The following is a 264,556-nucleotide window of genomic DNA, read 5'->3' as shown; positions in this document are numbered from 1 at the left end:
TGTAACCTGTTGCCATCTCACAGTTGCCATCCACCATTCTAGTAAATTAAAGCGCCTGCAGCACAGACACACAATGCCAAGGCTCATAGGCATTTCTGCACAAATGGCCTACAAAGTCAGTTTTCTTGTCCTTTTATACTGTTGTAGTGGTGTTCAGAAGTGAAGAAGAAACTGATAGAAAGCATTTCTATAACTAGAATGTGACTGTAACATGAAGATTGGTTTGAAGAGCTGATTTCTATCACAGAATGATAAGCAGTGCGTGAGAAGGGGATGGACTCAGTGATTAGGTTAAATGAACAGAAAAAAGCCTTTTTCTATTTACAGCCACCAGCAATAGCAAATACTAGCAGCAAATAACATATTTGTGAAACATACTTTGTAAAGTCAAGTAATAGATCATGAGGGAGGCTGCTCAGTGAGGGAGCATATAATTCAACCATTGAATGTTATCTTACACTAACACAGTGTAATAAAATGGGTCCTGGTGAAGATGATGTGAAAAAGAAAAAGAAATGCTACACAACAGAAACACTAAGTGGATGTGCGTTTGCATTCTATACAGTTAAGAGCAGCAAGCTCTCTCATAAGAAAGGTGAGAGGACTGTAATCAGCATGGATTGATGGATATCAGAGTGTAAAAGGATTCGAAGGCCCCCCACACACTGACGTGATAGATTAATTGCGAGAGGCTTTTAAGGTCTCTCGAGCATCCGCTTGTGAATGCATTATAAACTGCACTTTTGTAAAAGTGTTCCCATCAGTGTTGGGATTAGACAGAGAACAGTTGCTCCCTTGAGACTGACCATGTGGTGTGTCTGTGCAATGCTCAAAGACATATGAAAGAGATTTATTCTGGTGTTTGTGTAATCCTCTTGAGCTACTTTACTTTTCTCTTCCACAATAAGTTGATAGATAAAAAAGCTGCTGGCTTAATGACAGCAGGCTGCCAAGTGGCATTTATACTGAGGTGTTGGCCAAGAGGACATGGGATAAATGAATGAAATTAGTGTATCATTTACTCTAGAGCTGCAACTCATTATCAAATAATCTAGAGATTACCATCTCAATGAATTCATTAAATGTTCCGTCAATGAAATTATGGAAAATAGTGAAAAAATGATCCAAAACCCCAAACCCAAAAGACATTATATTATATATGGCGAAAAGCCAAAGCCTTATTTTTGAATTTCCGAACTTGTCTTTGTTTAAAAGACTGGGTACCAAACATCATGAGCATGAAAAACTGTCAAATACTGATCTAGAGCTGCAACTAGTTATTACTTTCACTCAATGGGTTAATGTACAGTAAATTAAATCAATGATTTATTTGGTCTATAAAATGATAAAAGTCTGTGATGGACCGGTGACCTGTCCAGGGTGTACCCCTGCCTGTCACCCAAAGAGAGCTGGGATTGGCTCCAGCAGATCCCTGTGACCCTGGTTAAGGAATAAGTGGGTATAGAAAATGGATAGATGGAAAATGATAAAGAGCCTAGAGCCCAGGGTGATGATGGGTAGATAAATTACCAAATCAAAACAGTTCAATTAATTTTCTGTTGACTAGTTGATTAATCGCCTAAAAGTTTTTTTTTCTACACGTTATCCAGATTTTTGTCTTCATTTCACACCTTTTGTATTAGTTTATATTTTAGCATGAACTCAACTATAAGGGTGGCTTTTTAGTCTTTTTTAGCAAAGTGTTCTCATATTCAAAAAGAATTAGTCCAAACAAATATTATACATGGTCAAAACAAATCTTTTTATTTGGTTTTGTTGATCTGACGTAATCACACAAACTAAACATCTTCAGGCTATTCTGAAGATTCTGCACTGCCTAACTGAATCATAGTTGAAACCTTGGAGTCTCAGTGATCACAGCAGGCTTATGAGGGACTTCTCTAAATCTATGGTTCTGTTTGGATCATTGTTGGCAGTTGGCAGGAAAAGGGTTAAGCCTGTAATTCTGCCCCGGTTCAACAGAGCATTGATTAGTCTGGATGGATGAGGCCACTGATGGAGACGAAAGTTGTTTGTTGTGGAGGAGGCGATTATGGCTGGCATTTGTATGAAGATAAAACGGCGCCTGATTTTATTTGTGTGCATCTTTCAGTGTTCCATGTGTGTATGTGCTGGGAGGATTTGTTTCTGAGGATAATTGTCTGCGCTGTAGGTGAGGCAATTACCATCAAGCACGAGGTGCTTTTACTGACACAATTGTGCAGTGACTGAATGGCGTCCATTGCTCTTTAACCTCCACATCCTCACACAAACTCTTTACTTTGAGACCCCTTGTCCACATTCACATCTATCTGCAGCAGCCTTAGAGACAAATGATCACCGTTTCTTAGGCCAGGTCGCTAAGCTGCCTCTCTATGCTCTAATCTTATTATCAGCCCAAGCTGGTTTGAGCTGGTGGAGAGATGGGATAGACACAAAGTCGTACACAAGAGGACATCACAACATGACCGCTGGTCTTTAACTCAGGACACAATCGCATTGTAGTGAAAAAAAAAAACAAACAAAAAAACAAACATGGTAGTGAGCATGTGAGAGTAGTTAAATAAAGATTTTTTTTTTTCAGTCAGGCTATGCAGTAGATGGATAATCTCTTTTCACTACAATAAAAAGAAAAAAAATCAATATTGTGTAATATTTCCTATCAGTTTCCCCTGTGTAACGCTGGATCACATCAAGCGTCAATACTTTCATGTGCGATGAATGATAATCTCTTCTTCTTCTCCTTAATTATATTTTTCTGCCACAAACACTTCGTTGTATGTTTAGATGTGAGACACAAATCAACCATTGTTTTTGGGCTTTGGAGCCATGAAACACTGGCACCTGGTGAAAAAAACGTTCTCTCTAACCCTAATTAAACCATTCCAAAGAAAACAGTATTTTAGGAAAGGAAGTGAGCTCCTGAGGGCACCAATTGTCAAAGAAGTCAGCTAAACTAATTAGGTGTAAATGCTGATAAACTGCTGCTGTCCCCTCACCTAACCCAACTGTATCAAAGCAAATAGCAATACACCTTTTTTTGCAACTTTTTTCTTCTCTTTTGGCCACAGTAAGTGAACTGATAATGAAATAGCACGGTTAATGTAAAGTTAGTGGGGAAAAAGTCATGGTAAAGATGCTCCTTTGGTGTGGTAAGGAAAAGCTGTCAGGCCCTTTAATCCTGCAGCTGTTTCCATGACTGTCGCAGTTACACTAATGTTCTCATTTCAAATCAGTGAGGATGTACTGATTAAAAGATCTAAATGCACAACAGCCATCCCCACTGCAGGATTTTACTGAAAACTCCAGCAGGATCTCTGCCCATACTTTTTTTTTTCTTTTAAGTAATTAGTTTGAGTGTGGGGAACAGATGAATAATGGAATACTGTTTTAAATGTTACAAAAACCAGAAGATCTTCTAGTCTGAATCACTGCACATGAGGCACTACAGTATAAAAATGGAGCACTGTTATTTTTAAAGGGTGCAAACTGCTTTTATCTTAATAATGGATAATAATTCTTCCCTGTATAAAGTTTATTTGCAGCAACTGACAATTACCTTTCATTCTTACAAGCTTTTAAAAGCAGCTGTTAATCTGTTTTATTTTTTGGTGACAAATGTGACTGAAAAGGAAAAAATACTGCGGAAATCCGAAGGTGATGCTTTTCTAATTGCTACAAGCCAAAGAGCTAAAAACAGAAGCTGTTGCACTTTCGTCTTCTTTAGTCTGCAGGCTGATTTTTAATAAACCGATCAGCAATAATTCTGGCATTTCTACCTGGAAGACAACATTTATGACTAACATCACAGTGGCTGATGTGTAAAAATTGTAAAATGTATTTACAGCAGGTGTAGTTCAGGTTCAGTGAGGTTAAATAACGAAACAAGTGAAATAAAAAGCAAACCTCAAGAAAAAAAAACTAAATACAGCAGCACACAGCTGCAAACAAAACATAAAATCCAATCAGATGACTGATGGACTGATACCAGGGTTTTATTATTGACTAATCTGTTGAAACGAATCATAGAAAACTAAATCATTTAGTTTATAAAATATTTTTAAAAAATGCTTACTCAGTAAAAAAAAAACCCAAAGACATATGGCAGTTCTGCAGACATAAAACAGAAAAGATCACCAGTCTATCACAGGGTTGGCTCAGAGAGACAAACACTCACATTCACCCTTATGGTCAGCTTAGAGTCACCAATTAACCTAACCCCAACCTCCGGTCTTTGGACTGTGGGAAGAAAGCCAGAGAACCTTAAGAAAACCCACATAAGCCCAGAGAGAACATACAAACCCCACACAGAAAAGCCTACAGGGTCAACAGGATTCAAACCCAGAACCTGACCACTGCACCGCCCTGTGCATTTCACTGTTAGTATTTTAGTATGCAGATTTTAACATTTAGCACCAAGCACTGCTGGGCCTAAGTACAGGCGAGCATGACTCTACAATCAGTCGCTTCTTAAATGACTCCAGAAATTCTAATATGTTGAAACGAGACACGTGTGTTGAGGAGTATCTGAAAGTTGAAGCAGTAAAAAGGTGAACGTAACTGTCTGTGGTGTGTCATACTGTAGCTACAAGGTGCAGGTTTTGGGGCTGAATCATTTCTCATCATTTTCAGGATGAATTCTACACTTTAGTGGCAAACGTGACACCAGAGAAAGTTTATGACTTCACCTTCCCCTCTGAAACGAAGTATATTTGATGTCTGAGCTTTGCCGGTAAAGGTGCCACGGTTACTGTGCTTATCAGGTCTGAGCAGGTTTCTTAGAAGCAGCTGTGTTCGCCAGATCAATTTAGAAGACCAACCAACCTCTGGGCTCGAAATAGAAATGAACAAATTCCTGGCCTAGTTTAAAAAAAAAAAAAAAAAAGACTCACTCGACAGATCTTAATACATGTATCTTAATGTATTACTGCCACTTTTGTTGAGAGATGTTCATGTTTTTGGACACGTTAGGCCAATTTAATTTATCTTGACCAAAATATTTTAACAATTACTTACAGTGGCTTACATCACATACAGCAAATGTTTTGTTTTTTTGACTTTGTTATCAGAATTATTACTTACAGACCAATTTATCACAGCCTAGTTCCTACATTAAATGTAACATTTAGTGATGTCAAGTGTTATATTGATTACATGCTTTACAAAACAACCTAGTGGTTAATTGGGAAAATAATATCCTCTAACCCTATTATAGTGTGTTCAAAAACAGCTATTAAATGTATATATACTGCATTTAATTGCAAATAGAAAGACCTAGAGCGAAGAGTTTCCATTTCAGTGAACCCTTACATCATTTGCAAACCACAGATCCATGTAGAAGAACTGTTTGTTGCAGGATGCAAATCCTTTTTTTATATAAATGCCTTTCCTTTGCCTTTCACCCAAAGAGAGCTGGGATAGGCTCCATCAGATCCCCGTGACCCTAAATAGGAATAAGCGGGTATAGATAATGGATGGATGGATGCCTCTCCTTTGAGCTATTGCATGGCAGCCTCCGTGGGATTTATATGTTTTGATGTTATAGTCTTCTGGTCGATTCTGTCCCTCACTAACTGAACAGTTAAGATCCACTAAATGTCTCCTAAACTTGATGATGTGCAGGGTTAAAAATACTGCTGCTGTACTAACAATGCACTAAAATACTAATACTACATGTCGTCCTGTAGCATAAATCCCATTTGGATGAGTAGCTTTTCTTGCAGAAAGGTTAGCATTAGTGATGATGCAGAGAAGAACTTTCTTTTATCAAACCTCCCTGACCATACTAATGATACCATGAGAAAGAGTGTCCCTTCAAGTGATGGTAAGGTCATTACTGTGCCTGGCTTCAATTCTTAGTCATCCCAAAGAGCCAATTATTCCAGGGTCTGACAGATCACTGAGATTACAAAACACAGCGTGTGCTTGTGTTCTGCTTGGTGGTTGTTTCTGTTTTGAGCACCAACACCCTGGGGTATTAATTCTAATGGCAACTGCCTCACCACCACCAGAGGGACTGAAAGGAATGAAAATTTGATTGACAAACTAAATTGGTGTTACAGCTGCAATAAACACTTGAGGGCTGGAAAACTGTATGATATGGTCACACTATGGAAACAACAAAGGTCATTTTGGGATGATTTGCCGTAGCATACGTTGTGTGCAGATAAGATAAAACATAGAATTTAAAATTATAATCTGACTATGCTGTCCACAGTTAATCAATTGAAATTACTATCTGACAGATTGTGGCTTTTATGTATAAATCACCCTTAAATTTGAAACAACAAAAGGATCTCTTTTCAAAACGAATTGTCTATAAGGTTCTAGTGTACCTGGTGAACACAGTGCAGCATTTAGCAGCTAAAGAACCAGACACCTGTCTCCTGAGTTGGTAGAGACCACAAACAGAGCTAAAGGAAAAGGAATATTGGACTTATTTAGTGTTTATCACCTAAACTCAGATAAAATATTTACACAATGTGGAATGATTAAGAAGGATTTACTGAAAAAAAAAAAAAAAAAACGCCAAGATTTCCTTGAAGAGTGTATTACCTGAGGGGGAGTAATGTTACAGAGGCACAGTGTAATGCAGTTTTAATCTGTGAAAAGAAATAACTGCATCGGGCGCAGCTGAGTTGCCTCACCACGGCAGGATTGACCTGAGGGACCTTCTTTAGCCTCACATAAGTTACACCTCAAACCAGATGACAGCATTAATCTGGCCACACCAACCCTCCCCTCCATCTGGCGAGGCAGTCGAGCAACAGGAGAAAGGAGCCAGGATGCCTCTCACTCCTCAACCAGTAGTAATCTCTCATCTCTGCTCAGACAAAAACCATCCTGCTTTCAAACGTGACAATTCTGTCCTTTAACATCAGGAAATAAAAAATAAAAAAATCTATCATCTATCATTTGCAAGGTAACCTATCATCAGTACAGTGTGGCAGAAAGCCCCTCCACTCATTTCACAAGAGCAGTGAAAAAAAAAATCCCATCTCTTATTGCTTTATAACAGCAAAACAGGACTGTAATCTTATGGGAGAAGCCTAATCTGCCATTTCTTGCCTGCACTGTAAAGTCAAAAGAATAAAGGTGCTTTTTCTCTGCAGACCAGCAGTTTTCACACCTATTACCCCTGAAAATCAATCTCACTCTTAAGATAAAAGCAAACATTTTAAAATGCTAATTAAACAGTTTTAGTTACACTGACAAAAAAAAGCCTGTCTTAGTGTTACAAGCTCACAGTATTACAATTGTGACACTACTTTTCATTTAGAAGAACTGAGTGATTGTGATGAATTGCAGAAATTGCTTGAAAATGAATTTCAGCACAGTAACTCTGCTTTGTTAAGCCATGAACATCATTACGATTTCTTTGTCATATCTCAACATAAATATCTCTTGCCAAATGAAATGCTGCTGCAGCCTTGTTTCTGGCATGTTTGTATGTCTGGTCTCTGAAGTTCACACGCTGGTTTCTACCCAGAGCAAAGGTCTCATTTAAAGAGGGAATGTACCTCATTAGCACGTATCATTTTCCCAAGTTGCACCTGGTCTATATCGCCTACGTCAGGGGTGTAAATGACACAGTCCTCCAAGATGCATCAATTATGGGCTGTGATCAGCTGGGGAAAACAGCTTGTACCTACAGTATCAGTATGTGGCTCACATCATTTGGATACCTTTTCCTTTGCAGTACTACCTGTGATTCAGATGCTATAAAAGGTCTGTGCCAGAAGTAAGACTCAACTCAAAAAAGTGACGATCTAATTGGCAAAGTGTGAAGAATGAGGTGGGTTAAAGTGTCCAGACAGCTTCATCTCTCAGGTGGCCAAACCAGATGAGTCAGTCACCAGTGGCCACATCATTAGTCCCATGATGGAGAGATGATGGAGAAGCACGCCTGTTATGCAGCAGATTTACCACGCACTCTGTCAGCCTGTATTTGACTGTCTGCAGGAACAGTACTGTATGTTTAAAGATATATTCAATTTAATGAATTTAATTGAATATACAACAACTGTTTTTTGCACAGCCTGCTCCTGATGCATCTCGGTGAGCAGTGGCGCTTAATGAGAAGAAATTCTGACTCACCGAAGTAAGTTGTGGTCAGAGCCGACCTAGCTTCAGGCTTACTAATGATTCATTCTGGGTGGATCCATCTCTTGTGATTCTGCGACTACAAGTTATATTTGTACTGTTAATTAAAGTGAAAATGTTGCATATTATTTTCAACTTGTTTCATATTGTGTCATATCCTGTCACTTCTGTCACCATATCTCCACCCAGCTTTGGTTTATTTATTTTCAGATTATATGTGATTTTTGGGATGTGTGTGACTGTCAAACATTGTGTTCCTAGTTGAACTGAGCTTAGTCAAAGTGAAAGGGCGTGAATACTTTTCCATTTTTTAAAAACTACTAATAAATACTTACTGGTGTAAAATTAATGTTGGTTATTCGTGAAAAGTACTATTGTTGTACATTAAAATATCATATTATCCAGATTAATTAGTGATTTTTGCAAAACACTGTTTCAACAAAGATGTTGATAATTTAAAAAAATCACTATGTGGTTACATACTATGACTAAATAGTTCAGTTTAAAAATGCTGTTGCAGCCAGAATAGTCTTAAGCCCTAAAACAGCAGCTTACAGATCCCAAAGCCAACTGACCTGAAGAATGGTGCTTTGTGCAAGATCTTATAATTATTGCTATTTTTATGTTCCTACGACATCCACTGTGTCTGATATTAGTTCCATTTCCCCCCTTTTATCACCCAGTTCTTAATTTGATAAAGTGGCAGACTTGTATAGAGCCAGTTGATTCTGAGACGACAGCAATAAGGAGAGAGGTTGAAGACCTAATGCTCTATGGTAGAAGAACAATGCCAGTGGTCTCCTTGTGGCCTCCACTTCTGAAATAAACTGCAAAACAGAACCCATTCTCCTCCTAAAATGTTATCAGAACAAGGTCATGGAGCACTGCTTGTCAAGCTACATTTCTGTCAGCTGAGGGCTGCCCACTTAGAGCGTATTGTATGAAGATAGACACTGTCTCAGGCAGAGTAAACTGCTGTTCACACTTCCTCCTTAGATTCACAACTGTGTTGCAATGGGTTATGTCCTTTGTGATGCCACACTGACCTCTGCATCTGAACATGGGCTGAACCTATGACAGCTGCATTCATACATTTGAAGGCTCCTCCAGCCTGGGACTTTGCCCGACTGTACAGTAAGTTGGCTTTTCACCTTCTTGTTCTTTGATGATGGTTCACTGAATAAAGAACTTATCTTTTGCCAGTGAAACAGATGTTATGGTGGTGCATACCCTGCTTCCTGGAACATCTGCTCACAAAATTATGTGCTCTTAGACAGTCATTTATACCTGTGAGATATGGATTTGGTGTAGATTATGATTCTGGTATCTTGTATAAACTCACCAGGTGTAAAACTTCATCTGGTGTACATATCTGACATTCAACTCTTACATCTAACCTCTTCAATGCCATTTTCTTTCCTTCTCGATTGGTTTACATAAAATGTAAAGTCGCTAGCAGGTATCGCTAGCAGGCACCTATGCTTAACAAGCTGCACTTCTCTATGATACTACAATCCTTGCCTTTGCAACCCTGTGCCTATTTCCCAGTTTACTCGTTTAATAATGTCTCAGATGCCCAATTCCACGCTGATGGTCATTAGAAAACAACATGGAAGAAGGTTGTTCTCAACTGGAGTCAGGCTCGTTGTGCCGCTGCGATGGTACGCCAGTGTTCTCTAAATTTCTACTCTACATGTTGGCTCAATTTGCACAGCACCCATGTATGAAATGGGGCTGAGAGTGATTAGAGCCCAGTAGTGCCCTCCAAATATAGCTGCTGTCCGATGAAAGATATGATTCCACAGGAAATTAATATCAATACATGGATATAATTCACTTCTGAGAAGAATCTGAGCAAAGTGTTAGGAATATAGATTTCACTTTGCATGTTACTTATCACACCCATCCCCTCAGGTCAGATTGAGAAAATAAATGCTGGAATCATGTACAGTCAACAGAACTGTGGGTTCGTTACCTTCTGTCCACAGCTGAAATCCTGCTGATGACCCCCAACAGAGCTATGCTGTTATGGATATAAATGAACAAATATATACATTGTTTTTGGACGGTGGGAGGAAACCGGAGAAAACCCATGCAAGCACAAGGAGAACATGCAAACTCCACACAGAAAGGTCCATGACGGGTTGTGAACCCACAACCTTCTTGCTGAGAGGCAACAGTGCTGCCCCTCCTCTGTGCAACCCTGTTTCTCTAAGTGGTGTCACCTTCATGGAGGACAACGAAGGTCAGTCACAGCTCACATTCTGCATTCTCACTTGAAAACACCTATCGTGATACAGATGCTTCACTGTGTGAACGGGAGAAGACATCAGAAGATGGCAACTTATGTATGATTCAGTTAAGATGGTAATCTGGGCATTTTCCCAAATTCAGAAAAAAGAAAACTTTCATGGATAATGCTGCAGCAGCTCCAGTTTAAAATGCTGGAACCAACTGCAACATTTAATGTATATAGGCTTATAATATATTATTATTTATTATAATATTTATTATTTATTATAAAGGTATAATGATCACTTTTCACCACATAACATTTAATCCTAAGTGCTTATAATTTATTATTGCTCCATGTGAGATAATTTTGATTTCCCATTCAGTGATCATAACGGTATATCAACAATATACTCTATCTTATTGTGGCTGTCGCTGCCTTGTTGTGACATACACTATGTAGACTACTGTATTCTTACAGTCTGGCAAGTCTGATGTTGTACATGCATTTGACATGAGAAGCTCATTTCTGCCATTTTAAATATTGCATGGTATCAGTAGCCATCATTTGGCATCTGTTATCTGCATAAACCGTGCTGCATAAAAATATTACTATCTGATCAGATTAAGAAAATTCATCCGCCAGAGTTTTGCTAGTAACATAAAAATGATCACCAGACTGACAAGATGGTGACTCACGCATAATTTCAGTTTGCATTTTGTTCTTATACACAGCATCACTCCCACCGGCCCCTGTGATTTCAGCTAGTTTCCTGTTAATTTGCAGTGTAAAGTGATGGCTTTGTAACCTGTACATACAGTATGTTTGCTGTTAGTGAGAAACGGGGCCAGATTAGAACAACTGATGCATAAATTCCCTCAGGCTGGGGAGTTGATTTTAAGCGAGCTGAGGTCCCTGCTAAACATCATCTACAATAACAGTATTTTTGGCTCATTTCACTATGAACATCACAATGTTTTTGTTTACTTCCAGCGAATAGACAATAACAAGTTATCTCCAGAATTAATGCTTTAGACTTAGCTAGATTCAGTAGAAACATTTCAGAGTAGCTTAAACGTGTATTACCTGCATGTGTATTACTCAATACAGGTTCTAAAACTTCAGTTTCAGGGCATCTACTTCTGTCAAGTACCAACACAGATTTGGTTCTTTTTTTCCCCAAATATAAACCAGTCTTTGTACTTCACTGCATGAAACTTGGAACTACTCTAATTTAAAGATGGGATGCATAGGTTCTTTCAGAAGCATTTTTCAAGAGCAATTTCTCTTTTCATCCTGATGGCAATGAAAAAAGTAAATGCACTGCCAGTATTTTGTGTGAATTGGTCACATCAAGGAAAATACCATCACCTTAACTACAGACATTGGTTATCATATTGTGTATTGGTTAACTTCTGTTTCTTTTCTTTTGAAAAATAAAGTATCTAACATTTTCTTCAGCCAGAGTTTAAGTTATTACTATAAAGGTTCCAAAACCTTCCTTACTGAGCAGAATGATGATAAGTGTTACTGGACTGTTAAAGTGTGCTGTGGATAGCAAATAACTAACGCACTCACTGTACCTAATGTCAAAGCAAGCCATCCAGCAAGGAAAATGCTGATTAGTTTGTGAACATAATGGTTAACATTGTGTGCCACATTTCTCTTTCTGATGTGGGGGAAACAAGGACCGCTCATTTATTGTACATGAGTTAAAATGTGCATGGCTAAAATATATGACACTGCAGTACCTTCAGAACTGAAAAATGCTAAATACCTCCTAATAATTAACGTGACCCGGAGCCATGTGTAGGTTAAAGAACAGGGCACCCTGACCCATGTGCTCAGCATCTCATAATCCATCCAAGCCTCATCTGTCCAGGTAGAAAATAAATAAATGAACTGAAAGACCTTCTGAGACCTGTTTATGAGGATTGAAAAAAAAAAATCTCAACTGCAGGTACAAGAGTTTATGTGAGTGAGTGTAAACATCTGTAGTGTGTCAGTGGGAGCATACAGTGCTTTCACATCCACCAGCACACTCAGGTCGTTTTGATCACCTGCCTTAAAGTCACATTAGCTCAGTGAGCCTGCACATGAGGCTGCAGTCAACACCTGTCAGCCACCATTACCCTAACTGCTGCTGCAAATTCAAAACACAGATGATGTGACTTTTTGAACACCAGGGTCAGTATGAAGTCGATCGCGCAGCAGATGTTTTGTTGGAAAAGAAAAATGTGAGCATCGCTGCCCTCTTTGTTGTGTGACGAGCGTGAGCCAATGAATTTGGCCCAGTTATATCAGAGAATCCTTTAGGTAGCACTCGCTCTTTCTTCCTCCAATCAGCGTCTGTACCCTCGACAGGGGTCCTCTGTCTGTTCTTGGAACAGAGTGGACTGTGGTCTATTACGTTCTCTCACTGGACACCCACACCAAGGCATGTGTCATCCTAACAAATGTAGCTGTATGAGAAACTGGTGGCAATTCACCAGTACAAGCCAGAGAAGAGATATTCAGTTTCAGTGATATGACTGCACCGCACGTGGACATTTTCCCAGCAGCAGATCAGAAAAGAATCTGGACCAACATGTTCACTTTGAATGTTTTTCAGCTTGTTAGCAATGTAGGAGAAAAATGAAGTAGTTTTTCTACACAATTCTACATTGCTTGATCGACAGAAAAAATAACTATTTTGACAATTCATTAACCATTTAAATCATTATTACAGCAGATGTAGATATAAAAGAAGTTGTGAGGGTAGTTTTTTACAATTTTTGAGATTTGCGATTAACTGAATAAAGAAATAAATGGCAGAATAATTGATAATGAAAGTTGCAGCCCAATATAGTTTACTAAAACTGATAAACTTGAGAAAATTCACAGCTTTGTGTTTTCTCACCTTAAATCAGAATTTGTACTACAATGGGTTTATGATTGTTTGACCATTGGGTGTCATTGAGGTCCATCGCCTCTCTCTACAGTGATTTCCTACAACCTCTCTACTATTTTCCTTCAAGCAAAAAAGGTAAATAAATAAATCACAATGGCACATACTAGGCCTTTGACAATCAGTGTGAGACACCGACAATACCTGATCACCTGAAGGATCAATAAAATATCGAGCTACTGTACAACTGCATGAAGCTGTGGGACCTCTGACATTTTGGTTTGCTTTTCCACAGTTATCAGTTCCACAGTCTTATTTCCAAAATAAAAATAATGTATTTCTGTATTGGCATCGTATATGGACAAATCCTGAGCTGCAACAAATGATTATTTTCACTATCGATTAAGCTGACAACTATTCATTCATTAATTACTTCAACTAGAAAAATCTGAAAAGAGTGAAAATGTCATTTCAAAGACCTTGACTCTGTGACACCACAATAGTACAGCGTATTTCCACTGCTTTTTTTTTTTTAAATCAACACCTTTTTGTGAATAACTACACTGATTTGTTGATTGCTCTGCATAATGTATTTTAAACAAGTGGAATTTACAATTTTGCCAAGTCCACAGTGATGTTTACATTTACTTGTGTAAAAACTGTTCAAACCTACAAATTTTTCATTTATTGTCATATATAACAAAGAAAATATGTAAATCCTAACATTTAAGCAGCTGAAAGCAGAAAGTTGTTGGTATTCTGCTTGAAAATTCCTTAAACTAATCAATCATGTGAACAGTTGATCAATTTTCTGACAATTGACTAATCACTTAGCTGACTAATCATTGCACCTCTGCTCAGGATGATACAGTAGCTCATTAGCGAACAGTGATCCGAGTAGAGCCGCTTCGAGGGATTCGATTACAAAAAAAATGCTCGACACAAATTCATTGTTCAGGGATCGTTGTTCTACACGGACCGTAAATACTGTCGCACAACGCATTTCAGTATCAAAATTTGGAGAGAGAGAGAAACTGTTCCGTAAAAGACATAAAATGTCCAAAGTTTGGGATCATTCCAAACTTAAATACAACATGGTACAATGCGTGTATTGTAAAGAACTGGCGAACGACAACAGCACTTCGTCAACGCTTCAACAGCTGAACAGGAAGCGTCCGGTCGGAAACATGAAGTGATGAACTAAATGAATAACTCATGTTAAAGTGTAAGTAAGCAATGCACCAAATAAGCTGGCTCCTAAAGCATCGTATTGTGGACCAGACTCTGTGCTCACCCAGAGGAGCTGACACAAGGTAACGTCATTGTCCGTCTGCTACTCGACTTTCTCCAGTAAGGTCAAATTTGATGTTAGCATGATTGCTAATTAGGATAAACTCAGCAGCAGCGCTAGTTAGCACGTATGTATTTGTGTTAGTGTAATGCCAATATGTGACTGGGTATAGCCCCGGTCTAGTGTTAAGTTGTGGAAACATGTTTAAACATGCAAAAGTATATTTTATCCGATGATTCGATTAATTGCTGAAATATTCAGTAGAATACTCAACTCCAAAAATAATATTTATTGGCTATGACGCTGTTAAAAGGCCATAGTTGCTGCTTTAATCAAAAATCTAACTAGCATGTTAAAACTAATAAAGTGCAACAATTTGCACAAAGTAACTTTGACTTAAGTTTGGTTTCATATTTCCGGATATCTTCTAAATCTCTAGACGACTGAGACTCTTCATTGCAATTCTCTGGCAGCTTCTCAGCACAGCCACAGGAAAGTTAATTCTCATGCATCAGCCAGCTGGGAACAGTTTGCTCCAACGCTGGACCATGACTGTTTAATTTCTTGTTTAGTTAATCATGTGATACATAATGAGAATTACGCTAAGCTCTGCGAGTTATTCTGTGAAAAGGGATACAGCTGGCTTGCAAACACAGCTTACACCAGAGCCAAGTGGCTCTCGTCTCATTATAAACCAGCCATCACTGCACACAATCAGCTGAGGACATGACAATATTTTAATAGCCAGGCCACAGAGAGAGGCATTTTTATATTAGGGGGGCTAGTTTGGCACGCTAAACTGTCTCTACATTCAGATTACAGGGAACCAAATCACCTTGTCACTGTCCTCAGGCCAATTTGAGCCATCAAGACATAGTGTATGGTACAACTACAGTGTGATTCATTGATGTTAATGGTTTTAAAACCTTAAAAACGGTCAGATCAGTTCAGGCTGAATGAAAAGATCCTGGGTGCGGCTGAGCATTAACTGAGTTATTTTAGTTTTTAGTACCCAATTAGCTACAGTATGGGACTTCTCATGTAAAGCTAATGAGCTGCTCTGTTTCATCAATACAAGCTGAGACTATTTTGTTGTATTGAGCATTACAGTTTAGAGGTTTTGAAGTTTGTGTCAGGCTGGATTGGCTTCTAGTATGCTGCTTAGCCGCTGTCAGAAATATAAAAAGAAATCCATCATGCAAATTTAGAAATGCATTTGATCCTCAGGAAAGGAAGAGGATGAAGTTGCTCGTCAGTGATCCGCAAACTGCGTTCGTTCATTTGTTTCATTCCATTTAACCAGTTACACCAAAGCAAAGGACGGTGGTTGCAATGTCACGCTACAGGGATATTCATGCAGAAAAACAAGGCAGACTTTGAATCTAAATATACATGCTTTCTAAACAGTTCCAGCAGAGTAAGTTCAAGATGGATATAATGTCCCATTTTTTGTCTTTTCCAAAATGACTTGTCAATAAAACCTGAAATTGAGCCAAACAAATCCTGACATAAAAGGCAAGCTGTAACAATGTCTGATATCCACACTGGAGGAAAGCCAACATCTGCTAAGAAACGAGGCAGTGCCAGAGTTGACAGCAACAAGATCGGCCAAATCGGAAGACCCTGAAGGGCTTTGTGGAGCAGAGTCTGAATGATGTAGCAAATACATTGATAAGAAAGAGGAAAATTAATAGTATTAGACATCTCCATATTGTTTGTGATTATGTACAGTAATATCCAGATGGAAAATGCCTCCAATTAAAATAAGTACTGTTCAAACCTATAATTAACAGACAAAAATCATTTTATATCAGAATCATTATGACAAACTTGGTGTAAATCTGTGGCATTTTTGAGATGTTATCCCATTAATAACTGCATTCATGCACACAAACCATTCCAGTAAAATGTCAAAATTGGGTGCAGGACTTGGAGCCTGTGTGGCCATTATTTTTCCCTAACTGGCCCTCATCCTACTGTGACAGCTGGGATTCCTCATCCAGGAGTTTTTATAATGACATCCTGCTGTTTCAGGTAGATTCATGCTTTTATGTTATTTTTAACCTCACAAGGGACAATAACCATAAAAAAGCAACATTTGACTTCCTTGAAATTCATTTCTGTGCATTCAACCGTGTAACAACATTATGCCCTCTTAAGAAGAAGAGTACTCTGCCGTGTGCTTAAAAGGGGGACTCTGGGGGAAAAAAACACACACAAGCAGCGGTAGCCACAGTGGAATTTACAGCAATAAAAATTACATATTTCATGAATTGTCAGTGTACTTGTTCCTGCATTTGAATTCATTTTTTTCCCCCTCAGGGGATAGGGAGAGAGGCTCTTCAGATTATTCAAGAGGCATCTTTGGTATCTGAGTAGGCTAATAGCTTCTTCTATCTGCCAATAAGTCTTCTAGGAATACATCTAACTAATGCATTTCAATACATTTCCGCTCTCTTGGGATTTAAAGCAGAATGGATCAAAATGTGGAGTTAATGCAGCCTGTCTGAGGGATCATGCAGGTACACTATAAACAGTAGCCTACTATCTTTGTATAGATACGTGGTTTAACTTACCATAATTTATTACAACCCTTAAAACGTACTTTTCTATTAGAAATAAGCTGATAAAAGCGAAACTCTTTTTTTTCTCAACTGGTGGAGTTGGCAGTAAAAGCTTTTAAGCTGAAAGCATTGTCTGGACTTCCTGGAACAAAACATTTTCTCCATAAATGTCGTTTAAAATATAGCTCTATCACTTTCTGTGACTGGTTTCCCCTCCAAGGCTGCCACTTCCAGCAGCATGCAGCTTAATGATCGTCCGCTGGAATAATTGGCTTACCTTGAAAAATCCATAGCAGCATCAGCATGGCTGGAAATCTTGTCTTTATCTCCATGGCGCAACATCCACCGGCTGCTCCAAGCAGGAAGGCGCTTCTTTAAAGTTCACAACAAACGCCCTCTTCACTCCCACAACTGCCGCTCAGTTTTTCTTCAGGTATTAATGAACTGTGTGCTACAGAAAGCAGAGAGACACCTTCTGCCAGCAGAGCTTCCTCTTCCCATGCCGCCTACGAGCAGCGGCTGACATCGCAGAGCGCACGGCGGCTCCGCTTGTCTTTACGCAGGAGAGGTCAAAAAAGCTTTCCTGTTGTTTCTTCTTCGGTCGTTTTTGTGTTGTATCCACTTTGATTTACTTCAGCTGTCCGTGTGTACTTCAGTATGTGTCGCTCCTAACCAGCTCACACAGTTGTACAGTAAACTGAGGCGCTTTTTTTTTTTTTTTTTTATTACCTGCTTGAGCTGCTCGGTGCCGCCCCCTGGCTACAAAACCTCCGCTGCAGCTCGTCAACACCTGTCAGTGTTGGACAAACGTCATCACAACGACCTTTTGTTTTTGTAGTGATAGCCCAGATGTTTATAAGCAGTAGACGCTCCAAAATGCTTTTATATAGTGGCTACAGAAAGTATCCACAGCTTTTATTTAATGCACACTTCATTGTGTTTAGTTTAGATGGTCATTTCCATCAATCTACACTCAATAACAGTTGATGAGAAAGTGCAATAACACCTGGGTTTGGGCAGTTTATCTCATTCTGTAACCACTCAAGTGCTGTTTGCTTCAGGTCATCGTCTTACTGAAAAGGAAAGCGTTGCCCCAGTCTCAGGTTTTCTTCAAGGACCTCTGTGTGTTTGGCTGCAGTCCTGCTTCTTTCAGTTCTGATCAATCTCCCTGTCCCTGCTGCTGAGAAGCTCCTCTATACTATGATATTGCCACCACCACGCTTCACCACAGGGGTGGTGCTAGTAGATGATGACCAGTGCCTGGTGTTCACCTAATATAGTGGTTGGAGTTCTGCCCCTTCAGTTCAATTTGTGGCTCATCAGGCCAGAGGAGCCTTTAAGTTCTGCTGTGGGCTGGAGCATTGCAGTACTGCTGAGGTGATCATTCTACCATCTGTACAGAGACTATCACCCCACCTACCGAAGCTTCTTGCTTACTACATTTGGCTGTACAGAAGTAGAACTATCCTTTTTCCATTTCAGGTATTGAGTCCACTGTGATCCCGAGAACGCTCAAACCTTCAGAAATAGTTTTATATCTTGGCACGTGACAGAGTTCCTTGGACTTTCTGACATGCAGTGTGACTTTTGGGACCTTACATACACAGAAGTTTGTGCTCGCCTCTCTAAACTATGTTCAATCCATTCATTTTATAACATATCTGTTACTCTGAAGTGAGAAACCAGGTATAGACACTATACAACTTATACAAAAGAACATATAACATATAATCCTGCCTCATCTCACAATAATGGATCACCAGGTGAAATATTAATGTAGCTACTGTAAGTGGGTCAATGCGTCGTGTATTTAATGGAATATAAGTGATTATGTTACATTATGTTTCACATGTTTTCTGAGAGCATTGCTTGAAGCTCTGCGCATGCTCATTTAATGTCAACGCATATGTGGTCACATGAAGATAGATATATCAGACCTGTGTGCATTGCTTTTGGCTTTTTATCTGCTTCAATAGAGACAAGAGTTGTACTCCTGACTTAGTTAAAGTATATCGTCTTGTTTAACCTTTGTCTTCTTCAGTTGTCAGATTTTTAAGGTCAGGCCTGATAAAATCTTTACTGAAAAAGATGCGTAAGCACCGTTTTATCCAGGCAGAAGTCAAACAGGAATCAGTATCTTAGTCTAATGAGTTATGAAACCTTTTATGATTTACAATGCATTTAAATCTTTCAGAAATACATATATATACTTATATATCAATCCATCCTTTATCTATATGTACTTATTCGTATTTAAGTTCACAGGGATCTGCTGGGGCCTTTCCCAGCATTTTTCATGTGAAAGGAAGGGGTACACCCCGGACAAGTCACCAGTCCATTGCAGGGCCTTATATATCTAGTAATTTGGCATATAAAGGGATTTAGTGTCAGCTTTTCATATATAATATATCATTAAGTGTATACAGTTTTTGTAGCAATACAACTAAATGATATGTTATTGACATAAACAAAGTTAATGTCTGATAAAGGGCTATGTGTGTGGAGATGGACTGAACTTCCATAGTCTGGCTGCACTGTAGGCCCCATGTCTGTATTGTGTGTTTGTTTAATATGAACTTGGTAAAAAAAAAAAAAAAAAAAGTACTTCCAGTTTAATCTATTTCCAATTCTTCCCTGAGTGCAAATTTGCCTAATCTAAAGAATTGCCTGTATTTCTTATCGAACCTTGGACACTTGTACATTAGGAATTTGATGTCAGTGCTGTGTGTGAATAATTGATTGCTTCAGTGTGAAAGAAGCACCGATAGGAAACTGCACAGCTTGCATGTTCAGGCCTTTCCAATCCTGTTCCCATTTTTCAGTAGGTCAGATAGAGTTTAGAATTTAATTCAGCAAAAATGTTAACCACCACCTGTGCTTTCATGCAGTGCACACACGATAAATTGCTGTTGAAAAGGCACCCATGTAACAGAACCTCATCTTGACTGGCTGACCTTTGGTTGGAGAAATGTTTCTGCGATAGATTTCTCAGTATGTCTCTGATTTGGGGCCCCTTCACTCTCTGCAGTGTTTGTGAATATATCTGTTCTTACAGTTGGCAGAGATGCTGTTATCTCACCATTTTCTCTTTGTTGCACTTGGACAACTATATTTTCCACTCTGTACACAACAGAACTATGGATTTCTGTTATTTCTACAAAAATGCAGAAATTTATTGATTCATTAATGCCACCTAGTGGTGTACACCTGAAGCACAGAACCTTTCTCTGATATTATTCTATATCCAAACCTGCTTTTTTTATTTTTAGGCATTGATGGGCATGTAAATTGGTTGGCTGCAGGGAGAAAAAAAACTGGACAGGTCAGCAGTCCCTCACAGGGCTAATACAAATTGACAGACAAACACAGGCACTCCTGTTTGTACCTGTTGGCAGTTTTTCGGTCTCTGCTCCTGACCTGCATGCCTTTGGACAGAGGAAGGAAAACCACGTGAGAGCATGGTGAGACATGCAATGTCCTCTCAGAAAATGTCACAGCAATGAATCAAGTCTGTGTCTTTTTTTGTTGATTGACACTTCTGACCGCAGTGGCATTGTGTTTCCAGAGGGTAGTGCAGTTTGAAATGGAAGTAATACCATTGAAGAGTCGTGTTATGTCAGAATTTCAGGGCTGTACATATTTCAACAAGTTCAGAATTGTTTTTTAGGCTTTGCATGGGCTTTGTTTAATGCTATAATTTGAGGTTGTTATTGCATACTGAGGTGGTCTTTTATTTCTTTGGAAATTAGGTATTAATGACTTTATTTGAGCTGCTCATTAAAAGGAAATGCTGCCATTATTCTATATTTATCTGAACAAATCCCATGAAAAGACCAAAACCTACAATGCATATGCTCGCCTCTCAATGCAGCAGGTCCTAAGTTGATTTGTTGTTGTTGTTGCTGATATATAGATATATATGTGTATATATACAGTGGGTACGGAAAGTATACAGACCCCTTTAAATTTTTCACTCTTTGTGTCATTGCAGCCATTTGCCAAAATCCAAAAAGTTCATTTTATTTCTCATTAATGTACACTCAGCACCCCATCTTGACAGAAAAAAAACAGAAATGTAGAAATTTGTGCAAATTTATTAAAAAAGAAAAACTGAAATATCACATGGTCATAAATATTCAGACCCTTTGCAGTGACACTCATATTTAACTCACATGCTGTCCATTTCTTCTGATCCTCCTTGAGATGGTTCTGCTCCTTCATTGGAGTCCAGCTGTGTTTAATTAAACTGATTGGACTTGCTTAGGAAGGGCACACACCTGTCCATATAAGACCTTACAGCTCACAGTGCATGTCAGAGCAAATGAGAATCATGAGGTCGAAGGAACTGCCCAAGGAGCTCAGAGACAGAATTGTGGCAAGGCACAGATCTGGCCAAGGTTACAAAAGAATTTCTGCAGCACTCAAGCTTCCTAAGAGCACAGTGGCCTCTATAATCCTCAAATGGAAAAGGTTTGGGACGACCAGAACTCTTCCTAGACCTGGCCATCCAGCCAAACTGAGCAATCGTGGGAGAAGAGCCTTGGTGAGAGAGGTAAAGAAGAACCCAAAGATCACTGTGGCTGAGCTCCAGAGATGCAGTAGGGAGATGGGAGAAAGTTCCACAAAGTCAACTATCACTGCAGCCCTCCACCAGTTGGGGCTTTATGGCAGAGGGGCCCGACGTAAGCCTCTCCTCAGTGCAAGACACATGAAAACCTGCATAGAGTTTGCCAAAAAACACATGAAGGACTCCCAGACTATGAGAAATAAGATTCTCTGGTCTGATGAGACCAAGATTGAACTTTTTGGCATTAATTCTAAGCGGTATGTGTGGAGAAAACCAGGCACTGCTCATCCCCTGTCCAATACAATCCCTAAAGTGAAACATGGTGGTGGGAGCATCATGTTGTGGGGGTGTTTTTCAGCTGCAGGGACAGGACGACTGGTTGCAATTGAAGGAAAGATGAATGCGGCCAAGTACAGAGATATCCTGGAAGAAAACCTCTTCCAGAGTGCTCAGGACCTCAGACTGAGCCGAAGGTTCACCTTTCAACAGGACAATGACCCTAAGCACACAGCTAAAATAACAAAGGAGTGGCTTCGGAACAACTCTGACCGTTCTTGACTGGCCCAGCCAGAGCCCTGACCTAAACCCAATTGAGCATCTCTGGAGAGACCTGAAAATGGCTGTCCACCAACGTTCACCATCCAACCTGACAGAACTGGAGAGGATCTGCAAGGAAGAATGGCAGAGGATCCCCAAATCCAGGTGTGAAAAACTTGTTGCATCATTCCCAAGAAGACTCATGGTTGTACCAGCTCAAAAGGGTGCTTCTACTCAATACTGAGCACAGGGTCTGAATACTTATGACCATGTGATATTTCAGTTTTTCTTTTTAAATAAATTTGCACAAATGTCTACATTTCTGTTTTTTTCTGTCAAGATGGGGTGCTGAGTGTACATTAATGAGAAATAAAATGAACTTTTTTGGTTTTGGCAAATGGCTGCAATGACACAAAGAGTGAAAAATTTAAAGGGGTCTGAATACTTTCCGTACCCACTGTATATAGATATATGCTATATAACTATATCGCACTGAAGCAGTGTGTTGTTTTTATGCTGCAGTCTGATGGGGAGGGTAGCATATCTTCCCTCTTGTGACCATCTGACCACACTGATCCAATGTGAATGACATTCCATCATCGTTGTGTTGATGTCTCGTTCACTCCTGGCATACAGCCTGATGTCATCCATGTAGAGGTGGTGGCTGATGGGTTCTTATTTTGTAGTTGGTATCTTCGTGATGATCTGGCTGAGGTGGTTCAGGCCTGTGCAGAACAGCAGCAGGGTCAGTGCATACCCCACCTCAGTGACTTGTGGCTTCTAGGTTTGTCTTGATGAAGTCCACTGAGCTACTAGTCACTGCTAGGTTGTAAATCATACAGTAAAGGCTGCTTCAGTCTTTAACAGCATATTGTGTAAAACTGTCCAATAGCTGTGAGATAAATATACTGGAGTAAAAAGTATAAGGAGGTATAAAATGGTATAAAGGCTTGAGTGAAGTACAAGTACCTCAAAATTTTGCTTAAATAAATGTAGTTAGTTACCTTATATCATTGTGTCAATAATGTTACTCTGTATACTGCAAAAAGCATTGCTGTTGTTTTGACCTTTTCAGACTATCTACTTTATTCAGGCACCTGTGAAGTAGGTGATCTTGATGACTAATAGTCATGTCAACATTAAAATGGATCAGGTGTATCAGGGTGATTTTTAGCAAAATTGCTAATTAAGAGGCATAATACTTCTATGGTGTCCCATTGTGATGTAACATTGCAATTACAGTGTAAATAAAAAGCAGGCTTGGCTTTGAACATTTCACGTTGCATACAGACAGTATTTAGTAAGAAACTTCAATAAGAAGTTAGAGCAAGCAGAACATTTTCCATTTATGATCTTGTACAGAGCAGGAAATGTGCCTTTTAAGCTACTTAAATTGAAATTCAAGGGGGAATCAGGAGTTTAAGCAGCTTATGCTCCACATTACCACAGGACCTCAGAACCAAAGAGGACACCAGAGCAAATACAGCTTTCTAAGTGCTTTCTAAATCCATGTAAAATTTAATTCACAGTAGGCAATGATTACACTGATTGCAGATTTCTACTCTTTCACCATAATGGTTTTGACTTATTCTGTTATGCTTTGTCATATTCTTTGCATATCACACCTTAATTTGTGTTTCCCTAGATTTTAGATTTTGGCAACGGAGCATTTGGCCTAGTTTAGGTTGTTGAGAAGCTGGTTTTCACTGATAAGTGCTTCTCTGACAATCACCTCACCACACTCACATTTTATTTGAAACAGCATAAGTAAAGCTAATATTAATTTAATGTGATGTGAAAAAAGATTTGACATTTGTTTAAATGGTACTGTATTGAAATCCACCTACACCATATCTCAGCTAGAAAACTAGAACAGAGTTACTTCAGTGGATACAGCAGCCAGTCCATCATATAATGTAAATGACAGTGTGAATTAATCTTGTATGTGAAGATGTTGATGCCTACTCACATAAAAACATCAAGGAAAGCACACACAGGGAAATCTGAAAGTTCTGAGCCATCAGAAAACTTGAGATAGAGGTATGCATTTGCATATCTCTATCTCTATCTCTGCATATGAAGGTAAAATGTCTTTCCAATTCACAGAGAACAAAAAACATAAATTCCTTTATTTATTTGACATACAGTATCTGACAGAAGTGAGTACACCCCCCACATTTTTGTAAATAGTTTATTATATCTTTTCATGTGACAACACTGAAGAAACACTTTGCTACAATGTAAAGTGGTGAGTGTACAGCTGGTATAACAGTGTCAATTTGCTGTCCCCTCAAAATAACTCAACACACAGCCATTAATGTCTAAACCGCTGGCAACAAAAGTGAGTACACCCCTAAGTGAAAATGTCCAAATTGGGCCCAAAGTGTCAATATTTTGTGTGACCACCATTATTTTCCAGCACTGCCATAACCCTCTTGGACATGGAGTTCACCAGAGCTTCACAGAGCTTCACAGGTTGCCACTGGAATCCCCTTCCACTCCTCCATGATGACATCACAGAGCTGATGGATGTTAGAGACCTTGTGCTCCTTCACCTGCCGTTTGAGGATGCCCCACAGATGCTCAATAGGGTTTAGGTCTGGAGACATGCTTGGCCAGTCCATCACCTTTACCCTCAGCTTCTTTATCATGCTCTGCTTCAGTATGTCACAGTACTTGTTGGCATTCATGGTTCCCTCAATGAACTGGGAACCAGACCATGACACTCCCACCACCATGCTTGACTGTAGGCAAGACACACTTGTGTTTGTACTCCTCACCCTGGTTGCCACCACACACGCTTGACACCATTTGAACCAAATAAGTTTATCTTGGCCTCATCAGACCACTGGACACGGTTCCAGTAATCCAAACTGTTTGCGGGCTTTCTTGTGCATCATCTTTAGAAGAGGCTTCCTTCTGGGACAACAGCCATGCAGACCAATTTGATGCAGTGTGCGGCGTATGTTCTGAGCACTGACAGGCTGACCCCCACCCCTTGAACCTCTGCAGCAATGCTGGCAGCACTCATACGTCTATTTCCCAAAGAGAACCTTTGGATATGACGCTGAACACGTGCGCTCAACTTCTTTGGTCGACCATGGCGAGGCCTGTTCTGAGTGGAACCTGTCCTGTTAAACCGCTGTATGGTACAAAGGATGTGCTGGAAACGCATGTGCTATGAAAACGTGCTATGAAAAATCTTCACTGTGAAATCAGAGCTATTCGTTTACCTTGGACATCGAATGCTTCCTTCCTATATTTCCATTAAAAACATAGAAGTCACACTGACATACTCATATTGTGCAGCAGGGACGTGCTGTGACAGTCTGGTCAGTGGATAATCTCAGAGGCTGTTTGTGAATGAACGTTTGGTGATGCAAGCCTTCAGTGTAATAGGCCTTCTTTACCATCATTACAGAGGAGATTAGTTTTGGATGAGCGTAAAGGATATGGAAATGACCTTGAGGCTGGGATGTGTATCAAAGATTTTTTTTTTTTTTTCTAGAACAGATAATGAAATTCTTCATGCGCATAACAATAAACACATTCTTTACCTTTTACAATATGAAACTCTCTTTTTATTCAGAAGTAATTCAGGTTGATGTAATGTCAATTAGCCAGATCACGCTGTGAATCTGCACCATCCATGTTTCACTCCAAAGACTGAAAACAGTGGTGATTCTGATTTAATCTTAATTGCCAATTTACTTCACGCTAGCATTGCATCTGTTTTACGCTCTCCTGATGATACTGTACATGAAAGCTGTTTTGTGGCTCAGTGTGACAGAGAAACCTGCAACAAAACAACTGTCTTATGAAGATTTCAATTTTCCTATATTTGAGATGCCTCATCATAAAACTATGCTCAAGTCTGTGTCTGAACAAAATGTTTTCTTCTGGAAAGAGATGAAGTGGGCTGAGAAAGGTTTTTAAAATATCACAGAGAAATCACAGAAAACAGATCTACAAAGCTGCTTTCTAAATCCATGCACAATTAAATTTATAATACCTTTTACTCCTCACTGATAACAGATTTCTTCTTTTCACTATCTGTAATGGTGTTGACTTGTTCTGATACGCTGTGCTGACTTGACTTGATATTCTTTGCATGTCACATTTTAATTTGGGTTTCCATTACCAAACAATACAGCTTGTATATTTCTCTAAAAGCATTTTGGCCCAGTTTAAGTTTGTTGATTTAAAAAAAAAAAAAAAAAAAAAAAAAAAAAAAGCTGGTTTTCATTGATAAGTGATGTTCTGACAGTCACCTCACCACACTGGCATATCATTTAAGAAAGTATAAATAAAAGTAACAGTCTGTGAGGATGTCAGAGAGTGTGAACGCTGACATTCGGATGAATGACATATAAATCCACCTACCCCAAATCTCAGCTAACAAACTGTAGACCACAGTGGCCCTTTCAATAAATCATGTTTCATGCATCACATATTGGTGACGTGCTGAGCCATCAGAAGACTTGAAATAGACAAAAGTCTTTCTTTTGTTTTTTAATAACAGCAGCCTGGACTGGGGGCTTGTATTCGCCCTCTCATGATGAAATTCTTTCAAAAGGAGACACGCTGACAGAAATAATGAATCTGGCGCATATGTACAAAGACGGTTTTTATGCCATCCTTAATACAATAATGTGAAATGGTCTCTTGTTCTCTATTGGGAATACTTCTTTAATCTTGAAATTAATAGTGCAAAAGTACATGAAAGATCTGTTACAGGTGTATGTAGTGAATACTGATGTAATTGCATCATCATCACCAAGTACTGAAATTGCTCTGCAGGGCTATTGTTTTCATTGTCTGGGATTTGAAAAATCTGAGATTTGAGGCAAGAATTTAAAATAATGTTCTGTAGTTTTGAGCAAAGTTCAGTTTTTCAGCATGAATTTGCACAGTATAGACAGTATAAACTGAAAGCTGAGTACCTTTGCTTTTGGTTTTCTGCTCAGATGAAACAATAATTTAGCTGACTTGTGCAGTTGATGTCCCCGAGGAAAGAAGTGCAATTACAACTTTAAGACAGCAGAGGACTCCCCTGAGCCTCTGCTGGAATCAGCTGCTGCTCCAAACCACAGTGTTTAATCTAAAATCTTGTCTTATCTCTCTGTCATTCATTCGTTCCAGTACTCACTTATTAAGCATTGTTGAATAAGGTCATTGCAGACATCCACATGCTATTGTGGGTATGCTATGTGCAGCACTGAGGAAACCAGCATATAATAAAAAGACATGAGAACAGAACATGTGTCTGCACCTATAGTCTCCAGCAGATGAAGTCTGTTCCAGGTCTGTTTTACTTGTAGCAGATGCATAACATGGAGGAAAACACGACTCAAGGCCTGTGACGTAATGTTACAGAAGAGATTAATGGGCTCTCGAAGATAAGTGGCAATTACATGAGACATCTACTTGTACCAAATGAGATTTGATAGATGTGGAAACTAAGTCTCTCATTTCTGTAAATATCAGAATCATTGGATGATGCTTTTGATCCAATTTTCATTGTTCCCAAAAAGGTTGATGAAGTCTGTGCTGCAAATATACTGCAGAGACTACGCGAAGTAAATGATCATTTATTGTGTTTGATATTACTTCTGCACACTGTCTCTTAAAAAAACAAGCATTAAAAATATGATATGCATTGCTTAGAAAAGTAAAAAAAATGATAAAAAGTTCATGAAAATAAAATAAAGTTCTCATGGCAAATCTCTCTTGTTAGTTTGACCATTGCGGTGGTTGAAACTGTCACCACACACCAAGAAGGTTCTGGGTTCAAATCCCGTTCAGATCTGGGCTCTATCTGTGTGGAGTTTGCATGATCTCCTAGTGTCTAAGTGGGTTATCTCTGGGTGCTCTGGCTTCCTTCCACAGTCCCAACACATCCAGTCTAGGGTTAGTTGGGATTGGCTCCCACACTTTGAGAACCTGGACTGGAACAAGCGGCATAGAGGTTTAAAGATTTAAATTCTTGACCTAATAAAACAGTTGATATGTCAAAATAATCAAATAAAAATTTGAATTTGGACTTAGTCCACATTCAGATAAAGTAGTTTTCAATTTCATTTTTTGATTTTTTCTCCTTTGAATGTTCTTATTTTCATTTTTTTTTTATTATGTCTTACTTTTTCTGGCAAAAATGCACCTCGCAGGGACATATTACATTAGGGCATTTCTAAACTTGTTTAGATCATAATATTGAATATAAAACAATAAAACAAAAACAGCCCTTAAATATACCTACTTTCTATGTATCCCATCAGTATGTCGTATTTATGACTTACAACTACATCTCTAAATTTGGATTTAGTAAGTCAAAACTCACCATTCCTGGCAGAATGAGCTTCAAAACAATTAACCAAAACACTAAATCCCACACGTTATGAAATTCCCAGAACTGTGAAGATTGAAAGCAGTGCTGCTTAAAATATTGCATCTTCACTAATAACTGTCTCAAGATCTTGAACCTTCATTTAAGAGAAAAATACATGTCACATGAGTAGAGAGAAGCTGTAATATTTATCACGCAGTGCACTGTACTGTAAGCAGCCTCATTATATCGCTTTATCAGCTGCAGCAGGAGTCAGGGCTCCTCCGGGGGATCTTCCAGCTCTGTGCACAGCTCAGTACAAACAACTCTTAGACAATGTGACACTGCCATTTAAGAGCATGACAAAAGCGGAGCTGCACTGTTATGCATTGCTCCCTCTACTGGCAAGGGTCCCAAAATATAAATATATGTAGAGGAAAAAACTGAACCTTAAAGCCAAATGTTGCTGCGACTGTAGCTGCTTACCTTTGCATTCTGGTCCACTGGATGTAAATGACTTGCTGCTGTTGGCTCTGCGATGCAATGACACAGCCTATAAATAAACTGTGGAGACCTCCTGGCTATTTGAAGGTCCTTTGCACTTCCTAAGACACATATGCACACACACACCACAGGGAAACAAAAGACCTGCTCCTGTGACTAATGAAATCTGCTGACAAGGTATCTTAGCAGGTCAACAGCTTAGACCCGCGACCATGTAAAGAGATAACAGGAGCTCAATTAGAGACGGCAGACAGGTCCTCAGGTATTTTGGCTACTATCAGTGCTATGAGTGCCCTTTTTTGCCCTTCTCTAGGAATTTCGGGGGTTTTATTTAATAATTTATGTGGCTGCACTGTGAGAGCACAGGAATATGGAGTTTGTCACAACGAGATGGAGCCAGACGGTGATCAGAGACACATAAGGTCAGAGCCGGGGGGGGTGAGAGGCCAACAGCTGAATCTCACATTCTTCGCTGCAGTCAGGCAGACTGTTACTTCCCACCATCTGTACCTCCTTGTAATGTCAACACACACACCGATACACATATACACAGCCCACCAGAGCAGGCAAAAAAAAAGACCAAGTGTCACCTAAAATCCTAAAACTCAGACACACAAACGAGGGGGGAAAATGGTACAAACAACAACAAATAATTCATCTGAATTCTATTTTAAGAGGCACAAATGTTTTGGTGGATGGGTATTTATAATGTTGTAGTGTTACATATACATATACTAAAATGAACAGTTTAACATTTTGGGAAATATGCTTGTTTGCTTCCATGAGACTTTGATGAGAAGATGAACAGCATGCTCACTGCTCCCAGCCAGGAAATAGTCTGGCACTGTAATTCATTCATCAGTCATTCATTCATTCACAGATCATAGATCCAGAATATCGGTCACGATGTCACGGTGGTGTGCAAGCCATGTAGAGCAACTAGAATCAGCAAAACATTAGAGCAGTATTAGAGCAACAATATCCACTTAACAGTATGCAAGCAACACAAAGTAACACAACACAGTCAATTTGCCAGATTTCCTTTGGCAGATTTTCTGGAATTCTACATTTAGATGGAAATCTGGCTAATGGCGAACTATTCCTTTAACGTGGTTTTCACTGAATGAATCGAAACACAAGGCACATCTATGCATAATAGGCCCAATATTAGACTCTGATTGACTATCAACATCTGCTCCTGCAACTGAAATGTTACAAACCTGCTGAGATTTCCAGTAGGGAGAATGTCTGTTGAAATGAGATAAAATCTCCGACTGGAAGGACTTGACTGAATGTTTAATGGCACCATGTTTACTTGCGATGTACTGGGTAAAGATGGAGACACGACTGATTCTTAAAAATGCTTTCAGTGTGATGCAAGAGGAACAGACACATGCAGCAAGAGTACAGTGCTTTGTGAAAAACTGGAAAGAAATAAAAGGCCTTTGTTGTTTTGTTTTGCGTTCTTCAACCTGAGCACAACTCTACCCAAGCTGCGTTAAGAGATTTTAGAGTATCTACTGACCGTTCCCCGTCTCCAGCAACTCTTCTGCTGAGATACCTCTATTTTTATGCCTATTTAGCCTTTGTGGCCTTTAATAAGCTACACACTTCCACCAGGGCAGAGACTGAAACCATTGTGGGCCCCTCTTTGTGTCACACTTGGCGACAGACATCTGGACGCTCTCTTCTGTTGCCCAATTTCCAGTCCTATTCAAGATGGACAAAGCAGGGGAGGCGTCTGACCATCCAAAAGCCACTCTCCATCATGTTGGGCTCTCGGAGCCTGACGTGGAGACAATGAGGTGGAGGCAGAAGAAGCAACTGCAGTGCAAGTGAGTGAAATGGAGCTTGTATCCCCCGGGGAGCTGTGTGTGTACACAACTCCCCGAGAGCAGGACCCGGCCGGACATTAGAGGCTCCACTGGGGCCAGATTGTGGAGGCGTGAGTGTGAAACAGCAGCTGCTTAATAAATCACCACAGAAACAGAGAGTGGATGCTAACAGCAATGATGTGCAGCGGTGAGGATCAGGTCCTGAACACTGATGTAGATGTTATTCAGTTGTTACCCTGAACACTCTACATCAGCAAAGATGGTGACAGTGAGGGAATCATGATGTTTGTGTTGAAGTGTCTGTATTGCTGTGGACTGTGATTATTAAAAAGACTGAAAACAACCCCAAATGCTGCAAAATGGCAACCACAGTGGATGAGTGGTTAGCATTGTTGCCTCATAGCAAGAACAACACCAAGAGCAACAACCTGTCAGGTGCCTTTCTGTGTGCAGTTTGCATGTTCTCCCTGTGCTTGTGTGGATTTTCTCCAGGTACTCCAGTTTCCCCCCACCATCCAAAAACATGTATGTCAGGTTGATTGGTGACTCTAAATTGCCCATAGGAGTGAGTGTGAGTGTGTGAGGTTGTTTGTCTCTATGTGACCCTGTGATGGACTGGTGACCTGTCCAGGGTGTACCCCTGCCTTCCACCCAAAGAGAGCTGGGATAGGCTCCAGCAGATCCATGTGATCCTGGTTAAGGAATAAGCAGGTATAGATAATGGATGGATGGATGGATAAGAAGAGATGCAAAACAAATCAAAATGCATTTGACTTTTGTGCCGATGGACTGAAAAGGCACAAAACTACAAAGAGATGAATATCAACCATTGGAAGACACAAACTGAGGACAAATGTAGGAGATACAGGGGCCTTTTATATGTCTGTGCTCACAGACCCAAGGTCCCATGCTCTGCCCATGACCACACACCTTATGGATAGAAAAATTCTGAATGTAAGAAAACTATCAGTTGAACATTGTTGACAGGACTATGATGAGAAAAAAGCTCAAAAGTGTTGTGAGAAAAAATGTAAGGTTTATGTTTCAAGAGGAAAATGGACACTATCTTCGGATAGAGAATTAGAAGAATGAGAGATAGAGAAGAGACATTCACTTCAGTCAGTGTTATAGAAAGTAACAATAAAGTTATGTATAAACTAAAGTGTTTACAAAACAACTTAAAAACAGGCAGGTTTCCCACTGATCACAGGGTCGGTGGTTCAGCTCCCTGGTTTCCTCTGTCCACAAGTGATATTGAGCAACATGCTGAGCCCCAAATTGCTTATAAGCTTATAGGCTACATGCAGTTTGTGTGAAAAAGAGCTCATTTTAAAAGTGCTTGTGTCCACTTATAAAGAATTAATCTGAACATGAGTTGAGGGTATTTGATTTTCCTGCTCAAATCGCCTGATTTGAATGATTTTTATAGGTCTATAACAAATCTTTTAATCATCTTGCAGCCCCTTAGATTGATCTTCATGGTTTCTAGTCTCACTAAACAGACCGAAGCCTATTTTACTTGCTGACTGAACAATTTTAAATTAAAATCCAGTTTTCCAAGCATAATAGAAACCTACTTCAGTGCCTAAAACTACATCAACAGCCCTCCAGCCCCTATTGCAGTTGTAACCTTAACCAGTAATAGTCCAAAATCTTAAACAGGATCAGCCAATATCTCTCTCCTTTATCTTCTTCCATGTGAGGACTTTTTTGGTCCTCATATGGCAGCACAGAGCTCAACTAAGCGCACACACGCCCCCACTTTAGACAAGGAGAGGGCGCAGATGTCGTTCTGTCTCTTTAAAACACTGACTCCTGGAGGTTGGCGAGGATTTGTTGCGGATAGCTGGGAGTGCGCAGCTCTCGCCTCGGCATGTGCAGCGCTTCATATTCACCCGAACTGACGCCGCAACCTGCGCCTGCCCCGATCACAGCAGAGAGGAGTTATTTTATTTATGACCGGCCTAAATAGAGTTAAACCTGATTTTATTTATTTATTTATTTTGTTTTGTTTTCAGCAGCATCGGCGCATCTTAGAAAGAAGCCACAGAGTGTGAGTGTGAGTGTGTGTGTGTGCGTGTGTGTCAGGATGAAGTGATGCTGCTGAGTTTTGTTATTAGGTTCCTCCGGGGCGGTGCTGGCTCCGCCGCCACCGCCGCTGCTGCTGCTGCTGCTGCTGCTGCTGTTGTGGTGGCTTTGTGGGAGTGACATCAAAGTTTTTTCAGGGTGATTTTACTCGCTTGAGATACTTCAGCTGAGGCTCAGGCTCCAAACCGGTTCCCGGCTTTTACCTAATTCCGGGCGCTGCTTTATGACCCGAGGCTGCGGGCTCCACAGGACTTTGGCACCGGGAGAGTGTGGAGATGAACTTTGGAAATTTACTACTTGCGACTGTCTCATTCGTCAGCATCGCTTCAGGTAAATGATTAAAATGTCACAAATAAACAGAAATGGTCTTCTCCTTCTTCACTCTGTCTCTCTCTCTGTCTGTCTGTCTCTCTTTCTCTCTCTCTCTCTCACACACACACACACACACACACACACTCATAGCCCATATGGCGTGACTGTGCCTCATAGTGTATTTGACTTGTCTAATCGTGTTTTCTATCCACCCAGATGGATGTAAATGTTGTGTTTAGCTGGATTTCAAACACGCGTCCCCTGAAAGCTGTGGGAACATCCTCTAAAATGAATAATAAAGGAAGATGTCACGCTTGCATTCATTTGTAAGATTTATAGCCCCCCCCCCGCGCCCCTCTGACTACCGAGGTGATCACACTGAGGAAACCATCAGACAGCAGGGGAGGTTAGAAGAGGTGTTTAACTCACTTTCAGGTCTGAAACTCCCAGACACAAGTGTCATTGGTCTGTAAAGGCCCCCCAGCCTCCAAATATGGCCACGGAGAAGTGCACATAGTATTAAAGACGCTTTTAAAAGCTTGTTTTTGATTACCTTGGAGAAAGGGATTATATGTTTTTAACCATTGATTTAAAAACAGCTTAAATTTCCAAGCTCTAATCCAAACTCCAAGCAGGGCTCAGGAAAACAATTCATGAGAGTGCAGATGTTCTTTTTTTATTTTCTGATGATTTGAGATGATGTTTAACATAGAAGTGGTAGTTGATGATGCATTTAAGGTCTGAATGATGTGTTTCAGTTTCAAATGTTTAGCAAAGGAAATTGCTGCATTGTCAAAAATAAAGGCCACAGTCATGTTTTACATTAGAACCCAAATGTTAAAGCAAATACAAATATTGATATTTTTGAATTAAAACTATTAACAATATATGCTGGCTAGTGTTAATTTACTTGGTTGGTATAGGTTTTTAACAAGTAGCAGCGTTATCTTCATGAACTGATGTCTTTGAGATTTACATCCCTCTGCTGGTTTCGGTCGTGCTGTATTGCTGATTGGAGAATTGGTCTCATTAACACAGTGACAAAGGCATTGGCAACTTGGGAGTAGTTGGTAAAAGCTGTAAACGTGACACTGAGATATTACCATCTTTTCAGTTTATATGGCTAACCTTTTAGTGTAATTGCCTGTCTAGAAAATACATTATCATTCATTTGGAAATATATTTCCGGTCACTAGATAAATATAAGTCCAGTATTTTATCTCTTTTACCTTTGTTTTTATCTCTACCACCTACTAAATACGTGACTCAGTGGCAGCTATCAAAATGTTAATGTTGTTGGCTATGAAACCAAAATACTGGGCTGAAAGATGCTAAAATGCTCCGTAAAGCTGAGGGAAAGTGTCTGGCAGTGGTTCTCTGAGACTGCAAGTGTGCATGACCCCTTTCACATGGAAGTAGTCATGTCATCCACTGTTGAAATATTGATTATAGCAGCTTTAAAGAATTATGACCAAGACAAGCAAGGTATTTTGCAACTTACACATAGTATTTTTACCATTTCTGTACCACAATTACCTATTAGTCAGCTAACATAGACACTGACAATAATATCTCTGCAGTAAACTGAGATCAGCTGATATATCAGCCCATCCAAGTTATTGGTCTAGCTTTGCTTCACATCGTCTTCAATGATAAACTATAATTTCATATCATAAATCCTAAGTTCCATGGCCCCTGTGACTCCTCTCTCCACTTGCTCTGCTTCATTGTTATGAACTGGTGCCACCTCTCAATGTTAAACGTACTTTTCTACACCCACACGATCCAGTCACATCCATTAATCTGGAGTATTCCCTTTCATTCTGAGCTCTATTACATTGCACCTTCTCGTAGGGTGATGTGTGTTTTCATTAAAATACTTATGAGAAAAGGAATCAGACAGGTCATGATCTCTGTATGAGCTGTGCTCAGACTGGTAGATGTTATTCCGTTGTTTTTACATACAAGAAAGAACACATGAAAGTCTAGAGTGAGATTTGTGTCGGTGAAAAGCATGACGGGGGTTCTGTGTTTTCTCAGATCTCTATGTGGCAGAGATGAGAAACAATAGTCAATTTCAAAAACGATATTCAGCTTGTTTTTAAACAGACCAAATCCCAATTAGTATGCCCATCAGCGTAGACCCTAACAGGTCTCATTGAGCTGCGTTCAGACTCAGCTGTGGAACTAATCGGAGCTAAACTACCCTTAGCAGGTGATTTGTGTCCAGTCTGTCCTCCCGCTCATTATCTAGTGACAAATATGGCTGAAGGCTGACTAAAGCCGCTCACAGCCCCTCTCAATGAAATGACCGTGGATGATGAAACCACTGCAGAAGCTGGTTAGTCTAATGTGTCACAGACTTGAGTCATGTTGCCGGATGCTGATGATGTCCCAGTTCTCGTACAGTCGCTGATGACATCATTTAGAGATTAGATGTTGGATGAGGAGGACAGTTGCCAAACAAAGGCTCCAGAGGCCCAGACTAATACTAGATGAAAACCAAACCTGACAACTCTACTTTGAAATGTAGTTTGCTGTGGCACATTATCGCCCTTCTGCAGAGATTACTTGGCAATGAACTCCTTGAATGTGGCCTTTTTAAGTATGCAAATGAACTGAAATTGAAAAAAGACATGAGTACATTTCAGCAGACAGCTGCATAGACAAGCTGCCAGACTTCTGCTCCTGGCTGACTTTACCTTACGTGTAAAGTTATTCTCTGAACCTTCTACTTAGTAGTGTTCCTCAGCAGATATCAAGCTGTGAGTTCGTACATGTCCAGGATCTAGTATGTGTTTTGCTTCGAGCATGAATGTCGCTAAAAGGCACCGTGGTCTGAAGCAAAACAGGACGTCCCTCTACGGCATTGTTGTTTTCACACATTAGCGTGACAGCAGTGCACTCCTACCCCTGGGGAGGAACTGGGGTAAATATTTGTAAATACTAATTAATGAAAGCAGCCCCTTGTTATGTAATGCCACGGCTAGGAGCCAAGAAATGTCAAACCTAGCCTGAATCAACAGTTTTTTTTCTAGACATGATCTTCATCAGGCCCTCGGCTGTTAGCCTGCTACCTCATTCTGTTAGATGAAGCAGAAAGAGATGTTATGAGTATACATGTGGGCATGTGTCAGAGTTTGCAATTAGGACCGATGTGATAAGTTGTCTATCAAAACTGCAAGAGGAACTAATGAGCTTTTATTTGACTATAGTTGCTTTGTTTCTCCTGATTATCCTCATTTGCTTTCTCAATAAATGGAGAAACTCACAGATAACATGGAATCATGACAATTACTTCATCTAATCACCCTCACACACATGAACAGCTCAAAATGAGCTAAGTCTGTAGCTTCTAATTTTATTAAATCCACTGAAAAGAAACCTAAAATTTTGTGTCAGCTTATTGTTTAGCTGTCCAGCATCACTGTTTCAGCTCAGTCTCATACTGTCATTTTCGACCACAGCAGGCAGCTGTCAACAGTGAAAAAAAGAAAAAAAAAAAACACCGTACAGCACACAGCCACATTTAGAGACTAGCCTGTGAACACAGTGGAGTATTTTGCAGCTAAAGCTCTAGATTTCCCTCAGGAGTTGGTGCAACCAAGAACACAGCTAGAAGAGAGGGAACATTGGACTTACATTCATCTGGTGGACACAGAAATGAACACTAGAATAAGCAGCAGTTTTCTAACACGTTCACCAGCTCGACTTAAATGTTGATCTGGTGATGATACCCCAGTGTTGTATTCATAACTTGTTTCTTCTGCTTCCATTTGGCCTCAAAATTAGAACCGCAGGTTTTGTGTAAAGCTAAATGATGCCAAATACAGTAAACAACAATACTGTGTAATGTGCAATATGTTGCATTAAAAATAGATAGGCAGGTTTTTCTCACTTGGCACAAGGAGTATCTGTGATGATTATCATTTCAGTGACTGTGTGAAGAACATTTCAGCAAGTCAACCAAGACGTGTCCAAGAAGAAAACCACTGCTCATAAAATGACACAACACTCCAAATTTAAATTTTGCCAAATTAAAAGAAGCAATATTGGCAGCACACTTGGGTGTGATGAAATTAAATTAGTTTGGATCATATTGGCTCCAGCATGTCTGATGTGGATTTGACCAGTGGCTGTCTAGCCTGTGAGACGTGGAGGTGGGGGCATGCTGATAAGGGCTGCTTGAAAAGGTGTGCGGGGAGATGATGTTTACAGACAGCACAATGAATGCAGGTTTGTGTACATGTACTGAATTTAAAGATGGCTCCCAGTCTCTAAACGTTTTGCAGGAGCAAAACATGAGAACAGTCCCAAACATACTGCAGAAAAAGTGAAAACTGTGACCTCTGTCCCCTGACTTGTAGAACACCCACAACCAACTTTTATAGCAGAGAGAAACTGGACAGAATCATATAAAACTGGCAGAAGATCTCTCCAGATATTTACAGACTGATATCATCCAGGAGGTGCTAATGTGTCATCAAAAATAAAGGCGGAAGTGTGAGATATTTAAAAAAATAAGAGTGGAATCTCACTAGTGAAGGGTGCACTTGGCTCACAAATATGTTTCTTAAATATAGTTTAATATGGATGTCAGGATGCCTGTCAGGATTAATATGAATTTTTCAAATCATTTGGCTTCATTCCTTTGGGCCCCTGGGCTAAAAACAAACATAACTACTATTAAAAGGGTGTGATTTGTAATTGGATTACCGGTACATTTTATTCATAATGCACAAAGCCTAATAATCACAATATCCAAATAATCATTCACATCTGCAGTGGAAAAACACACACAAAATGCACTGAAAGGTGACAATTTACAGCAAAACCAAACATGAAGTGTCTTAGTAAGGTGTTGGGCCAAGTGACCCTCCTCCCTAAGACGACAAATGGACCAAAACAATGCCATTACAATGACCCCACAGCATAACAGAGCCACCAGATCCCCCTCACTGTAGGATACAAATATTCAGGTTTCTATCTGAACACCCACACAATATTACAACACTAATACCAATACACAAAGTGAAAAAAAAGAATACTACTGATTAACAGACAGAATAACAAAAATATCAACCTCATCCTGAAGAGGTAACACATACCATAATAAACGGAACTGTTAAATTGAATCTACTGTATTTCTCTCTGAAATGGCCCTCTGCCTCTCACCCTGGCACACTCATTTGTACAATGGATCGCCTTGAGAGTGTACTACAGAGTGATAACCTTGCATGAGGCCGTCACACTCTCATTCGCAAAGCTCAGTCTGTACGGGATGACAGCTCAAGGTTGACTGCAATTCTCTCTTATGGATTATCTTGGCTCCGTTTTGCCGCTCACACTGAAAGACTGTGAGGTTTGTGGAAATGAAGGTGTCTTTTTAAGCATTTCACTCCACTCTAACACAAATGTGTTCTATAACTTACCGGGGGGCTATAATCATGATTTCTTCTGCACTGTATCTTGAATCATTACACATCTTGAATTAGACATTTTACTGCGTGTCTTGTTTGCAGGCATGTGTGCTGGAGTATTGGGATTGTTGAGCTGATTTTTAACACCTCTAGTTTTGTTCATTGTGAAGCAGATGCTTTGTGTTTTATTAGCTGCTGAGAAGCCACTTGAAACAATCAGACGTAAAAATATTACTTTAATAAGTTGTTCAGTAAATTGGAAATATTTTCCTTGTGGAAAATACTATAATTTGCTTCAACTTATAGATCAAAGCTGTGAATCTAGGGAATAGTAACAGCAGCTTGAATGAACTAAAGCAGCAGTTTGTAAAATATCTCTTTTTGTGTTTGTGAAAACTTGTTTCTGAAACTCTCCTTCATGAGTAGCCAACATCCCTCCCTACTTGTTCATCTCTTGTAAATTTGAAATCCGTTTCACACCATGCCCACCAATGTCCCACATTAATATTTGTAACAGGAATCGAGTCACAGTCTAAATTCCTACATGCACTTGGATATCTGAAGATCCCCCTAGGCTCTAATGGGCTTTGTTTATGATCCAACTAAATGTACCTTCAAAAAGGTTTCCAGTTTCGCCTGTAACATTTTATTTTTCCATGTCAGAAATGGGGCTGATTTTTTCTTTTCCTTTTTTTTTTTCTTTCTTTTATTGCTGAAAGGTGCTTTCAACCACTGCATCACAATCTTCCTGTCATGAAGCAAACATTACTTCTTTCACAAAGAAAATGTGTGGTTGTCGTGCTGAAGGTGGCGTAGACTTTTCACTGATTGCACACTTGTCACTTTGGCCACCTGAAGCTTTTTGCTATTTTACTCTTTTTTTTTGGACAAGACTATTTTCTCTGTCGTACGTCAGCATGGCACTGCAATGGTTCTGCTGAGTGTTCTCTGTAGCTGGGATAAGGACCAATGAAGTGCTCTGTAATAATCCCCAGGAAAAAGTGTCTCTGATACACTTTTAATTCTTAACCATACAGTGTCTCGTTGGAGTCAAAGATGTCTTCTGAAACCAGAACATCACACTGAGTACGAGAGCAGCTCATAATCACAGGGCATGAAACATTACAAAATGGAGAGCACAAGTATGAAGAGTATAAACATGCGCAATAAAAGGATTCAAATTTCCCATTGTTAAAGGCTAATGGTGTTAATGGCAGATAGATGGTGACCACTCAGCCTGTATTCCTGTGAGTAAATACAGTGTAAATTTGTCTGTATCAAAAAGACCACTAAACATGAAGCTCTTTCTCCATTTTCCTTTGGGGAATTTGGGGAACATATAAAGGAAGCTCATCAGAGTAATCAATATAAGAGACAAACAACAGCCTTCATCAATACAGGTTGTTTAAATGCAATTGAGAAACACATTTAAGTGTATGAAAGATAATGCGGTGATATTTAAAAATGTTCTGTTTTACAAGCAAACATGTTGAGTCATGGTCAGCTAGATACCTGACCATGGCTGCACAGGGTAACACGGGTGGTGGCACCATTGCCCAGCTGCTTGTGGGCTCACCATCTCAGGGAACGCTTCCCATTCCCTCTGCATTGCATGAATGGGTATAAGATCTGGCCAGGCGTTGTTGGCGGACCTGTACTCAGGTTCTTGGACCATCACCTACAGGTGGCAGCTGTATCAAAGACCAATAAGAGAAAAGCCCAATGAAAAGTCATACTTGGTTTGCCCATTCTGGGGACAATATGATGGAGAACATGGACATGCATGTTCCCATGTAGTTTAATGAGCTTCTTGAATCCAATTGAGAAACGATAGTGAAGGAAATGAGGATGTGTCACAGTTTCAACAAGGACAAGGACCCAAATGCAGACAACACACACAGACATGAGGCGAGGAGCAATTGGTTTAATAACAAAAGACACAAATAAGAATACAGTCTGGAACAAGACCAAGCAACCAGATAACGAGACAAGGCAAGGCGACTAGAACTAGAAGACAAGGTAATTGGATTTGAGTAAAACAAGGTAACTAGATTTCAAGAAGACAAGAAGACAAAATGAACCAGCAAGGCAAACAGAGGAAACTCAGGCATGAATACAAAACACAAGGACGCTATACAAAACACTAGGACGCTAACGAGACACAGGTTAAAAAAACACTGATTAAGAAAAGTTGAACTTACTACATTAAGGGACACAACAAAAACAGGAAATACTTCGAAATAAAAGACACAAGACCGGAAACAAAAGGGGATTTTGACAGGAAGAAGATGTTAATATAGATATCCTCTGCAAGGATGACATTTTCCCCACTACCCAGGCGTCACGACTCAGCAGCTCTATTGATGAAAAGCCTCCCATGCACCCCTCGAGGTTAATTGCATGAGTTGAGGCACTATTGAGACAACCTTTCAAACCTGTCAGACACAGGTTTCCCTTCAGGGGCTACTGTGACCTAGAGATTGCTAATAGTGAACTTATGGGGCTTGCAAACCCTTACGGTGGTGGAACAGTCCCTGCTTTACCAGCCCCATCCCAATTGCTGTGTCACCCTCAGCTAGCCGGGGCACATTCCACTAGGCAAGATGGAGCGCTTCTCTGTCTCATGTACCAGAATGTGTACAAATTAACTGCCCAGTCTATTGTTAACAGCCTATCAAGCTGAGTTGTTAGAGAAGATGGGTCACAGATTGGATAGGGTCTCTCCAAGTCCAGCTATTTATGAGAAAAATTGTAGTCAAGGAGTGCCAGGCAGATTTTTCATCAACACCACTTGTGTGTGTCTCTCTGAGCTTTGCATGTGAAAGGTTAAACTTGAATGAGTCATGCTTGCTGTTGAAAATTGACTAAGACTATTCAAAGTGCAAAGGCATAGTTCACGTGTTCATTGTATGATGGTAAGTGGCATGTGTTTGAGAAACTGTGTCAAACTAAGGGCATCATTTCTTTTCAGTGTTCTGTCCTCTGTAAAGTGTTATGCTTCCAGCAGGTTTATTTGGCCACAATTTCAGCCTGCTAAATTAGTTTAGGTGACAATTGTTCAACATTGTTTAAGAAAAGCCCACTTGCTGCAGTATGTACAGTTTTAGAGGCCCTAGACCTGTTTTTGTGCCTAAGGTTAGTGAGTCCTCTTATAGCTGGTGGTGCTTGCCTTTCACCTCCCACCATTTACCAGTGAAAGCCAGAGGTGGCTTAATGCATTCTGTCCTGCCCAGCCATTACACACCTATTTGGACAGAACTGAGAGTTTGAGGAGGAGTAACCAGCTCTTTGTGATGGGGGTCCTCCTACACAGACAGGTGGTGTTATCCTGCCATGGTCTTTCTCACTGGATAATGGAGAGAATCATTCTGTGTTTGGGAGTCATGGTTTACAGCCCCCATAAGGTCTGTGGACTCATTTTACTAGGACATAGCCACCTCATGGGCCTTCTTTAAGTGTATTTTGGTGAGGGATATATGTGTTGCTGCTAGCTGAGTAAACCCTACAGACATATATTATGTTTTATGAACTGGATGTAACTGCACCTTCAGCGGCACACTCAGTCCTTAGTGTTTAATCTTAATTGTGTGCTAGCCTGAGGGGAGGGTTTGTGTTGTCGACCTTGTGTGCTGAGGTGTTATGGACTTCAGAGGATTCAATCCAGAAGTGGACAATATCGTGAGCTACTGAGCAAGTTTTTGAAAAACAACACTTGGTTACTGTAGTAACCCCAGTTCTCCCAAAACTGAGAGATATTTCACAGCACTGCCCTACTCGTATGTGTAGGACATGCCGGAAGAAATCTGCTTGAGAATGCTGGATATGGGCCCTCAAATGTTATAAAGGTCAACAGGGCTCAGCTGATTGGTTTTGCCCCCTGACAGTTTTGGTGGTAGTGCACCTTCTGTAATTGGCCACACCACAGGGTGCATCCCATAGTGAGATATCCCACTCACTTTTCGGAGAGCTTGGGTTGCCATAGTAACCTTTTTTTTTTGTTGTTGAGCAATACTGTGTCAGCGGACAATCGTTCTGTAAAATGTTAAAATCAAATCAGTTAAAGGGGCATTTCACTGATTTTATGTGTGAACACAGCTTTTTAATGTCTCTGGAGAAGATTTGTCATGTAAATAGTGATAACGTCAACAAATGCAACATAATAGCAAAAAGAAACACATAAGTCCCAAATTACACGATCCAGGAGTTTTAGCACTAGAAACTTGCTCTAAAGTTTGGGACATTTTAGCCTCTGCTACATCATTTTAGACTGCTGGTGTGCTTCTTTTTAGAGGCCATCTCTCTGTCCCCAGTATTTGTTTTTGTGATACAATCCAGTTATGACTGAAGAGAAAGGGAGCTCAATGTGATTGTGATGTAAGTTTATTACATGATTTGGGATTTGAAACTTCCAGTGAGTGCTTTGCGTGCTTTAGTTGCACAGTTCACCACCAGGACATCACTGGGCTGTACAGGCAAAATCACAATGCTTTTTTTTCCCTATGAACAAACTAAGGTGTCAAATATGTAACCTGCAGATTCCATACGCGGGATAATATAAGCTAAAAGAAAGTACTTATTATTATCATAATATGCCTATAGCATAATGACACTTATTCTGTGTTTGTAAATAAAGTGTGTGGGTTTTTTTTGGGTCTCTCTAGAGGTGCCATGGCACTTTTTAAGGGCTTGATTTGTATTCATCTGCATCCTGCATTAGTGTTTTGAGCTGTCCTGGTTTGTGACCCCAGGGTGCTAGCTGAGAGCGCTCAGATCGCTGTTTAGATGTTTGCTTCAGGTTTATGCCACAGTGGTGACTTCTGGCCCGCTCAGCTCAAATCAGTTCATGAAAAACATAAATCTGCTTACATCTAAAAAGTGAGGGTTTTATCCCGATGCCTCAGATTTAGGTATAATGTAACAGCAGCATTGTGAACCAACATATATGTCATTAGACTACTCCTGACTGCTCCTCTCCAGTGATAATGGAGGATTTTCATGCAGTCTAGATTATATGCAGAGAATAATGACTCAGACAGAGCGGCTCAATAATCAGTGGCACAGTGACCATTTCATTTTCTTTCTTTTTTTTTCTGAGCATGAGGGAGAGACCATCTGTTCCTCACAACCAAAGAAAAAAACAGCAGAATTTTGAATTATTCGTTTTTTTAACTCTAGCGTATTGTTTGAAACGTTTGGTCTTGCTCGAAAAGCCACTTCTTGTCCTGTAGAAATGTGCCATTTCCTCACAGCCACAGGAAGCTAGTAATGGATCCCAAGAGTCTGGGATATGACAGTTATCTATACCTTTTGTCTCTCTCATGCTCTCACCTCCCATGCCGTACCCTCAGATGCGTTGGCGTGTCTGTCTTATTCTTTACACCAACTGTCATCTCTGCCTTTGCAACGATCCAGATTGACACATAGATTGGCCATTACCCTATCACATAGATGACTGCATCCTTGGTACAGGTGGTGTCTCCTTTGAAAAGATTTTTATCATACAGTTTGTAGGAACATGGGGCTACTGTGGTTTACTGTTTGTAGAATATAGGAAGAAAGAAAAGCATACCTCAGGTTGTTACTGGAATTTGTGATGCCTTACCTTGAAATCAGAGTCAACCTTCAAAGACACCCATGATTTAATGCTTCGCTGCACACAGATTTATCAAACACACAATCTGTGTCTTTGTTCAGCATCTCTAAAGAAAGATGTTTTTGCCTTTCAAATGGTTTTGACATTGTCTGCACAGCTACAAGGAGATTACATGTTTTTTGAATGGTAGGTGGTCAGCTGCACAGATAACGTCTGTCCTTATCTCCGATTCACAGGGTCCCGGGCCCGGTTTGAAGACAGCGCACCTCGGATTGTGGAGGACCCCTCGGATCTGATTGTTTCCAAGGGGGAGCCGGCCACTCTCAACTGCAAGGCAGAGGGCCGACCCCCTCCCAGTATAGAGTGGTATAAGGATGGTGAGCGTGTGGAGACGGACAAGGATGACCCCCGTTCTCACCGCATGCTCCTGCCAAGCGGCTCCCTCTTTTTCCTGCGCATCGTGCACGGACGACGGAGCAAACCAGATGAAGGCGTCTACACCTGTGTGGCCCGCAACTACCTGGGAGAGGCCATTAGTCATAATGCTTCACTGGAAGTTGCTGGTAAGACTCCATGTTATTGATCATTGTCCTAAAAGTGTGTGTTGTTTTGCACAATATATTTTTTGTGTGTGTGTGTGTGTGTGTGTGTGTGTGTGTGTAAACAGTATGTAGATTCTTCACTTTGTCCTAGATCTTTTTACAGTCATCTGGCATTGTTATGGAGTTCCACTGGAGAGCTGGCTGTGCTTAAAAATAATGATATGAGACAACCAGACCATAGGAGGCAACTCCACAAAAGATGGTGGTGTGGGTGAAGAAGAATTCTCTGATAAGTAATGGCCTGTGGATTTGTTCCTAATTTTAGGCGACACCGTGGCAATGAAAATTAATGTATTCTGTCTTCTTTTATTTTCCCGTGTATGCCTTTAATTGCAGCTTTAGAAGAGTCAGTTTAGTGACCATAAACATAATTTTTAGGGACATTGCAAGTAGTTAACTGTCACTATTACTACTCCTAATGGTCATTATAATTATCATCATTATTATTATGATTACTGGTGTCAAATGACACCATTAACATTTATATTAATATACACTACACAGAGCCATTAGTGTAAAATATAGTATTTCTGCTACCAGTAGTAATTATTCTATAATTTTTGTACCAAAGCATGTTTGTGATTTTACTTGAATTGGATTTCAGTCAGTGGAGATAAAGTCCCCGACAAGACCAATGGTGATTAGTAAAGCTGTGTGAGCCCCCAACAGCTTTCCAAAACAATGCAGTTTAACAAAAACAACAACAACAACAAAGAATCTCTAAGACTTGTTATAATGGGTTTATTCTGCAGTGGAGTTTACTACAACATCTACAGAGACTTGTAGGGCACTAAACATTATTTTCTTTTATGGCAACGGCAATGTAACAGCAGCAAATACTCACATTAGAGTGAAACTGGAACCACTGAAAGCTTTAGTTTTTGAGTGAAAAACAATACAGAAAATAACCTGTTACAGATGCGTTACAATTTTTCCATATAAAACATATGTAGAGATTATAAAATGTGATGCATTGTTGTATAAACTACCCAACAGTACATACAACTCATGAATAGTCAGTTAAATCAGCTTAAAATCATTTAGATATTTGTCATGTTTCATGAAAAGTAGTATAGCTTTTTAAATGTGTTGATTTTTTTTTTTTTTTGCTGTAACTTAAGTTTTAACAGCCAGATTGTTACTCTATCACCTGAGAGTCACCTCTGTGTGTGTACCAACAAGCTTGTGTGAGTGAGCATGACGTGTTGTCTCCGGTTGAAGGTACAGCGGGGGAGTGTGAGCTTTCTCATATCTTGGTGAAAGAGCACTGAAGTAAAAAGCTCCCAGTAGAATCTGTGCCTGTTATTTCTACCTCGCTGCCATTGTTTTCCCTCTGTCCTAATTGTGCCAGTGTGGCTTGGCCCAGGGCTGAACTGCAGCTCTCTTTGGCATGAGGAAATGGATTAGTCAGTGGGTTGATTAGGGGAAGGGGCGTAACAGATTAGTAAGGTTGAATTGTCCCCTTTAAAGAAACACAAAACAGCAATTTGAGCATAGCTTTATCTTCCACCATACCGAACCATCCTTACTGGCAGTGTGTGTGTGTGTGTGTGTGTGTGTGTTTGTGTGTGCATGTGTGCGTAGTTGTGTAAGTGCTCGTGGTTGGCTGACCTCATCTATAGCTTGTGTCCAAAAAAACAGGGACAGCCTCCTGGGATGCGCTGTATAATGGGATCCATAAGCAGCTGAACCTAATGCAAATATCTAAGCAGATGCATGATATAACATATATACTGTCATACTGCCTCTTTTACATTGTTGATAATAAAATTCAGCTTTGTGTGTGTCTGAAGATTACAAAGGGATGATTCACCTACAGGCACAGAATGACGAACAGTATTAATAAGTGCCTGTTTTGTTCTAATCTCACTGCCTCCAGCTAGTGAGGGCATATGCTAAGACAGCATGGTGGTGGTCTTAGACTCCCTCCCTCTCCGTGTTTGAGGTTGTGCTGACTTTGGGGTAAGTAGTGACCCAATTAGCTTTGGCAGGGGGGTGGGGGGAGTGCGCAGTGTTAATGAGAGGCCAGTTTTAAGCTGGTGGTCTTGCAGCAATGTGTGTGCGTGTGCTGGCAGCGGCTGCGTGTGTGGCAGGAGTCTGAGGGACAACAGGTGGGAGGGGGAAGAGCTTTAAACTCCCACTGAGCAGTAATTAATACTGATGCATCTGTTCGACTGTTAGCTCGGCTCTGAGTGGGGAGCAGGCACTAACCTGGTTTTAATTACGCATTAATTGTCAGTGAATGATGCATAATGCATTGTGCTATAGGACAGAGACTTTTCTCTGCAGTGTAATTACTTCATTTTCTCTATCAACCTTACTCCTAGGCCCATTTCAACCCGTGTGACTTCTGGTTACTCCTGTTACTGAAGCGGTTTCTGCAAGAGTTAGCCAGTATTGCTCCTACGCAGATACACATCTTTCTGAATATAACTGCAACACAGTTCATAGTGACAAGCGATATCAGAGCTGATACACATTGCTGCAATGGTATGAACACCGTTGCTGACTTATTGTCTTAAATATGTTTTACCCAGATAAGAGGCGTGCAAAAGGAAAGTCACAAAATACAGTACAAACCAGGAAACAATAACACTATAAATATATGATAGCAAATAGTAACGTGAATATGAGCTACCATATAAGGCTGGGATATGTGGCTGTTCTTGAAGTATTAGTTTTATGAAACCATCTCTCATACCCAAAGAACCAAGGCAAAGCTGCCCTTGCTTTCCTCCAGATCACCAGGTAGAATTACCAAAAAAATACTACAGCTTCGTTAGATTTTTCTCTATTATTCAAGAAAATTATTACAGTCCTTCTGATTTTATTCTCTACTATTAGAAGTATTCTCGACCCTTGTAACCCACAGTTCTCCAGGTCTTTCTTATCTAAAATACATAAAATACAGCAAATTTCTCAGTATCTTCAGCAAATTCTGGCACGTTTGAGTGTCCTGTTCTTTTCACAGAATTTAAACAGCCTTCCACTCACATTATTTTGGTTCTTCATTCAATCCTCTCCCACCATGTCTAATAAAAACATATTGTCAGCTGTTAGCCCTGCTGTTTTGAATCTAATTAATATTAGATTGATAACATTTTTTCAGGCATGTTATGGTCCATCCACTATAAAATGTTTTGCCCTTTCTTCAGAATACCATTCTTTTGAAGATTGTTTGATTGCAGCTCCAAAACCACTGGACTTAACACATTCTCTCTGAGATGTTTCAGTCTGGTTTTAGATCTTTTCATAGTAATGAATTGGCTCTTCTTAGAGTTTTAAATGACTTACTGTATTTATAGTTACCCACAAAAACAAATTTGCGGCCCTTCTACTTCCAGATCAGTCAGTGCCCTTTGATATCATTGGCTGTAAAGTTTTACTTTCTTGCCTAAGATCTAACTTCAGAATTGATGTACTTCAATAAATTGGTTCAAATCATATCTCACTGATAGAATCTTTGCTGGTAAATGTATGGTTTTAGTTTCTTCTTCTTCCTCTTTATTCTATGGCCTTTCAGTTGGGCTCACTGCTAGGCCCAGTTTTTTTCTTGTTATATATTTTTGACACTGTTTTTTTGTTTCATTGTTTTGCAGATGATATCCAGCTTTATTTTCCCTTAATTTCCAGAAATCCTTGGGGTTCCTCTGTGTTCCAAAGTTTAAATGACATCAAGGTCTGGTTGACATTCAATTTTCACCTTTTAACCATCCGCTAATCCTTTGCTAAAAATACTTGGCTTTTTATTTTCAGATTATTTCAAATGATTTTAAGTTTGACAAACAAATAAACTTAGTGGTTGCTGCAGGTTTCTATCAGTTAAAATTATTGTCCAAAATCTCTCCCAATCTTTCTAAATCTGACCTTGAGAAAGCTATCCATGACTTTGTTACTAACTGATTAGACTACTGCACCTCTCTTTACTGTGGTCTCCCCCAAAATATCATCAAACATCATCCATCCATTATATCCATCCACAGGGTCACAGGGATCTGCTGGAGCCTATACCAGCTCTCTTTGGGTGAAAGGCAGGGGTCCACCCTGGACAGGTCACCAGTCCATCACAGGGCCACATAGAGACAAACAACCTCACACACTCACACTCACTCCTATGGACAATTTAGAGTCACCCTTCAACCTGACATACATGTTTTTGGACTGTGGGAGGAAACCAGAGTACCTGGAGAAAATCCATGCTGTTGTATCACTGACCCTCTGGAACAACTTTTTCTTGATTTTAATTAATTACATTAATTACATTTTGTGGTTTCTTATTTTATTTTATTTTACTTTTATTCCAAATTATTCTTTATGTGTTTTTACAGCACTTTGGCTGACACATAGTGTTTTAAAAGTGCTATATTTAAAAAACTGACATCAACATTAGCACCAGCAACAAATGTACCAAATGTCTGTGAGATTCAGGGAAATATGGAGAAATGTTGAATTAATACATACCAATGCAGCAGTTTAAGTAGTTTAATTTATAGTTCCAACCTGCAAACAGTATGTTCGGCATTTATTTAAGTTACAAATATTCCAACAGCAGTAGCAGAACTGAACTATGTTGTATGTGAAGGACAAACTGCATTATTATAATAAAAATGTTTTTTATATATATCGTAAATAAAATAGGTAATGTAATTTTGTCTGGACTTGGCGTTTCATTCTGTGAGTGTAGTATATGCAAATGCTTGCCAGGAGCCAGTGTGCACACCTGGAGTGCAGACCTGTGTGGCTGATTAGTAGATCCAACATCATGTCAGGGAATTTGCTCTATATTTATTTGCTAGTGTGTGGGCGTACATTTCATCATAGTCTTGCCACGAGTGCTTTTTCTACCAGAGCATAGGAAAACAGATTCCTCTTCAAGGTACTTGATATCGCAGCCCATCTTGTTACTATCTACCCTGATAAATCCAAATTCTTTCTTGCTTTTCATGGATTTTAGTGACGCACACACACACACACACACACACACACACACACACACAGACGTATATAATTATAATAATGAGACTGTGAGTGAACTCAAATCCATTTCTCCATTTTTTCAAAGTGAGTTGTGTTTTTTTTGCTTTCAGAGAAAACTGGGAGGAGGGTGTGGTAGTAGTGGAGGCGTGGGGGCTGTTTTAAAAGCATGAATGTGAATGTGATTGTCTTCTCACTGAGACATGCACAGGGTGGTGGTGGGATTAGAATAAAATAGGACAAATAAAAAATAAAACTTGCTTAAAAGGCTTTAGAGCCAGATGTTCCTCTAACTCTTGATGAGGGATTATAAAGGAATCAAAGTTGTGTTTTTTTTTGTTGTTTTTTTTTTTAGCTTTTTCTGCTTTACTTTCTTTTTTAACCAATCAGAATTAGCTGACACACATTATCTTTCCTTGATAAACCTGGTTCATACCTGTAGTTTAGAATATGTTTTGCATTAAAACTGTAAGCCTAAATCTTACAATGCAAGTGTGCAAATCACCACTGCTGTGGTTTATATGACTCCAGGCAAGCTTACTGTGCCCCTTACTAATAATGCAAAATGTGTTTAGCATTGTTTCATGCAGTTTCAGTTTGTAATTGAAGCGTCATTGCATTTATGGCAAGTGAAGGAATTTATATCCAAGACTTTTTCATAATAATAAAAGCTATATGCCCTAGAGTCTCTTCTCATCCTCCATCAACACAATCAGACAATGACTGGATTAAAGCACTCTCTCTTCTCTGTAGGCAAAGCCTCCATTAGCTGTGACAGGGCAGTATCATGACAATGGGATTAGACCACCTCGCTAACGGGTTTACTGCTCTCTGAAATAAAAGAACAATAGTAGCTAGGCAAAAATGTGCATGTCATGCTGTCCTTTAACCTCTCTGTCCACCCTGCTACCTGTCAGCTGAAACACAGGACCTGCTAACCGCTCACGCATCCGTCTGGCCCACGCTATCTGCTTCATAAGCTCACTGTCAGCTTGTGAAGCACAAAAGCTTTTTTTTTTTTAATCCTGTCTGTCACACTCGCACATAATATTTATTTCAACTTGCTGGGTATGCAAATGGTCTAGCGAACTGTTAAGTTGATGCCTGATTTTCAGCAATGTGTCAGTCAATTTAAAAAAAAAAAAAGCAGTGTTCATTACGCAGGTCTGTACATGCAATATAAAGTGAATGCAATACGTAGCATTTTCTAGCAATTCCTTTTCCTCCCTTTGTTTATTTTTCCAAACACTAACAGATGGCCTTTCTGCAGTGCTGAAGCGCTTCTCTGCTAAATGCTATATTACAGAGATAAATTTCACTTAAGCATTAAGTGATAAATATTCTCAGGGAGATTAAATCTTCTAATCTGTATGTCCCTGAAATATTACATTTATGAAAACGAATGGGCTCTTTTGGGATAGTGCCTACAGAAATAATGATGAAACCAATGAAAGTCATTTAGCCCTGCTTTGCCTTTATTTAAACTCACAGAAAGTGCCTTGGGGAATGTGAGGATCTGTGTGCAGTGACAGGATCCTGTCCTGCAGTAACGATGCTAAATGACTGAGTCCAGCGTGGACGGACTGTAGTGAGAGTGCAGGGTCTGGTTTAAGAGATTATATAGCAAACCTAGTTGTATTATGTCTGGGAAGCTAAGTTAGTAACTGCAGGCCGTCATGTGGGAGGGTTGATCTCTTTGTTTGAGGAGATTGGTCGATTCTGTGGTGGGATCATCATCACATAATGTACAAACATGCATGGGGAAACTCTGTTTGGCATGGCAGACTTTAAAGTTGGAGCAAAGAAGGATCACATTAACTTGAACACAGCTTCAAAGAAAAATTTTGGAGCTCATGTTGCACAGCGTTTGGGGGTAGTGATGTCAGGAAAATATTCTGCTCCCTGGCTTGTGCTTCAACTCTCAAATGTCCCACTTTCTCAGAGGCTGTTTCCAGGGACTCTGGGTTTTAGTACTGTAGGTGCCAGTGCATGCATGTGTATTTGTGTCTGTGTGTATTTGTATCTGTGTGTGTGTGTGGAGTTCAGGGATTAGCTCTCTACCCATAACTTTTTCACTTCAGTCACCATGGCAGTGAAACAAAGGTCTCTGTGCGCCCATCTAACCAGGCCTTACAGACGGAGGTCTAAAAATAATACAGTGCTTTCAATTAGCCCTTCAGCTCTGCAAAGCATTTGAAACAGGCAGCCAAGTGAACAGGGATGGGGTTATTTGGTGAACAGACCTTTGGGAGGAGAGTGAGTGAGTGCCTGGTTGTCGTCATGCCATGTGTTTGCTAAATACTGTAATTCCTGTAAAGGCTCCTTTGTAAGAATCTATAGCGTATATTTACCTCTCTGGGGTAGACGCTCATGCTTTATGCCCACAATCTCTCCCCATACCTCCCTTCAGCTTGTGAGATAATCACCTGCTCAGAGATGTATTACAGTGTTTGACGAAGAAAATTAATTAAAATATCACTGCAGCGAAATGAGAAAGTTAATCACGTCAAAGAGGTTAGAGATTTTTGAATGAGTCTTCATTTTGCAAAGACTTCTCAATTCTCCTTTGCCTAAATGTCATGGCATTAAACAAAAATCCCATTCTCCCACTTGGTATAGAGAAAGCACACCTCCACTTAATTTCAACAGAGTTGAGTTTAAGAAGGCAAGGTAGTGTGTGATTGATTAACTCATATTGCATAATGAGTTTAAGAATTAGATGGCTGATGGAAAACTGCTGCCTTATATGTATTGGAATATTCCTGGACGTTTACCCAAGGCAATTACAGCTGTCGAACAAGAATGAGGAATGAGTTTCCATCTTTACATAGCCGTGATTAAGATATTTCAAACGATCATTTATTTAAGCACAGTGGATCTGAATACCGATGCTGTGTTTCGGTCCACGGCTGCCATGTTGACACAGACCTGGCGGGCGATAATCAATGTTGCATAGATTTAGTTATGTACTCAGAGTAATTGGCTTAGGAGTAAGTCCTTGTTAAGTTGATTTAAGGTGGATTACTGTAATGTCACTAAATCCTAATGAGTAAAGACTAACCAAGATTATACCAACTGGTTGTGTTCTAGTCCTGTGACAGCGTTTGAAATTCATAGTGATTTTTTGAAATGAGGGATATTTGATTTAAACAAAAGCAGTCTATAAATGACACCTGTCACTAAATGTATCATCTATAACCAGTTAGCCAGGCATGCTAATGTATGCATTTTTATGTTACAGCAGATAAACCGTTTGATCCATTCCTTTGAGTTTTTCTATTGCATTATTAGAATGACTACAAAAATGGTAGTACCCTCCAGAAAGACTTGCCATGCTTAATTATGGCTGCTGAGCTATAAATGGATAATTGCTTCCCAGAATTAGGGTTTTGCGACTTCTTAACCAGTGAAGTGTGTAACAATGGTAAACATTTAGTCTACTACCATGGATTGTAGCTTGACAGAAAACAGATGATTTTTCATCTACCCATTTGTGAAAGATCGCTAAAATATTCATGAAAGAGTAAAAGGATTGTATTGATCAGTAATGATATCTTTTGTCTGAGAACAGAGCCTGTAGACTGTAGCTACATGATGTAGTCCAAAATGACGACTGATCCTGTGTGTGTGTGTGTGTGTGTGTGTGTTTGAAAATGTGAGCCTATCAACATCCGAGTGCAGAGTTTCGATTGCACAAGGAGGTCTCACGAGAAGTCTCCGGTTCACAGTTCACACCGAGGCTTTCATCTGTCAATCACAGCAAAAAGATTGGAAGATATGAAAGATCTCCGTGTCAGATGTCTCATCTTGTCATCAGCCACAGGATGGAGGGAGTGCAGGGTTGAAATGAGAAAAAGCTTTGCTCATTCAGTGCTGACTTCATTTTTTTTTGTCAGAGATATGCATCAGATTTGCAAAATAGCGTTTGGAATCAGAAAAACAATACTTTTAATTAATGCAGAGGTCCCATTTTTCCTCCCTCACACATGAGCTAAATTATGAATGTATTGTTATCTGTTTACTCCGTGTTGGACAGAGAGATGTGCATTATTCATACCTTCTGACAGGAGACACAGTAGCAGGACACGGGCATTTGGAAAACATTAAAACAGAGTCCTAACATGGACGTTGCCAGGGATATGAGCAGTCATGCAATTGCAAACACAATAATCGACTTTCTCTCAATAAGCGTGCTTTCAGCCAAGCCTCGGCAAGAAGATGGCTCACTCAAGAAAGCAACGATAAATGATTTCCAAGACAAATTGGTGTTTCTTTTGATGTCACTGGTCATGTGTCTGTGCTGCTGCTCACCGATCTGTGGGCCTGATTTCGAGTCTTTGTTTTAAATACATCAGACAGACAGAGCTTCTGAAGCTAATTAGATTACTTTGTCTCTTCTTAGTCCTGAGAGATGATTTCCGGCAGGCCCCGAGCGATGTGGTGGTGGCTGCTGGCGAGCCTGCTGTGTTAGAGTGCGTGCCTCCACGAGGTCACCCTGAGCCCACCGTGTCTTGGAAACGCAACAATGCCCGAGTCAGCGGCAAGGATGAACGCATATCTGTGAGTTCAACAAAAACACTGGGAAAAAACTGAATGAGTCCCAAGGTAAAAAAAACAAAGCTGAAACTCTACTAAGGCAGATATACGGAAACACTGAATGCATCATTTCTGGTGTTATATTTTTCTCATGAAAAAAGACCAGAATCAAAAATGATCTCAACTTACTGACAAGTGTTGTCTGTGTAGTCATGGCATGGTCCAAATACTATTAAAAACGCTCCAGTGAGCCACACAGCTGTGCTGGGTGACCTGCTCCATCATTAAAGTGAACATGGGAACTGCTTACATTATTAGAGCACCAAATGTTCATGAAGCCGTGACTCAAAATAGTGCCTAACAAATTACTCCTGTTTGAATAACTCTTGCGGAAAACCATAGCGACCAGTTTTATTGATGGATTTGCTCTTTAAAAATAAAAATAAAAAAAATCTGTGTACTTTCCCCAGTTTTTAAAATATGTGTCTTTGTGAGGAGATGCACAGACAAGATGATGAATCCTGAGCAGATTGTGAGATCAACTAAAGGCTTTGTTGGCTTTGGTCATTTCCTCTGATGTCTTGATTAGAACAAAAATTGTGTGTATCATTACTCTTATCTTTTAAGTAAGAAATGTATTAGAGTTTTAGAGGCAAACATTTTTTTTTTGTCTTTTCTCTTTATTTATCCTATAGACAAATAAGAGCTATGTAGCTAAAATAGCTAAAATAACAATGAACAAAAGGTAATTTTTGAAAAGCACCATGGAAACTGTAATCTAAACAAAAAGACTTGTTTTTTTAAGGATAATTTTGTTCCATCATTCAACTCTCCAGGAGAAATCCTTTATAACATCCCTTTATAGAAAGGATAATGCAAAATAAAGAGTCAAACAGTAAAAGATGAATGGTCTATAACAGTGCAACAGTATCCAAATGTGGATTATTTTACATTAAAAGCTGTGATGATAACATTTTGTTGTATATATCTGATGTCTTCACTCAGGGCAGCCTGAAGACTAATCTCTCAAGCTGTCACTATGCTGTTTTTCAGATGCGTGGGGGCAAACTGATGATCTCTCACACCAAGAAAAGCGATGCTGGCATGTATGTTTGTGTGGGCACAAATATGGTTGGAGAAAGGGACAGCGATCCTGCGGAGCTGGTGGTGTATGGTGAGTTGATTTTTTGCACAATTAACATCTCTGTGCAAATACATCAGATCCAGCTTGGCCTGTTCGAGCACCTCTGTCTTCCTGCAGAACGTCCCGTGCTGGTACGAAGGCCTGTGAATCAGGTGGTCATGGAGGAGGAGACTGTTGACTTCCTGTGTGAAGTTCATGGAGATCCTGCCCCGACTGTGCGATGGCGCCGCGAGGAAGGAGAGCTTCCCCGCGGGAGGTGAGAATGATGGAAATGAGCACAAACAGTCAGGACCGTTCATGCACCAACAGCATCCTATGAGACTGAATAAGAAACACAAATTTACCTGAGTCTAGTTTTAGATTGTTTACACATGTGACCCAGAAAACATATGTGGGGTACATTAATTCATGTCTTTCCATTAGTGTGCTGATATAAATTCATAAACAGGAGAGGCCAAAGAGGATTCATTAGTTGGCACAATCCTCCTGCGACCGGTTTTCACCTTTTTTTTCAACAAGCTCACTGTATATTTGGTTAAGCCTAAGATTTACAGGTTTTACATATATAGGTGTTTAGTCATTTGTTTTTTATGTGAATAAAAATACAAATGGTTTTTGTGTGTTTGTGTGTATTATCCCATTATGGTATTGTGCTGACACTGACATCAGAAAAGAATGGTGTGGTAATTATTAAATTAGACTCTATGTTTTATTAATAAGATCTTGAGAGGCCTTAAATTGAACATAGTCATCACTGCAGTAATCTCATCTAAGGGTGTATCTTTGTAATGAGATTAAAAAGTCCTAGTGTGCAGACAGTGAGAGAAACCTGATGTTGTAAATGGAGGTATTAAAGTCTCACCAAAACCTGGGCAAAATACAGTGGAGTCATGGTGACCTCAGTGTACAGTTTTTTTTTTTTCCTATTTATTTGTGATTTTAGGAACAATTTCAGGCAGTTGTTGTTTTCATGTTTTTCCAGTGAATAGAAAAAAAAAAAGTAGTTGCCACATATTGATTGACAGGTAAAATATGACATTATATCGTACCACAGGCAGAATTTCCACAGTGGTGTGTAAATTAGTATGGTCATTTTTTTCCCCAATGCTTCTGTTAGATCTTCCATTATCTCTCCTTTTCTCATTCCCTCTCAAGGTTTGAAATCCGCAACGGTAACAGCCTCCGTTTGTTCCGTGTGAAAGAGCAGGATGAAGGGACATATACCTGCACATCTGAGAACAGTGTGGGCAAGACAGAGGCCTCGGCAACATTGCAGGTCCATGGTAGGAAATGCATCATGCATGCTGGATATGAGTTTAAGCATAGACACAAACGCTTTCATCCATAAAGTAATGCGGCAATTGTGTCATTGTTAAACTGACTCCCATTTTGTGTCCAGTGCTCTGTTTTTTTATATCAGTGTATCTTTTGTTGAGTCCCTGTCCAGCGGTGCTGCCAGGAGCTTATGCTAAACCATATGGATTACGCCATTTGACAGATGTTGGGTAGATGTGTGCTTTAACTCACTGCCAGAGAGCAGTTCCAGGATTAATAAGACATGACTCTCCCTCTCCCTTCCTGTCTGTGTATCTCCCTGCTCTTGTCACCTCACTCTCTACTCCTTTTATTCTCTCACTGTGTCTCAGTTTGAATAGCCGCAGACACATTCATCCACTTTATCAGTGTAAATGAAATCCAAACAGAGCTGTTTTCTATTCAGTCTGCTTCTTCTTTTTTTCCATACTATCACCAGTCTGGTTTTGCAGTTCAGCATTTCATCCGTCTTATTAATTTTCCATCTCTCTCTGTCATGTTCCCAACCCTCTCATCATTCCAGTCAGTTTGTTCCATAACTTCACTTTCCATCTAATTCTTCTCTAAAAAATAAAAAACAAAAAAAAAAAGCCATTTGTGTTACACTCAGCTATTACTGCTTTTTAAAATCCACAATCAGAGCCTAATGGTGTAAATAAGTTCCTCCATTAGGCTCTGACATGTTGACAGCCTGCCTGTTGCTGCATTCAGGCATTAAGCCTTCAAGCCCCAGACGCAGTGACTTAATGTACGCCAGATTATCAAACACACATCGTCAGTGCAGAGAGGAGTGGGTCAGGACAGTGTGACACAACCTAAATCCTTCTGTCATTTGCAGCACTATGTAAAATGCAACTGGAAGACATTTAATTACAACTCAGCGGAAGTGTTGGTCTTAACTTAAATGAGGATGTGGTTTAACCTCAGACTATGATTATACTACCATTTGTACTATTAATCATTTGGATGTATACATGCATGCTTGTTTTTCTTATAGTCTTACTTATACCCCTTTTTTATTAGAATAATAATAAAAAAATGAATATTCAATTGGTGCTCCAGCAATTGAATTACCCTTCCATAAAAATAAAGAAGCTTTTGTTGGCGACAAAGTGAACAGAAGTGAAAAAAGAATTGTCTAATAGATACAGTGAAGGTTGAGGCAGTCTCTATTTTAGTCCATAGTGTGTGTTGAGTATTAGTAGTGTTAGTATAAGTAGTAGATGGTGTTGGTGGTTGCTTAGAGGTGCCTTAAAGAAAACCTCAGAGTGGTCTAAAATTACAAAATACATAAAACTAATCTTCATAATCTTGGAAAGGGTGGTGCATAGGACTACACTAACACATCAGATTTGTTTAAAGACATTACACCATTTTAAGAAAACAAATTGCAGGAAAACATCACCAAAACATGCTCCGTGCAAGAACATTAAGACACGACACAGATGACTCAGTTTTCTTGTGTACTGAGCCAAATGTGCATTTGCGTGCTGTCATGCATGCATGTGTGTGTGTGTGTGTGTGTGTGTGTGTGCATATGCGCTGCGCAGAGAGGATGAATTCAGAGTGAGGACAGCCCTCATCCACTGAGAAGTGTGAGCCAATTATTCAGATGGGAGATAGAAGGCAGTGGTCAGAGTAAATCTACAGAAGATGTGACAGGGATAATGCAGTGATCTGACCCCAGATGGAATTGGCAGCTCTGCCCAGACCTTTCCCAAAATAACTTGGTAAATGTCATCAGGGCAACGCTGCCTTGCACTGCAATGATTTCTTTTTCTTTTCTTTTTTTTCACAGATACAGAGGTGATGTCTCTCATTAAAGATGAGATGATGTAATGTAGTCTAGTAATAGATTAAAAATCTCAGAAGGTTACAGATACAACTTTTAAATCTTGCTTGTTAAGAGCAAGTGATATAGATCAGGGCTAAAAGCAGTACTACAGTACTACTTAAATGGTACTTGTACTGTTTTCATTTTATGCCATTTTTCACTGTATCCCACTACATCTCATATCATTCTTTCTACTCCCCTACATTTATCTCACACCTATACTTACTAGTTACTGCAGTTACACAAAAAAATGCACAATACACTTAAAAAATACATTGCATTGTTAGTGATTAAACTAAAGTGATTCACAGTGTTTGTTCTGTGGCCTCTTACAGGAAAGGACACACACACATTAACATATCAGTGTTAACATACTTTAATATACACCGTTCACAGTGTAATAAGTATGTTTTATGATTTTTTTACATAGTGCTTCTGTTTTTTTTTCTTAAGTAGGATTATAAATGCTAGACCATCACTTATAAAGGAATATTTTGACATTGTCTTGGTATTTGGTCCCTGTACTAAAGAAATGGGAATAAAACATCTTTTTTTTTTATATTGCACAATGGATAGACAGAAGATTAACACGTTTTCAAGTGGATGTTAGGCCCTTAACGGCTGGCTACACTTCTTTTTCTCTTCCAGTACCACCTCAGATTGCCTCAAAGCCCAGAGACCAAATTGCTACTCAGGGGAGGACCGTCAGCTTTCAGTGCGGCACAACTGGAAACCCCCCACCTGCTATCTTCTGGCAGAAAGAGGGTAGCCAGGTAAGAGGCTGCTGCAGGGAACAACACGTCTTCTAATGCTGAATATTGCCACTTCAGAGACATGCAGTACAGTAAAATTCCTGTTTACGAATCACCGGATGAATATAAGCCCCAGGTTGTTGTGTGTGTGTTTGTGTGCGTGTGTGTGTGTGTGTGTGTGTGTATGTGGTTGGGGTTTTCTCTAAACCTTACTATTATTGTATTGTTTCTCATATCAACAAGCAGCGTTTCACACCTTCGTTTTAAGGGTGAGAATGACTCACCGCAACATGAGCAGGTTTTGTCTGATTCAATCATAGTTTTTCTAACAGTTTTTTTTCTGGGTAGCCACATTCTTCAAGACACATTTTTCCAAGCGAAACAGGCGAGAGGCGAACAAAAGAGTGCAGCACATTTGCATTTGGCTCAGAGATATGAGTAGAGACAAAGTGTTGGAAGGCATTGTGGTAATGCGTTGGCGAGAAATGTTTCTCCAGCTTGCGACCACAGTGTAAGAGAATAGTAATGGGCAGTGGAGGAGGGATGAAGAAGGAGACGAGGAGGAGGGAGGGATGGCAGGAAGTACACCAGGTGTGAAAACTGCTTTTCCAGGGCAAACCCGCAGACAAACACTGTCCTCCTTCCACATTGTACCCTACTATAAATACCCTGTTGATCAACAGCAGCTGGGCTCACTGACTTGGAGGAGCAGCCTCAGATGCTTTTAGAAGCTGGTCAAAGAGCAAACAGGAAGTTCAGCCTCAGATTTGGTGCATAAGCTTCAGTCTACAGGCTGGTTGGGACATGGCTTGGCTGTTTGTAAAGCTTTTGCTGTATTTGGAGGATTATCTGTAGCCTTATAACCTATTGGTCTCTCCACTGAAGTCTAAGCCTCTTAGAGGAATGAAATGGATGGCTGAATGGATTGATGTGCATCCCTTCCCCCTTGTTCACATCTATCTCACTTACAGAAAAACACGGGGCTATAAAACATCTGTGGGTATCATCCCAAAAACACCAAAAAAAAGGGCTTTTTTCCAGTTTGAACCTTTTGTTGTAGCAGCAATGTTGGTCTGTCCATCCACTGCGGGGTCCAGAGTGAAATGTTTCAATAACCACTGAATGAACTGACACAAATTCTGCTGTACATGGAATTATAGTTCCTAGAAGAGGATTGATCTTAATGAATTTGGAGATCCTCTACTGGATAGATTGTTGTGAAATTTACTGTGTACTAGACTTGTGCTTTAGTGTTTAGTGTGAGCAAAGGCTGTTACTTTAAAAGACATAATTTAATTTGCTAAACATACGCATGTGAGCATATAAGCTTGCTGATGTGCCCATTCAGCTCAAAGCTTTGTTGTGCTTGAGTGCGTTTCTAACATGACTGCAGACTTTAAATTTCAGCTGACTTTAGCACGTATTCCCACACAGCTTTACCAAGCTGCCAGCGTTTGGACTTTGAATATTTAATGTTCTCCTGATCATTATATTCATGTGTAAATAGAACAGAAGCAATTCATTGATTAATAAATTATTCGATGAAGAGAAGCATTTCCGATAACCGATGAATCATTCACCAGCTTTTCAAAAACTTTATGTGTGTCATCTGTTTGAATAAACGGAACAACTTTAGGTCTTGATTTTGTTCGGACAGACGGCAATTTAAAGATGCTGCTTTGGGCCAAATTTGATTTATGTCCTATAAATAATTTGTCCTGCTCTGTGTTTGTGTGTTTAGATGTTGCTATTCCCCGGCCAGCCGCCATCACAGTCTGGCCGCTACTCTGTGTCCATGAGTGGAGAACTGACCATCACTGACGTGCATCCTGAGGACGCAGGCTTTTATGTCTGCCAGGCCATCAGCGTAGCAGGAAGCGTGTTGACCAAGGCGCTGCTGGAGGTGGAGGGAGGTGAGACATCAGTTCACATATTCTCAGTCTTGAACCTGGGAGAGGGTTATTCTTTGTTCTGTAGCATCAGCTAATGAAGGGAAAACATTAATTACTTAGTAGCTGTAAGGCCCATAAAGACCAAGGAGAAATAGAGAGAGACCCCATGCTGGATGAGTAATGAATTTCACACTTAATGCTCTTCCTCAGGCAGCTTGTAAGCACCAGATTTAAGTTTTTTCTTCTTTTTTTTTATAATGCAGCCTATTGTTTTCTGCCTACTAAGCATCAATAGATCAACCCTGAGATAGGCCTTTTTTATGCCGTATAAAAGTGTGATCTCCAATCTTCTCTACTGTGTAGTTAATCAGAAGAGATGACACCCCTAACCTAATGTTGTGCTTTCGCTTCCCTCGAACTGATAGGTCCTTCGGGGCGTGTCCCACCAATCATTCGCCAAGGCCCCGCCAATCAGACTGTCTCTCAAGGTGCAGTGGTGCGCCTGCACTGCCGTGTAAACGGAGGGCCCTCAGTCAAGATTTCATGGGAGAAGGATGGAGAGAGACTTCAGGCAAATAAACCTCGACTGACCTTGATGGAGAATGGCACTTTGCAAATCACCAACATAAAGGTGTGTGTGTTATATGTGTGTGTGTGTGTTATGTGTGTGTTTTGTATGGGGCAGGACGTGACTACCATTCATTGAAAAAAGCATGATAAGTTTTAAAGGTGTTTGCTTTTAAACTGAGGAAAAACAGGCTTTGTGACTGATGTTAATTACACTGTACAGAACGCTGTAAACATTTGCCTCTAATCTCTGATTCTTTTACTTTCCCTGCTGCCCATTTAGCCACATACTTTTTTCTACATTTTATTATAAATTCTGTTTTCATTTGTAACATTAAGGGAAGTCTGAGTTTCAAAGACCAATCTCTCCAAGGCAGCGCATATCTCTCCAGCGCAATTATGTGCTCACGCGGTGTGTAATTGTAATGTTAATGAAGATGCATGTTTGTAAATGCTAATGTGTTCTGCTTTGATGAAAGAGCAGTCAGCAGCCCCTTTGTGCTATAACCCCACCTGGAGGTCAGTCACCGCATGCAGGATATTGCAAAATCAGCATCATTTTCCTTAATTGACTGGCGATAGATGATAAATCATCTAACCAGCAATTAAATCTCCTGCCTGAACTTCGCTTATTCACTTCCCCTCTCATCCTGTTTCACAGCAGTGGTGCTCGGTAAACTTAGAGCATTACGGTTTGGTCCAGTGCACCACTGAGGCGGGGGAAATCTGCCAGGGCAATGTGCTCAATGGAACAGAAGACATGCATTAGTGTGGCATCAAGGGGATGACAAGAGGAAAGAAAAAAAAAAAATACGGGGAAATGAAGATGACAAGTGAGGGACTAAAAATATTTACCCTGCTGTTGCCCCTACCCACCATTAATATTTTAGCAGTAGTCAGACTCATCTAGAAGAAGTTCACCTGCCCACACGCTGTGTTGTCTGTCAGCCAGAGGTCAACACTGCGGCGGATGATCTCATATGGTCTGATGATGGTTCCAGTAGACTGGCTCTGAGCCAGGACTGGGCTGAAGTGAACACCAATTATGTCAGTGAATCAAGCAGGCGTATACAGTTTGTAATGTAAACAGGAGGGCAGGTGTGGTCTGTGGGTGCTTCGTGGTTTGGCACAATGGAGCTTTTAGAACTGCAGAGCTGAGGTAGTGACTGCTGAGGGGAGGTTTTCCAAGTATGCATGGATTACATTTAGATTTAAGGATGATGACTAACAAGACGTCAGTATTCAGTATTTTTATACTGACTGTGGACTGAATGTCTATGTGTATTGTGAAATGTGTAAATGTGTTGCTCATGCTAACAATCCCACAAAGATTCATCACCCGACACTGCACTTTGCACTCATTGTTCTGATTTTGTTGACATTACTGCTTTGGTACTCACAGCGCTCTCGTCAGTGTCAGACGGCTGTTATAAGTGAAAAAGCACCAATCAGCAAACAAACTAGCTAAGTGACTATCTGGCAAACATAGCAGAGCTTTTAGCAGTTCAAGATCAAGATAGTTCCCTAAGGGTTTAGCAGTGAACAAAAACAGTGAGTGTATATTAGATGTGCATTCACAGTGCAGTGTCGGGTGCATTCACCAGGTGGACGCAAACACCACAAGTGAACGATAGTGTTGCTTCATAAGTTAATGTAATGCAAGTCTAAATAAGCATCTGTTTTGTGAACAAATTCACCATGCCAACCTTGTTAGGTGATAATACATCAGCATTACTAGCTCTTTCTTTCACCTGCCCCTAAATGGCCCTAATAACATTGTGTAGGTTTAAGCATTTTATTTTACAAGTCCTTCATTTTCAAATAAATTCCTAAAAAAATCCATCAAGATTCATGGAAATAAAAACTATGTATGTAATTTGGTACTAATTATAGGAAAACCACCTGCTACACCAGCAAAATTGCAAATATTTTCCAGGGAGGAGCCATATAATTTGTTTCTAATTACAGGTAGAGTAGAGTAATCAGTTGGCACACTTCCAGTAATTTCTTAAATGCAACATAAGCTTGAGACGTTTATTTGGGAGATAGCAGGGGGGTTACATATGCAAAATGTGAAATACGCCCACACACAAACATGCAATTCAGTCCAAGTGAAGAATAAAGTTCTAAAAATAAAGGAATGAGTAATAAATCGACACTGGAGTCTAAATGGAACTTTTTCTGCAATGGAAATGTATCTATCAGGCTCAGATCATTGTACTTAGTTGTAATTAGTACCACACTACATGTTTATTTCCAGGAAACTTTCAAAAAGAATATTACAATTTAATTAACCATTATAATAAAACATTACTTAAATATCTTTTATAGCAAATTATTAAGAAATGATGTGGCATTTAAAGATGATAATGAAGTGTTACCTGCTTTACTGAACTATTTTGTTATATTGTGTTATTGTAATGTGTTAATCTGTAACAAGCATTCTAGTTTTGTGACTTCATTGTACTACTTTACATGTACACTGCTATAATTTCTACATTTTTCATCAGTAGCAGAGAAGTTGAGACTCTAATAAGTAAAAATATGATTTAGGTGAACACATTCTTATTGTGTTCATTATGTCATCTGAATGGATTCAAGACATCAGTCAAAAATTAAAAACAGCCTGCAGCGTTTGTTCCATGAGATGTTTTTTTTTTTTTTTTTTCTGGAGACTGTCTCAAATGTTGACTGCTGTTTAACAGGACACAGACTCGGGGATGTACACGTGCGTGGTATCCAGCACCACAGGGGAGTCGAGCTGGAGTGGGATGTTGACCGTCAAAGGTACTCACACCAAAACTTTCCACACTCTGTCTCTCTGTTACACTTCACACCCTGTCACCCTTAAACTATACCTAAGTGCTCAAGCTGCAACGCGCTCTGTCTGTGGACTTCATAAGAGCACAGTCTGTATCCAGTCCAGGTTCATCCAGAATGTTTCTCAGGTTCAGTCTGTTATGGTGCTTTTTATCCTGTTTTCCTGTTTATGCATCAGAGGATGGAGTTTCTTCAGTACCAAGAGCTTCTGAGTTCATTCAGCTTCCAGGGCCTCCCCAGAAGCCAATAGTGACAGAAGTGACCAAAAATACTGTCACGCTCACCTGGCAATCCAACCCTCATGAAGGCGGGGCTGCTGTCACCTCCTACATTGTTGAAGCTTTCAGGTACAAAGTGACACATACACAAAAAAAAAAAAGGAGTCTGAATGATTTTCTACCATACCACAGTAATAGGTATAAGACTCTAGCACATTAAGGCTTGTGGCAATGTAATGAGCTTTTGAACAAGTGAATGCAAATAACGTTGAAACATAAACCCAGTGGAGGCCGGAGTGTGAGTAAAGATGTCATCAACACAAGCAGCAATAAAATCACACCTAAGAATACGTACAGTAAAATGAGGGACATAAAGACGCACTAAAACGCAATCGAAGAATATTAAAGAAGGATTCAAGAGAAATGTAAAGCAGGTACAAAGCTACCTCAGGTTATGAACAGGTACACATGGGGTCAAAAGGTCAATGCTTCATGAAATCCTGCTGTTATTGTCCAGTAAAAAGTGAAACATGAATCATGAATCAACTTGTATAAATAAGTGTTGAACTAATGAATAATATACTGTAGTTGTATCATTCCTTATCACAGTACTGTGCAAATATTTAAAAAATAGTGTCATTTTTGTAAACGTTACTCTGATTTTACTTCATTCTGCGTTATAGTTCAGCAAAGACACGCTTTTCTTACCTTTCTACCCCTGATTAAGGATCTGTAGGCATTTCAAATATATCCACACAGTTTTATTTGTTGGTATTCATAATGTTCCCTGACAGTGAAGTCTTCTTTATTCATGGCCATTAGAGTTCGGAAATGACTCGTGTGCCTGCGGGTAGAGACACTTCTGTTAAGTGACATACTGAAGTAAAACTGTGACACTCACTGCATCAGTATTTAATCGTAGCATCCAGAGGAGAAGCACAGCACCTCCAACAACCAACCACAGGCTTTAGGGAGGCGGACAGTGAGTGAAAGAGGAGACAATTACTGCAGTGGTCAGCTCAGCAGTGCTGGCCTGTCCTGGGGCAATAGGATGAGAGGATGCCTGCTCAGTCGGAGAGTTCACTCGTTACAGCAGGAGAGAGGGTACAGAACAAGTGTGCAGACGTAAACGCACACAAAAGTCCAGTTAGCTCTGCGTGGTAAGAAAGCTCAGTGTGGCTGAATTGCACGCAGAGCTGACGATTAAGATCCATTCGTTGCTGCATGTTCCACTACATCAAACTGCATGGAAATGTTTGCGTCCAGGAACAAAGAAGGAAAATATAAAACCCTTTTTTTTTTTTTTTTTTTTTTTTAAAGTCTCACTTCTTGTATACTTTAAAAAGCAGCACTTACATTTTTGTTTTTGATTTATGAGAAGAGAAAGCTTGATGGAGGGTTTATAGAACAGCAGCCACTGTAGGTTCCACCTATTTGCAGATGCACCATTGAAAAGAAGCAGGATGTCTCTATTTAAATGGGCAAAACTGTTTCTCCACAGTACATTTGGTGAGAAAGGTTGCAAAGAAGAACACAGTGATGACAGGAAAATGTTGTGGCCTGCTTGTTGTAATTACCTTGCCTTTTTCTCCTCCACGGAGTTGAGGAAAATGTAAAATTGCTATCGTGCTGTTTGATAGTCCTCGTCCCTGTGCAGCATAAGGCTGTTTTATCCTCACTGGGCCAATTCAGATGGGTCGTTATAACCTCCTGTAATAAAAAGATGGAATAAAACTTGCCATTGTTCTGTCCAGGGACTTGGCATGTATTTTTAGATGCACAGAGTGTCATGGATAGAAACTGATTCAACAGAGAATTGTGTTAAAATTGGCTTATTGTTCTATTAATTGTTTGTACATAAACACATTAAGCCTATATTGCCAAAAGCATCACTTTAAAATCCTAATGATGAACTTATAAATTGATTAATTAACTTTTTGGTTGGCATAAAAATAATTACAGTAAAATATGAAGAAAAAAAAACCCATTATTGCCTATTTTTCTGTTTCATGTCATTTTAACTGACATAAAAATACAAATGAAGATCTTTGCATTTTGGACTCTTGAAAATTGTGATTGGCCAAACAATTAATTAAAAATTCAAAAATTAATTTTAAAAAGTGACAATGAAGATAATAGTTTATTGCAGCCAAACCCCCGAGCTTCTTTTATCACCAGCCTCTTTTTTTATCACCTAAAAAAAGGTTTTCATGACTTATTTAAGGAAACTCCAGTGTAAAATTCAAATCTCTCTTTCTGACATCACCCATTCTGCTTTCATCAGTCTGTGCTATCAGACTATGAGGCAATCAGTCAAGAGTTGGGATCAAACCCATTACCTTGTTATCTTAAAATTACATGATAATGAAGCCGTGCTGTCGAGATAACAAGACTGAGAAAATGAGAGAGACCAGAACATTTGCCTGTAGAGGCAACACTTCAAATATCCAATATCAGCCCATACCCTTCCGATAAAGATCTTGACCTTCAGGTGTGATACCATGATCTCACCTGATCAAAATCTTTATTCATGAATAATTCCTGATCAGATTTGTTTTTTTGGTCTCAAATCACAAGAAAGATGTTTTAAAATAATGAAATGTTTCAATAGTTTTTTTTCGTTTTTTTTTTCTGACAAAACATCATGTTTTTCCTGCAGCCAATCAGTGGGCAGCACCTGGCAAACTGTGGCAGACCACGTGAAACAGGAAAGGCACACAGTCGTCGGACTCTTCCCCAACACCGTTTATCTCTTCATTGTCCGAGCTGTCAACTCCTACGGCCTCAGTGACCCCAGCCCGATCTCCGAGCCTGTGCGGACGCAAGGCGAGTTACATGAGCAGAAATCGTCCTGTTCTCATTGTACTTTTTGTTTATATAAGTCCTATTACACGACCTTGCTTCCAGTTTCTATTTTTAAGTTGGGAAATTACAGATACTGTGTGAAGGGCTGAGGGAAAGATAATGTGCTGCATGGTTTAGAAAAAAAACTGTTTCCATTTGTAGTCTCAAATCTAATTGCTTTCTCAGTGTGATGCTCTTCTCCCCTAAGCAATGTTGAATTTCATCAAAAAGCTTTTTCCTTTTTTTTTTGCTGAGTAGCTGCTGTGGTTTTGGCCCGGATTGAATGGATTTCTTTGTTGTTTCAGACGGGAGTCCTACAGAACAGGGTGTGGACCACAGACAGGTGCAGAGAGAGTTAGGAGAGGTATCCGTCTACCTGCAGAAGCCTGTGCTTCTCTCTCCTACCAGTGCCAGGATTTCTTGGACTGTGAGTTTAATACTTGTGTAATGAAAAAGTTTACTTTTCAAAGTCGGCTCGCAGTGTGCGGAGGACACACTAATCTTCAAACATTAACGTCAAACAACATCCACACGTTACGTGACACAAACAGATTAAAATGAAGAACAAACACAGCTGGTCCTGCCTTTCATCACTCATGTAAAACTGAAACTTTCTTTTTTTTTCATGTCTTTTTTAGGTTGCCCGTCAGTCTCGGTATGTTCAGGGTTACCGTGTATTTCATCGCACTATTGGCAGCTCCTGGCTGGTCCAGGATGTCGAGGACACGTCTGACCACACTGCCATCTTAGTAGATCTACAGAGCAGTACAGAGTATGAGGTGAAGATACGCCCCTATTTCAATGAGTTACAGGGGCATGACAGCCTCATGGTACTGTTGCGCACACCAGAGGAGGGTAAGATTTGCCATTTTTTAAGAACTACCTTCAAATTTACATGTACACATTTAAATATGTGATTTAAAAGTAAACAAACATCACCAAAACTTAAATTGCATTAGTAAAGATGGCTTAAGTTACTGAATGCTCATAAGCCTAATGTTATAACCAGCTGTCCATCCATCCACCCATCCATCCATCCGTCCACCTGTCCATCCATCCATCCGTCCGTCCATTCATCTGTCCATCCATCCATCCGTCCGTCCATCCATCTGTCTATCCATCCATCCATTTGTGCATACATCCATCTGTTTAGCCATCCATCCATCCGTCCATCCATCTATGTCTGTCTATCCGTACATCCATTCGTCCCTCAATCCATTTGTTTATCCATCCATCTATCCAGCTGTCATCCATCCACCCATCCATCCGTTCATCAATCCACCTGTCCATCCATCTGTTCATCCTCCATCCATCCATCCATCCATCCATCCATCCATCTGTCTGTCTATCCATCCATTCATCCCTCAATCCATCCGTTCATCCATTCATCCATCCAGCTGTCCATATCTATCCACCCGTCCATCCGTTCATCAATCCATCTGTCCATCCATCCATCTGTTTGTGCACCCATCCATCCATCCATTCATCCATCCATGTTTGTGCATCCGTACATCCATTTGTCCCTCAATCCATTCGTTCATCCATCCTTTTATCCAGCTGTCATCCATCCACCCATCCATCCGTTCATCAATCCATCTGTCCATCCATCTGTTCATCCCTCCATCCATCCATCCATCCGTCCATCCATCTGTCTGTCTATCCATCCATCCATCCATCCATCCATCCATCTGCCCATCCATCCATCCGTCCATCCATCTGCCCATCCATCCATCCGTCCATCCATCTGCCCATCCATCCATCTGCCCATCCATTCATCCATCCATCCTTTCACCCCTCCATCCATTCATTATTTACTACTTTTCCTGGTACATCCAGGGTTGGTGGTGGGAAGGGAGGGGCTGGAGCCAGGACTAAATATTTTACCAGCCAAAATTGGCTGCATAATTTTGACTGTTTGTTTTGAATGGTTTTCTTTGAAGTGACATCTTTCTAGGGCCTAAACATTTTATAGACAAATAAATAAATATTAAATATAAATTTTATACATATGAATGAAAGTATTTAATCTAAAACCAATATCATCAAGTCAAATTTCTGTCTTAAATTTTTACTATGCAGCTATTGCACTTGGACTTGTCGGGGAAATGGATTTATCAGATAAAGCTGAGTAAGCATTATCATAATACTGCTATCTATTAATAATAATGCCGCTATCATTTTCATCTGTTCTCTGTCTACAGTTTTAAGTGCTGCTCCACAGGCTGTATCAGTGGTGCAGCTCACCAACAGCTCCAGTATCAGCATCTCCTGGGAGCCTCCGCCTCATAATATTCAAAGCGGCATCATTCGAGAGTACAAGGTAGGACCAGAGCTGTTAGCATCTGACTACACCTGACTCCTGAGACAACACCTGACTGTTTTCTTCTCTGATGTTTATTCGTACCTTTAATGCCAATAATCAGTAACACAGTGGCAGACTACAGAAATCAAGTGGGACAAATTGTTCTGTTAGTTTGTATTTTTGCACAATCATTAGTCAGTGTTGCTCAAATGTGTTGTTTAGATACTTATGAAAAACACAGATTTTAATTAACAATTAGTAATGACTCATTGTCTCTATCTGTGACCAGTACATTGCTGCTGCTTAAAGAGGCTGTCATCAGATTCTTGGCTGCATCCTGACTGTCTCTGTCATCTGTTTGCTCTGTGAAAAAAAACACTGAGTTCTCATTATTTGTTTCTTAGCATGAGCACAGTATTGATTACTAATCATCAGTCTGCTATTCCCAGGGACTAAAAAAAAAACATTGAAATGGAACATGCAGTTCTATTGTTTTGAGTGCTTCTTCCCATATCACATATTAGAAAAAAAATAAATATTGTAAAAAAAAATAAATATTGTACTTTTTACTCCCTACAAGATTTTAGATTTAACACAAACAAAACAAAAACATAATGAATAATGAATTGTTGCAGATTTAATTATCCCAGTATATAGCACAGTCAAAATACATTAAATCCCTTCTTGATCAGCTACATGGTAAAATGCTTGTACCATTCTGGATGAATGTTTTTTATTTCAAAAGCACTTTGTGCATTTAAAGTGTCGTTACATAACTTTTAACAGACGAAGTAACACAATATAGCTCTCATAAATGAAAAGCTGAGTTCATAAGCAGAAACACACACTTTTGCTCAATTCATTCTGCTACGTTATACTGCTCTTTAGTACAGTATCAAACCCCTTATGTACTATTTTAGACATGTTATAAATGATTAACTAAAAAAAATAAAGATAATTCTCCTGTGCTACATGATATGTATGTAGTATTTTTGACATTTTTAACATTGTGGTGTTGCTACTTTCCTTTTGGAATATTTCTTTCACTGCAGAATCAGGCAAAGTATAATCCAGCATGCCTTCATGGGAGAGTCAAGGGTTGGGATCAGGGCAACACAATGCATACATGTACTCTATGTGCCGTATGTGACATAATCAGGATTTTTTTTAAAAACTCTAATCGACTGCATTATAGCCCATGCTGTGTTGGATAAACTAGCATCTTTATATCTTTTCAAGTTTTAAATTTACATTAACATTAACTCTGCATGTCTGGTGTGGATCAGGTCTGGTGTCTGGGCAGCGGCATGGAGCAGGAGAGCCAGATAAACCGAACCGTGGATGGAGCAGTCCTGTCCATACTTCTGACAGACCTGGAGCCTGACATCCGCTACTCTGTCGTGGTGGCTGCTGTCACCAGCCTGGGTGTGGGTGCTGAAAGCCCGCCTGTCAGCCTGCTTCTCAGTGAGTCACTCAAAATGTTACAGCTACTACAGAGGGAGAGAAAATACTGTATGGCAAGATGCACTCTCAACTGTCTACATGAGAAGAAATCCGTATGTGGAAATTAACAGAGGCAGCATTAAGACTGATGTTTTGAGAGTGAAAGAAGTAAAGTGACAGTAAAGCTGAGAAGTTAAAATGAAAGATAAAATTGTGTTATATAGATTTGCATGGGTCATTTAGCTGTGAAAGATGACGTGGTGACTGAGGATGAGCAGGATTTCGATTCTCCCCTTTTTGAGTAAAAACTCTTGCATTTAGACCAGAGGAGGTCTGGTTCTTCTGAGGTATTTTCCTTTTCACTTTACTTTCTACTGTCTATTTTTTAAAAAGGATATTTTAGTGCTTTGAGGGGGTAAATATGTGTAAATATGCACCGGGCAATGTTTTCAGCAGCTCATATGACACTGTGCCCAGATAGAGGGATCCCGGAAAAAAAATATAATAATGATTCTCCTCCAAAGACGTGTACTGTAAATTTAATAACACATTTGTGTTTCTTTTTGTTTTGAGAGATTTTTTCCCATGATGCATTTTGAAGAAATTTGTGCCCCTTTGTTTTCACATTGTTGAGATTATTACTTCATTATTAGCATTTAGTCATCTTTACACAGCGTAGCTATTTCAGTGTGCTGTGCTAAGTGAAGTGTGTGCAGACTCTTTCGAAATATTTATTGTACAGCTATAGCTGGTATCAGTTTTCTAGCTCTTAACAACAAAGTGTATTCCCAAAATGTCCAACTGTTATGTTATACCGTCACTAGATTGTAGTCACATAATTTAATTTTATGGGATGCCATAAAAGCACTCCGCAAGGTTGTTTGTTTTTTGTTTGTTTTTTTTTTTTGCTGAAAGCTCTGAACTAAATGTGACTATTTTTCTTTCAGCCCTGCCAGTGGACAAGACTTCAACATCTGTGAAGAAAGGCAGTAAACTCAGCATATCAGAGCAGATCACGAGTGTCATCCGCCAGCCGGCTTTCATTGCAGGACTGGGTGTGGCTGCGTGGCTGGTGCTGATGGGGTTTAGTGGGTGGCTGTACTGTCGCCACCGCAGGAGGAAGCAGCTTGGACATTATACCACATCGTTTGCATACACACCGGCAGGTGAGTGGGGAAAGACGCTGATATATATTCTTCATAAAGAGAGAAGTTTGAGGAAAAAAAAGTCTTAGTTATTTTAGAGCAAATGACAGTGACAAAATTCTTAATAGACCACTGTGAGATCTCCAGTGGTGATTTATGTTTTCAATTTTAGTTTGTGTTTTGGAAAGCGGCAGACGCACTCATATCCCACATCCAGTTAATTAAAATGTATTTATCTTCACTGGACAGTTTTCAGGGTGGGAATACAGGAAAAGTCTGAGGACTGACATGTAAATAGTAACTGTCACATACAGTTTATTTTAGAATATGCCCTTTGGCGCATAAGCACATAAACACATCAGTTGTGTTCTTACTCCGAGAGTTCATGTTCATACATTCTTAGTGGAAATCCCAAGGCCTTAAGAAAAAACCCACTCATTTAGATTTTATTACTGCCATTCTAATGACTAAAGATTGTTTTATTTCGCCTTTTAATATTAACTCTGTGATCACCTTGTTAATTTAGATGCTATAAGCTCTAGATTCCATAGACGCACACTGCATTCACAAAAAAAGAGACAGAGAATCTTTCATAATTACAAGAAAAGATCTTGTAATCATAGATCTATAACCCTAGTTGCAACATGAGCCGCTGCTGCTATATCATATTATAGTGATACATCACCATCGCCTCCATCTTCAATAGGGTGTGTCACGTCTACTAATGCATGTGTGTTTGTGTGCGTATCAAGGCATGGAGTCTCTCCACAATTAAAATAATCATAACACGCTGAATGTACTGATTTTCCAGCAGGTTGGTTTGTTACAAATGCCAGATCTGTATTTATAATACAGAATATTGGAGGCAGGTTTTAAAGTTTCTTTTGTGAACACAGTGCAAGTCCATAAGATAGAGCATGAGAAGCAAGAAACAACTTTATCACTTCATCAGACGACATCCACATTTTTATTTGTTGCAGCCACACTATGTATGGATCTGCTTTTATGCCTCTTAGTGTATGTAGGTCACTGCTATATCTTCATAAGATGTGGATTAAAATTTATACTCTTTAACTGTGCGGCCTCTACTGTTTCATTGGATTGGAGCGTAACTGACTCCAAAATGTATTTGTCTTCCAGTGAATCCTTTGACAACAGTCTTAAGAAAAAGCTTTATCTTTATCTCTGCTCTGCTGCTTTAACTGAGCTCTGTTTCTTCTTCCAGTTGGCTTTGCTCACAGTGAAGGATCTGGAATCATTAATGGAGGGTAAACTGAAGATTATAATTTGATTCAAATGTTTGCCACTGTGGATTTTATATAAAAGTATTAAATTAATCTCATCTCTTTCCAGGCCAGGTTTGTTGGGATCAAATATGCGTAACTACCCCTGGCTGGCGGACTCCTGGCCCGCTCCAAACCTCACTCATAACTGCAAAGACTCTGTCAACTGCTGCTCTGGGAAACTGGACTCAGACAGATATTATAACAGTAAGAGCTATCTGACTTTGAAAGCTTGTTGAAATACCAGTTTGTTTGTTTTTTTTAATATACCAAAGACAGTGTTTTGCTGTTTAGCAGTTGGTATCATCAACTACCCAACCCAGTCAGAGAAACACAGCACAGCATCCAACGACAGTCCCATCTACAGCACCATCAACACGACCGCTGAGGACGACCTGTTGGCGTATTACGACACCTACTCCAACACGTCCTATAACCAGGGTCCAGACCCATACAGCAGCAACCCAGTACTATTGAACAGTGGACTGGTGGGTTTGGAGCAGGAACTGGACCACTGGACCATCCAGTCTTGTCAGTCTGGGTCTGAATATGCCAAGCTCCAGTATACTAAGAAGAGTTGCGGTGAGGGCTTGCTGCCTCTGTAATCCTTTAGTTATTAATAAAACAGGGAAGAAATACGATTACTGCTTACATGATCTGATAAAGTTGTGATGAATCTGATTTTATTTCTTATACAATAGAAAATATGCTGCGTTAACATTTTTACCAAACAAGTTTTTCTTCCTTCTGGGGAACTTTTCTTATTTAATTTTAGTCTTTTCTGAATTTATGCATGACCTTGTGTTTTTTGTTTGTTTTTTTTTTTTATCTCATCTTACTGCCTTTTTATTTCTTGCACAGCACTTTGAGTTGCTTTGATGTTGAAAAAAAATGTCTTTATGAAATATTTGGATGGCAATGTCCCCAACTATGAATGTAAAGGGACACAGAGATAAAATGATCAAACAGTGTCAAATGCAGTAATTGCAGGGAACCTTAAGGTGGTTAAAATGAAACTGGGCAGTAAAATGACACGTCCTTCATTGGCAAGACAAGGACAACGAAAGTTTTTAACGGTTGTATTTAGTTGAGTGTATCTATAGTTTGTAAGAGCCAGTGGTGTCAGGCTTAGGGTCAGGGTGGTGATAATAAAAGCACATTAATGACACTATATATGTATGACATACAGTGTGTTTTGTATTTATAGACAAACTAGTAAAGCAGAGATCTACTGGAACCTCATCCAAGTCAGCTCCCCTCACCTGGGTGGATGTTTTGTCACTGCCTCTTCCTGCCAACAAAGACAGAGGTCATGCAAAGGTAGAAAAAGAAGACGAGCAAAACAAGTGAGACTTACCGCTATTATTGATATTAAGTCATACTTAATACACCAAGTGCCTTTTTTTCTGCATCTTTCTTGTACTGTCTGATATTCACTCAGCCATGTCACAGACATGACAGAGAGAAGTAAGGCAGATGGATATCAATCCTGCTCTGTAACTCTGCCAAGGATGTCAAAGAAAACTTGAGCGACATTTGGAGTCTGGGGAGTTTTTGAGTTAACAGCGATTGTGCTTTGGGATTATGGAGGCCAGCGTCTCCCCTAACCAGTTCTGACAGATTAGATTGCATACATTATGAGGTAGGGTAGGAGGGCTGTTCTGACTGTGCCATGTCTTTTGTAATGACATTAGCCACCATCTGACAGCCTGGATTAGTGCTTTCCATTTTCAATGACACGTCTGTCATTAAATTAGCCCTGACGGCACTAAAGTGACAACAGAAATTATGAAGGTGGTTCTAGTCCTCTCTAACTCCATTTTATTTCCATAGTAGATTCATGCAAATATAAAAATAGACATTTTTTCAGAATAATTTCTTAATACGTATATATACTTATGTGTAATTATTTTAGCCATGTTAGTAATAGTTCTGTGGCTGGCAGTGTTGGTTCATTTGTCCACCAAATAGTCTGCCGTTAAACTTTGTTCAGACATCCTTTAACTTGGAGCCTCCACAGGTTGTTGGCCAGAGAATTATGGTAACAACATACAATTTGACAATTTGATGATTATAATTATGTAGACTAGTTTTGCTTGTGTGTATTATATGTTACTTATTTTCATATAAAGGTTAGTGTCCCTTCGAAACACATACTCATCCTGCTGTTACTCACTGTTTGTCTTTTAGCTCTGAGCAGGAAGAGGATGACTGGTGTCCTCCGCTGCCTGCCAGGACCTACCTGATGGACACCTCCAAGGAGGAACTCTCCAGTCTGCCCTCCAAACCAGATGAGTTGTCCTACACAGCAACTTTGGTATCCTCCCCCCAGCGAGACACACACAAGCCCAACAACAGTCCACGGTTGCAGCACTTTGACCTCTTGGCCTGTCACCACTCGGGCTCACAGGTCTCCCAGTCCAACCCAGATTTGTTTACCAGCACCAAGACCCAGGATGCCAGTGCGGTGCACCACAGCAGCCAGTGGGCAGACGATTTCAAGGGAGAAAGCCTCAACAATGGTCAGTTTGAATTTAGCTTTATGCCTCACTCCTTTGGTAGTGTCATGTATAATGTAGTCTGCAGAAAGTATTTATACATAAAAATCATATTGCATTTATTCAAAGTGTGGCTCAGTGTTCTTTGGTTTCCTCCATGTTTCCTGAGGATGACATCAGTGTGCTTTCTTGTCAGGACAATCTCTTGCTGCAGCTGCTGAGATGAGCCCCGCAGCCCAGGCACACAGATCCAGGAGTAAGAAGAAAGCGCCCAAGGACGGACAGCTCAGACAAGAGCTACACAGCCAAGCAGGTGTGACACACTGTGCGCTAGAGCAATAATAATTATTCTACCAAATGTTCGCACAGTAAAATGGTAAAACATCATTCAAACTATTCCTTTCAACTAGTTTTATCTTATCTGTAGTTTATTAATCATCAATGATCAATCATTTGCAGAACTCCCTCCTCCACCAGCCCCTCACCCTACGGACAGCTCCCTGCAGCTCTTGGCCGATGTTCTGAGCCGCAGCCGAGCAGACAGTAAAAGAAAAGAAGGAAGCGACTCGCCTACTCTTCAGAAGAGAGGAGAACATGTCTCACCTCAAAGCAGAGGACCTGCAAAGTGGTTATCACAGGGTAAGTGTAATATGTGATGCTCACCTCTGTAGCACCATTCAATATCGGTCAACAAACTAAACTAGATCATCTTTGCAAATAGACCGTTTTCTGTCCCAGCAGCAAATGTCATCTTGCCCTAACATCTGGTCTGCAGATAGATGTGTATTAAAATTATTGTGATGTTTCATGTAAATCCCCTGTCACTAGTGTACACACATGTATTATCCCATAGAATGAGCTTTGTTTTTAGTAGCAGGGGGAACAGTTTTCAGTCTGCTCCACTTAGGATTTAACCTACATCAATACATTTGTAACTTTGAGTGATTTGTTATCTTGTCATCTTTGCCATCTGCAGATGAGAATGCAATCCCATATGGACAGTCCAGCTTCCTGCCCAAGGTCCAGATGTCAGGCTACGGGTCTCTGGGTGGAGCCTTTCCACGGCCCTCCACTGCTAGCCGGAGGAAGGATGAGGTATGTCTATATTTAAAAGAACTGCTGAGCAGACATTGTGTCTGGATTGTGTAGGTCACAGTCATCTCAACAGTAAAGAGCAGTTTTAGCTGCTTAATAAATGTTATCGAGAGAGGAAATGGCAGAGGTTTCTCATGGCTGAAAAAGTAGGTGTCTAACAGAGGGACCAACCTGAATCTCCTCATGTACAGTAGAGATCATTTGGGGCTATTATTAGACGATACACCACACATGAATAAGGGTGGTGTTTAAAAAAACATGTATATTTTAAATGCTAAAGATGAAATCAATGAAAGTTATACTGTACTCTACTGAATACATGAAAGCTGAAAAATGTAATGAGTCTGATTTCAAGGAGAATTCTAAATGAAATTTGTGACTTTACCTGGTATATTTTTTTTAAACAAAACCCCAAACTCTATATATTAAATTAGTACAAAAAAGCACAATTTAATGTAATAAAATATTTATTTTAACATTAACAAAATGTATTTATTATCTTAGCTCCACAAGTAAATGGACCTTTTTGACTGGTGGATTTGAGCCCGATCTATATTTGGGACTGGCAGCATTTACTCTCTCCAGTGTATATCAGCTTTGACAGCTTTTATACAGTATGTCAGGCAATAAGGAGCAAGAAACTGCAGAGCAGAACAATGAGTCATCCAAGTTTTCATCCAAATTTGGGTCAGAATTTTCATAAAAAGAAAAATGCAAATTAATGAGCATTTTCATCCATTGCCATTATGCATATACCAGCTGATGTGGTAAAACCATTGCAAAGTCTACACAGTTTGTGATGTTTTTATCTTCTGCAATTTGTCTCATCCCCAGTGAAGTGGAAATTTCACTGGATCTTTAAGTCCCACACTTTATTTCTGTCCTGATCATCACTGTTTCACTGTGGTCATTCATTTTGCTTTTATTTATATCGCATCACATGTTTAGCTTACCTGCTATCTAGTCACAGGTTTATACTAGCTTAGCATTCATAAATACACACTGTAATTGGTACCAATGTAAATAATTCTTTCTTGGAAATATGATACAGGAGATTATTTGGATAGTAAATGAAATTTACATATCTGTAAAAGGAGACTTTAACCCACATGTTGCTTGTTATGAGTATGCAGTATTAAAAAAAATAATTAAAAAAAAAAAAACTAAAACATTGATCTTGAGACTGGCACACAATGATAGTGCCAGTACAGTTGTTTGTGCTGCCCTATTATTCTTGTGTTTTGTTTTCTTTCCAGAGCTCCATGTAGACAAGAAGCTGATTACATGACATGACATCCTCCTTTTTCCTCTCTGAGTTCCTGTTTTCGCAAACCATCTATCTGTCGCCACAGTATCTCACGAAAAACTGAAGACAAAAGGGAAAGCGTCAAGGCTTGGCATCCGCCTTTACTCAAACAATTTGTATTATTTTTTATTTGATTTGAATGTTTTAATCTTATTTTCTGTGTGGCCCTTTAACCCTCTTCTGTGTATATAGACATCTTTGCTTTTTTTTTTTTTTTAATATGTGATCAGATATATTACTAAAAATGAATCTGGAAGAAAATACTGTATTTTTAGGCAAAAGGAATTAAATGTAACTATTCCATTATTGTACAGCAGAATATTGAATGTATCTTCTGTTTAATCCCGACCATGAAACCGTGTGTGTTTGATGAAAGACTGGAAAAGACATGAGGCAGAAAAATTGTTAATAACCCATCATGTTGGTGTGTGTGCGTGTGCCAGTGCACGTGTGTAGTGTTTCAGTGTGTAACAGTTTTAGCTCTCATCTCTGTGTGACTGTGAACGTTGTATCCCTGTAGATCACCAGTGTGTTGTCAAGATTTTTAAACTGACCAATAAAAGGTTTGTTACAAAACTTTCCTGTTCATATGTGATGAAAATTTCAGAACAGCAAAAGATCATTCCAGGCTAAAATAAAAACTCCATGAAGTATTAGTATGAAATTTCCTGCCATCAAGTCCAATTTGTTTGGTTTTGAAGAAGACGAAGTGTTTAATAAACAAAAATTCAAGTATATCAACATAATTTAACACTCATAAGTTTTTTTACTGCCCACATATAAACACATTTTAATATTGATTTAACACTGGTGATTTTGTGGAACTGACACTGACACTTATTTGCACATTATTTAAATGGTTGCACAAGGTTGAATTTTAGTTAATTTTGACACACTGAAACAATGATACACTGATTAACTACCAGAAAGTCCTTTTTAAAAAATCTTTATACATAAATTATACATGATATTTTTGCTTGAGATGTACTGTACTGTACATAACATTCAAGAAACTTTCTTTAAAAACTGAAACTAAAATGTCACCAACAATGTCAATTTCAATTAATTTCATATTTTACAAACAAAATGAATATTAAACGCAACTTTGAATATTTATGAAACTACTTAGAGACCAAATATATAAAGTAAAATGTATTAGCCCAGCAAATCGTTTCATTTACCATTAAGAAGTCAGGTGTATGTGTATATATATACATATATATACATATATATATATATAAGTTGTGTTTAATATTTATTTCGTATATATGTTTCTGTGTGTGTGTGTGTATATATATATGTATATATATATATATATATATATATATATATATATATATGAGGACTGAGGACTGAGCTCGACTAAGGTGATATTTAAGGGTTTTGAAAATGATGCTTTACTACAGTACCTGAATATTATGTCTCACTATAATATGTGACCAAAGTTATGCCTTTGACTCTTATGACATAGACTTTATGCCTGGGAAGTGAAGACCAAGCCTTAGTATAGTAAGACATGAAAATCATGACTCAACACATGACATTAAATTTATTTCTAAATGTAGTATTTCATGAAAATTATGCCTTGCTATAGTACCTGGTGAAGCCTTTGCCCTAGAATACAATATAAAAATGAAAATTGTTATCGTATTAAAGTATGTGATGAAAAGGATGTCTTTAAATAGTATGAAAAATATGTCGTAATATAATATATTTTAAAAATTGACCTTATGTAGTGAAAATTAGTATAATAAAGATGGGCAGCACAGTGGTGCAGTGGTTAACATTATCACCTCACAGCTCAGCCTCACAGGAGGAACTCAGAGTTTATCTTGTGCGCCAGTAAAATGAGTTCTCTGATATAAAGTAGTGGGTGTGATTTGATGTCTTCTTCAGACTGTGTTCTTGTGAGATTGCATATTTGTGAATATGGTTTCATGAGAGGACCCAACCTTCTTATTGTATGACTCCTAAAACCTGACAGTGGATCTGAAAGCCTTTCTTCATGTCTGCAGCTTTATCTGCTATATGTGCTGCTTGGCTCTTATTAGCTGAGGTTGTACGGTTTTTAGGCAGAATTGGTAGGGAAGCAGTTGGATGGGAGGAATCCTGAATTGGACTCTGATGCCTTTAGCAAATACTGTCTCCACTGGGCCTCACCAGGCTAGGAGGATAATGGTCATCCAGTGGATTTTGAAGGGGTTATGCAATTTAGAAGGATTCTACAATTTTATGCTTTTAGGCCTGTAGCATGGATTAGGGTCTCTGGTTTACACAACCTCCTCACACACACACACACACACACATACACAGACGGCTCAGCTCAACCATCCACAGTCTGAGGCCACTTTGTGTGCCAACAAATGTACTCCACTGGACCTTTATTTTTTCTGTAGAAAGTTAACTTATATTACTTCAAATAATCCATGCTGACAAATAAAAAATACATAAAAGTACATTGTTAAATAGTAGTAATATAGCAAATAATAAATTGTCATTAAAATACTTGAAGTTACATTTGCTTTTTCTTGATCATGAAAAAACATCAGAAAGAGGAAATATGCAAACACTTTTACAATAAAACTCCTTCATACAAGATTCTCCTATTCCACAGAAACGTCCATTTGCGATGTTTGATCACTTAAGGCGTCATACTGTAAGTTGAATTGTGGACCATGACTGGTGCATGTGAAAACAGCCTTCTTGGGTCAAACCCAAACAGTGAAGGTCAAACTTATGAGTAAAACTTTGAGCGTTGAATGTAAATCCACATGATACCAGAGAGTGGTCAGTTATTTCTGAATGCAATATTGACGCTTTAATTCAGGTTTTCAGGATAACAGGTGAACTAAACATGCAAACAACCATATTCAAATTTCTAATACTTAATGAATGAGTAATAGATACTGACCAGGTTTGATGAGAGCAATTTCTAGAAGAGTCATAATCTGATGTCAGCTAAGTAAATCAGCCTCAAAACATTTCCTCACATTTTCATTCGGTACCAGACTACTTGGTTCTATGCATGAACCTTTTGAGAAATTATTATGAAATCATTCATCTAAATTATGATATTTTAAAATCTAAATAGTTAAAATAAACATGCCCAAGTCACATGCTGCGACTGAGATCAGGCAAACTAGTTAGAAACTAGTTTGAAACTGTTGCTCTAGTTGGTTGTGGTACAATGCAAACCTGACCAACACTTAAGCAGAAAGAAGAAACTAAACCTACAGCCCAGAAAGCTGCTGCTGCCATTATCACTGCAGAAAATCCAAAGTCTAAAATGAACAAGCCAAATTAGCAACACAATTCTGTGCTTTATTGAGCACAAAAAGCAATAAAAAGACATTGGGACAAGATATAAAAGAAACATTAGGAAATATAAAAACACACATAGAATTAAAAATAATGACCAGTCCCAAATTTAATTAAATAAAATCGTGTGGCCAATAGAAATGTTTGTCTTCTGTACCACATGAGGCAGCAAACCTATTCTTATAAATGAAAATCCACTAGTGATTCAGCCTTTGTTGCAAGACTAAATAAATGGCAGCACCTAGTGGTCACAACAGACAACAGGCAAGCTAATGCCTAGCTAATGCTCAGTGGTGCCATGTACGTTGTGTGACAAATTAAATGTATATATTAAATATGCAAAAAGTTAAAGATGTAAAATAAAAGGACAGAGTCATATTTTCAGCCTCATGCTGTGATGATGTTACAGCCCTAGCTAGTTTGTGAGCTAGAGCTTTTTTTTTTTTTTTACAGCAGATATATTGACTTGTACTAGGAAAAACACATATCTGGCCCAGTAACAGTACACATTTTCACTTTCATGGTTACATACTGTTATTATTTACATTCACATTTTGACATGCTTTTATATAATCTTCTAATAATGTAAATCATCTAATAATATAAATAATGAAACATTACAACCACAGGGATCATACAAATTCCAATAAATAAGAAAAGATAAAATAAGATAAGGGAAATTATTAAGGACAAATCAGCATTATTGCAACGTAACACAATGTCATGCACATATCTGTTAAATATTGTGTATTTTATAATGATAAAATGTGATTGTTTTAATTCAGTTCTTTATTTCGTAATGGAACGTTGACCTTTCCCTTAAAATAAATAAATTATTAAGGAAAAATATGAGCTTGTTAGGAAGCTGGAAATAAAGAGGCCACTCTGTATTGTTTGTGGATAACTTACTGCATCAATGACATCCTCAAATTATAATGTAACACAGAGCATACATTTCTATGTGTCATTTTATGCAAAATGAATGTTATTGTAAACTGCTATAAGCACAATACCATCTGTCTCTTTTACATTTAACCTAAATTTTATTCCCAAATAAACCGTAAAAAATAGACACTGCATATCTAAGACATATATGCTTCTGTTTTCACTGTGAACCCCCAACTCTGCCTCCCTAATGAACAATGTTAACTATAATAAACAGGCCTGTGGCTGAACCTCGTAGCTGCTCCCTGCGGTAAGCCGCTGACCCAGCATGAACCACATCAGGACCCTGAAATTAATCATTAATTTCATTATTTACACTGATGATTACAATTATGATATGATGACATGTCAAAATGTCTTGCATGAAATAAGGACTACTGAACATCAGCATATTCCTTCAGTGGCCTAAAACCTTGCAGTTAAGGAGTTTGATATCATCATCTTAATTGTTTATGTGCATAATATCCTCTCTCACCAGCGAGTCATACCAGGCTGTAAATGCTATACACACACACACAAATGAATCCACTCCCAGACTATATTTTGATTTTGATTGATGCGACTGAAAAATGGCAGGTTTTTGTGAGGTGATGTCAGGTTTAAGGTTAAGCTTGAATAAATGGCTGTAACGACTCTGACCGCAATTAAAAACACTTTCTGCCATTCCTTCCTGACTCTTTTAAAAGCAATATCATTGAGCCAGAGAAGGAGACATTCATTTATGGCCCAGAAAACTCTCTCTCAACTTCAGCTCCAACAAATCACTTTTATTGCAGCTGCTTCACCCTGCAAACTCACAGCTCTATTAGCCACCCACCTACCAGCTCATCATGCTCTGTTCTGCGATGTTAACTGTACACACCTTGCCCTGTGAATTTATGCTGTTTGGCCATGCTCAAAGTCACCATTACCTTGATCAATGTCTGAGCAATTTTTCTTATTTAAATGAATTCCTCTGGTGGTGTGATGGGGACTTGAAAAAATGAGAGTAAATGTTAAGATTGATGGATGAAACCTCAGTTTGTCTTTCCACAGTTATGAGGGATGGAAGGACATTAATACACATTGTATTGTGAGCCATTTCTATACTGTCTTCGTTATTCATGCGGTTGGATTCATTTTATGTACAGTAGATGAGCATATTGCACACTACAGTGTATACAAGCAGAAATTGCCTATTAACTGAAAATACTGTTACTTTATTATCTGCATAACAGGCTTAGGATTTACATAAAACATGTCAGCTGACACATTTCACAATTCATCATGGCAGATTACAGTTTTATAAAATAATCCAAACTAACCTTAAATAATCTCTGTTAAATGAACTTTTTTTCACCAATACTATGGGTAAGCCTATTTCAGGCAATGAGTTTACTGTGTGATGTGTTTTGAATTAAAAGCCCTGTGTCATCAGTATTACGGAGTTGTGCACAGCGCTTTAACAGTTTTGTATTTTCAGCAGATTCCCTGAAACACAAAACTCATCCTCTGTGATTGGTTGTGGCTCAGCGGGCCCCATTGTTCCATCAACCCGTTCATTCGCTTGGTTTCCTATGCACAAACAAAACTTTCCTGCCACCCTGGGAAATATTGGGCTCCTCTGTGCTTTCACAAACCCGCATTATTGGAATCTCTGAGATAAAGGTATGTAATCAATATTAAAATGTAATCTAATGCAATGTCATATGTATACCTATGAAATATGACGTTTTATAAAGATAGAATGTGATTGTTTTAATTCAGTTCTTCACTTGGTTCATTAGTGAAACCTTGATTTTTTTTTTTCCCTTGGAAAATCTAAGGTTTTATAAAATATTCAAACAAGATGCCATATTTTGTGGGTGCACGTAATCTAGTTGGAAAGATATCCCTGAAATCATGTGCAACATTTTAAATATATTCCCACCACTGTTCACTATTCAATGTCGGGTATCTTTCAAAATCTGGTGGTCAGAATTGAACATAGGTTTGGTAGTTCAGTCTGACAGCGCTGGAGATTAATCATTTGTCAGAATGAACTTGTTGCTTGTCTATCTTGTAAATTTCCTCTAATGGATGTTGTCTAAATAGTATTGTTACTATAATTACATCTGTCTAGCTCCAGCATAACATTTGTGGCCTCCTGCTGTATATATTTGGATGTTTTATTCATTTCCATTGCTGCCCCATGCTTGGTAATAGAAAGTTCCCCCTGTAATTGGCATAGAAGGGGCCAGATGTGGTGGGCCCTGACCTGCTCTCTTTTCTCTCTGTGCCATTCAGAGTTTTTCAGCAGGATGTACAGCTTCATGGGAGGTGGGTTGTTCTGTGCTGGAGTCGGAAACATACTCCTCATTGTCTCCACGGCAACTGACTACTGGATGCAGTACCGTCACTCCAGTAACTATATGCACCAGGGCCTGTGGCGGTACTGTGTGCCCGGGAAATGCATGACACACACAGACAGCATTGGTAAGACTCACTGGGCGTTGTACTCATTTGTATTTAAACATCTGGTGACAATAAGCCCATGACCTGATCAGCACTAGAGTCACTTCACTTGATGCAAAGTGTAGTTGAGTCACGTAAATGTTATCCAAATGTTTCTTTTTTGTAGAAATGCTGCATTAGAGTGATTTTTGCATCTAAAACACTGAACATCATAAAGCAATAGCAAATACCTTCTTAAGTCTACAGCTATTTTATTCACCAGCCTTAGAAAAGCTTATAACCATTTAATGCAACATAAGGAGTATAAATCCAACAGCAAACACTAGATGGCAAGCTGGAGTTGTTGCCTAGATGGAGAAATGCCTGAATAACAAAGGAAAATACCTGCATAACTAGCAGTTACATGAGTTGGGAGTTTAAAAAAAAAAAACAAAGCCAATGAAGACTTCAAAGATTCAGATTCCTTATTTAGTACTGGATATCCAGTCTCCCAGGTCTCAGACTATCCTTGTCTCGTGTCACTCACAGCGTACTGGGATGCCACCCGGGCCTTCATGATTCTTTCTCTGCTCGCCTGTTTCATTGGCATCGTGATCGGTGTCATGGCCTTCATCCATTACTCTTCTTTTGATGGGTTTGATAAGACATTTGCAGCCGGTATCCTCTTCTTCATCTCCTGTAAGCACCTCTCCCTCAGTCCCATTCAAGCATCTCTAATGTAGTAAAGACCTTTTTTTCAGTTAGAACTAATGTTTTCATCTTGTGCAGGCTTCTTTGTGTTGCTGGCGATGGCTGTCTACACAGGCGTGACAGTGAACTACTATGGTAAACGCTATGGCAGCTGGCGATTCTCCTGGTCGTATATAATGGGCTGGGTGGCAGTGGTGCTCACATTCTTCTCAGGTATGCATCTTACCACATCAACAACTGCCAACACAAGCAAGGATTTTCCTCTCATGTGCTCATATTGTTGTTCATGCTAATACACTGTATTGTTACTTTCTTCTAGGTATCTTCTACATGTGTGCCTATCGGATGCACGAATGCCCAAGAAACTCTAACTCACGCTGACAGGCCAGACGTCAACACAAACGCAGGCACATAGCAGCAGTGGTCCATGATACTTCATGGCCAAGAGGAATCTACACCCCAATGAACTTTCCTACCACTTCCTGTTAAAATATACTGAAATAAATGAAATAAAAGATTGAATCTGTTGTCTACATTCTCTCTCTCTATAATAAAACATATACAAGTATACAATACAAACATAACACTAATTTGTCACTTTAAGATCACAAGTTATTGACTTTAAAATTACAGTTATTTCTGTTTGGAGTTGTACAGTATCCCCTATAACAAAGTTATGCATTAACAGTTTAATGTTGCACATATACATGCAATTATTGAATTTTATGCTGTACTACCAACAACAGTATAAATGTGTACTATACAAACTATATGAGCCTGAGCTCAAGATAAAAGTCTACATAAAGCATTTGATATCCAAATATAGCTAGAAAAAAAGGCATGTGAATGTTCATCTCTATATGCTTATTAAATGTTGTCAACAAGGGTGTAGATTTAGTTTCAGAAGGTGAAGAGGACACAAATGGGGAAAAACATGAATTGAAATGTTTTGTAAACCTCTATGCTCTGATTACCTAAAGGTACAATGTGCAAAAAATGTGAAAGATTTAGTAGCATCTAGTGGTGAGATTGCAGAATGCAACCTTCTGCTGAGATGTCAGTGTAAATATTACACACTGAACATTTAAAATCCAATGTACTTTTTTTCCCTACAAGATTCTAGCTTCCTTTCAAGACAGTAAAAATATAAACTACATTAGTTTTTAACCTCAACCATCTAGATGTCAGGCTCTGAGTAGTGTCTAAAGCCTATGCTGTCCGTGGTCTACAGGTATATCCATCCATTATCTATACCCACTTATTCCTTTAACCAGGGTCACAGGGATCTGCTGGAGCCTATCCCAGCTCTCTTTGGATGAAAGGCAGGGGTACACCCTGGACAGGTCACCAGTCCATCACAGGGCCATATAGAGACAAACAACCGCACACACTCACACTCACTCCTATGGGCAAGTTAGAGTCACCAATCAACCTGACATACATGCATGTTTTTGGACTGTGGGAGGAAACCAGAGTACCTGGAGTAAACCCACGCAAGCACAGGGAGAACATGCAAACTCCACACAGAAAGGCTGGGTTGTGAACCCAGGACCTTCTTGCTGTGAGGCAACAGTGCTAACCACTCATCCACCATGGTGCCTACAGGTATCATTTCAGGCTAAAAGGCATGGTAATAACTGAAGGTAACTGAGATGAGTATCAAGATTTTTACCAATTTTCATTTAAATTATACAACCATAAGGCATGAGTGCACATTGCAAAACATTTTTATTTTGCTTCATTTACAAAGTAAAGAACAGCAGCAATATCTTTGGCCTCGTAGACTTTCAAAGAAAATAACACAACGCAAATAACTGGTTCAACTCGACAAAACATAGTGCAGATGCCTGAAAAACTGCCACCAAGAAAAGCAACAGTGCAAGTGCTGCCATAAGTCTGCCATACAAAAATGATCAAATCGACCACAGAAGAGGCGATTAATAGTTGAGTAAAGAGATTATGAATACTGTAATATTATGAAAGTGATCTCATGCAAGGCTGGTCCACCTCTAGTTTAGTCAACCTCCTCAATGGTGGGGCCAGAAGATGATCCTCCTCCAGGAGCACCGCCAGCAAAGCCCCCTGGCATTCCCCCCGGCATCCCGCCTGGGGCTCCATCTGCTCCCTGGTACAGCCTTGTCATGATTGGGTTACACAGCTTCTCCAGCTCCTTCTGCTGATGCTCAAACTCATCTTTTTCTGCAGACTGAGAAGAATAAAATGGCAATTACTTTAACTCACATGCTAACATGGCACGGTTTACTACTACAAAACTATTCTAACCCCGACCTGATTTCTGTCCAGCCAGTTGATGATCTCATTACACTTGTCCAATATCTTCTTTTTGTCCTCCTCACTGATCTTGCCCTTCAGCTTCTCATCCTCCACAGTGGACTTCATGTTGAAGGCGTAAGACTCCAGGCCATTCTTGGCAGACACCTTATCTCTCTGCACATCATCCTCAGCCTTATATTTCTCAGCTTCCTGGACCATACGCTCAATGTCCTCCTTACTCAAGCGACCTGAATAGTAGCAGAACCAACCAAATAATTTATTTCATATGGAAACAAAAGTATCGACTGGCCACCAAATTTCACAGTTAAGACACAAAGAGTTAATAACACATTACCTTTGTCGTTAGTAATTGTAATCTTGTTCTCCTTTCCGGTGCTCTTGTCGACAGCAGAGACATTCATGATGCCGTTAGCATCAATATCAAAGGTTACCTCAATCTGAGGAACCCCTCGGGGTGCAGGGGGGATTCCAGTCAGTTCAAATTTCCCCAGAAGGTTGTTGTCTTTGGTCATGGCTCTTTCACCCTCAAACACCTGTACATAACATCTCAGGTCAACCAATCAATGAAGGTATATTTGAAATTTCTCAAATATAATAGTTTTTTTTTTTTTTTTTTTGCTATAGATGATGGTCATACCTGAATGAGCACACCAGGCTGGTTGTCAGAATAGGTAGTAAATGTCTGGGTCTGCTTTGTGGGGATAGTAGTGTTCCTCTTGATGAGAACTGTCATCACTCCTCCAGCAGTTTCAATGCCCAAAGACAAGGGGGTCACATCGAGCAGCAGCAGGTCCTGCACATTCTCAGATTTGTCGCCTGCCAGAATGGCCGCCTGCACAGCTGCACAGCAAATGAGAGGTTTTTAAGCTTTTAACGTGTAGCTTTTTATTAGTTACAAGACAGTTATATTTATGACCAAAAAGTGAACATACCTGCACCGTAAGCCACTGCCTCATCAGGATTAATGCTCTTATTGAGTTCCTTCCCATTGAAAAAGTCCTGTAGCAGCTTCTGGATCTTGGGAATACGAGTAGAGCCTCCCACCAAGACAATGTCGTGGATCTGAGCCTTGTCCATCTTGGCGTCACGGAGAGCCTTTTCCACAGGCTCCAGGGTTCCTCGGAACAGGTCAGCATTTAGTTCCTCAAACCGGGCCCTGGTGATCGAGGTGTAGAAGTCAATGCCCTCGTACAGAGAATCAATTTCAATGCTGGCCTGGGTGCTGGATGACAAGGTGCGCTTGGCCCTCTCACAAGCTGTGCGCAAACGACGCACCGCCCTCTTGTTGTCACTGATGTCTTTCTTGTACTTGCGCTTGAACTCAGAGATGAAGTGGTTAACCATGCGGTTATCAAAGTCTTCTCCGCCCAGGTGTGTATCGCCTGCTGTAGCCTTCACCTCAAAGATGCCATCTTCAATGGTCAGGATCGAGACGTCAAATGTGCCACCACCCAGGTCAAAAATGAGGACGTTTCTTTCAGCTCCAACCTGAAATTTGAAATCATTTTTTTTGTCATTTCCTATGCATGACAAAGCCTCTGACATTTTCAGTAACCTTCCTAATAGGAGTGTCCTATACTTCAGTTTACATTGTGCTTTCTGGTTTCCGTGGAGTGTAAGTTCACCATCTTTGGGCTTTTGACAGATGTTTGGGAAAACAAGACTTCATCTAAAAAATGTCATCCAGGGAAGGAATTTTTTTTCAGCCTTTTCGGACATTTTACATTTAATCAGGCAATTTCACCATAGCCTTGAAAACTGTACCTTGCACGCTGACTGATTTTACCTTTTTGTCCAGGCCATAAGCAATAGCAGCAGCAGTTGGCTCATTGATGATACGAAGGACATTAAGCCCAGAAATGGTCCCTGCGTCTTTGGTGGCCTGGCGCTGAGAGTCATTAAAGTAGGCCGGCACGGTTACTACGGCGTTCGTTACAGTCTGCAAGAAGGAAACAGCTGTAGGTTACACCACTTAATGGGACATTAATAACATTTTTAATAGTAATTATACATTTCTCCATCATACTAAATTAAGTTAGAGTTGCCAAATATCTAATGTAAACAAGAGAACTGTACTAAACAGACGTAATGCAATGTCCTATAAGATCTATTGATTTTTCAGGGGACAAAGAAGCCAAAACAGGTGAAGCATTATGCATGCGAATCTCCACTTCTAATAATAAAGTTATAAGTTAAGGTAATAAAGCTTGTAAAATGTATTTGGTACAACTTAAAGCACACTAGAGTACCTTGCCAAGGTATGCCTCGGCAATCTCCTTCATTTTCAGCAGCACCATGGAAGAGATCTCCTCTGGGTAAAAGGTCTTTGTCTCTCCCTTGTAATCCACCTTTACTTTGGGGCGTGAAGCATCATTAATGACTGTAAAGGGCCAGTGTTTCATATCTGACTGGACTACGCTGTCATCAAACCGACGTCCAATGAGACGCTTTGCATCTGAAGAGAAGAAAAATATTATACAACTCAGCAAAAATGTCAAAGTTTGCTAATGATTCAATAATTTGTTTAAAAAAAAAAGTTCCATACCAAATACTGTGTTGTTGGGGTTCAAGGCCACTTGATTCTTGGCTGCATCCCCAATAAGCCTCTCAGTGTCAGTGAAGGCAACGTAACTGGGCGTGGTCCTGTTTCCCTGGTCATTGGCAATGATCTCAACTTTGCCATGCTGAAACACACCTACACAGGAGTAGGTGGTGCCCAGGTCAATGCCAACTGCTGGTCCCTTGGACATTGTTCCTAAGAACATGAAAATGAATGGTTGTTAATCATTTATTGGCATTAAATTGAAATTCTAGACAGATGACAGGTGAGTATCTTAAGCTCTCTCTAAGTGCTCTGAGTAGCCACCATGATGCACAGTTGCAGTATGTGGTAATGAGGCTATTATCAGAGTCTGTGTTGTTCAAACAGAAGTGGAAACCTCTGTGAAGGTCCACAGCACCTGTTTTCAAGCCTCCCCACTTTCAACAGCTTGCCAACGGCTGACTTTATTATGGCAACAACAGACAACAAGGGCCTTTCCTAGGAATCCAGTTTACTAACCAAACTTAAATGACACTGGTGTACTTCAATATTACTTCATCATACATTTAAATTGTTTAATCAATGAGCTGATCCGCAAAATGCTACTATTCCACTATTTAAATGTAAATAATTTAAATTTTAAAAATTATTGTTTTTGAATCATTTTTCACAAAATGGCAAATTTTGCATGATTCAAGCTTTTCCAGAGTGCAGATTCTCTGCTGTTCTTTGTCTTAAGTGACGATAAACTGTATCTCTGTTGGTCTGACAGAAAACAGGCAACTGGAATGTAACAATGTGCCATAATACTAAATGTTTTTAGTATGATGTTGAAAAAAATGTTTTAACTGTTGAAACAAATGAGCAACAATTCAGAGCTAGAAATAAAGCTGGATCTACTAGTTATATGGATAATATGCTGAGTAAAACCTTATCAGATCTAGAGCTTAGGTTCCCAGTTTCACCCAGCAAGTTTTCAGTATGACTCAGAAACCAGTAACGTCTTGGAACAGACTTTGTATTTACTGTTGCTACAGTAGCAGACCATTAACAAACACTAATTTTAGCCAAATGTTAGGCCACATGCAAGGACATTGTAACTAACCTAAGCAAACCTCTGAAGGTCTTAATTTGGGCTCTGGGATGTTGTGCTGAGCTAAATGAACCTTTTTGACACCATAAATAGCAAAATTATTGTCTGATCAATTGATAATAAAAATAAAAGAAGGAAAGAAAAAAACATGTATTGCCAAAGGTGTCAATCAAATTAAAAATCTGGGGAAATTTCTCTTGATTTTTTAAATTAAATTTGACTAGTGTCATTTCTCAGGAACCACGTAGAAAACACGAAGCTTATGAAAGCGATGTGTTGAACCAGATTTAGCTCCTAGCTGATTTCCATCTGCAGACTCCACATTTCATAATATAATAAGCACCTAAATTCATACATGTCAAAACATTCATAGAGGTTTCAATATATAACTGTTACTCTCAGCACTTTCCAATATAGAGAAATAATCATTCCCAGTTTCCAGCAGACCTCAATCTTCATTAGTGACGTTAACCTGTAGAAAAGACTGCGATGTTTGGGGGCAGAGGAGTCCATCAGTAACTTCTAGTTAGCTAGTTAGCTACTTAGCTTTAGTATGAGCAGCTGCAGTACAGGAGGGCGTGTGACTTCTGACTGCAGGATGCTAGGACCATTTTTAGACAATTCCTTTCACATCAAACTTGCACAAACAATGTGCCAGTTGTTACATAACCTCTTCTACATGCCATGTTCGCGTTAGGTTGGGAACTTTTCAAACGTTTAGCTGAGTATGATCCGCATTCTGATTAATCAGAGTAGCTTAACCAGCTCTACTGCATAACGTAGCTAGCTAACTACCTGTTGTCATCCATGTTCACTAACGTTATTTAACTTTCATATCAAACAAACGTCTAACAGTTGCATAATAACCGTGACTAAATCACAAAAAAGTTGGCTTCACGTTAACTTATAACACCAACTATTGTTTAAGTAATAGCAAATAAACAAATAAAGCGTAAGTTTTACAACGTTACGTTATAAACAACATCCCTTAACAGTGGTGACGTAAAGTTACGGTTAACGTCCATAAAAGTCAGCTAACTAACAGTTAACGTCAACGTGCATATTTGCTAACGCCTCTGTCCACTAAAAAAGTTACTGCAGCTCATCATTCACCGAGCTGCAACGCTCCTCACCTCCGTCACAGTGAGCGCTTCTCTCGGCTTAACGTCGCAGTGGATGTTGTAGGTAGTGCAGGCTGTCTCTCCCTGAGTGAGTCCCGCGGTGGAAGGTCCCCGGTTCTCGCTGTCAGTCCGAGTGGGAGCGGCCGCGCCTCCCGGGTAACCCCTCTGCCTCAGAAGCTTCTAGAACACAGGAGGAGCGATGCGGGCCAATCCGCTAGCTGGGCCCGTGAGCGGCTTCTCGGTGCGCCAATTGAAAATGCAGTTTGCCGCTTTCCACAGCAGTTGCTACCAGGAATATGGATTGGACTAGGTCTGATAAGACTGTGGCTTCTAGCAATGACTGGCAGATTCTAGCCGATAAGAAGAATGCCTCATTTACAGTGCTAGAACTTTCAGCAGTCACAGACAAATAAATGCTTGGCTTATCTCTGTCTGTGCATGCAGCAGTTGTGTTTGGCAACTTACCTGGAGGTGTTTAAAACAATATTCATTTCTATTCCGGTTTATTTATAAAGCAGCACATCACAATAAGCAGCAGCAAGAAACAAGCACTATGCAGGTTAGTTGGGGTCAGGCTGGTGCATGATGGGAAACCTCCTGGCAGTTTAGGCCCATGGCATAACTAAGGTTTGGTTCAGGAGTAGCATACTGTTAATGCATTAACCTCACCAACCATGACATACTGTATTTCTCTCCATTACAAGATAGTAGACGACATAAGCTCCTTTAATAAAAGGTATCAATATCAGGCCAAGGGTTTAGGGGTGACCCTGGGACTGTGAATGATTAAAGTGACTTAACATGTGCTTTGGGAAATGACTTGAAAAAGACACGAAACAACAATAAAGGGACAAAACATACTACAAAGTGATGACAAAATGTTGCAAAAAGGACTACAAATAAATGCAGAATGACCGCAAACATGCACAACAACCACCCCGAGTCACAAAAATACTGCAAAGACACACAAAATGACTACAAAAAGGAGCAGAATGATCACAAAGGGTTACATATAAAGCTGGCTCTGCCTTACACCTGCAGTAATTGTTTTTTTGGGGTTTTTTTGGCCACTTGTGGGCAGCACTAACAAGTTGTGAACACAACACTGAGAGATGATCATCTCCTAAGTGGATATGGCACCACTTGATGAATGTTATGTCCAACATTCACTGTGGGAGGACGCTGGAGTACACGGAGGCAACAGTGCAAACCACCACACCATGTTGCTGCTCCTTATTTGTATTTTCTGCTTAATACTTCTACCACAGTATGTATAAAAATTACAGTGTATTTATCAGCTGTAATTAATTTGTAGATTCATATTTTACATATAAAGTAATGTTTTTAAATGTGACGCACTGTCGTTTTACAGCACTCAACAACCTATATATTATATATATATATATATATATAATATATATATGCATGACTTGTCTCCTTTATTTTAGAGGTAATTTTACTTGACTTAGAGATCTAAAGACAATGAAAATACAGCAGATTCTGAAATAAAGGAAAAACACATTTAACCACACCTATAAGTGCCAGTTTAAAATTCATGAGTCATTTTAGAAGCACCAAGAGACTAAGATTAGTGTGTATTACTAAAAAAAAACCACAATAGTGTGTTCACAGATCATCAGGTTATAGAACAGTCCCTGGGATTGTCTTACCATTTACACAGTGCATGCACAAGCTGTATCCTGATGTGACCTCTAAAAAAAAATAAAAAGCTCCTTCTATGTTACTGTCACAACAAGTTATGATAGAGCTCAGGTGTTACATGCATTTGACAGTGTGACTCAGCATACAGCATGGTCTAATTACAGTCAATAGGTGTTGTTGAAAGAAAATCTTTAAACTTTAAACTAAACAATACAACACTTTCTGGGTAATTTGACCCTGTAAAGGTACAACAGAAATAAAAGGAAAGAAAAGGTAGGATCAGACAGATCTAACAAGCATTATAAAACCCATGCCCAGTAAAATGTTCAAACAGTATATTATAAAACTAAAGTATAATATGTATAACATTTTGTGGATTTTCAGGTTACTATAGGTTATGTTTGCAAAGGCTAAGGTTGAAATCAAGTTCTGAAAAACCTTTTTATAGTTGCAATAAAATACAATTTAAAACATAATTCAGGCACTTAATGAACTGTATTTTGCACCGTTATACCCACACCACCCCACCCTGATTGTGGAAAGCAGTAATAAGAATTTGATATTGAATGGATGTTGCAAAATGACCTTTCAGTGAATTCAGATCGCCCTATAGAAACAAGATCCTTTTTGTGTCACACTTTTGTTTCCACAGCAGTGTATGTAATCTATTATTTCCAACATTTCTGCCTTTCTCATGTATCAATGAAAGGACACATGAGAATGTTGTGTCAAGAATGTTGTATCAAGGGTGGCATGTAAAGTAAAACTTAGTCATTATCTAAATGCAAGTTACAAAGAGGGAATCCTCTTTGATGAAAAGAAATTGAAAATTTTAGGAGCTGAACATGCCACTATCCCCCTTTTCTTAATGTTATGTAAAAAAAAAAAAAAAAAAGGATAGCATGCTTCCAAAGATAATCATACTCCTGGGAAAATGCCCTATTACTGATAGTTTTAAATGCTTAATTTAAAAAGATTATTTCTGGTAGTGTTATTAGCATTTGCCAGTATTGTAATTGTATTCTACTGTAGAGTTTGGGTATGAAAGTTGGCGTTTGGTCTCTGGGAATAACATTAAAGCAAGAAAGTGAACTTTCAGTTTATATGCTGTTAACAATGTCAGGCATAATCTCATTTTAAAGGTCGATTTATTTGTTGGCACAAGACGATATTTGTTTTCTATGTGATGATTTGTAAGCCAGTTCCATTCACTGCATAAAGACCCTGAAATGCAAAGTTCACCATGTTAAATCCAAATTCAACTTGGAGTCCCTAAATCCACATATGGGTCAAGTCTTACATCTGCAGTAAAAAGATTTTGTTGGCTATTTGGGGGCAGCAGAAACAGGATGCCAATGCCATCACGTCCTAAGTTAATATTAAATGGCCAATTTGTTATTAAACTATTTCTGCATCCTGCATAATTTTAACATAATCATGTGCTTAATCTGACTCTTTAGGTTCTAAATGCTCCACTATGTTCATCAGCTATGCTATGTCTTAAGTTATTAGATGCCATGTGCTCACTGGGCTTTAGACCATTTTTGTTGAAAGTAGGTGCCAGCTCTAACTAAAAACTATAGCAACCATGGAGATAAAAGAGAATCAACAAAATTAAGCATCTGGAAAACAAAAACAATGAGAAAAAACCCTTGAAAATTATCCTAAGAAGCACTACTAAATTCCATTCTGGTTGTGAATTAGAAAAAAAATTGATACTACTTTAATATCTGTACAGTTAATATGAAGCAACAGCCAGCATTTGGCTAACATAACATGAAGATGTCATAAGAAGTCATAGAAAACACTAGACCCATGGAGCCAAACTGGGGCCGTATTTCTTAATTTAATGTTAATTTGCAAAAAACAAACAAAGATGAAGAAAAAAATATTTCTGAAAAATCAAAATTTCAAACTGAAAGCTACAAAACCAACTAAAACACAAAATGTCTATCTGAAAAACTACAATTTGAATCTGAAAACTAAACTATTAATCTTTGACCCAGAAAATAATAATGGAACAAAAAATAAATTAGTGTATGAAAGGTTTTTCAGTCCAAATGCAAGTTTAATTCATTTTCAACTACAAAAATGTCTTCAGTTGCTTAGACGTAGTTAGATCTTACATTTTGGTTTCAAATCTTTTCTTTTCAGTTTCAAGTCTTTTCTTTTCAATTTCAGACTTTTGGTACAGGGGGTGGGATTAAAAGAAGTGGGTGTGGTCTTATGAGTGACACATCACAGGAGGTATCATAATATTTGGCAAATCTGCTACAGACATTTATCACATTAATGTTAATATCTCCTAAGAGATACCACAATTATTTTTTGTTTTGAAAAAAAAAACAAAAGTTCTTAGTGACACTGACGGCATTGCTTGCAGACAAAGACTTTGGATGGAAAAGGAGAGATTAAACCTGGCATTTGACATTGGATATGGCTAAAGTACTCTCACAGGTAGCCTTTTTCAGGCTGTACCTTCATGGTGTATTGTGGTGGTGTTCTTTAGGGACCCAGGTTACTCAGGAGTCCCTTTTGGGTCATGAGGCTTCACAAAAGACTTTGGATTTCTCTCAGATAGGTGTGTCTTTACTTCATAGGGTTTAGAAAACAGAAGCAAAATGTTCTATTTACAGTTTACAGCCTGAGGCCATAACAACAACCGATCTATTACGAACATTGCGCTTTGAAAAAGAATCATGAAACTCTTATCACTTCAAAAAATCTCAGAAGAGAACATCAGTGATAAGATTACTGATCCTGTTCTTTCATATTAGCTGTAACTATAACTGTAACTTGAAACACTGTCTGTATAAGCTACATTATGGTTTTCTATGCAATACTCTCTCTGACTGTACCAAAGAATGAATCAAGTCGCTACTGAATACCGTTAATATTGCATTAAGTTTGTATTAGCTATCAATAAAGTAAAATCTTTAGCCAGGCCAAGTGTGAGATGATTGCTAATGCTTTTTGGAAGTTTGCTGAGACTAAGTCAGAATAAATCTGACTTACTGTTAGTAAACATCCTGTCAAGAATACAACCAAGCTGCAGACATACAGTATTAAGACTTTAGCCTTGAGGGTATTATATTCCTGTGTTAAAGCTACTCTATATTTCTACATTTCAGTAGGAAATGACACAAAAAACAAAAAAAATCAGTGTGTAGTTGGTGCCCCTTGTCACATTTCAGATGACGTTGAATGGTTTCCACTTTAAATTTCAAAAACAGGTTTGTGTCTGAGGATCTGAGGACTACTGCATGTTCATAAATTGCAGTACCTTTCATACACCATAGCCTAACAGCTAACAACTATTAATTGTTTTGTGGCTGTGGTTGATGGAAATTGTTAGAGGTTTTTTTTTATCATAAAGTGAGCTGGGGCCAGTTCACATTTTAAACTGTGTGAAAACAAGTTTATTTTAGATGACCTGTTATTCAGTTTCAACATGTATGGAATTTATTCAGAAACATGACGATATTAAAAGCCCAGCTTATATTACACTATTGTCTGCAACAGACCCTTGTTGGACCAACCCCATGTTGAGCCTACAGTATAAATGGAGAGATTTGGGAGCAGATAGCACAACACAGAATGAAGACTTACAGGTGAGTCTCTTAGATGGTTTGTTTTCCTAGAATAGCAGGTTAATATTTTAGGTTATATTTATTTCTAATACATTGTGTGAAATGATTAAATATTTCTCTTTATAACTTTGTAAAATTCACTTTACAATTACTGTAATTTTTGTGTTTGGAGTTTTATATTACACTTGACATAAAAAAAATATATATTTTCTGATCAGTATTTTGAGAAATGTCTTTCAAAGAATTTAAAGGTACAGCTCTTGCATGTCCGCAACTTTATCAGGATCATATAAATCCTGATATTACCCAGGCTGAATCAAGACTTTAATATTTATAATAGTTTATGGCTCATGTACAGTAGGGCTGATTTGTCATCTATAACATCAAATACTGGGCTACATTTTGGTTTTCTTTTAAAGTATTTTCCTCTGACACAAGACAATTTTACGCTTTTCTTCTTCTTGTTTTGCTCTTTTACCAAAGGTCCACCCTCAGAACAATGAAGCTGATCATCTTTGTGTGTCAGCTTGGCCTCATTCTGAGAACTGACGCCCAGATACCAGCCCCTTGCATTGTTAGTGATACAAACAGACCTCCAGGTTTGTGGTGTTTATGTTGTTTCATTACTGTTATTTTCACACTTCCATTGCAATTTCATTTATATTCTTGTTTTTTTCTCTCCCAGCCAACTCGGACATATCCGTGGTCTGTGGCACTGAGTATATGGACCTGAGCATCTTCCTTTGCCCAGTGTACCAAGCTCTTTACAATGAGTCTCTGCTGGTCCTCAATAATCAGCTTACCAGACCTCAGTGTTTTGGGACTGCTGACTGGAGCGTCACCCCACCAGTTGTAAAATTCAGAATCCCAATAAATGAAACTTCCATCTCTAGCTGCAGTAATAACTTCCAGGTATTCTATACAATAGCCCTTTCAAAGTGACCATTATTTATTTAATCCCATCTTCTAGAAATTATACCTATTTTATACTAATTTGCAACAGCAAATAAGTTTTTGTTTCACTGTAATTGTGACTGGATAATACTTTCTGTTTAGGTGACATAGTAAAAATTAAATTTTATATATGTGGTTGGCTATTCAAATAGTTTCTACATTATTAAACTTGGTGGTATCTTGGCGTGGTATCCTTGGTATTAAAACCAATGATTTCAATTACTGCATCATAGAAAATAATCTGAAAACTGATGCAAATGGTTTTTACTGACCTGTGTTTCTTTTTCAACAGATAATCACTGAGGTTGGGTCTGGAGCGTTTGCTGACTTCTCAAATGTACAGTTTGTCAACATTTCCGGCGCTGTTAATACTATAGACCCGTCTGTGGGTATGATCACCTATCGCCCGCAGGTCCTTTACAAGTTCTCCTGCCGCTACCCCATGCACTATCTCATAAACAACACTCAGATGGCTGTGTGAGTATGAGTATACACTCTTTAATTTAAGATGAATGTGAAATAAGCACTGAATTATATTTTCATCCATCCAAGTTTCTAATACATTCAATGAATTGTGTTTAATTCAATACAGATCAGGTGTGAATATTGCCATAAAAGACAATAATGGTAGCTTCATCAGCACACTGAGTATGCAGCTCTACCAGGTAAGGCCTCCTCTACTTTTTAAAACTGAACATAAAGTTTATATTTTTGTTAACTCGATAACTTGATTTTGTTCTTTCTTTTCTGGGGAACAGGATGCACTGTATCAACAGACCCTGAACGTCCCACAGACAGGACTCAACCTGAAGACTAAGATTTATGTTTTGGTTAAAGCTACCAATCTAACAGAAAAGTATATAACTTTTGCCCTCTTACAGTTTTATTAAGGTAATATTATCAAGAAAAGATGTTTAAAGTCCATCTGTCTTTCCTTAAAGGTTCAATATACTGCTGGACAGATGCTACGCAACAACAACTCCACAGCCTTTGGTTAAATCCTATTATGACCTCTTTGTAGGGTGAGTCTCATATATTCAATATTAGTATTTAATGCCTAGAACTTACTCTGTCACTCAAACACAAGCTCTTTGCACTCCCCCATGTGCAGTCACACTAGCTATCTCTTTTCTACAGGTGTACTCGTGATCCACAAACTAAGGTGGAGATTAATGGGGTGTCTAGGATGGCGCAATTCTCTTTTGAGGCCTTCAGATTTGTTGAGCACAAAAATTTGTCAGTTTCTACTTTCTACATACACTGCGTCACCAGGCTCTGTGAGGTGTCAACCTGCGGGTCATTACTGCCTGTGAGTAAACTTGTTTTTGCTACATTGATCTAACAAGAGTCCTATTAATTAATATTAGGTAATTATGAAAGTAAATTGTATTCATTTTGCTTATGTAATTTCAACAGACCTGTGGTAGCCAAAGAAGGGCAAAGAGAGAAGTCAGTGATGCGTTGGCCAACACTACAGTCACCTCACCTCTCATAATCGTGGGCAAACAGAGCAGTGGTGCGTATTGTGGAGAAATTACAACAAAGATGTCCCTTTATCCTAACACAATTACACATATACATCCTTAAAATGCAAATGCTAAAATAAACAATATTGCAAAATACACTGATTAGCCCGATTGGATAAATCTTACAAGATATTCTTTTTTTAACCAGATGAATAACTAAGCATATTGTAACAATCTTTGTTGATCTATTATAGCAATTATGAAAAAATAACATTACAGGGTCATAATGACAATCTTTTTTTGGTTAGGTGTTGTGTTGTTTTATTCTCAGATCCAAATAGTTTGACAATTTGGAAAACACACTGCTTTAATTTTAAAGAGTTAAATGAGAAGCCTGATACCACCGTGCATTAGAGGTCTTCATATTCAAAATTCAGCATTTGTTATTCAAATTCCAAAAATTAATTTGATATCAGAACAATGTGAGTGGCTGATATTCTTAAAATACCCTTAACTTTACTGACAATAGTCTTTGTCCAATTTTTCAGAAGAGGCTCAGATGTACATGGCTTCTCAGGATAAGGGTAAGAATCTGCATTGTATGTGACATGTCACACTGTTATGGCCTTGGTTAAACTGTCTTTGGTGGACTACTGTATTGGTACTTGGTTGGTAATTAGCAAAATTAAGCAATTATTGTATATTATATTATTATTGTCTGGTATCTTCATAATTTTTTTCTTCTCTCTTCACACAGGTGTGGCATCTGAGGATTATAGTAGTCCTGTGGTGGCTATCATCATCTGCATTGTCATCCTCGCTATTCTCATCATCGCCATGGGCAGTTATTTTATGTTGTACATCAGACGGAGAAAACCAATTATGCAGTAACATCCCGACTGGGCGTGAAGTACCGATCTACTAATCTCCCACACTGCCAATATAACACTTCTACAAACCAAGGTCATTATACTGTAGAGACAGTCAAACAAATTAAGAGAAACAATAGAAACATCTCATCTCACTGTCCTGCTACTACTTTCGCACTTCAGCATAGTATCATAACATGGTGGTCAGCAGTTATCTAAGCATACAGATTTACAATCATTATGAATCATAGTCTGTCAATGTAGCAATGGGGGCACAACGTATGTACAACTGTATATTATAATCATGTTGTCAGAGTCACACTGAAGTATTTAATGGTGGAATGCTTTCTCATCTGTTAGAAATCTTGTACTTAGAAAATGTTTTGTTCTTTGACAGAACACACCATTAAACTTTTATTTTTATCTCATGGCTGAACAGACAGTGTTGTTGCTGTACTCTTGCAGGTTTTAAGGGATGACTTTGACTTACATTAAAATATATGATCAGACATAGAAGACTAATAAATCCATGCTTGATAGGCAGTTTCTTCTAAAAGCCCAAGGCTATCTCTGTGTTATTGTAATTTGATTTATTATTGTTTTGTAATATTCATCACTCCAGTGCACCAAAGCCTGACAATATAAAGGTCCTAATGGAGCTAGACATATTTACCCAATCCTATGCCCAAATCTGGTTAAAACCCTCCAGTCACACTCAATACTGCACACTGGGGGTGAACCAGTGTAGCAAAAGTTGTGGCATGACCATTTAAACAATGGGCCTAAATTCACTGTAGAGCTACAGACCTGCAGAATTGGGTAATAGGTTAGGTTATAATATTGACCACATTCACCATATTAGCATACTAACATCTTTTAATAGCATAAAGCACAGGTGAGGCTGATGGGAATTCAGCCAATCTGTTGAAACGTAGAATCTGATGCAGAGATGATCTTTTTCTATTTCAAAATAAAGGAACCCACAACATTGTTAGCTAACATCCCTTGAAAAACTTCAGTATTTCTTTTACCATTTTATTAGTAATGATACTATATTTTCATAATTTTTTCACTTGTTTTCAGTGAGAAAACGAGTGAAAAACGTCTGGAGAGTCTCTATTTATACACAACTCACTCTCCAAATGTGGTTACTGAATAATATTATTTCCTTATCCAAGAAAGGTATTGTCTTTGCAGTATGACAAGTGGTTCATTTCTACCTATTTGAGAGCAGTTTTTGTAGCATTCAGTATTCGTAATGGAAGCACATCCTCCACCCACTGATTTGGAGAAGCCATCATACGGTCCCACAAGGCCGCCTCATTGGAGGTTGAGTCCATCCAGTCCACCAATGCTCCGTAACTTTTGCCTACACAGACACAAGCAAATTTAAGCATTAAAGACATGTCTCCAGGTAGATGATCAACTTGTTTGGTTGCTAGTCTAGGATCTTCCAATCCCCCGCCACCTTGTGGTTACACGCCGTAATGGGAAAGACTTTGAGTGACGGTGCTGAGGAAAAAAGCAGTGTGGACACCCTAAGGTGGCTGGCTGACATGCCGTGTCTCCTTCCTGCAACTTGAGTAGTTGCACTGGCACCAAACTGTTTGTTAATCTTGTCCTCCTAACTTTGCCAAAAAGCAATAGAAACCTGGAAAGGCCACTCCAGCAACATTGCAAAAAATGAACTGGGCAAAGAAAAAGAGTGCCAGGGGTCACATTTGGTGGTAGAATAGTTCATATCAATCAATGGCTACTACCTTAAACTGGGAAATCTCCAATCAATAAAGTGCTGCACCACCAAGACTTTTCTGTCCCACTGGATATCCAAAACCAAAGATATATTCTTTAAGTCATGTATTTAATATATGGAATGTAAGTAGGTGATAAGAGCACAGTAGTTCCCACTGATGCCTTGCAAGGAGAGTTTTGGTTTCAATATCTACTATTGCTGTCTGACAAAAAAGAAAATACTTAAAATAGAAAACAATGTGATGCTCAAAAGACAGATGGACCTCTCCCACAAGTACCTGTTCCAGCACCAACTCTCAGCCCCCCCAGTAGGTTACTGGCAAGTCTGTCTCGATCCCACACAGTGAGCTCCACGCAGGCTTCTGACAGATCAGCATCTCTGATGCCATCGTACACCATCGTGTGGTTAAACACCGGATCCGCTGTCCTCCGCAGCACACGTGTCTTCTGCCGACTCTTCCTGCTTGTGTCCGGCAGCACAAAGCTTGAGTTGAAGGAGAAAGGGAAACATGTTGTGATCACCACAGTAGAAAACCTAAATTGATATTCTGACTTGAGAAAAATGTTTTGTGCGTACCACTTAACATATGGGTCAATAGCAGCCCTGATCAGAGGCAGGTTCTTGCATTCCTTCACCCAGATGTGAATCTCTCCGGTGTTGGGAGCATCTTTAACTATGCATTGAAAGAGGACATGTCACAAAACGTTTATGAACCTGGGATTATGCTGTCCTGTGAAGCCAAAACTTTGTAAATTCAGATTTCCACAAACAAAGTAAGATCCCAATCTGACTACAGTCAGCTACAATGCTAAGGTACGAAACAGTTATGAATGGATTTTAGTATTGCAGATCTCCATTGGAGAGGTCTTCCTAATGTTTAAAGAGCTAAAAACACAAAACCATCACACTGGAGGAGAATTTCCATTTTGAACCACATTACCAAGACAAATTCCAATTCTTCGCAATAAACCTATTTCCGATTTTCCACATCTGATGATACTGCTCAGTGTCTTTCTTTTAAATAGTAGAGTAAGACTGTATCCAAACCTTTACTGGAGTTGATCTGTGGCATGAAGCGTATTGCTAGTTTCATCTCTCCTCGCCCAGTTGATGGGGCTAGAGTGGGTATAGTCTGAAACATTTCACAGGGGTTATATTACTTAAAAAGTCCGTCCAAACATCCATCATGAAGCTCCAAAAGTCCTTTGCACAGGTTAAACAATAAGTACAGTGAATGTGATATAACCAGCTCAAATACACACCAGGGAAATGAGCAGGCTGACCACATTCTTAGATAAACCTCTGTTATTTGATGAGAAAACAACTACAGTAAATAAAGAACCCTGTGTGTGTGTGTGTGTGTGTTTCCTTCATACCCTTGCTTTCAGGATTAGGTAATTCATCTGGGTGTGGTCAAAATCCCACTTGGAGAGGTCCACGTCTACCTCGCCAAGGAAACTGTTCCTGCCAAACGTGCCATGATGCCAAACGGAGAGAATGAGCGTCTGTGTTCGGAGGTACTCCATACGAACACGATACTGTAAGGACAGGAAAGAGCGAGTTGCTTTTGTTTGCTGATTGTCTGACATGCCAAAAAAAAAATAAAAAAATTAATGATTACAGGGTGGGAGTGTTTGTGTATGAGGAGTACAACTGATATTATATCTGTGGATTCCTACTCTGAGTATCTCGTTGAAAGTTGGATTCAGAGTCTTCTTTTTGACAGATGTTTTCCTCTTTCCCAGATTAGCTTTGTCAGGAACTAGATAGCTTTTGACATACCTTAAAAAGAAAAAGAAACACCCACCAGCAAAACGTTTTACCTCTAACATACACTCATTTAGTAGATTGAAAAATAACTAATATAATATGCTGTGATCACATTTGACTGACCATATAACCCACCATCCTGATTGGTGTATTAAAGCACAGTAATAACCTCGAGCCCTCCCCAATTAAAAACCTGATAGTTAAAGGCTAATTGAAAATAAAATATGTTGAACACTACATAGAGTGTGAAACCTTTTACCTGAGAATTTGCTCTCTGTGGATGTCATGTGGATGTGGATGGTACAATACTCACGGGTCCGAGCGCCCCCTCTTGAGGTCAGCTGCCGCCAAGTCTCTGCACTCAGCCACAAAGATGTGAAACTCCCTGAGCTTCTGAATGTAGTTTATGGAGAAATGGATGTTCCCCTGAACTTCGATATTTCCCAAGTCCCCACTGTAGATGGTCATCACACTTCCACTGAGCTAGGTGTGCAAACAATTATTATTATTATTATTATTATTAGTAGTAGTAAATATTGGCATTACACAATCTATCACTTAGAGACGGGTCAAGGACAGAGCAATATAGCACTAAAGGGCTACATTAGGTGCTACTGCAGCGGTAATTAAATGTATAGCATTGTGTTAGTAATGCATGCAGCTGTGCTGAACATACAGAAGACAGAGACGCCATGCCAGAGGAGTGGGTGAGGTTAGTCATCGAGCTGCTTCCTCTGGAGTAAGAGTCCTCATAGGTGGAATCACCGTCTCTGTCAGGGTCCTGCAACACAGACAGCAGGCACAGGGAGCTCCGTGCACAGGGATGCAGAGCAGGTTTTGACCTGATAAGACTAAAAGATGCAGGGGTGAATTTACCTCCTCCTGCAAGAACGAAGGAACTGATTTGCTCATCTTTTTGAGGTGGTCAGGGTCTGAAGATAAGACCGCAGAGTGCGGTGGGATGGACGACACTGAAGAGAGGTTGACTGGGAATTAGAAGTAAACACTCTTGACTAATTTGCCGCTATGTTTGTAAAAATATCCATAATGTGAAGGATCAGTCAGAAATTTTTTATTTACCATCACTTGTGCGCCTCATCTCAGCAGTTGTGTCATGTCTTCTTTCTTGTCCTGTGTGGAAACAATCAAAGTAATCACCTAGAATTATCGGCAAATATGGAAGAAATTGACCTGGAAGTGGAGGAAATGCTCACGTGGTGATAAGGAAGCTGTGATGTCCTCCATACTTTTAGTCTGATTTTTAGGCCATGCTTCTGCTCGCCTCAGTGCTTTCCTTACAGGGTGTTGGTTCTCATCATCATTTTTCCCTACAGTATGTATTGGAGGAACAAAGCTCTGATTAACTGGCCTTGTTTGCTGGCTTGCAGTAAGGACAGTATATGTGTGTGTGATGTTAGAATTAGGAGTTTTTGAGTTTGATTTGAATGCAAAATTGCCTGACCTGTCACCCTTTGTAAAATTAGAGCTACACATTCCACAGCCCACAAACTAAACACAGGCAGCTGACCTCAGGTACATACACTGTTTACAGAGATTTGCTTCAGCCAACACAGATAACCCAACACGGACGTGATAGCAAGGATACTGCTGGAAACAGTCCAGCCCAAAGTGAGAATGAACTGTCCATCACTATGCAAACAGCAGGAAGTGAACTAAATCTAAACGCGTTCAAGGCAGCTTTATTTCATCACACTGGGAGAATTACATATAAATGAAATTTTATAAAACAGAAAAAAAGCAGTCTTGTTTCGTTGGTATGTTTTTCTACGCAAAATCCAATGATTTTTCTTACACACTTAAATTCTATTAATTTCAAGGAATATTCTTTTATATTTTTTATTTTGTTAAATTTTTAGTTGTATTATACTGTGTGCTAGCCTCAGAAATTTTTTTTCTTGAAACTGTGTGTTCAAATGTTATTTAGCAATTTTGCTACTTTATGTTACTTTGACTTATTATGTATCGATATTGCATTAAAAAGTGCTGTATAAAATAAACTGATTATGAAAATATTAAATGCTAACTTTTAATTTACTGACAAGGCCTACAATGAACCTTCATAATCTCAACTTTAAACTTTTAGAATAATTTTCTTTGAGTTCCAGAAAAAAACTTTTTAGTTTTTCACTAAAAAAAGAAGAGAAAGGTGAAATTGGTGCTCACAATTTGAACTGTGCCTCGGGTTAGACCAGGTTTCTGAGGTGCTGCTCATGGAAGACTCCTGACCAGTGTCTGAACTCATCTTGCTGCCCTTCCTGCTGTAACGCTCCTCTGAGCTCAGTGGGGTGCTGGATCTCACTGGGCTGCTCAGGTCAAATTCATATCCACATTTGTCCTCTGACCCATCGTCCTTTACAGCCGGGGAGAACGAGGTTTGGACGCTGGTCTTATCTGTCATCCCCAGGTAATGTCGGTAGTCCTTGGGAACAAATGCCCGTGCACGTGGAGTCACATTCTCATTTTCCTCTGATGATCTTCTCAGCACTTTGGCTTTTTCCGTGTTTTGTGTATGCTTTCTACTCTGGGGGCGGACAGGGCTTACATCCATTTCAAGCTGTCTTTGGTCTTTTTCATCAGCAACACTCAGGGTGAACATGCTGGTGGTACGACGCAAGGAATTTCCACGACTGTCTTTCCTGCTCTTAGGAGAACGAGTCCCTTTTCTAGAACTGCATTGTGGTTTTGTGGATTTCTCTTCTCTATTAGAGTCTTTTGAGCTCCTTTTGGATTCTGCTGTTGTGTAATTGTGCTGGTAGTTTTTGGCGTCATTCACCGCTCTTGGCCCAGACCCAGTCTGTCTCTCCTGTGGAGGCTTTGATTGATTCTGTAGAGTTAAAGATGACTTCATGATAGGTGGTCTTGTGTTCTCAACAGTGGGGGAGACTGTGTAAAAGTCGGAGTCACCACAATCCTGAGATGGAAACTGGACATTTATTGCCTCTTTCCTTTTGGGGCTTTTGGGTTTTTCCAAGAACAATGATCTCTTGTTCTGGGATGTGGTCTCGTCCCAGAACTCACGTAGAATTCTGAATTGCGTTCGGCTTGTGCACACGGTAGGGGATGAAGCTTCTATCCTCTCATTCATAGGAGAAACAGTAAAATTATGATGATTTCTATCAGAGTCTACCTCATCGCTGCATGAATCATCTCCAATTAACCTCAGATCAAACTCTGACTTTGTAAATCTTTTATTCAGTTTTGCCTGATTTGCATGAGTAACTCTACCATCCCCCTGAGCTTTAGGTTTGTCTGTGTAAAACAGGGGCTTGTTCATCTCCTGCTCCCAGAAAGATCTGAGCTGCTTTATCTTCTCTGCACTTTCCTCTGGTAAACCTTCTCTATTCAAGTGGACACCGCTCATTATTTCATAACTGGACATATCCTCTTTTCTTACAGGAGACATATTTGATTGCATGCTTTTATCCTCACTGCCCCGTCTCTTTACATCTTCACTTAAACTTCTGTGCATTTGAGCTCTGGGGGGAATGTGCACATGATTACCTTTTTGCTGCAGAGTTTCTCTAGACTGGGAAATACTGGGTTGTTGTAGATTTGATGACTGGACGGCTGTGCTTGGCTCCAGATGGGGTCCTGTTAAACCTAAAATCTCACTGTCTGCTTCTTGGGGGCTGGATAGTAACTTCCTATAAATTAAGTTGTGTGTTGGGTCATTGTTGTTCTTCTGAGCTGAGGTATGCTTCAAAACATGGTCAGTATGGTCTCCAGTATCTTTCTGTGCAGTGATTACCAGCTGTTGTTCTCTTCCATCCCTATGATTTGAGGTGGACTTACAAATCCCCTTCCCACTGTAAATCCCAGAGGGCATATCAGACACTGTGTGGGGTTTGTTCATGTTCTCCTCATTATTCTCTGCTGAAGGGTGAACTGGGTTTTGTCCTTTGTTGTTGGGTGTGATCGATTTGCTGATAAGTATCTTAGGGTCCGTGTTGTTTTTCTCCCAGAATGACTTCAGATCAGAGATTTTGGGTGGCTGGCATTCATCATCGTTATCTTCCAACACCTGTGTCTGCATTCTTTCTCTGGTATCCTTCATCACCTCGTTTTGTCTCTCAGACCGTTCCTTGTTGTCTATTCTGTCCGTTCCACTGAAGTCTTTAACCTCAGTTGTCTGTGTCTGTAACCGACCTCTGTTCATTTGAAGAGGTTCCTTCTTTGTATCGCTATCAGAACTGTTTCTGAATGAGTCTTCACCTCTCACTTCGCTGATTTCTACATGTTTGTCAGAGGTTGTTGTGGCCGCAGGACCATCTTCTACATTTAGCCAATCACTGCTGTCTGTGCTGCGGCTGAACCAGTCCAGTACCTTTGCAATGGAGTCCTCCTCATCACCAGTGGGACTGGTGGCCTGAGTGGATAACTTGAAGACATTTTTCTGATTTGATTTCTTCTGCACTTCCTGATTAGACTTATCGATGAATTTGAGATCGTAAGATACAGGAGGACCAGTACCTGAAATGAAAAGGTATTGAAAGAAGAATTCAACTTGTCAGAATATAGTCTGTTTGCAGTGGGTTTGATTTTATGATTTAGTCTTTGAAAGGCAGTTTTGTTAGGGGTTCACAACAGGATCAGTCAGAAAATTCAGCTTCCGTCAGCTCTAATTGCATCTATTCTAATCCAGTACATAGGATTTTCAACCTGAGCCTTGTTTAAAAAAGCTTTTGGAAGATTTTAGCATTGTAGGGGGGGTTACATTTCTGCATTGTGGGCTCAGGTTTTTGTGTGCAAACTGAAAAAAAAAATACATAAAACTGCTCAAATGGAAACATTTGAAAACTCTACAAGTACACCTCATTTCAACATGGCTAATCGCTGCTAAACTTGGGGTCCGGTCACAAGAAAAATCTGAGATGATCGTGAGATAATTAAAGGGATAACAAAGCAGTTATTTCTGCATAATCTTTGACCTGTCAATACATCTACATATGCTTTGGATGAATTAAAACTCTACATACCAAAATGTTATTGTAACCACTGCCTTAGCTGACACTTAATAACTAGTCCAAACATGCATTTATAGATTAAGTAGAGTTCAGTCTTATTAAAGATCTTACCTACAGTGCTTTGGGTCATACTCAGATCTTCCTGCCTTGTTGCTGTTCCCACGCTGCTGCTGTTTTCTCTCTCTGAGTCCTGAATGTTGCTGGTGGGTAGGATGACAGCATTCATACCATGCGCTTTATCATGACTTTCTTCTCCCTTCCATGGGTTTTCTCTCTCTGTGGATGCACCATCTCTGGATGTGTATGTGGCAGGTCTGAAAGTGCACAGTTCGTGAGATGCTGTAGAAGGATGAGGTATTTGTGGTAAATGTTTTATGAGGAATTTTTCCACTGACCTGTCTCTTGTGGAAGAAAGTGGGTTTCTGTCTCTCTCCAGACTGGAATTGGAGGGAATCTCAGATACGTCACACAGCAGCTGCTTGGAGGATTCATCTGCGGAGCTGGAAGGCTGAGCAGACTGAAATTCCCGATTGGACACTGAAACGGGCTGAGATTGAAGCTTTTCATCTGGGCTCTTCAGGGAGGACTGGTTAGAGCTCCCACTGGACCCCTGCTGGATGCTTTGTCTTAAGGCAGGGACAATCTCTGCAGGCCCTGCCTGACTGTCTAACCCAGGGCCATTGCTTTCTGACTGACTGCAGGTACGTCTTGAGAGAAACGTCCTCCTCTTTGGCACTGGTCTCAACCCCGCAGAGGAGCCTTCTGATGTGAGGGAGCCTCCTGAAGTCTGACTGGTGTCACCTCCTGGGGGATTGTTCAGGGGAGATATGAGCTCTGAGGGAAACACAGAGGAAAGACAACAGGGTCACTGTCCTGCTGTAGATCGCTATCTCTCAGCACATTTATCTTTTGTATATAACATGGCCAATCTCTGCTTCACAGCCTTATAAACATGTTTGGTTTAAATTTCAATTCAAACCTGTCTCAGGTGACTCATGGTCCCGTCTGGTTGACCCGTCATTATTATTTTCAGGTGGCTCGACAACAATAGGGGAAACACGGTTGAAGGGGTTCTGCCTTGGCTAAAAAAAAAAAATCGTCTAATTAATGTTTTACAATGCAACAAAGCTGCACCAAAAAAAAAAAAAAAAAAAGTTTTGTACCGTGTGCCTACCATTCTTGGAGAGTGGCCCGTTGGACTCTGACGGCCTTTTTCTACATTACTGGGGATAACAATTGAAATTTTTCATCATGAAAGATGATTTCAAAAGAATTAAAAACCATTATAAAGTATCAGATAAGGTTACACAGCTGCAGTGCACTTTAACAAGACATGCTTTAAAAAAAAAAAATCTGCTCAGTTAAACCAAAAGAAATAAAATCTAAGAAACTACAACAGTCGGAGAGAACAACCAGTGAGAGAAACTTGCAATAACTTGTGGCTGAATGAGAACAATCAACCTGAAAGCAAATATTTGATTACTTAGGTGACTGTGTTGAAAATACATGGGTTGCAGTAAAACACTGAAACTACACTGGAAAACCTTTTATCATATTGCAAATACATTCTTGAACCTGTTGTATGTTTAAGAAATTTAGATCCTACTGAAGATAGTACAGAAACCATGTTCAAGTCAAACACTGACCACACTGTAATAAAAATAAGTATTAAATGTGTGTGGCACAAAGTTACAACAGTTTTGTGTTAGTTTTAGTCTAAAATACACTGAAGCAGTACACTGTAAAATAAAGTGCATGTATTCAGAATGTCTGCCTGAAAACAAATATAGATAAAACCAAATAGAATAGATTTTTATAATAACCAAGAACCCACTGGTATCTAAATCACAAATAATAGCGACCGCCTGACCATTTTTGGCAGTATAACACAGACATAACTGAGTAATTTAGAGTAATTAAGTAGAGAGCTCTATTTGACCACATCCTGCAGTGTTGTGAACAGTACAGTAGCTGCTGCCGGGCTATAAAACACACATGTTCGAGATTAGCACCACCTATGTTTACACAGGTTGAGTCACAAGACACCATGCACACTGCATAGACAAAAACACACTGATAGACTGAGGAAGAGAGAGGTTCTTTTGATGTGATCTGAATTGGCACTTCAGAGTAGAAAACAGTGAAGAATTCTACACTGTTGCTGTCTGATATTTATACTTATGGAATCAAAGATTAACATTGTAGGTGGAGACATGATGTTACCATTTCGGTGAACGAAATCAACAACCTAAACAAAAACGTGAAGAAGGTGAAGCATAATGGGAAAGGATTGTGTACCTTAGCTCTTGGGGCTGGAGTGTCTTAAAAGTCCTGGCAGGCTTTGGTGGGGTGGCAATGTCTGACCCTTGACTGCTGGGTGTCTTGGATCTTTCATATCGAGACACATCTGCAAAATGAAAATAGCTAAGGTTGACAAAGTTTGTAAATACCAGCACTGTGCAATACCATATCCAGTTTGGTAAAGCAGTATTATATTGACTTTGTGCAGACATTTATGGTCACTTCTTTCTGAGTTGCACTTTAACCTCAGTCATTCAGTCAAATAGAAACCACAACTGTCTGGAGCTTGTGCCTTCCCTGGTGTTCTTCTCTGACCCCACTGTAGAATAAAATGTTTGCCCAGAGAAAAATCAATCAACATCTCTTCTTCACTGTAACACACACTGTGCTGGCATTCGCAGTGCCTTGGTGTAATCTGGAGAAAATTTGTATTTAAACGGAAACGTTATCTTTTCGGGACAAAAAGCTGACATCTGTGGGATAACAAAAAATACTCCTGAAAACATTCTGTAATCTGCCTTGTGGGTAACAGGTTAAAAAAAAAAAAAGAAAGAAAAAATAAACAATCATGAAGCACTAAGGTCTACAACAGGGTTATGTTTGTTCTTAATTCATAAGATGTGCTTAAAAACAAGCTTGTGCCAACAGTAGGAAGTAAACACACCTAGCCCAGGAGCTTTCTTGTGCTTCATGGAGGCCAAGATTATTTCTGAGCCATGGATCTTATCCATGTGTCTGCGAGACTTGGCTTCGTAAAACCACTCCCCAGTCAGGTACTTCAGTTTGCCGGGTGACTCGGAGCCACTGTTCAGTATTTTCCCCAGCTTTCTGTTGGGACAACACAAAAGAAATGTGTACAGATGTTTAAATGTGCTCATTTATAGCTCTTTTGTGCACTGAGTTCCTTCTACCTGAGTGCCAGCCTGGTGGCAACACAGGCACAAACAGAAAGTCCCTATGAGAATGAGCAAACACAGGATGAGGTGAAACACAAAGGTAGACGAAGAAGTTGTTCACATCACGAATATATTTTTGTTCAACTGAGGATAGTTTTGTTTTAGATTTAGACTGGAAAATATTCTATGTGAGTTTAAAGAATGTTCATTACTGTGTATTAATACCATTACAGTGCGTACATTACTTTGCTCTGCTTGATTATACTATCATTACATAACAGTTATATAACATGATCTAACTAAGAAAAAACAAAACAACAGAAAAAACATCTCTATGAAGTTAATATTGAATCAAAGAGGGGGTAAAAAAACCTAATTCCATAAAATGACCAGTCCAACTCATTTATCCCTTTGACGTTCATCCAAGACGGTCATGTGAATAAAGGGTAGCACATTATTACAGACTGTTGGCTTAATCCTTTTACACCAGGCTGGTCAAGACACGGTGAGTATTCAGCCTGAAAAAGTCAGCTGGCCAATTCTATTAAACTCACAATGAACGGCATGTTGTTTCCCAACATTACTGACTTTTGAACCTGAGATGCAGCAGATCTTCAAAGGGGAATTTTGTTAGTTTATGTCCATGGGAGAACAAGAAGATTCTTCTTTTGTTTCAGTCCAGAGGAGAAGTCAAAGAAGATACATGCATGGTGAAAAATGTCCGACCAGGTTCACTGGTTCACAGACTGGAACCAGGCTGGACTCACTGGAGGGTGCGGTGGAGAGATGCTCACAGAAAAAGGTAGAGGTCGTCCTGGAATACACTGACCATCCCCTTCACAACAACATCATCCAACAGCATCCCCTTCCTGATGGAACGGAGAAGCAGCTGCAGTGGACGACTCACCTCATTCAACTGTGGAGTCATCAGGTTCATCACAAGTGATGTGTCTCTCACCATCGTGCACTTTAGGGTTTCTATTCCTGTCAGAACAGCATAGTCCTCTGTAATATCTGAGTCGTCTCTGCAATGGAGGCCCCGTCTGTATCTGGCCAAGCTCTTATTGGGTAATTTCATTATGGCAAGATTAGTAGAATTTTGACCAGCATGTTTACTGCCTGATAGAGGAGATGAAAGGACTTTGGAGATCTTATTAAATTATTAAAATGACATTAGCTGAATAACATGACAGCATGTTTGACTCCTCCACAGTGGAATACGTTTTTTTTTTTTTTTTTTAAATCGTCTTGCCCAAAATATTTCAGTTCATGTAAAATAACTCAAGTAGAACAGACCATAATTATTTTTTTCTATGACTAAAAAATAAAGATCCACATGTGCACCTGACTCGCTCTTCCTCAGCCTTCTTCAGATCAGCATCCCGCATCAACACAGTCATTATCGCCCCCTGCTCCTCCTCCGTCAGGTGGCTCAGGTCGATCATGGCTCCACCTCCTGCTTCTTCTCTTCTTTCTCTGTCATTTTCACACAAAACATGTGGTTACAAATTTACATTGTCACACCTTAAAAAAGTAATGTTTTTACTCCCAGGTTCCCATAATTTAGAGCTAAAGCCTTGATAAGAAAGACGAGAAGAAGTGAAATGGGAAGAAGAAACTGGAATTTGCTGTTATATAATTTTTATAAAGAGAAAGTGAATTACTGTAGCTTCTATATCTGTTCTGCACAACAGTAGCCATTTAACTCAAGGACACTTTGACACAAAGAATTAGTATTTCCATTTTATGTTAATTCACAAAGTTTCACTCCATTAAACTCATATTTCATTGCTCTCAGTTCCAGTAAAGATGTATCGTCCTGTAAAACCTTTTAACCTTTAATACTTAGGTTGTACTTTAAATCCAGGATCTGTAGTTGTTATAGTGGTACTTTTGCTTAAAAGAAAGACCTGAGTACTTCTTCTTCCACTGCTGGTTCTTCACCAATAAAACCCTCACCTGTATTTTGCCTGCTCCTTTTTCATGTTTGCTTAGGCAGCAGGGTATTGACACAACAGGTAGGAGTTCTGGTTAAAAGACAGCTCTGTAGACAGAAATGACTGCCTGTACAGTTTCTTTTTGGACTTTGGTATGGTAAAATGCTGATACAAATACAAAATTGAACTCATAAATAATAGGACTGATGGCATTTTAACGCCATACTTTGATCCCCAATCACATTATAATGTAAGACACAGCTGATAAAAGTGACATAAGTCATGATTCCTGCCTTCATTTCTTATCCTCAGTAGCCTGGGAGAGACTTGTCCTTTAACCTACTGATTCCTGGTATTAACCGTGTCGCCTACCTGACAGCACCCCCGTGGATTCTGGTTTTCCTGCGCTCCTGGTCTATCTGCTGCGCCTGCTGCTGCGCCTCCTGGATGCGCTGGAGTGTCCGGGACCGGAGATGAGGAGAGGAGGGCGGGGCTGAGATGTGTTTAGGTGGGGAGGACCTGCCATGTACAGCAAAGACGAGAGGCAACAGCCAGCAGCCTCACTGAATAGACCAGACTTTACACTAGACTCTTTCACTTGTTTATCCATGGATGAAACTGAAGTCAGACTTTGCGTCAAACTGAGGTATGTCTGTAAAATATAAAAAGCACGTGTTGATCCATCTGTGCTGTAATAGCAGACGGTGTCCTGCAGATGTCCCCATTCCCACAGGTTGATATATTTGACATAAGGGTGTGGACATCCCCAGAGGCAGACGATAGAACCAGCAGTATCGCAAACAGCCATGGACGGATTATGAAAACATGGGGCCCTGGGAAAGGGACGCGTAAAAGCCTCTCTGTGGTCGTTCTGCATCTATTTTTGGCCATCTTCCATCTGCTGGTTGTTTTGCTTCTCTTTCTATAAATGTGGTGTGGTTGTTTTTACGCCTCTTTGGGATTATTTTGTATTTCCATGGTCACTTTACATCTTTGCAGTGACAAAAAAAAAAAAAAACAAGAAATATTGGCTCTATCTCATAGAGGCTGTGGCCCCAGGGCCTGTAGGCCACAGAGGCCCATAGACAGGCCCCGGAGCCCGTAGTAGGCCTGTTCACTAATCCTGCCATGCAAACAGCTTTCCAACTGTTCCGCACTCTTTATGGTTGTAAAATGGACAAATAAAAGGTCCCGCTGTGACTCTGATGTGATTCCAGGACTTTACACCCAATTATCTGATCTGGCTGTTTATCTGCCCAGACAGAACACAAGTAACAACAGCTGGAAAACAGACTGTAGCAGAAGCTGGAAAATCCACATATTGTGGTGAGCTACTAATAAAAACTATAAACTGTGATGATTACTGCTCTTTAAAGTTTTAAGTGAAGGTACTGTGTGCGTTTATGTACAAGGTGTACAGTATAACCCATGAATTACTGTATGTTGTTGGATGATGGTTAAAAATATGTGAAAACATTTAAGAGTAATTTATCCATCTCAGATGTTCAACTGATATTTTTGAAGTAAAATACAAACATGGTCATGTTTGTGATTCTCAACTGTGAGGTTATGCAGCTGTTTTTTAATATTATGCTGAGCTGAATCTTTTGGAGTTCTGTGCTATAATAATAAAGACAAAAGAAAGAAAAAAAAACGGCATTTAATGACAATCTTGGGCCCTACATATTTTTAACTGTCCATAATTCTCCAGTCTAACGAGTCATGTGGTGGAGTTGTGTTTTATATTGTATAAACAAATCTCAACCCGTCTTAGTAAATACAGTAGAGCCTAAACCTGAGTGATTTATAAATTCTCAGGGTTTAAAACAAAAATGCATGTTTAGAGTTATAATACTTCAAGTTATTAACTTCTCTACAAAAACATACATATAACGTTTGTGGAAGCTGCTCTTTATTTGTAAAAGAAAGAAAAAGACTTCAGTCATTGTCTGCTACACGATCTAATTACATAAAGAAAATATCTGCGGAGACAAACGCAGAGAATATCCTGAATCAAACTTAGGTAGAGTCAAATTTGATTGAATTGCTTTCATATTTCATACATCTTTCACTTTTGCACTCAAGGAACAGTCAGTTTTTATATACACCGAGCACCGATCAACAGTGCTCCTCCACCCCACGCTGGCCCTCTGAATCTTTTATACAACTAATTTACATCAAATCTGTGACCTTTTTCCCCACTAGTGTAACAACTAGCTAACCAGCAAGCCGTCACACTCTGTCAACTCACCCCCCCCCAAAAAACCTCCCACCCCCACTGAGGAACTGTAGTGTGGAAAGATGTGTGCAACATGAAGACAACTCTTTCACATTCAGAGTAAAGGCAGCCTTGAATACGGTCAGTGAGTCAATGGCATGCCAAGCTTAAAGCAAATGGAGCCCACCACCCAGTGCGACACCTCAGATTTGTGGATGAAGTGTTTTTTTTTTTTTTTCAACTAGACAGGAAACTGATCCATTGCAAAAAAACCCTAGGCACAGAATTGACTATATACTGTTAACTGACTCATACTCTAACCCCTGCGCTGTAAGTACTGTACAATGGAGACTGTGAAATCTTTCATCTAGTAAAAAATTTTCTTAACACAAAACTCAGAGAATATTTAGTGCTCTATCATTCCGCTTTATAGGTGTAATTTATATAGTAGCTATTTTCAACTCTACCTCTCATTGATAGTCTGAGATCCTTGTTCAATGCTGAAGCACTCCCACAGGTGTTCAATGTACTGTAGAATTTACATTAATCCCCCGCCCCCTCCCCACCCGCCCATCTTAAACCAATAGTCATAAATAAATACAAACAACACACAAGGAATGTCTACTGTAAACACGGTAAAAAAGACAGAAACTAAACAGGTGTAAACGTCATTAGCATCACTACTCGGTGACAGTTAAATAACTGTAGGGAATGGATGACTGATGATCGGATCAAGAAAGGGAAAGACCGCTCTCCTTTAAATTCCACCCTCTCCCCGCTGAACATCAAGCCTTTACATCCAACCACAGTGTTTCCAAATACATAACATCAAAGTTTCTCAGCACCCATAACTATCTGTACAGATTACACTGTAAATGAATAAGGAATCCTCTTAAGGGGGGTTAGAAAGCAGCATCATCACTTGACGTCTTGGACAAGTTACAGAATAATGGGTGTGAGCTACCGCCAAACATTATTTGGACATGGTTACCATGGTTTCTGACAGCTGTTGCACCGTTGTGTTGTTGACATGACTATTTGGGGCTGTGTGAATGTTTCTCTGAAGAGTTAGACTGCAACGAGGACAAAGACTTGCTGCTAAGTGCTTCATCTTCCGAGAGACACTTTCCTTCCAATTACATGAACTGCATCTGCAAGAAGGGCAACAGACAATGTCAGTGAAAGTCTACAATGTGAATAGAAAAAGCTGTTCAGTCAATTGAATGTCCACTGAACCCTTCCTCAACAGCTTAGCAGCCATAGCTGGGCACAGCAGCAGTGTTGCCAGATTGGTTGGTTTTTGGGCAGTTAAAAACTGAATTGGGCAGGTTTTTACAATTAGATTTCTGACAAAACATCCAGAGTTTTTCAAACTGGTAGAGGGTCGTGCAGAAACAGATGAGAGGCAAAACACTGCACAAGCAGGTGTTCTGAAAACTATAGGATTTTTGTAAAAGTTATTATGACACAGTCAAATCTGAAAAAAGGTATGACACACATTTTAGACTCAGTGTAACCTACACTGAGTCTAAAATGAAGAAGCTGTCATTATCCCCACTGTCCACTGCAAACGAACCCCTATAAACCAACTTAAAAATCAAGAAAAAACACTCTCCCTAAATCCAAAACTGGCCTGACAATCATCACGTTTTAGTTTTTTTTTTTTTTAGTATTCAAGTAGTCTGGAGACAAAATGAGATGATACCGATATCTACATCCTAATGTTTTAGTATGAATTTTGATGGAAATCTGCTGCTGTAATATTGCCAACTGTGTTTGTGTCCCCCGGGCAGATGGAGTTTAGTGAACAGTCAATTAAATTCAGCAAAAAACTACAAGGTTCAGAGAAAACAGGTTTGAGCAATATGTGATGACAGTGGAACAACAGAGTCAGAATGAGTTTGGCTATGAAAATGATGCACAACATCCATCAAAACATAAAGGCTAATATAAAACAGAATAAATGTGAAAAATACATCAAGACATCAAGCCAAAACATCAAAAAGAAACAAAAGGGTATTAGCACTGGGCATGCGATGTATGCAGGTGCATGCTGTACCTAAACAGATGCTCTACAAGAAATCCTTGAGAGAGAGGTGTGCAAACGGGTCCTGTCCAGGGGCTCGGAGAGGGCTCTGGCTGGAAGGACTAGAGGCTGCGGAGGGCTATTTCAGGAAGAAATACAGCAAGTAGGAGGACCAGAGGAGAAGTCAAGAGTCAGTACAGAGACGGAAGGAGGGATGAGATTAGTTTGGAGAAGCTGTGATGTATATATACATATATATATATATAAAAAAAAGGGTTAATAAAAAAGGAGTTGAGGAAGAACACTAGGAGTTAAAATGAGAAAGATGATTCACAGTTTTGTCACTTTCAGCTCAAGAGAGTGAAGTGTTCATTGGTAAAACTGTCATCATCAGCAGCAGTCACACAGAAGAAGGCTCACACAGTGACTAACTGAACCACGTCACAGCACATGGGAACACCTATTTACTCAGCCTCGTAGCTGTGCAAATAGATACTAACTCCACTTTGCGTGTTCTCGGTGCAGAAGTCAGACACCCACCTGAGCACTAGACACAGAACCAAAAGGGTTGGGTGGCCTCATTGCAGGTTGGGTGTACATCATAGTGGGTGGATTCATCATCCCCATAGATCCCATTTGTGGAGGCTGCAGAGATCAGACAAGTTGCTTTAGAAAAGCAGTAGTTTAAGCATTTGCTTTACAGATTGTACAGAAGGTTCATGTCGTTCTGTATCTGGAGATTTCAGTCATATCACCTGATCTTCATCAGCAGATGGCATTTACTCAGTTACCAGATGTACCTACCTGTAGATGTTCATTCAAGATAGCATTTGATGGCAATTGGGTAAGCCCAATGATGCACCTGACCCATTTTAGTGCATTTAGTAATTTCTCTAAATGATAATGAGCAAGTAAAAAAACAAAAGACATATCAACAGTACCACATGGTCCCCATCGGTGAACGGACTTACTAAATAAAACAATATGAAGACAGTGAAGTTACTAAGTTCTTATTTCAACACATCTGTACCTGTGATAAGTGAACATACTCAATCTGCTGATGAAGACCGTGTGATGTTGAAAGCTCAGGGGAAAAAGGCTTATATGGACCTTGGGTTGGGGTTATTTTGTCAAACTAAAACAGTTCAAACAAGATTTTAATGTAGGACCCCTTCACAAAAGACCAAAACCCACAGTGACATGCAGTAAACCAGGTGGTCTGGCTCCTTTTTGCCAGAAACATCCAACCTGATGTTAACTGTTTCAATACCATTAGATAGTACTAGGTGTTTTTATTTTCATTTAGAAACAGAATAGGATTAAACAGAAGCAAAAAGGCTACTAGATCTACATATACTGTATATTTGCCATTATACTGACCATGCCATATCCCATCATGCCTGTGGGTGTGGTGGCAGGGAAGGCCATAACTGATGGTGGCTGAAGAAAAACACAATGCAGTAAGAATTTAAAAGACAAATCACCTTAAAAACAGCAACATAAAGCTACATACCCTGACAACAACCACAGTTAATTGGCAGTAAAATAAAACAGGGGTGTAGCAGCAGCAGATATCATAAGCAATGCAGTGAAAGGTCTGTGTGAGCGTCACCATGGAGACGGGGTTCCAGGTCGTGGTCGGTGCCGCCTTGGGCTGCCAGTTGGTGCCGCCGGTCATCCTCTTCTCCCCTGGCTGGCTCCAAAGGATGTCACTGTAGATTAAGATAATGTTAGCACCAGCTTGTTACTGTCCTGAAAGCACAGCTGCTGCTGTTTCCACATACACAGAGAGATCCATCACTTACTTCTTCATCATGCCATTTCCAATGCCGAGGTCTGAAAGGAAATTCAAACATAGTGTGCTTGTTAGGTGTTATTTTGTATCTTTAGGAACCTTTGCTTTAGTTAATGCAGTTTACAGCAAAGCAGCATACGCACTGCCAACAAGGTTGGCCAGGGAGGAGTCAAGGTCATCAGACACCAGCTTCTCTGGCTGCTGACTGGACGGCTGGTTGGATCCGGCAAGAGTTGGTTTCAGGATGCCCCCCGTAATATCTGGCAAGACATACAGGAGGTTAACTCTGAAGAGCAGAGCTGCAAGTACTGCATAATGATTAGCTGAACCAACGATTTTGATAATAAAGTGGTCATTTTTTAGAACATAAAGCAAATGACATTTGATGGTTCAGCCTTCTCAAATGTGAGGGCTTGCCGCTTTTATTTGTCATAGACGATAGAAAATGAAATATCTTTGGGTTTTGTATGCTTGGTCAGACAAAATTATAAATCACTCCTTCAATTGTAAAACACAGTCAATCATGCATTCAGTAATTAGTGTACATTGTTTCCATTAAACCATTCATGTTTGTCTTGTTCTACTGCTGAAACACTGCAAACTACAAGACTGGATAAACTGCAGCTTAATCAAAAGTAGAGTCATAAAACAATTACTGGTTTTACTGTATCATGTGCTTTTATTTTGAAATTTCTGGGTTGGCGATGTAACATCCTTTTTAAGACTAGTCAGCTTTGTTTCTAGCTCACATTAGATAACTGATTTAACCTTCGTCTAGGGTGTATATGACAATGGTGCAGCCTACAAAACAGATAAATCCTTTATAAGTCACTTAGCATCACATTTTACAATATGTGCATTCAAACCCAATGTGAGAAAGAGTCAGATCAAAAAGCTGTAGCACAATGTGTTTTTGTCAAAGACAAGAACATCGTGACATTGCTGCTTACAGGCACCAACTGTGCATTAAAAAACAGCACAGATAAGACAACATTGTTCCTACATGTACTAGTGACTGAGTGCTGCATGTACAGTTGTATCTGGCATCAGTTAAGAAATAAATGCAGTTTTCCAGTGATAGAGGTGACACATCAAAATTACTTTAGTAAAATCAGTAGGATATCCTAAAGCCTTTTCAGAGATCCCTTCCTCCTCTTAACATTTAGTAAATGGTAGTAACAATAGTAACATTTTACTTATGTTACTATTGTTCTCCGCATGTCTCCTTTGTTCAAGTGATGAGTGACTTTTGTTTGATTTAATTTTCTGACAAACACAAAGGATGGATTTAAACAAGACTGGCCTTTGATTCGTCATCTACAGACTACAATTAAGCATGTCTAGTTAACCAAAAACACAAAAAACCTATCGCACACGTGTTGCATGTTCATTTGCATGTTTCATTATGCAAATATGAAATCCTCACCATCAGAACTGAGGATGTTACTGCCTGTGGCTTTAGCTCCAAAAACTGACTCAAAGTCCACTTGGAGTCCCCCCTGCTGACTGGAGCCTGGAGGGGCCTGTGGCGTCGAGTATCCTTCATAAGAGATGAGAAAGAGGATCGCTGCAGTTGAAGAGATAGACTACATAAAGTGAAATTTCTCTAAAAACTGTTTGGACTTTTTAGTTTCTGTATTGGCCCTGTGTAAGTACAGTGTCCATTTAATCAATCACTACATACTTGAACAGAGAGCTGAATACCATAAATATCTACAGAATAGAAAACTAGTGCTGGTCTAAAGCTGAATGTGCTTCAGTACTCTACCTCTGAATAGACCTGCTACAGTAGAGGGCTCAGTGGGGAAGGAAGCCTGGTGTGAGAGGTGCTGGGCAATGGACACTGGACCACAGAAGGAGTCTGACACGCCACAGGAAGCAGGAAAACAAAAAAGAGAGAGAGGAAGAAAAAGAGCAAAAGGAAAAGGTATTTCATGGCCAGGCCAGAGAGGCAGGTGGGAACAGACAGCAATACAAGCAGGAAAATAACTGCTATCATGGATTAGGCTTTGAACACTGCTAAAGTCTGAGCTTGTTAAGAAATTCATCAGTGAGATTTGGAGGACTTCTACTTTAGGAGAAAGTAAGGTTAGCTGTTTCCCCCTGGTTCCAGTCTTTAAGCTAAGCTGATCAGCTATAGCTCCATGTTTACTGTACAGACATGAGGCTGGTATCACTCTTCTCATCTAACTCACTGAATTTCCCTCAAATGTCAAACATTTCCTTCTCCATTAGTTTATGTCCACATTTCTACCAATATAAAGAACCTGGGGGTATTTCACAGCAGCATATGTTTGCCAGGGCTCATGGAAACATAGGCTGAGATGGCAAGCCATCATAGTACCTGAAATGGAGTGCTCTATCCGCACTGTGCGTTTGTAATTGGTTGAAACGGATGAGTTTGTGTCAATAAAGGGATTGTAACGATCTGGAATATCAAAAATAGTGTTGGTAAAAGAAGAACAGGTTTCAATTGAAAGCTCTATGGCACGTTTGCATTACAACAGAAGCTGTTTAAAGAGAGGATGAAATGTAACTGCGAAGCAAATAGGCTTAACTTTATGACCTATATAGTGGGCCACGGAGGGTCCTGGTTGATACATAAGAGGAATTAAAGTTTGTCTGAACCAAAAGACATAATTTGAGGCTGGTATGAACTGTAATGAGATACATTTTACACGTACAGACAAAATGAGATAAATTAGACACAGACAGATAATCAACATTTGATTTGCGGTAGCACAGTAAACATGCAGGCTAGTCATGCTTGTAAGTAACAACAGAGAAATGAACAAGGGCAACAGAACTTTTGAAGGAGAAACAAAATGAGTCGTTACCACCAAACATTTCATGACCAGATGTCCTAGAGGAAAAGCTAACACCGTCTGAGGACACGACAGGTAAGTGAGTTGGATCGACAACGAGTTTTGAGAGGAAAGGGTTAAGGTTTGGCATGGAATCATCTCCAGCATCAGCAGAGGTGAAAGGATCTAGTCAGGCAAAGGAAAGAGAGACAGAGAAAACAAGAAGACAGAAGAGAGTGGAGAGGAAGAGGTGGACATCAGAGTCAGACAACAACCAGAGAAGAAGAGCATGCAGAACAGGTCCAGAAAACACAGATGCTGGTTGGTGGTGTTGAAGGGGCCAGCTCTTTACCTGCCCATGCTGTCGCCACTGGTAATCCTGGTGTGCCTGATTGCATGGAAGGCTGGAAACTTGATTGCAGGTCAAAAAGGTCGCTCTCCATCTTCACTGCGCTGCAGTAAAAAGAGCAACAAAATTAAACGGGTAATCTATCATTAGATTGATTAGTAACTCAACCTTTAATCAAAGCCCTGTAAGAAAAAAGAGGATTTGTATGCTACTCTGATTCCAAAATGCTTTTTACATTAGAACAAAAAAACATGATAGTTCATCTCAAAAACATGATAAAATCAGCGAAACCTTGACAGGAAAATTCTTCACTCTACCCTTTCTTTTCAAAACTAAATAGGGCATATACTGTAAATTTGAGCAGTACCCATTCGAGCAGCTGGGTGTAGAGAAAAGGTCAATGGCTGGCGCTGTGCTGATAGTGCCCCCGGTGGTTGAGATAGGTGATGTATCTGTGGTGGCGAAGGAGGGCCTCTTGGAGAGCTCTTTAAGCCTTTGTTCCTGTATGAAAAGAAATCCAGTTTAAATATACAGGCAACAATGCATTTCCTAGTCATCTTAAGTTTTTAAAATAGTGCGCTCACCTTTAGAGCTTTTAGTCGGGCCTGTTCCTCTTCAAGAGCTGCCTGCTTCTCCCTCTCATCCACTTTAGTGAAAGACATCCCTGTGCTGGCCAGTGATGAAACTGCATTTGACAGAGTGCTAGCCCTGCAGGAAAAAGACAAATTTACACTGGATACAGCACACATAAAGATACTACTGACCTAATAATACTATTTAATAGCATAACACATAATAATACTTTAGATCTTTAACCAGTAGTAGAGGGTAAAAAGGAAGGATGCTGTAAGTTCAGGACTAGAGGAACAGTGATACCTGCTGGCTGCTGTGGAGTCTTTGACCTTCTTGCCCTCTAAAGAGGCCAAGTGCTGCTCCAGAGCTTCAAGAAGGCTACTGGGAGCCTGTTGTGACAGAAAACACACAGTCAGCAAGTTCCCAAAACACAGAAAATGCAGTTTGTATGGACATCAAGACCATAAGGGACAGTGGTGGGCAACCAAGATGGAGCAGAAACCACTACACACCAGGAAATACACCACACCATTAAATCCCAAGCATAGACAGCCGATTTGCATCTTTGATTAAGTGGTTAAATTTTGCTCTAAGGTGAACTAGCAGCTTTAGACTATTTGTTATCCACCACTGCCTCGTTCATGACCGCATTCCAGCCAAAAAGCTACTCTGGATGAGAGCAACATCTGTGTGGGATGACGCACTGCACCATGGCACTTTCAACAACCTGGGCGTTGTTGAATTGGTCGTGTCTACACAACAGGGCAGCCATTTTACAGTAGATGAGCTACGTTGGTCTATCACCTCAAAAACGTGAGCAAAATGAACAGAGTTTTACCACAGCGAGTGTTTTTTCCTTCAGCTGTTCACCATGATGTTGGAGACAGAGCAGAGGCATGCAAAAAGACAACACTGAGCCAAGTCACGGACACAGAAGAAGAGTGAAATGATAGTACTTACACAAACTGTGAACTAAAGTGGAAAGATAAGGGGAAAATACAGAATATAAAGGTGGTGACAGTCAGAGGGGAACTCATATTAGCCGCAGTACTATGTGGGTTAACATATTTGGTATAATGGTAGTAATGTGTAGTATGTGCACAGCACACAATACTTTTTAAATTAGGAAACATCCAACTGTCAGTGTGCATTTTTACTGGATTGCAATTACAGTGAACACTTCGTATGGCCTTTACACCTTTATTTACTGTAGAAAGAAGGAGAAGAAGTGGGGTAGGAATAAAAGGAGTAAACGCAGAAGAAGAAAAGAAACAGAAGACCAACTCCTCTAGCAAACATGCGCTCAGAAGGAAATCATGCAAAGTGTTTTATTTGTGCTGGGTGGCAACGCTGATGAAAAAGGAGCAATTAGAGCTCTGTGCTGATCAGGGAAAATTTTAATGAACTGAACTTGCTTTAAAATCAAGCTAATGAAATGCAGATGCTTATTTACTTTAACTCCACTATATTCATGCAGATATTTTGCGTTCTGAACTTCGTAGAGTAATAGAGTTTCACTGGGACACACACAGGACCAAACCACATACAGAGAAGCTGACTGAATTTATTGTGTTATTTCTGTGGTCAAAAGAGTTGGTCTTCGCCATCTTGGAGAGTTTTTGGAGACAACGTACCACCTACATTTACCACCACATATGTAAAACTGCCATACTGGAAATTTACACTTTGTGACCTTTAAGTTGGCTTAGCTGGTGTAACTTCTATTAGTTTCTCCACCGACAGTTGGAGTTAGTTACTTAAACAATGTTACATTAACTTAACTGTGTACTGGGGTGCTGTCATTGAAGATCAGACAGATACCACAAAAGACTTGGTCAGGGGCCAACAAGATTTGGTTGGGAAATTCCTACTCAGTGCAGGAAACGCGATAGAAAGCAAGAGTGGAAAGTCTGTATTTTTAAATCACTTTGAACAGTGTGTGATTACCTGTGAAAGGTCTGGAATATCTCCTCGATCAATGCCAACCTGCTGTGAGAAACGCAAGCAAGTTACAATCACATCTTTGCAGCATTAAGACACATAGTTTACTCCTCCACTTGTAAAACAAAATAAAGACAAATACTTGAGTGTAATTTACCTCAGCTACTTTGAGGAACTCTGATATCCGAGTCATTCGGGTGAGAAACTTTTTGTAAATGTCCAAACCTTCTTTACACTGAGTTTTCTTCATGTCAAAGTATTTCTCTGTTTGGGGACAAATAAACTGATTTCAAATGGAGAATCACAAAATGTCCTAACATAATTAACTGAAAACAAGGAAAAGGTTAAAAGTGAACGTGATCCTTGAAGAGCTTACCAAGCAGGTTGATAATGCCTTCATTATAAGCAGCAAAAAGCCTGATGGAGTCTTTGAAGAGGAGCATGAAGGCTGCATTGATGACTCCATTAGTCAGCTCGTTCGCATTGACCTGGGGGAAGGCCATCAGCCAACATGCTTTATCTTGCATTTTCTTCAGCAAGTTGTTGACAATATGAAAACAAATCTTTTATATGTGAACTCTATCAATATGAGATAATGCATCAGACTGTTATCAGTGGCCTCGGTGCAGTCTGCAGACGAGCTGCAGAGCTACAGGAGGCATCACCTTAAACTCACATTGAAATCGAGAAGGGCGTCCATCTGGTTCTGAATGATGGGGATAGTTTTGAGCAGCTTCTCTGTATTCATGGTCCTCATTACGCCGTCCACTCTACACCAGAGCAGGAGAGAGGAAACAAAGTTCTTAGCCTGTAATTGTCATCAACTGTCTCATATTTTCACTCCAAAACCCGAAGATACTCACTTTATTTTCACACGTGACAAAGAATATATAAGCCTCCTTTTACTTAAAAACTGTATTTGATTATCAAAATTGTTACCAGTTAATTTTCTGTCATTCAAGGTAAACTCCAACTAACTGATTTTATTAATATCTGGAAATACAACAGCAGTCTGACATTTGAAATGATGAAATAATTTAGGACTGGGTTTCACAAATATCTGAAGGTTTCAACATTCAATGAGATATTTCAATTTAACAGTATGACTTGAAGCAATTAGTGAATTAACCAGTCCACTGACAGAAAAGGTTCAACATTTTTGATTATCAATGAATCATTTGAGTCATTTATCAAGGGAAAATGCAAACTGTGGTTTTAGTTTTCTCAAAATGTGAGGATTTGCTGCTTTTTCCTGTGTCTATAATTGCAAGGTGAATATATTGGGCTACTGGATTGTGGTTAGAAGAAACTGTGATAGACATTTTCACACAATTTTGCCATTTTCCAACGGTTCCTTTATTAATCATTCAAAAGGTTCGTAGAATACCAGCTTGCCACAGACCTAAACATAAGCTTTTTTCCCCACATAAATTAAAAATCATAAGAGATACAACATTTTAATCTTGCAGCAAAGCAAAACTTCTTCAAATCCTTACCCGCGTTTGACTTTTGTGAAGTCAAAGGCGACCTGTCTGTATGAAACAGCTTTCTCGTTCAGGTAGCGACTGTACCTCCTAATAAATGTGGACATGTCGTAGCCTGTGAAACAAAAAAAAAAAATAACCAAAAGAAAATTAACTTTTACAATTTATAACCAAGTGTAATTACATTTTTAAATGCTGCATGAATTCACACTAATTTCCAATTAAAATTAATAACAGCCACAATTAGATTGTTACCTTGCAACCCACTTTTGTCCAAAAAATTACTGAGGTTGAACAGTGTGTTCCTTGAAGCCAGGTACTGGACAAAACGCTGTATGAGGGGAAACATGATTATACACAACATCAAAGCATTAATTACACACACTAAATCTGAGGTTATTTAACATTTGAGTAATACGATACAACCACTTTGCTCTCACCTCATTGCCGTAGACCATGAGGTGGTGTGTGGTGATGAGTGACTTAAAGACGACCACCCAGCTGGTGTTGGTGGTTCTCTCAAACAACGAGTCAGCCAGCTGGGGAATGTTCACGTTCATCTCGTTGGTACAGTGGATCAAATCTGAAAAAGAAGGGCATGAGATTCAGCCATAAAAAATCAATCTAAATATTATTATGCTATGATGCATACTCAAATTGTCCATGGCCGCAAATGACAAAATAAGGAACCTGGAGATGTATTTATAGTGGACTGTTTTCAAATTTTACAAATCCCTTGTTAACTGACAGAGCATGATGACATTTGAAGCATTATTTTTATCCACAAGGATAAACTTAGGCAAAGATAATCCTTTGTACTGCAAATTTACTGTCAAGGCCTCATGTTGAGCGGGTGAGCAGACAAACACCTGCTGCTGCCTGCTATGAAAAAGTCAAACGTGACCACAGATACTCCTTAAACTAATTTGTGGGTGTATGAGTCAAAAATGCTTTCTGGTCTATCTCTGAGGCTCATGTCCTTCACAGCAGCTCACGTACGTACAGCCTGTTCAGACTGGTAACTTGTAAACATCCTCAACAAACCCTGAAAGTCAAAACACTGATGTGACTCTTCAAGCGAAAGGCAGGGGTAAACCCTGTACAGGTCTTCAGTCCATCACCGGTTAGGGTTTATCATTTTCAACCATTTTAATAACGATTCAAACAAGATGGAGCCTTTCAAGCAGAATGGAGTCTTTTGAAAACAATTAATAAAATGTAAAAGTTTGATCCACAGCAGAGAACTGGGCGGACATGACCCTAGAGCTAGTTCACTGTTTCTTCTTCCTTAGACCACGTTTGGCCGTAGTAACCAATGCAGACCAGGAACACCCAACAAGACCTGCTGTTTGTGAGCTGCTCTGAACCAGTCATCCAGCCATCACAGTTGTGGCCCTTGTCAAAATGAATCAGATCCTTACGCTTGCCAGTTTTTCCTGATTTCTAACACATCAACTCTGAGGATATCCCCAATTGTTGCTGTGGCCATGAGAACCTGTGATGACAAATTTCCACTTTCTTCTGACATTTAATTGTCTAATATGCATCATATACCTGAGTTACATCTATGTAAATATTTTGCTCAAGACACTGGGCAGCAGTCTGTTTAATAAGAATGTTTTCTACATAACATTAGCATTAAAAAAAAACTGTAAAATCATCATCCTGTAGTGCCAGTGCAATCAAGGATCACTGCAGCAGAAGCAGACACTGATACTGTTTATTTTAATTGTTAATGGCAACAAAACCCTCTTATAAAGGTCCAACAGGTAGATGTTAACCACGCTTTTACTGTCCCGCTGCCTCTGCTCATATGTTCATCCTACACCCTATGTGCTGGTTAAACGATGTTAGTCATCAGCCCATCAGTGCTAACGACCCCGCCATTCACAGGAGCGAGCAGACTGACAGGGTAATTGGGCCACCCTTTCTGTCCTATATTTGACTTTTCAAAAGACGGGGGACTTTAAGTAGGGCAGGACAACCTTCCAGAGAGGCAGCAGCAGATAGCATGGTTGGCTGAACTGCCCCAAGAAGACAGAAGACAGAGAGAAGACGAGTAGGGAGGAGGAAGAAGATGAACTGACAGCACTGTCATGTTACAACCAGCCTGCTAAATATTCACACTGGCTGACATTCATAAGTTCACATTGAATTCATTTACAAGAGACAAATGAATCCATGTAACAGCCGTGACAATGCATAAAGCTACTAATCATCCAAAAAACACCATTAAGGCTGCAGTAAATGTGTGAAATCTGTGCACGTCACAATGACTCAGATCAGAATATCATTAAGCATAACAATAGGTTTCTAAAAGTGATGATTTTTATTTATTATATTTCCCTGATATGCAGAAGTAATGTGCTGTGTTATACTCTAAGCACTACAAAACACAGCAAACTGTTACTTAATCGTGTAGAGATGGGCGAAGCCAAAACAAAGCCAAAATGTGTCCGAAACTGCAATCAAACGCCTGGTCAGATTCATACTCTTGTTTGCAAATAGTTCCTCATTTTTATCAAAGTCTTTCCAAATTTAGAACAGGTCACACGTCTTAGGCCTCATTTATACATTAAGGACTTTGTTGTTGTTTGTTTTGCTTTGTTTTGTGAATGTAAAAAGGGTTTGTGTTTGTGTGAATTGTGTTTATTAACTGTGTTGGTATGGTACAGAAAGTCAGGTACCATATTGCATCAGTAACTAATTTATCAATTCGAAAGCAAAACAAAAACACAAAATTAATCAGCAACTATTTTAATGATCAGTTAATCACCCAACACATTTTCAGGCAAAAACAGTCCCTTGTTCAGGCCTTTCAAATGTGAGGATGTGTTGCTTTTCTTTGTAAATGTTTTGGGATTTTGGACTGTTGGTCAGTCAAAACAAAAATTTTAAACTTAAGAGGAATTTGCACCATTGGGACCAATTTCTTACATAATCTTCAGATTAATATATTGTGAAAATAACTTACATCCCAGTATTGTTTCGACACATTTTTCAACATATTTTGTTGTATTCGAAACTGTCAAGTACCAACAACTGTTGATCAGGTCTCATATTCTTTGCTAAATTATTTTATAATTTCAATGAAAATATAAGTAGTTTTAGAATAAATTTATTAAAATGTTCTGTATAACAACAATTTCACATTGCAGCCCTGATTCTTTTTATAGAACTGGGGCACCCTGGTCCTGGTCCTTCCCCATCTGTCTTTTCCCTTTATTTTAGTTCTGCCATCTCTCTACTGGCAGCTGTCTCATAAATGGCACGCAATCCCCTAAAATAATTCTTAAAAATATACTGAGTAATTTTAGAAAATAACTTTCTATTGGGTGCAGATCAACTGGTGATCTGTCCATGGTGTACCCCTGCCTTTCACCCAAAGAGAGCTGGGATAGGCTCCAGCAGATCCCTGTGATCCTGGTTAGGAATAAGCGGGTATAGATAATGGATGAATGAACTTTCTATTGTGTCAAAATGGAGATAACACATAGACAACATTAGAGTGATGAGTGAATCCATCTGTGTTTATTAAACAAACCCACTAATGTGGGTTTTTGTGTTTGCCTCATTCTGACTGTCTCTCTCTCTGTCATCTTTCAACATGCTAACATCCACACATACATGGGCTCTCAGTATCTGCTGAGAAACATTAGTCACATTGGATTTCTGGATGGACCCACCTGGCGTTACTCCTCCAACTTACACTCAGGGGTCAGCAGCACAAAAGTCATGGGAGCTGTAGCTTTAACATCAAGCTGAAAATATTCACCACAAATATCTAAGATTACCAGAAAGGACATCAGACTTCTGCTACACTTCATTCCAAAAACCATTACGATAAGTCTGGAGCCTGGAGTAATGTATACACCTTTTTCCTGAACTGTTGCTTGAACTCTTATGATGATGTAGGGCCATCATAAAACTCACTTTTCATGACTTCCACCGTGCATTTGCAAGTGCAGATCGATATAAAGAAAATCTACCCCTGCATCTGTGAGCGCAGACAGATAGTGACTCCTCTCAGTATGAGAGCGTCAGACCAGGATTTAAGCACTTCTGCTTACGTCAGGATATGAATGTAACAGTGTGGTTCACTGCCCAAGTTCTCCTTGCCACAAACAGTGATCTGTGCCCTTACAATGTCCCATCATTGTGTCTGAGGCGTCACGGCCCCACCGACATAAGTAGCAGGAATCAAGTTAATCACTTCACGTTACAGCATGTGGCCTGTGCTGAGACAGACACTTGTCCTGCTGCAGGTGCACAGAGGAAATGGGGATGAAAGTGGACTGCAAGCATTCCTGTAAATGTTCAACCAGGGGCCTGTGGTTGCAGGGGCCTGACTTACTCACACTGATTTAAGGGTTTCCCTGTTAGAAACTGGTCAAATCAATATTTAATCCAGATTTGTTGCCATATCTAATAACCATTCAAGCTACAAGTCAGTGGTAAACATGAGAAACAGAAAAGCAGAAAGAGCTGATTGAACAAAACCAGACAGCTACACAGGCTAGTGACAGCAACCGAGGACAGAACGAAAAGTTAAATTATCTCAAGACATAAACAAAGGTTGCCACGTCTTTAAAAACCCTTCTAACCACGTATATCGGCGTTAACGAGGCCTGTCCTCGGTGCTACAATAATATAATGTCCCTAACATGAACAGGCAGGTAACTTAGCATGTAGCTTGTGTCAGGCTTTGAGGCCTTGTAGCTCCACCAGCGCCATATCTGAGTCTGCTCGGCGGCGCTTCGCTTGGGGGGGAGGTTGCGGTGCTTTCACTCATGTGCTGTTTGGACATACTCACAATCCAAATGTTTCTTTTTCGGGCCCATTATTTCGTGAGTGGTGGCCTTGCACACAGTTTTCGACACGGCGGATCCCGTCACACTGTGCTGGGCTGCAGTTATCCTGTCCGTAATGCTCTGTCCCGACATCTTCGCGTACTCAGCCGCAACAAAAGACTTTAAAAAATGTACGCCTCGTCTGGGTTGGCCTTCGGATATGAGCTTCAAAAACAAAACATAAAATAAAATAAAAAAAATAATAAAATAAAACCTCAACCTCCTCCGAAACCTTGTCGGACCCCCCCTTTTCCCACCTCGGTGGAAATAAGAAGCAAAACTAGGCTATGGCAGACGCGGACTGTACAGGCGGGCGGAATAAAGAGAAGCGGGATCTGGCAACAACAACAGTCAGAAATGTTAGATTGTTTCTTTCTTGTTGCGCCGCTCGTTTCCGTCCACTTCATTCAGATCTCTGGGATGCGGTGATTGCAGGGTCCACACGCTGACTCATCCGACCCGGGTTTCTGTCTCGCTCTCATCCCGATGTGGCACACCGGATCCCTGCGTCTCCTCTCCAGCCTACCTCCTCCTCCTCCTCCTCTTCTTCTTCCTCTTCCTCTTCCTCTTCCTCCTCCTCCTCCTCCTCCTCCTCTTGCCGCTGCTGCCGCTGCTCGAGGACCACTGAGGTAGGGTAATGGCGGGTCTTGCTTAGGTCAGGGGTAAAAACACCGCCCTAATGAATCAGATGTCAGGGAGATAAAGATCCGCCGGGGTGCAGGTTTGGCTGCACTGACCGAAGTCCCAGTGCGCAGTCACGGGGAGGCCTGGCTCAGAGGAGGAGGAGGAGGCCTGAGCACCGACTGACACAGGCCTGAAAAAGTGAAAGGATCAGTCAAGACACTTTTTAGATGCCTCCCCTCTGATGCTTTGATTCTCAGTGCAACATTTGTGAATTTACAATGAACTAGTTTTGTTTTGTTTTTTGTCTTTTTAGGGCTTAAAAGAAGAAATGACTGTAATAATGCTGCAATAAAGAGCTGTGATGTTGTGATGAGGGGAGAAATGTATTTCCATAGTATATCTTCATAATTTCCAAGTTTATAGCCTCTGACGTTTTATGTATCTTGGCACGACAGTGTTCAAAGGATAAATCTACACTCAAGTGTACTTAAAGTGCTTTTACACTATCCACTCACACACTCATACACCAGTGGAACATGCAACGTGGGGTTCAGTGTCTTGCCCAAGGACACTTTGACCTGTGGACCAAGAGAAGCCAAGGATCAAGCCACCAACCCTCTGGTTCATGGTCGACCTGCTCTACCTCCTGTGCCACAGCCGCCCCAAATGTTCAGGTCATTTGCAGAGGGGTGCTATATAAAAATCTAGTTTTAATACCAAAACTAGTTTAGTTTGACAAAGTTATCCCAACTCAGCTCAACTTTTTGGGATATTTCACTATTATCACATAGTCTAGTTATATTGTGTTTCCTGGATTCTTTGAAGCTACTAACCCAGAACTCCCAGATGATGGACAAAAAGAAGGAATTCAATAATCAGATGTCAGGTTTTTAATTTATTTGAATGTTCTGTCTCGTAAGACAATACGTGGACACACAGAGAGCCATCTTGACCATAATACAGCGGTTCTTGGGTTTGTTGTTGGCATTTTGTCAGTGAAGGCAGCTCAAGATTATTTCCAGCTGAACCAGTGAATTAGCATGTTTAAGGTGTTATTTCCATGGAGTATGTTTTCCTATAGGTAAAAGATGTTAGACTAAATCACCATACAGGCCTGAACAGTGCACCCCTCTTTGAAACACTGACCCCAGGTTTTTTTTTTTAGTGTGTGATGATCCAGATACACACCTGACTAAATGAACAGGTGTGTATTTTTATGAAACAAAAAGGTTCTGGGGATGTATTGAGACTTCCTATGCATCCCAGTCTATCCAGTGAGATACAGCCTTTATATAACATTTACTATAGTAACATCCTTTCAAAATCTAACAGATATAAAACTGATGGGTTTTGTTGTTATTGCAAAGCATTTCTGCAAAAACAGACCTTTTTCACTGAAGTCAGCCTTATCTAACTTTGGACCAGATAGAAGAAGCCACCAGATTTTTCATGTTTGTGTCCTTGTTTCCTTAGAGAAGCCCTTGGTGCCGTGTGACATTAGCCAAGAGAAAGTTTGTCCCGCTTGACTTTCCATCAGCTTGACAGACTAGAACATTTCTAGAAAGATTAGGTACAGTTTATCTTAACAAAAGCAGTTTTTTTTTTTTTGGTTTCTGAATCCAGTGGTCTTTCTGCCCTGCCTGTCTTGTTTTTCTCTTCTCCTCTGAACTAACTTTAAATTGGTTCAAGTTAACTTTAATTGTTTTTGTGTTATACAGATCCGGGTTATTGATTTCTTTCTTTCATTCACCTTGAGATTTCCTAAACAGTATTTAATGGATGTCTAAATAGTGACTGTCTTTGAAACACATTTTAGTCAACCAGGATGACGAAAAAAAGAATCAAATTAATGAAAGGATCAACATAGAGGCATCCAGCCCTGAGTTATAAGGTTCAAGGGGGTATGATGAAGGTTAGCATTATATCCCAAGAGTCAGGAGTAGATTTTGAGCAAGTGAAGTCTGTTTCTTTATAAACATGTTTTCTCGGCTTCATGTGAACATAAAAGTGACAGCAAAACAGAAGAAGATTTTATTTAAACTACTACTTCTTATAAACAAAACTAATTTATTTCAGTGGGTAATCCACACTTGAAAATATGAAAAGTTGAATATATAAATACAGATTCTTTTGGCCGTGACGCTCTCATTAACATCAATTATTTTACTGGAAACACCTTTTGATAAGCGGAAATGGCCGCTGTTATGGAGTGCAACGCAAGGACCACAGGAGGGCAGCACAGTGCCACGTGTCTCTCCAAACACCGTGCCCATCATAAGGCTCACTTACACTTTAGCTGCCACCCAAATTATGTTTAATGAATCTGAGTCTCAGGTATCAACTGCTGCGAACATCCCCTGTAAATTACTCACACATTTGAAGCATAATTCTGTAATTGTTCTTGTCAGTTTTTTCATTGCAACATAAATCACAGGCTTTATTTATTTTGCCTCACTATTGATTTACAACAAGCTAAGTTTGAAATGAATAATTTTAATATCACTGTCAATAACATTGAAGCAGCAACACATCAGGTCTTGGCCTGACTCTTCAGTCTTTGAAATGGTCAAAATTATTGCGTCAACTTTATAAGTCTCCACAAAGCTACAGTTGCTCAGCTACAGTTTCCTGTGAATTATATCTCTTTTTCTGACTCCCATGTAGTTTTATTAATGCAGGGTTTTATACATAAACAATAACTCTGCTCATTGTTTTCCCTGCTCACCTGAGAATTTTTTGTTGGTATTCAGCCCAATAAAAGATACAGACAGCGGCCTCTGCCAACACATAACATGACATCCTAAAGAAATCACACACAGAAACTCTTTTATTAATCCGTATCACTAGTACAATCTGCACCTTATTGAATTTTAAATTAACTTCATATTATTTCACTACTTTACTTTTTTTCAAGTTTCTGTGCAGCACTTTATTCTGTACTGCAAATATCATCTGTGGCAGCAGATAAACAATCTTTTTTTTTTTTAAGCAACATATATTATAAAGATTGCCCTTCTGCTGAAGCAAAAAAGAACTTTCTGGCTTTTGCAAACATTACTCGCTGAGGATCAAATCACAACAGGGCCTTTGATGAGGGCTTCACTTTCCTGCTTGTGTTAAAAATGGAGCGTCAGATTGCGGCCGCACTCTCACGGGTGTTCTGATGCAGCCCAGATTGTGTGATTTAGATGTCTGTTTGCTGAGTCTGGATGTTTGCAGGTTGATCAGATAGTGACGGCTCTATCAGGCAAATCTGAGTGAGCTGGTTGCTCCTGAGCCATTAAAAGTCTTTGAGCACAACGAACTGCAAGAAACATTCACAAAGCTCGGGAGAGTTGTACACAGACTTGTGGCACTATGGTGCACAATAAAAAAAGTTTTCCTGCAACATCCTAATTGGTGTGATTCATCATAAAGTGAAATAAGGCAGCTTTTTGCTGTAATTTCAATGCTAACTTTAAAAGGGTATGTACTATGACGAAAATGAAATCAAGAAGGTGCAAAACACTGAGCATTGTTTTGGGTGTATGGATGCATGTTTTTCATTGGGACATGAGTTGAATGAATAGCCTAGATAATTTGCTGGGTGGGATTTGTAGAATAAGAAGGAGAGTAATGGGTTCACCATTTTACCATACAATATGTATTCATTTCGTACGTGCAGTATGTCTGCTTGGAAGCACATCACATTTTATTTCAGCCCTCTGTCGCCATAGGCAGTTGGGCAGGCAGCAGTGAACAGCAAACACCTGCAGCCAGCTGTGCTTCTCAGTGCTCTGCACAACCAGCAGGTGCCTACACAGCCTTCAAGTCTGAATGTGAGGCGGACACAGGAGTCCAGAGGGCAGGAAGAGTCTAAACTTACTGACACAAAGGAGATAGGGAACAATAATTCAAGCATGTAATGTTCCTATGTGCTCATACACAAATACATAAAATGCTACAGCTACCGTTTATATAGTATTTTTTCCTGGAAGAGAGCAGTGATGTGAATCCAGCTGAAATTATTTATAACATAAGAAAAGGTAGATGGTAACACACTTGACTCGAACAACTAAATGGAATTCAACCTCATTAATTTTATTATTTACACTTGTGCTCTTCCTACTATGACATATCAAAATGTCATCTATGTGTGTGACTTACCTCTGCCCAGATTTGCTGTATGTCAGGTAGTTTGCTATACTTATATGACTGAACAGATTTCACACCCCAAGCTGAAATAAGTATTGTTGACCAGAGAAACAAAGAAAAATTAATATTTTTCTTCTTCTCTTTTTTACTTATTCGTTTTACCAAACCATGCCATGGACATGCAGGTGTGGCTAATGTGGAGCCTGGTTTATTAATTGTGTTATAGTATGTTATATAAAGAAGACAACTACTTGAAATCAGCAGAGCAAAAATAGGAAATGTGCGGTGAACAGTTCCACCTGTGGAAACTGTCCACTGAGGGAGATAATGTGATGCAATTGAAAGCCACAGGTACTAAATGCACCTTGTTGCGTCAACCAAAGAGTGCACATACACCCAGTGTAGGTTTTGTTTCCAGCGATGGAAAGAAAGAGTAAGAAAAAATAACTTCTGTTATCCCCCCCCCCCCCCCCCCCCCCTATTTAAAAAACAGAAAAAAGCTCATGGTTATATAATCAATCAAACAGCAGCAGACTAGACTTTCATTGATTGAAGCCAACAGTCAAATGAGGCAGGAATGAGATTAGTTTTTAGGTATTTCTGCTTGGTGCTTTGCTCGTAATCTTTTTATCAATATCTAACAGCAGATTTTAATCAAAAACCTAGTATTTTATAGGATTTTACAATTTTCAAAAACCAATTATAAACTGAACATGTGTTGTAAGGTGAGGTTGTATAAAATATGTAGCCAAATCCCAATATTGGCTCCCACATGACACTGACCATTTTGCCCCCAAACAAACAAACAAACAAAAAACATCAGCGAGCTGCACATATGTACTAGCTGACATGTTTCTTCAGTGCCATGAACATGGGTAGTTTTTTGTTATGTTTTTGGATCAGTCCCATTAAAACCTTCTCATAGCACCAAGTGTGTATTAACCCATGACTGGACACTGTCCCCAACAACTGCAAAGAAAAAAATGTATTTTCTGACGTAGCTCTTATTATGTTAGTTGGACTGCAGTAAAATCAGAGCTGAGTGGTTTAGCTCATCGGCTTCACATCTGGACTCAGGCAGTCAAAGTATAAGTAAGGATTGAGATTCCACATTTACCTTCTGCAACACCGAACACACCGCATTGAATACCTTTACTCCAAGTGATGCCTTGTGCATCACAATTACCCACACACAGCCCTGCATCAGACCGTGAGTCGACTTTTATGTTCATGTGAATGTGGGCCGCAGCACCAGCCGATGACAGCTTAATTCTTGGGCTCCCCACCACCACCACCACCCCCACCCATCGTTTGTGTAAGCTGACAGACTGAGATCAGACTGACGAGATGTGACTGGGAACCCCCCGAGTGCTCTCAGGTTTCTGAGCAAGATGAAAAGATTCGTCCAGGCCATTCTGCTCGGATGCAGTTTCCCATGTTCTGCACTGCAGCAGGTTTGTGTGGAAGTGTTTGGATAATGAGTCCCTCAATCTTTCAAATCTGTGGCCACGCAGCTGATACATGTCTGGATCATGTTGTATTTAGGTTAGATCTACATGCCACAGTGTTGAGCGTTTCAATCATCACAAAGCAGGAGGAGTCCCAAACAATTACTTTGGAAAAGACAGGAAACAGGTGTAAAAAAACAGCAGTAAGGGTAGAAAGAGAGGAGTGGGATGGAATGAGCTGGAAAGAGAGGTGACCTCAGTTTAAAAGGGGTTGAGTAATAGAAGTTTTGGGTTCAGTGTGAGTGACTGAGGTAAAAGGGGCGAGGGGGACGGATAAGAGGGATTAGGGGACCAGGGGAAGGAAGGTTGTACCACTCTGATAGAGGTCGGGGCGTGCAGCAGTTGAGGAAACAGGCGAGCCGGGGGAACATTGTTTTTTGCAACACGTACCTGAGGAATGTGGTTAGTGCAATGCTGACCTTCTGAACATGACAGTGGGCAAACCTCCCTCGGGCGTTGAAATGACACGAATGTGCTTTATCTTCCTGCTGATGAGTAAAGCAGCTTCGGTCTCCACACAGTTTAATGGATATAACTGTGACGCCAACTACCACAGCAGGTTTCCTGGTGAGAACACAACAGATGACATTCAGACCTTACGCTCTTCTCTCATTCTATATATGAAACATACAGTCATGATTCCGTTACTTGTAAAATATGCTGTAAGCTGTTTATTTCACTATTGTGAGCTGTACTACTTCAGAAATGTTTGCACTTGCTGCACAGTTGTCATGTTACCACTTTGCAGTTTTGTGACGGATGTAGGTAACATGTTAAATATTACAAATTTAGATGAAACATAAGATTTTGAACTGTGATGCACTTTTTATTGAGAAATATTCAGTTCTCTTGCCTGTAATGCATTTTTTTTTATTTTCATAGTGAAGTTTGTGAGTACTTCTTCTAACACAGTCTTCTAGATATACAAAGTGATATAGATTCCTAATAGATTAGGACTCTGCTTCATACTGACGTGTTTGCAATATTTTGCCTACCCGTTTACCACTATTATGTTAACCAGAATCACCTTTAAGCTTTATACAAAAAAAAAAGCAGCAGCCCGTGACCATAAAGTTGAATCGATATCACTTTAAAATTGTTCCTTTAAAACCTGAACATTAAACTTGCACAGAGGCAGGATTTACTGCAGTGTTGCTGTATTAAATGTATACATTTCAGCTTGGTGTAACCGCTGCATATAAAGTATAATAATAATAATACAAAACCTGCTATAAAGATGGGTCATATAGGTTGAAAAATTGCTTTTTTAAGTAGTTTTGTTAACGGTGTAATAGGATAAGTCAGCAATATGATCATTTGGCCTCTTTAAACTCTGATTATTGTTTCTGATGAGGTAAAGGAGTTTTTTCTTTAATGGAGGCCTTTGGATGCTATAATCACCTTTGACCACCACTGAGATGTGGGAAGACCAGGTTGAGAGTTTTTTAATGCTGCTTTCTGCCGCACTTCCTCTCTGTCCTTCCAGGTGAGCGGGACATCAGTGTATACTGTGGCGTTCAGACCATCACCTTAAAGATCAACTTCTGCCCCGTGCTGTTTTCCGGCTACACTGACGTAGATTTGGCCCTGAACGGTCACCACAGTGACGCTCACTGCCGTGGCTTCATCAATAACAACACCTTCCCCACGGCGGTCCTCTTCAGCATCAGCCTCAGCACTCTGGAGGCCTGCGGTAACAGCCTGGTGGTAAAGAATACACAAACATAATGACATGGCTTTAATATGATCAATACACAAATTCATCATGTTCTTTTCCTCACAGAGAAAAACAACTGAGTGGCTGAGCTGTTTCTCTCTGCAGGTCAGCACAGTCTATGGGGCCAACGCCTACGGGAACATGTCTCTGGTACAAATTGGGAACGTCTCGGGCTATATCGACACCCCTGACCCACCAGCTATAATTAGCTACCTGCCTGGTTTGTTGTACAAATTCAGCTGCAGCTACCCACTGGAGTATCTGGTCAATAGCTCACAGCTGGCATCGTAAGTTGCTTCCAAAAATATCCAGATCCAAAAGGGAGGTTGATCTTTTCAGAAATTATAGGGGATCTGATATTAAGATTTATTCTCTTAATTACAAGCTATGTTTTTCCCAAATTGCTGTGATTATTAAGTGCCTAATTTAAAAGCCTGAATGGGTTGGTGTCTCCTGTTATTTTGACAACCGATCATTTTTGGAAATGCACACTTAATAATGACTCATATACTAATTCGCATCTATTGATTCCTCTAAACTTGTTTTTCAGACACTTAGATAAATAAATGAACAGTAGTTTTCTCATTATACTGCATCAAAACTGGTGCTTTCAGGAATGCGATTCTTAAGGAAACCAAACTTTGGCAAAAGATGAAGAATAGCACTGAAACAGATGTGTTGCCTTTGTTCACAGCTCCTCCGCTGCTGTATCTGTCAAGGACAGTAACGGTACATTTGTGAGCACGTTCAGTATGATCCTGTACAACGTGAGTACACAGCTGTATGCAGCTTTTCACATACACTAATATCCATTTCAATTCATAACTTTTTTTAAAATAAAAAATTATAGCTATGATTTTTGAATCATGATTGTGCCCATTAACTATTAAAAGAGTATATAACAGTTAGCATCCAATTATGTTAACTAAAATATAACCCAATTTAACACTAGAAATATTTCACTTTCTTTGGAAAAAGCCTAAAGCTTAGAATTAATTGAATATTCCTTCATGAAAATGAACAGGGGTAGTGTGGTTTATTTTGGAGCAAATCCCACATACACCACACTGCTCCGATAAATACTCCCTAGAGCTCCAACTGTGTATTAAACCACCACTGAAATCACAAGCCTTATAATTTAAAAGCTCATTATGTCACGCCTGAGCCCTTCCATGAATTTAAGTTTCCAGTTACATATTTTCAGTTAAAACCTGTACTGTTTTTTTTTTTCATTTGCTTTACAGGACTCAACATACAATCAACCACTCTCGATTCCAATGGCTGGGCTGGCTTTGAAAACTAGAGTATTTGCTGCTGTCAAAGCAACAAACCTAGACAAACGGTACCAAGTAACATTTGATCTTTCGCTATAAGATACAGATTTTTTTTCCCTAATTTTCAGTCGTCATAAATCTTTGCAGAAACACTGGTAATGAAGCAAACATTCTGCCATTGCAGCAACAACAGAATTAGTGAAACATTGGTCAATCACAGCATCTTTCTCACTATTATTTTAACAGATATTTTTTTCTAGGCTTTGGCTACATTCATTATGCCATTATCTTATTGTTCTACTTGAAGGCGCCAGTCTGCAGCAAAGAAAGTCTGATCTGTGCTTTCCCATGTGCGGTTAGATCTTTATCCCCCATCCTATCTCACAGTTTTGTCCTTCGGTAGGTGGAACATCTTGATGGACTACTGTTACACAACCCCCTCAGGGAATCCTAATGATGAACTCCGCTATGACCTTTTCTTTGGGTAATCTTGCTTCTTTTCGCCTCAACATGATGATTTCATAAACAACAAAAGGGAGTCATTACCTATTCAGGCTCTGCAAATGGCCTAGCCCCATGAATGCATTTTTTCATCTCAGCAAGTGCTTAACCGTACATCTAGACAGCCATCTGTCATTTTCAGTGTGTGTGCATGTCCAGCACATATGAACATATATGTGTGCTCTTTTGACAAAGTTGCTATAAAGATCCGCAGACCACGGTTTTGGAGAACGGGAAGAGTCAGATGGGGCGTTTTTCCTTCGAGGTTTTCCGTTTTGTTAAACACAGACACCAGAAGATGTCAACTGTGTTTTTGCACTGTGTCACTAAGCTTTGCCGGGCAGATGACTGCATCATGCTCATGCCAGTAAGTATCCAAATAATGAATCTCAGTTTGTGTCTACTTGTGTGTCTCCTGATTTCAATGAGGTTTGGACTTTGTTGATGTGATTGGTAGATTTGTGGGCGAAGGCGTAGGCGGGATGGAGACGAGAGCCTCGATTCCCCACCAGTGTCATCTGGGAATACTATCATCACTGCTGGACCAATTATCACCAGGAGCGGTAAGAACAGTAATCTGACTATTAAAGAAACAGTTTGACATTTGCTTTCATTCTGAGAGATGAACGAGAAGATCGATACCATTCACATGCCTGTTCGTTAGATATGAAGCTACAATAATTATAATAAAAATGAGCTCTAGCTTGCAAGCTCTAGTTTGTCAAATCGATGCAAAAAGAAGAAAAATAATGTCATATTGCAGTCTTATATTCTGCTAGCCCAGGTAATACAAATGTGAAATACAAATGTCAAAATAATACAAATATCACAGTCTCACATAAAATCGCTTGTAAAAATGCAAGTTATTATATTAGTAGGAAGTGTACCTGTATACAAAATTAACTGTCACCAATATCGTGACACCCAAGGTTCAACAAATCACTATTTGGCTCCTACAGCATGTTTCTACAAATGTCAAACAGTTTCTTTAAATTTAGAAAGATGGATCAATACATGCACAGAGCTCCTAAATGATGAAATGCCTCTGTACTCTAACAAACACTTTTAAAATCATTTTTCAGATGAAAGTCCTGTCAACAACTCCAAACTTGGTAAGCTCACATTTATAATGGTTGGAAATGTGTTTTTTTTTGTTTTTTTTAAATTTTCTGGTCAGGTACAAAGAGAGCAGATAATAATAGAAATGTATGATTTAAAGCAACAACCCATCTGTTTTAAATTAGTTTTTTGTTCAATTTTCCACCCACCAGCATCTGAGGACCCCACACAGCCAATGACACCGGTGACCACTGCTCTGATCGCAGGCGTGGTCATTCTTGGCGGGGTCAGCATGGGCTTCTTCCTGCTGTCACTTCACCTCCTGCAGAAGTCCCGCCTCCCACCAACCACGGCCTCAGGTGTTTGGAACCCAAGTTTTAAGTGAATAAATCTGTATAAGTGAATAAATCTGTGTATGGCAATGTTGTTGTGTAGTACTCTTTAATACAGCCTAAAGTATTTGTATGAATCAGGTACCAATAAAATACTGACTTGGTACTTCACTGTAGGTGCAGTGAAGGAAAAAGGGAATAAAATATAATAAGGTACACTTCCTTATTCCCAGGGACAAATTTATCTTGGACATGAGTGCTGCACACAGCTGCATACAATATATTTGTCATAACTGTCATATGTGCATGACACAGAACGTGCACAATACACAGATACCCGACGGTGCATGTACAAACAATTCCTAGGCGATAAAATACATATGGCAGAGAATATAAAACATTTTTGAGCATTAAGATGAAAACCAAATATATAATGTGTAATGTGCAATTTAAATAAGTTGGATATCAAAATTATGTATATTACTGTAATTTTAAAAAAGAGAAATTAGGAAAATGTAGCATTAATCTTGTTACTGCTCTGTGAAATGAAGAAATAGAAAAAATAATTTCGAGGTTTCTTATTAAACAGATTCACAATAAGCCATTTCTGATCCACCATGTATCCACAATAGAAACCTTCGATAGTTATTTAGAAGAAGGTATGGTTGTTTTCTACCTTATATGATGCTTAATAATGCTTGTCAATGAGTGAAACTACACTTTGTGTATTACGCTTTGATGAACCATGTATTGGCTGCTATGTGTACCTGTTCTGCCATTATTATTCTTTATTTACACAGTAAGATATCTAGGTGCCCTGTTTATATAATAATAATAAATGTTAACTCCCTTGTTCCAGATTGTCTTGTTTTCTTTCACGGTGGCTCCATATAAATATCAGTAGAAACTGCTCAGTATTTAATTGGGCCGTGATTCGTGTTATGCACCTTTTTACTGATGCCACGTGCAGAACGTGCACAGACACACACATACTGGCTGTTCCAGTGCCCACGTGTCATGGGTTTGTTACTTTAAGTCTGAATTTAGTTTCTAGCTTTCTAATTTACACACAACTAACTTTCAGCAGTGGATACAAACAATGGATTTACAAATATGGTCAGAAATTGCATTATCAACCAATTATTGTTTAGCAAGCTGTTGCTGTTGAATAAAATTCATGTGATATTTCTGTTCTTGATAATAATTTACTGTTTAACAGCATTCCCTCCATGATTTACCTGACTATGATCAGTAAGGTAAAGTTTATTTATTCTTCTTTGATACTGACACATATCTGTGAAAGTTTTTTCCAAATGTCATGGCCAGGTGACCAGTCTCCAGGAAAATGAACAAAATACCAGCCTCAGTCAGAGCTCATTTGATGGCTGCCAGAATTAATCTTTCAGTTTCTGCTGTATTGATTTTCTTTTCCGATGACCTATATAAATGTCTGTTGGCGGCAGCTGCGTCTCACGTGTCTGACTCTGCAGCTGTTTTTGTGACCTGCACAGCTCTGCTGCATTCAGTGCTCTTTATCGCTCTAATCCCTCATTTCAACAGCCATTTTGTGATGTATTCAGCATGCACAATGACCACAGATAACTGAATTGAGGAATAAACGCTATCATCACCCCTCTCAGTTTACTATCGATGATAATTGATTAAACCCTCCTCCAAAGACCGAAACAATGCTGGGATTTGGCTTTAAATGCTCTGAAGCCAAGATTAGGTGAGTAAAAGCAATGAAAAGTTATTTTGTAAAGGCCTGAGGGATATGTGTGTGTGTGTGTGTGTGTGTGTGTGTGTGTGTGTGTGTGTGTGTGTGTGTGTGTGCGTGCGTGTGTGTCAAAGAGGACTTAAACATGATAAACATACTAAAACATGCTACCATGGTTCTTAGCTTGTTCAAATGCACACGTCATGACAATAATAACATTAATGACCCCAACACCTACAGTGTCCTGACCCCAATCGCAACTTTTTCTTCCCATGTGCTCACCTGATAGGCTCAATTTTCAGCTGTTCAGCTTCCTTTGTTTTCTTTCAGTTAAACTTTCTATCTAAACTTTGAAAATGCTCTATGCTATGTGAATTTCTACTTTGAACTTAAATTACAAATACGAAATTCACAAGCAATAAACTTACAAATAAACAAACATCACTGACACTGTCAGTCTCTATATGGTGTTTGTTGATAACTGAATTGTGAGCATGAAAAATGTCACAAAAATCTTTTATGCCAAATTAAGAATCATCAGGTCATATTATATCACCTAAAACTGCAGAAGACAGTGGGTCATCTTTCCTCTATTGGCCATGTGTTCCCAGGTGATTAGGAAGCATATGCACGATTCCTTTATTTAATTTCAATAGTAGGGAAAGGTCACAAAGCCTTATGGACATTGTTTAAGCATGTAACTTTGCAGAGGACTGTATTGGGATTCATTTGCCTGACATTGGTTTTGTCTGCATCAGGCTTCTCAGGGAGGCCACAGGGGTGAGATGGCTTTATTTTGCTTCCTCATCCTAACCTCCGTGTGTACTGTGGGTCGAGTGTACTCGGCATATCTGACTGCAGAGTGTACACCAGACGACCAGATGATATAACTGTGACCTTCACTCTGACATTTTAGTTTTGGATCCAAGTTGTCATATTGATTTTAGTTTAGATGTAGACATTTAGAGAGTTTAGCTTTATTTCACATATTTAATTAGCAGATTTCAAAAAATGCTAATCATGTTTGTAATGTGTTTATAGCAGAAATGTAGATGTTGATACAGAAACTAAATGTTTATGATTTTGTTAACTGTGGAGGTGGAGTTGAGGTTAAAGTTTTATTTTGTATCTGTTTGTCTGTTTGTGTCATTTTTTATTGTATTGTTTTAATTAAATCACAGGCATTTCAGTGATTTGTGTTTATGTGTGTTTATATTCTTCATCTGAGTAATATGTATGCTGACAGAAGTTTTAATTTTGCAAAATTAAATTAACATGAATGAAAAATCTATATGTTTGAACGACAATGTGATCCTATCACCATCAGAGTTCATCAGAATTTGTATGTGTGTGTGTGTGTGTGTGTGTGTGTTTGGGGGGGGGGGGGTGTATATTGCATCACTGGCTCGTCCTGAATTCATATCTTGAGGGACAGTGATCACAGGGCTTGTTAACCTTTAGCTGAGGAGAGTTAGAGCAGATTTACGAAACTAAAAATGTATCTGAGCTCTGTGTTTTGAGCCAGGTAGGAGGAGGTGGAAAGGAGAAGTCTCAGGGTAGACAGGATGATTTCAGGTAGACATACATGAGGTGAAGCAGTCTGTGTCTGACTTAATGTAACACAGAAAGATGTAATTCCACCAGCCTCCTTCTGAGGAGAATGTCAAAGAGTGCTGTTCCAGTTTCTTGATCAGATTTCATCGTTGCTGCCTGCTGTGTGGGAAATGTTAGCCAACATCTATTTTTAACATTTTCTTTAATAATCATATTCCATTTAAATAATTCCTTAGACCACAAGCATACCAAGAATGGGAATAATCTCTGACTCCTCCAACATCCAAACTGTCAGGATCAGTGCGATGGTCTGATGCTTTGACCCCACCATTGCTTTGATCATTTACATTAGAAAGCTCAAATATTCCCACTTGTGCATCAGCGGAAGTGTACGGGTGTAACGCCTGGGATAAAAACACACGTTAAGACTTCTAATATTTCACTTGCATGACATCTCATTCCTTTCTACATTGCAGATTATCCTCGTCCACTTCTCTTTGCAACTGAAGCTTCATAAGTGCCCACAGCACGGCCTTGTACCACCTTATACCTTTCTACACTTTTCTCCTTACCTACACATTTCAGTCTGACACCAGCATAACCGTGAATAAAAGTCTAGAAGATGAATCTTATAATGTTATATAATGCTTATATAATGTTTGATCACAGTTGTCACCTTTCCTTCCTTTGCCGGGATAAAAAAATCTGTTATCAAAACACCGCTGGGTGTCAAACTGAGAATGAACATGGTTGTGATCACCCTGACATTACAACAAGAACCACTGACATTACCAGAGAGAAGGACATTTTTTATATAAACACAGATGACACAATGGAAGTCAGGCAAAATTGGAAAGAGAAAGAAAACTAAACTGAATAAGGAAATGCATGATATTGCTGGTGTTTCAGCCCTTAGAAGAAAGCACAAAGGGAATTGGGTTATATAAAATTTGAAAACCTGCCTTTATTCTGAAGTCTGTGAGTAGTTAAAAAAGTTTTATTGTGGATGCTGAATACTTGTATGTTTCACTAAAAATGCCTGAGTGCATGGAAACCTGAGTGGAAGCAATGACAGAGGAGTTAGGAAACATGAGCTGAATTTCAATTTTTTAATTTTTATCGCTCCTCAGCCCTCTGTTGATCTTTTAGTTATTCTGGTCTGTCATGATGATAGACATCCGACAAGTCTTATTTATAGATGTTGTTTCTTAATGTGCAACGTCCAATCAGAAACTGATTTTAATTAAAGGGCCGTGTCAATCTGTAACAGACTTCTGTGCAGTCAAGAGTCCTCGATTATAGCTCTTTAGGGCGTCCTTCATCATCGCAGACTGGAATGACGTCCAGGTCAACCAAGGAACAAGAAGTGATAAAATAGGGAATTGAGATTTACCCAATGTCTCCAACCAATTAACTATGTCTTGATAGATTGCAAATTTGAAGAGTCCACTTGTGACCCAGAGTTCTGGCATTGGTACCTCATTCTTTATCAACAGGTACGTTGTTCTTCTGGCCCAGTGCTATGCCCTTGTGTCTCTGCAGCCCACAGACTCCACCTTCTTTAATGAGTTTGCCTCATAAGTAAAAAAACATCTAAATAAGTTCAGTCAAAAAAGCGTGAACTTCTAATCTTTTTACTTGGTGAATTTCCTCCAGTCTTTTAATGAGTTCTGTCTCATGGTCCAGCAGTCTGCCTTAAATTACCACATCTGCAGGTTTTCCTAAATCCAAAGGGAGCCTTACTCTTGATTTTCATCTCCCTGCCTTTCTATCATTTGTCCATTGCCTGTATGGACCTGTGTGATGTGCACAGGTGACAGTTGTGGGGTTTGTCTTTTATTGAAAGGAGCAACATAGATCAGCTGGCCACCGTGCTGGAGAACAAGGATAGCCAAAAGCTCCACTTCTACTTCCCAGAAGTTCCGGTTCATCCAGCAGCAGAATGAGACCATCTCTACCTGCCATCTGCACCGCATCGCCCGACTCTGTGAGCGCAGCATCCACAGCAACTTCAAAGTTAGAAGGAATCTCAAGCACTAGAAACAGAAATTTCCAACTCCATCCAGATCCTCCTAATTCATTTCTGACCATCTGTCTTTGAATCCACAGCAATGTGACAGAAAAAGGAGGAACGTTAAAACACCAGGAGAGCATCACTGAGCTCACACTGACTACATGTACTGTATGTCACTTATCATAATCCTGGGCACAATTAAGCGTCTTGCAATACTAAATGTGAATTGAACACAGGGGCATCATTAAGGCGGACAGTCAGTGTGGGTTCACAAGATAAATATAATTAAAACTCTAACCAACCTACGACCACTTCAGTCAGTGTTTTGCATTGCACTCAGCGACAAATCTGCTCAACTTTCCTACCAAAGCCACCAACACACAAATCTCTGCAACCCAGTGAGCAGCAGTCAGTTGACAAACAGCCAAACACACCTGCTTCCCTTTAGTCTAATAATCAGTTTGGTGCCTCCCCTGCATACATATCACTGGCCCCCTGCCACCTCATGTTTCGTTTATTTGGTGAAAATAAGTAGAGCTGCACAATGATGTAATGAAGCAACACTGGATAGATATTTGTCAGGCACTGTCACCTTAAACACCACAAAGCAATTTACTGTATAGACAGTAAATTGCTGTATAGACACAAACACCACCTGGTTGGTTGTGATTTGCCTGGTAAATGCTGTAGTACAACAGGCACATATATAGATCTATGGACATATGACATATCTAGATGTATGGACATAGGACATTTAGAGATGTATGGACATATGCCATATATAGATGTAGGGACATATGACATATCGAGATGTATGGACATAGGACATATATAGATGTATGGACATAGGACATATATAGATATATGGACACATATCATTTTTTTATATTTTGGACATAATATTTTTCACAATGACATAGTGTCTTTGTGTATTCCCTGCAGCTGTTTCATCCAAAGAAGAGTGTATTAACTTGACTGCCCTGAGAGCAGCCATTCACAAAGTTTCTTCTAATTAGATTCCGGCAGTAATGAAAAGCTTTTCTTATCTACAGCAAGGCACAATACCTTAGGTTTTGTCTGCTGAAATACAGTAACCCAAAATGGTGTCACCGTCATTTGTCCACAGCGCTGTCTGGTGGCCAGTCTGATGCCAAGAGAGCAAGCTGTTGGCCAGGGAACTGCTGCGGCCGTCCTTGCTCTGATCTTTTTGTTTAAAAAAAAAAAAAAACTGAAGCAGCTTGGCCTGTATCAGCCTATAGTGGTTAAAAACGGAGGGTCAGCAGAGGTTAAATGACATAATGAGTTTGACAAGGTGACATTCACAAACTGGTGGAGGTGCATAATGTATGTATGTCAGACTCTGCTGTGCTGAAACAAACTATTGATCGGTGTACTTCTTTCTAATCCCTCGCAGACTGTTATAAGTTATGGAAGGTGAAGGCTGAATAATACACCTGTCATGATGCACTGCATGGGAACAAAGAAAGAAAGAAAGAAAGAAAAAGAAAAAGGTGTATCACTCCCCATAAAATGTCAAGTGGTAGATTTGGTTTTTGAATTTCAGTGAACAAGAAATAAGGTTAATTGGTGAACTTTAGAAATGCTGATAGATCAACCTTTGTCCAGAGCTAGGCTAGCTGTTTTATTTGAAGCTAAGCTACCCAGCTGCTGGCTCCAGCTTCATGTTTAGTGCAGAGTCATGAAAGTAGTACCTATCTCTCATTTAACACTGTCATCGCTGAAGGAACCGCCACCACACAAGACCCCAACAGAGCTGTAAACATCATTAAAGACTCGTCTCACCCTGCTCACCACTTGTTTGATCTGTTGCCCTCTGGCAGACTCTACAGGTCAATGAAAACACACACCCCCAGAATTAATGAAAATAAAGGAATTGAACTGAACTCTCAAATAACTGACTAAACATTTTTTTCACAACATTGAACTATTACTTTGAGTTGCACATTTATAATCTACTTTCAGTGGTTTTACAAGCAGCATGGATTGTTTTGTGCTAGCCAGTGTTGACATGTTGAATGGTTTAAGAAGACATCGGATCAGTAACTCATTCGATTTTAGAAGCAAAGGAGCGTGTCATTATTTTGTATTCTGTGGGTAATGCAGACTACATGGATTTAACAACTCAAAAGGGATCATATTAAATGTAATGCTACTAAGTTAATGAGTAAGTCAGTTTAGTCATTTATTTGCAGCATTTTATTTGATTGAATATTATATTGAAACTTATTTAATAGGGGAAATTCTTTATTTTTAATACTTGCCATAATGTATAATATAAAGTAGAGAAATTCTGGATAATTTCACAAAATGAATAATTGCTGCTGTGTATATTTGTGTCATGTTTTCATCTTTCACATGCATTATTGTGATTATGGTTGTTGTCCATCAACAATCACCTTATGTCTACCTGCTGTAAACTACAGCCCTATGTTAGAGTGCATTTCTACTGTTCACACCAGTGAACAAAAGTGCTTGACATATAATAAGACTTTGCTTATCTCTAGTTCAATGTGGCAACGTGAAGAAAATGAAAAGGATGAATTTATCAAACTGAGTGTAACTGGCACACACACTTATATGCTGTTTTATAACTGGATACAAAGCAATGGGGCTGTTGAATATGAATATCAGTATTTAAAATTCATACTTTTAGGCGTTTCCTTTGTTTTGAGGCTTGATGTGCTTTGCTGTCAAAGAGCATTAAAGAAAGTTTGTGCTGAGGTTTGTGTTGTGATGGATTTGTAATAATTCTCCACTAGAGGGTGTCTAATCACTATTTTTTTTTAATCAGGTATTTTGAGGGTTTCCCCTACACTTTACCTGTTTATAATGCTATTAAATTCTACATTTTGTGGCTAGTTCAGGACATCCAAAATAATGCCTAAGAATCAAAATAGCAACTTCTAAAATTACAGAGTCAAACAGGACATTTGTTTTATTGCTCTTACATTGGTTTGTTTCTACTCAAAGATGACCTAAGTGGGCTTTCTGAGGCACTGGAAAGTTATGTGGACATGAGAAGGTAAGATTAATCATTTTCTGAGTGACCCAGTGAAAAGCCAATGTCTTCTCCTCTACACCATTAAATGAACAAGCAAAGCAATCAGCTGGCCTGACAAATGATCTAATTACGAACTCCAGTATTGTTAAGTAGGCCATGACAAACTCCATGACAACACGACCCACTTTGAAACACGAGGGGGATAAATCAGCTGAGCTGGAAGGTAGTGCTCCATTAGGGCTACAGTAACTGTATGCACTGGATAAATCCCCCTTTTATGAGTCCCCTGTAATTTAATTAAACCAACAGGGATAAACGCATGCTCTGTCGCTGTCTAATGGCACGGACATTAACCTTTGGATCCAGCTGCTTTGCCCTCCAAAACGTTAATAGCCGCAGGGAAAACAAAGTGGGGAGCAGCAAGAAATTTGTATTGCACTTGCTGCTTATGTTGCTCCTGACACGGCATATTTTATTGTATCTTGTTATATTTAAAGTCAACTCATGTTGCAGTACATCATTCTAAGCAGTATTTCTATTACTGCCATTAAAACAATTTATTTCAGAATATTATCAGCAAAAGAAATGAAACCTCTGTTTGCAAAGATGAAGTTGTGCTTGTTTCATTGGCCTTAACATTTTGGTTCTTTTTTGTTCTCAGCTGAAAGAATAATTGTCCTGTCATTTGCATTCTCATTAATATGCATATGAGTCTGTCTGTAGGCTATACATTTGGTTTAGTAGACAGCGCAATCATGAAAAATTGATGGACCAGCTGTAATTTAAGACAGCCATATGAACTTCAAGATTTTAGGTATATGATGAGTTTGAATAAGCAGTGTAAGAGGCATGAGGGTGGGCTGACATAGACTGTGCTAATAGACTTTTTAAAAAAAAGTAAAGCTGTGATGGCTTCAAGGAAGGTAAGTGTGAAAAACTTTGCAAAAGGTAGGACTCTGCTGGACTGCTGAGCAGGCAAACACATACTGGAAGGTCCAGCTGTTCCATTAACCTTTTGTAATGAGACAGTGAAGCTGGGAAATGGTGGGCAAAGTGTAATGTCATGTTCACGTCATATCAGAGGAAGAAGAAGAATGAGACAAGAGGGCCGCGTCTTTGCTACATCGAGTTAAACAGAACAGTTTAACATTTTGGCAAGTACAATTATTTAATTTGTTGACAAGAGTTGTGCAGATGACAGGATTGACACTACTGTCAAATCTATCATGAAAACTGGCGGCTATGTCTGAAAGCACATTTGAATGAGAAATAACATTAATTAATGAGCATTAGAGGTGACAGCAGGCGGAGATTTAATACCTTGGCACTGTTTCTCCACTTCCATGTTAATGCAAGCTAACCTACCTGTTGCCTAATAATACCTGTTGTTAAGAAAGCAAATAAGTTAATTAGTTAACCGTAGAGCTTTTTTTCCTTCTGGCAGGACCTGGCTAGCCATTTCCCATTTTTATACTCCTTTATCCTGAGCTATTTGTAAGCTCACCACCATTCTGGTTGTATGTACAAATATAACCAAGCCGAGATTAAACTCCACCAGTTTTACATACTAGCGTCTGTTTACAGGTTCTGGGAGGTGCTGCTGCAGATGAGGAAAAGGTTGTATAAACCCGTCTTTGGCTTCAGAGGGAGCATTGAGAAATAAACCGATAACCTGCCTCACATGAGTGGAGACGGTCGGGGCTGTGTGGAGTGAGAAAGGAATGAAGTTACCACACCTCTGTAGCCTGCTTCTCATCTCTGTCTGAGGCCAGCAGTGTGGGGTTACATCAGGTCAAGTTGCATTATGGGTAATAAATATGCTAGGATTAAACAATGAAGAAAAATCCAGACAATAAACAACACAGTTTCTACTTTTGTGGAATTGATTTCAATTTTTTAGCACTGCAAGCATTGTTAGACCAACACTTTTTTGGAAGTGCTATTCTCAATGAGTAAAGCACTCTTTTAAAACAACTCATGTTATCACTACTCCAACTCTATATAGTAAATGAGTGAATTTAACAAAAATGTTTTCCTTCCTACCTTGACCAAATTGAACAGTGTAATTTGTAGTAAAATATCCTACTTGTGATTTTAACAAGGACTTGACAAGTGGTTTTCAGTCAGCAGCTGGTGTTTATGAATGCAGCAGATGCCCAAGTGTAGGTACAGCATCAGTGCAGTGCATGTGAAGGGGCTGCATTAGTGTGGGTCCAAGAGGGGGAGTGGACAAGGGCGAATGTAGGACACCAGAACCCGCTGCTGAGCCTTCAGGGGATGTTTCGGGGTAAATTCAACAAAGCGTTCATGCTGGTACCCACTTGACTATAAATGTTTTACAAGCAGATCATTTCCGACATTGAACACACAGACAAGAGAAATCAAATTAAGGAGCCTATCAGTCAGATTGCATCTTGAAGACAGTTTGACTGACATGTAGCTTTGAGTGTGTTATAATGTGAATATAAGAGCTTGAGTGAATAATAAGCATTAATTTTCAAAAGCAGATCAGTTGCCGTGGAGATTCAGTCAGACTTATAACTCTGGAAGGAAAACCCTGACTCTAATGTAAGTCATAACTTAGAGTAAACTTAGAGCCAATCAAACTCCAGGGAGTTCAGTGAAGTTAAATGCCTACAATGAAATTAGCTGTGAGAACACATTCCAATGGGAGCAAGAGAACTGTGACTCACTATTATTAAATTTAGTACCAAAATAGTTTTATCAAAATGTCTTTCAATTTGTGGATTTGACAAGCTCCTTCACTCTAAATTACTGCAATCAGGAGCTCTGATTGCCAAAATGAGAGGGGATGTCTGGCAACACAAAAAAGGTCATGACACAAAGTGCTCATGATTGTTTGTCTGAGCAATATATTTAGAAATTTTCCAGGTGAAGTTTAATTCATTCCATATTTGATGTCCTTGAAAATTTTTTATTTTTTTTTTAACTGAACTAATACTCTCATGTTTATCATCTGCTGGTGACAGAGTGAGATACTTCGTGAAATAAAATCTGTGCATAAATCACTGAAAGAATACAGGCCAAGAATATACTGAACCTATTAACAAGTCTTGTCTGCATATCCAAAGCCTTATATATCTTATTCCTCTACAAATAGACCTCAGTTATTACACAAAAATTATTAAAACCACATCTGTGAGACACAACACTGTACTTACTTCATTACTATTACATAGGCACTGTAGTTTATTTTGACATAATTTGATATAAACTACTGTATCGAGCAGTGTCATTTATACAAATTCAAGTATCTGCGGATGAGTTGTTTTGAAAGATTCTGTCTTCAGTAGGAACCATAGGTGAGTGCCGTCTGTACCCGTGAAGTCGTAAATTATTGAGAGATGAATCAGGTCATGATTGTGGCGTCTGCTGACACCGAAAAGTAAGTAGAATAAGATCAACCCTATCCATATTTAAAACTGACTCCTTTTGGCCATACAACAAGCTGTAAACAAAATATTGTTGCCTCATAAGGTTATGCCCATATTCTAGCAAACATCAGTTTATTCACCCACCCAGCCGTCAAGGAGCAGTATTAATATTCAATTTGAAATTGTGTTTCTGGTCACCCAATGGATGGAATTCCATTATTCACTATCTATAGCTCATTTTCATCCTCGCTACCTCTTCATGCTAAATTCTCCAATATCTTCACCAGTTAGTCGCCAACTATCTACCTGCTCTTTTGTGCTTGACACGTAGTGTGCAGTGGGTTTTAAGGGCTCTTTTCCTGGAAAAAATACAGTTGAGATGAGCCACACTAGTAAAGTGTAGGGATGCAAAAGCCAAAAAAGTGGCTAAAATATGTTAATAATGCCGAGGGGAAACTGTGCAGTCGAGTGATGCCTTTCCCTTCACGTTAAGCGGAGCCATTGAGCTTTAAACTTTAAATACTATTGTCTATTTCTTCAGCACCTGGTTACAGAACTCATGAGGTAAAATTACAAGTAGGTGCACGTCCTAGGTAAGCTTACTGAGGACAAACAGATTTAAGATTTTGGTCTTTATGCAAACTTTGGCACAAATAAAGACAGCTAAAATGTCAAATCCCCTGCAAAAGGCTCAATAATCCTTTTCTGGATAAGCAGCTCCAGTCGTTCTCCATACTTGCAGTTAAAATCCTCTCAAAGGTTTTTTTTCCAGGATTTTTAGATTATCGGAGTACACATCCATTGCACCTGAAAAACCACTGGAATTTCTCTTAGAGGAGTTGGCCACCCAAGAGAAAGGTATTAAGTGTTGTCTGTGCCGAAGCACTTCAGACTCCCTGAAAGCATCTGCAGATTCACTCCACTCAGTCGAGTTTGACGTTCTCTAAGAGCAAGCCCATTATCTATTATTTTCTTCCTTTTAGAATTATGGCAATTTCTATTCGGGATTATTTCATTGCCTGCATTTGGATATTCCATTGTTGTTTCTTGAATAAATTGCCTAAAAAGTGAAAAAGGCCAGCATCACCTTGTCCCACTTCATCTTAACTTATTTGTCAAGCTGTCCGTCATCCTTTCAGCTGGGGGCTACTTGTTAATGATTGATGTGGCACCTCTTAATGTGATGGATGAATGCTACACGATGGGACGGGGGTGAGTCATCCACCTCTGCTCCCCTCCCCCCACCACTCACCACTACTCTCTGTGTAAGGGAGACACACGCCTTGTGTCCATCGATGGAGGAACAAAGGCACATTCAATTTAAGCCCCATCAATAATGTACAGCTGAAAAGGCCGCTGAAGCGGCCCCGTGAAAGCCGGCGCATTGTTGTGGTGAAGCGATGGATTTTGACTGGTTTATTATCTCTGCATCTGTACAATGAGTCATGTATAGTATCATTGTTTTATTTATTGTTGCATGGCTGTGTCACTGATGTCTGAGAGCCCCCTTGAGCTGCTTTATTTCTCTGGAGGCTGCAGCACGGCCGCTGGAGGATATGTCAAAAGGAAGATAAGAAGAATGCCATGCTTTCGGATTTATCACCCATGCCATATATTTGCACACACTGCCTAAAAAAAAAAAAAAAAAAAGAAATAAGTTTGTTTTAAGTAGGAGCTGGACTGAAGCAGCACTGTGTACAAACATTGACATTTGTGAGTGTTTTTCTCCACTTTTATAGAAAAACACTTAAAAGGCACAGCATGATAAGACAGAGGAAGCGAAAGAAAAGAAAATTACAGAAACACAGGCCTGTAAAAAGAAGCCTTAGAGATGACAAAAGAAGATGCAGTCTGTGCGCCAGTCTTCACCGTGTGTAAAAGCACAATCAACTCCAGTCTTTAACCCAGACTTTAGGACGACCAGAAATGTCCCATGTGAGGATCTCAGGCTATATCCACCATCTAATGGGTAGTTTACAGGTCTGGGTTATAGCCTGGGGATAAAGTCGGATGTGCTTTAAAAGTAATCAATATGTATCCTAAAATGGAAAGAGAGAGAGAGAGTGCCAGATGCGCTGGTTCAGTATGGTGTTATCGGTTTTGCACCAGTTAAAATCCTTGCACAAACGTTTTTGCACAACAGAAAGACAACAGCCGCTGTGTTATAAATGGGATGTAACAGAAGCTTGTCTAACACTTTCCAAGTTTTTAGCAGAAAAAAAATGGCTTTAATGTTGGCCCAGCTAGGAAGAAGCATCACTCTATAAATGTTTGAACATGCAAAGAAACCTGTCAGAGGTTTTCGACAATACAAAGAGTCTAAAAAGCCATTTTAGCTTTCTGTGAGGCTATACTTAGATACATCAGTGCTTTGAGCTAACATCAGCATGTTCGCAGTGAAAAAGTTAACATGCTGAAGAATACTATGCTGCATGTCTACGTTCATGTATTACCATGTTAACATTAGCTAATTAGAACTTACACTGTTTGCTAAGTAGGGGGACACATTTCCAGGTGTGATGGCAGCTGGATTTGCTTGAGATGTAAGAAGTTCAAAAACATAGAGTTTCCATCAAATGCAATGACCTGGATGACTGAGAATCACCACCTAATGACGGTCAAATTCATCCTTTACACAGACATAAAGTCAAAGTAAACACAATCCCCTAGAGACCACAAATCTATGAACCAAATATTATGACAATCCATCTAATAGCTGTTAAGATCAGCTGTCAGGACCAAAATGGTGGGTCCTGGTCAGTCCTATAGTCCTATCATTGGCACAAGCCATCTCACATTTGTGGCAATTATTGTTGCTGACATTGAGAAGCTCCGTGTATTAAGCTGTGACCTTAAATTTAGAAAGTCATAGACAGTGAGGGAGCGTTTAATCTGTTTTAACAGTTAGGGGTGAAGTTATGTCTTTGAGTCATGTGACCCAAGGGTAAGATATTACAGCAAAACAGGAATCAAGTTAAAGGGGAACCCTGCAGAGCATTTCTAACTGGAGAGGATCTACAATTTCAAGTAACAGCAGAGAAAGCCAAGCTCTTTTAAACTGTTTCATGGCAGAACAGTCAGGGGGAATCACATGATCAGTGTTGTCAAAAGCAACACTGAAGTCTAGAAGGATCAAAACCTTAGTTTTTCTTCTTCAGGCTCCTAAAAGATAGCCATTTAATGCTTTCATGGAAGGTTTAAAAACCCAGAGTAAAACCTCTTACGGATTCTTATTAGATTTCTATTTTTGGATGCAATCACTAGATTAGCAATTAACTTTTCAAAGACCTTAAGTGAAACTAACTCTCCGTTTCCCTAAATACTGGATGAAGAGCTTCACACTGGGTAGACATTTGAGTTTTGACCCGCAAAAAACCATTTGATGGGGATCCTGGTGACCAAAAGCAGTTGGATATCTTTGCTCCATGTCACTCCACCATTTTTTGTGCCATTATAAATAATCAAGAAATACATATTTTAAAATCCTCTGCTCTTCTTATTGCTGCCAATTAGGAGCAAAAGGCAGTCACACAATTTCACATGTAAAAATTTGTCACCCATTTAACCCTTCTCTTAACCCAACACCAGCACGGTACACAGAGGGCAAGGGTTCACGGAGCACTTACACAAACAGCTGCATCCATTCCTACAATACAAATGGCATTTGACACCACTGGCTGAAATGGGCGGCTTGCCCCGAATCCATCTGCGGCCGCTGGGGAGCCTATGGGGATCATGGCTCATAATTCATACAAGCCAGGCATCCAGAAAGAGACAACCCTAGGCCTGCCAGGATGAACGAGCCAATTTCATTATGCATTGGATCTCTGACTTTAAAACCCAGAAAGCAAACTCTCGGTGCTCTGTGATTTTTATGAGAGCTGCGAGTGTGGGTTATTAGCTTAGTCAAATGTGCACACACGATCACACGCTCAAGGCTGACAGGATATACAGAATATACGGCAATTCCTATGTAAATTCCTATGTGAAGTGGGTGCCACTGTGTTTGCATAGGTCAGTGATTAAGCTGGATGAGCTAGAGACCTCTGGAGATATAAAAGCAATGACAAAGGCAACTGCAATAAAATCTCCTTAGTGAAGTCAGAATCCTGCTTCTCAGTTAAATCCTGCAGAGGTGCATACACAGCAGTTATATATGACGTTGAATGCTGAAGACAGAATTAAATTACTTTTTTTTTTTACCTAAGTCATGTGTAAGAGTGAGGTCATTATTCTTTCTATCATCTCAGCAAGTGCCCCAAAACAACATGTTTACACTCAATTTACACAGCCATCACTTGGCCTTAGTAACTATGACAGGGGCACAGCAGACAGTCAGTTTAGCTCAGTATTTCCCTCAGCACTTGGTAGAGTCCAAAAAAGGACCCAAAAGGACGCAACATATTGGATTCATCAAGTGACCTGAAACACAACACCAAATAAATGAATGTGTTACTGGATAAAATAAGCAAAGTGTATATAAGTAAATAAGCAATTCATTGCAAACACATTTCTACATCAGCATTACCTATCTTGTTGCATTGCCACTGAATGGCCAAAAAACTTACAGTAGGTTTAAAGCCCTGAGCTTGTTGGTCTGTGCAGACTTCCAGGGCGATCACACTGCTTTGAATAATGTAATGTGACACTTTCTGCACTATTGTGTCTTATCTTATCTTAACCTTTCTTATCTCATCTTATCGTATTTTTTCTTATAACATTTGGGTTGATATTTCCCACAAGCTTTCGAATGACTGACTGTTTGTTTGATTAAAATCTGGGGAAAAATGTTTATTTTATATTGCTTAGGAGGGATATAATAAAGCTTTTGGTGTACTGTCTCCATCTTTGACAACAATTAAGCTATAACCTGCAGATGTAATAGCTATAATAACATATTTCCATTATGGTCCACAGATTGCCAAAGGAGGAATGTGTTTTTTGTATAGCAATAACACACACACTCTGTCACGCATTAAAATATTTGATTCCTCATTTAGACACAGAATGATGAATTGCATTTTATTCTCTTCATCTATCTCTTCTGTCTTCATCAGCATTTATAAAACATTCTCTCATTTTTCTCTCTGATAGAGTGTGAAAGAGTGATTTCTCACTCTAAGGTGCAAACATTCAATGATTCTCCTTTCCTGTAGCATCTGTCTCCTTTTGTCTTGGTCTAATTTTCTCTTTCTATTTAATTTTGTGTAGTTTCTATATAGTTTAAAACATTTAACAAGGAACTAAGTATGCATCCTGACTGCTGCAGCCGCTTCTCACTGTTTTGTTTTTCTGCTCTTTGGGCAATGCACATGACTTCTACCCCCTTCATACTGTATGTGTGCATTGCAAGTGTGCACACATTCATTTGCATGTTTGCATAATGAGGGCAACTCCCACTGCCTCTGTGTTTGCCTGTAAGTTCAGTTTTCAAATGGCACCACTATCCACGCCAATAGAAACATAGTTGAGAAATGTCTGTTTTACACTGTGTACAGTTTATAATGTGAGTTTATAATGTCAGTGTATAGTTTAGCTTCAGAGCAACATGACAACACGAATGCATCACCAGTGTATTACAACACTTTATGTGAATATAGCAATACAAATAGCATTAACTGATGCACCGATTACGGTGGTCGTGTATGAACCCACATGTACCACACAGCTATCTAGCTGAAATTTCCATCTCCCACTGCCTTTAATCCATTTCATTCATAAATAATCACTTCCTCTTTTTACTACTGCTGTAATACTTGCAAGCACCACTTATCATAAAATCTATATACTGTCAAGATGTTTGTAATGTAAACTGCTGAAGAAGAGACACTCTTGTGGTTAGCACTCCAGAAGTAATCAATAAGCACAAGGAACTCCGATTTATTACAATAACATTTGTGAAAATAGCAGATCGGTATTAAATAGGACCTCCATGAGGGAGTATCGTTTTTTTTTTTTTTTTTTTCTTGCTCAAAAATTGATTCAGTAAAACAAATCTACATTTCATGAAACCTACATACATTTACAGCAGGATTTTCAGTTCTCTACTCATGCTCAAATTGCTGTAAACTTAATAAGCAAGCTCACTTTTGCATGTTTATGTGAGGACTGTTTTAGATATGTAACTGGAGGCAAAATGATTAAGTATGTTCTTCACTACCTCCTGTTCCCTACCCTTTTTAAAATGCTGAAATAGTGCAGCGTCCCTGTGGGAGTTTCTGAGGAGGGAACCCAAAACACAGCAGCTTCAGTGCACAGAGAGCTGCTCCCATGACACATTTGTACTGGAGAAGAGGATTTATCCTGTTTTGGGGGAAACAAGATCTGAGATCTCAGCATCTGCTCTCCAGCTTGGCACTGTGAGTGCTGGAGGCAAGGCACATCACCACGTTTTGATTAAAGATTTATACCCTTTCAGACATGTTTTCTCTCATTTTTAGCAAACCTTATCTCCTGCATTTTGCTCAGAGCTGTTTAAGGTGAGGGAGCTTCTCCCGTCTCAATTGTTTTGCTGCTATTTTCCAGTGTCTACAATCCCAAACAAAAGTGGTGTGGATTTTTAATAAATGTATTCAGTTTGGTCAATTTAAATATGCAGCAATATCAGACGTAATGGACTGGTATTAAAGGTATTTACATTTTCAGAACAAATGAAACAGAGCAAAAATCATTACATTTTAAAAATTCTGTTGATTTTTAGTTTTAGATTATCTCCAGTTAACGCATGACTGGACCTGCGTTGAACTGCATTCAGTCTTTATTATAAACAAATGTTGAAAAGCCTCCATTCAGCAGATTTGCATTTGAATCGGGGATGGCTCTGCACTGTTTGTAAATCATGGTCCACCACTTTTGTACATGTGGCTTTTTTCCTGCTCAAATTCAATACATTTAATCCAATCGTGCGAGAAACATCTAAGAACATAAGATTATATTCTGAGAGATGGCATTGTGTTGGTGAAATGATAAAACTATGACCCTAAACATTTAAAATGCTAAACATTAAAGGATACACTGCAGGATTCACACTGTATTCTCAGCTTCATTTTGCAGTTTATTTCTTCGACTACCTCAGATAACAGACAGCCCAGCTGACCTTCAGATAATTCACCATAGCTGTGATACATTTGAATGGAACATGTCAAATGTTTTACTGTGAGTCCTTCACAATTTAAGTGAAATGGCTTCTTCCTCAATAACCACAGACACACAGCAACACATTACAAATTACAACCTTCAATTTACACTAAACATGATGTCATATCATATATGTCAAAATCTCTTCCTATAGCTACATCTGTCTCCTAGAAATCACTAATTTGAATTTTCTCAGCAGTGCTTTGTATTTAGTGCTGATGAGCAAATGTACATAAGCTAAGTGATAATGATAATAGTAATAATAGACAGATAAATCAGAGGAAAGTACCCAGTACACATCAAATAAATACACTGTACCTGCCGCTGTTATTGGATACTGCAGACACAAGGCATGATGTGAAAACAGGTGGTTGACTTTTCTCAGCTGGAAAAACTTGTTCCTTTGTAGCTGTTCCCCACTGTAACTGCCCCTGTAGTTATTGCTTTAAATCGACATACAAGTGTGCACGCAACAAGTCTGGACGAATTCAGTGGGGAATGTAGAAAAAACGACTCAGAAATGTAGGGAAAAGTTAAGTGAGGTGGTTTGATTTAAATGGGGAAAACAGCAAAAACAGCTCTGGATCACAGAAGTTAAACTGAATTAAACATCACACCCTGATGATATATGAGCAGGGTAATTTTTGCTTTAAAGGCTGTTGGTTCGTATTCACCTGAGTGGGCTCCTACTGACGGTGTCAGTCTGTCTGTGCCCTGCGGCCTTGGACAACACCGGTGACTTTTAATTGGGCTCTCTGTCAGAGATCCATAAAGCAAAGTCTGCTCTCAGCCCTTTAATTCTCTACAGGTTTGAAGTAGTAACAGCTTTAAGAAGTTTCACTTTCTTATAAACTCATGAGATGTAAATGAGCACAGGAGTACAGGATTAATATGTCATGCCAAAGTAAAAAATTGGTTTTACTGATATTTGAATAGGCTCTTTAATTAATTAGCTTTTTTTTAAAAAGAGCAATATAGACATTAGATCGTCTCGACTAGGTATGATAGCACCTCCGGCTGATAGCACTCATTTTTTAAAAAGATGTGCTGTTTGCAGTTGACTCATCACAAGTGAGTGAGTGAGAGATGGATGTGGATCCAGTGGATGGTGATTCATTACTCAGGAAACCTGATGGACTTGCTCACAAGCACATCATTGTTGCTCTGAGGCCTCTGGAAATAGAGGTCTCCTCTCTGAATTGGAGAGGGTACCGGCTGTCACGATACAGGGACGGCTGAGGAGCCAACCTCTGACCCTCGTACGAGGAATGTGGTCGGTGTCGGAAAGGCCACCTTATTTGGAGTGAGAAAAAGCGCTAGAAGGCCATGTGGGGGCCTCAGTAGTTAAAATGTCCCTAGAAGCAGATATACCACCCCAGCAATCGCTTGCCTGAGATAGTATAACCTGACATTCAAGGAAATTGTGTTTTGTTACAACCTGCTTTATTTTTTGTAGTTTTGACCAAAATTCCTACAAGGTTAGAGCAACATTTTACTCACTAACCTAAAGCTGTCATGACAGTGATAACACCGCAATAAATAACCAGATCCCCAGTTTCTCACAATTATCTAGAGCAAAATTCTCTGTAAGTGAAAATGCACCTGGTGCGTTCGTTACAACTGTCTGTTTACACATCCAGAGTCTCTAAATATGCAAACTCCATTCACAACATGATGTTGCCACCTTTTACACTAAAACTTCAGTTCTCAGTGAACAGTATGCTGACTGGAGGATTCATGTTTCAGCGTCACACTCAATGTCATAAAATCATGCTTGTTCATGCACGTCTTAAATGCAGCTTTCAGGTGAGCACTGAGAAACTTTCCCCGCCGTTAGCAGGTGAATGTGAAAACAACCTTCTACTGTCAAACTCTGCACATCCACAGTTCTGCAAATTGAAGGTCAAACATCCAACAATAAATAAAATACATATTTGACTACAGGGGGATTTCAAATTCACCTCTTTTTTCACTTCCTAACAACTTCTTTAACAACTGTGCCAACTAAAAATGACTGTATATTTATACGCTTCTACGAAAGGACAGTGTTCTTGTACTGCACAGAAACCGCAGCGATGGTTTGGTTCACATCCTAATGAGCCCCATGTTGGTGAGGGTTAGACACCTAAAGCATTTTGGTTATGACACATGGTGAGGTAGGTTTAATATTTTAAAAGGAAACTTTTCCTGTCTCATGTTTTATGTCACTGTTGACTTTTTTTATTAGTATTCTTTTTTATTATTATCATTACCTTTCCTGGGGGTATTAGAGTTGCCTAAAAATAACCGCATAAAGATTAATCATATTTTGCTGCAATAAAAACTGTTTTCTCATTATGTTGATAAATCCAGTTGGTTTTGTACTTCTCTGAAAACATATACCTGTTTTGCAAATTACTTTATATGAATGTAATTCCTTGGGGACAGGGTTGTGTTTTGAGGGATGCTTCAATGATTGTGTGTGGTACTTTCAAAAGGTTACAGCTTTTTACATAATGTTCAAAATGGTCAGGGGTCAACACTGGATGGTTGTTTCCTAACCAAGGTTGAGAGCAGCCAAAGCTTGAACAATGGTGCAGTTCTTCCATTTGCCATGTTTAGATTCTCCTTGACTATACAGACAATGACATGGGATCTCCTCATCACTTTTGGCAATAAAGCGAATCAGCATTGTTCCCAAAATGTCAAGTTACACTTTTTTTAAAAAATGGATTTTTAACAATGGCACTGTTTTCTCCAAAGTCTATGAGTGAAAGGACAAATGCAGACCAAGGATTACCTTTATTACTCATGGTAATATCACACATTAGAGAGTACAGAGAGCAGAGCCACTCGAAGGTGTTTTCAAGAATGTAAACAGGCCATTATGCTGTCCACGTATTAGACCAGATTAATGGTTTGTTGTCCTCGTGGCAGTTGCCAAGGCTGCTGGAAGATGAATGAAATGTGACTTGTTTCTGTAGAGAAGGGACACCAGGATGCACACCAAAGGAGATTTAAAGAGGTTGTCTAATTAGAGATAGAGATAGGCAGTCCTTCTCATTATCAATCCATACAGACAACCAACATGGAAACAGGGTTGACATCGGTGAGTAATTGCATTATTCCTCATCTCCCCTGTGTCCCCTGTGCACTGCAATAATATGCAATAGGAGTGCTGATTTCCCCACATGAGCAGAACTAAGACAGATGCCTTCAATGTGACGAGCACATATTCAAAAGAAAACAGTGGTATTTTGAATGTTATAGGTCACCTATTGTAAAGTATAATACAGACTACTGCTGACAATCTTCAGATGCATTGTTTTGGAAAGCATTTGAATTTGTTTTTGATAGGTTTCAGACGGTGTTTTTAACATGCTGATAGTCTCGGTCTGAGAGCTGATGCCTGTGGAAATTATTACAGAAAAGAAAAAAAACAAACAAAAATATCTCAACAATCTGAATCCTCAACAATTTTCTGCCTTTATTTCTCAATTCAAAGTTATTATGTGGCTCTTCAATCCTGTAGGCTTGTTTGGATATAGAAAATCACAATTTCTTTCATAGTTATTTAGGGCTGTCTTATGCTCTGGGAATAAGACAAAACTACACAAAAGGCTTTCCTACTTTTCTGACCTCTGCTTTACAAAACATTACTGTACTTCAACAAACAAATAGCACTGCTGCAAATAGCTGGTCCATATATTTTAGACAGAAAAATAGCCAACAACAGTAATTCACTCATGTTACATCCATACAGTCTTCCATTATATACACTGCTTATCCTGTAGAGGGTCGAGAAGGGGCTGGAGCCAATCCCAGCTGACAATGGGGGAGAGGAGGTAGGTCCCTAATTTAACACAGACGTCTTTTGACAATACTAACATGCTGATGTTTAGCAGGTAAAATATTTGCTTTCTATCTTAAAGGCTTGTGGACCAGGCGAAAGCCATGTATTACAGCTACACACTTACAGGGAAAAAACTGGAACCAGCAAATGTTTCTGCCTAAAAAATGACTTAAACAATTAATCAATGTTCAGAATAGCAGCTGATTGATTTCCTGTTCTGTTCTACTAATCTGGTAATCAGTTAATCAGCTCTGTTTCCGCTCTAGTGGCCAAGCAACATGGCAGATGTCAGACAGCTCCTGTCCATACTGGGTTTCAAAACATTTTGATGGACATCCTGTCTCAAGCTTTTCAAATCCACAAAACTGATTTTAATAGCGCACTGAAACGAATGGAAACTCACGGCCTGCTGGAAAATAGCGAAACAATGTATGATCTAATGGTTTGAGCTGGAATATAGCCAAAAATGCAAAGTACACATAATTTGTAGTTAATGGAATGAAAGACACAAAACTTCCATTATGATTTTTAAAGTCGCTATGATAGTATGTTGTGTGCGGTAGAAACTCATCCAGGAGCAGGACCAGTAGCCTTGATGATATATATTTTGCAGTGTATATTGGAGGTGTGGCGGGTTCACAGGAGGTGTAAGCAGCCCATTAACCGTGCGAGCAGCCCAGCCTCACTAGAGACAGCTAATCTTGTTTTACTTTGCAAATGCATTTGCCTGCATTTAATTGAAGCAGCAAGCAAGTCTCTAAGTGGATCAAAATACAAATTTAGGTGATCGTCTGGACCTCTTTTGACCTCTCATGAATTTGGGGACTATCTGCTTAAATTACTGAAGAATAGATTTAATTTAGAAAATCTGGTTATCACAGAAATACCAGTGATGTAAGTCAGGAACAAAGCAGAAGAAGGCTAATATTTAACTATTGTGAAGGGCAGTGGCGTACCGAGCTGTTGATGGATATCTCAAAATATTATCATTCAGACTTTCAAAAATAGGACTGCTGGGTCTTTTCTATAGCAGAATGCTTTGCTTATGATGACTCTGATATTTGCATGGTTGACTCATGCTCTGCAGAAGCTTTCTCTGCAGTGCACGATAAGCCGAACATCCTGATTCAGCTTGGCTCACTTAGATATTCTTAAATGTTTTTCATTTCAGTAATACAAGGTTTGTTTTTGAATGAAAAGAGCGTCAGTTTAACTGATTTAATGAGGGTTAGATGCCTTTACACTGGATACCAGAGCAAATATATGAAAACCCTTGTAATTAGCCTGAAACCTGCACCAATCACTAGTTTTATATTATCAGTACATCAGAAAATTATGTTTCATGGGAAAATGCGATTGACTATTACACAAGGAATTATCATCTGATTCTAAAATCCTGTCAACAAAACTTCAAATGATTTGTGATACTAGTGACTGTTAAGCAGCTGCGTATATGTATATATATATATATATATATGTGTGGGTATATGGGTGGGGTATGAGTTGTTGTCCAGACGTCTGTATGTTTGTGTGTTGTGTACAGGCTGTGACAACAAATCTCCCCTTGGGAAAATAAATGTTTATGTATCTAATGTTGCTGCATAACTACTAGACTTGTTAATAGGCAGCTGTTTGCTAACATGTTTACACCTGGTCGTCAAATGGCAAAAGGAAGGAAATAAAAGAACAGTCTCCATAAAACAGAGAGGTAGAGAGACTTGAGGTGCACATTTTATTACTAAAAAAATATAGATTTGCCCTTCATAAAATAGAAACTCAAACTTCTGAAACTCAGATGAGGTAGAGGGCATTTCATTAGAGAGGTCTGTTGTAATTGGTGACTCTGACTTGAAGTTGCTTATGTAACATGACTTGGAACTGTGCCAATCAGTGGTTACTGATCAAATTTAATATTTGATTACTGAACATTTTAAACTACTTGCTAAATGAACCGCTTAGAAATTACAAACATGCATCAAAGTTTTCTAATAAACGCCATCTGTGTCTAGAATTGTCAGGTTTTGCTGCCACTTGCTTTACTTTTTTATAAGGTTATTAAGAGCCAATCAGCTTCAGTAGTAACAAGTCATGAAATTCAGAGCTGTCTCACCAGGGCAGGTTTGCACCAAATGGCGCTGTTAGCTGATCTCCATATGAAATGCATATAACAAAGGGGAAAATTAGCAGCAAAGAGTAATTGTTTACAATGAGGCAAGGAGAATGCAAGCACGGGAGAGGCAGCAGAGCAGAGACATGTCAACTTCAGTAATGAACCACCCTGTAAATGTCCCATGAGTTCACACACAGAAACTGTTTTTGCCTAAAGTAATATAAAAGGATCCACAGTCAATGCTTAGCTAGATTAATTTCACGTTGATTCCCTAAATAGAACCAGATTGAGGAGCTGAAAAAGGCTAAATCAAACCTGGAGCCTGGAGTATTTCAATCAAGAAGCCTTTCTCATCTCTAAAATTCTTTATGATTTAATGCCATAAGCAGTACCTTGTCATGGGAATCATTCAGTTTTAATATTGTTTTATTACATAGCACTAAATTAATCCCCAAAAAAATGTATGACGAGAAACAACACAATGCTGTTACAACTATGCCCAAAAGCCAAAATACAAGTCATACAAGTTGATGTTACCAGAGGCATGTCATGATTATTTAAAACTAAACGTGAACCACAGAGGACAAACACACAAACAGTAAATAAAAGCAATGTATACAAGGCCAGAATTTAGATATGTGCTGTTTTTGTAATCCATGACATGGCCCCGGGCAGGTTTCAGGGTCATTTGCATTCTTTCAAATAGTCCCAGAACAAAACACCATGCCTTCCTCTGCAGCAGCCAGCTCTGCACCACCCAACTCTCTCTTTCTGCAGCCGAAGTTGCATTGTCATGGACACAGCATGAGGCAAAGGGAAGACTGGCTAGAAACAGAGCTGATTGTTATGGTAACCTCCATTTGTTTGGAGATATGGTGTAAATGTGGGTGTGGCTAATTGCACTGTGTTCTCATAGGTCACCACCAGTGAATATAAACTCTATAGCTTGTTATTCAGTACCCAAGGGTGTAGGAGAGATAATGTCAGGCCGACAAACAGACCACTGCTCCTGCCCCAGACTGCTATTAAACCTCCAGGGCAAAGATGCTCCAATCCCTCCACATTCCAGAGTCAGGGGGCTTTAGTCGTCTGTCCTCTGCACTGCACCCGCCTGTGTTTAAACAGCCTTAATCAGATCTATATGTGGGTCTGTTGAGGGCAGGACTGGATCCGCATTGTTGCCTTGAACAATGACCTGCTTTATTGCTGCAGTATGAGGTGACACCTGTAAAGGTGCTTCTTTCACACCCTGCAAACAAGATATTAGGAAGTCATTAAGTAAGCAAACTTTACTCACTTTTCAAAGCAGGAGGTAAGAAGTGCTGTCTGCACAGAGGCCAAAGAAAGGACAGACATAAAGAATATGCAAAAACATGGAAACATGCAAACGAGAAAAGAGAAAGGTATCATCTGAGCAAAAAGCTATGGTGATTGCAGTAAGATGCTGTTTTAATTTGAAATCATTTGTCTCAAAATGATCACATTCTAGTTTTGTTACCTTAACTCATCAAATCATCACATGAGGCAAATGCTGTTATTTAGTTGTGTCTGCAGAATTCCTGTCTGCCTGTGCACCTGGTGTTTCAAACTGACTGATTTGATCACTGCAGAATGCTTCACCTGTAATTGTTTTGCAAGGTATTCGCTTAAGAAATGTAGTAAACAGTGGGCAATCAGAAAAGTCTGAGGAGAAATCAATCAGGGTTTAATGGCAGAAATGTTTTTAGGATTACAGAAATCTGGTAAAGTAGCTGTCTGCAACCTCAAGGAAAAAAAAACACCACCAAGCAACTTTGTGCAATCAATGAATTCAGAAAGTAAATGCAACAGTATTGTCAATGCACGCAGTCACTGTCACCAATTGGGACCTGCTCAAGGATCGTGAGCAGCAGTGCATTCAGAAATCTGACACCCCTTCAGAATAAAAGACAAGTCCAATTCTCTGTTGGAGACAAGCATAAATTCAGGGACGGCTAGGGAGCTACAGTTGTTTATCTCCTTTACTGCAAACTGGCTTTACTGGAGATACATCCAGGATATTTTGGACACCATATTTATTGCATGCTAAACTCAAATAAATCAAGACAGCCTGTAAAAAGGAAAGCATGAACCTTCTGCTCTCAGGTGGAGATTTAAACAAATAAAACTAAATAACAAGAAAAGGCTTTGAGACATTAGTACATCAGTAGTTAGTGTTAAAACATGAGGCTGTAATAGCTCGTTCAGGGACCAATATTTACCTTTGTACATTTGCTATACTCCATGATATATAAAGTTTCATATAAGGAGTTTGGCCCTGTGCTGGAGTAGCAATCTGTGCAGGGTCTAGCCCACCTCTTGTCCAGTGCCAGCCAGCTGGAATCGGCTCCAGCCACCCCCACGACCCTGGATGTTCTAGGACAAGCATTATCTGGTGTATAGATGGATGAATATAAAGAGTTTTATTTTTAAACCTTAGGTATAATGGTTTTATGCTGCATTTCCTTAAAAAAAAATAAACCGCCTACAAACATTTTGACCCATTAATGTCTGTTTGTTCTTCTGCACTGCACAGATATTTGTATGCATTATTATTTTCAAAGCTGTCATAAGATATATTTTTATATTAACAATGACTCTAATGACACCAACTCTGACTCTGACAATGACTCTAATAGCACCGGCATGTTACCACCAGGCACCTGTTTGCAGCAAAACCACTATTAGCCCAGTGCTTATAGCTATACCTGTCCTGCACGAAATAGAAGACACACAATGTTGGCATCTTGCCGGTGCCCACATTTAGCTGCTGGAGGAGCCCGAATTTCCCCTGGTGAATTAAGAGTCCAAAAAAAAAAAAAGCTAAGAAGAGACTGAATAGTGGATTTACATTCATATGATGCCAAGATGCTCCAAGTGAATTGTAATGTTGACAGATATGTAACGTCTCAGGCTGTCAGTGACGTCGAGGGAAACCTCTCTTGGTATCTGGTTAGTTAGCTAACTAGTTTTCTTCTATTCATGTATTAAATAAATTCATGAATATAATTTTCTAACACTGATCGTTATCACTGTGGCTTGGAAACTGTCGGAAATGTGTATGTCACATTTTCATTAGGGACTAAATCCCCCCCCCCACCCCTAAAGAGCTGATCCTAGAATCGCTCCTGGGTGACATATTTCCAAACAGACAAAAGAGAGAAGAATTATTGTAACTTTGTAAAGCTCAGAACATACAGGCCTCAGTGGCTCCAAGCTACTTCACAACCTGCAAACTACCTTTTGATGAAACCCAAACAGTCTTTGCTCCCAGGCCACAAATGACCTCGCTGATTCAGTTGTTGTGGGAGAAAGAAAATGTTCATCTATTATATTCCATTATTTTGTCATCTGTTTCATGTTGTTGACAATGCTGTTTTTTTACTCCAATATATCAAGAGATTTTGTCTGACTTTGGCTGGTGTCTTCTCCTTCTACTTTAAAGATTAACTGGTGAGCAGAATGTTAACTCACTTTCACCAGTGTATTAAGAAAAACAGAGGGAAGGAAAAAAAAAAAACAAGCAGCAAATGATTGTGCACCAACAAATTATTCCAGCAGCTTTTCCTTTGAAATTACTACATGGTAAGGAGTTATAACTTTTCAATTCTAATAACAGAATTGCCATAGCATTGCTTATCATTTGTTTAAGAGTCAATTTCATGGAACATTTGGGTGTTTGGGCAGACATTTTCCCAAAATATTCACTGTCATTTTAAAGAATCTGCTGTGCGTGTTTATTCTGGGTTCTTGTTCAAAGCATCCGCCTGTAGCAGGCGGCATTTAAGTACTCCCGATTCCACCGGCAATGAGCCGCCATTAACTGACAAACTAGCACACAGTTTCAAACTTAGGTGAGAAATAAACAATACTGACAGCTGACAGATGCCTGAGTTGTATTCACACCGGTCTACATCTTTATGAATAATTTCTCTGCCTTTCATTTTGTCTGTGAATTACATTTATGTATTTGCAACCTGGTAATTTGGGAAAATAGACACAACCGCCAGCCAAGCCTCACAGACTGGGTCAAATGTATCACATGCCAATATCTGCATCCAATGCAGAATCCAGGCAGGGGAAAGCATGTGAATATTTCAACTTTAATACATCTCTCAACACTATATTTCCCTTCGACCCTCAGTGTAATCTGTTATCTGGGTTGTTTTCTTGTCTTTTATGTGAATTTGGCACACCATCACTGTTACTTTAGTCTCATTGTCCCTGTTTGGTAGCTGAGATACAGAAAACCTGACATAATAAAAAACAGATAACAATACATGTATTTTTTCTCTTTTATCAATGCTGATTTAAACTTTGGTGTCCTTGAAGTCTTAATATAAATATTAAAAATAACCTTTTGTGTGCCTTCTTCTAAATGCCAGAATAGAGAATATTTTTCATACATAGAAAAGTGCTTTATTTAGTCCACCATATAAGTGTAATGTGCATAACTTCCACTCTTCTGCTATTATAAAGGCTGCGGCAGCTTTTGTGTAGTATCTTTCCAGCAGGTTGTAGGCCTGTAGGACGTGTTTTATTTTCACAAAACCACAATAGTTATGCAAGGAATTTGTCTCGGTAAATTTGTGCTGACAAGGAAGACATTTGCACAATGCAGGATCAACCAACAACAGTCAGGATTAAAAACCCACATGTGATGCCTAGACTTACATTATGAAACTATGAAAAGAAAGTGCAACTAATAATATGTTCAAAATGAAGGATTATGGTACTAGTGTAACAAAGGATTAAAGATTTTAAATACACCGATGGCAGAAGGACAAATAGAATAAGATGTTTTTGATCATGGAAGGCTTATGGCAGGTGGCCAACTTCGTGCAGTTTTACTGGGTTAAAATTTATGAGTTCATGTTCAGCATTTAAATGTGTTCAGAATAACTTTTTGTGTCATTTGTGGGAGACCGGTTTTTAGGTATTGGGTTACTCTGCCCTCCACCCCTGTGACAATAGACTGTTGAAGAACCATGAAAGGCAGAGGAAGAATAGATTATTTATAAGTCAGTGCTACCCAGTGGCATTGAAGCTTTAATGTACCCCCTTGTGATAAGTTCAATTAATTTACATACTTTTAACTTCTCAAGGCATTTGGATTTCAACATTTCAAGAAGACCTACATTTAATTTAAAGCTGCTACGATCAATACATTTATTTTTAGTTCTACTGAGCTTTTTGGTGTCTTTCAGGTCATTGTTTTGGTTTTCCAACCTGACATTACTGGTTTCAGGTTTGGTTGACTTTCACTGCTGTTATCAGCATTGCTTTCAAATAGAGTCAGTTTTCTTGGCAAAATGCTTCAAAGTCAGTGACTAGCTGGTGAAAATAACATTAGCAAGTAAATAGAGCCAGACAAGAGTTGGTGTAGACAAAAAAAAAGAGGTAAAAGAAGAATCAGTACTGGGCTTATATTTCTTGGTTGGACACAACGTGAAATGAATTTTAAATGTAACAGCCAAATATGTATGTAAGCAACGTTTTGCTTACACGTTTTTACAGCTTGTTGCACTGCCTACAAGTGGCCAAAATATTATTGATGTAAGACTAAAGATCTAATGCGATAGCTTGAAAGAGACACCATTAGATTAGACACTATTTTTTTTCCACCTGGCTTATGATAAATGATATGTTTGTGAAGAAACTCCCACATAACATCTGTCAGTAGGGATTGTACTTAGTCCAAAAGTTTACATGCACAAGCAAGAACTAGTGTATGTGTGTGCAGGCTGAAGGTGTCTTGCACCTTCACCCTCTCAAGCTGTCAGAAACCTCACAGGCTTCTCTCCATTTGCTTTACTGTTGCCATCAAGCCACAGCTTCAATCGATTACCTTAAATATATGTGAGGTATGGATAGCATTAGAAACTTAAACAAAGAGATCCATTCTCCTTTTTTTGTGTAAATGTGAGGATTAGTTGGGGGGGAAAGTTAGGCTCTACAGAGAACAATAAAATCAATAAAGCACAGACTCCTCACAGAAGGAAAGGTAACTCTTCATTGACTACAGGCTGCTCACACACTCAGTCAGATTAACTAATGAAGCAATTATCGATCCAAAGTGGGGCTGCTGGTCAGCACCGAACTGGCCATTAAGTAGATCTTCCCCTCCCTTGGCCATGCTGAAAATGCCAGGGTCACTGTGTTTGCTGCTTGACACAGTTTACCATAGACAAGTCTGTAGGAGACTAATCAGTCGTCCGCTTTCCAGGAGCAGTTCTGAATGGGCTGACACCTCCACAGGATAGGGGAGAAATTTGACTTTTGGAAAACTCGGAGAGGTGCCAAATTAACCTGTATCATATTTTTTGCTTCAACTGGGTGAATATGTAGGCATCCTGTTCAGTCTGTAAACCCACAGTGCCAAGTTCTGGTTACTGGTGTTGCATTCACTTTGACAAACCTGAATTTATTTATTTTTATACTTGAAACACACCTGTGATAATTAGTGTAGACCTACAACACAAATCACTGGGGGAACACACACACACACACACACAGATGAAAAAAAGATCCTCTTTTTGCAGTATCCATGAATGTCAAAAATATGTGCTTTCATTGGCTGAGTCCATAGCAACACAAGGATGTTTGTTTCCATGCTCATAGCAGGAGCAGTGTCACAAGATGTCTCACAAGATGTCAAAATAGGAGCACTCATTCTTTTATCAAATAAAAGACAGCGGGAGCTGGTACAGTCCCTCCACTATGACATGATATATTGTAATTCATTATTCTGTGTGTAATCTCTCTCTCCAGTCATGGGGGCTGACTGAAAATGCTCTCCCGTGAATACAAAATCAACCTGAGCTTCAAGCTGCATTCATTAGAGTCAGAAAAAAAAAACATGACATGAAGTTTTAGTACAACTGGCTCATGGATTTACTGTAGTTTTGGTTTTTTTTTTTTTGTTTTTTTAGTTACATGAATTTAGGATTGTTCTGTTTTTGTTGTTTGTGTTAATTTCAATATTGAGTACTTGACCAGCCTCACCTGAAATCCCAATTATGACTCTGATGTTATTGTTTAGGAAATGAACAACATGCTCCAGGCTTGGTCATCAGTCAGTCTCATTCACTTTCACCCACACGGAAAAAGGCAAATAGTTCTTTTTTTTTTCTCTCGGTGCACTGAGGCAGGAAAAATATTGCTTTGCGGTTAACTTCTAATCAAATTGCATTAGGTTTTCACAGCCTGTGCCCTCACTCCATTTGCACAAACCATCACAGACCTACATGAATTTCGCACCCGGGGTGAGGAATACTTACTCCTTCACCCCCACAGATTTCTCCCCCAGTCCAACACACACTGTGGATACATGCAAACACACACACAGACAACCATGATCGTGCAGTTACAACACAGTGGTAAATCATTTTATTTGAAGCAAGTGTGGTTTTAGTGACATTTTACATGCTCTGATGTTATTTTTACCAACTTCTGAAATGGACTCTGAAACTGTCACTGTTAGCCCTGTTTTAGATCATGATACTGCTACAGAAAACAGCCCTCATCTATAGTCACAATCTATTTGTCACTGCACGGGAAATCACTTGAAACCATGACATGCTTTGCAAGTAAATATAGATACCAAGATAGCAACTTTGCACAGAGCCAAAAATGAGTGCAAGTGAAGAGAAGTAAAAGCTCTCCCAGTGCCAAAACACTTGCATTAATTATAATTATTAACATAGTAATTATATGGTTATTAATTATAGTGATGTTGGTCTTTAATGTGCTCAGTAATATAATTGAAAAGTAAGGAGATATGAGTAAGGAGGTTAATAATTAATTATGGATAAATTATTTATGTGAAAATGGCTTCATTATAATTAACCATGGACCCACATCCTATAGTCTGCTGTACCATGAGCCTTCTGTGCTGTGCCTGTGAGGCACAAAGCACAGTGTCGTTTCCCGTATGAAACAAGCCTATGGCGAGGGTTGATTAGAAGTATAGGCTACCTCAGTGCACGTGTCAGCATAGGCAAAGTGTATGCATGCATCTGCAAGCGTCTGTGAGACTGCATCTCTGAGGCAGCCAAGGTGGGAAGTAACAAATAATCACTGTGCTTAAGTATAATTTTGAGGTTCAAGTATTTAGCTTCTTAAGAGTCTACTTTTACTACACTTCATATGGGTATACAGTATATTTGTTTACATCTCCGCATTTATATGATGTCTGTGCGTAAATGAAACATTGCAGATTCGGGAGCCTTGCTGCTGTTACTTAAAAATACAGAGCAAATTCTAAGTTTAATTAAATGACACAATATCTTTTTGGCATTGAACTGACATTGACCTGAGAAGGAACGCAGTCAATCAACTGAGCTCGAACAATGAAAATACTCCAAAGTGCAAAAATTCAAAACATTTATTTTCTTTTTTTTTTTCCTGTTTTGGCAGGTTTTCGTTAGTCATTCAGTTCATTAAGTTACAAGGAGAAGTGAGAAGAATGTACTGGTTCCAGTTCGTCTTTGCTGCTTTTCTTTCATTGGAGCCGTGAATTGAATATGTTCAGCTTTTGCACTCTAGGTCTAACTGAAAGTGCCACCTTGCACTCTATAGGACTGTGATCAACATTTGTCACAATTTTCTGATGTTTAGTTCACCTCGGTTCACTGAGAAAGTCATACACATTTTAACACAAATACTTCTGCCTCTAACATATTTTCGGTTTAAAATGCAAGTAAATCATTTGGGCACTTATTCCACCTCTGGATTCTGCATGAAACAGTCCTTGAGGTGCCGCTTAAGGTAAGGTGTCCCCCTGTGCATGGAAAAACAGAAGTGGGGCGGGAGAAGAATAAAGGGGGAGATGTGAAAGGAAGGAGGAGGAGGAGGATATGGGGGCGGAGGGGAGTGTGTGTGTGGGGGAGTGTGTGTGTGTGTGTGTGTGTGTGTGGAGGGGTGTGTGTGTGTGTGTGGAGGGGGGGGTTCTGAAGGAAAAGGGTGGAGTGTGTGTGTGTGCGTGTGTGTGTGCGTGTGTATGTGTAGGGGTGGGGGGGACCGGGGGCGGAGCTGCAGACAGTCTCCCCCGCCCTCGCGCTCGTCTCTGTGCCCCTCACAGTTACCTGTTCCTCCAGAACTGATGTGAGCGCGAGTTAGCGAGCACGTGCCACGTTGAGAGAAAGAGCCCGAACCGAGCTGAACTGAACTGAACTGAACTGCCTCCAAGGCGCGAGCAGCAGAGGAAACGCTTTTAATTTAACCCACCTGCAGAAAACTCAAGTCAAGTGTTTTGATTAATTAATTAATTTATTTTTAAACAAACAGAGCCGAGTGGGAATCGGAGACACTCGGAAGGATGCGTTTGTTGTGTGCCAGCTGCGTGTGCGCCCTCCTCTTCACCGCGCTCCTCCGCCAAGGTAAGAACTACTGTGGCGTTCACCGGCGGGATGCGCCCGTGAACCCGCAGGTAGCTACGGGGTGAGGGGGGGGGGGGGGGAGTCCCTGCTGTCACACACTCAGGTGCCACCAAAAACTTCAGCCCGGCTTACTGAGCACGTTTTTAGGGAGAATTGGAGCCGGTAGTCTGGTGGTTTTTGTTCCAAGCTAGTAAGACACAATATAGTCGGTGTTAGTCATCGAGATACCCATGACCACATGTGGTTTGCGTGGAAATCAATGTGAGAAATGTCGGGCTGAATTTGAAATGACAGAACAGGCTAAATATTTTTCTTATTGATGTTTCTGGCAGCTTATCCAACAAATGATGCAGTGGCACTTTTCTTCTTGGCGGCTATATTAAGCAATAATAATAATAATAATAATAATAATAATAATAACTTAAATCATTGTAAATAAGAATGAGTAGCTTTTCATAACAGCACTCCCCCTAAATAACTAGCATTTAGAATTTCTGCCTGCCTCCATTAAAAAGTGACTTTTCTGTGTTTAAACTGCATGAAATATTGTCCATTGTGCCACGTTAGCCCCCCCCCCCAGGGTGGGAGAGGCAGTGAGGTAGTCATCATCGCCCAGTCCTCACATGTGCTCATGCCATGATGTCACCATGATGCTCCTCATTTTTAAAGTCTTTTCTCTCATGCTCAGGCAGCATATTGAGCAGAGTAATGCTGCGTTCACATCCTGTCTGATTTATTGTAATTATGGGCTGCCTGCTGGGTGAGGAAAGTGCTCCTGACAGGCTCACTCCAATAATTACACATAGGGTAGGACTTATTTTGGATGTGGGCAACAATAATGGGTTGTACAAGTCAATGCTTCCAAGTTTTAGCAAATAAATTCGTCTCTTTGGATGTGATGTGAATGTAGCAACTTGGCAATAAGTGGTGATTTTAAAATAAATTTGCCCCTGGTGAATCGCCACAAAAAAAAAAAAAAGGAGAAAGCAACAAGGACAAAGTGTACTTTTTCTAAACAACTCTTAAGTCCTAATTTTGGGGTTGGTATTCACTGTGCCAAAGATGTTGGTGCCTTTATGTGGGTTTCCTTGTTGTCTGCACTCTCAGGCCAACAGGTAGCAGCACCATGTGTTCACATCGCTCAGCCAGGCCATTAAGCAAAGCTGTACAGGAGCCCACAGTACTCCCTTGGATAGAAAAGGGGCAGAGAGGTTGATCTCACTGCACTCCCTTCCAACTCGTCACACTACGGTGCCGATTGTTGTTGTAAATTAACACCACGCAGCACCCGTCATTCAAGCTCAGGTGGTTTATTTGAAAGGAAACCAAAGGCCTTTAAAGATGTTTTTACTCTGCTGTGCCGCAGCACTGCCGTGTGCTTGAGAACGAAGGAGAGTGCACTGAGTTAGTAATGAGGTTAGGCTTCATGGCTGTCTTCACTGCTGTGTGTATAGCAGACTTGCTGCCTTATGTGATGGTCAAACTGTGTGTTTTTGCTTAGCCAACAGATGGTTAGAAAAAAAAAAAAGTTCCCTTAAGTTGTTGCAAACAGAAATGTTTGTGATTCTTTGCCAATTTGTTCAATGTGGGCACAGTCTGACTGAAGGGATTTATTGAGTTTTGGATTTGCAATAAAAACTGCATCGATACTTGTTAGAAAAACTAGGCCTGTATTTATTATATTTGAACAGATGAAAAAAACAACAGCTCGGGGGGTTTCTGCGTTAAAGGCTGAGCCATGACCACAACCAGATAGAACAGAAAGCCAGAGCCCTGAATTAGTCTCAGAACAAACAGTCTGCATCTGTTTTTTTGTTCGCTCCCTTGTCTCCACCCTTCCCTCCCCCAGCACCACCACCACCACCCTCACTCCCCCTCCCGAACAGACAGACAGACAGCGCTCGGTGTCACAGCTGGTATTACTTGTCAAGCGAGTGGGGCTCTCCCTTTTCCCTAATGGACTAATCTCTTGCAGAGGTCACCCAATTTCACCTGAGACAGTCACTCTCCTTTCTTTCATCTTTAACTAGATTACGTCCAGACTTGCTTCATGAATGCTGTGAAGTTATAATACTGGAAAAAGGAGAGAGCGCCATTAATTTCACTTTTATATTACATGATTTTGTAGAACTGTGTATTTGCGTGCTTGTGCATGCCTCGTCTTGTTCATAGGTGGTTTCCTCTGGATCTTTGAAGGCTCCTTGTGGTTGTCTTTTTTTTTTTCTTTGAAAGGAGATTTCTTTGTGACTTGCAAAGTACTGTATCCCTTCATGAAAAATTTAGATGCATTCATGAGAAGTATGACAACTCAACCGCATCATGGCTTTGAACAGAAATGCAGCATCTGTACTTCGCTTTGTGCTATCACTTTAATACTTCTTCTCTTAAAATACTTTATTTTTTTTTAATCAAATTTAGTAGATTGCTTGCTACAGAACACAATAGAAATATGAATAAATGAGTAAAACAAGGGGCAAATCAGAAATTAGAAAAGCAGAAATTTAAGATAGATATGGCCTTAAGCCATCAGTGGGAACCAACCTCCTATTATTCCGTAATTCCACAAATTTATTACAATACAAATGCTTATAATGGCCTCACATGCGATATCTATACAAGTTATTCTGCTGAATGCTTAACCCAATTTTGGCAGCTAATAATATCTCAAGGACTCTCAGTGATGTGCATGTAGTGAAGGTGAGAAGTGGATTCATTTCTAGCGTTGCACAGTTAGTGCATGTGTTGGGGATTGGGAAAAAAAGACTTTACTATTGAGTAGAAAGTGAGATAAATGTCATTACTCAGCCAAAAATCACAAAGCGAATCCTATGGAAGAATGAAACAGATGTTCAAGGAGGTGAATTAGGTTTGTGTGTGCTCATTTGTGTGCATTATGTGCTCCTCAGGCCTTGATCAGAATAAGAAATAAGTGGAAATGTGAGCAGAAGACAGAGGTGCTGCTGATGGAGGGAAAAGGGGGACACATTCGGGGGCTGTTTAGACAGGCGAGGTCATACTGTAAATTAAAGCAGCATTAGGTTGGGGAGCCCAGTGTCACTTCCCATCAGGGGGTGTAGGATTCCTAGCAGCGCCCTTGGCAGCAGCACTTTATAGCCTGGATGTGCAAATGAAGTTTAATTAACTACTGACATGATAACGTAAGCTTTGAATTACAAGTAACTAAGAAAGATGAAGTTATGGGTGAAGTAAAACTAATCAAACTGAAGTTGAGATGTAATAATTAACTAGCTGTACCTAATTTTGATGCAGCACAAAAAATGATCAGGTTTAAGTGCAAATCTAAAATTAGGAAATCTCATATTAGAGTCGATTATTAACCTGCTCTATTGTGAGAGGAGACAAATCTTTACAGTTCAAATCAAACAGATGCATCACCTTTTCCACAGAGAAATGATGTGTATAAAACAAACCCCTTTTCCATATGGTACAGTGGCTCACATGCAGTAGACCTAAAATTAAACATCTACTAATCAATAGCCCTGGATTGTGTAAATAAGATCACAGCTGCATGAAACTATAATTCTGGTGTAGCACAGTTCAAGATGTGTATTAGAGATTTCTGCTGGTCTTTGTCTGCTCTGCACCATCACACAGTAGGCTGGAGTGGTGCACTCGTACACACACTCACAGGCACTCTTGTTTCTTTCCACCCCCAGCAGGACACTGAACAGGTGGAGGAGTGTTGGTTTTTAGGGCCGTACAGGGGCTAATGTCTCTTTATGATTCCTGTTTGTATGTGCAGTTGTTGTAAGAAAAGCAGTTTGTTCCCATCACTCACATTAAGCTAAACGATAACTTTAACTTACTCACTTGGTTACAACTTTTAAAGGCAAATGTTTTATAAGAAAATCTCAAAAAATTTCTGAGTTGTATGTACCTTCAGATTTTTTTTTTTCCTACTAAACAATAAATCACCTTTAGACTAGTTGTATTGAGACAGCAGTGAAGAAAAATGAGCTTCTGCTCGAACATGGTGAGTTTCCTACGTGTGAGAGAACATTTTACTCACTGTTGGACTCACTGAGCTGGGAGATGTGTGAGTGGCTTTGCCTTGACAAAATGAAAGGACTTGTGTGGCAAAAGTAATCACTCTCAGGCAATGACTCAATGAGGAGAAGGTCTTTTGTTCGCCTGTGACAGTTTTACACACAGGATTATCAGTAAAACAGCAGCAAGTGAATCTTAATTACACTTTAGTGATTGGCTGGCCCCACTTCTAGAGCCAGAGTGTGAGATATATTCAGTTTTTATAATCTTGGCTAAAATTGCCTCTTCAGCTGTCCATTTTGCTGGTTTAATTTGCTGGTCAGGCTAAGAAGGATTGTTTGAATTTAGCACTTTATTGATTTTAATACATTCAGATTTACAGTTTACTTGTTTGGGCTGAGGGATAAAAAGTGTTATAGTGTTTTACCAAACAGATTCTCAGTTTTCTCTGCCATCTTCCCACTTTCCTCATTTTGCACACAGGTTTCTCGCTCTGCCATACAAAATAATGGTTTATTTGTTATCCAGCGGGACGGATCAGAGTTCTATTGTTTCAGCTATAAAGAAAGGCTTAACAACAGGAGAGAGATGACTGTGCTATGCAGTCCTGCTTCTTTCTTTATGCAGGAACACCCCCCATTCAAATGCATGAAGGTATCCTTGGTTTTGGTGAAAGACCAACGGCACTCTGAAATTGGGCAGGCCTTGTTTCAGGGACAAAAAGTGAGGTTGTTTCTGTCTTTTGTCATTGACGCGGCCCCCAGCTTTCACTGGATTCCTGTGGACTCCCACTGACTATATTGTGAGGCTGGGTCTTTTTAAACAAATGAGTGTATGATAGTGACTTCTTGCTCCCGCTCTTCTCTTTGTCATTAATATGGAACAGCACACACCCCTAAGAGAAGGCACAGAGTAGCTGCTGCTTGTCCCTGTGCAACCTGACTGGGGAGGAAGCAGCCCTCCTCCATATGAAAAGCCTGTGGCCACACCCATCTTTAACAAGGCCTGGATCTTTGTTCAGATTCTCCATTAGAGTCGCTGCTATGTTTTAATGAATTCTTTGCGAGGCATCCATTAACTGTGATGGTAATGATTTGACCCTAGAGAATATTTAAGGAATAACATTAAGGGGCACATGTATGGAAATTTAGGGGTACTTGTGTGGCCTTTGTTTTTGTGAATTACAGTTAATGAATTTCTTTTTTTCATTAAAATGTATGTTTTTACTGTTTTTACCACTGACAGTAGTGTCACCACATAGGAGTACCCGCAGAAGATGCTCCTACTAAAGAAGGTTGGTGATGAAGCTATGACATTTGTTCCTGGACTCCTGTAAAGTCCTTATTTCTGCCCACCTATAAGAGTCAAATAGCAGATTGCTATTATATCAGACCTTTGTTTTGACTTTGTCTGATTTGGAGCAGTCAGATTGACACAGCTTTTGTGCAAAAGGTGAAACATTCATGCCAAGCCCCAGGCCAGCAAATAAAATGACATGGAGTTTTTGTCTTTCTATTCGTTTCTGAATCAACCTCTGTTGGGTCCAAGGCTCTTTTGCAATACTGAGAAGTCAGTCTATTCATTCAGATGCTGTTTAGCAATTTTTCATTCACGAAGCTCTGTGCTGTTCCCCATTGGGTCCTGCCTTTGGGACTCAACAGAACAGTCTTGTGTCGGCATTTGACCTCAGCATTCACATTCTTGCCATTTTAAAAGCTGTTTCTTTGTGTTGTTGTGATGTCCACCACCCTTCGTTCATAGACCGCTGCTGCAGTGTGTGGTGCCTGAAGCTATCTTTGATTACATGCTGCTTTGGTTGAACTTGCAGGAGACATGGGTTCTCATTCAGACAGGCTCTCTTTCAAAGAAGGCAGCAAGAGTATATCTCTGATTGGAATTAAAAGCCTGTCATTGTGTAAGTGCCTAAGTAAGAAATAAGTTAGAAGATTTAGTGGTTGGCCCCTTGCTGTTGGTCATCAATGTGCCAATACATTTGCAAGTACCCTTAAACCTTTTTTGAGGTCATGATCCTGAAAAAAGATCACAAATGCAGTCTTCAACTTTCAAATTAGAGGTGGAGGTGCAGTCTACAGAATGTTTTGCCAGGGAGTATATCTAACTACATCTAACATCTAACTAAAATGATGATTGAATAAAAAATAAATATTAATATATGCACTGTTTCCTCAGATCAAACTTCAGTTTTTTATTCAAAGGAGTGGAGTGGATGGCAGTTACCTCACTAGCAGTGCTTCGGCTGATGTCTGACTTGTGGATGTGTTAGATGTTTCATGATAAGATGCTTTGCTTTGCTGTTATGTATTCAGCTGTTCCTCTGCCAGACCTTACAAGGAAGGTGAAGAGACGCTTGTCTGGTAATTGGATGCAATACTTAATTTTCTAATGGGACATCTTAAGAGGTCAAGTAGCTTCATGTTCCTGGGAAGAATTTTTAAGCATTAAACATCCCACTGGTGCAATTTAAATACCGACTTTTGTTCTGATGTTTTTTTCTAGTATAAAAGCATCTTTGTGTATGGCTCTGATTTTACTGCACTGCAGAGTGGTTGCAAAAGAAAAAAGCTGGAGATTTTAATAGTGAACTCAAAAGTAGCCTTCAACTGGAGACCCTTGTCACATAAAACTTGCATTATTACCATCCCTGGCTATAGAGAGAGGACATTGTAAAATGAACTTTGTAGTTTTTCATTTTGAGTAATGAAAATGCCATAACCCATTATGCTACCATTCATTTTCCCACTATACAAGTAGTAGATACAGAGGAGATGACACATCATTTCCTCATATAATGATGGTGATTTTATTTGAATGCGCAGGGTCACGCAGCAAAAACTGATGGTAAAAAATGAACGGTAATTTTTTTTATTGAGCGCATGCTTGGTAGTTTTAGGGTAAAGCGACCTGGATTTCTTCTCTTTTCCCGAGGAAATCTCAGGATTACCTGTCTTATTGTGGTGGGCTCGCTGTAGCAAGCTCATCTCTAATCAGCGGCAACACAAAGGGGTACATTAAACCAAGACAATATTACAGCCACAGTTTGTCATTATGTGAATATGTGTTCAGACAATAATATCTCCCAGTGGGTTTCTAATAATTTGACAACTGTGTTACCTTCCTGCTCAGGGTGGAATTTCATTATGCTCGAATGAATATATTACTTATTGTCCTCAGTAATATTTTGTGTTTACTGCTACTTTTCATATCTCAGGTCATTACATCTGCAAATATAAAGGTTCTTCATATTAATATCTTCATATCTCCCGCCTCCCCTGAAAACAGGGGAGGCGGGAGAGATGTTTGTTTTTTAGATATAATTTTTTTCCTTCTTACTCTGTGGTGACATATTGTTTTTCTTTTCAGTTGAGAAGTTGTAATGACCTTTTAAGCACACTAGTGACTCTCCAGCCATGAAAGGATGTGCTTTAAAACAGCAATACTTTGACCTAGATGCTTACGTCAGCATGACTACATGCTCACAGTAACAATGCAAACATTCTGATATGGAGGAATAATGTTTGGAAAATAATGTCTGCGAAGGCGAGGCGTCACCATAATTACAACAATTCATTTTGAGGGGAACCAGAAGATTACTTTTACTATTGATCATCCTGACATTTATATGCTCAAATAATTGATCAGCTTTGTATGCAAAACATTAGAAACTAGTCAGTCAACAGTAAAGAAACTTAAGATATTCAGCTGGAGAAGCTGGAACTATGAAATATACAGATTATCAGTTTAATTAACAGATTATCAAATTAGTTGCCAGGTAATATTCTGTTAATAAACTTAGCTGATTAGTTTACTTTCAGCTCTTGTCTGTACAAAGTTGCATGGCAATCCATCCAGTGGTTTGTTTTAAACAACACTGCTGGATGAAATTCGATTTTGATCTTATGGTATGGCTGGAAGAAATTTCAACAATTTACAGCCTTTTCTGGACTTTCAGAGGTGTTTTTGCCTTCCAGCCTCTTTTTTTGTTTGACCCTACAGTAGAAGCAGTTCATTGCACCAAAGGACTTTCTGAACAGTGAATTCACTCAGGTTGCTTGAAGGGGGAAAGTCTGTGCAGAATATTACTGTGGAGATTTTTACTACTGAGCTCTTCAGGCCACACTGTAGGTATTTTGATATTCTGTCAATACTTTTCAGTGGTGGAATAGGCACATTTTTGTTTATTGACAGGTTTTTCTCTAAAGTGGGTTGTTTCTCTGCTGCTCATTGTCAGTTGGTTCTACAGGGCCTGTTCACAGGACAGGAAGGAGAAAGGAGCAGTTGAAGATGTGCAACGCCAGGGTGGATGGTTAAAAGCACTTATCTTGATGTATGACTTCTCCTCATGTCATGATGGAAGAAGAAAATGTAATAGCCACTACTAATGAAATTATTATGCTCTAAAGGACCCATGCACCCAAGACATCAGTGACATATTCTGAATTACATATACTGAGAGTGGTTATCTGATATTTCAGAAACAAAAGCGAAAGATTGGGTTTGTTGTGACAGTTTTATCTGTTATGCCTTTGAAAAAAGGAGGCTAACACTATTAGTGACTTTGCTCTGACAAAAGATAAATGCCTTTTGCACATAAGTAAATTTATTTGACTTAAGGAAACACTATTCCCTTTATAGAATACACAAATTCATCATACACATAAACAAGCTTGGCGCCAGTGGAGATTATACTATTAAATACTTTCAGCCAGATTGGGTTAGCATTTATCCTGCCACGTAAGTCTGAAAGTTGTGAAGCTGTAGGAAGATTCAACGGTGTGACTGCACATGTTAATCTCTAGCCTCCATCAAAGCAGACGTTGGTCCATGGGTATTAAATGTGAAACCACACAGATTTGATGTGCAAGCAGGTACATAATCCTTTGTATGTATTATCTGCATTCCATGTATTCCTCCCAGCGCTCTCTGCTCTGTTTAGCCAGCCGAAGCTTTAGGACGCCCCCACCCCTGTCAGAGCCAGAGGCTAAAGCAGGACACAATTTGAAATCGTCATGCCCTCTTAATACCAACCAGGCTGTTTGGCTTATTGGAATGGGGAACATTGCCTACTCTGTTTCATAGTGAAGGGTTAGAAGGTCAGATTTGTCATTATGAGTGCACAACAGCATCCATGACTCTATGCTCAACTAATGTGAAAGTATCAGCCGTACTACAGCAATTACCAGAGATGAAAGCTAGACAAGCCATCTGCTGAACAAATGAAAATATCTGTTAATATTTTCCGTTGTTTACAGCATAACAAGGCATACATTATTGATAGGGCAAAGTAGGTGCTGTGCATTAAATTCAGACAGTAATAAAACTTTTGCACATATTTCCATTAATCATCCACTTTGTGTTGAGAAAATATTAGTCAATGCCTCATGCAGCGTCTAATGAAGCACTTTAAGATCAATAAGTGGACGCATTCTTGTTTACCCATGTAAAAACGTGATGGGCCTCGAGTTGATTCATCTCCTCCTTTCTCTACTGCTCTGGTCAGGGTTAGCTCTGTGTGGGTTTGTTGCCAGCCTTTCTGCATAGACAGAGATCCATTTACCTTCAACAGGGGTGTGTTGTGGCAGCAGCTTTGATTGGTATCCTCAGGCACCATTTCCATTATCATACACATACAGTAGTATAATAGTAAACACATCTGCTCCCCCCACAGACCGGTGGAATACAAATGTTCAAAGGATTTCCTATTGAGGGGGTTTCAGGTGGGGGCAGGGACAGGGCGGGGCCGCTTTTACAGTAGAGAGCACTCGTGTTGCAGACAGACAGGCAGGAACTTGAACAAAAAGCTGATTGCAGTTGGGTAAATAGTGACGCCTGTAACTGATAGCTGGGCTGAAATTTCAAAATTAAAAAGAATCCAGTTCATAGAATGTGCTACATGTGGAGGGATCCTTTTAGTCTTAAGGTTTCCACCATCCTGTAGGACTCAGTCAGTCTGCATATAAATGTCGAGCATGAGGGTTTGTCATGGGTCTTGGCTAGAGCTGCAACTAACAATTATTTTCATTACTGATTCAGCTGTCACTTCTGTCAGAAAAAAAGGGGGAAATGCCCATCACATGTTCCCCCAGAGCCCAAAGTGACATGTGCAAATTGCTTGTTTTGTCTGGCCAACAGTCCAAAACCCCAAATCTATTTAATTTACAATGATATAAAACAGAAAATGGCAGATCGTCACCTTTGACAAGTTGAAGCCACCAAATGTTGTACATTTTCTTTTGGTAATTACTCAACAAGACGCTGATTAAACAACAAATTAACAAATGGATGTTAATTTCAGTCACTTTTAAAGCAAATATGAGGATTTTTCAGTTTTCATTCTTACATCACAGTAACATTAGTATTTTAGGAACTATTGCACAAAGGAATGTGAGCTTTGATAAATTATGATGGTTTTTTTTGTGACGTTTGATAGACACACCAATTATTATAAAAAATAATCTTTTTGTTGCTGGACTAATGTTGTGCATGTGGTTTTGTAGTGGGTCTTAGATAGGGCTTTACAAAATAATCTATTGATTTTTCTTTTTTCAATTAATAGATGAATCCAGTCTGTAAAATGTCAGAAAAAGCTATTTGAGTTTCCACAGTTTAAGGTGATCTTTTTGTCCGACAAACAGCCCAAACGTGCAGTTACTGGATGTAAAACAAAAAATGGCAGCAAATCCTGACATATAAAACTTAGAAGCAGCATTATGTTTGACATTTTTGCTCACTAATGGCATAAATTGGTTTCCAGATTTGTTACTTATTTTCTCCAGCTTGATCAATCGACTGTTTCCAGTACCAGCCTGTCTCTCTGCCTCTTTCTCTGCGTGATGTTAGTGCTGATGACCCTTTAGGCTACTAATAAAATTGAATAAAAATAGTGTTCAATCTATAATCCAGAGAGCAGATGCTGGAAGTCAGTCTTGCTGTAGTTGGCTCAGATGCTTCAGGCAAGCTAGACTTGTCAGGTTTATGGCTTGTATGCAAAAAACTGATACCTGCTGTCTGATGTGATACCTCTTGAAGAGACCTGGTGAAACGACATGCACTTTGATGTTGGGAAGGTTGTTTTGAATGTGTCAGGAATATTTTAAACCTGGATATTAAAACATTGTGCAAAACGGAGGGGGAAAAAATGAAAAATGTTGACAGGATTCATTTCTTGCAGTTAGATTTATGGATATCAGTTTAAAGTCTTAATTAATTCAAGGCGTGCTATATTCATTAGTAAGAAACGTTGCCTGCCTTGTCTGGGACATCACACCATCTGCTGCACCTCTTTAACCCTTACATCTAGTTTATTAGACTCTAAACATTTATTTTATCATCTGTTTCTCTGCATTTTAAGCCTTAATTGGTTTGATAATTGTACTTGCTTTTGATTGCTGGAGGAAAGGGGTCTCTTATTTTAATTACATGGACTCAAAAACAGCATTTTCAAACAGCAAGTCCTACCGTCTGAGAAACTGAATGCATTTATCTGTGCCTTTATCTGAAACACAGACAAAATGTGAGGGGACTGTATGATCAAACGAACCTATTATTGAGTCTATGCTAAACTCAGATGCTTGCAGCACAAATCTGGTTATAGCTGGATGAACTAAAATCCCAAGAATATACGCTATGAACTTGAATCAGACCTGAAGATGTTTTTTTAGGACATGTTCTTTTCAACCTCTCAGCCAAGGCATAAAAGTGGGATTCTTTGTGTAATGTCCTTCATTGTGTGTATTATTCTCTTGTAGAAACCAGTACAGTGTTTTTTTATCAGTGCTCCTAAACAATTGACAAAGACCTATCAGAGATTAAAAAAAATGAAAAAATCTTTGGATTTAGGATGTCGCTCAACTGTAGCCTTTAAAACTTATTCCAAGAAGAGTTTCAGCAGCTGCAAGATTAACTGACTTAAATGCAAAGCCTTTGATTAATAGCCAATGCTGCATGTGGATGCAAGCTCATCATTAGGCATGAGCAAGCAGAACAAATTTAATAACGCATGTAAGATCCTCTAGTTTAATAAAGTTTGAAGGCTACTTGGCATATGAGACAGTTATCACATTAAAATTACTCGGAAATAATTAAGAATGAATGAGTGGTTTCTAATCACATATGAATTAACTGAATTGATCGGTAATAGGCCTTAGCCTTGATGTCGTCTAAAGAAAAGTAGCATTTAGACTAAACTCATAAGACGATTCAATCGACATCCTTGTGCTTTTAGATATAGGAGTGAAATGATTGAATTAAGGTAATGAATCGCAGTTCCCCTGGTCTACATTTGTAGAGTCTATATATATTTTCATAGAAAGATGCAGTATATACATCAATTTGTTAAAATTTAAGGTTACTTGTTTTGTATACAATACATCCATTTCTCATGGTCTTGAAAGGTTTAAACCCCTGATTGATCCATCACAGCCTAAAGATGTCCTTTGTTTGAGAGAAGTGTTGCTCAGAAAGCATGATCATTTGCATGTGTCACCACCTTAATTAACATGAGTCTTATCAGTGCAGTAGAGGGACTCAGGTTGGCAGTGCCCAGTTTTTTTTTTCCATTTTTATAGCTAGAAATTATTTTATAATCTAATTTTCCACATAAACTTGCAATTTGCTCACCTGCCATGTCTATTTTTAAGAAATTACTTTGAAGTGAGGGCGGACAGGCTTTTATATCTTTGCAGTGATGGAGCATTGTAATTCTTACCTATGAAACCCGGTCAACATGACACAGCGGAGTTGAGTAGATCCATTAGCTTCCAATAGTGTCTGATACTGACAGGGAATTTAAAAATCTCTTCTCGTGCATTCATAACACAAAGACTTGGGTGATGTAATGTTAGCTCTTCTGGAAACAGAAGAATGAAATCATTGCCCAAAATTTAGGCAGTGGGTTGCATTAGGAAGGGTTAATGGATAAGTAGGAAAGTGGTATGGCTGTGTTTTGTTAATGGCCTAATGTTGCTTTTAATGGCACGTCCTTAATGGGAGTTGTTGGTGGATGCTTAGGACTGTGAGCTTGCCTCAGATCTCAAGTCCACCCATGGGCATCCTACAACCACTTCTCCTCTCGTGTCCTCTGGCCTGCACCCCTCAAATACATAATTCACAACATAATGGACACGATTTCCGAGTGCACTTACCACCCTATCACTCCAGCAGGCTGCTGTCTTAAGAGCAGCCCCTGCACACATGCAGCTCATCTGCTCATGCAATTTATGACATTTTTAAAGAGGGTTTTACGGATGCTTGTGTGGTCAAGTGTATAGAGGAGAACATTTGAAAGACTAATGATCATGCCCCAAGATCAATTTCTAGGAAACCTTATGGCAAGCCATTTAGAGTGATAATTACCCTTCTTGTAATATGCATTTATCTCTCCCATCTGTCTCAGCCAGAGAAAAAGTGTAAGAAAATGAGATACTGCCAATAGTGTGGCAAGGCTTTTAGAAAATATAGGTAGTGTTTCCTCAGATACTCCACATACTGTAAAAAGATAGTATATGTTTTCCTTCATAATAGCATATACATATGTTCATAAGCCTTAGTGTAACATTTATTTATGCTGCCGTTGACTCCACGAAAACTTTTCCCCCTCAGATATCAGTTTAAAGTGCTTTGCTGAAACTTGACTGAGCCATTTCAACTTAATCAAAGCCACATTGTCTGCTTTGATTGTGCTGTCAGCATCTTTAGAGTGAGCCAGTAATTTAAAGAAACTTGAACATCATTTATTAAAAATACTTGACAATGGTTCTCTTTTAAAATCTCATACTAAACTCACTTGCTAATCAAAGGGAAAAATGCAAGAGGTTCTTGAATCTGTTGCAGTTTCTTTCTTTTTTCTGTAAATTTTCACGTTAAGTTTTCTATTATTCAGCTTCAAAGCTTGAACATTAATCAAATAATAATGATGCAGACGTTCAGACTGTACATATATTCAGCATTGATGGAGTAAGAGATAATGGCACAAGGTTTTGCAATTCTACCTGGCAGTCTGAGGTCTAATTTGTTGTTTGGTGCCGCGTTTTTCTTATTACCTTGGACAAATGTTCAAACACGTACAAGGTGACATCATGTTGAGATATTTCCACAACAGCCCCAGTGAAATGTAATGGAAAAGTTGACTACCTGTCTAAAACATCAACAGGAAATATAAGTTTTTGATGACAGTCCCTCAGAATCACATACTTTCCTCGTTACTTAAACTGAGTGGTACCATGGTACACAATGAAATAGATATTCTCACACTGTCCCTAATGAGAAGTCATAAGACTTTCTGTGTTTTGAGCTGCAGAGCAGTCCCCTTTCCTTTACTCCATTGCTTAAGCTATTATTCTCTCCACCTACACAAATAACCCGCAGCTCACGCAAAAAATTGCACCTGTTCTCTGGAGACTGTCCACAGGTATTCTGGGAATTATAGAAAATCACCGAAGCAGAAGCAAACAAGATCTGCAATCCTGCAATCCACTTCTGCAAAATAATGAAGGTGGAGGTGTGGTTTGATCGGATCTGATTGACAGGAGACTGGCACCATTAGCAATAAACCCACCACCATCATCACGTTTGATTTGAATATTGCTAAACTGTGATTGGCACATGAAGTATTTCTCCATCTGAGCCCCACCTACTTCAAATCAGTACAAACAACACAGAAAAAACACAAATATTGAATAAAACAAACAAACAGTTCCATATTTGCAAAAAAATAAAATATAAAATGTTTTCATTTAAAGACACCATAGATCTTAGTAAAAAGCAAATGAAATAAATATATTTGCTGGGTGCCTTTAAAACCTGTAATTAACATACATTTATGATATAGAAAAAAATGCCTGACATTGTGTTATTTCTTTAGTATCTATTAATTACACAGTTGACTTAGAAGACCTGAAGGTAAAATACATTTTTTCCTTCTTCTTGAGCTGTTTTTCTTTGTCCTCTTGCCTCAATCCCTGACAAGATGCAGAAGCAGCAACCTGATCCCTCAGCTGCAGGTCTGCACAGGTACTGAGGACTCCTCGGGACAAGTCAGAAATCAGAGAAAATGGAGCCAGCATTTTCAGTCACAAGGCAACAATGGGAACCCGACAGGTGGGACTGCAGGCAATGCATTAGCCCTGCTCCCACCTGCTGTTGTCTGTAGGTGTAGGTGTTGACCACACATGATGCAGCAAATGAACATTGTTCTTCTTGCCAGAGGGGGAGTGTGTTATCTATATGTCTTCCCATAAAAAAGTTTCACAAACATAAGAATAGAAAGTATTTTTCTAGAGGTTCGCTGCTTGGTGCATTTGCATTCTAACGTCTTGTAAAACCTCTTACATTTGAATTTTTGCCTGTTTTCCCGATTAACATGCAGTATTATCATGTTTCCTGTGAGTGGGTATTTTGTTTTCTAAGCATGAATGCTACTGTTGCTTTGGGAGCATAGTGGTCTATAAATGTTTCCATGCTGCTGGGGTGAAGGAGGGGAGCCATTATGCTTAATAGACTCAGACTAATAATACTGTGTTGTATATTCTACATAATTCTCCATTTGCTGTCCATTCTCTTCCTTAGCAGAACACAGGGTGGTTTTGTCCTGAGGTGACAAACATGGCACTGTGCAGTGTAGGCTCTGAAATATGAGGCTTTTTTTTTTTGTTTATTTATGTTTGTTCTGGCTTTCAAGTTGCTTTTAGCAAAAGGAACATATCAATTATACAGCTCAAACCACTTGTTGACTAATTGGTGAATTGATCAACAGAAAATTTGCTAGTCTTTTGATAATGGAACAAAATGCAATGTCAAATGTCATTTTCAAGTGAAAACTCCAACAATTGTCATGTTTCAAGTTGCCCAAAGTGACTTTTCTCAGCTCTGTATCATTGTTAAACTGAATATATTTGGACTGCTGGTTGGAGAAAACAAACTGAAGATTCACTTTTATCTCAGAAGGATTGTCATCATTTCAATATTTTATGATTTTTTTTTACTCTAATTTATCTATTGAGGAAATAATTTATAGATAACTTGCCAGTGAGAAATCATCGGATGCCGCCGTAGACAAAATTTAAACTGCATGTTATATTAAGAGCGATATTAACATTTTTATTCATTATTGTTCAGTAAATTATTTGGATAGTTTGTTTAAGGGGACATATGTGGACATATATCTCCTGCAGAGTTTTATCATCATTAACAAAGAAAAACAGCAAATCCTTGCATTATAAAAATGGCTCAGAAGATCATTAAAATAGCTGTACATGGATTTTCTCTGAATACATTCATTTGTTTAGCTCTACAGTAAAACCTAAAATGATCTTAGCAGATTTTCTGTTGTCTGAAGTTTGGAAGTGGATGAATTCATTAGTGTCAGACAGTATCACACACACTTTTGTCATAAAACTAATAAATGTGTTAAGAGTTTGGTTGTTTCCTATGGACCTTGTAGATAAGAATCCGCAGAGAATGGATCACTTATTAAAAACAAAAAGTGTAGACAGGCCTAGCTCAGCTGGACTGTTGATAGAGCCTGGGGGGATCATTGTCAGAAAATGAAAGCTTTGTCCCAAGTCTTTTTGTCCATAAAATGGATCCTCTTTTCAGATTGGTTGCCTCTAAAAACCCTCACTCCATTTTGAAGGTCAGAATGAGTCAGGGTAACATCTTTAGGGTGTTGGGTAGCCTGAAACAGATGGTGTGGCATAAAATGAAGCCAGAGAATGGCTGTAAATCTACACATCACAGGCTCTGTGCAGTTCATTTCACATAATGTGGCTTTTGTCAACCCGGTTGTACCTGAAGAAACTCATACTTGCTGCTTACATCTAAAAAAATGGATGAATTGATGTAGCTTGTCAGCATAATCACTATAGCTTCTCATTATCACTATACTAGCTTTTCAGCACAAATTCATCAAACTATTTTGATAATCGATCCATCACACCAAAAAAGCAAAATATTCTGTGGTTGTAGCTTCTCAAATCTGATGATTTGTTGCATTTCTTTGTCATACATCATGTAAATTGAATGCCTCTTGATTTTGGATTGTTGACTTGATTCTTGTTTAAAATTAGGACACTGAAGAACATTTTAATGGGTATATTTTGTTCTGGCATTACATGGAGAAAATTAATTGGATAATTAAAAAAAAAAAAAAAAAAAAGCAGATTTATTTATAAAAATCTCTAAAAAAGAAATTGATTACAAGATGACACCGACAAAGAGAAAAGCCATCATCCTGATGGGAAGGTTTCCCTAAGATACCATTAATTCAAGGAGAGGAACGTCATTGAAGCCTTTTTTCCCTTAAAATAGAAGCATGAAAAACAGTAATAAGTAAAACCCACATTTCTGTGTACTGCCTATTAGTCACAGACTCACTCTCTCCTGTCAGGCTCTTGGAAACAGTCAAATCATTTTTACTGGAAGCATTTTTCAGGCTTTTTGAACTCATCTTATAATTTTCCCCCTGCTTCATTTCTGCAGTAAAGACATCATTGTTTTAGTCATTATCAGTTTTTCTCCTCCAGCAAAACATGTTACACAAGACTACAGAAACTCCTGCAGGTTAAAGGTTAAACTGGACCAACAACACTTTGCACTAATCCTAAAAGACTTCATATAAACAGACTAAAAGACACACACATTTCTGAAAAAAAAAAAAGAAAGTCTTACAGAGTATTTGGGGCATTACGGTAATTGTTAACTATAGCTTTAATCAGTACCCACTTAAGTACAACTAACTAAAACATTTGATGTATTTAAAAGATGAGGGGTTACAACAACCTGGAAACAAGACTTACAGGACCGTCCAACTTATCAATACAGGAACATTTTCGTCCCTGGAGCCATGCCCTCACTAACACATTTGTAGCCTAACAACAAAATAGAGAGAGGCAAAATGGAGAAATGCTACTACCACCATCATTTCAGTGCAATGTCCTGAACAAACATTTGTTGTGCATACCTCCCCATTACATTTTTTTTAAAAAAAGGAGAATCACTCAGCTGTGGACATTCGTATTTTTTGTAAGCAACTCTTGACAATTCGGTAAAAAAATACAAGCTGATGCTGTTAGCTTTATGCTATAAAGACACTGACAGGCAATTACAGTAGGCAGAAAAACGCTAAATTATAGAGCACACATTGTTGATGTTTCCTACAGCCTGCAACAAAAAGAGAAACTCTGAAAAGGATGTTATGAAGTGTGCTGTCAGTTATCCATCAGTGACATGATTACACCCCTTCCCTAGAGAGAAACAGACGGAGATAGTGAGGATGTAGCTGTGTATTTTTTAAAAAAAAAATCCTTCTTCAGGTTGCTGGTTTGGAAGACTTGCTCGGTCTGAACTGATACTGTAACAGAATTTTAAATACAGTCATATGCTTGTCATATTCAGCAACATTCAAGCTGAGGGTGTGACCAGAGCAAAACAGACAAAAAAGCAGTCTATAGAGCTCACATATTAGAAAAGGTTACAGAGGATCTTGGTAGTAGACTCTTTAATTTTCCTATACCTTCCCACACCTTTCTATATAACAACAGTCCCTCTATCTGTTTTCTACACCATATAATGAGTTTTTTTTAAATCATTGATCTCATATCAAATATATAATATGGGTAATCAAAATTTTCTGTGTCAAATTATTAAAGAAAAGATGTGGATAAGAAGCAGACTGTCATGGAAGGTTAGGTTTTCTTTGATTTCTTGCTCCTTAGGCAAGTATGATTCAGTATAAGAATCTAGCCTTTCCTCAAGTATTATTGATCCCATTGAAGCGGCTCTGCCTGCCCCCTCACAGCTGAACCACTTCTGAAGTGAGGCTATTTGCCATCAAGTCTTTGTGGACATGCGCCATGGGATCTCCATTCACTGCACAATCCTTATTTTCAGCACTTAATAAGTTTGAGCCTCAGTTTGCTTTTGAATGTTGCAGCTGAAAGAAATACCCACACACTCACACACACATGCACAAATAGGGGGGCATAAGGTAACAAACAGGAATAGAGAGACTAGTGTGCGGAGGTAGCTGATTTCCCTGGTGAGCTTATATCTGAGCTGTCGTCACCTGTCTCTTCTCAGGGATAGAGGCACCTTAATCAGGAACATGAAAGTATCTCCTGTGGTGCTGCCTCCTGTCTCTGTCACTCACCTGTCTGTTGCTTGATTTACCATCACCAGAGTATTAAGTAATTTTTGTGTCCAATATGAGTTTCTCTTTTATAAGTATAGAGGAATTCATATGAAGCCTGGCGAGCCAACTAAATTTGAGTTCAGAGGACTAAAGTGACAACATAACCTGTTTTGCTATTCTGTTTGGAGTCCTGGAAGCCCTGTTTAACATTGTTTTATCAGCTTGATGCTTCATGACTTTAACTCATTTTAGGAGAATTGCTTACAAAGTCCATTACTTTTGTTCGGACTCTCCAAAACCCAAGTTTTAAAATATTCATTTTTATATTAGGAGGCGGTATTAACATTGCATTTGTACAATACTGTAATAATGTAATATAAAATATATATAAAATCTAATAACAGCAGTGGGCTGTGTTGGGACCCAAACAGTAAGGAAGAAAAGCCAGTCACAACAAAACATTAGGGTTAAAGTGTCTGTTTCCACTGTATTTGTCCCACCGTCATAGAGACAAATGTTTGAAGAGATCATTTTTTGTATGCTTACTGGGTGTGCATGTGTTTGTCAATGTGAAGTCACACTGTTCACCTACTTTCGTTGTCTGGGATTACTTTATCTCAGTAAGCAGCAGGGGCTTTGTCTTCTCTCAAAGTGTGATAAGTTCTCATTGTGTACCAGTATAATCAGATAAAGCCTTTGCCTTGATACAGACTTTGACGAAAGTACTCAGAGAGGCTGAGCACAGAGTTATTAAAATATGCAAAAATGCCTGTTTGAATTTGAAATGTAAGGAGTCTATTGTACAGGAAGTGCGATAACCTTTCCAACACTGCAGTGTCTGCCATGTAACCCGAATATAACTGACGCTTGTTAATTTAACTGTGAGGTTGAGCAGAGCAGGTTGTGCAGCATTCTCTCCCAAGTCTCAACACTACCATAACAATACATGTGGACTTGGTTGCTAAATAGATTCTGAAAAACATTTGGATGTCTCCTTGACCATTAGAGTGTGGCACCAACACGTCCATGTGCAGCATATATAATCTAGATACTGCCAGATTATTTCTGGCACCCTAAATAACTCCCAAAATGAAATGTAGCAGGATATCATTAGATTTGACACATATGCAAAACAAAAACCCATGTTGTGCACAGAGAGCTCATTAACTGCCTCTTCCTAATAGATTCACAATGCCTCCATTTCTCTTTTTTTCACTCAGTGTGTACAATCTTTTCTGCCTGGACTTGAAACCTGCATATCTAGCTGAGGCCCATTCAAGCATGAGAGTCAGTTTCATTAGATTCACATCAGAAAGACAAAACAAGGGGGTGTGGGCTGGCTACATCAACATGCTGTGTTCGCACCAGCAATCTGCATTACCGTTTCAGGTGGATCAGACTGCTGTACACCCAATTGCCCAAATCTGGATGCAGGCAAGACTCTGTGAAATGTAGGAACAAATTTACAGTCCAGCAAACTGCCCATTTTCTGCTCAAAGATGTAGTTGGAGCGTACAGTGTGGCTGCATTTCACTAACTTCTGATTCTTAAGAGTTCATGCCCGTTCATTAATACAGAAGAAAATACCTGGGTAATACACTAGGCAACAAGTTGAATAAGGAAAATAATTTCATGATCTTGATCATGATTCTAAATCATGATTCTAAATTAGCTTTTAATTCACTTGCAGAAGGAACATATTGTAGATGTGGCAAATCATGGACAATGAGAGGAATCAATGCAGAAAATAGCTTTAATTGTACTTTACTTGACAAGTGACGGTGCTTACTTGTACTTGGTGAAGAATTCCTGATAAACTGTCAGCAGCTGAAATGTAGTGAGGTTTGTTTTGTCCTATGCTGACACTATTAAATGTTGTTGAGTCTTATTTAAATGCAGGGATTGTATCTATGTGGGTGAAGTTTTCTGATAGTGCGATGTTTTTCTCAAATTTCTTTTCAGTGTATTATACTGCTTTGATGCTCACATGAGCAGTAACTGCTTCAAGAATTGGGTTGGAAGCACTGATTATAGTAATCAGCACAGATATGCCTCACATCTTTTTAAGCCCTTTTGCACTAACCTGTGTATATTTACTTTCTTGTTCTTGATGTTTGTGCATCCATCAGCCTAGCTTATTTTATGTAGATTGTGAAGTATATAACCAACTAAAAACTGTCATTTAGTCTGCCTTATAACATCTAATATATTTTTTAAATTCTTTTTTGTACATATAAAATATTACAGTTAAATCACACAGTATCCTTATTGGTATTGCAATATGTTGCTATGTTGTTTAGCTTTACTAATCGCATTTGTCACATAGATAGGCCAGTGTTATGTTGAGCTGTTGCAGATCTATCAGAATTCACAGTTTACTTGTATTTGCTTTTTTTTTTTTTTTTTTTTTTAGTTTGATTCTGGTCCTAATAAAATCACAATTTGCATTTTTTGCAAACAAAATGTCAAACTATTCCTGTAAAGTAAGACTAGTAGCCATAGGGCAGGAAAGTCAGAGCAGAAATGTCAGGAATCATTTTAAAAATACAGCCCAGCTAAAGCACACAAGTCTTCCTTTAAACTCACATTAATAAAATTGCGTGTTGTTTCTCATCTGTTTCTATTGTGACTTTAGCAACAGGTCTTAATCAGTTAGTGCAGCGTCACACTCAGTGTTGTTTCTTGGTTGACAGCTCATAAAGATGAGTGACAAGTGTTGGAGTGTGAAAATTGTTCAGCTCAGTGTCAGAGGATGTCAAAAACATCAGGCTTTGTTGACTTGAGGCAAGTTTGATATATATTTTTTTTTTTTTTTTTAAATAATTTGTAAAGTAATGCTTTTGAAAAGTGCATATATATTTCATTAACTTCTTAATTGTCTTGTCGGGGAAATGACACTTGACAGCAGGGAATTTGATGTGGGAATTTAAATAGAGAGTGGGAAGCGTACATTTGTTCACCTCCAAACTCGCTCGCTTACATTCAACTGTACAAACACTCCTGCAGGGTCTCAGTTGTTACTCTGTACTAATGTAGACAATGGTAACCATAGTAAAAGTATTTATTTTAATTCAAACAGGATTCAGTGAGTATCACAAACAAAGCAAATGAATTAAAGGGCCCATGTCTGCAACACTGTGCCGAAACCTTTAAAGTCTGATGATGTCAGAGTGAAAGTAAGAGTTAAACTTTATAGTTTGAGTGCAGAAACAACATTATAGTTTGCAGCGGTATCTTTGTTCATGAACATAATCAGACAATTTAGGGTTAAATGCACCCAGACTACTTCAACATCTTCATTGTGTTGCACTTGTAAATAAACAAATTAGTCACACAAACTGGCAGACCACTGCTTTGTTCTAATGAACTTTATATGAACTGCTGATGCTCAGGATTTTAGCCGTCAAGTGTTCATTTCCAAATATCCACTCTTGCATTTACCTTAGCCTGAACTCCATGAGGCCTGAAATTTGAATCTGAATACCAAAAAACTGAGCAACACCTCATTTTCAGTCAGGCCATAGCAGCTTCTCTGCAGCCCTCTGGCTCTAACCCCTCATCGTAGCCCATTGAGGCTCTTCTGGCACCCTCCTCCCATCCCCCTCTGAAGCACTTTGTCTCCATGGCGATCTTTTCAATGAAATGTAGGGCCAGAAAGGTTGTTTTCTTCACCAAGTGAGCTGGAAAATTAGCAGAACTTTACATATATATATATATATATATATATATATATATATATGTAAAGTTTACACATATATACATATAAAGTAAAGTTCTGCTAATTTATATGTAAACTGCTGTTCTACTGATAAAATACAGTCAAATATGTACAGAAAGCAGGGAGCTAGAAGCACTGGGAATAATAAGGATTTCAATTTTCAGTCAAAACATTTTAGGCTGTGTTGAAGCTAACCAGATTAGTCCCTCTGAAAAAGTAATTGAAAATGTGGTTTTGCTTTTCTTTTTTGCAGTCAGCGGTTTGGAGACTGTTGTCGGCCAGTATGGGGAAACACTCGAGATCCCGTGCAATAATGGAGCCATAAAAGCAGAAGATGTCCTCATCACTAAATGGAAATATGTAAGTCACAGCAGAGGTCAATGAATTCAAAATGGTGAAGTCTGTCTGACACCCACTTACCATGAGTGAACCACGCCCAGTCTGAGTGCATGTGCTGTGCATTAGACCATGCATCTGTCCCTCCATATGACACTCCATGAACAGAGGGTGTGTTTGAATTGGAAGCCAGTGCCATATGTGACAGACATGTGCGCTCTGCTCTGCTCTCCAGGACAAAGGAGAAGGACTTCCAGGAGACCTGCTGGTCAGGCAGAAAAACCAGAACATCTCAATCAGTGCCACTGATGAATACAAGGGCCGAGTGAGCATGGCCGCAAACTCCAGCCTGCTGCTTTCTGCAGCCAAGCTGACTGACCAGCGGACTTTCACCTGCATGGTGGTGGGTGGCGCAGACATCACAGAATACCCAGTAAATGTGGTGATATACAGTGAGTACAAGCTGGAATACATCTAAAAAAAAAACCTTTCTTTAGTTAATGTGCCCCAGCAATATAAGTCTATTAAAAGACCACCTTGTTAATTAAGACACTTTTTTATCTGTTTCAGAGACGCCAGCAGGCCTAGAGATTTCTGACAAAGTGGAGGAACTAGAGATTGGTAGACTTACTAAGGTGGGGTTTTTAATGATAAACATTGCTTATGTCTAGATTATTTTAAGCAGTAAATTATCCAGGGAAATATGTCACTTGAACTAAGGTAAGTTGAGGCATAGCACAGACCATGTTACTACAGTAATGAGTTCTTTGAAGTGATTCTCATGAATCAGTAAAGACCAGAATACCCCCTACTGCAATTAAAATACCCAAAGGATCTGAGGGGCTTTTAGAAATGCTTTGCACATTTCATGGTCTATTGCGCAGAAAACTCCTCAGTTCTCAAATGCCACACAGGAACCAGAAAGCTAATTGGATGGAATATTAGGTCTTTTAAAACGTAGCAGATATTCATAAATTTGTGTTTTTATATTTTTTTTCTTATATTTTTAGTTCTCTTAAGTTTTTTTTTTTTTCCACAGCTTGGAACATGCATTGCAGAAGATGCCAATCCAGCTGCAAACATCACATGGTTAAAGAACAATATACCTCTGGTGGCTGATGGGAAAGGTGTGTATTCTTCATCCTGTAGCATGATTTTAAATGGTAACGCAACCATTTTTCACAGTGGGTTTGAAATATTTACATATAAAACAGTTTTTCTTCTCTCTCTGGGACAATCACTATAGGTTATTCTTCAGTAATTAATCATACTACACTCGCTGACAATGTGAATACATTGTTTTGGTGATTATGTCATTGTTTTCTTGTTAGGAGTTTTCACACAAAGTTGTTTGCTTTTCTTTGTAGGGATTTCCATCCAAACCTCAGTGGTGGTTGATCCCGCTACAGGCCTCTCAACCACTTCTTCCATACTGGAGTACACAGCCGAGAGGGAAGATACAGATGCCGAGTTCACCTGCCGCACTCACCACACTATGGGTGGACAAATAATGTCCACTTCAGAAACATTCACCATCACCTGTAAGTCACTCAGCTCTAACACTCACAGAACACATTGTCTGGATTGCACTGGATTGCTGTTTTTTGACAAGGTGTACCCAGAGTAATTTCAGCAGAAAATAAAAGACTAAGAGGTTGTTTTTTGTTTTTTTGGTTTTTTTTTGCTTGTTATTGCCACACAGGCTTCAAGAACTTAATCCACTAGACTTTACTTCCTAAAAGAAGTTTTTTTTTCATTACCAAGTATGTGATTGTTGTTCTACATCAGGATTCAGCTGTAGAGTCACATGGTTTGCAAAATACTCTTACTGTATTTACAGGATTATAAGTCACACTGTTTTAGCAAAAACTACCTTTTTGAACAGACAAAAACATATGTAAGTCACTTCGGTGTGTAAGTCGCATTTCTGATTATAGTAATTATTGTCTAAATTAGCCTATGAAGAACCTAGGGTTGGCATAACAACAAGCAGAAGTGCATTACGACATTCATTCATCCATGTCAAGTTAGGTTAAACAACTGCACCAACATCAGGGTGGGGGGGGTGAAGTGGTGTGTCCACCTCCTCTCTCGGATTGACTGAATGCAGGCACTCACTCCAAACTTTGTTTCAGCTGCAGTCTTTGTTACCTGCAGCTTAAAGTCTTTAGTAAAGCTCTTTCTTTTGGTCAACATTTTCACTTGTGTTACGCTAGGAGTTATAGTTTACCGTGAACATAAGCATTTTTTTCTTCTTCGGCAGTACATTATCTTCAACTGATAAAGAGTGCCATCTGACGCTGGTGACTACTTAATAAAATAACTGTAAATACACACATATAAGTCACTTTGCTATGTAAGTCCAGAGGATTAATAGTCTGGAAAATACAGTATTTGCGTTTGGAGTCTAACCATTTCCTGCTGTATATGTAACAGTTATGTGGTATTATTCCTTCGGCAAGAAAAAAATAAGCACACATGTCAAAGTAATCTTTGTTACTTTGGTGTGTCTACACTGTATATTACAACCAGACATGTATGGTACATGTGTCTTGTCATTATCTATCACTTTGAGTGTTTTGACAGGGATCCAGATGCTAACTAGAAGTTTCAAAACACTTATTACTTTTAAAAAAGAAAAATAGACAGTTAAGTAGACTTGAAGAAATTAGGTTCTGTCTGGATAAGTTCCAGTTTTGAAAATATGAAATGTTGACAGAAACACCATAGCATGTAGCTTTTTTTTTTAATTAAGAAAATGGTTTATACCCAGCTAATCTGTTTAAAAATTGTCTTACTCATTTTAGCACTGTGGGAATTATATTTTTGTTTTGCAATGTATCTGTATTTTTCAGTTATGAAAGGTAATTTAATATGATTTTAAAATACATTCAAAAGTAGCACTAGTCTGACCAAATAATGGAAGTCATTTTTTTCATGATCACATTCAGTATCTCACTGGGCTTTTTAGGACTACTTCAGCAGCAATTTCCAGCCATGACACCTCAACAGTGACAGATGAGATGTGGATTCTGTAACTCTGTAGTAGGGTTCGTCGTAAATGCAACATTAAATATTGAAGTTACTACGTAACTTTTAAAATAGAACTTACCAGTACTGAAACCCTTCTTACAAGAACAGTGAAGAGTTTGTGTTGAATGGAGCAGAAACATTGAGCTTTAAAAACCTTTCTGGTTGAGTGCCTCAGAATATGACTGCAATTCAGCCATCTCCTCAGCTGGATTTTCAAGTTGGTCATAATCAATACTGAGGTACAAATTTAGAGTTCTCTGTAGTGTGCTGTACCTGATGGTCTCAGTAGTCCTTGTGGTCAGCATTTGAGGGGAAACATAGTCCACTTGTTACACTCGCCACCCACTCTTAATTTTTTATTTCCTATTTTCTGCAGACTCCACAGAGAACATTGTCCTTCATGTCATTGCCCAGGACCCTCTTATAGAAGGAGACAATGTAACTCTGAAGTGTGTTGCAGATGGTAACCCAGCTCCTACCAGCTTTAACTTCCACCTTAAGGTATTACAATCATCAGAAAACACTGAAAAATAGAAATTCATTGTATTCATGTTTATTAAACCTTTGCCTCTATAGATACATGATGATGCCTGTAATGTTTCATTGATAACGTATTCTAAATTAATCACCTGCCACTGTTTGATTGAATATCTTTGAAGGGAGAGTTGGTGAAAGTGGAAAACACAGACACCTACACCATCACGAATGTTTCGCGTGACACCACTGGTGAATACAAATGCTCTCTCATTGATAACCCCACGTTGGAAGCATCTGAGGACATCACAGTCAACTGTAAGAAAATAAAATGCTATGCTCGATTACTTCAAATTTTGAAATGACTGCAATTATTCCACACATCAGTATCATTATCATAATTTCCTTTTCTCTGTAGTCTTGTTTGCTACTCTGAAAGGGCAAATTATATGTTGGAGAAAAAAAGTTCTAATATCTCTCTTTGCCAGCCTACCTATCTTCTGTTGTGTCAACTGCACTGTTCTAATGAAGCTGCATTAACAGGGCTGTGAGCCAAGTCCCAGGCTGTATGGTTAACAACAAGAATGTTTTGACCCTTATCAGGCAAGTAAACCACATTTTCACCATCCTGTTCTCTCTTTTTAGACCTAGACATCAATTTAAGCCCCTCTGGGAAAATTGTCAAGAGAGCCGGTGAGACCTTGGATCTAAATCTCCTGATTGATGCTTCTGGAGAATCAAAGGTCTCCTGGACAAAGGTAAAAGCAATCTTTTATACAGCAAAGCCTAAATCAATGAAGAAACATTTGTCATTGTTATTGACAGTGCTGAAGTTGTTTTTATTTATTTTTTTAAATTAAATTCAGGACGATGTTAAACTGGACAAATTGCCAGAGTTTACCAAGCTGACTTACTCACACTCTGGCCGCTATGTGTGCAAGGTGATGATGGGGCTCCTCAGCCGAGAAGCTTCGTTTGAGCTGGTTGTTGAAGGTAAGGGCTCAGTGGAAAGGCTGACATTTTGGGATAGACTCCAGCAGATCCCTGTGACCCAAAAATAGGAATCAGCAGGTACAGATAATAAATGAATGTGAATTTATGAATGAATGAATTTTTGTACAGAATAAATAAGCTTTAAGTGCTGATAGGTGGATTTTGTTACCTTTGTACAGAACCAAGCTAACTCTTTTATGCTAAGCTACACTAACACTAACTGAACAGGTACTGTCATGTTCAGTGTGACACTGGAGTGTAACTTCTTGTCTGACTCTTGATAAGAAAGTGAATAAGTGTGCTCCTCAAAATATCAAACTGTTCATGTCCGTAAAGTCTTTCACTGTCATGCTGCGTATGCTGAGGACTGAAATGCCACCATGACAAATCATCTACTCATTCAGAGTCGCATCCTGTTGCAGGTGCTCCAGTTATCAGACAGCTGTCCAAACAACACGGTGAGAAAGGCCAATATAAAGTCTTGATTTGTGAGGCTGAAGGTTCCCCAAAGCCAGTGGTTTCCTGGAGCATCAATGGCACCTCGGTATGCACACCCCCACTCTTGCAGTGTTACCCTTATCAGAATTACATGAGAGTCTTCCACCGATACTTGTTACAATTCCTGAAGGTCATATCCGTCACTTTTATAGAAATACATATACATTTATTCATCGTGAGTTCAAGAAGACTTTATTTTTTCATGTACACTCAGTTCCCACTCTGCCAGCATACAGACAATTCGTATACTTTGTCTCTTGAAAAAGAATTGGAATGAGCCACAAAATATTAACAGCAAAAAAACATCGTAGTACTGTATTTGTAAATATAACAGTTATTTTGTTTATTGTGACATAGGAACTAACTGGAATTACTAATTGCTAATGGCATTCAAGGTTAGTTTATGGTGTCCACGTCAGACAATTAGAGTTATAGTAGAATTAGAGGCACCTTAAATTACAGAAACAAATTAATATCAAATATACTTTAGGCACATGATATTACAAATACAGTGTTTTGCACCTCTGCCAAGATTGAGTATGTTTGGTGCACTACTTCCAAATGATTATTCCCCTTTTTTTGCAAATGTTGTTTACAGGCACAGTCAAAGTTATAATCCTATACATGGGTGGGCTATTTCTGTAAAAGTGCAGTCCATAAATCTCAAGAAATATAACTTTTAAGCTGAAATCTGTCGCCCACTACAGCAAACATGACAGTGCTTTATAAAGTTGTGTTGTTTGCAAAATTAATCTTTCCATAGCTTATGCTTAATTTTAATGAAGTACTACATTTATCATCAGTATCATTAACACTGGACAAGCCAATTTCCAAAACATAGATTATGGAGAAGGAATTTTCAGATCTACTTGTTAACAATTAAATGTACTGATCAAAAAGAAAAAAAGTGAATATCAGCTTTAAAAGCTGACCACCTGGAAACACACTTAGAGCTGAAGTGATGTTTTCAAGAAAAACAATTGAAAAGGCTTAAATGTTTTTGACCAGTGATTTTCTCGAAAGTCATTCTTTTGCTGATAAATCAATACTGATTGTCAGAGACATTCATATTCTGAGAGCCTTGGCAGCACTTGTAGCCGCAGTGGCATCTTTAGGCAACAGCATCAAAAGTACTCAGAACATATTGGACATGTTTTCTATCTGCAGCAGATGAATGTTAGACCAACTATGGCTTCACTTGAAATTGCACCAGAATACATTCATGATGATATTTAGAGCCATTTGGGTGTTTGGATTATCAAACTTGTGGAAATGCACTTGCACCGCTTAACAAACAGTTGCATAAGCAGTGAAGACAAACTATTGAGATGCTGATGTGGTTGTTTAAATGTAATGGTATTGTTTTACTCAACAAACCCATGAATTACATCAGAGCTGTGAAAGTGTGACCAAACAGAGGCAGTCTGGTAAGCCTCCCTCCTTGGTTTCTGTGAAATAGAAAAGAAAAAAAATCCAAGGTTTTTCCAAGTGTCTTGGTCCTGAGACAGTTGGTGCTTTGCTTTTTTCACTGACCCTGCAGAGTGACTGAATTCTCTCTGTTATGCACATGGTGGTTTGCAATGGTTGCATCCTCCCCAGCTGTCACACATTTCAACTTATCTGGTCCAAACATTTCTAGGCAGTTATGCTCTGCGTTTTGAAAGAGCAAATTTCTTCAATTTTTTCTGAAGCTCAACACAGTGTTTTACACTGACTGTCAAACAGACAAAAATGTCTATTTTTCCCTTTCCCTTTCTCCTTTGTTTCTGTGGTGTACCTGTGTGCACACTGATAGCAGAGACTCTCAGTGAAATAGTTTGAATTAGATATGAACCTGAAGTCGAGACTAGAATAGTTCAGTTTTTTTCAACCCTTTCAGTCAGTGTCTAACCTCAAAAATAACCCCAAAACCTGAGCCTGTGTGTAATAATCAATCAGTTCCAAAAGTGCACATTTCTCTTACAATGAGGGACAAATGCATTTTGGTGATAACACATGTTTCTACATTTTAGTCAAAGTTTATTTTTTTCTTCTCTTATCACAAGCCTTTAAAGCCTTTTCACAGAGAATCATGTATGGCTTGAATACAGGCTCAGTAATGGGTATTTACAAAATTGCCACATCCTCTTTTATATAGAGAGGATGTAAAAAGGGTGTTGGCAGTTTGTCTTTGTGTCTGGGGTTTTCCTCTGAGACTCAAGTGTCTATATCCCAGAGGCACATACAGGCTGCCTTTGTCATGGAAAGCCTGTGCATTGGTGCAACATCACCCCCTAGTGGCACAAATGGTCCTTCTTAAAATGCTTCTTAAATACAACCACATGAGACATGTAAATACAAATATTTGATTTTTTTTTCTTATTGTTCAGCTTGATGAGAGCCCCTTCATCAATGGCAAGATAACACACAAGATCACAGTTGTGCCCACTGCAAATCTTACTGTCTCTTGTACAGTGACCAATGACTTCGGCATTGATACCAGAACAATCAATGTTTCATCCCGTAAGTACAACATGGTAGGATGGTCCTCTCCTCTCTCTCCGTTTCTTATTTTTCCTGGAGCCTAACACAATAATCCGCCTTTCTGGATGATTTTCTACGCTGCTCTCTAAGTCTTTCTGTCTGCATGTCAATGTCACGTAATGTTGAGATGTTTTAATAAATCTAGAATAATTCAGCAAATATGCAGGGTAAGCCTGCCTAATTGGGATTTTTCCACATCATTATGGATTGACATTAACCCTTCTGATATGACCTTGGCATAATCAGTTGATTTTATTATGGACTTTTATTTCATGTTAGAGAAAGATGCGTGATTTAAAAAAATGAGAAGATAACATGAATGATTACATTGCAGCACAAACGTCAAAGAACCTGTTATGCATTTTATGTATTAACCAATTTTTGTTTTGTGAGATTGTTTGCCTTTTAATGATCACTTTGGGACAAGTCCAACTTTTTACTATCCCCACATCACTATCATAATATAATTGATGCATGCACTTAGCATTTTGTACAATGTTGTCCAAATGTGTGTAGCATTATAATCATCCTCTGCTTTCTTGCTTACTCATTCCTGTGTGCTTGGGACAGCCTTTCACTTCTCTTTCTCCCTCGCTCAGTGTATGTGTATGTTGGGATGCTGGATTTAATCTGTTCCCTCTTTTAACTCTATGCATGCAAAAGTAGAATAGCAGTAGAGTAGTAATTTTTCTGGACATCAAGCTTGTTTTTTTTCCTTTTGGTTGGACGTTAATTTTATTTTATATCTGATTTCAGTATTTGGGGAGGTGAGAATGGATAAACAAGGTAAGTTGTAGTGGTCTTCTTGCTTGTAAGAAACAGTGGGCTGGGGTGGGGGTGTGTGAGTAAAGACTACAGGGGAATCAAATGTTGCTCACTCAAAAAAGAGTCTCTATCAAATATTTACTTACAACAACACATTAACAACTGGAGAATCAGTGATTGGACAGTATGTTTCTGTTGGTATAATAGATATGAAGGAGTAAGAGGAATGGAGCTACCAGCATCCTGACACAATGTCAGCATTGTCCATAATCCCATTGGCTGATGAAAGGAGTCATAAAGAAAGAATATATGTCATTAACTCGAAGAGTCATTATCATATACAGTGCGGATGTGTCCGTTCATCAATGCATTTATTGCTTGTAATGGCTTTATTCTTCTTTGTAGTCTTCTGCTTTCAGGCTGGAGTTTCTCATCTGTCTCTCAGGTCTCTAATGGCTCAGTGTTATCTTTTGTTTACAGACCAACCAGAAGACAGTGACCAAACCAAGCTGGTGGTTGGAGTTGTAGTCGGTCTACTCATCGCCACTGTGATTATAGGCCTGGCATACTGGCTCTACATGAAGAAGTCCAAGTGAGTCAACATTAACCTTTCTGTTGTTTTTTGTCATCTTATAGTCATTTTATTTTTTTTTTTAGAAATGCAGAATCAGTCTTACTTTATTGTTTGATTGATTTAGGTGCATGGTTAATGATTTTGTTCTATGTTTTGTGGGCTCATCAAAATACCTGTACATATGAGAGGAGTGTAAATCTTGTAGTATAAATTACCGTAATGACTGTATAAATCCAAACAAATGTTTCTGTGAAACAGACACAGATTGTAGGTTTGTGTTGTACCCCTGTACAGTATATTACAATATAGTACCCTGGTCACCCCGAAGTTACCATCAAGTACACATTAAATACACAGCAGTCAACACATATTACGTGTGCAGACAGAATCCATCTGTGCTGGAATATCTAACTGTAGGTTTTCTATATATAAATTAGTTTGTGGTATGAAAATGAAGCATATTTCAGACTAAAAATATTTTACTAAAAAATAAATATTCATATAGTGCCCCAGAGACCTGACTTAGTTGACACTATACTTGTGGTGCAAATTTGGAACATTTATAGTTTGACATTTTAGGAAGTATGTTCATTCACTTTCTTGCTGAGTTAGTTAACACTGTTGATATTTCTCTGATGTCTGTATCGTTAATATAAAGCTGGAGCCAGTAGATGGTTAGCTGAGCATAAAGACTAAAAGTCGGATGACACACAGAAAACGATTATCAGCATGTTAGGTAACGGTGTTTTATTCTGAACAGGCAAGGTAGCTGGAAGACTGGTGAAAAGGAGAACGGGTCTTCTGAGGAGGAGAAAAAACTGGAGGAGAAGGTGGAGGAGAACAGCCAAAAAGCTGAGGTGTAAAGAAACAGCAACCATCCTTTGGGAATGTGAAAGGTAGAGAACAAAGCAATATCACTGAGTGCTTAAATAAAGATTTTAAACAATCATTCTTCATATAACATTGTTTTAATTTCTGTTTCTTCCAGTGAGAACATGGAACTTTTGCACATTTCTTGTCACCTCTGTCTTTGGGGGAAAAAAAATGAGCATACATTGGGATAAAGACAGTTTGGATTTGGTTTCAGGGAGAATTTTACTAAAAAGCATATCCAAACACCCTCCCGAGCCTCTCAACCCCTCACCCCACCTCCATTCCTAAAAAAAACAAAAAATGAATGGATCCTGTATGTGATATACTTAATTTGTCTGCACTACTGATACTTGTGTAAACTTGTCTACTATTAAGATTCATGTTTGTTAGAATGCAATTTGGCAAATTGAGAAAATGCAGAATTTGTTAGCTGATACAAGTAAAACTACTACTAGACCAGTTGCCTTTGCTGTAAGGGTGTGTAGGCCTGCATTAGTCTATATGTTTGACTCTTTGGCCCTCGGAGACATAGCCAGGACCAAGGGGCATCATGTCTTAGTTTCACACCATCACAGTCAAACAATCTCTGCCTTCAACATCAGTCATCTATTTCTTTTGTGTGTGTGTGTGAGTGTGTATGTGCATTTCAGCTTGCTCGTTCAGGCTTAAAACAAATATTGACTCCTGAAAGGGCTAAGGGTATATTGTTATACTCAGCATTAGCTATAGATGGTAATATGATTTACATGTTGCATTAAAGGAGGTAGTTGTTGTGCCAGAGTTCTTGGATGTTACTTTTTTTTTTTTTTCAATTTCTCTGACTGTGAGACCAGGAGAGAAAAACGCAGAAACTGAGCTCATTTTTTCTTTTTTCTTTTTTTTCAAATGTACTGTACAGTCGTCACAACCACTGTTACACAAGCAGGTAGATTGTTGAGAGAATGTATAAGCGTAATCCAACTCATTTACTGGCATTAGTTTGGCTGCATGAATTGTTTTACATAAAGCCATTTTGTTTTCATGCTGTTCCCCAGAAAATGCCCTTGAACTTGTAGTCATGAAATAATATTTTAGTTTTCGTGTTATGACTTTACATGAATTCTCAGTTTGTGCTCCACCAGTGTTGAGGTACAATTATGTAGTTAAGGGATAATTTTGTCAACGGACACAGAATGGGTAGGTTGTTTGTCTCAGAGTAGCTGTTATTTTTGACTTCTTTTGAAAATCTACCAGTAATTGCTTCAGTTTGTGATGTACACTAGAGTTCACGTTTTTATGTCGAATTTGTGTAGAATACAATGGAATATATGCAGCTGTACATGTCACATTTTGAGCATCTACTAAATCTGGAGCTGTATCAAGACCAAGATGTAATTGTGAAGTATGTGACTTTAATTTTCTTTTTGCTATTTATATTGTGCAGGATTAAACATCCTGGTAGGCAAACTCAGTGATTGCCACGTAACCTTGGATTAAACCACTAATAAATTGCTTGCAGACTTGACAAAAATATTATAAAGTTCTGATTCATCAGTAGGTTGATCAGCATCTGGTTAAATATTAGATTAAGCATGTGACCATCTCAGACCTCCAAGCTGCTGTTCATTGCCTACATTGTGTAAAACCATCAGATTGGATGAATGACCAAAGAAAGTGAACATTGCCATGCAAGTATTGTAAATACATGATGTTTGTTTTTGTACTTTTGTTTAAAATAAAGTGTACATTTGGAAAAGTTATGTCCATTGAATATTCTTTGTGTTCTCACTGTTTTTCATCTTTTTCATCTGATCACTTTTTGAAATAAAGAGTTTTTCACTGGTATGATGACTGCCTGTTGTACAGTAATTTTCCAAAACCATGAATTTAGTAGAAAGTAGAGTACAGAACAGAAAGATCAGGAAAAGATTAGCACAAAAGACCTTTTCAATAATAAAATAGGCAATGAATTCTGCAAAAAGCAGGCTAAACCTAATAGTCTGTTCCCAGAAAACATAAACAACTGAAAATCAAAACACTGTCTCTGATCAAATCACATCTGAAACAATTTAAACATGTCTGCCATTAACCAGTACTACACATTCACTCAAGCACTGTATTTAAGAACAATTCTAAGTACATTATATCTTCTTATTCCATTGTATTTCAGTGGTATGTTACTCCACTACATTCATTGCACATCTAATGTTATTAGTTACTAGATTACATATGTAAAATACACAATCAGCACTTTAGATATGATATATTTGTTAAACTACCTAACAGGATATAAAGAAGTTAAGATTAGCCAGATCTCAAATAGGTGCAGCATTTAAATTAATATGCTGCTAGTAAGTGCTTCTATACATTTTACTCAAGTACAGTTTTGAATGTTTACATAACTGCTGCTAATTACACTTAAGATTTAAATTTTTACTAGGCAGTGACAAAACAATTGATATGGGAAATATTTTTGACTCCCTTTTTCACTTTATCTTGTACTGAAGTCTTGGCGGGGACTTTAACATTGTGTCATAATGTGCAACATTATGGAAACACTATTACGTTCACTGAACAGCTCACTGTGATCATGAACAGAAAAGACAGGAATGCCCGATCTGGTTTTGATTCTGCATTTTGAGCTACGTAGGTCTGCAAGGACACAGTCCATGTCTCGGGCAAAGGCACCCTGATTATTTAATTTAAAAAGTGGCAATTTTGTACTTCAACAGGGAACACACTCCAAATACATCATTTGTTCTACAATCACATGAAATCCAAGGTAATTTACAGGTCATTTTAAGGTCCTCAGAGTCAGTAGCATTGATAGCCACTGCATAGGATTAGTCATTATCTCATCAGCTTCTATTCTGCTGACTGGTATCCGTGTCACTGTGGCCACACTAAATAAAAGTCTACATTAATAAATGTAGGTGACGCAGAAATAGATGGTCTGTATAATGCCAACCTAAATGAGCTTCTGGTGCCATCCGGTGGTCAAATTATAGACAGACTAGGTATTGTTGGAATTGAGGAAAAATCTATTAGACGTGGTGTTTTTTTGTTGTTGTTTTTTGAGCATTGAGATTGTCCTCACAATTACAACCATATTCATTATTTTACAAATAAAATAATGATGACAATATAATAATAATAATAAAATGAATCACTACATATATACTTCTTTATCATGTCACAACAGAAAAATAAAACTGATTACACCCAGAATGTCTCTGGCTTTGTACGTCCTCTGACAGTTAAAAAAAAATCCGAAATTCTTTCTCACTGTATGTGAATTTTATACTACAGAAGACCAAAATGTTAATTTAAACCAAATAAACAAAAATGATCTTTCTCAAACAAGTTAAGAGCAGTCTTAGATTTAACTTTGAATTAACTAACTAGTTTACTTAATAGGCTGTGAAGTATTTTTCTTAAAATTAGTCTGGGACTTTGCAAACAAAAAGAAACTGATATGAATAAAATATAAAATATATTAATAAAAAATATTTTTAAAATACATATCAACTCTTCTACAGCCAAGGTCTATATGTTGTTTACATACAAAATGTGTAGTATATACTGAATTAATCACCTGTGATATTTATAATTAGTAGTATAGCTGGCTGTATATCTCACTGTATCTGGCCTTAACGGTATCTCTGGCAAACCTGTAGTGAAAATACATACAGTTGAGATGGACAGAGCATAATTAGTTGATGTAAGTCTTACAGAGCTTGTGCTTAATGTGTAATCTAATATACTGTTGTTATCGTTTCCAAGAATTGAGAAGAACCTGCCAGAGTGCATGAAGACAGTGGTCAGAAAAAGGCCACTGAAATAGGTTTGCTGTGCAAAAGGTCATGTTTTAGGGTCCTGTTTAGGGTCCTGTTTTTGGTTCCTGTTTTAGGGTCCTGTTTTTGGGTCCTGTTTTAGGGTCCTGTTTAGGGTCATGTTTAGGGTCCTGTTTTAGGGTCCTGTTTAGGGTCATGTTTTGGGGTCCTGTTTTAGGGTCCTGTTTTAGGGTTCTGTTTTAGGGTTATGATTTTAGGGTCCTGTTTTAGGGTTCTGTTTTAGGGTTATGATTTTAGGGTCCTGTTTTAGGGTTCTGTTTTAGGGTTATGATTTCAGGGTCCTGTTTTAGGGTTATGTTTTAGCCATGGAGGACAGTTTGACTTTATTTTCCTATAACCAGTGACATTTCAGCAATGCAGGGGGAATTATGATCCTCTGACCACACCCACATAGGTTTTGCAAATAGTTTCATGAATATACTGGCATATAGGACTTAACTATCAATGCATATGTTTTTCTAAATTAAACCCATCAATATCATAAAATTAACATAGTTTTAGAAACCTATAAATTGTAAACATTTACTAGGAACTGCTTGTGATTTTAATAAAAATAGACTTTATAAACTATAATAAGCCCATCTTGTCATGATGTTTGATTTGTGTAACATGGTAGTGTAATGTTATTTAAAGTAGAGAGTCATATCCAGCATTAACAGTCCCAACCCAAAGATGTTCAAAATACACTAAATGATTGGTGAGCCATTCAAGTAAAATAAACAAATACTTTTTTTTTTCCAAAAAAAAACAAAATGTCCATCTACTGAGTGGTTTCAACTGAACACAACAAGTTTTGACACTCTTTTAAAAATCTCCTTATGCAGTTTGTATACAACCAGCAGATGGTGACAGTTTCACTCCCTAGATTATCCAGAGGTCATGGCTGTACATTACCTGAACCTCCTTGACTAGAGAATGCAGGTAAACAATGCCCATTCTTGATGTATGCAGTCTGAGATGGAGTAAACAATGTTTGTGTAAAGCATGCTTATGATAAATAACTATAAATATGACTAATAGTTGTACAGCAGAATGGATGGGACAAAAGGCTATTTCCATGTATTTTGCATAAGAAAAACAGGTGACAAACAGAACTGGGATCAACACTGGGATCAACATAAGTTTTAGAACATATAATAACTACTGTGAAGGACAGGTTCATAGCCAGACATATTTAACTCTGGCTTTGCTAATACATGCACTGAAACAACTATATTCACGCTGGTGATCCCTTCCTAAAGCGATTTCAAAGTAGGCCAGAGGGTGGAGGGACAAAACACACAAAATTAGCTGGTTTTGTTATTTTCTTTCTCAATGGAAAAGCTCACAGTGAAAATTTTATAGTAAAAAGTCCCAGTCACTTACATGAAAAGCACCTTTTTTTTTAACAGCAAGTGTGAACAGGACGAATGATTAGAGCAAACAAAACAGGTTTATATGGGTACCTGACTATTTTTTTTAAGATAGATGAACTGTGAACCTATCCTTTAAATGTTTATTTTAATTAAACACAACAGCCCACACATTACCACGCTCAACTCCTTGGAACTGACTTCTGGATACTCCCTGAAAAAATTACTGTGAATAAGTATAAAATAAAATAAAATATTTTATCACTTACCACTACCTAGTCACACAGTGTCTTTGTTTATATATCCAATATTTCTTCTTTCTCATATGATAACATTCTGTAGTTCAACTCATTCAATCTAATTTGACTAAATTAGAATGATTGTTGTTACCGCATCAGAGATAACATTATTACCACCCCACTACACAAAATTATGTTATGTTTTTATTTCTAGGTCTTGAAACGTTTTGCCTGTTATCTGTGTTGGCCCATCAGACAAGCACTGCAAATGTTAACCAATCTTGAGATTTGTTTGACTTGCGAGACTACCTTAACTCTAAATGATTAAAAATAAGAACTGAATCAATCAAATCAAACCAACACTCACCAAATGCATTTAAAAGACGATCATGCTTTTGGTGACAATGTGAATAAAAACTTGAATAAATCTGCTAAATAGCACCAACCTTCAAACATGGAATCAAAGAAAAGGATAACAAAATCATGGTTGGTGTGACTTAATATAATTTCTACCTGGTCAGAGTTTAAATTTAGAGCAGTGGTAACATATAAAGCAACAAACATTTCTAATTTGACCAAAACCTGTCTATGTAAAAACAACTTCAGATTACCTTGTCTTCATCTTATGTAAATTAAATATTTCTAACATTTTTAAATACAAACACATATATATATAAATGTGTGGAGTTTGCACTCAGCAATTTATAACCTATGACTACTATTTATATTCTATTTCCAGTATTTTCAAACACTGTATGTTTAAATTTGACTACTTTACAGCTATCAAAATAATCAATATATGAAACTTATAGCATTTTCCCCCATTGTGCTTTTATTCCTTGCAATGGTGAGAAGGGAAAATCATTTACAAAATTATCATAATCATTATTATTATTAGCAGTAGTCAAGTTGTTGATGTTCTTGTTATTAAGAAAAACCTATGCCTTATGGCCAAAATTATTTGATGTTGCTTATTATATCAGTGTTTCAAATATCCTGCATATTTTTAGAGATCAGAAGCTATTCTCCAAAACACATACAATAGTACACTTACTAAAACACAATACTTTAAGACACTTTAGCATTTAATACTACTGCATACTTCAGCTTCACTACAACTCATACAGAAATACTGTATAAATATTTAGCATTTGTAAATACTTGTATATAATGTATCGCAATTACTTCATAGAAGATGATAAATATGATGTTTTGTTCCAAATGAAGCTTACCTACTAAATTAGCTTCACCTTGGCCAAGCAGAGTGAGGATGTACTAGAGAATGTAAATAATGCAGTAATATAATTGTTGACTATAGAGTAACACTAACCATTTTGTAGTATTAATACTTTTACTAGTAATACTTTGTGTTCTGTTTTTGTTGTGCTTATATTTTCCATGCAGAAATTTTACATATAATGAAATAATTTTATGATAGTTTGTAATAGTGTGATACTTCTAATTTTACTTGAATGGTCTTTTATATGTTTTATTATTTATTTTATTTTTTTATTTGAATATTTAAAATACAAATATAAAAATAGTCATTGTGTTGACAAAGACTGAGATAGGGCTTGGGCTGTACAAACACACATTTACGTACATATACTCAGATACAATGTACATGAATATATGTAAAACAAGAGACTGTACAGGAGAGGGAGAACCTAAAAACTCATACAAAGGAACCTCCCCCAAATCAGATTTATATCAAATAAAAATAAGGAGAGACAGAAAGACTACTACAACACTAAAAAAATGAACCCATTCCAAGTGTCAAACATCCAGCACAAGAAATTGGAAGCAATCAATAATTGTTTTCTTAAAAACATAAACAAAGCTTATAAATGATGAACAGTAGTTCCACAAAATTGCACGTCTGTGTCTAAATGACAACTTGGTACATGATAGAGGATGAACATATTTAGACTGTACCGTGAAATGAATCAATGACAAATTATACTTTCAAGGAAAAAGTAAATATCTTAGGTATCAGTAAGTGCTGAAATAAAATTCTATAAATATAAAAGACTAAAATTCTATAAACATAAAAGACTATGTTTATTCTAAAACAGACAGTGGAGAAGAGGAGCTGAGGATTAATGAAAATAAAAAAAGGCAGATAATTAACAAATTTCATTTGTGCAATAAACAGCTTAATAACATGTGATGTGAAGATTATGAACTTGCCCATGCAGTATGACAGCAGCAACTATAAATAATATACCGGTAATACGGATAAGATAGGCCCTACGTCTTCCACCAGGAATACTGTGAAAGAGAACAGGAATAGCCTACAAGCAGATAAGTCTGAGATATGCTAGATATCAAAGTTACAAACCAAGCCAGTGGTAGTTTCAAATTGTAAAAAAAAATCATAGTCTGACTCTCAATCTCTGGTAGCAACAGGCCCAGCACGGTTAAAGACACAGACACTGGTGTCATGTGTGTCCTGTAACTCTGGCCAGTTAGATTTTATTCGTCATTGGTACATCCGGGTATTTCGTTTTTTGATTGACAGTTGCCATGGCAACAAGCTAGAGCATCGCCATTTTGTCAGGAGGGTTTTTTTTTTCCCAGCTCAGTCTTTTCAAATGTTCTCCCTTCCCGCCGGAATAATGCTGTCACTGGATATATGTTTGATGTTTTTGGATATCGAAATGCGTCTAGTGGATCGGATTAAGAAGATCGAGAGGCCATAGTTGGAACATTACATAGTTGAAATAATTAGGCGGCGCCGCACTAACTCAGTTGTCCGTGTCTCTGGTCCACCGGGCCGGTTCACTGCGCAGGTTTGGACCGCGCGCCATTTTGTGAAAATTGACACAAAATTCCTAACCAAAATTATCAGAGGACACGGTTTCTGTTTCGAGTTTAAAATACTCCGGACTTAACTGTGTTGTCGTGTTTATCGAAGAGACCGGCGCTAAATTTGCGGAGAGAACGTAAATCTGAATTTGGCATAACGTTTTATTTAGCGGTAGCCAGAATTGTTAGCTTGAGGCTAGCCGAGGAAGCTACAGCTAGCCAGGGCAGGTAGCTAATGTTAGCTGCGTTCATTTTGTCAACTAGCTAGCCAGTCCGCTAAGGTTAGCTAGTAAGTTATGCGTGCTAGTTAACGCTAGCATGTTGCTCGTCATCAGCTGATAGTATCGTTAGTCAAAGTTATTTCGATCGCTGATGTTGTTCATCAACGCTTGGAATATGAATCGCGTATTAAATCTGGCTGGCGAATTATTTTAGGGTTTGCCGGTCAGAGGACGGGGATAGGATTTAACGTTAACATTACTCGCTAACCGTGCAGGGAGGGGAGAATCTCAAGCTGGATAAGTTTCCTCATCATACAGGTTATTGGACTTTAAATGAAGATCGTGCCATCAGAGGTGAGTGATTGCATGCTGTTGTCTTTGACACGATCATTCTTTAGCTGAACATTTCACGTTAATGCTTTCGCAGATGTATATGTAACGTGAATGGTTAACAATGATGGACGCGACAGTGAAGTTGAGAGTGGTAGCTTAAGGTATGGCGGCTAGCTAACATTTTCTGGCGGTGCCGACTCCACCGAAGCCAGATAAGATTTCCTTTCAGTCAGTAGGTCACCGGACTAATTTTAATATTAGACGGGAATGGCTTTGCAGCTGGCTGTGAACGAGGGGGTGCAGCGGATTGTGTGGGCTTAGATGGAAAGTCATGCTGGCACGGCGTTAACGTTACAGCTAACGTTAACCCTTCGATATTAGACACTGTCATTGTCAGACTAAGGTAAAGCTAGCAGCCCTGTTTGATTTGTAGCAAATGGAATTTGTAATTGTGTCACTATTAGACATGTACTTTGTGTTGTAGAGTTACACAGTACAGAGCTCACCCAGCTAACCAGGCTAACGCCTAGTAGCTAATTCGGCTAACCTGGCTAATGGTTAACGTTGAGTTGTTGACGACCCAGCTGAATGGGCCCCAACAACCCGCTGGCTGAACACAGCGTCACTAGCTAACGTTAACGTTGGGTTGGAGAGAGATATGCTTGCTTGTCCCGCAGTTTTCAGGCAAACGTTAACGACGACAACGTTAGCTAGTTAGACTGCTAACGGTAACCGGAACCTGAATACGATTCTCATTTAGACGACAAATTGGAGGGATACGCGAACGATATGTAGCAGGAGAGGACGCGAATTAACTCTGAATATGCTTTCTAAATGCCAACCATGACGAGATCTACCCCATCATCTGTGAGTACAGAGCTACGCGGACACCGTCTTCATAGGCGAGTGTTAGGCTTTAGTTGTTTTGGATGGGTTAAATTTGATTCAGCTTTGGAATTGATCTAATCAGTTGGGCGTGAGAAGATGGCACACTGGCTTGTTATAGAGGTCTTTAGCCATCACTTATGATATGATACGGCTACTAATAGCAAGCTAGCTGTCGTTATATTTACACCTAAATAGGCCCGTTGATGCCGTGATGAGTCGAGCCAGCAAAGGAACTGTTCATATGTCAGTACTGAAAATAAAGAATAATCAAACGTTTAAGAGAGAGTGAAGAGCCACAAGTGCGCTTGCAAAAAAAGGCTTTGTGGTCAGATACAGCTTAAAATGTCATATTCACTCTATAGTTATATAGTTTGATGTCAGGTTTTGTGTTTGTAAAATGGACTCAAACCAAAGTTTTTCAATTCTTTATCAATTAGCATCATTTAGAAAAATAATTTCAAGTGGACCACCTATTTAAGAACGTATAATTTAGTTATTAAATCCTCTACAATTTAAAGGGTATATTGACTATGGACATTCTGAGAGGAGATCCAGTGCCTTTAAGTCCACAACAGTATCAATCCTTACGTGTCTTGTGAAGTATTATGGAGTCTGTCTCTGAATGAACAATCTATATCATATTAGTTTCAAAAGAGCTTCAGATCTCTTGTGTTTTTACCATTTCATTGCCTGGACATTTTTTGACCTTTGATCCACCAGCTTACCTGTTTTGAATTTTAGGTGTATTTTGAAAATAGCCAAAAGTTCATACCTTTACTTCAAGCACACTTTTTTTAAAGTTTTGGGTTGTCCTCTGTTCTTTTGGGGGTTCTTCTCAACAAAACTTCAGCCACTATGAAGTTAAATCCCCAAAGATGCACTATGACAATGCTCTGTTTTTATTCTTTGTAGTGGGTTGTGGTTTGCTGTTGGACTCTCCTCCCAGGATGATATGAAATTTTACAGGAGAAGATGCATCCAGGTTAGCTGCTGTATATTAAGCCTTAACCCTTTGGTGGGAGATAGTGCACCTAATATCTGCTGTTTTGAGTTTTTGGCATTAGACTTGTAAATCTTAGGACATTCTTACATAGGGAAATAGTCTATAATTATTGAGATTGGTCATTACAGTTGGTTTTATGCTACAGTGTTCAGCATTTCCATTTAATGCAGTTTAACCTGATGACAGAGCTCAAAGTGAAATAGGGTTTACATCATTGTTTTCGGGTCTCAGCTGAACAAGCATCAAAGTAGGCACACTAGTCATCATGACATTGTCATTTTAGTTGCTTGTAAGGTTAATATGTGTATGGAAAAATATAAATGATAATATTTTGATATGTTTACTTTAACAGTGTGGTTAAGTCTGTTCTTGCAATATGAGGATTTATTAAGAAAATAAAAATTAGATTTATACAGTAGATATATTTGAGAAAATAAAACCACACACATGCATGTATACATCTATATATATATATATCTATCTTGTTTAAGAAAAATATTTAAGTTTCTTAAAATACAGCCTTTGCTTTCTTGCTCATGCTCTATCATCTTACACTTCCTCTTATTTCTGTCAGTGGATGTGTATTTTTTCCTTTTCCAAAGCTGGGTCAGCTTTCTAACGCTCTCAGATGGAGTGCAGGTTTTGGGCTGTGCAGCTATTTTGCTGTCAGGCTCTTGTGTTGAAAGCAGCGTCTAAGTGTGCCAAAGTTCAATTTTATTTCTTGTTTATTTCTTGTTTTCTCATTGGAAAATGGGAGCTGCTCTGCCCTGGCAACAAAAGTAGGCTATTTGCATACTGCGTTGTGATTGGTCTGTGCATTGATGGGCTTGCCAAATCACGCTGTATCTCTGTGGTGATAGGCTATGCTAATTAGGTGCTGTTGCTGGGATTCTGAATAGTGGTTACTGTGAAGCACTGGTGAATTGTGTTGTCTGGTGAGAGATGCTGATAGCTGAACATGCTATTTAATAATTTTTTGATTCCTTCTGGCTTAAAATGAAGGATGATTCACTGTACAGTGTAAAGAAGCTTTATTTCCACCCCTTTTCACTGCTAAACTTGCTGTTTTGCTCCTTTTTCTTCACAAAGGTTGATATATTACAGTTCTTTTTCAATTTGTGGTTATACTTTGATGCATTTTTATGATTTTAAAGCTTTAAGAAAGGATACTGTTATTAACCTGGCATTTCTCTTAACAATGAATTAATTCTTGTTACGATTGTCAAGATTTTATCTTGTTTGTCTGTTTTTAGGGTGTGAGCTTGATCATTTCAGAACACATGTAAATAGTACAAATGCATAATTTCCATATTGCATATAGATTTTCTCTCAAAGCTAAATTAAGACATTTTTTGTGTTAAGGGAAATTTAAATGGTTAAATAAAGCAGAAAATAATGCACATTTATAATAAATTTCTACAATAAGTAACAGAGCTTTTGTGTAAAAGGAAATATAGGTGTTTTGATCAGAATTTTTAGCCTTTTTATTCCCCCCTTTGTGTGTTTTGTTACATTGAATTTTGAAATAAGTTAGCAATCCACTAAAAGCAGTATTAATTTCTTCCAGGAGGAGAGACTTCAGCATGCAAACCTTCGTCCGTCCGGCTTGCGCCCTCTTTTTCTTTACACACTGCTGGTCTTCAGATGGCTGCTCCAATGCCCCATACGCACCAGCAGTACAGTGACCGCCACCAGCCAAGCACTGACCAATCTGTTACGGTCTTACCGTACAGCGACCAGACACCACAGCTCACTGCCAATCAGGTGCTCTAATCCTGCCCCAGCTCTTGGACTTCTTTTAGCACCAATGTGTTATAAAAATTACAATACTTAAATGTTATTTGAAAGTCTGCTTCCCTTTTTGCTGCTGTCACCAGGCAGAGTAGCTGCTTGTCAGATGCTTCTTTTAGTCATTTAATATTGTACAAAGGTTATTGCTGTAGGTTTAGCTACTGTCCTATAAGACATACTGTCCTGTTACATACAGTAAGTACTGTGCACAGTGCTTATCAAATATTGTAATTTTTCTTTTTGATGCTTCAGAGGCACATGCCCCAGTGCTTTCGTGACCCAACTTCAGCTCCCCTGAGGAAGCTCTCCATTGACCTTATCAAAACATACAAACACATCAATGAGGTTAGTTTTGTTAGTGTGTGTGTGTTTGTATCATCTATTTCTAACATCATGAGCATACATTTTAACTTTGCTGAAAATTTTGGAAATGTAAGCGTAATACACTAAATCGTCAAGTGTCATCATATGTATTGTTTTGTTAATTTATAGGTGTATTATGCAAAAAAGAAGCGACGGCACCAACAGGGTCAGGGTGAAGACTCCAGTCACAAAAAAGAGAGGAAAGTCTTCAATGATGGCTATGACGATGATAACTATGACTACATCGTCAAGAATGGGGAGAAATGGATGGACCGCTATGAAATTGATTCCTTGATAGGAAAAGGATCATTTGGACAGGTGGTTAATTATAAATTACACACAAATATAGTTTTGCTTTGAATACATGTGGTAGTTAAAGCAGGCTTGAATTTTGAAACAAGTGGTTTTATTTTGCTTTGTATTTATAATTTCATGTTAGTTACTTAAGTCTTTCCATGTGCCTTTAACAGTTAAAGTGTTCCTGTTTATTGTTAAACAGTTTCATCTTAACATTGGGTAACACTAAAATTGTCTTTTTGACATCTTTAGGTTGTCAAAGCATATGACCGTGCAGAGCAGGAATGGGTTGCTATTAAGATCATCAAGAACAAGAAAGCTTTCCTAAATCAAGCCCAGATTGAAGTGCGCCTCCTAGAGCTCATGAACAAACATGATACAGAAATGAAATATTATATCGGTAATACCCTCTTCCAATTAAATTTTAAGACATAATATTAAAGAAATTAAGTGGCTTTTCCTCTATTTGTTTAATGTGGGATATATTTGGTTTTCTGCAGTTCACCTAAAGCGTCACTTCATGTTTCGGAACCACCTCTGCCTTGTGTTTGAGATGCTTTCATATAACCTATACGACCTGCTCCGAAATACCAACTTCCGTGGTGTTTCACTCAACCTCACCCGGAAGTTTGCCCAGCAGCTATGCACGGCGCTGCTCTTCCTGGCCACACCTGAGCTCAGCATCATCCACTGTGACCTGAAGCCTGAGAACATCCTCCTCTGTAACCCTAAGAGGAGTGCCATCAAAATAGTGGACTTTGGCAGCTCATGTCAACTGGGGCAAAGGGTATGAATATGCTGCGTTATTTATCAGCTAACAAATGAATGTATACAAGAATGTGCCTAAGAAATGAGCAATAATAGCAGCATCTAAACGTTTATTATTAAGTAATTACCATTTACAGGTCAAGGGCAAGCCTAACTGTCCTAATACTTTCTTTTTGTAGATATACCAATATATCCAGAGTCGCTTCTACCGTTCCCCAGAGGTGCTGCTCGGAATGCCCTATGACCTGGCCATTGACATGTGGTCCTTGGGCTGCATCTTGGTAGAGATGCACACTGGAGAACCGCTCTTCAGTGGAGCCAATGAGGTAAAGGACCTGAAATAATGCCCAGATTTGCTCTTTGTTGTGTTTTGTAATAAAATGAAGAATGGTGATGATTTTGACCTGATGGCCATCTTACAAATAATGCCTTGTAGATCTCAAAAATTGAGAAGCAGAGTTTAAACAAAACATATTAAATAAAACTCAAATTTCCTTTGCCTTGAAATTGTCTTCAGTAATTGCAGCTACTTACCTGGGCCTACATCTTTTATGACAATCATCATAGGACAACATTATATGGCGTATGATTTCCATTTACTGTGTATAATCAGGTATATCTGCAGCTTAAAATTTGCAGATATACTCACAGTTCTTAAGGTTCCTCTTTGCCAACATAATATTTTTCACAGGTGGACCAGATGAACAAAATAGTCGAGGTTCTTGGTATCCCGCCAAATCACATAATGGACCTAGCCCCAAAAGCCAGGAAGTTCTTTGAGAAGCTTTCAGATGGTACATGGAGTGTTAAGAAGACCAAAGATGGCAAAAGGGTGAGCTCAGCTCTTTGCTACAGTTAGACACCGACTAAAATTTGTCATTACCAAGGTAGGTCGTGTGATGATAACAGAAGTCAGTAAATCTCTTAATCTTTGTGTACGCTGCCTTAAACAGTATAAGCCTCCAGCCTCACGGAAGCTCCACTCCATCCTGGGTGTGGAGACAGGGGGTCCAGGTGGCCGGCGGGCGGGGGAGTCTGGCCATGCTGTTGCTGACTACTTGAAGTTCAAGGACCTGATACTCCGGATGTTGGACTATGACCCTAAGAGCCGCATCCAACCCTACTATGCTCTGCAGCACAGCTTCTTCAAGAAGACTGCGGATGAGGGGACCAATACGAGCAGCAGCGTGTCTACAAGCCCCGCATTAGAGCAGTCCCAGTCTTCAGGAACCACCTCCAGCACCTCCTCTAGTTCAGGTAACTCCCACCTGAGAACTCTGGTGGGACCATGGCACAGCTGTTCCATGGACTTTTATTTATAGTACTACACATCTGTCATTTGTGTTACAAGAGAACATGGGAAATGGGTCATCATCACTACAGTTACCTGTGCAGTAAGGGATATTGAGTTTGTGGAGCTAGGCAACACTGCAGTGAATTGCAGCTTTATTAAGCAGAAAGAACAACAGTAAATCTATTTGAAGCTGTACTTGTAACACTTTGTTTAACCCTCAGGAGGATCATCTGGGACAAGTACCAGTGGCAGAGCAAGGTCAGACCCAACCCATCACCACTTGCACAGTGGAGGACACTTCGGCACGGCCATGCCTGCCATTGATGGTGACAGCCTCTGCCCACAGGTCCGTAAGTTCCCTGGAGGGATCTGACTGCGGTGGTGGACATTTTATTCTAAAATCTTAACATGTTTTTGTTCATTCAGCATGTGCATAGTGGCAGTCCCCAAATGTTTGATTAAAATGATTTCAGAACTAATGTAAAAGAAATGAATGCATTTGACTAATAAACTAATTCCTTAAAAAACATGGTATTGTTTTATGTTGCTTGATTGTGATTTTATGAGTGTGATGGTGTGTCAGTCTCTGGCAAGTAACTGACAAAACATTGCCTTATAAATTGCCTTTACAAATTGTCAGCTTTTAAACTTCATTTCATCACATGTACTAAAAATTAAATTCCTTACAATGCGGCCTGGAAAAGGACACATCAACTCTGTTTAATCTTCTTGTCGATCATAACATTTAGGCAGTACTAAGTAAAGACCCAAAAAAAGGGTGCAGCCATTTTCTGCAACTGACACTTGTTATTTGCTTGACATTGACAGGCGAGACAGCCTTACCCACCTCCACTGGTGTGGGGAGGTGGTGTTGGACCAGAGTCAGTCACTGGAGAGACCCACCCAGTCCAGGAGACCACCTTCCATGTCCCCCCTCAACACCCTAAGGCCCTGCATCCCCACTCACATACTCATCACCACCATGGGCCGATGATGGCTACACGCCCACGCCCACGCCACTACACCTCCCCGACACACAGCTCCTCGACACAGGACTCCATGGAGGTGGTTCATGGCCATCTGTCTATGACCTCCCTGTCTTCCTCTGCCTCCTCTTCCTCTACATCGTCCTCTTCCACTGGGAACCATGGCAACCAGGCCTACCAGCTCCGCCATTTGCCCGCCGGAGCCCTTGACTTTGGTCAGAATGGTGGGCTGAGCATGGGGCTAGGTGCCTTCTCGAACCCACGGCAGGAGACTGGCATGGCAGCGCATCCTGCATTCTCCATGGGCACGAACACAGGGCCTGCCCACTACCTAGCGGAAGGTCACCTGGGCATGAGGCAGGGCATGGACCGGGAGGAGTCTCCAATGACTGGAGTATGTGTGCAGCAGAGTTCTATGGCCAGCTCGTGACTGCACTGACATTTGGCTGTGTGTTCCCCCTGTGTGTCATTTTTAAGGTGGTGTTTTTTACTACGAAGTGTGTTGAGAACAAAAGCTGCTCATGTCAGAAGGGAGATATCACTGAACCGCTACTACAGAGAAAAACCTTTGTTAAAAAGTATATATGTAATTGTCATCTTTTTTTTATTTTTTTTTTATTTTGGCAATCATTAGGCACAAAATAATACTTGCGGAATAACCATAGTGAGATTGAGACATCCATGTTACCATTTCACCAGTTTCATGTAACTACCAAGTAATCACCATATGGTATTATGTGGCAAAATCTTCTAAAGAGCATTTCAATGAGAAGTTTGAAGCTGTTTTGCAGTTAGCTGTTGGTGATGAAATGCTTGGCGTCCTCTTTTGGTTCAAACCGTGGACTGCCTGACATTACTGTTCCACTGGTTCTTAATTATTTTGCCCTTTTTAAGTGAAATTTCACATAAAAGCTGCTTGTAAATCCTGTAGCTTGACAATGAGGGGAAGTGTTTGCGGTGATATTTCTTGTTGTTGGTCGGTATTGTGTAACTCTTGTTAAAGGGGAGCACATAGCAGTGGAGTCCCTATAGCGTGTGCTGGCCGGGTGGAGAGGAGACCCTGCAGGTGGATACTGACACCAACCGGGTCAAAGGAGAGGGTAGCACCACCACTCTGGCCTAGAGGCCCTATAATCCTGCAAGCTGCAAGAGGGCCTGGCACAGACAAGAGCAGCAATGGGCACGGGAGACGAAAGGATCCAGCCCAGTAAAAGGAAGACAGTCAGTGGCTGGTTCTAGATAACCCTTTGGCCTTATGACTCATGGACTTGGAATGGGATGGAGCTGGACAATATCATATGAATTAAGATGGCTTTTCTCTATTTTTCTCTCTAGACAGCCCTTAATTCTTTAAGGAAATTAAAACAACTTAGAAAAGGTAAATAAGAATGGTAATTTGAGGCCTTTCTCGACAAAGATTTCTTCTTCAGCAGGGCCCCACATAACAGGGTCTTATTGTACACAACAACCTCCTAAACATTACTTCCTTGAAAATCTTCACTGGTTAAGGATTTTGCAGTGGAAAGAACTATCTATTCCAGAGTCTACCCTTTTATGTTTTGTTATTTTTCCCTTTTGCATGTAGTTCCTCATCAGAACCACCTGCACAAGTCTCTCCATCCAAAACATGGAAACTGAAGAAAAACATGAGTTAAGTGACTGCCTTTTTTCTCCTCAAATTATGCTGTGAATTTTACAAGAATTTATTTTCCCTTTGGATATGTTTTTATACCAAAGCAGTTGTTTTATAGCATATAGGTGTCTGTAACCAATAATGTAGCAGTTCACCACTTTGACGCAAAGTTTATCAAGATCTTATTTTAACGTCAATACAAACAGCTGCAATATATTACTTTAGCAAAACTGGAGACCGTGGTTGAGATCGCTATTGTGTATTCTGGCCAGATTTGTTTGCAACGTTTTACCAAAACTGTTTCCATATTAATTGGTAGATTATTTTGGGAGTCTTTTAAAACTTTGGTATGTTAGAGAATTTGGTAGTTACTCTGCAGGCTCCGGAGTAGCAAGATAGAAACTGATGGTTTAAAAAAAGGAGACTAATGCATTCTATTTCTGTGTCGTCGTTTTTCTTTTGCCCCCATCATACTATTTCAAAGGGTTTTGCTGCCTTTCATACATCATTTGGTCAACTTGGCTAGTTTTTGCCGTGAAGCAAGACTTTGTCATTGTCTTGGCAGGGTAAGGATAATTGTGGCAAATCAGTTTGTGTTGAATGGTATTGTTCTGATTTGGTAGGGCAGATACCCATGATTGTTGTCCTATTCAAAGGGAAAGGGTGTCTGTCAGCCCACAGTCACATGCTTTGCCTAGTCAGACATGCATGTCCTCAAAACATTACAGTCAATAACCAGATTTTTTTTTTTTTATATCAGGGATTTTGAAGTGCTTTCTTTCTTCTGTTGCTCATTTTATCAGCCTCGAAATTAGACAGAAAGCCTGCCCACAGCCACCTATGAAATTTAGGGCAGGCCACAGGTCATGTTGTTGTCATGTTAAAGGAGAAACCATCATTAAGAAAAAAAAAAAATCATGCTTGGTATTTCCACAAACACAAATGTAAAGCTACCTATATTGAGATTGGGGTTTTATCTGGATGTCAAGGTTAATTGCAAATTTGCAATCATTTTTCATACCCCGCAGAATTTGAGACATTTAGAAATTGCCAGTGGTTTTATTACTGGCACTCATTCTGGTACTTAACATTCCAAAAATAAAGACTGAAAAAGAAAAAAAATTGACTGCAGTGACTCGTAAGTGTGCGCCTATTTCAGATCATGCTGATTGACCTCTTATTTAGAGCAGTTGTCATGAAATGCAGCCCCTTTTTAATAGTTGAAATAGAATTTATGTATATATTTATATTTTTTTAATAAAGGAAGTATAGAACTCACTACCTTGCTCCTGCTGGTATGTTGATTATGTTTGTCAATTTGGTGACCATTCAGTGGGCAGGAACTCCTGTTTTCTTAGTGGCAAAACCTTGCCTTTTGGCAAAGGTACTTGACTACATCAGGACAACACTATGAGGTAGGGTTTGAATCAAACAGGGAAAGCTAGATCTTCAAACCTTAATAATTTTCACAGGGTATATTGTAAGTGCATGTACATCACAAACCTTACTTTTTGGTTATATGAGAAGCACATGGTTGGAAAAAAAAAAAAAAAGGTTCCATCTTTCATAAGCCTGTTGAGTTTGTGGGTTATACACAAACACGTATACTTGTTGACATATCTGAACACCCAACAAGAGTGGAAATCCTCTTATTTAATTTGGATTTATCCTTTTCATTTTTGATTTAACTTTTTTTCACTTTTTTTGTACATGCAACATGCACTATAGAATTGAACAGCATGGGGGAAAGGATAAGTCCATGTATCCACAGATTGTAAGATCTAGTCAAGACTTTGCTGTGTTTATGACAATGCCCTTTGTATTATATTAAGACAGTCTTATGTATGATATATAAAAAGAAGTTAATTGAATTGCTTTGTGTGTCTTTATTGTTGTCTGACAACTCCATTTATTTTCCAAGTGTTTACTCATCACCTCCAGTAATATATTATACGTAGTGCTTATGGTATAATGAACACGATCAGACTATATAACCGTATAATGAAACGGAAACAAATATAAAGCTTGAATTAGTCCTTTATACAAGGAGAAAAGAAAGAAGTTAACGCCCTGGCTCGTTGGTCTAGGGGTATGATTCTCGCTTCGGGTGCGAGAGGTCCCGGGTTCAAATCCCGGACGAGCCCTCTAAGTTTTACTTCTGAGATCTACCACAGTACTCTTAATTTCTTAATCGGTACATGGTACAGCTATGGATAAGATGAGGTAAGACAGGAGTATTCATTTTATGCTGCGGTAAAGCAGTCTGCAAGGGCTGCAAATGCTGATTGCTATAAGTTCACTGGTCTGTTGGTGATCGACCGTCTCAAGTGACGACTCAGTCTAAAATAAAACGTCAATACGCATTATTTTGTACGATATGAACCTTGGTTGCCAAATGCCCACTTGGACTAAGCAAGCAAAAGATGGGCTCGTCCGGGATTTGAACCCGGGACCTCTCGCACCCTAAGCGAGAATCATACCCCTAGACCAACGAGCCATATGACGACAGACTCGATAAAGATCCCTTTAACCATAAACACTCATGTGCTCTGTGTACTGTGGCTACCTGATGCTAAAGCGAGATTTTGCTTCTGAAGGTGTGATTTAACCGAAACAGTCTCGTTGTTTATCCTAGTACTGATATAACAAGTCCAGCAAGTAACAGCATTTTCCATCTAGTCTGATGTGAGCTGGTTTTTAAATGCCGGGGAGAAACAAGTAAGAGGAAGTAAGTAACGATGGTAACAAATGCAGTAGTCATGGCTACTGGTGAATTTATTTTATGTATTTTTTAGACAGGCCTACAACAAGAACGAGTAAACGCAAAATAGCTTGACCCAGCTTAATAAAAATGTTGATTCCTGAGATTTTAAATGTATTGACAAGATGATGTTTAGATAAAAAAAAAAACAAAAACGCGACGATGAATACCACTGACAGGTGGAACCTTTTAGCTTAAGCTTATAGTTTTTGTTTATAAAATTAGTCTAAATTAAGATTTGTTTTTGTTTGTTTGTTTGTTTTTGTTATTTCAAAGCACAGTTCCCTTCACATTAATATCTCGTTTTAAATGACCCTAATATTCAACTAGCTACTCAATTTCAAAGGCATTGTCCCATGTAATCCATTACTGGAGAACATGGATCTCCACCCAGTGGAAAAAAAATTTGCACCTTGTGTTCAGCATAGCATATATGACCACTAACCATCCAACAAAAATTAGGCCATCCTTTGGAATAGAACAACATATCTGTTGAATTCTCATACAAAGGTCTGCTGTTTGCTTCGTATGATTTCTGCACTTCACAACAGAGGCAGTAATATTTATCATCAGATTCGCTTTCACAAAAATACATTTTATACCAGAAATGGAACAAACAAATGATCCAAAGACTCAAAGAACATGTAAACAGAGTAACTGTCATTTAATAGTTCATTTTATTAATGTTTTACTTACCCCATGATGTCTGTTACTGTTCTTTTAGGGCAAAACAAACAAACAGAAGCTGAAACTTGGAGGGAGAAGGAAGCGCCTGGTCTTGTGGAGGTTTAGCCAGTGGATGGCAGAAGTTTGCCCTATCTAGCCGTTATGCCTGCATTTTAAGGATGAAGAAGAAAACTTGTGTTTTAATTGGACGATGTGGTGGAGGCCGTACCATGGCAGACCAATAGCCATGCCTCAGAATTTAGATCCGTCTAATCAGGTGCCACGTGGGTGGGGCATTGTCACACAAATAAACGGTCTGCTTGAAATTAGCCTTTGACAGTGTGGTGTTAAAGTCAGCACAGTTTGATGGTTTTTATGGAAACGCCTATTGGAGACTGTTTGAGGTCAAATACCTGAACTCCGTTAGCGTCAAAGTCACCTGCCTTCCGCCGAGTCCCGAAAGAGAACATAACAGATGATAATATTCAACTAAGTTAGCTAGCTAAGCTAACGACGTAGCCTCAACCATGCCGAATTTTTGCGCGGCCCCAAATTGTACACGGAAGAGCACCCAGTCGGATCTGGCCTTTTTTCGTTTTCCAAGGGACCCAGAGAGGTAACCTTGCCCACATCTTACCGTAAACCATAGAAAACTCAGCGAGATGTTTTCATGTTGAGTGTAGGATTGAGTGAGTTTAGTCTTGCTTGGTAGCAGGTTAGGCCAAAATCCTATGCAACCCTCATGTAGGTAGGTAACGTTAAGGGATCAACAAGTGTGTAATTTAGCCTCAGGTAATATCTCAATAACGTTACCTATAGGAGCTAGGACATGGTTTGACGTTACATTTCCACGTACATTTTTTTATATATGTATATTTTTTAATGTATTCCTTTTTTTCCATTCATGGTTTGTTGTAAGTACAAAGCACCTGCTATATGTCCCATAGGAATAAGCGCTCATAGGTATTTTATGCAGGCACAGCGTTACTGAGCATAATGTGTATATATACTTGGATACATAAAGTTGATCACTTATGTGTGTGTGTGTGTGTGTGTGTGTTTTCTTTCAGATGTCGAATCTGGGTAGAGAACTGCCGCAGAGCAGATCTAGAGGCGAAAACATCGGACCAGTTGAACAAGCACTACAGATTATGTGCCAAGCACTTCGACCCAGCCATGGTGTGCAAAACAGTGAGTATCCGACATGATTCTAGCCAACAGCGTAGCAGCATGTTTCCACTTATTTCTTAAGATAAACTGGCTTGTGAGTGAGTTGTTTTGCTTTTCAGAGCCCCTACAGGACTGTACTGAAAGATACAGCCATCCCAACCATATTTGACCTGACAAGCCATCTAAGAAATCCTCACACCAGACATCGCAAGCGGATTAAAGAACTTGTAAGACAAATATTTACTTGCTCTTATGTCACTTTTCACGGTTTTATATGCACCTCTCAGACGTCACAGTTTGATCAACTTTTAAAATTTTTTTTTATTTCTGTGTTTAATTCCAGACTGAAGAAGATATAAGAAAGATTAAAGAAAGGAGATGTAAGTAAATAGATTTTTGATCACGAAAGTAATGCTAGGCATCAGTTTACACAAACTGATTACTGATACTCTTTTGTCTGTCTTTCTCTCTCCCTCTACCCAGTGGCATCTTCCATTGAACAGCTTGTTTCCAAAAAAGATGCAGCAGTTGAGGATACTACAAGCACCAATGAGGAGGAACCTCAGCTGTCCACAGAGGAGAAGGAATATCGGGAATACCTGAGGTCCTTGTTTGAGGTTGTGGTCATGTTAGGAAAACAGAGTATCCCATTAGTGGCTGACAAAGCATCTGAAGCTGAATACAAGTCCAACAACTTCCAGGCTCTTCTAGATTACCGCATGAATGCAGGAGATGTAGCTTTGAGGAAGCGGTTTGAAGCGACTGCTGTTAATGCTGAATACCTCTCTGCAACCCAGCAGAGCCAGCTCCTGGATGTCTGTGAGAACACAGTTAGGGAGGAGATGCTAATGGAAGTGCGAGAGAGTCGCTTCTTCTCCCTAGTGACAGGTGACCTTGTTGACATTGCCAGTGAGAAGCACCTTCCTCTCTTTTTGCGCTTCGTAAATCAGCAGAACGTCCTTCGAGAGGAGTTTATGGACTTTGTCCCATTTGACGGTGATGAGTCTGCGCTGGTAGAGAGACTGGAGGCCCAGCTGGCCGACCGCTGGGGGCTTAGCATGGAGGACTGCCGTGGTCAGGCGCACAGGGCCACGGGGACTTCCACCACTAAGATGAAAGCTGTGGCAGTGTTACTGATGGAGAAGTATCCCCTGGCATTGCACATGCCTTGCTCCCATATGGCACTGAACATCCACCTGGCCAACAGTCTGCCTTTTCCCAATGTCCAGGTTGTCATGGAAGCTCTGAGGAGGATCGGTGCTTTCTTTAGAGCCCCGCTCACTTGGGAAGAGCTAGAGAAGGCAATCTGCACTTGCTACCAGAAAAACGAAGAGAAAGGAGCTGCACTGAAACAGGCCTGTGGCACCGGCTGGACAGAGCAGCACAACGTCTTTGATGTGCTGTTAGAGTTGTTGCCATCTCTGCTGCTGTGCTTGGACAACATTCGGGAGAACGATAATGGAAAGTTTGCCGATGCTGTTACAGCAGATGCATATTTAATCTCGAAAACTCTGGCCGACTTTGAGGTCATCGTCACCATCGTCATCTTAAAGAGTGTTCTCACGTTTACCAGAGCTTTCGGGAGGAACCTCCAAGGGGAGACACTTGATGTGTTTTTTGCTGCCAACAGTCTAACTGCTGTGCTGCATTCATTAAATGAGGTCAACGATAACATTGATGTCTACCATGAATTCTGGTATGAGGAGGCTGTGAGTGTGGCCAGTGTAATAGAGGTTCCCGTGACTATCCCGAGGCTGTTCCTTCGGAAGCAGCGCGCAGCCGACATGGGCGAGATCCAAGCAGAAGCATATTTTAAAGAGTATGTTACTATCCCTGTCATTCGTGGCATCATGCAGGAGGTGGAGGACATGTTCTCTGAGACCAACCTCAAAGCTCTTAAGTGCCTGTCATTGGTCCCTGCTGTCATGGGACAAATGAAGTTCAACACCACTGAGGAGAACTATGCAGATGTGTACTGTAACGACCTCCCCAACCCAGACACGCTTCCTGCAGAGCTTCACTGCTGGAGAATAAAGTGGAAGCACAGGGGCAAAGAGGTGCGCCTGCCCGCCACCATCCATGAAACCTTGCAGCTTCCAGATGTCAAGTTCTTTCCCAACGTGAACTCTTTCCTCAAGGTACTTTCCACCTTGCCAGTGCTGAAACTGGAAGACAACAAAAGGGACACAGTAAGCGACCGCCTGCAGGCTTGCCTCGACAGCATGCCCGCCAAACAGTGGAACAAAAGTCTCATAATGCTCAACATTAACACACACGTCAAACACGACCTGGACGTCATGGTAGACAAATATTGCAGACTATATCCCGAGGATGATCCTGAAGCTGAGGCGGAGTCTGAGGAAGCAGCTGAGGAAGATGTGACAAAATGATGCGACACAGACACTAAACGTAATTAGCAATTCTGAGACAAAAAAAGAATGAAGTCAGTCAGCAGGTATCCTCCTCACTTGTGTACAGTTTGCTGCATTTACACATGGATATTTGTTCTTTTATTGCTGAGGTTAGAGGTTTCCATTTGTATTCAGTCTTCCAAGAAAAAAAAAACATTCTTTTTTGTGTGCATTTAATATATCACAGCTTAATATTGCCTTGTCAAGAAATAAACCAGTTTAATAGAGAGGAAATGTCTATACAATTACTCAATACCTCTTGGAGAACCATGAAATCTCCAATCATATATAACTGTGAACACCATCTGTAGATGTTTAAAGTTAGGAGTCTCTGTGTGACTGTGTTATTAAGAGTAGTCTTCTCTGCAATGATGTAAAAATCCTAAGGAAAGTTTTGTACACTTTTTTTTTTTCCTTCATTTATTTGTCCAATGACGTAGATGGATTTCTCCTGCTCTTCAACGACTCGTCTCCTGTTAGTGTTTTGTTCTGTGCTTGTGGCCACATGATGAGGCAGGTGGCCCCATTGAGCTGCATCACAGTGATTCCTTTCCACTGACTGAGGCAGGAACTGGACAAGAGGGAGCAGTTATACACAAAAATAAGCAATGTCTCTGATTACATACAGATGAGAAGTGATTTTTTTTTCTTTTCTAAATGAATGAAATGTTTCCAGTGTGACATGTTCAGTGTGTTGAAGGTTTTGATACAATTTTGGGTGAAATAGCTCTTTAGCTCCGAGAAAAGGCCGATTCCGATAAGTCGGTCAGTTAGTGTGATTGTTGTGTTGTTTATGGCAAGATGCTTGTCTTTTTGCTGTAACTAACTTTTTACATTTAAAAAAAATTTTTTTTTACATATACAATCAGGTTTCAGTTTGATTAATAAAATCCTTTGTATAGACTTGCAGATTAGGTACTTTGAGTCAACTCTATGGCAAAGCATGACCTTTTGTTATATAGTATTTGGGTGCAAGCTTAATTTTTAAAGCAAGAATGGCATTAAAATATTGAAGAGTGTATATATATATATATATATATATATATATATTTATTTATTTATAGGGAGAAGCAGTACGTTTTGCAGCTAAACAGTGAAATGTTTTTTTTTTTTTTTTTTTTTTTTTTTTTTTTATTTCATGCAACATTATCGGCCATTTCCTCCTAATGGCACCAGCGGTGGGCTTCCGCAGACCAAGGCCTCGTGTGACATGGCAGCACAGGGGTTAACTGTGCCTCCGCCCTCCTCGCCAGTCTTGACGGTGACGATCTCAGGTGATGGTTCACACAGTAGCAGATCCGGGGGCATCTCCGAGCGATCCACAAATGTGGGTGGGGTCTCTTGATGCGCAACCAGGCAGCAACGTGCACCCACCCCCACCCTCACCCTCACCTCATCCTCCCTTTTGCATCCAGCCCAAAGTCTGTTTAAACTTCACTCAGAACAAACAACCTGCAGGTGGAGAGAGAGAGAGGGAGACGCCTGGGCTCTTGTTTATGCAAGGCTCAAGCCAAATACACTCACCAGACAATTACATAAAGCTGGAGCCTGACTGGACGAAAAACTGAGGGTTAGCGACTGGGGTGAGGGCCCGAGCACTTGCAAGACTTGCCGAGTCGTGAGTAGGACGTTAATCTACGCGTTTATTCCTGGTTTAGCTTTCTGTGCGTCTGGTTTCCAGTTTAAGAAGGCTCTTTTTTTGTTTTTGTTTTTGTCATTATGGCATGGCCGTGCATTACGCGTGCTTGCTGCATCAACCGCTTTTGGACCGAGCTGGACAAAGCGGACATCGCGGTGCCTTTGGTCTTCACCAAATACTCGGATGTGGCCGAGGTGCAGCATCTGCCCCATCACCCGCAGCCGAAACAGAAGAGCGCCGGTGCCATTGCCATAGAAACCCAGCCCTGTGCCGGCGATCAGGAGGCTGCGAAGGCACCGCCCGCGACGGGTGCCGCAGCGGGCAAAGATGGCTCTGCTGCGTCCGTCATGCGCCAAGACTTCAAGGCGTGGAGAGTGCGCCCCGAGCCTAGCTGCAAACCCAGGAACGAGTACCAGCCGTCGCCGGCGCCTTTCAATAACGAAACTCAATATCAGAAGGATTACAAAGCCTGGCCTATACCGAAGAAGCACGACCACCCGTGGATCCCCAAACCCAGCCCCGCCTCCGGTGTACCGGCGGAGCGGAGCGCAGGGAGCGGTAAGCTGGAGCATGCGGCCGCCGAGGCCGAGAGCGGCGTGGAGAAGAGCGAGATTGAAGAGAAAATCCACGAGAAAGAGTCCAAGGAGAAGAAGAGCGTGAAGAGGGAAAAGTCGGCCGATATAAAAGCAGGTGAGAAAGCGGAGGGACGCGTGACCGCAGACGTGAGCGCAGAGCAGAGGAGAGGCAGAGCAGCTGCAGACGCTCTCAACAGACAGATCAAGGAGGTCATGTCGACTTCCAGCAGCTACAGGTAAGTGTGAGGACAGTGAGGTGACACATGTTTTCTTAGTGCATCCTCATCACACAGCAATAAACTCAACTGTGCCCATATAACAAAAAAAAAACCCTCTTATTTCTAAAGATGTGTGTTACACCTTTCTGAAAACATGTCATACATCATGCTGCTCTGTCCTGTGATAAAACAGGATATTTGCTTTTTGTATGCTCTTGTTACAATCTCCAGTGAATTCCAAAGCAAACTGATAACTGCCACAGATGAAGGCTGCCTGATTGATTTTTTTTTTTTTCCCCCCTGCTGTATCCTCTTTGAGAGTACTACCAAATCAATGCTGACGCCCATGAATGAGGACAGCCAGGAAAATGTTCTGAACGTAATGGTGTATCTTCCCATGGTGTGCTTTGTGCAGGCTTCCTCCAAATTGAATCAGGAAGGCCTGATCCTGGCAAGGGCTGGCCAGGCCTGCTGGCTTCGTCACGGTTCTGCTGTGAATTTAACACATATTGAGCCAGTGCCTTCAGTTAGTTGTTTTCTTTCTAGGTAATAACTTCTGATCCCTAGCAGTAAATACAGTGTGTGGCCTTTTAAAGATGGCTTACAGTGTGTTTTACAAGCAGTGGAGCAAGAATAAATCAGATTAAATAATTAATGGATGCTAAATTAATAAATAGGGGCAGAAATTTATACAAGAATAAACAGGAAAATTTTTAGAAAACACACTTTTTGAACACCTTTAAGTTCCTCAGTGGCCTCTGGTTCTGACTTAGATTTAGTTTATGCAACAGACCCCCTATACATGGGTGTAAGACACACGGAGTGAAAGAGACAAAAAAAAAGATTACAAACTATGCAAGCATGTTGTTTGTGTCCCTTAATGGTTGCGTCTCTTTGTCGTCATTTCCTCTCTCTGCTTTCTTTTGTGTGGATTGTGCATCTCTTTGTGTCTCATTTCGGTCAGTTTGTGTCGCTTTGTGTGATATTTTGCAGGTAGAAGACCAGCAAATTATCCTGACCCTTTGGCCCCTGGGCTTGTACCCAACAGGCTCATTCAGTGATGCATCCACCATCACTATAACAGTGTAGCTCCTGTCTCTGTGGATATGTGTAAAAAATAAAATAAAAATAAAAAAATTACATGCTGACTTTTCTGGTCTTACTGAGCTTAGAAAGTCAATCTAATGATCAAATTTTGACATCAAGGCTAAAAATAACTGCTGGCTAGGAAGTAGTAGGTGAATATGACCCTGTGATAAGTATTCAGCAATAAAATGCCAGCAGAGCTCTGCACTTTCTCGTACTGAGCTGTAATTAGAGTGAGACGTTATATCACTTGAGCAATATAAAAATCCCTCATCACCAATATCATAGTGTGCATCAAACCACATTTAGATCGCTGCGTATGGTGAAGTCTATTGGTGATTTAACATTTGGAAATTTTGATTATCAGACTTGCTAATTTGTTAGTATGACAAGTTAACAGTATTAGTATAGTATGTTTTTTAGTGATTTATTTTCTTTAAATGTCAGATTCAAGCTCTTAAATCTTTAGCTTTGCTTTCCCAATTGCTCTTAGGACCGAGTTTAAGGCATACAAGGATGTGAAGCCAGTGAAGCCCATCAAAGCTCCATCTCAGTATAAACCCCCCGTGGAGGAGACCAGTCTGGAGACCAGCTACAGTGCCACTTTCAAAGGGGAGCAGGTGAAGGCTCAGTCTGCTGACAACAAGCTTCTGGAGCGCAGGAGGATACGCAGCCTGTATAGCGAGCCCAGCAAGGAGGCTGCCAAGGTGAGAGCATGTGGGCAAGCAGATCCACTGGTATTAGTGCAGGTCTGTGAAATACTGCTAGCTTTTACAGTCTCATGACATCTAGGGACACACAATGACGTATACTAAGTGCCTTTCTTACAGTCATGTCTAAAACTTTATTAGCTCTGCTATATCTGAGGTTTAGTATTTTGTGGAACCTCTGCCACCTCTAATTCAATTTTATTTTACACACCTCCCTGGCCTAATGGCAGGTGATTGGTGATGAGACTTATAGATCAGCTAAAATAGCTCATACCTCAAATATTTAAATGAGTAAAAAGACATTTTTATTGATTTAATTGTGCAAATAAGATAGCCAGTAAAATGTTAAGGTAGCCACCCTGTGTATTTTTTTTAAATAAAGGGACAGTAACTGAATAATTCAGCAAACTGTACATACAATTCAGTGAGTTTTAAGATTCCCATCTTTGAATTAAAGCAGCATGTGACTTTATCCCATATTAAAAACTAGGTCTTTATTTGAAGATATTCTTTAACACTATATTTTAAATGTCTGTTGATTTCTAATAATTTCTGGAAAGTTTCCTGGAAATAACCATGTGGTTTGGTGCTAGCTCCAAGAAAAATAGAGAAAAGGTTAAGAAGACCGGTATTTGAATTAGTTTAGTTAAGTTGACTATTATTGACTTCCAGAAAGAGAAAAAAAAAGAAGAGAAATTGCTCCTCTTTTTGCTCTTGGCAATATATATTCACAATTCAGTTTTTATTATTAATTTATTCATTTGTGCTGAATTGTATGTTTGTTTAGAGACAGATTTCAGTGAAATAAAAGCCTCAAGTCTGTGCTTAGCATTTAGAAATAGGTAGAAGTGTACCAGCTGTTCACTCTACTTCAAATGTAATCGGTACCAAATTATATGGCTCTTTCCAAAAAAAAAAAAAACTTTTTAGAGATTATTTGGAAATAAATAATCATTACATAAAACAAAGCATTACCAACATTCTTACCATAGATAGGAATCTTTGTGCATGTTACCCACAGTTAAAGACAAAATCTGGTTAGTAGTTGGTGAATAAATTGTCTATAGTGGTGTGTTCATATGGCCACTCCCTCTCTCATTCTTGTAGGACTTCTCAGAGACTGAGAGCAGCTCTGTTCTTAATCTTCTGTAGTCAGGTGTGTTCTCTGTTTCTTATAGAAGGCTTGGAGGCTGACCTCAAATTGATCAGATGCAAACGTGCATACTGTACACACACGCACACTATCAGTATGCACCATGGCCAGTATGAGCTGCAGTCACATGTATCACCCAGCTACAAGATGCAATCTTCGCAGAATTACTGGCCACATTGTCACTGTCTGCCCACCGCTCAGCTTGCACCACCCCACCATCTTTGTGCAGCTTAATAGTTTCATAGGTTGAGCCTGGGTTTATTCAGGAGGGTGGGCGGATGGATGGATGGATGGATGGATGAATGAATGAATGGAAGAAACAAAGAAAGCAATATACTACTAACATAGAACAGGATCAAAGCAAAATAAAAGAATTTATTGCCAGAAAGATTAAAAAGCTGTTTTGTTTAGTACACATCTCAACAGATGTGGCTTATGGTTCTGTTTTGGTGACAGTGTGTGGTGCAAATTAAACTTGGCAAAAGGACTAGTTTCTCCCATGTCTGCAAACATTTGACTCACCATGAATTTTGAGTGCATACAATGTGTCAGCCGTTGGTAACACTTGTTTGCAGATGATGTTACATTTTGGCTTTTAATGTATATTTTGCATAGGACCAGTTTTGAGATCAGTATTATTCATCTATATAGGTAAAATGGTAATTATTATGGTAATAAATGGTAATAATTAATGCAAAGATGGCTGGTCACAATGGTGCAGAGTGCTTTGATTTTAAAGGCTTTTGCAGACATGGATATCACAATTACCACACCCAGTGTCAGTGCTCATTGACAATAGAATTTCAAAAAATTATCTTCCATATCATATGCACTGCTTAATTTGCACCACTTCCCTTTTATTGTGAGAAATAGTCATTCATTTATACTGCCAGACAAACATGTGCCATCTTTTACAATTAAAAAAAAAAATCATGGTTTATATATTCAGCCAAAAATTGAGTACGTGTTTGCTGTAACTCATCTATATAAATCATTTATTATATAAATCATGATCAGTTGGGAGCTTCACCAGGGCCCACGTTTTCCCAGTCGCTATGGAACGATGAACCAGTCATTCTCCAGTTGTAAGCGCCTTTGTCAAGCCTCTAGGTTTTGCCACCACTAATAATAGCTAAATGTTATGCAAGTGTAAAAGGTGAGACTAACGTCATATACTAATATACACCATGTACTGTTTGTTTTATACTTTCTTTTTTTTTTTTTCAAAAGTAGATTTTAAAAAAAGCTGCACGAACCACTGATCTGTCCAAATGAAGGCACAAATACACTTTTTGTGCTTTTTTTCATTTACCTTCATTGCACTAATCACATTATGCAAATATTACCTATGGCATATGGTGTTATTTGCCTGTCATTATTTTAAGTCGAAGGAAAAAAAGGTGTATATTGCATGCTGAAGAGGACTTGACAGAATGACTTTAAAGGGATAGTCTGACATTTTGGGAAATGTGCTTATTTGATTTCTTGCCACGAGTTCGATGAGAAGATCAAAACCACCCTCATATCTATTGTTAAGTACAAAGCCACATCCAGCATTATCTTAGCTTAGTCCAAAGACTTGGAAAGGAGGTCACTGCTCCCAGCCAACAAATATTCTGACCACCTGTAATACTTTGCTTTTTAATCTTTGGGGAAATAGACTAGCAGTTTCTCCCATTACAGTCTTTATGCTAAGCTGAGCTTCATTTTAAATATTTAGATATGAGAGAGGTATTGACTTTCAGTAAGAAAGCCAGCCAAAATGTCAAAATTTTAATTGGTTTATAAACAGAGTTTAAACTTTAATACTTAATACACTCTCTCTCTTAGGTGGACAAACCAGTGTCTCGCACCAAACCAAAAAAGACACCAACAACAACAACGGGGAAGATGGTGAAAAAAGCGAAAGACAAGCAGCTCACTAGTTCCCAGTCAGCCAAGAAGAAACCATCCTTGAGCACCCCAGAACCCAAACCAGAGGGAGTTGTCACAAAGAAGAGCAAAGAGATCAGAAATAGACTGGCTGAGGCACAGCAGTAAAAAAGTGACGGTGCTGCACTTTTCTGTGTGTGATGAAAAGCTACTTGACGAATTTGGCGAATCTCATCTCTTTGGTTTATTTCCTCACCTGTTGTTTTTGCTGTCTTGTCACATATCACTCACTTTTGAATGGGCACTGATATTGAGCTTTCAGAATGATGCAAACCATGTCACTGTAAACCGTATGCGTGAATGTGTGTATGCAGGTGTGCGGAAGCCTGTGTTTTGTGCGCAAAGCCGCTTTATATTATTGAGTACATAATTTGCACATGATTTATGTGAGTTCTGTTTGATGTCACACTTAAAAAAAAAAAAAAAAAAAAAAAAAAAAAAAGCCATCTGTACGCGTGTTGGGTGTGTACGACGGCATTTTTTCTTTATGAACGACAATTAAGATCAATATCAAAATGATTGTATAAAATGTTAAAGGGTTACTTTTTCTCTGAGATTGTTTTACATGAGATTTTTGTGAAGATACAAAATCGGTTTTACAGTTTTGCTTCCTGGTTGTAGTGCCTCCGCTGTATGGTCCTGGTTTTCATTCCATTGTTCTGGATGATATCTGGTTTCAGACCTTTGGTTGCTTGGAAACCAAATGAACTGTAATATAGTTGCTAAAGCTCGCATGCAAGGCCCCATTTTTGGTTGAGTTGCAACATTTTAGCAGACTATACTGTGTGAAACTAATATTTTAGCTTGTAAATTGAGCCATTTTAACCAGAAACGAAAAGAAGACTTTTTCCAAATATAGTGCATGCATAGAAATAGATTCTGATCACACCAAAAGGTACATATAGCAAGTAAAATCAGTCTAGTGGCTGTTAAGGCTATAAAAATAACCACACCAGCAATATGGTCTCACCCACAAACTTATTTCTAGCCATTTAAATAGAGAACAGCTCCTTTAATTTATTAGGAACACTGCAGTTTTTATGTTGACTGAAAATTTGGTGGCATCATAGTCCACCCTGTCCTCTGATGCTGTGATGCTGATTGTGCTAAGTAAGAAAAAAAAAAAATCCGCATATAGACCTGGAAATTGTGTTTTACTCAATAATTTCACACTGAATGTTATAGTCTCTCCGGGTGTTGAGGGACAAAGAATGGGCCAGGACTTGAAGTGCAGCTCTAAAAAAAAAAAAAAACAACAAAAAACCTGCTGCTTTTTGAAGATGCAAAAATGAGTTAATTGTGAGCGTGACGTGAGTTGTTTTTATTAAAGTGTAATCACAGCTTTTCACACTGTAACTGTAAACACTAACATCTACCGTGATACCTATAGCAGCCGAGATGGCTGTCGAGCACTAGCCACCGTGAGTCTGCTTCCAGTTTTAGCTTCTCTCTCTCTCTCTCTCTCTCTCTCTCTCTCTCTCCCTCTCTGTCTCTCTGTGAGTGTGTGTACTTCTATTTGTGATGGTTAAGGTTACTGTACGGTGCTAAGGAGTGCATTATATAAATGAGTGTTCTCACAAAAATAGAAGTACAAGTGTGAGTGAGAGAGGTTTTTTTTGCGTCTGACCTCTACAGCCTGCTGCCTGTTCGCATCAAGTCTTACCCAACCACTTGAAGTGCTGCTGTGCACTCCAACACCCTGGTGCTATATCTTTCACCATATATGCTGTCTGGTTTGGACGGTGTGTGGCGTCAGACCAGAGTGACGTGACAAATGCAGCTGCAGAAATGTTGTGATATTGTGCTTGTACTCTCAGCTTGCTCTGAATGAACTCTGATTAAAACAACGATGATATAGAATCCTGTGTTGTGATGGGTTTCATCACTTGCTTTAGGGTATTAGAGTTTGTTAAATGTATCTTTAATTGAATAGTTTTCTGTTTTCACACGTGCGATCAAACAAAAAATTGATTGTTGTATGAAGAGAAAAATAGAAAAAAGATCGAGGCATGACACAAATGGTATTGCAGTGAATACAAAGCTGACCTAAATAGTGAAAAGGTATTATTCTCAACATGTAAGGGATGCATGCTTTTTAAGCTTTTATTTTATGCCATGTTTTTCTTAATATGAGTTGTCATCTGTGCGTTTTCCTCACAGTTGAGAGATTAAGAAAATGCAAAATGGCGTAGCCGTAAAACAGAGACTCATCTTTAATGGAACAAAGAGCAAATGGAAAATGGAAACATCATTTTTCAGGTCATTTGCTATCTGGATTTGTGGTGCTGGTGGTCATTTTCCCTGTGAATCAGTCATCCTGACATAAAACTGCATGAATAATTCAATTGTTATGGACCTGTATGTTTGCAGAGCAGCATGAAATATTGAATATCAGTGAGCTGTCTAAGCTCTGCCCCCTCTAAAAGACTTGTCTGGCTTGTTACATACATTTGTTTCATTGTGTATGAAATATAAGACAGTATAGAATTTGGATGTTTTTTGTTTGTTTGTTTAATTCTTCTTTTTTTTTTTTTTAAGTTAATTTCATGAAGAAAAACACCTGTGATGGACTGGTGACCTGTCCAGGGTGTACCCCTGCCTTTCACCCAAAGAGAGCTGGGATAGGCTCCAGCAGATCCCTGTGACTCTGGTTAAGGAATAAGCGGTTATAGAAAATGGATGGATACAATTAATTATTAAATTAATTTAATAATAATAACAATTGCCTGTAAACCACTTTACTGCATAAATGACAGAGTGTGGTTTTGAATGTAAACATTAAAAAAAAAAAAAAAGATGAAAGCAAATAGAATGAAAATATGACATCATCAGGTCTCCTTGTAAAAGTGCAGCTTTTCTGTCAGTCATCCATTTCAAACCGTTCAGCAAGTGACACACAACTGTGAAGAGAAAACTACAACCTGTAACTGTTACAGACAGCATCTGTTCAGAGACAACCTACACTGTTCCAGAACATCTGATTCTACCAGATACAAAATGGCCAATTACAACCCTAGGCTCCAAAACAGGAGACCCTGTGGACCGGTACCTGATGGGTATCAGGTCACCTGGATGGAGTGCAATGCACTTCACCAGGAAATCGGGAGGCTTAATTACCTGTTCACTAAAGAAAGAAACTGGAGGATCCACCTTGGCGAAGAGTTGGAGGACACAAGAAAACAACTGACCAAACAGAAGACCCTGAAAGAAATGTACATCAACAGGGAAAAAGAAACACGTAAAGAGCTGGAGAGGCTGCAGAAATACAGCGATGCAGAAGCCCTCAGCGCCTCAAACATCGCCACCCAAGTGAGAAATAATATCAAGAGAAAGGAGAAGAAACTGCTTCAGCAAGATTATGAGGAGCTGCAAGTGGCACATATCATCAGCCAAGAGAAGTTTGAAGCTGAGCTCCAGGTGGAGAAGGAGAAGAACAAGGTTCTCCAAGAAGAACTGGAGAGGATCAGAGCTTCATACCATGAGGTCAAACTGGGGTATGAAACTGATGTTCTCACAGCCAGGCAGCAGGCTGACAACCTTCAGCAGGAGCTTGAGGAGGCACACAAGTCCCATGCTGACAGGCAGACACAGGACCTGCACCTGATCAACACCTTGAAGGCTGAGCAGGACACCCTTCGTCTAAAGATGGCAGAGGAGATCGAAACCCTCCAGGAAAACCACAGTCAGAAAGTGTGGCACTTTCAGAGAAAGGTGGTGCAGCTGAAAACTCGACTCCACCTTCAAACATCACTCAACCAGAAACTCTTTAATGAGCTGAAGAAGGCTGAGGAGAATGAGGAGGCTGAGGACAAGCCTGAGGAGGCTGAGGACAAGCCTGAGAAGGCTGAGGACAAGCCTGAGAAGGCTGAGGACAAGCCTGAGAAGGCTGAGGACAAGCCTGAGAAGGCTGAGGACAAGCCTGAGAAGGCTGACGAGAAGCCTGAGAAGGCTGAGGACAAGCCTGAGAAGGCTGAGGACAAGCCTGAGAAGGCTGAGGACAAGCCTGAGAAGGCTGAGGACAAGCCTGAGAAGGCTGAGGAGGAGGAGGCTGAGGAGAAGCCTGAGGAGGAGGAGGAGGAGGCTGAGGAGAAGCCTGAGGAGGAGGAGGAGGAGGCTGAGGAGAAGCCTGAGGAGGAGGAGGAGGAGGAGGAGGAGGAGGAGGAGGAGGAGGAGGAGGAGGAGGAGGAGGAGGAGGAGGAGGCTGAGGAGAAGCCTGAGGAGGAGGAGGAGGAGGAGGCTGAGGAGAAGCCTGAGGAGGAGGAGGAGGAGGAGGCTGAGGAGAAGCCTGAGGAGGAGGAGGAGGAGGCTGAGGAGAAGCCTGAGGAGGAGGAGGAGGAGGCTGAGGAGAAGCCTGAGGAGGAGGAGGAGGAGGAGGAGGAGGAGGAGGAGGAGGAGGCTGAGGTGAAGCACAAAGACAACCTGTGCAGTCAGGAGGAATCCCTCCCTAATCCCCTCTCTGATCCTGCAGTCACAGAGAAGACTGAAGTCTCTGCAGAGATCATCCCAGATATGAAAAAGAAAAGTTCATTCTGGAAACAAATCCGCCACTTTCTGGGGATCAGGAAACCACAAAAGTGGAAAAACAGAAAATGACTCTTCACAGTGGAAATTTGACTTGAGACAATTTGGCAAACCAAAATATGCTATGAAAACCTAAACATCAGCATCACAAACATAAATCCATTAACAAATTACTTCAAAAAATAATTCAATTAAGGGCAGCACGGTGGGTGGGGCAGTGGATAGCACTGTCCCCTCACAGGAAGAAGGTTCTGGGTTTAAACCCCAATCTTCCTGTGTGGAGTTTCCATCTTCTCCCCGTGTCTGCGTGGGTTTTCTCCGGGTGCTCCGGTTTCCTCCCACAGTCCAAACACTTTTAATTTCTCTAAATTGCCCCAACAGTAAGCATGTTTAAAATCCAATTATTAACTCTAAATAAAAATTCAAATTGGCAAAACCTGTCTGTCTGTGTGAAGTTGGTATGTTCTCTTCATGCCTGTGTGGGTTTCACCCAAGTACTCTGGTTTCGTCCCACCAAATACATGCATGTTTGTTTAACTGGTGACCTTACCCATAGCTCTACTGCAGATGCAACTGTGAATGTCCATTCATCAGGGTTTATTTAATGGATTTTAAATGTCGATCATACACCTCTCAAATTATTTCCTGCAGAAATTGTTCAATTTCTTACCAGTTTGTAGTTGTGGAGTTTGAAAGAATCCGTGGACAAACATAGGACTTTGCCTCTCTGAGTCAAAAACAGATATGAACAACATGAATGAGTTGTTTGATTTAACTACATCACAAATAATAATCATCAGTTATGGCCATAAATATAGCCCAAAAATAGACATGGAAAATGATTTTGGGCTGTTTTGGTCACAGTAACCCAAAGTTGGTCTAATTTATAAATTCACAGATTCATTGGTTCTATTTTGATGAAAATATATCAATCAATCATTACATGATTATATTGTGCAGAGGTCAGCATTGGGAATACAAATTACAAGTAAATACAGCAGTGAAAAATAGTATGTTCAGCTATTTACACATCCATGGGTATAATAAATACAATAATACGTTTATTGGGTTTACAGTGCTCAGCATAAATGAATACACCCCACTACATTTGTCAGAAAACCTTTAGTTTCCTTTCAGAATCAACATTTTCTATGAGATACTATACTACAAAATACTCCCACAAATGTGGGCCATTGATTGCAAACAAGATTTGTTAATTTGCACACACACAAAAGTGATTTTCCTAACAAATTCATTCAAGCCCATGTTGCAAAAATGAGTACAGCCCAATTATAGTCTTAGGAGAAAAGCCACACTTAAAACTACAAAATTCTAATTGACAAGCATTCAACCACAGGTGAGTCTAATGATTCATTCATTCATTCAAGAGGTGTCCAGCAGAGAGGTGACTATAAAAGGACATTACTTAACAAAGAAAAGCCCTTCCCATTTCATACTGTCAGCAATGGCTCCCCATGGAAGAGAAATGTCACAAAATCTGAGAAAGGAAATCATTTCTTTACACAAAAAAGGTGAGGGCTACAAGAAGATCAGCAAAGCTTTACATATCAGTCAAAATACTGTAGCAAAAGTGATCCAAAAATTTAAGAAAGATGGAAGTGCAACCATCTTACAGAGACGTCCAGGCCGTCCACGGAAGTTAACATCTCGACAGGAGCGTCTTCTGATGAGAAGGGTTGAAGAAAATCGCCATGCAAGTTCACTGCAGTTAGCTAAAGCAGTAGAAAGCCAAACTGGAGTGACCGTTTCCCGTGACACCATACGGCGCACACTGCAGAGGAATGGCATGCATGGGTATCGTCCATGAAGGAAGCCTCTCCTAAAGCCCATGCACAAAAAAGCACGCCTAGAATTTGCTAGGGCCCATGCTGAAAAAGGTGACGACTACTGGGACTCTATACTCTGGAGTGATGAGACAAAGATCACTGTTTTTGGAACTAATGGTTTTAAAACTGTATGGCGTCGTAAAGGTGAGGATTTCAAAGAAAAATGCAAGGTGCCTACAGTGAAACATGGGGGTGGCAGTGTCCTTATGTGGGGCTGCATGAGTGCTGCTGGTGTTGGGGAGCTGCATTTCATTGATGGTATCATGAACCCAACAATGTACTGCTCTGTACTGTAGGAGAAGATGCTGCCATCACTCCGTGCACTTGGTCGTTGTGCACTTTTCCAACATGACAATGATCCAAAACACACATCTAAAGCTACTGTTGCATTTCTGAAGAAGAACAGGGTGAAGGTGATTGAATGGCCAAGTATGTCTCCTGATCTGAACCCAATCGAACACCTGTGGGGAATTCTGAAGAGACAAGTTGAGCATCACTCTCCATCCAGCATCCAGGCTCAAAAAGAGGTTATTCTTGAAGAATGGAAAAAGATAGACGTTGCAATATGTCGCCAACTTGTTCATTCCATGCCTAGAAGACTTGGTGCTGTCCTTAAAAATCATGCTGCTCATACAAAATACAAGATGTAGTAGTTTTTGTTGCGGGGTGTATTCATTTTTGCTTCAACCAATTTGAGTAAAACTGAAGATTTTGTGATCTAAGTTAGATTATTAACCTTAATTTCATGTTATGGAGTTAAATAAGTGTTCAATAAAACTCAGCCTTGTGAAAAGTTTGGAAATGATTCTTTTGTTCATTGAGTACTGAAATTAGTACTTTTTAAAGGGGGTGTACTCATTTATGCTGAGCACTGTATGTTAGTAAAAACTGTTTATAAAAGAGTTAAATGAAAAAAAGACAATATTATACTAGTTTGTTTTTTTATAATTTAGACAGATGGCTATGATAGTAATAAATCAATAATAATAATGAGAATGATGATGATGATAATAAACATAAAATAAATAAATACTACTTCTACTACTACTACTACTAATACCACTACTACTACTAATAATAATAATAATTATAATAATTATAATAATAATGATAATAATAACAATAAAAGTGGCCTTCTTGTTTTTCTCAGCGAAACTCAGAAATAGTTCGGACTTTTTCTGATCTAAGACGAGCTCGTGTTATACGGCTCCGGCCCAGCAGGGGGCGGTGTTGTCAGTTTGAATTACAGACAAGTCAGAACATGTTCCGGTCTGGGAGGAAATAAACAGAAGCAATTCGGAGGAGGGAAGGATCTGAGACACAGGAGCTGCTCGTAAGAAACATTTATGAACTTTCTGTCTCAAGTGTCGGAAAAAATTCGTCTCTGGTTGAAAACCTCACACTAAAATATAAATGCGTTCTTCTCTTACTCGGCTGAAATGAATGGTTTGCTGTTTAGAAAAAGGACACAACACACTAAACTACACAAAGTCAACACTTAGCTCCGTATTGGTTGTTGATTTAACTAGTGAAATAAAAACGCGTAACGAAGCTGAGCTCTAACTAGCTGTGATGTAGCTCCATAGCTGCTGCCATTGTCCTCTTATTATTCATGGTGTGCTTGTTAAAATAGCAGCTATGTTTGTTTGTGTTGAGGCGGTGGGGCCCGGGTGTGTAGCAGCTGAGCACACAGCTGTCATCATGATGACTACCAAGAGGCTGGACAAGTTTGAGGTGGCGTGTGAGTGGGATTCATGCAGCTTCAGGGGCCACGCCATGGAGGAGCTGAGCGATCATATGTCCCTGCACTTAAAGGACTACCTGGGAGATAAAGATGCCCTGGAGGAGCTAGGTAAGTCAACCAGGCTAAATTAGCATGTGGGCAGACACTAGGTAAAGAGACAAACACAGGGAGACAGCCTATTAATTATGTGCACCTGCTGTAGCTAAAACTAATGCAATGCTATCCAGCAGCCCTGCATTTCATCTTACTTTCACTAGACTTATGTTCTGTTTTTTTAGCAGCAGTATGACTGGACTCCCTGATGATTCTGCAGATGCTCTTCTTGTTTCATTGCAGTGATTACTCCTTCCCTATCTTTGTTTAGATGAGTATGCTTGTCTCTGGAATGGATGTGAATTTCTGTCCATGGGTAGCCCTACAGAGCTCGAGGTCCACGCTTACTTTCGCAACTACCACGGTAAGCTCAAGTTTGTTGGGTCACAGCTGCTCAAGTCCCGTCCTGACCTGCCCAGCTGCAACCTTGGGCTTACACAGCAGCGACCTGTTTCCTGAAGGATCAGACGGATATGTTTGCCAGTGGGAGCATTGCGATGTAGGTATTTTTAATTTTTTTTATTTTTTTAGTTAAGTTCTTCATTGGTCATCCAGTGACTGAATTTTTCATAGAATGTAAATACTTTTCTTTATACAGAGTACATTTAACAATCCTGAGTGGTTCTACCGACATGTGGACAATCACGTTGAAAGTGCTGAACTACAGTCTCTCTCACAGCAACAGCAGGCTCTCTTCTGCCAGTGGGCAGGTATGACTTAGCCAGATAAAGTTAAACAGACCTTCCTGACATGTGCACCTTTTCCCGTTGTGGCAGGGCATGATCTGTGTTTCATATCTCCTGTGCAGGCTGCGATGCCTTCTTCAAAATCAGGTACCGTCTGAGAGAACACATGCGGAGCCACACTCAGGAGAGACTTGTAGCGTGTCCTACATGTGGCAGCATGTTCTCCAGCAACACAAAGCTGTTTGACCACCTGCACAGGCAGGCTGAGCCAGTGGGTGAGAGGGACACTTTGGTTTAGGTGAAGTTTTTAGACTGTTGAAGTGCTAAATCTGTTGCATACATGCTGACCTCTACGTATATGTTTATTCAAACAGAGTCACTGGTATGTGAACATTGTGGCAAAGCTTTTTCCAGTGAGAGGCTTTTGAGGGATCATGTTCGTCAGCATGGTAATAACTTTATGTAATTTCAATATTGTATAGTGGTCACATTTAATTCATTCATTTAATTAGTTCGACAGCTTCGAACTTTGTGACAGTGACAGGATGAAATTTTGTGTCTTATCCAGGTGTTCTCCTGTAACTATAGGAAAATATAAACACTTCATCACTTCTGTCTCGACCATATTGCTGCAACTCTTTGCACTCTGCCTTAAAAAGCCCATTATTACTTGTTTCTTTGCCTCTAGTGAATCAGGTGAAGTGTCCCTTCTGTGACATGACCTGCACTACTTTGGCAGCTCTGAAGATCCATATCAGGTTCTGTCACTGTGATGAGCGGCCCTTCCCATGTGACTTTTGTGACAAAAGGTAGCCCTTTGAAAAAAGCTGATTGGATGTTTACTTGTCAGCAACTGTCAAAATCAGGAATTCAGTAAAACCCCATGTACAACCACTTCTATTCTCATGCATTTGGCATGAAACATAGTGGTTTCAAGTTTGAGCATCTTTGAACTGCTGTACTAATAAGGTTATTATTTATTACCTGATGAAAGTAACTTATCTTAAGTCCTATATAGAAGGAAAATTAGGCTAAAGAGAGATAATAGATGGACAACAGTTTAATAGACTCTATGAAGGCTAATGTCTTCACCCTTTTATTGGATTACCAGACAACAGAAAATCCTTTTTGTAACTAATTGATTCTGCACAAAGGAGTCATTTTCATGCTTTTAAGGGTCTCTGGGATATTTTAAAATTGATCTGTTTTTTTAGAAACTGGAATTTTAAAATATGTTACAGAAGTTCTAATTAATACAAACAAAAGAGCCACAACAAGCAGCCATATCTATTCACATCTGCATCAGTCAGAAAACTACTGGACCCACATTAAACACAATAACTCTGGTTTTAGTACTCATATGCTTAAAAAATGTAACTTTTGATTATAAAACAAAGATATTAAAGGTAATTTAAATAATGATAAATATTGATAGTATAGAGTATTGCTTATTGATTTATTTTTTTTACAGATTTAAGAACCAGCGAGATCTACAAAAGCACACAGAGGTTCACAACGAGGGCACTGTGTATCACTGTACAGTGGAGGGTTGTGATTATTCTTGCCAGACCTTCCAAACCATGAGCCACCATTTCAAGAGAGTGCATGAGGTTTGTTAGCATGAGTGTAAAACAGGCAGTAAAGCCATTCTCTACCTCTACACATGATTATTTTTCATTCTTACCATTGAAATGATGCTCTGTCATTTACATCTTCACACAATTTCTTCTCCAACAGGTTGGGAGGATGTCCAAGTATAAATGCCATATTTGTGCCATATTTTTTTCACTTGCATGTGCACAAGAAAGACTGCAGGCTGTGTTAGAATTACTGTGACAGTATCGTTGCAAAAAATGAATCATTGGGTGTAGCTGCCCTCTACTGATTGTGTCATGAGCTCTCTGACATACAGACACTCACTCCTGAGTGTATTTCATCACTACAAGTACAATAAGTATGTATGCTTCCAAGTTAAGGCCAAGGATAGTGCAAAATCTGATTACTGGCCTGTTGCATGTATCCACTTACTGCAAGAGTAAGCTGGTTGCAACAGTGCAGGTGCATGTGGTGTCTTGGTAACCTGGTTTCCCTGAGTAAACTGGTTTCATGACTGCAGGTCAATGCAACATTACCATTACTTAGATTAACCAGGCTTAATATCCATCAGTTGTGCATCAAGCACTTTCAGAGTAACTAATTGATGTAAAAAAAAAAAAAAAAAGAATATCAGTGAGCTGTCTAAGCTCTGCCCCCTCTAAAAGACTTGTCTGGCTTGTTACATACATTTGTTTCATTGTGTATGAAATATAAGACAGTATAGAATTTGGATGTTTTTTGTTTGTTTGTTTAATTCTTCTTTTTTTTTTTTTTTTAAGTTAATTTCATGAAGAAAAACACCTGTGATGGACTGGTGACCTGTCCAGGGTGTACCCCTGCCTTTCACCCAAAGAGAGCTGGGATAGGCTCCAGCAGATCCCTGTGACTCTGGTTAAGGAATAAGCGGTTATAGAAAATGGATGGATACAATTAATTATTAAATTAATTTAATAATAATAACAATTGCCTGTAAACCACTTTACTGCATAAATGACAGAGTGTGGTTTTGAATGTAAACATTAAAAAAAAAAAAAGATGAAAGCAAATAGAATGAAAATATGACATCATCAGGTCTCCTTGTAAAAGTGCAGCTTTTCTGTCAGTCATCCATTTCAAACCGTTCAGCAAGTGACACACAACTGTGAAGAGAAAACTACAACCTGTAACTGTTACAGACAGCATCTGTTCAGAGACAACCTACACTGTTCCAGAATATCTGATTCTACCAGATACAAAATGGCCAATTACAACCCTAGGCTCCAAAACAGGAGACCCTGTGGACCGGTACCTGATAGGTATCAGGTCACCTGGATGGAGTGCAATGCACTTCACCAGGAAATCGGGAGGCTTAATTACCTGTTCACTAAAGAAAGAAACTGGAGGATCCACCTTGGCGAAGAGTTGGAGGACACAAGAAAACAACTGACCAAACAGAAGACCCTGAAAGAAATGTACATCAACAGGGAAAAAGAAACACGTAAAGAGCTGGAGAGGCTGCAGAAATACAGCGATGCAGAAGCCCTCAGCGCCTCAAACATCGCCACCCAAGTGAGAAATAATATCAAGAGAAAGGAGAAGAAACTGCTTCAGCAAGATTATGAGGAGCTGCAAGTGGCACATATCATCAGCCAAGAGAAGTTTGAAGCTGAGCTCCAGGTGGAGAAGGAGAAGAACAAGGTTCTCCAAGAAGAACTGGAGAGGATCAGAGCTTCATACCATGAGGTCAAACTGAGGTATGAAACTGATGTTCTCACAGCCAGGCAGCAGGCTGACAACCTTCAGCGGGAGCTTGAGGAGGCACACAAGTCCCATGCTGACAGGCAGACACAGGACCTGCACCTGATCAACACCTTGAAGGCTGAGCAGGACACCCTTCGTCTAAAGATGGCAGAGGAGATCGAAACCCTCCAGGAAAACCACAGTCAGAAAGTGTGGCACTTTCAGAGAAAGGTGGTGCAGCTGAAAACTCGACTCCACCTTCAAACATCACTCAACCAGAAACTCTTTAATGAGCTGAAGAAGGCTGAGGAGAATGAGGAGGCTGAGGACAAGCCTGAGAAGGCTGACGAGAAGCCTGAGAAGGCTGACGAGAAGCCTGAGAAGGCTGACGAGAAGCCTGAGAAGGCTGACGAGAAGCCTGAGAAGGCTGACGAGAAGCCTGAGAAGGCTGACCAGAAGCCTGAGAAGGCTGACCAGAAGCCTGAGAAGGCTGAGGAGGAGGAGGCTGAGGAGAAGCCTGAGAAGGCTGAGGAGGAGGAGGCTGAGGAGAAGCCTGAGGAGGAGGAGGAGGAGGCTGAGGAGAAGCCTGAGGAGGAGGAGGAGGAGGAGGCTGAGGAGAAGCCTGAGGAGGAGGAGGAGGCTGAGGAGAAGCCTGAGGAGGAGGAGGAGGAGGCTGAGGTGAAGCCTGAGGAGGAGGAGGAGGAGGAGGAGGCTGAGGAGAAGCCTGAGGAGGAGGAGGAGGAGGAGGAGGCTGAGGAGAAGCCTGAGGAGGAGGAGGAGGAGGAGGAGGCGGCTGAGGTGAAGCCTGAGGAGGAGGAGGAGGAGGAGGAGGAGGCTGAGGAGAAGCCTGAGGAGGAGGAGGAGGAGGAGGCTGAGGAGAAGCCTGAGGAGGAGGAGGAGGAGGAGGAGGAGGCTGAGGTGAAGCACAAAGACAACCTGTGCAGTCAGGAGGAATCCCTCCCTAATCCCCTCTCTGATCCTGCAGTCACAGAGAAGACTGAAGTCTCTGCAGAGATCATCCCAGATATGAAAAAGAAAAGTTCATTCTGGAAACAAATCCGCCACTTTCTGGGGATCAGGAAACCACAAAAGTGGAAAAACAGAAAATGACTCTTCACAGTGGAAATTTGACTTGAGACAATTTGGCAAACCAAAATATGCTGTGAAAACCTAAACATCAGCATCACAAACATAAATCCATTAACAAATTACTTCAAAAAATAATTCAATTAAGGGCAGCACGGTGGGTGGGGCAGTGGATAGCACTGTCCCCTCACAGGAAGAAGGTTCTGGGTTTAAACCCCAATCTTCCTGTGTGGAGTTTCCATCTTCTCCCCGTGTCTGCGTGGGTTTTCTCCGGGTGCTCCGGTTTCCTCCCACAGTCCAAACACTTTTAATTTCTCTAAATTGCCCCAACAGTAAGCATGTTTAAAATCCAATTATTAACTCTAAATAAAAATTCAAATTGGCAAAACCTGTCTGTCTGTGTGAAGTTGGTATGTTCTCTTCATGCCTGTGTGGGTTTCACCCAAGTACTCTGGTTTCGTCCCACCAAATACATGCATGTTTGTTTAACTGGTGACCTTACCCATAGCTCTACTGCAGATGCAACTGTGAATGTCCATTCATCAGGGTTTATTTAATGGATTTTAAATGTCGATCATACACCTCTCAAATTATTTCCTGCAGAAATTGTTCAATTTCTTACCAGTTTGTAGTTGTGGAGTTTGAAAGAATCTGTGGACAAACATAGGACTTTGCCTCTCTGAGTCAAAAACAGATATGAACAACATGAATGAGTTGTTTGATTTGACTACATCACAAATAATAATCATCAGTTATGGCCATAAATATAGCCCAAAAATAGACATGGAAAATGATTTTGGGCTGTTTTGGTCACAGTAACCCAAAGTTGGTCTAATTTATAAATTCACAGATTCATTGGTTCTATTTTGATGAAAATATATCAATCAATCATTACATGATTATATTGTGCAGAGGTCAGCATTGGGAATACAAATTACAAGTAAATACAGCAGTGAAAAATAGTATGTTCAGCTATTTACACATCCATGGGTATAATAAATACAATAATACGTTTATTGGGTTTACAGTGCTCAGCATAAATGAATACACCCCACTACATTTGTCAGAAAACCTTTAGTTTCCTTTCAGAATCAACATTTTCTATGAGATACTATACTACAAAATACTCCCACAAATGTGGGCCATTGATTGCAAACAAGATTTGTTAATTTGCACACACACAAAAGTGATTTTCCTAACAAATTCATTCAAGCCCATGTTGCAAAAATGAGTAGAGCCCAATTATAGTCTTAGGAGAAAAGCCACACTTAAAACTACAAAATTCTAATTGACAAGCATTCAACCACAGGTGAGTCTAATGATTCATTCATTCAAGAGGTGTCCAGCAGAGAGGTGACTATAAAAGGACATTACTTAACAAAGAAAAGCCCTTCCCATTTCATACTGTCAGCAATGGCTCCCCATGGAAGAGAAATGTCACAAAATCTGAGAAAGGAAATCATTTCTTTACACAAAAAAGGTGAGGGCTACAAGAAGATCAGCAAAGCTTTACATATCAGTCAAAATACTGTAGCAAAAGTGATCCAAAAATTTAAGAAAGATGGAAGTGCAACCATCTTACAGAGACGTCCAGGCCGTCCACGGAAGTTAACATCTCGACAGGAGCGTCTTCTGATGAGAAGGGTTGAAGAAAATCGCCATGCAAGTTCACTGCAGTTAGCTAAAGCAGTAGAAAGCCAAACTGGAGTGACCGTTTCCCGTGACACCATACGGTGCACACTGCAGAGGAATGGCATGCATGGGTATCGTCCATGAAGGAAGCCTCTCCTAAAGCCCATGCACAAAAAAGCACGCCTAGAATTTGCTAGGGCCCATGCTGAAAAAGGTGAAGACTACTGGGACTCTATACTCTGGAGTGATGAGACAAAGATCACTGTTTTTGGAACTAATGGTTTTAAAACTGTATGGCATCGTAAAGGTGAGGATTTCAAAGAAAAATGCAAGGTGCCTACAGTGAAACATGGGGGTGGCAGTGTCCTTATGTGGGGCTGCATGAGTGCTGCTGGTGTTGGGGAGCTGCATTTCATTGATGGTATCATGAACCCAACAATGTACTGCTCTGTACTGTAGAAGATGCTGCCATCACTCCGTGCACTTGGTCGTTGTGCACTTTTCCAACATGACAATGATCCAAAACACACATCTAAAGCTACTGTTGCATTTCTGAAGAAGAACAGGGTGAAGGTGATTGAATGGCCAAGTATGTCTCCTGATCTGAACCCAATCGAACACCTGTGGGGAATTCTGAAGAGACAAGTTGAGCATCACTCTCCATCCAGCATCCAGGCTCAAAAAGAGGTTATTCTTGAAGAATGGAAAAAGATAGACGTTGCAATATGTCGCCAACTTGTTCATTCCATGCCTAGAAGACTTGGTGCTGTCCTTAAAAATCATGCTGCTCATACAAAATACAAGATGTAGTAGTTTTTGTTGCGGGGTGTATTCATTTTTGCTTCAACCAATTTGAGTAAAACTGAAGATTTTGTGATCTAAGTTAGATTATTAACCTTAATTTCATGTTATGGAGTTAAATAAGTGTTCAATAAAACTCAGCCTTGTGAAAAGTTTGGAAATGATTCTTTTGTTCATTGAGTACTGAAATTAGTACTTTTTAAAGGGGGTGTACTCATTTATGCTGAGCACTGTATGTTAGTAAAAACTGTTTATAAAAGAGTTAAATGAAAAAAAGACAATATTATATTAGTTTGTTTTTTTTATAATTTAGACAGATGGCTATGATAGTAATAAATCAATAATAATAATAATGAGAATGATGATGATGATAATAAACATAAAATAAATAAATACTACTACTACTACTACTACTACTAATAATAATAATAATAATTATAATAATAATGATAATAATAACAATAAAAGTGGCCTTCTTGTTTTTCTCAGCGAAACTCAGAAATAGTTCGGACTTTTTCTGATCTAAGACGAGCTCGTGTTATACGGCTCCGGCCCAGCAGGGGGCGGTGTTGTCAGTTTGAATTACAGACAAGTCAGAACATGTTCCGGTCTGGGAGGAAATAAACAGAAGCAATTCGGAGGAGGGAAGGATCTGAGACACAGGAGCTGCTCGTAAGAAACATTTATGAACTTTCTGTCTCAAGCGTCGGAAAAAATTCGTCTCTGGTTAAAAACCTCACACTAAAATATAAATGCGTTCTTCTCTTACTCGGCTGAAATGAATGGTTTGCTGTTTAGGAAAGGGCACAACACACTAAACTACACAAAGTCAACACTTAGCTCCGTATTGGTTGTTTATTTAACTAGTGAAATAAAAACGCGTAACGAAGCTGAGCTCTAACTAGCTGTGATGTAGCTCCATAGCTGCTGCCATTGTCCTCTTATTATTCATGGTGTGCTTGTTAAAATAGCAGCTATGTTTGTTTGTGTTGAGGCGGTGGGGCCCGGGTGTGTAGCAGCTGAGCACACAGCTGTCATCATGATGACTACCAAGAGGCTGGACAAGTTTGAGGTGGCGTGTGAGTGGGATTCATGCAGCTTCAGGGGCCACGCCATGGAGGAGCTGAGCGATCATATGTCCCTGCACTTAAAGGACTACCTGGGAGATAAAGATGCCCTGGAGGAGCTAGGTAAGTCAACCAGGCTAAATTAGCATGTGGGCAGACACTAGGTAAAGAGACAAACACAGGGAGACAGCCTATTAATTATGTGCACCTGCTGTAGCTAAAACTAATGCAATGCTATCCAGCAGCCCTGCATTTCATCTTACTTTCACTAGGCTTATGTTCTGTTTTTTAGCAGCAGTATGACTGGACTCCCTGATGATTCTGCAGATGCTCTTCTTGTTTCATTGCAGTGATTACTCCTTCCCTATCTTTGTTTAGATGAGTATGCTTGTCTCTGGAATGGATGTGAATTTCTGTCCATGGGTAGCCCTACAGAGCTCGAGGTCCACGCTTACTTTCGCAACTACCACGGTAAGCTCAAGTTTGTTGGGTCACAGCTGCTCAAGTCCCGTCCTGACCTGCCCAGCTGCAACCTTGGGCTTACACAGCAACGACCTGTTTCCTGAAGGATCAGACGGATATGTTTGCCAGTGGGAGCATTGCGATGTAGGTATTTTTTATTTTTTTTATTTTTTTAGTTAAGTTCTTCATTGGTCATCCAGTGACTGAATTTTTCATAGAATGTAAATACTTTTCTTTATACAGAGTACATTTAACAATCCTGAGTGGTTCTACCGACATGTGGACAATCACGTTGAAAGTGCTGAACTACAGTCTCTCTCACAGCAACAGCAGGTTCTCTTCTGCCAGTGGGCAGGTATGACTTAGCCAGATAAAGTTAAACAGACCTTCCTGACATGTGCACCTTTTCCCGTTGTGGCAGGGCATGATCTGTGTTTCATATCTCCTGTGCAGGCTGCGATGCCTTGTTCAAAATCAGGTACCGTCTGAGAGAACACATGCGGAGCCACACTCAGGAGAGACTTGTAGCGTGTCCTACATGTGGCAGCATGTTCTCCAGCAACACAAAGCTGTTTGACCACCTGCACAGGCAGGCTGAGCCAGTGGGTGAGAGGGACACTTTGGTTTAGGTGAAGTTTTTAGACTGTTGAAGTGCTAAATCTGTTGCATACATGCTGACCTCTACGTATATGTTTATTCAAACAGAGTCACTGGTATGTGAACATTGTGGCAAAGCTTTTTCCAGTGAGAGGCTTTTGAGGGATCATGTTCGTCAGCATGGTAATAACTTTATGTAATTTCAATATTGTATAGTGGTCACATTTAATTCATTCATTTAATTAGTTCGACAGCTTCGAACTTTGTGACAGTGACAGGATGAAATTTTGTGTCTTATCCAGGTGTTCTCCTGTAACTATAGGAAAATATAAACACTTCATCACTTCTGTCTCGACCATATTGCTGCAACTCTCTGCACTCTGCCTTAAAAAGCCCATTATTACTTGTTTCTTTGCCTCTAGTGAATCAGGTGAAGTGTCCCTTCTGTGACATGACCTGCACTACTTTGGCAGCTCTGAAGATCCATATCAGGTTCCGTCACTGTGATGAGCGGCCCTTCCCATGTGACTTTTGTGACAAAAGGTAGCCCTTTGAAAAAAGCTGATTGGATGTTTACTTGTCAGCAACTGTCAAAATCAGGAATTCAGTAAAACCCCATGTACAACCACTTCTATTCTCATGCATTTGGCATGAAACATAGTGGTTTCAAGTTTGAGCATCTTTGAACTGCTGTACTAATAAGGTTATTATTTATTACCTGATGAAAGTAACTTATCTTAAGTCCTATATAGAAGGAAAATTAGGCTAAAGAGAGATAATAGATGGACAACAGTTTAATAGACTCTATGAAGGCTAATGTCTTCACCCTTTTATTGGATTACCAGACAACAGAAAATCCTTTTTGTAACTAATTGATTCTGCACAAAGGAGTCATTTTCATGCTTTTAAGGGTCTCTGGGATATTTTAAAATTGATCTGTTTTTTTAGAAACTGGAATTTTAAAATATGTTACAGAAGTTCTAATTAATACAAACAAAAGAGCCACAACAAGCAGCCATATCTATTCACATCTGCATCAGTCAGAAAACTACTGGACCCACATTAAACACAATAACTCTGGTTTTAGTACTCATATGCTTAAAAAATGTAACTTTTGATTATAAAACAAAGATATTAAAGGTAATTTAAATAATGATAAATATTGATAGTATAGAGTATTGCTTATTGATTTATTTTTTTTACAGATTTAAGAACCAGCGAGATCTACAAAAGCACACAGAGGTTCACAACGAGGGCACTGTGTATCACTGTACAGTGGAGGGTTGTGATTATTCTTGCCAGACCTTCCAAACCATGAGCCACCATTTCAAGAGAGTGCATGAGGTTTGTTAGCATGAGTGTAAAACAGGCAGTAAAGCCATTCTCTACCTCTACACATGATTATTTTTCATTCTTACCATTGAAATGATGCTCTGTCATTTACATCTTCACACAATTTCTTCTCCAACAGGTTGGGAGGATGTCCAAGTATAAATGCCATATTTGTGCCATATTTTTTTCACTTGCATGTGCACAAGAAAGACTGCAGGCTGTGTTAGAATTACTGTGACAGTATCGTTGCAAAAATGAATCATTGGGTGTAGCTGCCCTCTACTGATTGTGTCATGAGCTCTCTGACATACAGACACTCACTCCTGAGTGTATTTCATCACTACAAGTACAATAAGTATGTATGCTTCCAAGTTAAGGCCAAGGATAGTGCAAAATCTGATTACTGGCCTGTTGCATGTATCCACTTACTGCAAGAGTAAGCTGGTTGCAACAGTGCAGGTGCATGTGGTGTCTTGGTAACCTGGTTTCCCTGAGTAAACTGGTTTCATGACTGCAGGTCAATGCAACATTACCATTACTTAGATTAACCAGGCTTAATATCCATCAGTTGTGCATCAAGCACTTTCAGAGTAACTAATTGATGTAAAAAAAAAAAAAAAAAGAATATCAGTGAGCTGTCTAAGCTCTGCCCCCTCTAAAAGACTTGTCTGGCTTGTTACATACATTTGTTTCATTGTGTATGAAATATAAGACAGTATAGAATTTGGATGTTTTTTGTTTGTTTGTTTAATTCTTCTTTTTTTTTTTTTTTTAAGTTAATTTCATGAAGAAAAACACCTGTGATGGACTGGTGACCTGTCCAGGGTGTACCCCTGCCTTTCACCCAAAGAGAGCTGGGATAGGCTCCAGCAGATCCCTGTGACTCTGGTTAAGGAATAAGCGGTTATAGAAAATGGATGGATACAATTAATTATTAAATTAATTTAATAATAATAACAATTGCCTGTAAACCACTTTACTGCATAAATGACAGAGTGTGGTTTTGAATGTAAACATTAAAAAAAAAAAAAAGATGAAAGCAAATAGAATGAAAATATGACATCATCAGGTCTCCTTGTAAAAGTGCAGCTTTTCTGTCAGTCATCCATTTCAAACCGTTCAGCAAGTGACACACAACTGTGAAGAGAAAACTACAACCTGTAACTGTTACAGACAGCATCTGTTCAGAGACAACCTACACTGTTCCAGAATATCTGATTCTACCAGATACAAAATGGCCAATTACAACCCTAGGCTCCAAAACAGGAGACCCTGTGGACCGGTACCTGATAGGTATCAGGTCACCTGGATGGAGTGCAATGCACTTCACCAGGAAATCGGGAGGCTTAATTACCTGTTCACTAAAGAAAGAAACTGGAGGATCCACCTTGGCGAAGAGTTGGAGGACACAAGAAAACAACTGACCAAACAGAAGACCCTGAAAGAAATGTACATCAACAGGGAAAAAGAAACACGTAAAGAGCTGG

The 264,556-nt window shown here is 39.4% G+C and overlaps 11 protein-coding genes, 2 non-coding genes and 2 pseudogenes across 28 annotated transcripts; 11 read left to right on the top strand and 4 right to left on the bottom strand.

Annotated features, from left to right (window-relative positions):
- The first annotated feature begins 32,823 nt into the window (after positions 1-32,823).
- LOC113144758 (roundabout homolog 2) lies at positions 32,824-79,031 on the top strand. 3 transcript variants are annotated; one of them, XM_026330992.1, is made up of 26 exons: positions 32,824-33,264; positions 44,496-44,822; positions 54,238-54,395; positions 55,425-55,545; positions 55,633-55,771; positions 56,671-56,798; positions 59,312-59,436; positions 61,157-61,328; positions 61,733-61,938; positions 64,580-64,661; positions 64,873-65,041; positions 67,572-67,738; positions 68,062-68,183; positions 68,395-68,611; positions 69,958-70,076; positions 71,345-71,522; positions 72,449-72,667; positions 73,872-73,914; positions 74,000-74,136; positions 74,227-74,511; positions 75,119-75,275; positions 76,120-76,451; positions 76,624-76,740; positions 76,887-77,066; positions 77,404-77,522; positions 78,779-79,031. In XM_026330992.1, the coding sequence occupies exons 1-26, from the start codon at positions 33,210-33,212 to the stop codon at positions 78,788-78,790; spliced, it is 4,086 nt and encodes a 1,361-aa protein (XP_026186777.1). In that variant the 5' UTR covers positions 32,824-33,209; the 3' UTR covers positions 78,791-79,031. The 3 variants fall into 3 exon arrangements, with proteins under 3 accessions (XP_026186777.1, XP_026186785.1, XP_026186769.1); XM_026331000.1 differs by having other exon boundaries at positions 74,224-74,511; positions 75,137-75,275; XM_026330984.1 differs by having other exon boundaries at positions 74,224-74,511.
- A 5,384-nt stretch (positions 79,032-84,415) lies between these two features.
- lim2.3 (lens intrinsic membrane protein 2.3) lies at positions 84,416-86,938 on the top strand. The gene is made up of 4 exons (XM_026295930.1): positions 84,416-85,545; positions 86,053-86,202; positions 86,293-86,427; positions 86,534-86,938. The coding sequence occupies exons 1-4, from the start codon at positions 85,311-85,313 to the stop codon at positions 86,593-86,595; spliced, it is 582 nt and encodes a 193-aa protein (XP_026151715.1). The 5' UTR covers positions 84,416-85,310; the 3' UTR covers positions 86,596-86,938.
- A 985-nt stretch (positions 86,939-87,923) lies between these two features.
- On the bottom strand, positions 87,924-93,422 carry hspa8b (heat shock protein family A (Hsp70) member 8b). The gene is made up of 9 exons (XM_026331186.1): positions 93,278-93,422; positions 91,055-91,264; positions 90,759-90,964; positions 90,296-90,448; positions 89,442-89,997; positions 89,147-89,349; positions 88,844-89,042; positions 88,504-88,736; positions 87,924-88,420 (listed from the first exon to the last, which is right to left on the bottom strand). The coding sequence occupies exons 2-9, from the start codon at positions 91,257-91,259 to the stop codon at positions 88,229-88,231; spliced, it is 1,947 nt and encodes a 648-aa protein (XP_026186971.1). The 5' UTR covers positions 91,260-91,264; positions 93,278-93,422; the 3' UTR covers positions 87,924-88,228.
- Positions 93,423-96,627: 3,205 nt separating this feature from the next.
- Positions 96,628-116,417, bottom strand: sytl2b (synaptotagmin-like 2b). Of its 2 annotated transcripts, none has more exons than XM_026331171.2 (20): positions 115,821-116,417; positions 114,856-114,987; positions 113,280-113,443; positions 112,613-112,721; positions 111,489-111,537; positions 111,294-111,396; positions 110,710-111,148; positions 110,426-110,628; positions 107,514-109,820; positions 106,544-106,657; positions 106,410-106,460; positions 106,206-106,315; positions 106,006-106,110; positions 105,643-105,812; positions 105,239-105,341; positions 104,936-105,097; positions 104,607-104,691; positions 104,136-104,232; positions 103,837-104,042; positions 96,628-103,175 (listed from the first exon to the last, which is right to left on the bottom strand). In XM_026331171.2, exons 2-20 carry the CDS (start codon positions 114,954-114,956, stop codon positions 103,027-103,029), a joined length of 4,827 nt encoding a protein of 1,608 aa, XP_026186956.1. In that variant the 5' UTR covers positions 114,957-114,987; positions 115,821-116,417; the 3' UTR covers positions 96,628-103,026. The 2 variants fall into 2 exon arrangements, with proteins under 2 accessions (XP_026186956.1, XP_026186964.1); XM_026331179.2 differs by having other exon boundaries at positions 106,206-106,300.
- On the top strand, positions 98,525-101,862 carry LOC113144901 (zona pellucida-like domain-containing protein 1). The gene is made up of 11 exons (XM_026331197.2): positions 98,525-98,538; positions 99,001-99,116; positions 99,203-99,429; positions 99,764-99,948; positions 100,064-100,136; positions 100,230-100,327; positions 100,413-100,493; positions 100,609-100,780; positions 100,888-100,987; positions 101,486-101,521; positions 101,695-101,862. Exons 1-11 carry the CDS (start codon positions 98,525-98,527, stop codon positions 101,826-101,828), a joined length of 1,236 nt encoding a protein of 411 aa, XP_026186982.1. The 3' UTR covers positions 101,829-101,862.
- A 1,823-nt stretch (positions 116,418-118,240) lies between the features above and the next one.
- On the bottom strand, positions 118,241-134,075 carry picalmb (phosphatidylinositol binding clathrin assembly protein b). 8 transcript variants are annotated; one of them, XM_026329967.2, is made up of 24 exons: positions 133,452-134,075; positions 129,079-129,221; positions 128,894-128,969; positions 128,651-128,753; positions 127,831-127,924; positions 127,531-127,642; positions 127,312-127,418; positions 127,161-127,202; positions 126,174-126,185; positions 125,517-125,602; positions 125,225-125,348; positions 125,008-125,141; positions 124,644-124,744; positions 124,325-124,477; positions 123,832-123,915; positions 123,256-123,348; positions 122,914-123,027; positions 121,631-121,747; positions 121,498-121,528; positions 121,305-121,404; positions 121,073-121,132; positions 120,233-120,337; positions 119,726-119,831; positions 118,241-118,817 (listed from the first exon to the last, which is right to left on the bottom strand). In XM_026329967.2, the coding sequence occupies exons 1-23, from the start codon at positions 133,579-133,581 to the stop codon at positions 119,739-119,741; spliced, it is 2,214 nt and encodes a 737-aa protein (XP_026185752.1). In that variant the 5' UTR covers positions 133,582-134,075; the 3' UTR covers positions 118,241-118,817; positions 119,726-119,738. The 8 variants fall into 8 exon arrangements, with proteins under 8 accessions (XP_026185752.1, XP_026185774.1, XP_026185781.1 ...); XM_026329989.2 differs by lacking the exon at positions 119,726-119,831 and having other exon boundaries at positions 133,452-134,073; XM_026329996.2 differs by lacking the exon at positions 123,832-123,915 and having other exon boundaries at positions 133,452-134,066.
- A 6,107-nt stretch (positions 134,076-140,182) lies between these two features.
- On the top strand, positions 140,183-144,690 carry zpld1b (zona pellucida-like domain containing 1b). The gene is made up of 10 exons (XM_026298601.1): positions 140,183-140,321; positions 141,241-141,461; positions 141,577-141,758; positions 142,166-142,238; positions 142,716-142,813; positions 143,149-143,229; positions 143,442-143,613; positions 143,704-143,809; positions 144,329-144,358; positions 144,518-144,690. The coding sequence occupies exons 1-10, from the start codon at positions 140,183-140,185 to the stop codon at positions 144,688-144,690; spliced, it is 1,275 nt and encodes a 424-aa protein (XP_026154386.1).
- Positions 144,691-178,539: 33,849 nt separating this feature from the next.
- Positions 178,540-212,035, top strand: LOC113125696 (CD166 antigen homolog A-like). The gene is made up of 16 exons (XM_026299327.1): positions 178,540-178,816; positions 201,941-202,047; positions 202,259-202,475; positions 202,594-202,658; positions 203,063-203,150; positions 203,391-203,564; positions 205,433-205,557; positions 205,716-205,848; positions 206,176-206,288; positions 206,397-206,523; positions 206,946-207,067; positions 209,391-209,523; positions 210,301-210,330; positions 210,790-210,901; positions 211,644-211,779; positions 211,872-212,035. The coding sequence occupies exons 1-15, from the start codon at positions 178,756-178,758 to the stop codon at positions 211,744-211,746; spliced, it is 1,710 nt and encodes a 569-aa protein (XP_026155112.1). The 5' UTR covers positions 178,540-178,755; the 3' UTR covers positions 211,747-211,779; positions 211,872-212,035.
- Positions 212,036-219,723: 7,688 nt separating this feature from the next.
- dyrk1ab (dual-specificity tyrosine-(Y)-phosphorylation regulated kinase 1A, b) lies at positions 219,724-231,436 on the top strand. Of its 4 annotated transcripts, none has more exons than XM_026320204.1 (12): positions 219,724-220,563; positions 222,343-222,412; positions 224,001-224,197; positions 224,477-224,569; positions 224,717-224,905; positions 225,137-225,284; positions 225,385-225,671; positions 225,832-225,978; positions 226,344-226,484; positions 226,606-226,909; positions 227,168-227,292; positions 227,775-231,436. In XM_026320204.1, the coding sequence occupies exons 2-12, from the start codon at positions 222,403-222,405 to the stop codon at positions 228,360-228,362; spliced, it is 2,229 nt and encodes a 742-aa protein (XP_026175989.1). In that variant the 5' UTR covers positions 219,724-220,563; positions 222,343-222,402; the 3' UTR covers positions 228,363-231,436. The 4 variants fall into 4 exon arrangements, with proteins under 4 accessions (XP_026175989.1, XP_026175997.1, XP_026176005.1 ...); XM_026320196.2 differs by lacking the exon at positions 219,724-220,563 and adding an exon at positions 221,115-221,409 and having other exon boundaries at positions 227,775-228,362; XM_026320212.1 differs by lacking the exon at positions 222,343-222,412 and having other exon boundaries at positions 227,775-228,362.
- A 201-nt stretch (positions 231,437-231,637) lies between these two features.
- Positions 231,638-231,709, top strand: trnap-cgg (transfer RNA proline (anticodon CGG)). The gene has a single exon. It is a non-coding gene; the product is annotated as a tRNA-Pro (tRNA).
- Positions 231,710-231,990: 281 nt separating this feature from the next.
- On the bottom strand, positions 231,991-232,062 carry trnap-agg (transfer RNA proline (anticodon AGG)). Its single transcript has one exon. It is a non-coding gene; the product is annotated as a tRNA-Pro (tRNA).
- Positions 232,063-233,050: 988 nt separating this feature from the next.
- thap12b (THAP domain containing 12b) lies at positions 233,051-237,370 on the top strand. 3 transcript variants are annotated; one of them, XR_003295113.2, is made up of 6 exons: positions 233,291-233,608; positions 234,063-234,183; positions 234,282-234,389; positions 234,506-234,542; positions 234,646-236,617; positions 237,014-237,370. XR_003295113.2 is itself a non-coding variant. In XM_026298459.1 (5 exons), the coding sequence occupies exons 2-5, from the start codon at positions 234,169-234,171 to the stop codon at positions 236,550-236,552; spliced, it is 2,067 nt and encodes a 688-aa protein (XP_026154244.1). In that variant the 5' UTR covers positions 233,051-233,269; positions 234,063-234,168; the 3' UTR covers positions 236,553-236,802. The 3 variants fall into 3 exon arrangements, 2 of the variants coding, with proteins under 2 accessions (XP_026154244.1, XP_026154243.1); XM_026298459.1 differs by lacking the exons at positions 233,291-233,608; positions 237,014-237,370 and adding an exon at positions 233,051-233,269 and having other exon boundaries at positions 234,646-236,802; XM_026298458.1 differs by lacking the exon at positions 237,014-237,370 and having other exon boundaries at positions 234,646-236,802.
- A 385-nt stretch (positions 237,371-237,755) lies between these two features.
- map6b (microtubule-associated protein 6b) lies at positions 237,756-244,307 on the top strand. Its single transcript, XM_026298460.1, has 3 exons — positions 237,756-239,023; positions 240,585-240,798; positions 243,785-244,307. Exons 1-3 carry the CDS (start codon positions 238,293-238,295, stop codon positions 243,992-243,994), a joined length of 1,155 nt encoding a protein of 384 aa, XP_026154245.1. The 5' UTR covers positions 237,756-238,292; the 3' UTR covers positions 243,995-244,307.
- A 7,210-nt stretch (positions 244,308-251,517) lies between these two features.
- On the top strand, positions 251,518-255,212 carry LOC113135255 (histone H4 transcription factor-like; annotated as a pseudogene).
- A 5,001-nt stretch (positions 255,213-260,213) lies between these two features.
- Positions 260,214-263,905, top strand: LOC113135374 (histone H4 transcription factor-like; annotated as a pseudogene).
- Positions 263,906-264,556: the final 651 nt, after the last annotated feature.

The sequence above is a fragment of the Mastacembelus armatus genome, chromosome 13 (assembly GCF_900324485.2).
Source record: "Mastacembelus armatus chromosome 13, fMasArm1.2, whole genome shotgun sequence".
Taxonomy (NCBI): domain Eukaryota; kingdom Metazoa; phylum Chordata; class Actinopteri; order Synbranchiformes; family Mastacembelidae; genus Mastacembelus; species Mastacembelus armatus.
Note: the sequence above shows the minus strand (reverse complement) of the source record. Positions and strands in the feature narration are given on the sequence as shown.

Excerpts from the sequence above, each read along its gene's own strand:
- LOC113144758 (XM_026330984.1), top strand. The coding sequence starts at position 33,210 with ATGAACTTTGGAAATTTACTACTTGCGACTGTCTCATTCGTCAGCATC. Across the intron at positions 44,823-54,237 it reads TGCTTCACTGGAAGTTGCTG|TCCTGAGAGATGATTTCCGG; the intron begins GTAAGACTCCAT and ends GTCTCTTCTTAG. Across the intron at positions 56,799-59,311 it reads GGCAACATTGCAGGTCCATG|TACCACCTCAGATTGCCTCA; the intron begins GTAGGAAATGCA and ends TTTCTCTTCCAG.
- lim2.3 (XM_026295930.1), top strand. The coding sequence starts at position 85,311 with ATGTGGTGGGCCCTGACCTGCTCTCTTTTCTCTCTGTGCCATTCAGAG. Across the intron at positions 86,203-86,292 it reads TATCCTCTTCTTCATCTCCT|GCTTCTTTGTGTTGCTGGCG; the intron begins GTAAGCACCTCT and ends CATCTTGTGCAG. Across the intron at positions 86,428-86,533 it reads GGTGCTCACATTCTTCTCAG|GTATCTTCTACATGTGTGCC; the intron begins GTATGCATCTTA and ends ACTTTCTTCTAG.
- hspa8b (XM_026331186.1), bottom strand. The coding sequence starts at position 91,259 with ATGTCCAAGGGACCAGCAGTTGGCATTGACCTGGGCACCACCTACTCC. Across the intron at positions 89,998-90,295 it reads CTTATGGCCTGGACAAAAAG|GTTGGAGCTGAAAGAAACGT; the intron begins GTAAAATCAGTC and ends TTCAAATTTCAG. Across the intron at positions 89,043-89,146 it reads AGCCTGGTGTGCTCATTCAG|GTGTTTGAGGGTGAAAGAGC; the intron begins GTATGACCATCA and ends TGTTATGTACAG.
- LOC113144901 (XM_026331197.2), top strand. Across the intron at positions 99,430-99,763 it reads GCTGCAGTAATAACTTCCAG|ATAATCACTGAGGTTGGGTC; the intron begins GTATTCTATACA and ends CTTTTTCAACAG. Across the intron at positions 100,988-101,485 it reads CGTGGGCAAACAGAGCAGTG|AAGAGGCTCAGATGTACATG; the intron begins GTGCGTATTGTG and ends CCAATTTTTCAG.
- sytl2b (XM_026331171.2), bottom strand. The coding sequence starts at position 114,956 with ATGATCGACCTGAGCCACCTGACGGAGGAGGAGCAGGGGGCGATAATG. Across the intron at positions 111,149-111,293 it reads CCATGAGTCACCTGAGACAG|AGCTCATATCTCCCCTGAAC; the intron begins GTTTGAATTGAA and ends TGTTTCCCTCAG. Across the intron at positions 109,821-110,425 it reads TATGACCCAAAGCACTGTAG|GTACTGGTCCTCCTGTATCT; the intron begins GTAAGATCTTTA and ends TTTTCATTTCAG.
- picalmb (XM_026329967.2), bottom strand. The coding sequence starts at position 133,581 with ATGTCGGGACAGAGCATTACGGACAGGATAACTGCAGCCCAGCACAGT. Across the intron at positions 123,349-123,831 it reads GATAGAGCACTCCATTTCAG|ACTCCTTCTGTGGTCCAGTG; the intron begins GTACTATGATGG and ends GTGGCGTGTCAG. Across the intron at positions 121,133-121,304 it reads CCTGGAACCCCGTCTCCATG|CCACCATCAGTTATGGCCTT; the intron begins GTGACGCTCACA and ends GTTTTTCTTCAG.
- zpld1b (XM_026298601.1), top strand. The coding sequence starts at position 140,183 with ATGACAGTGGGCAAACCTCCCTCGGGCGTTGAAATGACACGAATGTGC. Across the intron at positions 141,759-142,165 it reads AATAGCTCACAGCTGGCATC|CTCCTCCGCTGCTGTATCTG; the intron begins GTAAGTTGCTTC and ends CTTTGTTCACAG. Across the intron at positions 142,239-142,715 it reads TCAGTATGATCCTGTACAAC|GACTCAACATACAATCAACC; the intron begins GTGAGTACACAG and ends TTTGCTTTACAG.
- LOC113125696 (XM_026299327.1), top strand. The coding sequence starts at position 178,756 with ATGCGTTTGTTGTGTGCCAGCTGCGTGTGCGCCCTCCTCTTCACCGCG. Across the intron at positions 205,558-205,715 it reads GCTTTAACTTCCACCTTAAG|GGAGAGTTGGTGAAAGTGGA; the intron begins GTATTACAATCA and ends ATATCTTTGAAG. Across the intron at positions 206,289-206,396 it reads CAAAGGTCTCCTGGACAAAG|GACGATGTTAAACTGGACAA; the intron begins GTAAAAGCAATC and ends AATTAAATTCAG.
- dyrk1ab (XM_026320204.1), top strand. Across the intron at positions 225,672-225,831 it reads CATGTCAACTGGGGCAAAGG|ATATACCAATATATCCAGAG; the intron begins GTATGAATATGC and ends TTCTTTTTGTAG. Across the intron at positions 227,293-227,774 it reads GTGACAGCCTCTGCCCACAG|GCGAGACAGCCTTACCCACC; the intron begins GTCCGTAAGTTC and ends TGACATTGACAG.
- thap12b (XM_026298458.1), top strand. The coding sequence starts at position 233,520 with ATGCCGAATTTTTGCGCGGCCCCAAATTGTACACGGAAGAGCACCCAG. Across the intron at positions 234,184-234,281 it reads CAGCCATGGTGTGCAAAACA|AGCCCCTACAGGACTGTACT; the intron begins GTGAGTATCCGA and ends TTTGCTTTTCAG. Across the intron at positions 234,543-234,645 it reads AAAGATTAAAGAAAGGAGAT|TGGCATCTTCCATTGAACAG; the intron begins GTAAGTAAATAG and ends CCCTCTACCCAG.
- map6b (XM_026298460.1), top strand. The coding sequence starts at position 238,293 with ATGGCATGGCCGTGCATTACGCGTGCTTGCTGCATCAACCGCTTTTGG. Across the intron at positions 239,024-240,584 it reads TCGACTTCCAGCAGCTACAG|GACCGAGTTTAAGGCATACA; the intron begins GTAAGTGTGAGG and ends AATTGCTCTTAG. Across the intron at positions 240,799-243,784 it reads CCAGCAAGGAGGCTGCCAAG|GTGGACAAACCAGTGTCTCG; the intron begins GTGAGAGCATGT and ends TCTCTCTCTTAG.